The following is a 284,795-nucleotide window of genomic DNA, read 5'->3' on the forward strand; positions in this document are numbered from 1 at the left end:
GGAGAAAACATGTATTTGCAAAACTCTTGTTTGACAAAAGATTTGTGAACACAATATTGAGGAAGTTATCACAAGTCAGGAAAAAGTCAAACAGCCCAGTAGTACGTGCGCCAAAACTTCGAACAAAGGATTCACTCACTAAGAATGTCAAAGAAGTACATGAAAGCTGCAGCATCATTAGTCACTGGAGAAGTGCACATTAAAACCACAACGAGAGACCACTTCACACCCACAAGGATGACTGTAATCACAAAAATGGGCCAGGTCAAGTGTTGGTGAGGGCTTGGAACAAATCACACTCTCCCACCTCTTACATCTTGTTAAATGCCCGACACAGTGGAAGTGCCCCCAATATGTTCAATTAGCCATAGCAGCCATTAGGAATATGAACGATGCACAAAGTTAAATGAAAAACACAGACACGAGCTCTACCCTCATGAGGCTTCTGTCTAGCCATATTCTCTCCCTCTAGATGTGACTGTCCTTTGAATTCACTGTCTTAATAATTCACTGTCTGAAGAACTGTTTTCCTAGTCCTGCTCTAATTAATGTTTTAGGTTATGGCTGGAAACAGTGATTACTTCAGCTGTGGGATGTCTGGATGTCTGGAGGAAAAAGGCTCTAGAACGGTGAAGAAATGGTTGGCACTGATTCGGCTAGACCTCTAGCATGAGCTGCTGATTTGAGAGGAGAAGAAAGAAGTGGGACTGCTAGACAGTCTGGAGAGATTAAGGGAAAAGCTCTGAGGCAGAAAATTCAGCTAAGTGGGGCACTTCTGCCACTTGGAAGGCTGACTGGATTCAAAGGGCCATTGCTTCTCAACGGAGGCAGCTGTGGTATATTGAAAGAGCAGGTCTACAATCAGAACAGCTTAGCAGCTGGAAGATTCTGGACAAATCATTTCATCTCTCTTAGCCTCCAATCCCTGGGCACATAGATGACAGATGTGCGACTTAGTAAATTAATGAATGAGATAACTGCAGAATGTTGGAACCAACATGGGTTCTAGGCACAAGGAATCTTTTTAAATTGTTTTTAATTTAAAGTCAATCAGCCAAGGTATAGTACATCCTTAGTTTTTGATATAATGTTCAATGACTCATTAGTTGAGTTTAACACCCAGTGCTCATCATACCATGTGCCCTCTTCTATTTTTTTAAGATTTTATTTATTTATTTGAGAGAGAATGAGTGAGAGAGAGCATGAGAGAGGAGAAGGTCAGAGGGAGAAGCAGACTCCCCAAAGAGCTGGGAGCCTGATGCGGGACTCGATCTTGGAAGTCCGGGATCATGACCTGAGCTGAAGGCAGTAGCCCAACCAACTGAGCCACCCTGGTGCCCACCATGTGCCCTCTTTAATGCCCATCACCACACAAGGAATCTTTAAAATAGTGATCAAGAGAGTAGAAACAGCCAAAACCTTTTGCATGTGACCTTGTCTCTGTGAATCTCTGTTGTCTCTGTGAATCTATGACGAAGACAGTGGAGAAGACTTGCTCCATGGGATCCCGAGGGAGGGAATCAGCCCCTTGTGGATATAAGGTATGCTGATGCACACCTCAGACAGGTGGAGGCAGACTCGATTTACGGATGTTTCTAAATGTTAAGAGTTGCTTTAAAGTGGAGTTGGCTACCTCAGAAGGAAGTGAGCTTCTTGTCGCTAAATGTCTTAAGTAGCCTCTAGGTAGGATTAATGAGAAGACGTAGCATGCATAACAGATGAGAAGGAGAGAATCCAACCCGAATTCTAAGTTGAGAAAAATGGAGTTTCGAATTTGGATATGATGAATTTGAAGGGAAAGCAGGGCATGCAAGTAGAGGAGAGAACCTCTGTAACTGGGGGTACACCTGGAACGTCATCATGAAAATGTCGAGAACTAAAGAAAGTCAACAGACTCCCCATTGCATGTTTGGGTGAGTAAAGGCCAAGTGATTCTAAATATTTGCAGAAGTGTGCTGGTGGGTGCCCCCCAAGCCACTGCCAGCTTACACAGTGCCTGGTGGAGTCAAACACAGAGGTAGGTCCTCGCCTCCGGCTGGATAGCACTGCCCGCTCACGTCCTCAGCAGAGCGCCCTTGTGCACGGTGTGCCCTGTCCCACTATCCGATGTGGGGGCTCTGGAGACCACCGTGCCACGGACACTCAAGACTTCTTCAGAAGGTGTCCATGTTGCAGATGACTTGTGCTCTTTTATAACTATTTTTTAAAATTTTATTTATTTATGACAGAGAGAGAGAGTGAGAGAGGGAACACCAGTGTGGGGAAGCTAGAGAGGGAGAAGCAGACTCTCTGCTGAGCAGGGGGCCCGATATGGGGCTCGATCCCAGGACAATGGAATCATGACCTGAATTGAAGGCAGAGGCTTAACCACCTGAGCCACCCAGGTGCCCCTATAACTATTCATTTGCTTGAGAGAGAGAGAGAGAGAGTGAGAGAGCATTTGCAGAGGGGAGAGGGAGGAGAAGCAGAGGGAGAGGGAGTGAGAAGTTCTTAAGCAAGCTCCAGGCTCGGCTCAGAGCCTGACCCAGGGCTCCATCTCACGACCCTGAGATCATAACCTGAGCCGACGTCAAGAGTTAGACGCTCAACCAAGTGAGCTACCCAGGTGCCCCTTATAACTTATTCAGAAGAGCGCCACAGTGTTTATCCTAGGACAGGATGTATCTTAGAGCCCTCTTCTTATCAGTATTATTAATAATAATCATAAAAGCAATATTCCCAGCTTCGACCGTACACCAAGTGCTCTCATGTCCATCAGCTTGATCCCCACAACAAATCTGGGAGCCCCGCCTTGCTGTTGATTTTGCTCCACAGATGAGGACATGGAGATCTGGAGGGAGGAAGCTGGGAAGTTGCGAAGCTTTTTCTTATACAGCTTGTGTTTGGCAGTCACAAGCTCTTAGTCACTATAGAAATGCATACATTAACTTGCACAAACCACACTGGTCCTGCAAGGGCCCAGGTAAAAGGAGGAAGCTGAAAGGCACACATCACCCCTAGATGATGGTTGAACCACCAATTACCCTCCCCCTTAACCATTTATACTTCATTTAGCTCTGCTTGAGTCCATCTGGACAACCTCTGTACTTGCTCTCTCCTGCCTCAGCCTGGCCCTCTCGTTCTGGTGAATCCCAAATTTTGGCCCCTTTGGATAGCCTCCTGTTCTTAACTCCTTCCTATGAAGACATGCCGCACAAATGGTTCTACTCTGAATGACTGCGTCCTCGGACAGGTCATGGGGCTCCCTTCTTTGAGACTGTCATATGCTAGCTGCCTTCCCTCATGTAAACAGCAACTGAAATGTCCCACCAAAGATTAGCCTGTCCACTGCCTTCGGATCTCAAGTGTCTTGTGCTCTCTCTCGTGCCTCTGAAGGCTGTCTCCGGTAGAGCCCTCTCTCCCTGGGATCCCAAGTTCCTTCCTTCTGCCCATCCTTCCTATCAGCCTACAAGCACTCTGTATGACCCATGTTCTAAAAGGTCTCTCCATTGCCCCCATGTTCTTATGCCACTCCATTACTTTAACCCTTTTCCCCACAGCCTGAGAAGGGTTGCCTGAACTGGCTGTTTCTGCTTCCTCTCCTCCCTCTGTTCTCAATCTGTGGAGTTTTGGTCCCTAGCAATCCACTGAAATGCCTCCCGTCAACCTCCCTGCGGTCAAATCTAATGGTCACTTCCCTGGTTTCTTTCCCTGGGTATCCTGCCTTCTCGCCTTCTGGTGTTCTTCTGCTTCTGTTGCTTGGGGTGGAGGCTCCTCTCTCAAACTGGAAATGAGTAGGTCCTCTGGTGTTAGCCGCAGGCTTTCTCTGTCTTCTCTGTCTTTCAGGTGGGCCCTTCGCTTTAAATAGCATCCCTGTGCAATGGAACCCAAAGGAGCCCTTCCAGCCTGGACCACTCTGCTGAGCCCCGCGCTCACATGTAAGCTGCTCCCCTAGCACCTCCACTTGGACCCCAGTGGGCAGCTCATACTTAACATGACCTAAAACCGGATTCTTGTCACCCCCCCACCCCCGCTCACTCCCTCTGCCTTCCCCTCTCAGTAAATGCAGCCAGTCCCTCAGGACAAAAACCTCAGTGTTTCTTTTGATTCCTCTGGCCCCTTCATCCCCATGGCCTACCTGCCCTCTGGCTCTAACTGTATGATCCAAATCTGCTCACTTTCCTCGTTCTCCTGCAACCTCCTCATCCCAAACACTGCCCTAAAGCCCTTAGCGGGCTCCTGAGGCCCACGCTACAATCTGATCCATCTTCTAAAAATGCAAATCAGGTCATGTTACTCCTCTTTAAAACCCTCCTCTAACTTCTCAGCAAAGCTGGGATTCCAGACCCACATCTCTTTGTGATCTCTTAGGATTTTCTCCCTTGTGTCCTATGCATCCAGCTTTGCTGGACTTCTGTCTTGTCCCAAACACACCAAGGGTGGCTTTCTCTTTCGGGGCTTTGCCCTCCACCGGGAATGCTCTTTCTGCAGATCTTTTCCTGGCAAACTCTTCCCAGTTCACCGGACACTCTATGACTTCCATTGTCTCCACTGGTAATGGTTACCACTCTATTATTTGTCTTCACTAACTTGGAAGTAAGGTCTATGGGAGCAAAAACTCTACCTATCTCGTTGCCCAGTTCTTTAGTACCAGGCACTGGTTAAACTCACCACACATATGCGATGCATGAAGGAATGAATGATTCCTCTCATGCCCTTTCAGGAGTCACCATCAATACCATGTGCCAGGCGCAGAAGTAGGCACCTGCTGAGCGTGAGCTCCGTCAGGCACATTGGCAGGCTCTGGAGCCATATTGCGTTGTTTCAGATCCTGGCTCCACTGATGACCGGCTGTGTGACTCTGGGCAGGTTTGGGGACCTCAGTTTCCTCCTCTGTAGAATAAGGATAATAATAGTATCTTCCTCATCAATTTACTACAAACGAGTAAGAGGTAACACATTTAAATAAAGTGATAAGAACAGTGTTGGGTACACAGTACATTGTCGGTGAAAGTTTGTAAGGATGAGAACCTCCAGGGGCACCTGGGTGGCTCAGTGGGTTAAGCCTCTGCCTTCAGCTCAGGTCATGATTTCAGGGGCCTGGGATCGAGCCCCTCAGCGGGTTCTCTGCTCAGCAGGGAGCCTGCTTCCCACCCCCCACCCCACCCCTGCCTGCCTCTCTGCCTACTTGTGATCTCTGTCTGTCAAATAAATTAAAAAAAAAAAATGAGGACCTCCAAATAGCAACGCTGTAAGGCAGGATTCCTGGTATATCTCAGTATTACTGGTATTCTGTGGGGGGAGAGTTCCTTACTGTGGGAACTGCCCCACTCACGGTAGGATGCTTAACAGCACTCAGGGCCTCTACCCACCAGAGGCCAGCAGCACCTTCCCAGTTATGATAACCAAAAATGTCTTTAGATATTGCCGAGTGTTTCCATGGGGGCAGAAAGGCCAAAACCATTTTCTGTAGGGCTTATACTTTTACTCCTATTGACAGATATGAAATTGGAGGTTCTCTGAGTTTAAATAAGTGGCCCAAAGTCTTACTACAACCTCCGTAGATGCAGGCGTCACCAGCACTCTCACCCCAAGAAATGCCCTAGTGCCCTTAGGGATACAAAGCGAAGGAGCCAGGATTCAAACTCCTGTCTTTCTGGTCCCACAGCACATGGTCTTTTCTCCACGGCTTACCGTGCTGGAGGCCCTAGCCCCCCTTCCCTCCCCCCAGCCGGCTCACACACTCAAAGATCCGTGCTAATTACATAGCAATGTAAAACGTTATATGTGGTTTGTTATTTTATATCCAGGAACATGGCCTATAGCCTTCATTACATAAAGCAGCTGTGTGTATACTCAGGGTCTAAGTGCTACTTAGTGGTCAGCTCGATGGGGTATTTTGTTTCAGGCATCACATTTCTTTTTCCCCTTTCCATACTTCTTCTGAATCCTAAAAGGAGGGATGGAGCCTGGCACAGCTTGGCTAGAGTGAAAGGCACAAGTCTCCTAAAGGACAATTGTCCCATGTCCTAATGAGATGAGAGACAGTCCAGGATGCGCTGTATGCGGTGTGAATGTGTCCCCCAGTGACTGTGTGTGTATGTATGTGTGTGTCTTCAGAAGCCACACCCAATCAGCCCATGCTACCCGTGCTACCTTCCCATCTGTGTCGGAAAGGAAGCAAGTGGTTTCGTAGAAAGAAGTAGAGATTCCGGGCCTCTAATCATCAAATGTGTGACTTGAATACGCCGTGTATCCCCTCTGAGACTGTTTCCGAATCTTTAAAATGGGGTAAAAATATGTCTCAGAGTGTTGCCGAGACCCGTTAGATAAAAGGTCCTGCACAGAATTGGTCTATGACAACCCCTAGCTGCTTGTCCTTCTGCACGGGCAGGTCGCCCCCTGCCACCAACTGTGCCAGCCCACCCTCTTCTCCAGCCTGGATGTCCTATTCCCAGCCCCACAGCCGTCCCTGTGCTTTCTCTTTCCATCTGTTGAAATGCTACCTTTCCTTCACCGCCTAAGTCAAATCTCCACGGCTCCTAGAAGATGTCCTTGACATTCCAATTCTCCCTGATGTCTCCTGGACTCTCACAATACTACAGCACTCACTTGGCACTTAAATGCATTGCAACTGGACACCTGAGTATTTCCTCTTGTTTCAAAACTGCAAGCAGCCAGAGGCCGGGACCATACTCTTTCATGCCTAGCACACTATATGGTACATGTGGGGACGCAATAAGCATTTGTGAATTAAGTCAGTGCAGAGCACTGTTGTGTCACTGATGCCTGCACACATCTCACCTAGAACCTGACATGGGGTCACTCTCAATTCCACCTGCAATTCATGCAGGGCAAGCTGGGAAGAATATATCCTGTGAATGGTAAGACGAAGGGCTTCCCACATTCAGGTATGGCCCTTCCTGCTGCAGTCTTATTTCCAACCTTTCTTAGTGTTTCTGAAATGCTAAGTCTCCCCCGTCATCATTCACAGTTTCCCAAATATGTCAGACCCTTGAACTCCCATACCTCTGCACATGCTCTTTCTACTGTCTGAAATAACCTTCCCCTCCTCATCCTCCCCCTCCAAATCTCACTCAACCTTGAAGATCAACTTTATTTTTATTTATTTATTTGTTATTATTCATTATTTATTTATTTGTCATCATTCATTCATTATTTATTTATTTAATATATTTATAAATATTTTATATATTTATATATAAATATATAATATATATTATATATAATTAAATATATACATTAAATATAATATATTTATATATATAAATATGTATTTATTTATTTGGTTTTCATTTATCTTACCTTCTTACAAAGAACTTTGCTGATTTCCTCTCTCTGAAGTCTGACTTTCTCAACTAAAGTTGTTCCCCTAACATATACACACACCCCATGTGTCTCCCAAATCACTTGATTTGCATCTCTTGTCTCCCTCCCTGGATGCCAAGTTCTGTGAGGACAACATGTGGGCTGATTCCTTCCTGTTCTCCACACCTCCACTGAGCTGGACCACAGGCAGGCGCTTTTTTTTTTTTTAATTATTCTTTTTAAGTTGTTTTTTGTTTTGCTTTGTTGTTTGTTTGTTTTACGAGGCTATCTTGTATAGACTCCGATCCATACCCTGCAATCCTGTGTCTACTTCCACACTTCCATGAGGGAATGCCCTTTTCTGAATCATCTCAGTGTCTGATATTTTCTAGTTCTTTCCATCCCTCTAGACTGTCTTCAGCACTGTTGATGCTGCAGGGTCCTGGAATCTGCTCTCCTTCCCCCACCCTCCCTGCCCCCAAAGCAGTCCTGTCTTTCAGTCATCAGCAGTTAACTTCTGGACAAGGAAGGCTGGGCTGGAGAAGCCAGAGCTCTGGGTGAGTGAGAGATGGGCACATCTGGAATAGGGGCTGAACTGGAAGTCAGGCCCAGCGGGGTCCATCTGAAAACACCAGTGGGGCCAGCGACCCAAGCAATGGCCAGCCAAGAGGGCAGCCATCGGGCCCAGAGCAAAGTGTCTCCTTTGGGTCAGCTGAGCAGGGAGCCCCTCGTTTCCTTCCCTGAGGGACGCCCTTTGTCAGGACCTGGGGCTCCTGGATCTGCTTAAGAGGCAGATTTTGTTGGTTTAGTTACGCTACAAGGCTTCTGTGTCTGCCCGGGCTGTTACAGCCTACAGATTCCTGGTACCCATCTGATTGAACAACTTCATTAAATTGCAATAAAAGGAAAATGGGCCGGATGTGCACTGGGAGAGGAGGCAGGTGGCTGAGTCCGGCGCCTGCTTCCTGAGCCCAGTGCCTTTCCCATCCTGCCTACAGGCCCCAGGGCAGGCAGTGGTCATGGAGTTCTGAACTCTAGTGCTGGACACAGAAGATTCTTAAGGGCTATTTTCTTCATGAGCCTGCTCATACCAGTGGCAGGGAAACCGAGGTCCAGTGAGGCCAGCTGAACTCTCTGAAGCTTCTCAGGGAGGCATTAGCAGAAGCAACAGTGTATCTCCAGGATTTTAGAACTGCTCATTGGGACTTATCTCACTCCACCAAGTGGGAGAAAAAAATTGTTAGAAAACACTAAGACCCTTGTTCTTGAGGAGCACCCTTTCCTGGAGCCCCAAACTTGTTTGCCCCTTGTTTTTTGGTAACAGCTTTATGGAAATATAATTCACATACTGTACAATTCGTTCATTTAAAGTGTATAATTCAGTGGTTTGTAGTACGTCCACAGCATTGTGCCAACTTCACCGTAATTAATTCTAGACGATTTTCATTACTCCCCAAAGCAACCCAGTACTTTTCACCCCTGGTCCCTCAAGCTCCCTGTTCCTCCTAATCCTACTAATCTACTTGCTGCCTCTATTATTTTCTGCCTCTGGACCTTTTATATGAATAAATCATACCATTTTTGCCCTTTTGTGACTGGTTTCCTTTATTCGGTGTAACATTTTCAAAACTGATCTGCACAGAAGCGTGTACCAGTACTTCATTCCTTTTTCTGGACAAATAATATTCCAACATGAGACTATATCACATTTTGTATGTCCACTCATCTATAGATGGACATTTGGGTTGTTCGTCCTGTCTAGTTATCTTCAACAATACTACTACTTTGTGTGGATGAATGTTTTCAACTCTCTTTCCAGCTAGGAGTGGAAAAACCTGTTCGTTCTTGCATCTTATTAACAATATCCATAACAACGCTGGTGGAGATCCAAAGTATTGTGCACAGATTGACTTAGAAAAGTAGGGCAGGAGGGGCCCCTGGGTGGCTCAGTCAGTTAAGCGTCCATCTCTTGATTTTGGCTCAGGTCATGATCTCAGAGTTGTGAGATTGAGTCCTGCATCAGACTCTGCACTGAGTGTGGAACCTGCTTAAGGTTCTCTCTCTCTGCCCCTCCCTAGCTCAATTTCTCTCCTCTCTCTCTCTCTCTCTCTCAAAAAAAAAAAAAAATATATATATATATATATATATATATATTTATATTTATAAAGAAGCTGGATGGAGAAAGAGAGGCACAGAGAGGTTAACTCTTCTGACTCTGGTCACACAGCCATAAGAGAGGGCCATGAAGGAAGAAGTCATAACTGGTACTCATGACAATTAGCCAATGAAACTTTTATAATTTTAGGAAAAAAAGCCTTGGAACATTTTAAAAATCACACACACATTTACAGGCCTCATTGCTTTAATTATAAGGGTCCATTTTTAACTTGATCAGGTCCTTTGTTACCCTCTCTCTGCCTTGTGTCTTCTAACTCCCCATGTCACCCTCCCTCTCAGTGGAATGAACTCCTCCCCCCACCTCCCAACTGTTTTACCTCATCCTTACCAAGAGCAGTGGGAGCTCTGGAGCCTTGGGGAGCAGGGATTCTTTAAAGGACTTCTCTTTTGTCACAGCTGCAGTTCTCAGAGCTCTGTGTGTGGGACACATGGAGCCACGCTATTCTCTCACACCATCCAGGCACTCTGGCCTGCTCTGCATCTGTCGCCAGATGTGTGCTCGCTGAGACTGAGGTGGGTCTGGATACCTAGTTGCTTGAACCATATGAAATTGCCAACATAAGTTATTTCTGACCTATAAAACCAGGAATCTCATGTGGTTCAACCTGCAAGTCTCTGGTGTCCCCGTCCTTCCCTTCCGTGTTCTGGTCCCCAGTGTGGCTGGAAGACACAACTTCAGGTCCTGCCACTGGCCTTCTGTTCCAAGGTCCCTCCCAGGAGTTCACTGAGCCTCCAAGCTGTGTTAGGAGACCTTCCTCTCTGTTTGTAATTTGCAGTGCTTCTGTCTGTCCTGGCACTCATTGTCTGATTTTAACTGTCTCTTTGCATGACTGTCCCTGCCTTTCTCTCTAGGCTATGGGCTCCTGACAATTCTACCTAATCCCATACTTCAGTCTTTTTTGTCAGCATAGGAGGAATTAGTGAACTTTCATTTAATAGCACTTGTTTAGTGTGACTCAGTTTCCCCACTTGCTGAAAATGGCCCAGAAGCCTGTGCCCTGCCCTTTGGTTTTCTCTAAGCTTCATTCGCTTCTCAGGAAGAGAAGGTTGGTTTTAAGGGCTCTCTCAATTCCTGTGGTGTAAGGTTTGGGAGTATGAATCTTCCCTGTTCCCTGGCCATTTACAGGGATCCTGGGCAGGTCCAAGGAAGTTAATGAGACAAGACTGTTTAAGTGGAAGGTGCCAAGGAGTTGTGAGGAAGACTACTTTGTTGTTTTGTTTTGTTTTAATTCAGCTAGAGTTTGCAGAGCACCTACTAAACACATGCCAGTGTTAGCCAGAAGCAGTGTGATACAAACTTGTAATTACCAGCTTCCCTGGTTTCCCTTTGAGTACTGCCTTTCCCCCCAGTCTGGGAGTACCTGCCCACTCCTGCCTCTTTCGCTGTTAACTCCCGCCGGGACCTGCGCATCAGATGCTTTAGGGGACGCTGGTACGCGTCCCCGAATATATCGCCCAGCCCTGTCCACGGAAGAGCCCACTGAAGTTGGCCGAGCGGAGCCTCGGCCCGGGCGCCCCCTGGTGGCCGCGCACGGAAGCTACGACCGGCGGGGAGCGGGCCAGGGGAAGGGGGAGCGATGGGGGAGGAGGAGGCACGGGCAGGGGAGGAGAGGAAAAAGTTGCGCTGGGAAGTTTGGAAAGTGGGGAAGTGGCTGCTGCGGGCTTCGCCTCCCTCCGCGCGTGTGTGAGGGAGCGAGCGAGGGAGCGAGAGAGGAGCGAGCGAGCGCCTGCCATGCCCATCAGACCCCGCCTCGCTGCGCCCGGGCGCGGAGCTCGCCCCGACTCCCTGCGGCCCGGCCCGGCCCGGCGCGGCCCGGCGCGGCCCCGGCCCCCCGCCCCCCGCGCCGGGTCCTCCCCTCCCCCCGCCCCGGCGGCCCCAGCCCCCCGCCCGGCCCGGCTCCGCGCCGCTCTCCCGCCCTCCTCCCTCCCTCCCTCCCGGCCGCGGAGCAGCATGGCGGAGCCCGGGCAGCGGCCGCGCGGCCGCCCGCCGCCCCTCTGAGCCCGGCTCTGGGGCAGCCGGGCGCCCCAGACCCGACCCCCGCCCCGCCGCGCCCGCCGCCGCACTTGTCCCACCGCGCGCCCCCTGGAGCGCCGCGCACCCCTGGGACCCTTGCGCGCCTGGCTCCCCGCGTAACCCGGGACCCCGCGCGCCCTGGGAGCCCGGTACCGCCCCGGGACCCCGCGCGCCCCTGGACCGCGACGCAGCTCCGGGACGTCGGCGCGCTCCGGGACCCGCGCGCTCTCAGAACCCCGGACTCGGCCAACGGGGCTGCGCGCCTGGGGAGGGGCCCCGCCTCAGAGGGTCCCCGTCTTCCAGCAGACGGAGCCCCGCCCCAGAGGGACCCCCAGGTCCGGCAGGGACACCCAGCCCCGCCCCAGAGGGCTCCCAGCGTCCCGCCGCTGGAGCCCCGCGTCCCAGAGGAACCTCCGTGCCCAGCTGGGGGCTCCCCGCCCCGCCGAGGGGGCGCCGCCCAGGAGGGTCCCCGCGTCCCGCGGGCCCCAGCAGGATGCACGCCGCCCTGGCAGGGCCGCTGCTCGCCGCCCTCCTCGCCACCGCCCGCGCCCGCCCGCAGCCCCCGGACGGAGGACAGTGCCGGCCGCCCGGATCGGTGAGCGAGCGCCTGCCCAGCCACTCTCCCGGCCGCCCAGCCACTCCAACGCGTGGGGACGAGGGCTGGGGGGTCCTGCCTTCCGCACCCACCTCAGCCCACCCGCTCCATCTCTGCTCGCCGGGCGCTGCCTCGGGCGCCCATCCCCGGCTCCTGCCGCCCGGGCTCCAGCTCCGCGCCGGGAGCCGAGATGGGCGCTCCCTCTCCAGCTCCTTCTCCACACTCTGACGCTCTCGGGCTCTCCTCGACTTTCGCTCCTGGTCCTGCTTGGACGTTTCCTCCCTCTACCCCTTTGACTCTCTTCTTTCTTACTTTATCCTGTCTTTACCTTTCTGCTTGCTGACTGCCCACTTCTGACCCTGTTTCTACCATCCCTTGTCCTTCTCTGTTTGACTTCCATCAGACCTTTCCTCTCTCCAATTTCCACTCTGTCCCTCTCACAGGCTTCCCTCTCCCCGGTCCTCCCACTCTAACCTAAGGCAAACTTTCTCTCTGGTGCTGGTTCCCATCTCTCTCTCCCTCTCCAGCCAGGGCCCAGCACCCAGTCTCCCAACTGCCCCCATTTCACGAAAAGGAGGAAGACTCCAGAGGAGAGGAAAAGGAAGTGCCAGGGCATGCTGGCCTAATATCTCCTTGGGAGCTGAGTAATTACTGGTTCTTCTAAATTTTCCTTCTCAACTACAGAATCCCTTGATTTCTCTCAGTCTCCCTCCCTCCAAGTGTAAATTGATGCATTGAAAATAACACTTATTTGGAGGCCAGGGAACAGGAAAAGGATTTGTAGGGTCCTCGCTCACTGCTGGGTTAGCAGGGAGTTAGTTGACCTTGGGCAAGGTGCACCTCCAGCGTCCTGATTTTTGCAGGAACTGGGAGGTCGGTGGCCAGCTGGGAGCGCCGGGCAAGTCTAGCTCCCATATGCTAGGATTCACGATGTTCAGTTGTTAGTAAAATAAGGTAATGATCTCTCACCCACCTTGTCACACAGTTTTCATTTGTGCTGGAATCAGGCAGAAACATTTTATAGGTTGACCTTGGGCTGCAGGTGGTCAGTAGCCTGCCCAGGGGCTTTTTTGGTTGGAAAATGACTTTACCTGGGAGAAATGATAGTCTCTTTCTCGCGCGCCTTAAGTCCTGGTCCAGTGCTAGATCTGGAGAAAGGACCTCTGTGTCCATGCCCCTCCTCACCCCCACAAACACTTCTCAGAGCTTCAGATCTTAGAAGATGACAGAGTTGGAGTTGAGGCCAGGTATAGCGTTTTAGGGGAGGAGCCCGAAGCCCCAGGGTATGTACATTTCTTGGGACTAAGTCCGAGTATTTAGCCTGCAGCTTTTAAAGTGCTTTCTTATCTGTGGTGGAGCCAAGCAGCATACACTCCAGGCCTTCCCTCCGACTAGAACGCCGGATCCGCCCCGGTGAATGGGAAGTAGCTGTTTAAATAGGTGTGCTATTTTTAATAGGTGTTCTGCTTTCAAAGTGCTCTTGGCATGTATCTTCTAATGGCTGGATTTAAAAGTTATATGACTTCCTCCATTCTTGCCAGAGCAGGACTCTGGGTCCCCCTCTCCCCCACCCTCCACAAGCAACACCACTGGGGAAGGTTTGGCTTGGCCGGGCACGAATGTTCTCAGGTGCTGCGGCGGCCCTTAGCCCTCACAGGGAAAGCTAATCGGAACGAGAGCTTCCCTTGGTGCGTGCCTCCTCTGTGCCTGGCGCTGCTCTTAGGGCTCACTAACGGGTGTTTTATCTTGTCACCCTCCCCTGAGGTGCTGCTCTCACCCCCATTTCACAGATGGAGAAACCGAGTCTGTGGAAAGTGGAACAGTGTGCTTAAGATCGTGCAGCTAAGATGGGGCAAAGGCCGCATTTGAATGTCGGTCTTCCTGCTTCCGAAGTCCTTGCTCTTGCCCTGAGCCCTCAGGGGCCTCTGCCTCCCAACCCACCCCCACCCGTGTCTCCCGGGGCTACCCCTGGTTTCCTGCACTGCCTGCGGCCTCACTGCCTGCCTTCTCTCCCACTGCAGCAGAGGGAGCTGAACTCCTTCCTGTGGACGATCCGGCGTGACCCCCCGGCATACCTTTTTGGCACCATCCACGTGCCCTACACGCGCGTGTGGGACTTCATCCCAGACAACTCCAAGGCAGCCTTTCAGGCCAGCGCTCGAGTCTACTTTGAGCTGGACCTGACCGACCCCTACACCATCTCGGCGCTGGCCAGCTGCCAGCTGCTCCCGCACGGCGAGAACCTGCAGGACGTGCTGCCGCGGGAGCTCTACTGGCGCCTGAAGCGCCACCTGGACTATGTGAAGCTGATGATGCCCTCGTGGATGACGCCTGCTCAGCGGGGCAAGGGGCTGTATGCCGACTACCTGTTCAACGCCATCGCAGGCAACTGGGAGCGCAAGAGACCCGTGTGGGTGATGCTCATGGTCAACTCGCTCACGGAGACGGACGTGCGCTCCCGCGGTGTGCCCGTGCTGGATCTCTACCTGGCCCAGCAGGCCGAGAGGATGAAGAAGAGCACCGGGGCTGTGGAGCGGGTGGAGGAGCAGTGCCACCCTCTTAATGGGCTCAACTTCTCCCAGGTAGGCACTTGGCTGAACCGGGCAGCCCTGCTGTCCTTCTCTCCGATGGCCTTCCTCCTTCGGGAGCCTTCCTATGGGAGAGGCTCTTTCCTATAGGAGAGGCTCTTTCGGGTGGGGCGTCACCTCTCGGGCGACTTGAGTGGCATGTCGGGGGCAAGCTGGTATGTGCTAGAATTCGGGCTAAGAGTTGGGGTGTCTGCTTCTATGTCAGTGTGCTACCTGTTGGGTTTAGGCACTCCCCACTTGCTGTGCTTGCCTGAGCGGAAAGAATTTTCCTGGGAGCATCAGAGTGAGGAAAACAAAAAGAGCAAGCTGCAGGTTTATGTCCACCTTTCCCCGAGGCCCCCCGGGGTCTCAGGAGCAGGAGGCTGTCCCGAGGCGGTCTGTGAGCCTACCTGGGCAGCAGCGTGTATGGACAGAGGGTGCACAGAGGGAGTCGTGGTTCCTGCAGCTTTGGGGGCAGGGGACGTGTCGCGGACCCGGTACCCCGTGGCTCTGGCTGGCTGTTGAGGGTTAAGCACTTCGGAGTTGCCCACCCCATCCACCAGCCTGGGCCCGCTCTTGCATGGCTCTAGGCGACCCTCGGACTGCCTCCCTGGGCCTGGAGAAAGTCAACAAGGAGAGTTTTGGGGTTAATAATTTCAGAGCAGTCTGTTCACTTAAAGGTTGACACTTCTGGTTTCTGGACCTCGAGAGTAGGGGCAGTGGGGGAAGGGAAGAGCTTTGGCGGTTTAAAGTCTCTGGCTGCCAGAGACCCGATCCAGCAAAATGTCATTAAAAGCCCCATCTCCGTGGGCAGAGGTCACTTGTAACTCACTGGCCCCAAACTCAGCTCGGAGACCCTGGGAACAATGGGTTCACATCTGTGCCTGGAGGACAGGCTGTCAATCTGGAGACGGGGGCTCCACGTCAGGGCTGGTGGCTCTGGCAAGGTGGCACAAAAACAGGGCTTGGGCCAAGGTGCCGGGTGGGGTGTGGCCCCCAAGGCATGCTTCTCCGTTCAGGAGGCAGCCTCCTAAGTTGGCCAGGCTAGAAACTACCACTGGGACCAGACCTGCTTGCTGCTCCCAGGATGTGGCAGACTCTTCCCCAGGGAAACAGTGGCCGAAACCGATCCCCCTTTGGAGATCTTCTGGCCTTTGTTTTTCCAGGGGAAATGCAATATTGTCCCCAGGGAGGTAAGAAGCCAGATTGATTTGCCGGCCAAATGAAAGGCGGGTTTGTCGGTTCTCCTGCTGGCTCTCCCATAATTGTGGAGTCCTTACCCAGAGGGCCCCAGTGGCAGGAATATTGGGGCAGTTAGTCACGCCCCGCAGGGTTCTGACTACGCCTGACTCCTTCTCCACGGGGGAAAATCCTGTGCATTCTCTGGCCCAGGCCCTGAAGCCTCTGCACATAGCGGCTTTCCCCCTCTGAAGTGACTTTTCTCTTGCCAGCCTCGGGAGCTGATATTATCTGTGTCGGGCTCCACAGCGCTCACCGCCCATCTCATTTTGGAGGCAGGTTTGTGGGAGGCCTCTCTGTTCAGAGACCTCATGTCTGGCCTCGATATCTTTTTTAGGCCGGGGAGGTGGGGCATCCGAGATCACTGTCCACACCCTCTCTGTACCAACCACAGAGGAATCGGAGGAGAGCTAGAGGGAGCCTAGAAAGCCCTCTGGTGCAAGAGCCCCTGGCTTTAATCTGTCTCTCTTATAACAACAAAACTATCTTTCTTCGGTGTCTGGAAACGCTGCTGTTCAACCAAATGACGGCTTTGGTAGGTTGAAAACATTTGCTGGCAAGTGTGTGAAGTTACGTTTTAGGAAAAGTTCCTGAGAGCCATTTATCGGCCAGCAAGGAGCCCGCTGACAGTCTCCAAAGCCCATGTTTGAAGATCAAACGGACTCAAATCTCTGGTTTCAAAAATGCGCCCACCCCATCCACCAGCCTGGGCGCGCTCTTAAAATTGTTCTTGGGTCGAGCTCCTCAAGAGGGCTGTAGGAAGCAAGCCCGGAACAAAAGAAAGCAGGACTCCTCTTGGTTCCCTAATCTGCACACCCTTCACCACCTGCCAGAGTGTCCGACCCCCGCCAATTTGTCCTGTTATCATTTTGGAGCGAGGTGCTGAAATCTCTCCTCCATCCCCGTGGGCAGCTGCGGGCTGACTGGGAAGGGAGGGATTCCAGGGCTTGGGCGGATGGCCGTGTTAAGGGTCCTCAACCCCAAAGTCAGAAACGAGCAGCCTTCTCCGTAAAATTGTATGTGCGCGTGCACAGTTTGATATGAACATCTGTGATGCATTATTGTACCAAAATATCTGTTAAGTGCATCAGATTTTTATTTTTTCTTTCCTCTCAGCATTACTGTTATTGCAAAATATTTGGTGCGGGGAAACAATGAGAGAGGAAGGCGGGAAAAAGGAACCTTTAAAGGGAGAGACTTTTTGTTAAGAGCTAGGGTTTTCGTTTGAGTTTTAGTATTTCTCAAATTTTTATATTTTCTTCTAGGCAGACATCGCACATGTTTCCTTTGCTAAGTGGAGAAAGAAAGCATACATTTTAGGATTCCATGGGGAGGAGGAGCCCCTGAAAACGTGTCTGGTCTCTGATTTCAATATAAACTGAGAGGGCTGGGCCCAGCATGAACATGGGTTTGCAGTGTGACCTTGGGCAAGTCAGTTCCCCTCTCTTGGTCTGCTTTTTCCTGCCTGTGAGATGAGATGCCAGGATTAGGTCATTATTGAAGCCCCTTCCAGGCCTGACATTCCACGGGACAGTTGGACTCCATTCCACCTGCCAGGCCCCCTGCACGCAGGAGGCAGCTTTTCCATTTTGGTGGATGCTGGCTCAGGTGAGCACTCAGAAAGTCTGGACTACTTGCCCAAGGTCACGTGGCTGATGAGGCACACAGCCAGTCTAGCTGGCCCTAAATGAAGCCTTCCCGCTTCCTGCTGCCCCGTGCCCATTCCATATTTCCTGTCCTTCTCCGATTCTTCCTTCAGTCCTGCTTGCTGTTTCTTTCTCCCCTTTAGGGCTCAGGGGCCTAACATTTTACTTCTTGGAGCACTTCTACTTACAGAGAAAGTATTTTGTTTGGCTATGGGGCTGGAGTGATGATGGTGAAGGCCCTGCTGTGTTAGACAGCTCACACAGCAGCTGAGAGATAGCAGACTTGCTTCTGGGTTTCAGTCCCTGCTCTGGCTCTAAAGCCAATGACTCAGGTATAACTTGGTGTTGCTGTCTGTCAGATGGGGCAGGGGTGACCAGCCTTCCACAATTGAGCGGATTTTGTGAGGCAATGAGAAGACACTGCTTGTGTGTAAAATGACTACTTCGATGTAGGTCCTGTGCTTGGGAAACGGTTAGAGCAGGGCTCCAGGATAGGGGAAGAGGAAGGTGCCAGGGGACGCCTCATCTCTGCCCTGTGGCACCTTCTCCATCAGCTATATCCACGCCCATCCTTTGTAGAACAGAGCAACGCTGGAGTGGGGTGGTGGCAGCCCCTGCCCACGGGGACCTGGGGATGCCTGAGCCTTGAGTCCAGATCTTGTGACAGTCTTGGGACCTGCAGATTTCAATCGGCTCTGTCGGCTGCCTCCCGAGACTGGCACTGGCTGCCACTAACTAGCGGGGCTGATCAGGGGACGTCCTTCTCCCTCTAGGGGGCCTCAGTCCTCCCCCACCCGGAACAGTGGACACACTGGATGAGAATGCCTCTAAGTCCGTACCTCTCCAGGCACAACATAGCAAGGACCCCGCCATTCTGTACTTGGCTGTGTTGTAACAGACATGTGGACGTTACCCACCCGATGTGGGTGCCTGAGCCCTCAGGCATGGTGGCCAAGGTGTCAAGAGTGTGTGTAAAATTCTTCAGCCCCCTCACTAGAGAGTTAGAAACCACGAAACCATCATTGATTGAGCTTTGCCTCCTCCACACAGGGACCTGCATTATACCTCATAAGTACATATTCTCTGGTGCTCACAGAGATGTGACAAGTCATATCGTCATGTCTCTTTCACAGACAATAAATGGGGGCGGTGCTCACACAGCCAGGCTGGGGGACTCAGCATTCCAACTCAGGTGTGTCTGACTGATGCTAGAGCCCAAGCTTTTCAGTCATCTGAAAGATGAGTTCATTTTTGTTTTTAGCAGTCAGATGACACTACCTGGTGACGTGTGTGTGTGTGTGTGTTTGTGTGTGTGTGTGTTGGAGTTGGGGGAGATAATCATTTTTGGCCAAAAATGAAATAAAATATGATAGAGATCATTGAAATGGGCCCAAATTGATTTTCTCCTTGGCTTATAAATTGGATCTGAAGGTGATTCTAAAATAGAAGTTCTCAAAGACATGCTGCACATGAGTTGCTTTCTTGGAAGGAGTCCCTAGCTTTCCAAGGGACCACTGTGAAGATGTGCCCCTAACACTGGCTAAGTCAGCACGGTTGAACAAAGAAGAGTCTCCTTATAGTCAGAGTGCCTGTACTTATACCCTGAGGGGCCAGCCCATGTTATTAGGTGCTCAACAAATACTTGGGGAATGAAAGAATGAATGAATGAATGGTCAGACACCATGTTATGACCATCCTGCTTCCCTTCTGCCATCCTGCACTGAGGGATGAGTGAATGAATGGGGACTGTATAAGCCACAGTGAGGAACCTCCTCCTTGAACTTGAATAGCTCCGTGCATTCCTACGGGGACACAAAATGTCAACATCATCAAGCGGGTAGTGCACATACAAAGCAGGCTCTAGCCCTCACCTCATTCCTCCCTTGCCTGTGACTTTGGGCTAGTCGTTTTCCCTCTCTGGGCCTTGGTTGCTCCCTCTGTCCCTCGAGGGGTGGGCTGGATAATTTCCAGGGTCAGCTCCATTCTGACTTCTCCGGCGCTCGTCTCCGGCCCCCACATCTTAAAGGCCCGGGGCCACCCCGAGATTTGAGCCTGGGCGGGGCTGATAGTCTAATCTTTGGCAGGCCGCTGCTGATACCTAATTATCTGGAAGCCTGTTGGTTCCGGTGGGTGATCCTGCTGCCTCTCGCTGCCAGTCTGTGGAGCAGAGAGCCCAGCCTGCCGTGGCACAGCCCCTGGACACCTGCCCAGCCTCGGAGCCTCTCCTTCCCTGGGGCTCCTCTCCCTCACTGGCTTCCTCACTCACTCAGCCAGAGTGCCTTCCTGTGCTGGGCGGTGCAGTGCTGGGGGCAGACCTGGGAATGGCCTAGTCTTTAGCTGCAAAGAGTTCACTGTCCAGCCAGGGAGAGTGGGGATCATTAGTCCCATTTTAAAGCCGTAGCAACCAAGGCACAGAGCACCTGTGTATTAGTCTCTCTTGCGTCCTGGTTCTTCACACCTCGCAAGGAGACTCTGTTCTTCCTTTCTCTTCCTATTGTATGTGCCGTCTTTCAGAACATGTCTCTCATTTCCCATCCTGCAGGAGTGGCCATTCTCAAGTCCTCCCACCCTCCCCGAGCCTCCACAGCAGCCACAGCAGCAAAGACCCTGGTCCCTCGAGCCTGCAGCTCTGGTCCCTACTCAGGGCCTCCTATCAGATCTCTGTGCCCTTCCAGGAATGAAGGGAACAGACACCTCCCCGAGGCTCCCAGGTCATGCTGAATCCTCTTCTCCCCAGAGGTCACCCAGGGGGTGCGAGTCCCTTAGTCAGAGTTGGATCAGAACAAGCTGGCCTAGTAACACCAGATCCTAGACCGAGAGACAAGGGTCCTCCAGCTTCACCTTTGCCCACCCCACCTGCTGTCTCCTACTGGAGCTCTGTGGTTGGGAGCTGTTCAGCCAACGTGTGTCACATGGTATGGAAGTCCCTCTGGGGACCCCCTAGCACTGACCTCAGGCATGCGTAATCCCAGGTTCTTTGTGTGCACGGAGAGTGGTTTGCAGAGAATCCCTGCTGGTTTAGCAGGCTCTGTCCGCTCTCTCTGACCTGGGTAACTCACACTTGAACATGGAATATATTTTCCCAACATGTGGCAGGAGGAAAACAAACTCAGGAGCAGACACACAGGATGGCTTAGGTACCACCATCAAAGGAGAGCGAGGCCAGAAAGCCAGAGGTGACCAAGATGTCATGAAATAGTCTAGTCTTGGGATCAGAAGCTCACAGCGTGAAGTCTTCCACACTTGCATACTCTCTGAATCATACGCCAGGACCCGGCGGCTCGGGGAATCTAAGAATGGTGAAATCTTAGAACATGAGGCTCAGAGGCATTTTTTGACTCGAAGAATCTTCACATCATGAAATCCTAGCCGCTGAGCTTTGAAGAATTTTCAGCTCATAGACACAGACTTCTAAAATGTTAAGAGTTGGAAGGGACCAGTCCTCAAGAATTCCAAGAAGCCCCATCGGCAAACACATTGATCTCCCTCCCACAACCCGCCAACCCGATCCCGGGCCACAGGGAGAAAGCGTGAGCGGGGAAGCACTCTGTGACGGAGATAAAAATGGGAATGTGCCTTTGTTAACAGTTCCCATTTGGACATCTCTCAAAGCCAGGAAGAGGTCGCCTGGTAATGCAGCTTTCCAAGGGAGGAAGCTGAAGAATGCGAGGACAGCCGTGGCCTGGCAGCGTTCTTCCCCCCTTGAGTTTGCTTCTAAGTAGTATCCACTTCACTCCCTTTTATCCCCCATCACTGGCTCTCTGTCCGCCTACTTAATCCACAGGCAGCTGGTGGCCCAGCCTTCAGTTGTGCTCAGCGGCTGCCAAGCTGTCTCGCCTAGCAGCTCCTTGAGATCACAGGCTTTTAAATCTACACAGTATATCCGCTGGAACACAAAACTGTTGCCCCAAGCTTGGAAACACTGTTGCTTTCCTGAGCCCCCTCCCTCTCCAGGAATTTCCTCCCTTTCTCTTCTAATTCTGAACCTTGTGCGATTTCCAAGGTTCCGCTCAAAGCTGTGCCTCCTCCAAGAAGTCCTCCCGGAATGTTCCTTAATCTAATCTACTCCGGAAGACTCAGGCCGGAGCTTTCCCTGGTGACCCAGCCATGTCCGTTCTGTGTTCTTTCCCTCTGTGGAATTTCTTCTTATAGATTTTATGATATTCTCTCCACACATATTTTACTTTGTAAGTATTACTGAGACCGTCTTTTCTTTCCTAATAGACCGCGATTCAAAATCTAGCACCAGCTAAGCTCACAATTGATTACAAAATTAGACAGAATGTGCTCCTGTTCTAAAGTTGGGGCTTTGCGGTGTATTCTGTGGTTGGGGTGTTGGCAGCCCTGGATGCTAAGAAGGGGCTGCCTCTTGGCCTCTGTATTCACCGAAAGTCCTCAGACTTCTTACCTGAGACAGCAGAAGAGTTCAGTCCCATTGCTGGCCCATTTGGTCAGCACTTTGTGACATCCGTGGGCCCTACTGGACTTCTCTCTCTCTCTATCCTAGAACACTTTGTTTTCTCTTCCTCATCTGTTACTTGCAAACAAAGGGCTCTTTCCCCCCTTCCTCTTTACTATCCAGAGCACACTTGAGCCTCTCCAGGCTCACTACTGTCCCACTTTATTTTCCGTTTAAAATGTTTTATTTTATCCCTCACTGGCTACTTGGATTTTGGGCCCCCGTGGTGCTGACCTCTTCTAGTTCTTGCTCCTCCCTCCCTGCCGCACAGTCCTTGGTCATGCCTCCATGCACAGGCTTCTGCTGTTCCCTCTACCTGACAGCCCTTTCCAGTATTTATTGTTCTGCTGACGCGGACTTCTCGGAAGTGGTTAGGATTCCTAAGGGCAATCATTTTTAAAGCCTGGACTCTTCCAATGCCCCTTTATAGCCAGACTTTAATCCGTGGTCGCTAGATCGCATGCTGTGGGCAGACGCCACCTAATGCTAACTTAGCAGTTTGTGTTTAGATGGTGGATTTTCAGCCCTGTGGGACTTCTTCATTTACTTATTTATGTCTTTTTTAAATTGAGGTATAATTAACCTAACATTCAGGTATATAGCGTACTGATTCAATATTTGTATATATTGCAAAAAAGCATTGTGTCTTCGGAGGATCGATGGGTGTCTTAGTCTGCGGACTGCTAGGATAACAGAATCCCGTAGACCCAGTGGCTCAAACAACAGAAATTTACTTTGCTGGAGGCTGGAAGTCTGAGATTGGGGTGGGAGAGGTGGAGAGAGCAAGAGAGGTAGGGGAGAGAGAGATGAGTTGAGTTGAAAGTGGGAAAGAGCTGCTGAGACATTCTGATGTCTCTTCTCATAAGGGCACTAAGCCCGTCACAAGGACCCCACCTTCATGACCTCTTCTAAACTGAATTATCTCATAAACTCTCCATCTCTTAATACCATCATTGTGGGGGCTCGGGCTTCAACATATGAATTAGGGTGAGGAAGACACATTCAGATTGTATCAGTGGGTGAGTTGCACCGGGAACCGCCCCCCCCACCGAATGCCTGAGTACCCCTGAAAAAAAACAGGTCACAGGTCAGGCCCATGCAACCCAGAACCCTGTGTCACCATCCGGTGACAGCCTGGGACGACAGGACAGGTGCAGTGGCACCTGCTGGTGGGGTCTGTCCCTCCCCTGACTCGGTAAGGTGGGAGATTTCAGATCAGTACCTGACCACCTCCTCCCTCCCCTACAGGCAGGGCAAATAGCTCCCCTGCCCTGAGTCCTGAGACCTTGTTTGTCACCTTTTATTCTTGGGGTTCACTCTTCCCATCGGGTCAGGAAGAGCAGGGGGAAGTGTTAAGATTTGCTTCTCATTTGCTCTTAAATCTTTTGTGTAAAGCGTCCTCCCTGCCTCGCTCATTCAGAGGAACATCCTGGTCTGAACTCTACCTTTAAAAATAAGACTTAGTCTTTATTTACACAGCAGGGGCACAGACTCCGCTCAGAACCCCCACTTCTGCAAAGCCTTGGCTGGAGACAGCCCCAGGCTCCTTCAGTGTCCAGGATCACTGAATTTCTTGGGAGTGTCAGTAACCTTGGACTAGGTATATGACATTTCTGTGCCTCAGTCTTCTCCTCAGTCAACTTCATCCTGCCGTTGGAGGATTTCTTGCTTAGTGTAAAGCACTGTAGTACAGTACCAGATGCAAAACTCGGACGCAGGAAACTCTAGCTCACACTTACTGTTGGATTTTTAAATTAGCACGAGAAGTGCTTTGTAGCTCCCACTTTGTGCCAGACATTGGGATAAGTGCTGGACATCAAAATGTGAGCAAGAACGATGTTGCTTTTTCCGGGAGCTGCTTCCTTTTGGAGTGGGGAGGAGGTTGAGGGAGGTCGCCGCCTGTAACCTGGTGTTGGGGGGACACTGTCCTGGGAAGATCTGGGAAGGCTTCCCGGAGGTATCCTAGATGAGGTCGAGATCTTAAGGAGTAGTAAAAGTTGCAGGCCGGTGCTGCGGGGTGCTAGGCCCGGGAGACTGGCGGTGTCTACACCGGACGCAGGGGCGGGACCCGCTGTCCTGCTTCGTGGGCTGCGGCCAGGAGAGGCCTAATGAAACGGCCGGCTTGGGGTCTACCCTCCGCGGTCGCACCTGCCGCCCCTTGCGACCGAGCGCAGGATGGAGCCCGGCGGTCTGGGAGCTGGGTCCGCTTTGTCCCGGCCGCGCGGCCAGCTCTCTGGCCCCGCGAGCTCAAGTGCACGTTTCTTTAGAAGTGCAGCGGGCGGGAGGGGCCGCGGCGGGTGGCACGAGCCGCACCTCGGGGCGAGCCGCGCCCACCGGGGCCAGCCCTGCCCGGGAAGCCGCAGGGCAAAGTTAAAAGGCGAGGCTTTTTTCCCCCTTCCGCTTCTTCTGTTTCAAGGACTTACCTGCTTCCTCCCTATTAAGGTTATTTAAAGTTTCCTGGCCGGTATTACCTCCTGGGGTCTTAATGCGCCTTCTAGGCCAATCGTCATTCAAGTCTCGGTCCCATTTTAAAGCCCTTTGAAAAGGAAGATGCGGGCAGAGAAAGCCTTTTGGAAATCTCTCTGGCTCAGCCTTGGTTCACAGGGTTTCCATTTCTTGAACTGCTCAGCCTTGAGTCTGAGAGGAGACAAAAGCCTACTTGGCAGAGGTTAATTCCAAACATTTGCATCCCGCTTTGCAATTTTCAGTCTTTGACTGGCTTTACCGCTGTTCCTCCCCTACCCCACGAGGACACATATGAGGGCCTACCTCAGTTTCCTGCCCCTCCTTCCGTTTCTTTCGACTCCCAATGCTTCACTCCCCCTGCCTCTTCAGCTGGGTGGCTGGAAGCATCCGTTGGATTATGCGACATTTTCCAACACCAGACCCGCTAGTGGGGCTGCAGTTCCTCTGGAAGAGCTCTGGGTTGGTCATGGGAAGGGTAGACTGAGACCCTGCTGGACCTCAGTGGTAATAATACTTGGTCATTGTACTTGACCTTGACTGGGATGTTTAGTTGACCCAGCATGACATAAGCCCCATGCCTAGGCCTGCTGGTAGACTGGCAGGTGGTTTCCTATTATTCTGCTCCCATCCATGTAGTTTTGCCAGGAGGGTGGTGAGAAAGGAGTGCAGGATTCTTGGTGGAGATCTTGCAGGTTGAAGGGGCTCCGGGACCCTGGAGATGGGGGTGGCAAAAAGCCGTGAGGGGAAGCAAGTGGACTGTTAGTCAGAATTGCCAGGTTGGGAACATGCAGAGGGCAGGCAGAGAAGTGTTTCCACCCCTCCCTCTGTTAACTTGATTCTGCCTTTTCCTATCCAGCCCCCAAGAGAGCCATTGTTGCTTAGTGCCTGTCCCGCGCTAGGTCCCTGGGGTGTCACAGTAAATTCCTAAAACAGTCCTGAAAGGCAGCTATCATTTTCAGCGTTTTGAGGAAATTGAGGCTAAGTACTTTGTGCAAAATGGTGGAGCCAGGATTTGTGCTTAGATCTTCTGCATTCATAGAGAGACCGGACTGGAGTCGGAATTCCCACTACACCACTTTGGCTGGAGGGCTGGGGTATGTTTTCACATCTGACAAAACGGCGTTCGCATAGCATTTCCCCCCTCGTGTGTTGTGAAGAGTAAATGAGGTAATGCCTACAAACCACCTCACCCGAGCGCCTGGCACGCAGCTGGCACGCAGCTTGAGGTGCTGAATGCTAACCCTGCTGGTTGAAGTCATGGTCCTTGTAATGATTGTGATTGGCTCATGTTCACATGGTCTTGAGGTGAAACCCAGCCTGCAGGGAAGATGGTCCTTGATCCCTTAGGCTCTCAAGCCCTGAGCATCACCCAGAGCAGGGATGCATATGCTTGGCTGACCTGATTGGAACCGTGGGGCCCGACCACCCAGAGTGTGATCCTTTTTTGCTGACCATCTGTGGTGTATAATGTCCAACTGCGTCCTTTCTGGTTTGGTTTCCCTGTGATCTCCCATTGCTCCCTGGAGTAAGGACACACTAGACAGAGTGATTGAAAAATGTAGGCTGGAGACCCAGGCTCGGAGCCCAGCTCTGTCACGGGTTCGATCATGACCTGGGCAGATTCCCTATCTAAGGGTCCTTTCCCTCCACTGCAGAGTTCAGTTGAATGTTAATAGCAGCAACTCCGAGTCGTGGGGAGAATCGAGGGATAAAGCCTGGGAAGGACTTGATTAACCCCCGAGCGCTCTGTGCTCTCAGTAGTACTTGGTGTGCAGGTATTTTTTTTTCCTCTTCTCTTTCTCCCAGAGAGAATCACAGGTTTCTCCTGCAATCCCGCAGCGGGGAGTTCCTATGGCGCAAAGCAAAGAAGCAATCGTCGTTAATTTATATGGAAAAACTTGTGAGCGTGCCCAGACCCAGAAAATAACCTCTCAAGCTTTCCGGATACTTAGCACACATCTTGCTAACCAGTGCACACCCAAGATAAGGCACAGGTACTCCCAGGCACCTCCCGTAGCTGTGGTGGCTTGGTGCTGACATGCTGAGTGTGGTTCCCCAGGAGGAGCGCGGTGGGGTGGGCCTCTTGGTCTGCTGCTCCCAGAGCTCTCGGCCCCTCTCTGATGGCTCGCTACCAAACAAATACTGCGTGCTACTTCCCCTTCTTCCCCCTTTTCCTAAAGGAATCCTCTTCAGATTTCTTCCGGTTGGTGAAAACAGGTACTAATGTAGGTCTTCTGTAAAAGAGAAGTGGCGTAAAGTGAATTTTCCCAGAGCAGGGGATACCTGTACCCTGTCAATGCGTTGCTAATGGGTTTAGCTACTACGAAACTGCTCGTCCATTCATCCCTGCCTTCACTGTTTGTTGGATAAGCGCCAGCGGGAGCGACGCGGTGCCAGGCGCAGGTCCACGCTCTGGGGTTTGGTGATGACTGTGGGGCTGGAGGGGAAGCCGTGGTTGAGGAGACTGGAGGGGAGAGGTGGCTCCCTGCAGGGGCACTGGGGCTGGGCCCGAGGCTGTCACCTGCGCTGCCCCACCTCGTCCTCACTGCCTTGTCCCAGGCAGTTATGGTTTTTCAGCCCCTTTTTGTAGGGGAGAAGACTGAGCCATAGAAGGATTATTGCGTTTACCCAAGGGGACACAGCCAGTGGATGGAGGATCTAGCATTTAAACCAGAAGACTGGCAGCAGAGCCTGGACTCCCAATTTCCAGGCATCTGCTGAAAGGAACTGGAGTCTGGGGGGGAGAGGGCGCACTTTCTCCAGACCAGGGGTTTAAGAGGTTGGGAGGGACAGGCAGTTGAGACTTCTGAGGTTCCCTCCCGAGGAAGGCTGCAGCTCTGGTTAGAAGAGGGGGAGCAGGGCCATTGGCCAGGACCTGGGGGAGGAGCGAGGCTCTGCTGAAGACCGAGGGCAGAAGCTGGCCTTGGCTGGTGAGGGGATGGCAGGGCAGGCTGAGGGCCCAGACGAAGTGAAGGTCTATGATTGTAACATCGCTGCTCTACCCAGCTCTCTAGTGTGGGTGCGGGAGCAGGAAATGGGACAGAGGGCCACCCCCAGCCCCTGGGCCTACAGAGTCCCTGTTATGTGTGTCAGGAGATGGACAGAATAGCAGCTCCTACCTGTGTGTCCTTGGTGAGCGCTGAGCCTGAGCCTCCACCCCCATGGCGGCTGGGCCTCTGCGGGGGTTCAGGAATTCTGCAAGTTCTACAGATGCTACCAAGGTGGAGGGGACTGTGTCCTTGCTGTCCAGGAACCGTCTTTGCTGGTGAAGATGTTCCATTGGTAGATGGTAGACGACCCCCTCCTCATCAGTACCTGGCTTGGCTTTAGTATAATGCCACCTGTACTTGGTAGTAGAGGACAGATGGTGTTCCCAGGGTCAGGAGGGACAGCGTGTATGGGGCTGGCACTGGTGATACTGATCCCAGATGAGGAACTGTCCTTACTCACATGTGGAGAATGTCTGCAGGGGCCATGGGAGACCAGGGGATTGGCCTGAGAGGCTCACGGGCCACATCGTGGAGCCTTCACCAACCCGTTAAGAAGTTTGGGCTCGATCCAGGGTGTGTTGGGGGGGCACTGTCTCCCACTCCTGTACTTTGCAATTCATTCATTCATCAGACCCAGGCCTGCCTGGAAATTCTCAAGCCCCTTGGCTTGAAGGAAGGAGATGACGTAGGAGGGTCTTTCCTTTCATCGGATCCAGGATGTTCTCACCACTGAGCCAAAGGAGGACTCTCAGCTTCTGGAATAGGAAGGAACTTGGGGGTGTTTTCTTTCTCTCAGAACTAGATCCTACAAGTGTCTGGCAGCTGAATGAGACCAGCTGTAGTTCTGTATCACAGGGTCTTTTGCCGGGGAGTCGGAATCCCTGACCCCCATTTCTAAAGTAGTTACTGTGGGACAACAGGGCCCTGCATTTCATGCGACCCTTTTGATGGCTGACTTGGGGGATTCCACCTGTTCAGAATGGGAGTGGCGTGAGGCAGAGGCAGGTGGTTCCTGAATGTTCCTCAAGCCGAAGTGGGGGTCAGAGGGCTCTGCGGTCTATAAATTGTCCTTAAATAGTGAGAGCACTGGGTTGGGAGTCCAGCAGTGTGACTGGGGAAGCTCCCTCCCCTCGCAGACAGCCGTTAGCGGCCGTTAGCGGGTGTGAGTGAGTTCCCATAGACCATAAACCACACCCCTGCTGCTGCAGAGCCACTTTCTAAACTGGCTCTGACCTCACTGGGAAAGGGCATTTTTATTTTATTGTCTTTTATATGTTTATACAGACTGAAGTTCTTTGAGGGCAGGAGCCTCCTCTGATGAATCTGGGTTTGCCAAGGGCCTGGCTCCCAGTATCACGTAGGGATGCTGGGTGTCGTTGTAAAATTACCAGCTCTATCACACATCATCGCCTGAGTATCCGGGAGGAAAACAGAAAGTCCCTAACCGCACCCCACATTGTTCCCAGATTTCCAGATGTTTGGTTGCAGGAGGCGAAACATCTAGGCAGCGGCCCGCGTTTCCCACCGTGGCACCCAGGCGTTTGGCCCTGTGCGGCCGTGGCCCCTGAGCGCCTTCTCGCCCCCATGCTCCGGCCGTCTCTGTGGGGCTATAGTTTTGCACTGATCCCCCAGTCCCGCGGGGGCCCTCGGGGCTTCCACTGGGCCACCCCGTGGGTGGGAGCCACTTCTCCTGGGGTCGGAGGGATCTTCCCAGCGCCCCGACCCCTCCATCCTCACACTTCCATGTTTTTTTTCCAGGGCCTAGAACAGAGCTTCTGTTTGCTGGTCATTCCGTGATCCTCACACAATATAAATGAAAGCTGCTAAAACCCATAAATTCAAACCATGTGTGGGCACTGCGGAAGAGTGGGGGTGGCGGGGTGGCAGACGCCGGCCGTGTGAGGGGCCGTCGGCTCTGACGGCCCCCAAGCTGATTTGTATATGAGGGAAGTAAATATCCACAGTGGTAAACAGCCTTGGGTCTCTCATCATCGCTGAGATTTGAAGGCATTTAATAGGAACACACACTCTCCGCCTCTTATAAACAAAGTGAGATTCTCTGTGTGTGCTGACCTCAATTCGGCATTTTTATCTTTGGGAGAGCGAGCCAGTCATTCTCGTTGGGAGACCACAGGCGGTCTGGGCCGCTGGGTTGAGTTCTTCATTCTGGTTTTGGCAGTTGCTCTGGCACTTCTGCTTTTCAAGAGCCACCTTTTCATCTCTCTTTGGCCTTAGAGCAAATGGGATGGGTGGCCATTCTCACTTCTGTACAGTGAGGGACGTGAGCCCAGAGATATACATTGACTTGCCCAAGACCACACAGCAGATTTGCGCTGAGCCGGGACATCCCCCTTCTCGCCTGCTTTGGAACACTCTAGCTCTCCAGTCTTCTTTCTGTGAGTGGATTTCTTTTCTTTCTGACTTAGAACCCCAGAGATTTCTTCGTCAATCCCTCCATCACATCCTCTCTTTTCCAGTGTCTGCTGGAGCCTGGCCTTCCGCTGGATATCTCCCTCCTCTGCTTTTCTGTGCAGGCTCTTGTTGCGTTCAGGAAAGAGCCCAGGGAAGGAACCAGACAGTCATGGGTTTGGGGTTCTGGTCTCTGCCTATCAACTGTGTGGCTTCCAATATATACCTACCTTCTCTGAGCCCCTCAGTTTTCACATATGTAAAATGGGGATTGGAATACCTGCCTTCTTAGGATGGCCGTGGGAGTTGAATGGAGCTCCCCTGTGTGAGAGTGCCCAGCCTTCTGAGTGACGGTGATTCCCTTCACCCCTCTTTCCTTCAACTGTGGACACTTCCAAGTTGGCTCCTCATTGCGCCTTAAAAATGGATTAATCCTTACAATTGCATGGAACTAAATACACCATGCACATGTACACAGCGCTTATGTGTCAAACTGGGGTAATCTGACTCACGTCGGTGCCTTGTCTCCATGTCACTTTCCTGGTTTTGATATTGTACTGTGGTCACGTAAGATGTCACCATGGGGGAAATTGGGTGAAGGGTATTCCTTCTGACAGCTGCGTGTGAATCTCTAATTATCTCAAAATAAAAATAAGAAGTTTAATTAAAAAATTAATTACCCTTCCCCACACCCTCATTCCCGCCCTCATTCTTCCCTGCCTGCTGCATGCCAGGTACTGCTCTCGGTGCCAGGCATGGGTCAGTAAACACAGAAGGAAAAAAAATCCCTGCCCTACCTCCCTCAGGCCTTTGCACAAATGAGGTCTCCCATGGCCACCTATTAAAATTTTCAAATCACTCCCTCAAACTCCCTGTCCTTCCCTGTCTTTTTCCTCCAATGGCACCTGTCACCAATTGGCATTCCGTGTATTTTACTTACTTATTTTCCTTTTGCCCTTCACCCGATCATTGGAATGTCGACCCTGTCAGAGTGGAAATCTCTGTCTGTATGACTTGTATCCTTAGCACCTAGAATGTACCTGGCACGTTGGTCAGCTAGCTAATGTTTGGTGAATGGCTGAGAGTGATGGACAAGGGACTGGGTCAGGGGTTCAGGGGTGGGGTGAGTGCTGAAAGAAAGCACAGAGAGGGGAGAGAGGACCAGTGAGATGGTGGAGGAAGCATCATCTATTCTATTTAGTGTGGACTTTCAACAGACCTGGCAGGCCTCCCTGTTGTAGGATGGGTAGGGTCCTGGTGTCTTAGGTTGTGCCCCATCTTTAAAGATCTCTTCCTTTTAGCCATTCGCCAGATGTTTCTTTGAGCCTCTACTGTGTGCAGGACCATCTAGGGCAGGTAGAAAAGGACCTTGCCCAGGGAGGCTTACAGGTAGGTGGGAGAGATGGGACAGGACTGCAAACAGCCCGTGAAAAGGAAGAAGGAAGCCAAGTTTGAGAGCTAGGGGAGGGCAGAGGGAGGTCTTACTGTAACCCAGGCATTTCAGGAAGGAGGAGGTGTTGATTCCTGGCCTTCAAAGTCTGGGAGGATTTCAAAGTTTTCTCTGGTCCAGCTGGGCTCAGCTTAGCAACTTCCTCTTCCGCAGCTCTCCTGGGGGACGCCACAGCCCTCATCAGACCGCTCCCTGCATGTGGACCTGGACACCCTGGCTCTGCTTATGCTATGATCCTGGCCCAGCATGCCCTCCCTCCTTCATCCTGTCTATGTAAATCCTCTCTTCTTCCAGATCTAGCCTGGCCCTTCCTGCAGGAAGGTCTCCTTGATTGCCCCAGCTCCCACACTTTGTCCTTGCTGAACATCTCTACCATTTGTAGTCTGTACCATACAATTTGACCCTTTGGGAGAGAGTGTCGTGTTGGGCCATCCTCACTGTGGGTGGCACATGAACCCCCAGCTCAGTTAGGAGCTCACTGCTAAGCCGGAACTGTGCTTGCGGCTGGATTGACTTAAGAGCAGTGGGAAAATGTGATTCATCCTCCGAGAGAGCAGGATTTGTTATTTTTTTCATTGACCCCATCATTTTGAACCACTGCAAGTTCAGCGAGGGGAGGGCTGATGTCTGCCTTCATAACGTCTCAGGATAGATATGTGGTTGACAAAGCAACGCTACGCACACAGTAGCACTGACCACTTACCAGACTTCAGGAGTTCCTCTCTTTTCTGACATCATTGCTGGAGTCTGGGCTCAGGGAATTCTTACAGCCACCTAACAAGTGTTTTTTTAAATAAAATTTTTAAAATTTTAGAGCAGTTTTGGATTTGCAGAATTATTGAGAAAATAGTACCCAGTTCGCCCTCTTACTGAGATCTAACATTAATATGGTGCGTTTCTTTAAAAAATATATATGGTACATTTCTCCTGATGAGTGCACCAATACTGATGCTTTCTTATGAACTAAAGTCCGGACTTCATTCAGATTTCCTCAGTGTTTCCCAAAGGTCCATTTTCTGTTCCAGGATCCCGTCCAGGATACCGTATTGTTTACTGTCATCTTGGCTTTGACTTCTCTCGGCTATGAGAATTTCTCAGACTTTCCTTGTTTTTGATGACCTTGACATTGAGTATTAACCAGATATGTGTCCCTCAATTGGGACTTGTTTGGGTGTTTTTCTTATTATTGGATGCTATGCATTTAAGGGAGGAAGACCAGAGATATCATGTCAAGGGCACACACTATGAACCTGGCTCATCATTGTTGATACTGATCTTGACCACCTGACTGAGCAGTGTTTGTCCGATTTCTCCACTATGAAGTTACTCTTTCCTCCCCACCCCCATCTTTCCATACTGTACATGCTGGAAAGCAGTCACTATGAGCATCCCATGCCTAAGGAAGGGGGAGTTTTGCTCTCCCTCCAGTTGATGTGTTTTGAGTGGTTGCTATGTGCTGGGTCCTCTCGCAGATGCTGAAAATAAAGTGGTGAAGGTGACAGAAAAGATTCTTGTCCTACACGGAATTTTTGAGTGAGGATTTAATAATGAATAAATAAGTAAGTAAATTCAGAGTGTGATAAGGATATAAAGAACAGCAACAACAAAAAAGGCAATCAGGGAGAAAGCACAGTGCAGGGGCAGAGGCAGGAAGCCGGAGTGGGGCAGCTGCTTTGTTTGCTTAGGCTCTGGGGAGAAGGTGCCTTTCTAGCTGAATCTCGAGGGTAAGGAGGAGCTAGCCATGTACACCTGGGGCAAGCCCGTTTGGGGCAGAAGGAATAGCAGATGCCACGGCCCTGGGGTTCACTGAAGGAACAGATAGAATGTTGTGACCGGAGCCCTTTGTGCACAGGACAGCGTCAGGAGGTGGAGCAGAGAGGAGGTGGAGTGAGACCTTCCAATCCCAGGAAGGTGTTTGGATTTCCTTCCAACAGTTGAAGCCATTGGTTTGAAGCAAGGGCGATCCTGATGGGCTCTCCTGGGCGCCAGAGCAGAGGAAGCTGGGAGACCGTGTGGGTGTGGTGGAGGGATAATGGTGGCTTGGACCTGCCGGGGAACAGGGGAAGGTGGGTTTGGCTTACTTTTGGAGGTGGAACTTGCAAGGCATCTGGTGAGCTGCTGGTGGAGAGGAAAAACACCGGCACGTGCTTGCACATGTGGATCCATGCTAGTGCCCCTACTGCAGTTAGGGGAGGCTGGGGAAGGAGCGCTTTTCGGTGGTGAAAGTTTAGATCCTGCGAACTCATCAGAGAAGCTCCGCTTTGAGACTTTCTGTGGGGACCAGGGCTAGGAGCACCTTCGGGCTATATCCCGCACTTGCAAGGACCCGAGCAGTAGTCTGTTGATTCAGACATTGCCCTTCTCAGGATTACACGGTTGAATTAGGAGATGCCGATGGTGGATGGCCATGGCAGGCAGTCTGGGTGCAGATCGAGGGCCAGTTCCCGGGGGTCCTGGCTACCAGGCCCTGTGTTGGATGCCCTCGTGCCTCTCCCAGCACCCAACCTCCAGGAGTCTAGCTTTTCCTGTCCCAGCTCCCGCCGAGTAAGCCTGGGTTGGCTGGCGTTGACTTACCTTTGCAGGAAAGGCAGTCAGTGAGTGTTTGGTCAACACCAGCTACCGTGCAAGCTGTCTTCGGTGTGGGCCGCGGTCCCTGTGTGGGTGAGCAGGTAAGACATAAACGTAGTAAGGGGACAGAATGTGAGTGAAGAGGACAGAACCAGACATGTACAGTTGGCTCCCAGAGAGAACGCATGCGTCCCCAGGATAGCTGGAGTCATCAGGAGGACTCCCTGGAAGAGGTGGAAACAGAGCTGTGAATTTGAAGGGCACCTGCTGGGCCATGTGGTCAAGGTTTCTGTTAAGGAATTGGAGGGAGAAAGGGTTGGAAAAGTCAAATTATGGCCTATCCCCCAGAACGGGGGCCATGAGGTACCATCAAAGCACACCCTCTAACAAAGTCGATATGCTACATTCTCACTGTAACCTGAAGCACTTCGGGAGGTCTCACCCTAGGGTGGAGGTGGAGCGGTGGTAGGGATGCAAAGAAAAGTCCAGATCGCTCTCACTAACTGCATTTTTCTTTCTGGCTTGGGGTGGGGGCTTTGGTGGAAATCTCGGTCTTTGAGGCTGTTTCCAGGAAATCGTGAGAGAGTGACCTAGGAGGTTCCTGAGCCTTGGGCACCAGGAGACTCCGGTCACCTGTGGTGGGCATGGTGCTGGGCTGGGACATTGTAGGAATGCAGGAAGAAGCCACCTGTCTTCCCACTGGGAGGTAGTGTGTAGGAGGTCAGGGAGTTATGGCCAACTAGGCCTACCTGGCCCACGGGGAATCTTAGCAAATTCTCATTGTTTGGAGGACCTCATGGTAATTGTTTCAAGGATTTAGATTGGTGAGTGATCGCTTTCTGCAGGATTCACTAGCCGGGGCTTATGGGAGAAGTGGCGTTCTGTGTAGAAGTGGTGTTCTGTGTTCTCCATTATAACTGCACCCAAGGCCACCTGTGTCCCACTGTTTTCTTGTGTATTGCCAGGTTTCTTCCCCCCACTTTGTGGATGAGAGAGCTGGCATTGAGAGGGAGAGGAGCCTCATTCATAGCACCGGGGAGCCAGGATATAACTGATTGATTGCCCGTCTGACTCAGGGGCTGGCATAGTATTCCTACACACGGTAGGTTCTCAGTGCCCACGTACTGCATGAGTGCGGTACTGGGAGAGGAAACTGTATTGGAGGTCCTCAGAAAGTCGGGTATGTAGCCCTGACCCAGACTCAGGCCTTCAATTTCCAAACCCCGATCTCTTACTGCCTGTCCAGTTTCCTTAGGCAGCAGTGGGGTGTTAACTTGGATTACTGCTGGAAAAAATGTTCACTCCCCGGGCTCCAGTGATGGAGGGTTTGGCCTTGTGACTTGCTTTGGCTTCATGTTGGGGAGAGTGTACTCACTGGTTCCTGGACTTTGGGCTCTGTCGTGTAGACGAGCTCTGGCCAGGGGAGATGTTCATAGATGGGAGGCGAGCACCCTCTCATGCCTCTGCCATTGTGTGGCTTTTGCCCCTCAGGGCTGGGTCCCAGAGTGAACACGGCAGCCCTGAGCCTCGGCCTTAATGGAGGGTCAAGCTGCAGCTTGAACCCAGCCACGCTCATCCTGATCGTGGCTCCCGACCGACCCACGGTGAAAGTAAGTGCTTATTGACTTAAGCTGCAAAACCTTCGGGATGGTTTGTTACACAGCAGTAGTGGGTTGGCGCTGATGAGAAGGGCATCTCAGGCAGGGGCTGGCCCATAGATCATGGAGGGAAAGAAGGACTGGTGGACCAGGGAGGAGGCTAGAGATAGAGGGATCAGCTCAGTGTCAGGAGGTCTTCAGCGTCAGTGTAAGGAATTTAAGCATTTCTCAGTAGGCAGTGGGAGGTGCTGAAAGTTGCTGAGTACGGAGAGAGGAGACTCAGACCAGTTGTAGAAGGGTAATTCGAAAATAAGCGCAAAAGTGTTCAAATGGAGAGAAAAAGAGACCCAGGTCAATGGGCCTGTTGGAGTGGTGCTCTTCTTTGCTGCTTGCTGTATGCCAGAGCCTAGCACCGTGCCCCTTATGTAGTAAGGACTGAATAAATATTTGTGGAGTGAAGAGATGTGTAATAAAATTGCCCAGGGGTTGGATGATGAGAACTTAAGACAGTAGAAGCCTCTGATAATTCAACCATGGTCCCAGTCATTTGTTCACCAGTATTTGTTGAGGTCTTCAAGAGGATAAGTAGTTGAACTTGGGTCAAGACTGGACAGAATCTGAGGAGAGACCTGTAGGAGCTTTCCCTGTACGTGTTGCAAAAGGGGTCTGGCCAACCGGGAAGAAGGGATGGAATGAGGGCGTGGGAACAGTGGTGTTCAGTCAGGCATGGTGAAGGGGTAGCCTCAAGGGCGGGCCTGTGCTCGTCTTGGTCATGAGGACACAGTGGGGTGGGTGACATCGCTACTGGCTTCCCCGGGACCTGGCAACTTTCGTTGCTTGTCCTGCTGAAACCCATGGCTGGTTCTGCAGAGACCAGGTTTGTGAATTCTGATTATATTTGGTCTTTGCTTCAAATGAGATCTGGTCTTTTCAGACTTTATGGCCACGCCTTCATTCATTCATCTGCCTGGGCCTGGCCCTAGGCTAGGTGCGGGGGAGAGGAGATGGCTGGAGGAAGTCCCTTCCTTAGAAGCTGGTGTAGATCAGTCACTCACCGATCCCTAGGGTATGACTTACACAAACTGTGGCTCCCTCCTGGCCTATTTTCTTTTCTGTGAAATGGGTGCTGGGAGGCCTGGGTTCAAATCCCAAGTCTGTACCTGGCTGGCTGTGTGACCTTGAGCAGGTCAATGTTGGACTGACCCTCTGAAAGGTGGTGTGATTCCATTCTTGCAAGGTGTGAAGATCTCGTGGATGCTACGTGTGACAGGCTGAGCAGGAGTGTCAGCATGCTAGAAAGTGCTCAAGGCGGGTTGAGGGGAAGACATGCCCGTTCTGCTGCCTGCCGCACCCCTGCCTGCGAGAGCAGATGTGCCCAGGACCCCGTATTTGCACCCAGCCCAGGTGGGGAGATGTCAGCCACCCACCTGTGAATCGGCTGGGGAAAGAAAAACTAACAAGCAAACAAAACCCCCAGGCTTCAGTGATAATAGTGGAGGTCAGGAATGGTAAGCAGAGCTCATTTCCTATGTTAATGAGGAGTTAATGGTGGAGACTGCCTGATATGTTGGGGGCTGCATGATTCTGAGGCTCCATGGCCCTGGGACACAGGGTTGTGATGTGTTAATGACACCAGGGGAGAAACTGCGGATGGGACCTCTGCCAGGGGCTTGCCAGGGCCCTTGTCTTTATTTTGACCACTCCTAGTGGCTTAGCCATCCATTCAGTTTATCGGTCATTCAACACGTGATTACTGATGCGTCTGCTGTGTATCGGGGAGTGCCCTGGGTGCTGAAATTGCCCCTCCAAAACAAAACAGTGTTCAGGGCCCTTGCGCATCTTACATTCTAGTGGGAACAGATAGGCAGCCAAGAGTAAACATAGTAAGTGAATAAAATAGTGGACGGGAAGGTAAGGTGCACTATGAAGATGGAAGAACCCTGAAGCACCCCTATCATGACACCCAGCCATGGTCTCGGCCAGTGTATTTAGAGCAGCAGGTGACCCTGCAGGGGGGGGTGCTGGGGGGGCTTCTGCCCCTGGGGCTCATACCTGCGGGGAGCCACAGAGGTGATTCCAAGGGATGTTGTCGAGGAGTGTGTGTATGTGTGTGGGGGGTATGTGTATGTGCATGCGCGCGCGGGCTCGCATGCGCAGACACACAGTGTGGTTCTGTTCCTGAGCCCAAGAGGGATGACTTTGGGCTAAACATTGTTTGGCATTAGTTGTACTTCCCTAGCTGCCCAGATAACTAAGTTCTTGTTGCTTCCCTGCCACTCATGCCCAAGTCCTGGGCTTCTGGTAGCTGGCTTGAGGGTTTGGGGGCTCCAGTGATGGAGGTACTGAAACCACAATTATTGTCATGGGAGCATCCTGCAGTTTACCTCCCTGAGCCCTCTAGGAAAAGGGTCTACTGAGCAAATTAGAATTTAAAATAAATATTCATGAGGACAGGTGCATCTGGGTCATGAACATGGAGTTATCACAAGGTAGGGATGTTCTTTGTTTTGAAATAAATATTAACATGCTAATTTCAACAGTTTTTATCTCTCGGAGAGCAGGGAATGTAAGTGTCGGAACTAGGCAGTACTTTCCTGCCTAGTCCCAGTTACCATGGGAATCAGCCAACCAGGGCGGTGACCGTGCATGTGGTCATGAGGATCACTGGTCCTTGAAGACCACACTGCACACTGAGATAACACACAGTGCCACCAACATCAGTGCAGAGTGAGCTCTCCCACCCAAAATGAGTTATCTAGATAATAAAATCATAACCCTTAGGTACCATGGTGTTAGCTGACATGTTCACTGTGGACGGGAAGCTTTCAAAAGTATGTTTGTCACATACAAGAGCAGATTCTTCAGCTGGAGACTCAGGGTCCTCCCCAGTGGCCCTGCCCATCACCTGATGGGGGGCATAGAGAAGATGAGCCGGGGCTGCTGTCTTTCCCTAGATTCTCCCGGTCTTGCTGACCGTTTCTCCACCTGCCCCGTCAGAGTCAAGCCATATATTTTGACTTCTTACTGGATTCAGCCTCCTTTCAGCTTACTGGCTGTTTTTAATCTTTTGTGAATGAGGAAGCTGGAGAATCAGATTTATTAAACATGAGTCCAAAGCTAAACTACATCATTTCAGAGGAGACTACTGAAGCCTCCTCCTAGGAGTCAAGTGCATGAACATGGTGCGGCATCAATTCTGTTGTTCGAACAGGCACTCCGGACATGGGAAGTTATTAGATAGGGGACTTCTGGGGACACAAAGTATCACCGTGTGGGTGTGTGAGTGTGTGTGTGCGCACGCGTGTGCACGTGCGTGTGAGGGGGTGGGGGTGGGGGGAGGGTTGTAATTAGCCAATTTGGTTTCTGTAGGGCCCTGTCCTGGCACAAGGATCCAGTGTGTTCTTCATGGCCCTGATTAGTAGGTCAAAGCTTCCAGGAGGCTGGTTTCAGCTCAGTAGGGAAGAATCTGCTAAGAGAGAAATCTGGTCTTGGAACGGCTACCCTGGCGGGGGAGGAGTTCCTACTGCCAGAGCTGTTCTAACAAAGGCGAGGTTACTCCTCTGAGCACGTGGTTGAGGAGATTTAAACATCTGTCAAGTGACTGACCTGGTTTTTAAAGTTTTAAAATTTTGTCAGCATTGTTGAAGTGTGATCAGTGTGTACTAAACAGTATATATTTGAAGGGATGGCCTGAATGGTTTTTAAAATCTGTGTTTAAGGGGTGCCTAGGTGGCTCAGTCCGTTGAGCGTCTAACTCTTGATTTTGGTTCAGGTCATGATCTCAGGCTTGTGAGATCAAGCCCTGTGTTGGGCTCCGTGCTGGGCAGAGAGTCTGCTTAAGATTCTCTCTCTCTCTCTCTCTCTTGCCCCTGCCTCGCCGCCAGCCTCTCCCCCACCATCCCTTTAGAAAAATAAAGACAGAAGAAAGGAAGTCTCTTCTTAAGATTGGGCAAGGCTATGTTATCCCAATGTAAGTCCGCATAACTGTTCGGGTTAGCCACCGTTGTGGACGAATGTTTATGTCCTCCCTAAGTTTGTATGTTGAATTCTCAGTCACCAGTGTGATGGTATTTGGAGAATCGCCTTCGGGTGATAAGAGGGTTTAGATGAGGTCATGAAGGTAGAGCCCTCATGATGGGATTAGTGCCCTTGTAAGCGGAGAGAGCAGAGCTCTCTCTCTCTCTCTCTTCTCTCTCTCCCCCTCTCTCTCCCTCCCTCTCCCTGAGATATGAGGCTACGACATGGCCAGCACGTGGCCATCTGCAAGCCAGGAAGGAAGGCCTCACCAGAGCCCAACCATGCCCGCACACTGATCTCAGACCTCCAGCCTCTAGAACTGTGAGAAAACATACTTCCTTTGTTTCGGCCACCCGTCTATGATCTTTGGTTTCAGCAGCCCGAGCTCAGACAGTGACCTTCTTCCCAGGTGGGGCCCCGTTACTGAGCTTTCGGTCATGTGTCCACCAGGCAGTCTGGGAGGCTCCGCCTTTCATCATTCTCACCGAAAGCTGAGGGTAGATGTGCTTCTCTCCGGCTCCTGAGGGGAGTCCTTTGTCTTAAACAACTAAAAACGGATGACATTTCATTTGCTGTCAGGTGGCAGCTTGGCAAGTCAGGTACCTAGCTGTAAGGCCATCGAGGCTGACCAGCCTGGGCCGCTGCCTTCTAGAAAGCTCTGGTGTGTATGTGTATGTTGGGGAGCAGCTGCCTGGCTTCTCATGACCTGGCCACAGCTTCCAGATGTCCCAAGGCACAGCTTTGCCACCTCCCTGCTGTTCGTGGCGGACTCAAACCTTCAGACCCTGTGCTGATGTTCAAAAGGATTTACTAGGCCTCTCTGTAAAGCATGCCAAACAGTCCAAGTAACATGATTGCTTCATGTGGCTGTGACGCTGAGCGTGGCTTGGACTTTTTGTTTGTGTTCATTCCCCCCTTTGTAAATAGTGAGGAGTGTCTGCCTGTAGAACCATCTTCTTAGTGGGTTAGGGAGGGTAGAGAGAAAGGAATTCTTTCTTCCCTGCTCTGTTCTTCATGGCTCAGGGACTCCCCCAAGTCCCCATATCCTTTTCATGGCTCAGGGACTCCCCCAAGTCCCCATTGCAGCTCTCTATGACCTCAAAGGCCCAGGTTTGGCAGTTAGGGGTGGGAGGGGCTCCCACCGACCCTAGCCAGCCCTGGATCTCATCGTGTCAAGAAGGCAAGTGGAACTGCATTTCCCCAGGTACTGAGGTAGAAAGATGGTATGAAATCACATTTAGAGATTGGGTACCTTTGCTAGAGGACCGGCTGAAACAGACCCCCTCCGAGGTCAATTTCTTTCTTGGGTTGGGGAGGGGGCAAAGCTGGGGCAGCGGTCCTCAGGACATGGGAGGGAGGGGTCGGTCAAATGTCAGATGTCATCTAGGTGAGCCAGGGGCCATCTGGCTGGCCTTCCCTCTGCCCTGACATCTTCCACAGGAGTTTACTAGAATCTCTGGCCCCAAAGGGGATTTTGTTTGTGAGGAGGGGGATGCTTAAATGAAAGTCTGGATCTGTAATATGGTTCTGGACCCTGCCAGACATTCCCCACTTTGAAATGTGGCAATGCAGACCCCAAGTTCCCAGGAAAGTCAGACTCAGGCCTTCCTTGGCACCTTCCTTTCCATTCGACAGGGCCATCTCTCCACACCATGGACATGAAACCACAACATGGACTTGACGCTTGAGCTGAACCTATTTGATCAAGTCGTGGAAGAAAAATCAAAGGCTGTTGAGGAGGCATCATGTGCAGGGCGTCAAGTCCCTGAATACATTTCTAAACAAAAACCACTCTTCCTTTGAAGACCAGCTCAGCGGGCTCAGTGCCCTGCATGGCGGGAGAGGTGCTAGAGAGTCAGGTAGAGCCCCTGGGGTGAGGGGAAGTGGTGTCCACTTGTGGAAGGGGTGGGGCCTCCTGGAGGTGGGGGTAGGGTGGCCAGTGTTGGGGTCCGTGGTCCTCCTGCTGCCGTAGGGGAGAGTCTGCAGGACGTGAGCAGCCCCAGCCTGGGCCCCGCCTTCCGCAGACTTGTAGAGGATTCTAGTTGAAATCCCAAGGCTGTTCGGCATGAAACAGACTAAAGAGATAGTATATTTATCGGAAGCAAAATGGCAAAGATAACGCCAGTGGCAAGTGATCCCCCTTCAGATGCATTGACGTCCGTGGCTCCAACTGTTACCTCTTGCCTGAGCAGAGCCCTGCACTGGCATTTTGACAGAATCACTGGGGCCAGGGATGCAGTGTGTTTGGTAAGAGAAGTATTTTAAAACATGGCCCTCCAACAGGCCACGGGTGGGAAGGTCTTTGCTCAGTAAAAAGTTTAGACACTGTGTTTCCGGCATTTCAGAATTCTTAACGAAGGTTGTGTCCTTCCCTCAACAACACTGTGGGTGATCTCTGCCAACTCTTCCCACCCTAAAATTGCAGAGCGGCCCAGGCTTCAGGTCTGGAAAGTGCCTAGCACCCCCGGGAAGCGCCGCCTTGCCTTGGGCGCCCCCTGCGCGTATTTAGGTAGTGACACTCTGTGTCCTGTGAGCGGAACACTCCTTTTTCATCTCTGCTAATTTCCAAATTGGCTCGTTAAATCTATACATTCCAGACACTTGGGCCAACATTCCAGGGAACCTTTCCACGGACACTCAGAGCAGGAGTACTTTTCAGTGGGATCTGTTTAAGCAGAGGGAATGTGAAAAAAAAAAAAAAGAAAAAGAAAATCTCCAGAACCAGTGCTCAATCTTCATCTTGCACAGGGAACCTGGGAGGGCAACCTTGCCTTTACCCAGGCCTGTGTCTCTCTCGGGCTCTCGCTTGTCCCGTTGGCTTCTTGCGGGGTCTCGGTCCGCCCAGCTTTGGGTCCAGCCCTGGTTCACTTCCTCATGTGGTCGCTGAACTCCCATTGCAGACTGCAGACGATGCATTGTTAACGAGCAGCCCGGCCAGGGTGAATCAGTGCAGGCACCTCCCAGGTGTTCTCTTCTGTGTAGTGCTGTTGGGGCACAAATGTGAACGTGCGTTTGAAACCTCAGAGTGCAATGGCCATGGGAGGCGTCAGTCTTGCTGCCCGATGGGTACGTAACACACACATGTGAGCGGGGCACCGGGGAATTTTAGCAGGAATGAACAACCGCGCAAGAACTGGAAGCAAATAAATAAATAACCCAAGTGTTCAAAGGCCGTTTATCAGCTCAGTTTATCTCCACTGCTCAGTGCCAACTTTTTTTTTCTCAACTTACCTTTTCCCTTCCTCTGACCTTCAGAATTCTTCCCACATTCGAGACTGATTGAAGTTCCTCTGGCTCTTTGTGCCCTTGCTTAAAGCAATGCCTGGCTCTTTTTTCTCTGAAGTGCTTTGGTGGGGAGATCATTTTCCTTTCCCCCATGAGGCAGGTCCAGGCTGTGGGGAGGCCAGAGAGATGGGTTCTGGCTCCCAGCATCCTGGTCTGTTTATCGCATGTCACCTGGGGCAGGGGGCAGTATGAGACATCCAGGTCTTGCCTGCTGTCTGTCACTGTCTACAACAGGCACATTTTGAACACTTAGTGAGTGCCAGGCCTCTGTAAGGTGGTCCCTGCTCTCGGGAGCCCGTTAACCCCTGCTTGGGAGAGCGCCCATCATATAAATGCAGATGCATGTTTCAGTCCGTGTATGTTCACTGCCCGGGATGGACACAGCCAGGACCCAGCAGTGGCAGGCATATAATCAGTATTACTGAATGAATGGATACTGGAATCACAGAAGTTCAGTTCTAAGGCCGAGGGAAAGCAGCAGCCAGGCTTACCTTGTTACACAGGGAAAAAGACGCCCAACTGCGTGGTGTGTCTTTGTGTGCCAGAAATAGATACCCGCTCATTCGAGCACGTGCAGCCCTCCGGGTGGGAGCCTTTGAGCAGGAATCCGACAGCATCGGTGTGTGCAGTGCCCCTGCTGGGTGGGATGGCGTGTGGGGAGAAACCGAGGGGTCAGGAGCACACGCCGACGCCAAGAGCTTAGGTTCGTGTGCTGATATCACCACGTGGTACCAGAGTTTCTGTCTGTAAAACGGAGACAAATCAGTACCTACTTTAAAGAGTTGCTCTGTAGCCTAAATGAATCAGTATGTATAAAGCATTCAGAACAGCGTGCCTGGTACAGAGTAAGTACTAATGAACTATTAGCTCTTTTTCATGCCATTATTATGGGGAGAGAAATGGGGGTCAGGATCTGAGGGTCCGGGGAAGCTGTTGGACGGCTCAGTTTCTGGAAAGGTGAAGGGGTGGGAGGAGGGGGAGCTGTAGTTAGAGACAGATTGTTCAGCGGGCTGTTGTCAGTTTGTGAGTTGAGTTTCTAAGGCTGTAGATCTCTATAGCTCTCAGGTTTTATCTGGTGGGGGGTGGTTTCTGCAGTGGTAGAGGCAGGAGGTCATAGGTGAAATCAGGTGGCCAGCAGCCTCCTCCTAGTTCTGGTTCTGAGCAGCAAATACCTACCTCCCAGCACACACACACACACACACACACACCCCTCACTGAATTGCAGGGAGTGTAACAAACGGCACCCAGGAAACTGGCAAGATCTGGCAGGGTGGGCAGTCTGGAGCCAGCCAGGTAGGCCAGGATCCGTGATTTGTCTGAGTGCCCACTAAGGAAACGGAGGCAGAAACCTGGTACAGGTTGCCCAGTGATCCTGGCAGGCACAACTGAAATCAGGGGTGTGGCAGCCAGACCACATGCTCTGCTCCTGGAATTGCTGACCAGTAGACTCCAGGCCTGGCCCGAGGATCATGACAGCAGAGTCCACGGCACCCACCACCCAACAGGAAGCAGGTGGAGAGGAGGCCTGGAGACATCAGAGGCTAATGAGCTGAAGCGGAAGGCCATCAGTTGAGATGACTCTGGGGATGGTCAGGACTTGCATGACTAGGGCCGAGGCATTCTGGGCAGAGGTAGCCAGTCCAGTGAAGATGGAAGTGGGGTAATGTGTGATGAGATCCAGAAATATGAATAAAGTCTTGCACCTGGGGAAGAAGCGTGGGATTAGACTGCGGCGTTGAGGCTGGGGGCGAGGGGGCCTTGGAAGCCAAGCTAGCGAGGAAGGGCCAGTGGGCATGGTTTGAGCAGACTTCTGCTGAGGCCAGTGGTGGCCCAGAGTCTTTACAGGAGACACCAGGCCCGGGAAGGAGAAGCAGGGTTCTGTAAGGGTGGTGGAAGGAGCAAGAGCTCAGGGCTGGGGATGACGAGAGGCCACTGGAGCAGTTTGTGAAGGGCAAAGGTCGAAGTGGACGCAGAGGAACAGTGAGAAAAGGAGAGAAGAGAGAAAGGTTGTGAAGGAGGAAGCCCTTCAGCCAGGGGCTGATGAGATACTGAAGACATGTGGGGTGTGTGTGTCGGGGGGTGTTCAGGAGGCGAGGCTTCTGTGGGCAGAAATGAATTCCCCTTCCCTCCTGTAGGACTCGAGGCCAGTGTGGAGGGCCCCAGCGGACGGACTGCAGGGCAGAGTGGCCCCTGGGAGCGGGGTCTGGGCTGGAGATAAAGATTCAGGAGTCACTGGGGCAGTGCTGTGAAGCCATGGGCTGGGAGGAGAAGAGGTACAGAGAGAAGGAGAGGAGATAATGACAGAAGTGGGGACAGTGGCCATCCTCTGCCTCCATGGCCAAGCAGAGGGAGAGGAGAGGCTGCAGCCCCGGGAGGCCAGGTGACCGTGGCCGTGCAGCTCCTGCCGTGCCCTGCCTGGACAGCTTCTGCAGCTTTGCCCAGGCTGGTGCCTCTGCTGAAATCCCTGCTTCCTGACACACGCATGCACATGCATGCCCATGTGTGTACATGTGTGCCCACGTGCATAGTGCCACAGAACCCATGGGGCAGACAGGCACACTGCACGGCGCTCAGCTAGTTTTTGGAGAGTGGCCCCGAGCAGGGAGCTGGGACATGTACAGGCCTGGGAAAGCCCTTGTGGGGTGCTCAGCTGTGGCCTTTGAGGCTGTAACCTATGGAAGGTGGAGGGATGCACCCTGTGGTTGCAGCTGCCCGAACCACTCATTTCCAGCTGCCCTTATACCGACTGTCCGCCTCTCCCCCCGCCTGCCCTTTTCCCTGGCATCTCTTGTTTCTGCAGTCTTTTGATGCTGTGACCCAATTCCTGTAGCTTGAGGCACAGAGGAGGCCCTCTGAAAATGCTTCTTTCAATGCATTGTGGCCTCCTGTGAAGTGAGAGGTGTAGAGGAAGGGAGAACTGAGGAAGAGTGGAACTCAGGGTGTCTGCTTCTCTGAAGTCTTTGGAACATGCACAAGGGAGGCTGAGCCGTTGACTGGAAAGCACACAAGAGTGAGAGGCAGGAGTCCTGGGCTGGGGTTTAGCCCCTACCCAGCCACCAACCCCAGGTTAGGTAAGAGAAGAAGCAGCTCACATTTTCTGAGTATCTTCTGAAGTCAAGCATGAAGCTTGCCACTTTCAGCCAAAAGTATTGTGTTTCATTCATCCACAGAGCAACCTGATTCATACACCGATTCATTATCTTTATCTTACTTAAGAGCATTGGGTGAAGTTCTAAGAGGTGAGGTGACTCGTTCAAGGTCACAGAGCCGGCAGGACACAAGTTACCCGATGGTGAGTTTCTTATTTGCCACCAAGACTGATTTCCACCGAAGTGGTTTGTATCTAATGCCTGGCCGTCCCGTGGCCCCGTGAGCCACCGGAAGTGGAAGAGGTTTTCTCGTGTTGGAGAAGAGGCAAGAGCAAGCCTTTGGGAAGGTATGAGCGGTGGGGGGCGGGGAGGGGGGGAGTCCTGTGTCCTGTGGAGCCCTGCGATTCTAAGAGCAAAGGACCATGTGACTTGAATACACAGTGTTTAGGGCCAAGCTCTGTCTTGGATGCCTGGAAACATTTGACATGATGTCATGAAAAGCTATGAAAGTGTCTCTCCAAAGCTCTAAGGAAGGAATTAGGCTTTTGTACGTACGTATGTGTTCAATTTTCAGCTGTCCTGATTTCTCTCAAAAAGCCGCTGGTTATTCTTCGGAGCTGGTCCAGGTCCCTCCGTGCTTCATCTGCACTGGGACAGGCCTGCATGCCTGCCTCCTCTCGGCCCATTTTTCCGGGCCCTTGGTGCCGGACGCTATGGCGTTTTTCAATCACGCACTGTCAGGAGCTAAGAAAATTAAAACATAGCAAACATTCCCCAACCCTGAGTGATAGCAGGGGGTTGCTGAGTGGACTGAGCTGTAAGCTGGGGTGGGGTGGAGGGTGGGTGGGTACATGCACCAGGCAGAGTCTCTCTTCTGTCACAGCAGAATGAGGCTGTCGGAAGAGACCTTGGCTTTCCTCATGGGAACGTAGCAGGAAAGGGACAGAAGAGAAAGATGGGGCCTGACCTTGGGGAGGTCACCGTGTCCCCAGACAGGAGCCAGGGCATGTGGGAGAGCGGTTATATAAGCATAGCTGTAATTGGTCGTACTCATTAGGAGCTCGCAGGTACCGAGAGTGGATGAGGGCACAGGTCCGGGAGCCCTGGGATGGCTCAGCTCTCTGCACAGAGCATCCCGCCTGTGAGGGGCTCACCCTGTAGTGGGAGAGACAGGCATGCACATGTGAGTCTGGGGGTGGGTGGCAGCTGTGATCTAAGGCCTTTAGTGTTGGGTCGAAGTCTAGAGGAGGAGGAGTTTAACTCACAGAGGAGAAGAAGAGAGAGAGTGTGACAGATATAGGGACTAGCGGCCAGTGGCTGTTACCAGTGGGAAGCAGCCTGCTGGGCTCCTTCTGGGAGCTGGGGGCTGAGTGTAGGCCTGCTTGCCTTCTGCGCCCTACCTAGGGGCGGCCAGAGGTCTTTGCCCAGGGCCTCAGTGGAGCCCAGCTGTCAGGATGAGCAGCGAAGGCTATAAGGAGGGCTAGAGGGGAGGTGGCAGGGTGAGCTGGGAGGCTTCTCAGAGGAGGAGATATAACCATCTGGAACTTCAGTGAAGGAGATAGTTTGGACAAGGAGGAAGGAAAGTAGGGCAGGAGCCCTGTGAGAGCGTAGAACCAGGGGCCCAGTGAGAATGTGACTTGGGGGTGGGGTGTGACTGAGGGGTGCTTCACAGTGGCACGTGACACAATGTCTGGCACCTTCGATGAGTCTGTAGCTCATTCTCAGCAGGGCCATAAATGCCAGGGATTCCTCTCTCGGTCAAGGGAAGGCTCCTGCAGTAGGTGCACTGCTCTCTGGGCAGGTCATTGAGGACGGTGAGAGTTCGAGTCAAGATGTCGGAAGACCTGGCTCCGATGGCCTCAGGCGTGTCCCTGACCACCCTGTGCCTCAATTCAGTGAGCTGGAAAACTAGGATATGGGGGAGCCCTGGCATTCTGTGATTACCTTGCCTCGTTACCCTGAGTGAGGCACATCCCTTCTGGGACTCAGCTGCATACTTAGTCAAGTAGGGGCAACGAGGCACCTGTCAGCTCCCTGAGCCTTTGGGAGGCTGGAGGGTGCCGGCAGTCACTCCAGAGCACACCTCCAGACAAACGTGAGGGCTTGGGAGACGCTGGGACCTTTTCTGACTTGGTGCCCACCAGGAACTGCCAGCCTGCTTTCCAGAGCCAGGCCCCAGCTCTTCCTCTGATCCACTTCCCCACCCTTTCCTCTGCTGTCCCCTTGCATCTGAGGACAGCACGACCCGGCCAGCTCCACCCCACATCTGGAGGGCCTTCCTTGGGCCGCTGGGCCAGGGCCTGCTGCCCTCCGCAGACGTACCCACGTGCCTGGTGGCGGCACGGCAGGCAGACCCCCCTGGCACGCGGGCCTGCTCGCCCTGGGAGGGTGGCATCCGGTCTGCTCTGGGCCCAGGGTCCTGGCTCCAGCGCTCTGAGCCTACTGAGGTTTATTTATTTATCATTTGTTTGGGGTGAAATGGGAGAGAATCAGATCCAATGGGCTGTTTTAGCAGCAGTTGGTGAAAAGAAAGGCATGTCTGTTTCTCCTGAAAGAATCCCCTGCATTGTGGCCGTGGCCCCTTGGTTGGGTTTCGGCAGACAATGCCCTCCTTTCTCCCTGTGCCCGACGGTTCGCCCCCGCCTGCCCGCCTGCCTGTCTGCCCTCGGTCCAGTGGGCCTGCCGCTGCCCGCTTGACTTGGCTGCTGGGAAGGAGACGCCTGAGGCCCTGACTGATCGGGCCCATTTAGCCTGGTGTACCAGGCCCTGCAGGTCTTCTGGGACCACCGCAACCCCGTGACCCCCCAGGCCACCCTATGTGGAGCCCTCGACCACAGACTAGTGTTGAGCGCCCACCCTGTGCCAGGCACTGTGCCCGCAGAGGTGCAGCCCTCCCCCTCCTGCAGTGAGGCTGACATCCAGGCCTCAGTTGAGTCCCCGGCCGCCTCCCATCATTGCCAGCTGAGCTCTCATGGCCATACTGCAAGTAGACACATGGAAATGCTAAGGCGGTGGGTGACTTGCCTGGCTCACACGGTGGGGTGTTGGTGGCTAAGATGTGGGGCTGCGTCTTTTTACCACTTTGGGGAGAGGCAAAGATCAGTGGGTCAGGAGGAGCTGGGTGACCTCATTTGCCCTGTCTGCTTGTCTGCGCTCTCTCTTCCAACCCACCTTGTAACCTGGCCAGAGCCACTCCCTTCACGCAGAAGAGAACCAAAGTCTCGCTTGGCCTCTGCGTGTTCACTGTGGCCCTCTTCAGCTTCACAGATACTTCCACTTTGCTTTCCCCTTTCTGGTCTTATTCCAGTTTTGCTGTTTCTTCTTCAGCTCCCCAAACTCATTTCTGTCTCAGGGCCTTTGCACTTACAGCTAATCTGCTTGGAACGTTCTTCCCCAATGTTGGCGTAGCTGGCCCTTGACAGATGGGGGAGGGGTGTCATTCAGTTTAAATGACACCCTTACTCAACTCCCTTACTCCTCACCCTTACTCCTCAACTGCTTACCTTTCTCTCACCCTTACTCCTCAACTGCTTACCTTTCTCTCCCTTTATTTATATCGTTTGTCACTTTCTGAAACCATAGTACTTAATATACTTGTATTTCTATCTCCCCTGCTAGGAGGTAAGCTCCTGGCCTAGTCCATTCTAGGAGCTTGGTTAATATATATATGATTAGAATGAATGAACGATATCTGAAATGTTACATCTTCATTTTCAGGGACTTTTTCTCAGAATATTTATTGTTTTTTCTGGTAAGTTTCTGGGAACTTGAGGACATAGATCTGAAGAGCCATGGCCTAGACAAGTATAGTGATAGCATGGACCAGCCAGGAGAGGCCCTTAGAGTCATGAAGAGAAGTTATGTGGCCAGGCTTCAGGGTCAAACAAACTTAACTGTGGGACCTTGTACAATTTACTTAGCTCTCTGTGCTTCCGTTTTCTCACCTGTAAAATGGGAATAATAATGGTCTTGCCCTCAAAGATTGTTTTGAGGAGTAAATGACTTAATAAATAAAAAGTAGTTAGAATAATGCTTGGCCCACGATAATGTTAGTATTATCTATAATTACTGCTATTATTTATTAGCTAATTTTATTAGCAGTAAGAGTACAGTTATTATTCCGAGTCAGCTCCAACATGTATAGACCACGACCCTTATGTTAGTCATGAGGACGTATGGAAAAAATACACATCATGTGCTCAGTGAGGTTGTGGGAACTGAAGACTGATGGACAGAAGGAGAGACACTCTGGGGGTGGGCTGGGACCAGCGAGAGGAGGGGATTTACAGCCAGGGAAATGGGGAGCGTGTGTATAACCAAGAGAAAGGAAACATCTTAGAAGTTTGAGGGAGGAATACAGAGATTAAGGTACCACAAAGGGGCAGGGGGAGGGGGAAGGAGCATCTTATTCTGCCACTTAGGAGGGTCTTGGAACCTTCTGGAGGGGCGAGGAGTTTGTATTTCCCTTCCCAACAAGCCAAATGCCCAGAAAAGGATTGGGGGTGAGTTCTTCGAGTTGGGTTTCCTCTCTGTCATTCTCCTGAAAATCCAGATATGGTCCTGAGTTTTAAATCCAAGGAGTGCAGAGAGGTAGGGAGGTCTATGCACTTGGGATCTAAATCTGAAGGCTGTCCTGTACACCTTGTCCCCTTGCCCTCTGGTCAAGGACATTGGGAAGTGAAACATTAGTGACCCGAGAGAAGCCATTAATTGAATTTTCCCTCAGGTGCTCCATGTGGTACAGACTGGCTGGGGCGACAGATTTAGACAATTAATTTTGGACTCAACCCTTTTTACCTTTTAGGATACCTTTTGCTTAGGGGTCTTTTGTTCCCATCTGCTCCCCCTCAAGGCCATCCTCAGCACGCTGTCATCCAGAGAATGTCCTGAGGATAACAGCCCCTTGGCCCCAAGATGCCAAGAGCCCATCCCCACCATTTCGAAGTGTTTGACCCCAAAATTGCAGAGACCATGTCTTCAGCATTTCAGGACTCTCAGCCTCAAGACTACAGGGACCATGGTTCTCAAATTGAGAAGTTCGGTTGCCACGGTTTTTAGAGCCTGCGTTCCTGAAGCCCCGCAGCCTCCCCAGGTACTTTCCTGACCTCTGACCCATGTTATCTGCTCTCCTTTCGCCCTTGCCTTTCTGCCTGAGGAGTCCTGGACTAGGAGTCAGGACTGGCCCTGGGTCTTCTTTCTGGTGGGTTGAGATGAATCTCCACCAAACCGTTTACCTGGCTGAGCGTTGGTGTCCTCACCTAGAAAATACCAGGCGACGGGACTTCAGAGGGTACTTGGGGAAGATCGGGATGATAAAGTGCTGGGGAGGAAAGTGCTTCGCAGATGTGAGCTATTCCTGTTTCAGTGCCTGTCAGCCCTGCTCAGCGTCAACATTGTGACACTGGAAAATCCAGCTACATGCCCTGCTTGTCTTGGCTTTCATTCGCTCCGTGGGCCGTGTCCGCCCTTTGCTGTTTACCCAGATTTTTAACTCAATCCACTCCTCGGCATCTCCAGCCCTCCCGTCTGGTTCCGCTGTTTCCCGGCTTTCCTGTGCACGTTCCAGGGGTGCCCGAGTCACGATCAATCCCTCCTCTGCTTTCGCCCCCTGTGTTCATGCCTGTGTTACAGCACGCCACAAAGCTGCTTTGTATACAGGTCATATATGTATGTGTTAATTATGCTATTATGCTGATTACCTCCTGCCTCCATCACTTGTAGGTCTTTGGTGTCTGATAGCCTTGACTGACCTTGGGCCAGGTTCCCGGTCTTTCTGAATGTCAATTTCCTGACTGTGAACCTGGGGAAAGTAACACATACCTCATAGAGTGTGGCCATTAGCAATGAACAGAATACTAGCCTTGCAGCATGTAAAGAAGCTCGCGTCACTTAGTAGGCGCTCATCAATACTAGGAGAAGTGGCGAAGTGGGAAGACCCTAAGGTCTGAAGCTAGACTCAAGCCGCAACTGTGACCCATTAGAGTTGTGTGACATTAGGCAGGCTCCTTAACTCTTCCAGACCTCAGCTTTCTCATCCTTAAAATCCTTAAAACTGGCGTAGTAAGGACCGCAGCAAAGTTTAGTGCTAGTGTGAGTCAAATGCGTGGAAAAGAGCGGGTATTTAGTAAATGGCACCTGTTACTGCCCCGCTTCACCTCCTTATGGGAGAAACCTAGTCTTATTCATCTTTGTACGCCCTGTGTTGTGTACACTTGTTGTGCATAGCACTGCGTAATCTCTGAAATTAATTGAATTAGCAGAACTAATAACTCAGATGGAAGAAACCGCAAAGGGGGAAGCAAGGGGCCTCTAAGGCTTTGAGAGAACAGAGGAGGGAACTCGTGCCAGCTCTCTTCCCGGCTTTATGAGACCAGCGTCACCCTGGTACCAAAACCAGATGAGGACATTACAAGAAAGGAAAACCATAGACCAGTATTCCTCATGTCATGAGTGAGGGTGGATCAAAATTCTCCTCCAAATATTAGCCCATGAGGTCCAGGGATATATAAAAGATTAATGTATCAGAACGAAAAGGGGGTTGTCCTGGGAAGGCAAGGCAGGCATAATGTTCAACAGTCAACCAATGTTAACTTACCATCTCGATAGACTAAAGAAGAAAACCCGTATGATGATCTCAGTAGATGCAAAAAAAGCCTTTGACGAAACTCAACACTGTTCATGATAAAAACTCTCAGTAAACCAGGATAAGAAGGAACTTTCTTGATCTCATAAAGGACATCTATAAAAAACCTACAGTTAATATCAAACGTCATGGTGAAAATGGAATATTTTACCTACGATCAGGAACAAGGCAAATCACGTATCCGATAAAGGACTTATAGGCAGGATATATAAAGAACTCTCAAAACGCAGTAAGAAAGTAAAGATGATTTTTTAAAAAATGAGAAAATACCTTAACACTTCTCAAAAGAAGGCACAAGAGTGGCAAATAAGCACGTGAAACAATGCTCAGCATCTTTAGGGAGTTGGCAAATGCAAATTAAATCTGTAACGAGAGACTCCGCCATACTTATTAGCATGGCCATGATGAAAACCGACAGTACCAAGTGTCGGCGTGTTTGCGGAGCCACTACCGTTCTCTTACATTACTGCTGGGAATGCAAAGTGGTCTGGCCACTGTCGAGACAGTTTTGGAGTTTCTTATAAAGTTAAACATACTCTCGCCACCCCCGGAAGTCCCACTTCTAGGTGTTTATCCCAGTGAAACCAAAAGCTGCGTTCACATGGAAACTGTACGCAGATGTCTGTAGGGGTTTTATCTGTAATAAGCCCACATTGGAAAAACCCAGATGTCCCTCAGCAGGGGGATGAGTACGCAGACTGCGGCGGGCCCATCTGATGGGATCCTGATGGGACGGGGAAAGCTACGGAGGCTGACGGCACCGTGGATGGATCTCAGCAGCGTTATGCAAAGTGAGGGAAGCCGAGTGCCGAAGGCTGCATGCTGTGTGGTTCATTTCTATGGCATCCCAGGGAAAGGAACAACTAGAGAGACCGAAAACAGTAACAGCTGTTGGGGGGTGGCAATGGGCTAACTGCCGAGGGACACGGGCGAATTCTCTGGGGTGTTGGAACAGTTTTAGATCTCAATTTGGGTGGTTATATGACTGCACGTGATTAGCAAAACTCAGAGAACTATACCCTAAAAGTGTGCATTTTACTGCATGTCAAATATGTCTTCACAGGGAAAAGAAAAGAACAAAAAGCTCCAAGAGCAGGTTAGTAAAGTTTGAAGGCCTTTAGAGAAGGGAAGTGGTTTACAGGAGGTTTCTTCCTCGCCCTGGAAGATGGCAACGACTTCCCTGTTGCCTTCCCAGCCCTCCCGCCTTCCTCCCCCAGAGCGTCAAAACAGAAATGCTCCCCACTGCCTGAGCTGTGAGATCTGAATCCATCCCATGGCTCCCTAGCCCTCTGCTCCCTGACTGCCTGGCTTCCAGGCCCCTCCTCATTCGAGGAACACAAGTGCTTTGCATTTTGTCCCCAGATCAAACTCAGTCCCAGGTCAGTGCCTTTGGGGGCTGTTCCCTATTCTGAGAATTGCAGCCCTCTTTCTTCTATCTTCTCCACCTCCAGGTCTCCCTGAGATGCTCCCTCCTAGGGAGCCCTGGGACAGAGCTGCATCCGCTTCCTGCTCGCTGTTCCCAGGTCAGTTTCCTTGTCACAGCTCTGACAGGTAGCTACTGCCTTGCGCTGCTCACATCGCCCTTGGTGGGGGGTGGGAGCCGAAGCCAGTCGCCATGGAGTGCTGAGAAAGGCTTGTCCTTTGGGCCTCTGGCTGCCATGCCTTGGAGATCTGACCCTGCTAACCGAATCTGTGCTCCTCCCCGGCAACCCCGGCCCCCCTGGAGCACAGCATCTGAGCTGGGACCTCACGATGCCAGCCCAAACCACTGTGTGCCATCTCTGTTGGGCCAGCTGAGACTTCCTCCAAGGGGCTTTGGTATGCTGCTCTTCCTTCAGTCCTCCTTGCCTCCTCCATCCTCTCTCTTCACCATGAACAGTCTTTCCACTGAAAAAGCTGCTCTGCCCCACTCTCCCTTGATCTTTTGCAAGCGTCACTCCCAGTGAGTCGCTCACACGTCTGCCTCTGTCTTGGCTCCTGCTTCCGGAAGGACTTTTCATTGTTTATTCCATCTCTTGTTGGTCTTTACTTCTTCTACCACTGGCTCTTCATTCATTCATTCACTCAACAGTGACTTTTCCAGGCCCACCATTTCACGGTGCCCTAACAGCTCAGTGCCAAGGTCACTCTCTCCCCAGAGCACCCAGCTGGAGCCCCCTTATCTGCCTTTGCTTCCTCCAGCACAACCACACATAGGAATTCCATGTCCCATGGCCTCTCTATTCCTGGACTCATATATCCCTGGGTCTTGAAATGCCATCTCTTACCCCCTAAGTAGCTTCCTCCTTCCAGGCCTTCCACGAATGAGTCCCAGGCAGCGGTACCAGGCCTCGGGGACTGCTCAGGACAGCTCACAGCATATGTTAGGGTGCAGAAATCACTGGTTGGTGTCCGAGTGACTCTCACGTGACTGTTGCCTGGGTTGATCAGAAGAGGTAATGCGTGTAAAACAGCAAGCATGCGGCCTGGCAGGCAGTGGGTTCACGGTAAATGCTTACGGTTGATTTCCAGTAAATTCCGCTCGATGTCATATCTCACAAGTTGGAGCTGATGTTTCCTTCTATTGTATTCTGTGGTTTGTTTTTTCCCTGATACATCTTTTACAGTTGGGAAAGAGAGAGCTGGTGAAAGCTTCTCTCTCAGTTCTTTCCTGAGACACAGGACACAAATGCACATGCCTCGGGCGGTGCCAGTCAGTAGTCTGCACTGGGCAGATGGTGGCAGTCTCTAGTCAGGGGACTGAAGGGCTGGCTCTGCTGGTGGCCCGTCCTTCTGTGGGCCTCAGTGTCACCTGCCGTCGGTAAGAGAGAATCAGACCGATTCTCACAAGACTTATAGGACTCGGGTTCCGCAGTGAAGTCCAGAACCAATAGGAATGAGCTTGGGTTTGCTTTTTGCTTTGAAATTACTTGGGCTCTTTTTCCACTCGCACCTGGTTTGTCCATGAGGGCCGAGAATTCATCTCAATAAACACTTTATAATTTGGTATTAGTTACATTTTATAATTTACCTGTGAGGGGAACAGGGTGTCTTTCACTTGCATTTGAGGTTTCTGGCCAAAAGTGGGGGAAGCAAATCAGTGTTGATCAAATGTTAGCTGTGTGCCAGTGTCCTCGTGTAGGGAATTTGTGTGCATGTTCTCGCTGAACCTTCAGAACCCCATTCTAGGGAAGGTGATGTTATCCTTGTGTATTTGACTGGGGAACCAAGACTCGGAGAGCAGAAGGAACTTTCTTAATGGCTCGGAATGACCAAATGATTGAATTTTGAGCCCACGGCTCCCTTGCTCCAAAGCCTCTGCTCTTCTTTTGATGTTAAGGGCTCTTGCTTTCATGCTTTCAATAAAAGAAAAGAAAAACCCAACAGGTAACTCTAAACTATTCTGAAATGACAACTCCACAAGTACTTGGGGACAGAAAGTAAGAAGCATGTGCCTTTAAGGAGCCGAGTTTAAATCCCAGGTCTGCCCTTACTGGCCTTCTGGTCTTGGGCAAGTTCCTCAACCTCTTCTGCTTCCATCTCTTCATCTGTGAAATGGGTACAATACTAGGAACTGTTTCCGAGGTTGTTGTAAGTCGTAACTAAGTTAGTATGCATTGAGAGCTTATAGTCCTGCCTGTCTGGTACCTGGTAAATGTTCCAGAAGTTTGGGGGATTATTATCGATGATGTTATTATTCTTGTTGTTGTGGCCATTGTAATCTAAGCCTGGGACTTGGCAGGTTTCCGCAGGCTCTTCTGTTCTGGAGGGCTCTAGGTGGGTGGCGAGGGATGTCCTTCTGGGGGCTGTCATTGCGGCTGTCAGTCCACAGTCCCACCCATTTGTCTCATGGAGAGGGACGGCATGGCGCCTGAGCCCTGCTTGGCCAGAGAGACCAGAGTTTCCTGGAATAATGCTTGATGATTGCTGGAGCAGGACCCTGACAATGTATAAACACCCCAGCTGTGGAGACACTGTCTTCTCTGCTCCGGCCCCATCACCCCGCCCTACTCCTCCCAGCCCCAGCCTCGCTCTGTCTTAAGTGCTCAAGTGCTCTGGGCTGATGAGCCCAGGAACCACCCCGATGCTTCTCCAGGGAAACGAGACGGTGGGAGACAGGAGCAGGAATGGCATACCTGGGACTCTTGGCATCCCCGGTGAGTCAGGGCAAAGGGGGCTAGAAGAGGTCATTTCAAACCAGTTCTCTAGCACCAGGTGTGAGTGGATCAGGTGAAACCAAGTCACCGAGTGATCATCGACAGTGCTATCCTATTGACTAATGTTTGTTGAACACTTATATACTCTGGGCATTGTTCTAAGAACTTTACAACTGCACATTCATTTAATCCTCACACTAAAACCCAGGGGGTAAGTGCTGTGATTATCCCGAGTTTGTAGATGAGGAAACAGGAGCACACAGAGAGGTGGAGTAACCTGACCAGGGGTACACAGGTGGTGTGCGATCCAAGCCACCGGGCTGCAGAGCTGCCACACTGAGAGAGGAAGGCAAGTTCATTGGCCCCTCTCAGGCTTGTTTCCTCTTCCAGGCAGCCCTGACAAGTAGGTGAGGACTACTAGCTGGGTCTATAAAGGGGAGGACCAGAGCTGTGAAATGACATGGCCAGGTTCGCACAGATAGTCTGTAGCCAGATTAAATCAGAACTCAGGTTTCCTGGCTCTTTGTTCAGTTTTCCCGGCATCCGGCTGTGTGTGTGTGTGTGTGTGTGTGTGTGTGTGTGTGTGTGTGTGTGTGTGTGTGTGTGTTTCTGTGTGCTCATAAGCACACGTGTGTCTGAGTGTGTGTGCAGGTGTGTGCATGCAGGAGAAAGTCGGGTGAGCTGGGGGAGGATAATGAGACACCTGAAGACAGAAGCTCAGAGATTCTAACCTGAACACCCAGGGAAGCCCCCGAGGTGCTGGGACCTTGGCTAAGTCCCTTCTGGTCTCCACTGTCTCTGAGTTAGGACAAGGGATCGGCGAGGAGGGTCTCTGGCACTCTCTGCTGCTGAGGGGCTGTGGGGCGCAGGGAGGGGTTGGGCCCCCGGAGGTGCCCCACGAACAAGATGTTTGGGACTGAATCAGACAGCCGGCAGTGGGTAAGTGTGGGCAGGGAGTGTCATTCATACGCCCCGACTGCTCTTCTGGGCTGGGGTCCAGGAATAGCTGTGGTGAGAACTACATTTTTAAAGTGGGTCTTAATGTTTTTCACTGCTGGAAAATATGCCATTATGGGCATTTTTCCCCTGCAAATTCCTGGACTGCCATGCCCCCCAAGATCCCCTCCCACACTGCTCACTTTCTTTTCTCTCTGACTGAAGCCTGTCTATTTTTATTCCCGCCCGCCGCCTCTGTCCCTTGATTGCACACAGAAGAGCCGACTCGGGTCTCATCACCATCTGTGTCAGGAACATGTGACTCGGTGCATGGCTGGGCAGCGAGGTTCTGCCCAGGAGGCCAGGCTGGCTGATGGGGACAGGGCACAGACACTGGACCTGGCACTGCCGCCCTTCAGTTCCCAAAAGGCTGCGTTGTGACTGCCACCAAGGCGGAGAGGACATGGTGGTTGGCATGTGGCCTCTGCATCAGATAGCTGTGCTCTAACTCAGCGCTTTCCAAGGCTTACAAACCTGGGCAGGCTCCTCTAGCATTCTGTGCCTCAGTTTCCCCATGAATGAAAATCGAGATACTATTAGTCCATAGTAGCCCCCAATATATGCCATCATCCTTTTATTGGTTTTGAGGTACTCACGGTCTGACGGGGGGAAAGGTAACCATCTGGTACCTGGGAGACGAGGGCAATGGGATTTTGCTGCATTGGAGTCCTGTAGAGGGCTGGGTACCAGCGAGCATCTTTCATTACCCCTGGGGGCCTAGGAGACAATTTCCAAGCTTGGTCCTTGAGGAGTCAGCATTGACAGGACAGAGAAGATGCCTCAGGGTGTTGCAAACAGAGAAGCAGAGAGTGTGAGCCGATTCTGCCCTGGAGAGCTCAGCGTGCCCAGGGCCAGGGAGAAGCCTGAGGCTGCTGGGGCGAAGGGGCAGGGGGGATGGGGTGGGACCTCAGGCTGAAAAATGAGGTTGGGGCCAGACGGAGATAGACCTTTGGGGCTGTGCTTTTCCTGGGGACTCTGAGGCCCTGCAGGATTTTTAACTTTGCTTGGCTCTTGGAAGGACCATTCTGGGTGCAGGGTGGAAGACGGACCAGAGAGAAGGAGCAGGAGGCAGGAAAGTCAGGGAGGAGGCTGTGGAAAGATGCAGAAGAGGGGTCCTGAAGTCCTGGGCTGGAACAGGCCCAGGTACATAACATGCTCTGAGTACAAGCCGGAGTGAGACGCGGGGAGGAGGAAACAGACCTAACGGTGTGGCCCTGAGTCGGTTGGTTGTCCTCTGGGGACTTCAGTTTTTCCATCTGTGACAGTGGCATTGAAATAGTCTCATGATTAACATCAGTGCTGGACTCCTGACCCACTTCTCACTAGCTGGGTGATTCTGAGGGAGTTACTTAACCTCTCAATGCCACTGCAATTTTTAACCTTAAAAGGGGTTGACAGTAATCCGTGTCTGAAAGGCTTGTTAAAGGGATGAAAAAGAGATCCAGACAGAGCGCAGTGCCTGGCACATAGCAAGCCTACACGACTGTTCTCATTGCTGTTGTTTATTGCGGGTTTATTTATTATTATTATTACCACTGTTTTTAAAAATACTTTCATACCAGGCCCCTGGGTGGCTCAGTCAGTTAAGCGTCTGTCTTCGGCTCAGGTCATGATCTCAGGATCCTGGGATCGAGCCCCACGACAGGCTCCCTGCTCAGTGGGGAGTCTGCTTCTCCCTCTCCCTCTGCTCCTCCTTCCCACTCATGCCCCCCCACACAAATAAGTAAACAAAATCTTAAAAAAATTAAAATAAAATCTTTTCTTACCATTCCGTGATCATGCAGTATTTATGTACATTCCCGTAGGAGCTAGCCCTGTCCATCCTTACGTCCTTGTCTCCCATGCCCTAGGCTGCTCCCTGAGAGCCTTCCCTTTGTTGTCATATTGGCTTTTAATGGGTTTCAACTCCCAAAACTTTGAAAACTCTCTGCCATCAATCCTATCTTCCCACTCCAAATCCTGTTGAAAGTGGAACTGATGAATTAAAGTAATGAGAGAATCTTGGCGGGGACGGGGGGTGGGGGGGCTTTAGGAATTCAAGGCTCTTACAGTGTGATTTCTTTCCCTAAGCTGTTTCCTCCTCTTGACATGCCATGTGTGTCTGTCTGTCTCTCTCTCTCTCACACATGCACACGCACACGTTCAAATGCACACACTCTCACTTTTCTATCTGTGGGCTATCTGTGGGATTGAGAACCTGTCAAAGTCAACCCCTTATCCCACTTCTTCCAAGAAGTGTGTGCATAGTCCCCACCCCACACTTCAGAAGTGCCATTGGCTTCATGCTTGAGTTGAACTGAAGCCAACCTTACTCCGTTATTTTACGGATGGGAATGCTGGATCCCGCTGAAAGGATGGTGGTAGCCCCTTCACTCCCTTTCCCAATTCCATTCCCAGAGAGCAGGATTCATGTGCGAGCCCCCAGGCTGTCAGTAAGGGAAAGTCACAGGACACACTGTTTCTCGAGGCAGGAGAGAAAACAGTCTTTTCCCAATGGTTCTGGAAAGAAGGCGCCCCTAAGCATGTGTGTTCGTGCACTCCTCTACCCCCCACCTGCCGTTTATGCTCAGCCCAGGGTTCAAGACGGAAGGGACCATAGTTTTCAGACAAACAGATGGGAAGGAGAAAAGGTTAATGGACTGTTCCAGAGAGGGCTGGTGTTGGGACTAGAAGAGCCTGGAGGTTTTGTGATTCTTTAATTCTGAGCTCTCCCTTCTTTCTCCCTTGCCCCTCTCTGCTCCGACCTCCACCTGCTCTGCCCTCTCTGTACACCTGTAGCCTGAACCCCGTTGTAGGCACAGCACCTCGAAGAAAGAAAAAGCCCATAAGTGGGCCGTGTGTCCTTTTTTGTTTGGCTTCTGGTCTTTTCCAGTCTTGAGTTCCCTTTTGCCTCACCTAATTTCCCTCAAGCTCCACTCTGTGGGCCCGTGCCTGGGGCTTAGTGGCTACGATATGTAATTTAGGTCCCGTTTGCGGCTGGCGAAAGATATAATGAGTGGTAGAGCTGGAGAATGGTAATCTTGTTGGAGACCGCTGTGGGATTGGGGTGGGAGCTGGGGGTTCCCGTTTCCTCTTGGAAGGGGAAGTCTTGACAGATGTGTGCCCCCCCGCCCCCCCCCCCCACAGCCCCTCACCACGTCTGGGCTGTTCGTTTCCTCTCCCTGATGTCTAGGTTTGGGATGTTGCCCTCTGTCATCAACTGCAGATGGCAAGAGCTTCGTTCGAGGACAGTTGGCACCAGCAAAGCCCGAGGCAGGACGATCAGCCTTGAGAGGAGTTGCCTCTGGGTAAACACCGGCCTAGTCTCCATGAACCCTGCTCCCTCGTTGGGGATCTCAACACTTCCACGTGCTGTGGGAAGCTTGTTTTTTAAAAATCCTGTCCATGTTAGAAAAATGAAAGTGTAGGGCCCTGCCTCTAACTCCCTCTGAATTCCTTCCCTCTTCTGGGCCTGTTTCTTGGTCTGTAGTGATGATGATCCCTGTGTATGGGCCAATATGTTGGAAGTGGTCTCCATGCACATATTCCTTACGGCATTGCGGTAGGTACTAGTACCGTCCCCATTCTACAGATGAGAGAATTGAGGCACTGAGTCGTTAACTTAGCAATACCGCACAGCTCATAAATGGGAGAAGCAGAATCCCTGTGATAACGAGGGAGTGTGGTGGATTTTTTCAAGCTCCCCTCTGGGTCTAAAATATAACGACAACCTAATTTTTCCATGTTCTGATTTTTTTCTCACGCCTTTTCTTTTGTCTGTGTGCTGTCCCGCAGTAACTGGAGACACGCTTTCATCTAAGGTCTACCTATTCTTTTAGACCCGGCTCTTCCATGAGCCCCCAGTAACTTCTCCAGTCCTAGTAAAAGTCCTCATTGGCATCTGGGTCCCCACATGTCCGTCTGTCCTTCCTCTCACACCTGCCAGGTCCTCCGTTCTCCTTTCCTCTTGTTTTCCCACATCAGCGCACTGGGAGCTCATAGCTGGGAAAGGGGCAGGATCTTGGTCATCTCTCTGGCTCCCTCTGCCCCAGTGTAGGACTGGTATTGGGGTAGACTGTTGTTTGATCCACACTCTTTGTGAGTCTGCAAGTGATGAAGCCTCTAGTTCATGGTCTCAGCCCCAGGGCAGCCAATCTTCTCTCTGATCCTGGTCTGCAAGAGCATCACACCCTCTGCCTGCAGCTGAGTCTGTCACTAGGAACGGCTTTCTCTTCCCTGACGTCACCAGAGGGAGAGGGAGAGATCTCATAATTCCTGAGCCCCTGGGCGGGGAGCCGGGGGGGACCATCCAGCGTGGTTTCCCATATGTTCTGTTTATTCCTCCTAACAGCCCTGCAAAGCAGCAGCTCTTAGCCCCATATTTGCATTGGAGACTCTGCGAAGGGAAGTCACTGGTCCGGGATTACACAGCTCACAGAGTGGCAGAATAGAATTTGAGCACGGAGCCGCCTGCCTCTAACGTCGATGTTCTTCTCCTCTGTGGCTTTATGTCCCAAATCCGAAATTACAGTACATGGTGGGACCTTCGGGATGCCTCTTCTGGGCATGAGAGATCATTTAGGACATGACGGTTTAGATACTTACATATTGGGATTTCTAGGCCATCCCAGTGACATCAGTGGCTGGTGGGAGAGGGTATTTGAAATTAGGACTAACCCAGAAAACACTGGTCTTTCAGTTCCTGCAGAGATGTGGCATTTTTCTCTGCAGTCACATCTTGCTTGCTCTTTTTTTTTCTTTCTTTCTTTTTTTTTTTTTTAAAGATTTTACTTATTTATTTGACACAGAGAGAGAGAGAGATCACAAGGTGGCAGAGAGGCAGGCAGAGAGAGAGAGGAGGAAGCAGGCTCCCCGCTGAGCAGAGATCCCGATGCGGGGCTCGATCCCAGGACCCTGAGATCATGACCTGAGCCCAAGGCAGAGGCTTTAACCCACTCAGCCACCCAGGCGCCCCTCTTGCTTGCTCTTGAAGCACGTGTTCCCTGCTTTCTCAAGGGTACTTAAATATGCTGCCTGTAATAGACGACTGCCCTTATTGTCTGTACAGCTCGTCATTCTTCCATGAAGTGCATCAGTGGTCAGGCCCCAAGCACCCACCTTGTGTGGGGTAGGACCTGCCCCTGTCCCCCGCCTGCCCACAGGAGTCCGCTTCCCTCGAGGCGCTGTGCAGTACCGAGGTGTGCCAGCAGCTGCCGTGAGCTTGACATCTCGTATGCGAATCTTCAGAATTCCCATCTAACGCCATTGTTCGACAGTTCCTTGATCTTAGGCGAGTCACTTAACCCCACTGAGCTTTTGCTCCCTCCTCTATCAAATGTGGGTAAGGACCATCTCTCTCGCACAGGGATGGGGTGAGGCATAGACAAGATAATGTACATCGTGCACATAGCACAGGCTCTGGCAAGAAGCAGAGAGGGCTTGTAGAGAGCAGAGGGTCACTGACTACCTGCTGGGGGGCCCGGGGAGGCCTGTGGCAGGAGGTGACAGCAAAATTGCCTCCTGGAGGGGACAGGGGTGCTGGGCAGGAAGAGGGAAAAGGGCATTGGCAGGCTTGGCCTGCGTTCTCCAGGGTTCTCCAGGGGCCCGGTTCCCTAGGAGCTGTATCTTCTGCTGCTTCTGACTCAGACTCTGCCTTCTGTTTTGAGAGTGGGGAGCAGGCTCCTCTGAGTCCCACCTCAAAGGCTCTCCAGTGGGCAGGAGATGCCTGCTGGGGATGCTTACTGGAACTCCAGGCCATCAGAATCCTCCTCTGAGTCCTATGTCTGGCTCCGAACATCCCCCACCCCCACCCACCTTGGAAATGTGGCCGATGACGAAACGGAGACATCAGTCCCGTTTGTGGCTCCATCAACTTTGGAAGCAGATCATGGGAATTTTCTGAATCTGGGCCCCCAGCCAGAAGGCATTTATAATCAGACATGGAGCAATCATTAGAGCAGAAACAATAAATTACAACAGCACCAGAGAACTCCCCAAAGCTGCTCACGCGAGCGGGAATCCAAGGAGCAGGAGGCAGGAGGAGCAGGAGACAGCCCGGGGCCCTCCCACCCTACCACCCTCGTGACCCCAGACCGCCGTGGCCAGAGGGCTGCAGCAGAGCCGCCTGGCTCGTGTGCGCTGCGGGGACCGCAGGAGGGGGCAGGGGAGTGGGGAGGGGTCTTCCACTGAAGCTTCCTCAGGGCCAGGCCATGGAGAGGGTGTGAGGTAAGCCTGCTTAGCTGGGAATCAGACCTGCCGTGTGGTTTGCAAGCAGAGGGACTGTGGCACGTCACTGCCTCTCTCCAAGACTTGGTTTCCTCATCTGTGAAGTAGGAATAATAGTATTTCCCATCTTCTGGGATGGCTGTGAAATGAACCTGTTTAACAGAGAGCAAGGCCTGGCACATACCAAGTGCTTCACCACGGCAGTCCTCCCCAGCCCCTGCCTTCTGCCCTCTGTCTGTGCTGTGCCATCCATGACCATTTTAATTGAAACTCAGCTGCATCCTTTTCTCAGCTGCCCCAGTGCCACACACACACGTTGAGTGGTTGCTGTACCCAACGGCACGGGTACTGAACATTCGCACCGTCAGGCTGCCCCCAGGTCCATCTGCTCCGTGGGAAAACCTTGGGCGTTTATAGTCATTGGGGCAGACCCTGGGGTCACAAAGATATTGAAGCCATGCTGTCCCTCAAGGAGCACTCAGTCTGCCAACAGAGATGGGCAAGCAGTATGAGCAATGCCCGGATGCTAGGCCCAGAGGCAGGGCACCGAGAAAAGCCTAGAGGGAGTTGAGAGAAGGTTCTCTGGAGGGAGAGCACCTGAGCTGATAAAGGAGGTAAGGTGAGAATGAAGTTCCAGGTAGCGTAGCCGAGGGGATGGCAAAGTTGTTCAGAAAGTTGTTCAAATCTGAACAACTAGCGTGTGAGACCTCCAGTAGCTCATGACTTCGCAAAGCATGGAGTGCCAGGTGGGACTGACAGGCGACGGCCACCTCTGGGAGGATCCTATTTGCTGAGGAGGCCGCAGACGGGGCTCAACACTCCTGGTCTAAACTGCCCCACTCCTCCTTCCCCTGCTGGTGCTGAACCACAGAGCTCAGATCCAAAGAGGTTTGTCGTACGACCCAGGCCTGAGTGGCTAGAACCATCCATCCTTTGAGCGAGTCACTTGGCAGCCGGCAACATGTGTTATCCTTCCAACAACCCGGATGAGGATGAGGAAGCAGTGAGTTGCCCAAAGTCGGCCTGCCATCCAACCGAGGGGCTGGGCTGCCCCGCCCCCACCCCCAGATCTGTCATCTCTGAATACCAGAACCCTGCCACCTTAGTGCTGTTACAATGGATTAACCACACCTGCTTGGTCACCTGGTTCCTTGTTCACACCCCTTGCCCTACCGCATGGACTTTTCTCCTGTGCATATCCCTTCTCTTCCCAGAGTCATCTCCCCTCTCAAAGGAGCATTCAGCATGTTTGAGAATTGCGCTGTCTCCCATCTAGAAAGAACTCTCTTGATTCAACCGTCCCAAGCTCTGGCCCATTTCTCAGCTTCCTTCTAGAGCTGAGCTCCTCTAGTGCCTCGCCTGCCCTCACTGCACCGGCATGCTCCCCATCCCCCGCTCCCTTCGCAGCCGTACTCACTGCCACTCTGACGTCACTTCCGTTCAGGCCACTATATAACCTCAAATCGAAGCATCCATTATCTTAGTCCTGTACCTGGTGGACCTTCTTTGTCTACCTACATTGCAGGGACTCTCCTCCAACTCCACAGTCCTGAACCCCATGTTTGCCCTCCACGTATGCCGTCCGTTTCTATCATGGACACACATAGAGGTCTTAGAACTGGGGCCAGGATTGGTAAGGACTCAGTAAGTGTGGAACTAGCTAGTGCCATGAGGATTACTCCTGAGATACTGTCTTTAGCCCTGAGCTCTAGACTGGTATGTTCATCTGTTAACCCGGCAACACTTCCTGGGTGTCTATCAGGCAGCTGAAATTTCACGTTACTAAGAGTTCTTGATATCAGGTACCCCTCTTGCACCTTCCAGTGTCCCCAAGACTTCATCTAGGTGCACGTCTCAGGCCAAAAGCCCAGGAGCCACCTTCGATCCCTCTCTTTTCCTCTGCACCCCCAGATCCAAACCATCCTGGCAACTCCTGGCAGCACTCCTTCTCCCTAAATTCTGAACCCCATCTCTAGCCACCTTCTCCATTGCCACCACCCCCACCCGGCCACCCAGGTTAGCTGCAGTAGCCTCCCAGTGGGTGTCTTTGCTTTGGTGCTGGTTCCCCTGCAGTTTCCTTCTACGGAAATCATGGGGATCCTTATCCATCCTGATTATATTGCGCCCCAGCTTTGTAAGCTTTCTGTGGCATCTTCGATTCATGCTTAGAACAAAGTGCAAAGCCTTCTCCATGCTCTGTACGGCCTCCTGCGATCTGACCCTGCTGGATCTCACCACATTTCCCACCTCTGTTTGCCTGCCTTCTGCCCTCCAGCCTCCATGGAGGCTCTATGGCTCCTTTGCTCTTCCTGGAAAGAAAGAGCCAGCTGATCTCCTTCCCAGTCCGGGACCCTTGTGCTTACTGTCCCCTGCCTGGCATTTTCTTTCCCTGGATCATTCCATGGCTGGCTTCCTCCTTTGTTAAGACCTCTAATCAAATATTACATTTCCAGAGAGGCACACCCTTGGAAAGTAACACCCCTTTCTCTCTCTATCCCTTTACTCTGCTTTCTTTTCTCTCCTGATGCTTGTCCCTGCTTGACCATTGGGCTCTCTATTGCCGTATAGCAAACCATCCTAGACTTAGTGGCTCAATAGTCCTTTTATTATGCTCTTAATCTGTAGGTCAGCGGGGCGAGGGTGGGGTCAAGAAGCACCTGGGCTATTGTACTCCAAGTACCATCCTTTGAGGTCACCCAGGGGTGTTCAGCGGGCAGCGGGGCTGGCGTGGGGAATTCGGGGAGGCCCACTCCAGAAGGCAGGCGTGGTGGAAGAGTAGGTTGAGCTGGGGCGCTCACCTGCTCCACGGAGTCTCAGGGGCTCTCCGCGTGGTGTCATCAGAAATGCTTCTCATGGGCTGGCTCCGGACTCCAGGAGCAAGCCTAATAGCAGACAGGAGGTAGAGCTGCCAGTGTTCTGGAGTCCCGGGCTGGGAAACAGGCAGAGCAGTGCCTCCACTGAGTCTCAGAGTATCAGAGTAGCCCCAGAACCCGCCAAGATTCCAGGAGAGGGGCTGGAGACCTTACGTGCTTGTGGGGAGGCATGGCAAAGATTTTGTGGCCACGCCCCCTCCCCCTCCGTTCGCAGTCTGTTTGCTCTTCTGTGTCCTGCGGAATTCATCAGAATGCGGGCTTCGTGAAGACTGAGACCTTTCTCGTTTACCTTCTGCCTTATCCCTCGCCCTTAAAACAGTGCCTGGCATGTAGGAGGGATCAGAGCAGCCGATGAATGAATAAAGAACGAATGCGTGGTTATGTGTAGAACAAGCCACTCATCTTGTGTAGGTTTTGTTTTATTATTTGAAAATATCTAGATGATTTTTCTTCCTTGGCTTTTTTTGTGTGGAGTCTCAGAGTGTTCTAGAGTAGGGAGGACTTTAGAAAACCTCCATCTCAGCCCCCTGAAGGTATGGCCAGACCTTTCTCTTCCTCCACACCTCCTGCCCAGCCACATCTACCTTATGTTTCCTCCCCTCGGACAGGCCTGCTGACAAGACCCTGGGGATGTGGTCTTGGGGAACACCGGAGTCCACAGATGTGGGCTCTGGTTCCAGCTCTGCTTACAAACTTCTGGGGGACTCTGGGTCAGTCCCTTTTCCTCTCTGGGCCTCACTTTTCTTATCTATAAAGTGAAAGACTTTGTGTTCTGACCCCTTAGGGCTCTGAAGATACCAGCCCCTAAGTGGGGGACAGAAAAGACTTGTGGGACTGGAAGCCTGAAGATGTTTTGTGGGGGGATAAGTGATTCTGGGAGGGGGACCAAGGGACAGATGGATGTTACTCTGCATCTGTATGCTCCCAGTCTACAGGCAGAGATTTCTGTGTGTCTCCTGTCACACAGCTGGTTTCGAGTCTCCTCCACCAGCAGCCCCTGAGGAGCAGAGTGGGGACGAGGAGGTTGGACCAAGCAGGCCTGGTTACCCGTGGCTCTCTTCTCTCTCCCATCCCGCAAACTGCCAGGGGCCGCCTCGCTCTTTCTTTCTTTCTTTCTTTCTTTCTTTCTTTCTTTCTTTCTTTTCTTTCATCTGCCTCAGGGTGTGGATCCAGGGAGCCGCTGGAGTCAGCCAGGAGCCAGGCCCTGATCCAAAGGGATCAAGGTGCAGATACCCAGAAAAATCCCACCGCCCCTCAGGAAGGGGCCGCGCACTTTGCTCCTGCCTGCCCTAATCTCTGGGGCTCAAACTTTGTCAGAGCCAACAGTTCCCTCATAAATCACCTAGCCTCCTGGTCTTTCTCTTCTTGGGTGTCTTCTGCCAGATACCAAAAGGCATTCAGAAAATTGAACACTAACTTCAGCTGACCGTGGCTCAGGGGCCACCTTCGGGGAGGAAAGAGGGGGAGGTCTCAGTGATTTGGAGGGACCTGGAAGGGTCTGCAGTTCAGCCTCTACTCCACACCTGAGCACCTACCTGGCCGGGTTCTAGGGAGCCAGGGACAAGGGACAGTCTGTCCCATGAGCACTGCAGTGTCAAAGAATCCATGCATATGTGGACGGATGGAGCTGGGGGCAGTGGGGAGTGCAGTCTATGCAATAACCAGCTGTTTTCATTCTGGGGTCGGTGCAGGGGATCCTGGGAGAGGGCTGTTGGCTCAAGGAAGCTGAAGGACGAGAAACCTACAGGTAAAAAGCAGCAGGAAGAATGTACAGGTAGAGGAAACAATATATGCAAAATCCCAGGGACAAAAATATGAGTGTCAGGGAAGATTCCCTGGAAAAGAAAGGACCCAGGCTGAGTCTGAAAGGGAGGCCTGGGGAGAGGGCATTCCAGCCAGGAGGATCAAAGTGGGCAAGGGTGCAGGTGTGTGAAACACCACAGAGGGGTGTGTGTGTGTGTGTGTGTGGGTGGGTGGGTGGACGGGGAGCGGAGTGGGACAAGGACAGGAAGAGCATGATGTTTAGGGTTGGCAAGCCAATGGCAAAGGCAGCTGGCTGGACAGGGAGCCCTGGAGGGGAGGAGACAAGTGAGCGGCTGGTGGTGGTGTGTAGATGGGGCCCAGCCCTGGCTGCTCAAGGTGCCCAGAGTGCCACCATTAGAGCGTTGCCACAGGAGCCTAACCCTGGCCAGCCGGCCTCTGAGAGTGCCCCTCTGTGGCAGCCCCTGGGCTGGGTCCTGGGCACTGAGAGCTGAAGGCCGGCCCCTGGGAGTGCAGTCCAGTGAGACTAGGGCAGCTTTATGGAGTGGAAGGCAGAGGGTGACACTGGCGTCTTCAATGGAATTTGAGAGGACATAAGGGAGACCGGTCCTTCAGGTCCCTTTGGCAGCATGGCCCCAGGGTCTGCCTGGGGCTGGGGTCTGGGCTTACGTGCTGAACTCTGAGCTTACAGATTGGGGGAGGGGGGGATCCTGAGATGCACCCAGGCAAGGACAGTGCTCTTCACGAAAGGGTAGGATGAGGGGCTCGCACTTGGCAGGGGTCGGATGAGGGGCTTGGAAATAGCTGGGATTCAAGCAAACAGTGAGGGGACCTGGGTGAGTTAAGGGAGACACCTGGGATTCAGAGCGTAAGGAGAGTCACCCTGTCAGGTCACTAGCTGAGAACCAGGACCTCTGTAAAACTTGCAATCCCAGTACCTCGCTTGCCTTATCCTAGTCCAGCCCTACAGGAAGAAATTCCGGGCTTAACCAAAACACAGCTGGAGATGTAGAGGTTGGGGAGGAATTCAATGAAGAGGAAAGAGCATTCTTGGCAAAGGGAACAGCATATGCAAGGGCTCTGAGGCAACAGGGGCCCACCCTCAGAGAACTACAGGTCATCTGTAGTTCTGTAGCCAGGGAGGTTCAAAATGTGAGGCTGACAGGTAGACAGGGGCTTGTAAGTTCTATTAGAGCACTTATGGTTTTATTGGGAGCATCAGTCTGACAGGAGGGATAGGTATGGACTTCCTGGAGTCGATGATGTTTGGGCTGGGCCGTGAAGGGTGAGTAGAATCCAGGCACATGAAAATGGGGAAGCGGGAATGGCCGAGCTCAGCGTGAGGGCCCGAGGGCCTGTGCGGTCACACATGCAGCACGGTGACAGTGTGTGCCGTGTGCCGGGCACTGCTTGTGAATGAGGAGGCACCTATTCGTGGATCGGCTTCCTGCTAGAGGATTTGACTGGGAAGTTTTCAGAGTGGTCTAAGGTGATCTAAACTTGAAATGGAAGGCCATCTTTAGCTTTAAGAGCCTCGCTGGCCCTGCCTCATCTTTCCCCTCGTCTCAGTCCAGTGAGTGTGCCTGTTTTGTTGAAGTAGAGCAAAAAAGCAGTGTTCTCACAGACTCACGCACGGGAGTCACGAGGTATGGAATTCGGAGGCAGTGGAGTGTAGGAAGGACAAGACCTTGACCTCTAGGTATGAGGCACTCCCCATGCCAGGCACCTGATATATCATCTCATTTTAATCCTCACCATAATCATAGAAGGTAGCTGTTGGACCCATCTGACAGATGGCAAAGCTAAAGGTCAGAGAGCTGAGCTTTCTCCCCGGTCCCAGGGTGTACTGTGGCAGAGTCAGGGTTTGAAGCCAGCCTGCCTCTAATCCTCCCTTTGCACCACATGGCCGCTATGGTCCATGTCCACCACTTATTAACTGTGTGCCCTGAAAGTGACTCAGCCCCACTGAGCCTGTTTCTTGACCCGGAACATCAGTGTTGGCCTCGATGGACTAGAAGAAGGCATTGCAAACTTTACTGTGCCCATGAAGTGCTTGGCGGTCTTCTTCAAATGCATGTTCTAATTCAGAAGGGCTGGGAGGGGGCCCAGGGGTCAGCACTTCTGGCAAGCTCTCAGGTGGTGCTGATGCCTCTGGTCCATGGACCGCACTGGGAACACCAGGGCTGCTGGGTCATCTCCCAAGTTCTCACCTATCCACGAAGACTGACTCTTGCTCAGGAGAAGAGTGGAGGCACTTCTCAATCCATGATCATTCAAGATACCTCTTTCCATTTCGTTTAGCTTCCAGGAAGAGGTCAGGGCAAGGAGGCTATCTCCCCCTTTCTAGAAGAACCAGAGGCTTAGAGGGCACAGGGCTTGCCCACTCCTGGCAGTGCCTGGCCAGTGTTCTTTCCTGTACTCCCCAAGTCTCTCTGGGAGACAGGGCATTCTCCCTTGGGCAACCTCTTCTTCTTGGGCTCTAAGGGTCAGCATCTTCAGCAGGCATCTCCCATTCTGGATGGTCCCACAATTCCCCTAAGGGGGTGGTCCACTCTGGCCAAGCAGCAGCATCCTCTGTGGCTGCTGGGGTGTCAGCCCGCTCCTTTCCTGCCGCCCATGTGGCGTGAGGGGGATAGGGGCTCCCTGGAGGGAGGAGCCCAGGAGGAGGAGTTGGCTTACACCTGACAAGCCTGTCGTCTTGCCCACAGCCACTCTGTGAGGTACTGCCTCGCCCATGATCTCGGGACAGCTTTAGGCTTGCGGACCTGGAAGGAAGAAGGCACCGGAAGAGTGAATGTTTGCAGATGGATTTACAGGCCTCGTATTTACCTGTATTGTCAGGGAGACGGGGCTGCAGGACTGAGTCACCCTGAGCGGGAAGGCCGCACCTGGCGCCTCTGGTGGGCTGAAGCCACGTGCGCGGGGCCTCCTAAGGCCCACTCAGCAGCTGCCCTTGCCTGAGCTCGTGCTGCTCCCCCTGCCGGGCTTCATCTTGGTCCTTCTAGGGCCTCCAAGGCCCTTCCAGGGGCCTTTCCCACCCACCTCCATCTTTCCTTTCTGTGACCTGGCCTGCAGCCAACAGTCTAGCACGTGCCTAACACAGCACCTTGTGTAGATACATGGATGGCAAGTATTCGTTTGTGGGTAGATTTTGGAACCTCAGAACTAGCCATTACCCTCCAACTGCATTTCACCTCTTGATACACAGTCAGCACTTAGAAAAGGCTATTGGCACGGCCTCTCAGAAGCAGGGGGGCCGGAGGAGGGAGGGAACAGGGCTGAACCCTTTGCACCAGCCTGCAGGGCGGCATACCCCCAGAGAAGTCACCTTGGCTTCCTTCCTTTATAAAAATGTTTGGAAGCTGCACGCCACCCACCGCCCTCCCAGTCTCCCCAATCCCTCTGTACACAGGGCCCTTGGGTGGCAGCGGCTGCGCCTCCTGGCTGGAATAGAACCCGCCACCCAGCTCTGAGCACACCCTGTAGCCTCTTAGTACAGTGCCAGGGTCTTGGGCAGTCTGGGTGGTCTGCCAGGGGAAAGGGGACTGAAGGGCAGGCTGGCCCATCCTGCTGCCACGACCAGCAGTCCTGCTAAGCAGGAGAGCCCTGGCAGATCAAGCAGGGTAGAGGCACAAGAATTCCTCCTGGGAGCCAGAGCCCCCAGGTGGCCCTTGCTCCTTTCCAGAGGTGGAAACACCTCTTCCTGGCAGGGTGGAATTGCAGAGGGCAGGCAGACGCATTGTTGGAGCCTGCTGCCATGTGGTATGGGGTGGCACACCCGGGTGGGGGGTATCCCAGGTCTTTTTCTCTGTGACATGGTGAGCAGCTGATAGGGCAGAGACCCACCCTCCTCTTTGGCCCCCCAATAGTGCACCCTGCTGGCGGGCTTGTAGACTTTGGGGACACATGCTTCTCCTCCCCATAAAAAAGGATACGCCCATCAGATAACTTGATCCAAAAGCTGAACAAAATCATGTCAATGGCTTAGCACATGCTTGCATGCAGTAAGTACTCAAAGAAATATTAACTCTATTTCTTGCACCCCCAGAAAAGACTTTACTCTGTAGAATAAATCTAATGATTCTAAGGTTTTCTGTGTCCCTGAGATCTCATAGAAACCAAAGCAAGCCATGAGGCCCCAGACTCCTCCGCGGGATGTACAGTGTAGGGGAGAGTGGTCATAATCTCTCTGGGATGCGTTCAGGGAGGGTTAGACGGCAGAGTCCGTAGGAACTAGAACTTGGTACGTTCTCAGCTGTCCCCACGTGTTAGCTGCTGCAGCGACCAGTTCTTGAATCTCATGAAGGGAAATGTTAACCAGGATTATTCTGCATATGAAGTCCAACCGCTCTTCTTTCAAGGCCCTGTTCTTTCCCATCCCTTTTCCAATTTAATTTCCCGATGGTTTTTCAATTCTGTTCTGTTTAAAAAGGAGAGAAGGCTCCTGGAGGCAGGACTGGAACGTTCCAGTCCTATCCTCACAAGCTGTGAGGAGGCCAGGGGATGGGATGGGGTGGTTTTGAGGGAAAGTAAAAGGAAGGAATTAGAGGTAGGACCAGTAACAACTAGAATCGTGAGAGGTTTCTGGCCTATTTTATGATGTAGAGAAGCTGAAATTTCTGGACTGGGTTTCAGAGGCATGGTCCATGTGCTGGAAACATTGGGAGAAGGTACAGTTACTTGCTGGCTGCATGACTTCTTGGGGTCCCAACCTGACACTTGACTGTGACCCCAAAATGAGCCTGAGTCCTACACTGGCAGAGATTTGCCATTTTCCCAACTGCGTTCCTCAGTCACTCTGGGCCCATGGCTGACACAGGGTAAGGATGGTCCCCTGCACCCTTCCCCCCGCCAGGAAGGGGAGCACCAGTCTGGTCCTTGCCACCACCCAGGAGAGCCCCCTCTTGTTGAAAGAAGCAGCTGGGTAAGCAGAGCAGGGGAAGGAGGTCCTGAGTTTATGTATTCCACACGTGGTCACTTCTGTTCCTCTTTCTGGCTAAGCGCAGGCAGAATTACTCTTTGGAAATGCCACACCATTCATCCAGCAGCTCATGTCAGGCTTCAAGGGCACCTACTTCGGCTGGGGGTCAAGTAGGAGAAGGTGGGGACTAGGTAGAGGATGGAAGGGCTGGGGGCTCTGTCCTGGCGGACAGTACCCGATTGCTATCTTTCTTGTTCTCAGAGAAAGCGGGTTTGGCTTGAGCTCCTAAGCGGACCGTGTCCCAGGGCAGGAGTTTGCATTCTGATTAATGGATGTTAGCTGCAGTGAAGAGCTTCTCGGCTCACAGAGCACTGCTATGTGGTCTTTTACTTTGGTCCCACATCGCAGTCACTGTGGGGAGTGAATAGACCGGGCAAACGTCACTGAGACCCCTTTCACCTGGGGGAACCCAGCCAGAGCTGCAGGGGAGGCCACTGTGTACTCAGTGACACATTCATAATCTCACCTTGGGTCCTCAGACCCCAGGCTCTGCAGCTGCCCCTCTGAGTGGGAGTCTGAGGACCAAGTAGAGCTCAGAAGATTCTAGACCATAAATTCCAGGCACCACTTGCATTAGTCGGGTTTCTCTAGAGAAACAGAACCCTGTTGGTATTTCTCTAGAAACAGAACCCACAGGGTTCTTTCTCTCTGGGGAAACACATACACACATGTATGTCTATAGAGAGTAAGGGAGAGAGATCTATTTTAAGGACTTGGCTCACATGAATGTGGAAGTGCCAGTCCAAAATCTATAGCTTAGGCTGGCAGCTGGAGAGCCAGGGAAGAGTTGCAGTTTGAGTCTGAAGGCAATCTTCTGGGAGAATTCCTTCTCCATCCAAGGAGGTCAGTCTTTTTTTTCCTATTAAGGCCTTCAACTGATTGGACACGGCCCACCCACATTATGGAGGATAATCTGCTTTATTCAAAGTCTACTAATTTAAAGGTTAATGTCTTCTAAAAATACCTTCACAGAAATAAAATAATGTTTGACCAAATATCTAGGTACCCAACCAAAATTAATACACAAAGTTTACCAGCTCACCATCTCACATCTGAAGAGCCAGTAATAATGGAAAAAACTTCCTCAGCCATCCTTCCCCACGATACTCTAACAGCTTTGTGGAATAGTTGCGAATGGCAAGGATTAATCAGTTTATCCTGTAAATACACTACACTGAATCCTGACTTTGCACCAGGCACTGGGTTAGGCCCATCAAGTCACCCCCCAGGTCTTTCCCTCTTGAGAATCCAGTGGAAAAGACAGACACTGAATGACTAATTACCTGAATCTGTCCTATTTAGTGTCCAGGGTAATGAGTCCCACAGATCAGAACTAGGACAAGGTGTGTGAGGATGACTGGCATGGGACCTGGCCTAGGGTCAGGGTTGATTGGGGCTTCTCTGAGGTGGTAACGTTCAAGCTGAGCCCTGAAAGGACAAGCAAGTAGGTCAGGGGAAGGTGGAAGAGGAGAGGGTATGGGGTCAAGGGGCCATGCATGTGAAGGTAGGAAAGGATTTGGCACATTTGAGACTTGGAGGGAAGCTGGCAGTGTCCACAGGTTGTGCACTGTGCAAGTGAAGGAGAACCTGTCTGAGGCTGGAGAGGAAGGCAGAGCGTCCACCCCCAAGCTTTCTAGGCCCATTCAGGATCTTTAACTGTAGCCTAAAGGCATAAGAGCCCCTGCAAACTTTGAGGCAAGGGAGTCACATGAGCAGATTTGTCTTTTGGCAAGTTGCCATCAGTGGACTGCAGAGAGTGGACGGGAAGGAAGCAGAGATGTGGGAACCTTAGGAGGTGATTGCAGGTTTCCAGCAGGGAGACCGTGGGGGGACTTGAGCCGTGGAAGTGCCACAGGGATGGATAGCAAAGAAAACATTTGAGGAGCATCTGGGAGGCAGAACCAACAGAACCCCATGATTGTCTGGACCTGGAAGATGAGGACAAAGGAGGAATCAAAAATGCATGCAGCTGCCTCGCATTAGTAAAGTAGGGCACCGAGAGGCCCAGAGAGACGTGGCATTTTGCCTGAGTTTACCCCACCAGTGATGTGGGAAGCTGGGATGCAGTCCCCACCTGCTGAACCACACCTCTGGCACATTTCTGGCTGGTGGTCTTTAATTCAGCTGGTTCTTCGTGGTGCTAATACAGCTAAAGCTTAGACTCCAGGTAGTGGTCTGTCTTGTCCATTCTGAGTGCTTGACCACCAGCTCCAGCCCTGTAGCCAAGGACTGAATGATTGCTGCCTGAGCCCCAACCAGGCCATGACCCTGGTCACCCACACAGTCCTACTCTTGGCCTCTGGTGGCATCCCGCCCATGGCCTCTTGGTTCTGCCACCCTCCACCTGGGTAGCAAGCGGCGCCTCTGTGCCCAGTGCTAGGCTAGGCACTGAGCCCCAGGTGTCCAGGCGGTTGAGGAGAGGGTGTAGTGCTTTGGGGCGCTGGGGGCCTGCAGCAGCACAGGCAGCAGAAAGGCTGTGGCTTTGCAGATGGATGGCCCCACTTCTGCCACCATTCCGCTGTGTAGCCATGGGCAGCTTACCTGGCCTCTCTGAGCATGTTTTCTTACTGCCAGCCGGGGAATCCCAGGACCTACGTTTTCGTTGAGGTATGGCTTAGAGGTATTGTTTGTACAGAATCTAGCATAGATTTGTTACTCCATAAATATCAGCCCGTTAACTTTTCTTTGCACTCGTTAATTGAACAGCTACTATGTACCTGGATGTGGGGGCCTTTACTGGGTCCTGGGAGTAAGAGGTGACAACCAGAGCCTCCTGGCCTTGTCAGAATTTCTAGCACACTCCCATGCACGGAGACGTGCTTTGCAAATAAAAGGAACCCAGGAGGGTTTCAGAGACTGTGGCTTCCCCTGAGCCCTACACCATCCATTTTTCGGGAGCGTCTTTGCAACATACAACAAAAATCCAGGTCATTTTAAAATGGAGTGGAGACGCTGCTGCAGAGTGGGCGGAGAGAGGCATCTGGGCCTCTGGAGGGGGACAGTGACTCTGTTTCCTGTCTTGTGAGGAATGCTGGGCACACCACAGTCTGGACACTCCTTGGAAGCCTTGGGGGTGTGCAGGGGAGGGTCAGGAAGGGCGGAGGAAGCTTCTGTTCAGCCTGCTGGATGCATCGAGGACCTGCTTTCCAATACTGCCGGCACCGTGGCATGTGGCATCTTCAGAGGTCATCAGCTGCATCCCAGAAACACCACCCCTTCTGGAAATTCACAGGTCAGCCTGACGCAGCCGTCGGTCCACCCTGACCCGGCATACCTGGGGAGTCTGGAGTCGGGAGAGATACCCACTAGCGGAGACGTTTCACAAGCCCAGATGAAATGCCGAGGTCCAGCTGGAGAGACGCTGGGTGAATGCGGCCGGCCGGGCGTGGTGCGGTGTTCGGAGCATGCCCACCTCGAAGGCAGGGATTGGGTCCTCTGATAGAACGGGTAGTCGCCATAGGGTGTTGGGGTTGCGCAGTGGAAGGAACCCTGTACTTGGAGTCCAAGAGGGTGGATCGAGGTTCTGGATGCATCTCTGACTCTGTGAGATTGGGAAAGTCCCCCATCTCCCACTCCCCCACCCAGCTGGACCCTCAGAACATCAGAGAGACCAAGTAATGCCTAAGAGGTCCCCCAGGCCTTCCACCATGTCATTCATTCGTTTAGTCATTCGTTCCCAAGCACCTGGTACACACAGCCCTGTGCTCGGACACCTGGACAGGGACAGGCACCCTCGGGAGCTAGGCACAGGGCATGGTGTGTGACTACATTCTGTTTCTCTCTGCTTCGACTATGAGAGTCTTAGTTACCTCCGGAAACCAGACTCAAGAAGACCACAGGTTACCCTCTTCAGAGCCATCCTAAGGAATGCTTTTCAGCTTCCCAAGTAGCTTTCAAAGAGGTGGCAGGCAGGCAGGTGGGGAAGCTCCTGGAGCAGTCACCCCCCTTGCCCTCAGACCACCTTCCATAGACAGCACTCTTTTCGGATGAAAATGGTTGGACTCAGAAGCACATGGCCTAGACCCTGCATCCTTCTGAGGACAAGGGAGGCCAGTGTTTTACCCTGTAGCACTCTTGCCCTCTGATTTGCTGGCAGGCAGTTCTGGGGGCCCCCAGAGAACTAGGGTGGGCTTGCTAGAACTGTCTGGTCTGGTCCAGTCCTCTCCTTTTACGGATAGGGAGACTAAGGCCCATGGAGAGGCATGGATCTCCCCCAGGTCACCTGGCAGGCACCCGCTGAGCTGACCAGCAGCTTCGCTGCTTTCTCCAGCTTCCCGGGGAGGGATTTAAGGACACACCCATGGCCTCGGCTGCCTGCAGGAGGACGGCGGCCTCAGAAAGCCCGCAGGAAAAGTCACCGTTTGGCTTACCAGATGTTTTTGGAGCTCCCTATGGCAGAGAGATTTCTGTGTCTTTGGAGAGCTCGCTACGGGAAGGGCCAAGCGCATGCCGTCATTCGTTCTCTCGGGCAGCCAGCCATGCACTCCTTCATTCACCCTTTCGTTCTTTTGTCCATCTCTTTATTTGCCTCAGTTTTTCACTTGCTCATTTGATTCACTGGCCCATTTACTTGTCTATGGATCCACTCATTTAACAAGCCAATGCACAGCACTGAGCCCGTGCTCGCTGGGGAGAGAGATCATGACGGTGGGCAGCCTGGAGGCAGGCACCGGCTCAGGGCGAGTGGGCTGGAAGGAGACCCCCAGCGGAGGTGGCAGCCAAGCTGACCTCTGAGGATGAGCAGGAGTTCTCCTGGTGAGAGAGGAGGAAGGGCCGTCCCTTGGCTCCTAATGAGGTTCTCAGGGGCCGCTGGACCTGCACTGCCCAACCCCCTCTGCCCCTCAGCCTGGGCAGAAGGAAGCACAGTACGAGCTGCAGCCCAGGCCCAGCTCCTGGAGCTGTCCACCTCTGGCCTTGACTCCGTGGCTGTGGTCACTGGTTTTCCCCAGGCTGTATGGGGGTGCAGGAGGTGGCGAGCCCGGCTGGGCGCGAACAGCTTCGTCTTCTTTCTTTCCAGCTATATCTTGGCTTGCGGCCAGCCTTCCAGATGATTATCTGGGGTACATATTTCCACGTGGTCTCCTCTACTACTGCTCGTCTGCCTCAGAGGAAAGGAAGGAAAGGAGAGTGGGAGGGAGGATTAGTAAAGTCAACAAAAAATGTCTTTATCTGGTATGATAGCCGTGAAGGCCATGGTGTTTGGATTCAGAGCTGGATTCAGATTCTGCTCCTCCGTTCACCAGCTATGAGACCGTGGATGGCTCTCTCTGAACTTGTTTCCCTCTCTAAATGGGACTAATAGCATCTAACTGGCAGATCGATTGCATTGTTTAACGCCCTTCAAACACACCGTAGGTTCCCAAAATATGGTGGCAAAAGTTTTACTATGCGTCCACTTGCTGCCCAGCTGTGCAGCCCTTCCAGTGTGTTGGACCACCTGCGAGATGTGGGGCTCCACACAGATGAAGCAGTCACAGCCCAGCTGTGAGACCGACAGGTTCTGCCCTCCTTATGCGTCCTGCTAAAGCCTGGGTCTGAGGTCCGCTCAGAACACTCTGAGGAGCCATGGAGGGCTCTGGAAAGAAGGCGACATCCTAACCAGGCCTTGAAAGCTGAACACTTAGGCTTTTCCCCGAGTCCACATAGCATCTTGCAGGGGAGTGTTTGGGATGGGTCCTCTGTGAGGGACCCCTGACCCTGTGGCTTCTGGATGCAGCCCCCCCAACCCCCGGCTCTGCCCTGCAGGAGCTCGGGGGGTGGTGATCTTGGTCAAATTTCTGAGCTTCTTGGAGTCTGTTTCATCCTCTGTAAATGGGAAAATAATACCCACTTCATAAAACGGTTTTAAGTGCAAACATTAAAGTGTGTCAGTGCATCAACCAGTGCCTGAGACGTAGTAGGAGCTTTCAAGATGTGACTGGTCGTCTTATCACAGCTGCAGTAGGGGTGGGGGCTGGGGGCAGGAGGCTTGGAAAGGGGGATAGAGAGAAGACAAAAGGGAAGTGGGCTTGACTAGCGCCAAAGGGAGGGTGTTAAAGGCAGAGGCCGAGCCTGCCCTGCTGCCCCCTTCCTCTTCTAGCCCTGAGCCTGCTATCTCCCCAGCACTCTCTTCTCCAGCCCCATGCAATTTCTTGCCATCACTCCCCCCCCCAATTTCTGTTCCACTTCTGTTCCCTCAGCTCTTGCTCCTCCCCCATGTGTCAGATGTTACAGTCTTTTTCCACCTGGACCTTGGCCTCAGGACTCTGCAGGTGCGCCCTCCTTCTGAAAGCCCTCCTGGAGGGTCCCTGTTTTTAGTAGTGAACCCCTCCCTCCCTCCACGCCCCCTCCTTGCCCCTTTCACGTGTGCAAGCGACGACCTTCTGTGTGTTTGCTTCGCTGTCCCCTCACTATATAGACAGTGAGCGCCTGGAGGCTGAGGGCCTGCAGGGGACTCAGCTTTAGGTCCTGAGCTTTTGCAGGTTGAACGAATGAATGAGCGGGAGGCTGGAGCAGGCGAGGCTTCGTTCAGGGCCTGTCCTCAGCAGTTTTCGTCCCCCTCTGTTGCTTCCTGAGCTCCCTCCACAAACCTGTAGCCGCTCTGCTCCCGAGGGGCTGGGGAGGAGCTGGGGTGCTGGCCGCCCTGTGCCAGGGATGCCGCGTTTATCTTCAGGGCTGTCTGCGGCCTCCTCAGCAACTCCAGGTCCTTGCAGACCTGCAGAAACAACTTTCCCCTCTCACCCAGCACCCCCCCCCAAAACAAACACAGCCACTGCCAGAGAGCCACAAGGGCTCACAATGAGAAACAGGTGTCTCCCAGAGACCTATCAGCCCAGGCTGTGCAGCAGCTTGGGGTCACCGCCTGGGGGCAGGGGAGGGGTGTGCGCATGGCAGCGCTCACCCGCTCAGCCGGAGGGCCCAGCACGGGGTGCAGCAGCCACCTCCCTTCCACCCTGCTCACAGGAGTCTGTGACTAACAGGAACATCCCCTCCCAGCCCAGAGGAGCCAGGGCGCGCGGGTTCCAGCTGGGCCCTTGCTGGATACAGTGCTGGGGGGACAGCTAGACCTGGACAAAGGCCTGGCCCTCATGCCCACCCACTGTCTCAGGCTTCTGCTTCACCCCAGGGAGTCAAAGAGCACGAGTGTCCTTATCACCCGGCTTTAATCCCCACTTAGCCCCTTATAAGCTCCGTGAACCCCAGCAGCTGCTTTTGCCTCTTGGGGTCTTACTTTATCCACCCGTGAAATGGGTCTATAAAGACACTCCCCACCGGTGGTGGGCTGGGACTCCGGGTGGTAGCTTACACGTGCATGTGTCTAAATGACCCCAGCTCAGGGCCTGGGCTGTAATACATGTTTATTAAAAGTCAGCCCCCATCTCTGGCCCAGGATCCATCACTAAGGGACTGTCTGAAATTGGGCAAGTTGTTTTCACCTGTCCCGGGCCTTTAAGAAGAGTCTGTAAGCTCCACCCGTCCCCTGACCTCCTGAGGCCCAGTCCCAGGGAGCTGATGCATGTCTCCCACGTGGGTCCGCCCACCTGTTGCACCTCCCAGCTTCTGTGTGATGTTCCTCTGCCTGGAATGCCTTTCCCCAGTTGTCTCACTCCTTTCAGTCACAAGACATGCTTCCTGAGCACTTACTATGCACGAGGCACTGTTCTGAGCCCTTGGAATACGTAGGTGAAAAAGCCCTGTCTTCTCCTGCTCCCAGGAGTCCCTGTCCCCCGCCACGTCTGCCTTGTGCCACTTATCTCACCGTACTGAGGTGGGCTGTTCGCACATCTGTCCTCCCCGTGACTAAGCTCCTGGAGGGCAGGAACCACATCTAACCAGGTCTCGACCCACAGCACCAGGCACAGAGGGTGGATTCACTGTGGAACCCCAGCATCCGTCTGGGAGCCGAGTGGGCTTGGGGCCCAGTCAGAGCCTGTGGGCTGAACAAGTGAAGGGGGCCTGGCAAGCTTGGCTCCCCTGCGGCTCCTGCCGGAAGGGTAACTCCATCTCCGTGCCCCCCCGCCGACCCCCGTGGCCAGTTTCAGATTCTGCTGGCTCAGCCCCCTCAGCGGTGCCAGTGCACCCGGCGCTTTCCGTCTGCGGAGGGGGCCGCGGGGTCCAGACACCCTGGAAGGTTTGGCCGTGGCGGGAGAGAGGCCGGTGGGTGCTGGAGTGGTCTTCTGTGTTTGTATTGGAAGCAGGCTCCTTGCATGCCAGCGCTCGCCCCTGATTTCAATTATCCAATTGCACACTGCTGCTAAAATTGCCCGTGGGCAAATGAGCTGGCTCCGGGCCCCTTCCTTCATTAATTCTGACAGTCCGTCATGTTGCGCCCACGGAGGCCCGCTCTCCTCCGAGGCAGGCTCAGTGGACTCTGTCCAGGTCACCGGGACGGGAACCTGAGAGAAGGAGCTGAGGGGAGGAAATGTCCCAAGAAAAACACTGGTGATGGGGAGGGGCTTCGGGTTAGAGCCTTCCCTCCTCCTGATGCCCTGGGGTCTGCATCAAGTATTCTCGGATTCTGGTTCTTGGAGGCCTGGGCCAGGAGTCATTTTGCCAAGGTGACGGGGAAAGGCACTTGTGAAAGGCATCTGTGACAGTTGGCCCAGCCATGAAGATGAAATGAGGGACACTTTGCCTGTGTGAGTGCACAGTAGGTTCTTTCCTCTCCTTTCCCAGTTCCTTTATTTACTTGCTTATTGCTCTTCCTGGTGTTTCAATCAGAAAGGACTTTTCTGCTCTTCTGAAGTCAGGTGATGGGGCAGCAGGACAGGCGGGAGGGGAGGGAGCAGGGAAGTGGGAATCCGGGACTATGCCAGACGCCTTGATAGGGGCTCATGGTCACCGGCTGCCCACCACCCGACATGTTCCCATCCTGCCTCTGTGCTGGGACCTCAGGAGACAAAAACAGACACGTAGCATGTCATTGGTGAAAGTCGAGTGGGGAAGGGTAGACCCCTGATCTAAGGAGGAAGGGCAGAGTAGATGCTCGGGTAAGCTACCCGCTGCTCCGCCAGAGCCCAGGGTTCTTACTGGGTGTCTGTCTACCATCTAAAGTGGTGTCATGTAGGTCACTCCCAAGTGTCCCTCTTTTGGTGGGACAATCACTGGAAACCATATTGGCTATTGCAGCTGGAGAAAAGGCTGTGCCCTCCTCATTGCTTGTGGGTGCTGAGCAGAGAGTGGGTCTGTGTCTGGAGGAGGTGGTGGGAATGGAGCAGAGGAGCCCCAGGGGCTGAGGGAGCAGGGGCAGCATGGAGAAGAGACATGGAGAGGACTGAACCGCTTTCCCCGAAAGCCTGCAGGGCTGGCCTGGTGCAGAGGAAAAGAGGGGCTCTCAGAAGAGGCCGCTGGACCTGGTAGGGAAGAATTGAAGATCACAGCCGAGAGCCGCCATCCTCTCGGGGCTCAGTCAGCAACTAGACGGTGGGCAGCGGCCCAGCCTCTGCTGGGACAGCTGGGTTAGGGATGCTGCCTGGTCAGCTGTGCTCTTCCCAGCTTTGTGGCCCCAGACAGGTCATCTGCCTCTGAGCCCTGGTCCTCTCTGCTGCCCCGTGGGGAGGGTACTGACTAGGGAGTATGACGGGCAAGACCTCCCCCCTCTCCCAGACACCCGTGCCTGGAAGGAGGTATTTCCCCTGTCGCACAGGCCTGGACACAGAGGGGCTGCCTTGGAGGCCGTCGGTCCAAAGGACAGGATGAGGCCAAGTGTCCCATCTCCCCAGCCTGGCACCGCCCTGTCAGTCCTTCCAGTGCCTGGTAAATGCCCCCCCCCACCACCGTGAGTTGGAACTCCAGGGCTCCAGGAAATGTTGTTACAAATTGTTTTTCCACCAGAGCACATACTGGATTTTCCATGGCACCTCCAGCACATTTTCGGGAAATCCCAGGTGGTGGGGATGGGGGCTGAGACCCTCCAGAAAGGCCAAGGCCCCGGTGAACCAAAAGACGGCTGGGTTTTATTTAATCATAAGTGCATACATGTCTCAACCTTTGAATACTGGAAAGGAAAGGGAAAAGGAAAAAAAAAAAAAAAGCCCAGCAAACCAAAAAAACACACACATCGCTTTGCTGTGGAGGGTAATTACTCTGAATTCAGTTAAACCAACTTGCTCTAGCTAACTAGATTAGTTTACATCTTGTGGTAGAAAAAGAAATACAAATTACTTAGATTGCAATAAACCATGTTTTTCTAACTAAATAGATTAGTTTATATCTTGTGGCAAGAAACAAGAAGGAGAAGGGCTCAGAAATGCCTGTCGCTCGCTCCTGGCCACTCACTCATGCAAAGAAGCGTGTTTTCTGCGTGACCTCTAGTCCCGGAGCCCTGTGCCTGCCTCCGCCCCCGCCTCCGAGACATGCAAAGAATTGAGACTGGGGAAAAGAAAACAAAGCCACCTCCAGCCCGGTCACGGTGATGAGGGGACCTGACTGTGTTCTGGTGTCACCCTGTCCACCCAGATCGCAGTTGTTTCAGTGAACGTGGGCTTGCTGACTGCCCACGACGTGCGGGCTGGAGAGCGAGGCACTGGGGAACAGGCCAGCTCTGTGCCATGAGACCCACGTAGCCACGCTTGGCTCATTCGGTTGCTCTGCCGTCTCTGTTTTAAAATTCTTAAGAATTTAGGAACGTGGGGCTCCACGCTCGTGCTCTGCACTGGGCCCTGCAGATCATGCCCTGGGTCCCAGAGGAGAGACAAGGGATAGAGGAGGCCAGAGCCTGCCCTCCCAGGAGCGCGTAGCCTTGTAGGAGACACGTCGTGTGTGGTTAGTATTTGTCAAAAGGATCTTTGCCTGCACAGAATTGACAGTGCATTGTCTTAAGTGATTCCAGAAATGTCAATGATTTGACGGATCTCCGGCCTTTTCTCCCCAGTAAGAACGGAAGACACTTGTTCCTACATGTCTCTTTCTCTCCTAAGATTGCCTGGGAGAGTCAAGTGTAATGGGTACCAGCAGTTTCTAAGGAGACTTGTCGAGCTAAGTGTCTCTCCCAGGGCTGTCTGAGGGCTTCTACAAGGGTCACTGCAGTGGGGAAAATTCGTTCTAACCATCAGAACACAGCCCATGTGTTATGCCCCATTAAGGTGTCCCCTATGATGCACTGTCTTACTGTGTCATTTCAATGAGTTTATAAAGGGTAGAGTGGCTTTAGGGGATGCAGCTCAGTCTTCTCCCACAGAAAAGTCCTGTGTGGTGCCTGCCCCGAGAAGGGCACAGCCTCTTATTTCTCTGCCGAATGAGGCACCGCTTTCTCTCCAGGAGGGCTGGCCACTGCTGCGCGGGTGCTCCAGGCCTGGGCAAGGAGAGGTGCCGACGTGGACTTGGACCCCTCAGTGCTGTCACATCCCATCAGCCACAGCTGGGAACCCTGACCATGGCCCCGCAGGGGAGGTGGGGACTGGGCTCTCTTCTGGGCCACCACGTGCTGTGTGAGGTATAGGCAGGTACGTGTGTCTCTGTTTGAACGAGGCTATAGGCTCAGGGGAGCAATGACTTGGCCCAGGTCGTGCAGCCTGCAGGTCTGGGCGTTTTCTAAGTACCCACGCTGGTTTACTGCTCCAGGGGTGTGGGCTCCTGGAAGTAGCCTCCTGGACTCCAGGGAGGCTGGGAGAGGGTACGTCACCCCTGGATGGTTCCACTGCAGGGCCCTGTAACTGAGGGTTATGGACTCATTCTTGTGCCCACTGAGGGACGGGATACTCACTACTTCACCTTGCCATCCTAGAACCTTGTTGGCTATTAATTACTGCCATTTCAGTTCAGCAAATAATAACCAGATGGTCCTGGACAAACAGAACTATGGGGCTGATTGGCGGGGCCCCTGATCTGGGCTGGGGCATCAGGAAAGGCCTCCTAAGGACGTCACCCTTTCGGAAGTCAGTGTTGAAGGATGAATTTGAGTTATTTCCTAGCCCTGCGACTTTGGGCAGGTTATTTAACCTCTCCAAACCTCACTTTCCTCATCTGAAAAACAGACATAGTAGAAGTCTCTACTTCATACAGCTAAAGTGAGAACTCTAACATCTCTGTAGGTATTTCGTAGATGTCTGTTGTTGGTGAGAGCACACCCCACAGAAGATCTGGCAGGGAAAAAGGTGAAATGATGAACAGAGCACAGGCCACTCATGAGGCTAGACAGGAAGATAGGGAGTGGGGGCAGCAGGAGACAAGGAGAAGGGTTAGGAAGCTCTCCCCTCTCATCAGCCCCTCTCTGCTGGCCTCGATCCGTGTCCTGTAACTGGGTCTGCTCCCCCTGCCCAGATGGGGAAACTGACAGGCTTGTGTGTGGCTGAGCTGGTTCCTTGTGAGCTCAGGCTGGGGCCAAGGCCAGAGAGGCTTCCTGGTGAGCTCGGCACACGGAATGGAGGGAGAAAGGGACAGAGGAGGTAGGTAGAGCCTGGAAATGGGAAAGCAGGAGAGGCCGGGAAGGAGAGAGTAGGAGCCAGGAAAGACTGAGCCCTCAGCTTTTGTAACGGGACAGCAACAAGCCTACAGGTAGGTTATATGAGCCCCATTTGCAGATGAAGAAATTGAGGCTCCAAGGACTTTGTGACTGACTTAGTTCACCCAGTTAGTGATCTGATTCCAAAGCTTTCTCTCCCTCATTTTCTTCTCTTAAAGAAAAAAGCCTCAAAAAAAAAAAAAAAAAGAAAAAAGAAAAAGCCTCACACGGACTGGTATGTATTATTATAGAGTATGTAATCTTTATAAAAGGCATAGAAAAAATTATAAAATTCCACCATCTGGTGGGATAACCACCGTTAACATTTGATGACTATCCATCCTGACATTTCCCCCATCGATGTCTCTCTCAATATACATGCATGGAGAGGAATACGTATTTATGAAAATGGGACCATTGCTATGCACACTGTCATTTAGTCCGTTCACTGTATATCACAAACATCTTCCCACCGCAGTGAAAACATACCCATGCTATCGTTTCTAGTGGTTACAGAACACATTTAGACCATCAGAATTTCCAAAGGCACACAGGAGAGAACACAGCAAGATGACTTTTTCATGAGAAAGGAAAAGATATCCGGGAACTTTGAAGTAAAAAGGAACCAGCCTTTCTTTCCTTCTCCCGCACACACCCAAGTACCATTCACCTGAGTTTACCTAGGGGCTGGCCCTAAGCCATCCTGCCTCCACTGAATCTTTCGATCACCTAACTTTATGGCTAGAAGGAACAGAAAGCACATTTCTTTAAGTCATTTTTCCCTTTTCCCTTCCCACAGAAGGGAAAAAGGTCAAACAAAACATTTTAAGGTTTTCCTGCCAACTTGCTTTCTGGAATAAGGACTCTTTCCTCTGCATTTCTCCCAGTGTCCGGGTGCCTGGGCTCCTCGTCCTTCAGGTGGATAACCTTGAGTAAGCATGGATGCACCTTGGGCACTAGCTTCTCCCTCCATGACGTGGCATGGTAGAAAAAGCACCAGACCCAAAAATCAGACAAATGAGGTTCAAATCCTGGCTTTCCCCCATATTTCCAGGATGACCTCAAGCCCTGGTTTGTGTCTGAGCCTCAGTTTCCTAGTTATTAAGTGGAAGGGATACAGGGAGTGTGAATGGTGGTTGGTGGGGGTATATGGCACAGAAGAGAATGGTACTCAACCAATCATTTTTGAAACTCTATTAGTTTCTACTCTCAGAGAATTTTCTTTAAGAGGTGGGCCCACCTGTTTCTTGGTTAAATATCCCCTTTATTCAGTAACTGAAGAGAGCTCAGAAGTCGGAATCCAGTGACCAAAAGACTCCCTTGTAAAAAGCCGTGTTCGTGGTCCAGTCCAATGAATGAACGAATCCCCCATCGTGAAAGAAATTGTTTCCGATACGCATCAGAATGTATTGGCCAAAGCAGCTTGGGCCTGCTGCCCCAGCTGCCGGAGGTGATGGCACCGCTGCCTGAATTGCCACACTCTTGCCCTTGGAACCTGTGTGCGATTGGAGCCAGACTCAGCCAGACTCCTCCCAGCAGCAGCGGCCAGGACTCACATGGGCTGCTTGGCACATGTCAGCAGGAGGCCTCCAAACGAACTGCGAAGGACAGGCCTCAATTGTCTGCAGAAGGGGCTGGAACTGGGCAAGAACTGTGTTCCTCGGGCACATCGTGCCTGTTGCCAGAGGGCACCAACAGCACAGGGGAGTGGCCCCTCCGCCAAGCTCTTGGTTACCCTCAAGAGCCAGTCCAAGGGACCTGTGTTTTCTTTGCTGTGTTATTAAGCTGTCTTTTGCTTTTAAGGTTCCCAGACCTGTCATAATACAGACCATTGTAGCCAGGATGCTGGGCCCCCGTTCCTTTGAACTGCAGGGACGGCACAGAGAAATCCCGCTTTCCCTGTGGGGCGGTTGACAGCGGCTGACAGGCCCCAGCCAGGCTGCTCCCACGAGGGGTTCAGCCATGCGGGTCCAGGCGTGGGCAGTTGGTCTTGTCCCCGTGGGGAGGATGATGGAGCCCTGCCACCTTCACACGCTACTGGGGGAGTGTAGAGCTGTGAGCAGGGGAGGAAGGGCAAATGTAAGATGGCGATCAGAGCTTCTGGGTTCTTGGAAGGTCTCAGCCCATCACAGAGGGCTTGGAGCTCGGCACCCCAGGGGGCCTGGCTGAATCCAGGTCTATGGTGTCCTCGCCGCTGACCTTCAGCACGTTCCTTTCCTTCACTGAGCTTCGGGATAATAAGGGTGTCCTCACAGGATTTGCTGTCAAGATGACATGATCACGCGTTTCCTCGATGGGGAGCCCCGTGCCCCGTCTGCGGCTCGCAGCACGTCAATGGCGCTGTTACTGCTCATCGCACTGGGCACATGCAGGGCTGGCAGCCAGGATACCTGACTCTTGATCCCAGCTCTGCCGCAGGCCTGTGGTGTGACTTCAGGCAGGTCTGTGCCCCTCTCTGAGCAGACCTTAACTTGCTTCTCAGCCTGGAAATGGAGAGACGGCAGCAGTGCCGTGAAGGCCTCCAAGCCCGGGGGTAAGGCCTGGGTCTAAGAGTGGCAGGTACAAGGGGATGGGGGTCAGTAAGATTCCAGGTAGGATCAGTAGGCAGGTCTTGCCCAGAATTAAAGCTTCTGCTTTGGTACCTCTTCTCTTTCCCTCTGAAACTGGGTTAGTGTTGTGAATACGTAAGGAGACTGCTTCTAAGTGTGTGTGCTATGTGCCCCCCCCAAACACCTGCCAGAGAGACCAGGGCCTGGGCAGGCAATGGACAAGGCATAAGATACAGTGGAGGGAGGGGAGAGGGGGAGAGGGACATGCAGAGAAAGAAGCCGAGAAAGGTGAGCGTTTATAAGGAACCTCAGAGCTGGAGGCATGCAGGGTCAGCCCTAAAGAATAGGGCTGAAATGAAAGGACGTATTTCCCATCTGACGTGGAAGGGCAGCCACAGGAGGCCAGGGCCATGGGTGGCTGGGGGAGCCGTGTCTATGCCGGGTGCTAATTCATTTCTGATGTCTGGGGCGGGGAGGTGGCAGTGCTGACTCTCCAGAGAACTCTGGCCAGAAGCAGGCCCGTGGAGTGCTGAGTTGGGGGGAATCTTCAGACTCCTCTCTTCTAGACATCTGGCTAGCACCTCCTTCCCTGTCCCCTGCTGCCAAGGGCCTGGCCAGGCCTGCTTCTCTGGGAAGTTGGTTCTCATTGCTCCTCCCACCGAAGTTTTCCCCAGGACTTGGATCCTTGGAGAAAACCAAGGAATGACGTTTGAACTTGGCAACCGTTTATGGAGAACCTACTACCCTCCAGGCATGAGCTGAGCACTTATACATGTGTTGCCTCTCTTAATTTGATCTTTCAGGCTCCTCTTGCCCTGGGAATGTCTGATCGGCACTTTCTATTTCTCCTTAGGTCCACAGTTTTTTGTGCCCCTTCTCCCCTCGACCTTGACCCTGAGCTCCTCCAGGACAGGCTCAGCCTTTGAGCTGAGTGTCCTCCAAGACCCAGGCTCCAGCTTCAGCATGTTGAGTTGATTCTGTTGAATGAAATCTAGGGACGCCCGGGGGACTCAGTCAGTTATGCATCTGATGCTTGGTTTCAGCTCAGGTCATGGTATCAGGGTTGTGAGGTCGAGCCTTACGTCTTCTAGGCTCAGAATCTGCTTGAGATTCTTTTCCCTTCCCTCTCCCTCCCCCCACACCTCTGTCCACACCCTCTTGCTCTCTTTCTTCCTAAAATAAATGAATAAATAAAATCTTAAGCAAATTAAATCAAATTAATCTGCAGGAGGCTTACTGAATTCAGTTTCTTTGATTTGGAGTATTAGGAGTCAGCTTTGTTGGGAGAGAGGAGTGGGGGAAATAAAATATTTTGAAGCACAGTACATAACATATGGAGGGCTATGCTAAGCTCGAGGGGAAGGTGGCATTCACGGTGGGGTCCCTGACAGGGAGGGAAGTGCAATGAGGAGCGATCTGGGGTATTCTTGGCAGCGGGGAGGGAAGGGATGTGTGGTGGGAGGGAGCCCTTCCCTGGGTTGGGGCTGGGCTTGGCTTTCTGGGACGCTCCTCCCTCATGTGTCAGGCTATGCTGGAGGAGTGAGGGGACCGCGTGGTCTCCTCCTAGGAAGCACATAGTCACACTAGGCAGAGGGAGAGTCTAGGACCCCGGGCACTTGGTTAGATCACCTTTCATAGGACAGCACTTTCTGGTTCCATGACCATAATGCCATTTCCTGCAGGGATTGGAGATTTGCTCCAGTAAGAGTTTTCCTGCTAAAGGACTCACAGGCTAGATGTCTTCATCCACAGAATAAAATTTGGACGACTCTGCCTGGTGTCCCCAGATATGGACCCTGCTGACCAGTCTACCATCCCTGCCTCCTGCCTCCTTCCCTCCCCCTTGCTGCTTCCTCCACACCCGTGCTTCCCCCATCCTAGGCTTTGGTCACCCTGTTCTCATCTCTTTTAATGGCCTCCCTGATCCTGACTCATTACCACATCCTTCCCACCCATCCTTAAGGTCAGGCTCAGATCCCTCCTCTTCCAGGAAGCCTTCCCTCATCTCCTTGCTGCAAACATCAGCCTCCCTTCAGTACTCTGTTTCAGCTTCTCTGTATGCCTCATGCTATTTTATGCTCAAGTTAGGTTTTGGGGGAAGGTACTCATCATTCTCCTTCCCCCAGAGTGAACTCTTGAAGGAGCTCTGAGGCCCTGAGGGCATGCTCAGGGAGTATTTGGAGTATTAGGAGTCAGCTTTGTTGGGAGAGAGGAGTGGGGGAAATAAAATATTGGATCTTTCAGGCTCCTCTTGCCCTGGGAATGTCTGATCGGCACTTTCTATTTCTCCTTAGGTCCACAGGTAAGGGAGAGCCACTAACTCAAGGAGGCAGACAGATCCCATAGCCTGGCCTGGTACAGCCTCTGGCACAGCAGGGGTTAATCAGGGCTACATGTGATCAATAAATATTTACTGGGTGTTAAGTGTTTAGCCTAATGCAGGATTTAACAGCCATTCTCATTTATGGTAATGGGAGTCATGTGCGACCCTGGGGATTTGGGAAGGGAGCTCCCTCCACCTGCCTTCAGACCAGTTTCAGACCCCCACCCCCGTCAGACTCCAACTGCCCTGCGGAGGTGGAGTCTCAGCTTCTAATTCTTTTCTTGGGTTCTCAAGTCCTGACTCCACCCCAGGCAGATCCCAACCCTCACAGAATCCTCACCCTATTTCTGTGCCTGGCTCTGTACAGGGCACTGGGGACACAGAGGTGAGACAGACACAACTCCCTCCCACAAGGAGCCCCTCATTTCTCATCTCTGCCCTGAGAAATAATGCCAGTCCTTTTCCTTCCACTGCAGTTCACAGCTGAGTCAGAAGACTTTGGGATCACTGGAGAGGAAGAGAGGCACAGCTGGACTTCTGGGGAAGAACAGGGCATGGGGGTGTGTAGAGGCCCCAGGTGTGGGTGTGCAGCAGCCCAGGTGTAGGTGTGCAGAATCCCTGGATGCAGGTGTGCAGAACCCCCAGGTGCAGGTGTGCAGAACCCCCAGGTGATTTGATGCACACCCTCAGAGCATACCGTCCAACAGACATCACAGGGCTAGAAAGCAGAGACTGACCACTGGGCAGCACTGGAGTGGGGGTTGGACTGGAAGAAGCCTGGGGGCTGTGGGAGATAGGGCATCTCTAAGATGAGAGAGGAAGGCTTCTCTAAGGAGGTAATCTCCAGCTACATTGTGAAACCAGCCCAAGAAGCGGGAAATGACATTTGAGGCAAAGTGAATGCTGTATACCAAGGCCCAGAGACATGAAAAAAATCTGGCATGTGAAAGAGCATAAGGCGTTTGTGACTAGATCTGGGCTTTCCATGGTGTAGCCACGAGCCACATGTACTATTTAAATTTAAATTGGTTAAAATTTAATTGGTTAAGATTAAACAGAATTAAAATTCAGTTCCTCAGTCACCCTAGCCACATTTCAAGGGCATAAAAGCCCCATGTGGCTAGTGGCCCAGCTGTATTACAGAATTTCCATCGCCCGAGGAGGCTGGAGTGTCCAGCACTGGCCCAGGGTACAGATTGGCTGGGGGTCAGCAGAGAAGAGCCAGCAGGGTCCCTGGGATCAGGCTGCAAGGGGTCTTGAGTGATGTGTGGACTCTGGGTCCCCGTCCTGTGGGGAGGAGGGTGTTGGCTCTTCCCTGGACCTCCACTGATTCCAACAGGGAGGCTTCTCATTTATTCCCGAATTGCTTTATGAACTCCTATTCTGTGTCCCACCTCCCTGGTTACAAGAGAGGTGTGTACTGAGAACCTGGCCTCTGGAGAGGGCTCAGAGACTTCCCCAGTAATGTCAAGGCTGTGAGGTTACAAGGGTCCTGTGAGAAAGCAGCAAGCGCAGCCCCTGTCCATCACCCTGCCCCGGCCAGTACACTCTCCGTGAAGCCTGAGCAGGACCAGTATCAGACGACGAAGCCCGTGGAGGCTCAAAGTCGTGCAGTCATTCATGAAAAACAAATACCGGGAGGCCGTGGTGACTGGCGGAATGCAGGCTGTGTTGGGGCAGTGGGAGGGATGGAGGCCAGCAGGACGAGGGGTCTTAGCATGGGAGAGAGGATGCCTCTTCTTGGGCTGCCCTCTGCCTACTTGCCTAGGGGTCAGTTTCTCCTTCTTCCATGCCCAGTTCCAGGGTCACCTCCTCCGCAGTACCTCTCCTGGTTGGTCAAGGAACCTTCCAGATTTCACAGGACACTAGTCCCGCAGACTGCAGCTCTGTCCAGCTCCGTAACTAGACCTGGGTTCCATGAGGGCCAGACGTGACTTGTTAACTGTGCTCTTCCCTGGCCTGGGGATCCATGTTTCCCCTCTCGTCCCCATGTGCCTCCGTTGTTATCCCTTTGCATCCAACTACCTGTTTGTATCTCCGTCTCCACCGTTAGACTGTGAACTCCCTGAGCACAGGGGCTGTGTTGTTCAGCTCCCACATACCCGAATGAATGAGTGAAGGCGGGAGGATGGAGGCTGTTCTGTCCACCCTGCCTGGAGGCAGAGGACTTGTGGGTGGATAGAACAAGGAAGGGGTCCGGAAGAGTTGTGCGATATGAAGGAAGGCCGAACAGGTGGCACGGCCCTGGGTCCCCACTGCCAAGCCACAGGATCTTCTACCCTGCAGTGTGACCTGAGTGGACTCCCCCGGGAGAGGACACTCTGTCTTGTTTCTCCTGGGCTCCCTCCTCCCTCGCTGATTGACTGCTGCAAAGAAGATAATGGCAGACCCCTTTATTCACTGGGCCGGCCTCTAGGCAGAAGGGTTTGCTCCAAGTGCCACTTGGTGACTCGTGCAAATTGTTCCTGACAGCCCCACAGAAGGCCAGGCCATCTGCCTCGCCCTTTCGCCGGGCGGAAAGGGCTGGAAGGAGAGATATTAGGTTTCCACTTCAGTCAATACTTTGATGTTCAAAGCTGTTTAATATTCATTAAACCAGTCCTTCAGTTGTAATTGCGGTCATTACCCTCCCTTTTATGATCGTCTGTAAATGTTATGGGACAGACGGGCACAGCTATCCTAATGATGGAGGGTTTTGATGATGGATAAAAGGTTGAATAGGACCCCCCTTCAGTCTGTCTCCTCACTCTTCGGTGCTCGCTCCCACCCCTTTCTGCGTCTTTCGCTCTTAAAAGACGGTGTTTGGGCTGAGAGAGGAGGATGGCTCCAGCGGGGTCATGGTTAGTTAATTTTACAGAGACAGACCGATGGTCCTGCAGTCTTGGACTGAACCTAAACTCCCCTGCACACCTGTGCCCAGCCTCAGGTCAGGCCCTGAGCCCTGACCCCAGTCCCAGTCTCGGCCTTGACCCTAGCCATGTTCTGAGCATCTAGAGAGGGAAACTAGGTGATCAGAGCAGGTTTGGACCTTGGAGATGTGGGTGCTTTTGCAGAAGTGTGGAGCCTCCTATGGGGACATTCCCAGGCTTCGGAATGCCAGGCTCTGCCACTTTCTGGCTGCATGGTTTGGACAGCGGCTGCGCCCCTGCAGCATTCAAGTAGAGTCATTGGGAAGACCCCGCTCACCAGCAGGTGTGCAGCCCAGCTCAGCCAATGCCCCTTCTCGGAGCTCCCACCAGCCCCTTGAATTCTCACGAGAGCAGGCTGGTCCTCTGCTAGGAGCCCTAAGCCTGCTGGGAGGGGGGCACTGTGGGCTGGCCAGCTCCTTTCGCATGAGGGGCTGGGTACCTTCTCCTGCCTCCCTACTCTTCGGTTCCAACAGTCCCCTCAGGCACCCTCTCGTGAGCTTCCCAGGGCCATAGGTTGCAACCTCTGGCAAGCAGCCCCCAAGACAGGTTTGTGTGCCCAGTGTTTATTTAGGAGGCCCTTGGGATCCACAGCTCTGTCTGGAAAAGGGGTCGGAGAGGAAGCAAATCAGGTGGAAGAAATGCAGGTCTGCGCCCAGCTCCGGGTCTCCACATCTAGCACGGTCACATCATGTGAGTCCCAACAAGCAAGGGAGAGCTTGCCAGTGGATAAGCAGATGATCAGAGCTCTCTTCTGCAGCAGCAAAAGGATAAATGTAGGTGGGAAAGGCAGTGAAGACCTGCTCAATGAATGAGTGAGTGAGCAAGCAATTAAAGAAATCTGCCGCTGAGTAGAATGGATAACCAATCCTTTATGTGTCTCAGAATTCAGTATTCTTTGGGTTTTAGATATGCACATCCATCGCTCTTTAACACCGCACTGGGGCCAGGAACAGCGCCCATAATCACATCAATAGTTGGGCTGCAAAACATGATATTTATAAGAAGTGGGCTAGACCAAGACTCTGTATAGCCTTGTGTAGGCTCAGGTCAGGTTATCAAAGACCAGTGGTTCTTCAGAGCTTTTTGGATTCTGAAACTGCCAATAAGGGAGTGAGGGCCAAGGTTCTCTCTGGCTTCATAAATTCCCTTAAGGATGTGGAGCTTCTACCAGACTCTGACTGCGCCGCCCATGCCTCCCTGGCTCCCTTAAGTGCCTGAGCTGGGCCTCAGCTCCCTGGGTCCCTCCTCCTGCCGCGTGTTTCTTTCTCTGCTCCAGAGCCAACAGCAGCCACACTGAGGTCAGTGAGATGGGAGGCTCAGATGGGGTCTAATCACCCATCTTAGCATTCTAATAGCACCTGCTAAGTGAAAGGTTAGAGAGTTCTAGCAGGAGGGAGAGCCTGAGCAGCCTGGACACAGGAATTGCAGCGGCCACCTCCTGGGACGGGGGAGGTTGTGCCTGTTTTTCCGGACTGTTAGGGCTGGGGTGGTGGTGGGGGTTCCAGCACTGTCATAGCCCTGACTGACAAATTGCCTCTTCCACACCCCCTCTAGTCCATTTGTCTGAGCTAGGGGCTGCATGCTTTTCTACAGCGGTTCCTTCTTTCCCTCGTGGGCTCATTCATTCATTCAACAAAGTTCTAAGAATGTACTGTGCGCCAACATGACTGGGTGGCGGTGGTATGATTATTCCGTGAGTTGGGCAGTATGGATATTGAAGGAAAACCCTTTTAGGATAAGAATAAATACCAGTTATTTTTTTTTCTCATATCAGATCAATATCCAAACTTGTATTTGTGTAGGATGTTGTGGTTTGCAGGGCATTTTTTTTCAAGTGTTATTTAATCCTTCCCCACAACCCTGTGAAGCAGATTGGGGCAGGTGTTGTCTGTGGGAAAAGCAGTGGATATAGGATACAATATAGTGGGCCCACCTTGCCTAGAAGAAGAAGAGTGATTTCTTCCTCAGGTGCAATTTGCTGTTTACCAAAACTTGCGTCAAAAACCTTCTGTCTCAGGGCACCTGGGTGGCTTAGTAATTAAGTGTCTGCCTGTGGCTCAGGATTCTCCCAGGGTCCTGGGATGGAGCCCTGCATCGGGCTACCTGTTCTGTGGGAAGCCTGCTTCTCCCTCCCCAACTCCCCCTACTTATGTTCCCTCTGTCATGCTTACGCGCGCGCGCGCGCGCGCGCGCACACACACACACACACACACACTGTCTCTCTCTCTCTCTCTCTGTGTCAAATAAATAAATAAAATCTTAAAAAACAAAAAACAAAAAACCCCTTCTGTCTCCACAGCCTCCCTCTGGGGGCCTTCCACCTTGGAAAGAGTCTATTCTCTGGACACACCTTGGAGTCTCCCTGCTTCCTGGCTTGGTGAGGTCCCCGTCATCCACCAAGGGCCATCCCGCAGGTTACTTCTCCATGATGGTTTAAGAAATAGCTGTCCAGTAACCTACAAGGCCCAAAATGTGCAGCTAGCCCAGCTCTCTGTCCAGCTCTCTGATCATTACCCTCCTTAGCCCCACCCCACCCTCCAGCCACTCTGGCTTCCTTGCACTCTCTGGCCACAGGGCATTTGCACTGGCTGTTCCCCAGGCCTCGAATGCATTACCCTCACAAAGGGGCATGGCCAACTCCCCCGTCTCCCAAATGTCACCCTAAAGAGTACTGTATTTACACTGCAGCCTTAGTGCTCCAATCCCCTGCTCCTGCTCACTTTCCCCCTTTTTCCACAGTACCTCCCCCAGTCCCCACCCAAACGGGGTACATATGATTGACTTGTTATGTCCTTTGTTTACTGTCTGTCTCACCCCCGACACAATAGACTGTAAGATCCAGGAGAGCAGGGATTTGGGTCTGTTGTATGCTGATAATTCCACCCTCTAGAACAGTGTTTGGCACACAGTACTGGCTCAGTATGTAGTGGTGGAATTAATCTTAGATACCTTCTCCGATGCCTGAGAAACTTTACTGGGTGCCTTCTTCCTCTGTCTGTGATTTTATGTATGTGTGCATATATAAAATAATCATTTATATTGATATTTTATATATATTTTAGATTTTCTCTTCAGCCTTTGTAATTATGAGCTCCAGGCTGGGAGCTCTGGGAGGGAGATGAGTTCCATGTCTCAGCTTATGTAAAAATCCTGCTATGCGGCGGAGCCTAAGGAAAGAAAACCAGTGTGGAGTGCTGCCTGCGTGCATCACTGTTACTCGCACTCTCTTGTTTAACCATGAGGACAAATCTTTTGAATTCGTTGCCATGATCCCCACCTTTCAGCTGGGGAAACTGATGGCAAGGAAGGTGGAATTTCTTGCCCAAGAAGACACAGTGCTGGGCACCAGACTCAGAACCCAGGTCTATCTGAATCTAGAACCACAGGGTCCAGGCTGCAGGGACAGCCCCTGAGAGAGGGCAAGCCCAGCCTATGCCCCGGACACAGACAGGCCGGCTAGCCCAGGCTGCCCAAGCCGTCATGATCCCTGCGGACCCCACTGTGGGCCGTGGTGCCCACTCTTGTTATGGCATCCTCGGGAAGCAGGTGATGGGATCTGAGATCTTCCACCCGCACCTCCCTGCCGGGGTCCCTGCTTGCATCCCGGGGGTGCTGAGGTGGTGTAGACCATGACATTAGGAAGGGGGCAAGAACAGCGCTGGCCTGCCCCATCCACGGGAGAGGGCCATCCTGCCTGCTGGAGCCTCACAGCCCATTCTGTGCCTCCCCAAACCCGCCCTCCTGTCTGTAACCCCAGAGCCCCGAGCTCCCCATCCTTGCTTTCCTCTGGGCCCTAGGCCAAGCCTTCACCGGCTTCTCTCTGCCAGCCTGTGAATGTCCCTTTGTGCAGCAGCCCTGACGCAAGGTCCTTCCTGGGGAGGTGTTATTTTAATATATTAAGGGCAGTCATTTTATTTCATAAAGATAGCTTGTTTGGAGGGGCTGGCGGTGGCCCGGAAGAGGTGGCACTTGACAGTTGCAGGGACAGCCTGTGGTTCAGGGCTGGAGATCACCGTGTGTGCCTCTGTAACCTTGTGTTCAGCTCTGGGGCGAGTCCTGGCGCCTGGGGTCCAAGTACCGGGTAGCTTTTCCCTCCCAGTGATGGGGAACATGGGCAAGCCCAAGGGAAAGGCAAACGCTGGTACAATGAGGCAGAGCTGGAAGGTGGGGGGAGCACAGGCTCTTTCCAGCTCTGTCCCTGCCGCACCTCCCTCCCCACAGTGGGCCCTGAAGATGTCTCTGCCCTCTGGGTCCCCATCAGGAGAGAGGATGACCCTAGGGCCACTGTCATGCCAAGAGACTTTTACTCCAGCCTCCCCAGGGAGTTATGCTGAAAATAAATGAGGAGTAAACACCATTCTGGGCCCTGCAGCCAGGCTGGAGTGATGGACGGGGTGACAAAGTCTGAGCAAGGTTGGTTCTAGGACACCTCTGGTTTGCTGCCGAGCAAAACACCTGGCCCTTGAGGCCATGAGACATGGAAGCAGCCTAACCAGCTCCTCTCCTCAACAAGGAGCCTTTCTCTGACTGTGGTGGGAGGAGGCAGTGGGGTCCAGGGCCCGGCAGTCCCAAGGCACCCCCTGCCAGGTAGTGGGGTTGTTGAACTTGGAAATGTGCATGCTTCCTTCTGCTCAGCAGAGCAATCCACATCTCACTGCAGCGCTCACACAGGGTGGCCAGGCAGGGCCTGTGCCATACGGGAACTTCAGCGAAAAGCAGTTGTCAGGCTGGGCCCCTGAGCTGGGGGTGGGGGAGTGGACCGCACGAGACCCTCCGCTCTCCCTGAGCTCATCTTCTGTGCGTGGGTGTGGGGCTCAGGCTGTGATGAGGACTGACTCCTGAAACCCAATTGTCCCTTCGCTGGGAATTCCCTGGAGAGTGTCGAGTCCACATCCTTGAGGTGGGACAGGGGCTACTGGAGCTGATTGTGTCCAGACGGATCTTTGAGTACCTGTCAGCCCCTTGAAGACGTACTTATAGGTGTCTGTTCAGAACAGACCGTTTAGTGGCTCTACCCTTCCCCAGTCACAGTTCTTCACTTTTCAGCCACCGTTCCTGAGATCACATCCCAGCTGGCTGCTTGAGTCCTTATCTCGGGGTCTGTTTGGCAGGCTTGAGGGGAAGCCAAAGAATGCAGACTAGACCTCCGTCTACATGGCTTGCATGGTCTCCTCTTAGCGGGTCCTGAGAAAAATCTGTCCACCGACTAGAAAGATGTGCTTATTTTTCTAACTCACCACATCCCTCCTGCCCGTCCTGGAGAAGCTGGCTGAGGTGGTGGCCGGCATGCCTCAGTGCTCCCTCTGCATGCCCGCAGTGCTCCTAGGTCCCATGTCGCCCGCAAAGGTAGCATGACACTGTAGTTCAGATAGTCCCAGTGCCCCCTCCCTCCAGCCTTATTCCCAGAGGAGGGAACTTCCCATGTCCCACAGGCACCGCGCTGTGTTGGTAGAGCCCGGGGGTCCCAGCTTCCTGTGACAGGGAGTGGCCCTTCACCCTGGCGTTGTCTGTTATGTCAAATGCTACTAATAATAAGAGCCGCTAACACGCGCGAGGTGCTTTGTAGCTCATGAGAAAGTGCTTCCCGTGCATTTCGGTTCGTCTTTACAGCAGCCCCGAGAGCCTGTGTTACAGATGCTGAAATTCAGACTCGGAGGTACGAAGTGACCCAGGCAGGAACACGCAGCTGGCAGATGGTAGGGCTGGATCTGGAACCTCTGACCCCAGCGTCCTGTTATGCAGTAATAGGCCTCTGGTCCAGATGGCCTTTGAAGTATACACAGGCTGTCCCATTTGGGGTGGATGTGAATGGGCAGGATCGTTCTTATCACTGTTATTGGCTAACCCTCCACTCCTTGAGGCAGGATGAGCAAGGATCATCATTGCTCCCATTTTTCAGATGGGCCCATTGAGTCCCAAAGAGGGGAAGTCACTCCCAGTGGCTCACACTGAATGTATGGTGGAGGCGGGATTCAAGGTCAAGATCCTGGCTGGAGCCCTGCCTCCTCTGCTGGAAATGTGACAGAGACCCCTCCTGTCCTGCCCCTCTGTGGTCCCATGAGTCCTGGCATTTGTAGAGACCGGTCAGATGCTCAGAAAAATCCTTGGAGCAAAACCGTAAGAACCAGCCAGCCTGTCCTCCAAGCTCCTTGACCTCAAGGCTTTCCCCAGCGCAGTTTGTCCCTAGAGCTCCTCCCCGGCCTGTGAAGTTTGCCAGGTGATGTGGCTGCATCCTGTCCCAGGGACTGTGTGGAAGGACAAGTGACATGCTCTTTATGGAATCCACTAATTGTGCTCAAGATTCATTCTGTGTCTGCTGCCAGGACCACCCCAGAGATCACAGAACCACAAGTCCTCACGCTGCCAGGACGCAGCCCCCTCGGCTCACAGATGGGAAAAATAAGGCCGAGCCGCAGCCCGAGGGCCCAGGCTGCCGGCCCTCCACCATTCTGCTGTGCCACGACCAGCACGGGGCCTCCCGGGCTGGGGGAGGAATGGAGGCCGGGGTGGGAGCCCGGGAACGGCAAGGTGGGAAGGCAAGGTGGGCTGCAGTCACAGGCATTTCTGATGTCCCAGCTGCCCACTGCCGTGCTCTGCCGAGTCGGAGAAAAGGAATATAGAGGGAAGAAGGGAAAGTTAAGCTTCTGGCTGTAAATGGGCCCACGGGCCTGGCCGCTGGGGCTCTGCACTTGCTGTCCCTTCTGCCTGGAAGCCTCGTTCCCCCGACAGTCTTCCTGACCACTGTGTTTCCGGAGGCTTGAGCCCGTCACCTCCTGTTCCCTTGTCCCACTCTATTCTTAGTGGCACTCGTTGCTTCTGGGTATCACATAGCTCGGGGCTGATGTGCTTGTTGTCTGTCCCGGGACGTAAGTGCTGCGAGGACAGGGGAGATCTGTCGCGTTCCATGCATGAGAATGGCCAGCACGTGAGCATGTCGTCCTGTGTGGCAGGTGCTGTTCAAAGAACTTCATGTGACTGATTCGTTTAATTCTCTTAAGCCAGTGGGGTATGGACCAATAGGGCTCCATTATGCAGATATGGAAACTGAGGGCCAGAGAAGTTATGTAACTTGTCCCAGATCATAGGACTAAGGGTGAGAAGCAGGATGTGACTCCAGCAGCTTGACCTTCAATTCTAGAATCTCTAGTGTTCTTGCTGTGTGTGTCCACATAGCTTCACCCTGTAGTGCTTGTCGCTGTATCCCCCGCATATAACACGGTGCCCCACACGTACTGAGGACTCACTAGTATTATGTGAATTCTCGAAGACAAGAAAGAGTAGGAGTGAGTGAATGGTTAGTGAATATAGGCCCAGAATATAAGCAGGTTCAAGGAAAAGCATAATTAATTCTCAGAGAGTGGGTCCACAGCATGTTATTTGGGATGGCTGGGGTCTGAGAGACCTGTCCTCTATGAAGACAGTGCCGTGCCCGGAGGATCATGGTCTCCCTGAAATCCCTTTCAGGAACCCATCACGAAAGCCAGGATCCTGGGTCAGCCCTACCCTCATCTAAGAACTCCCCCTGCTCACGGATCCAGGCAGTTCACACACTGCTGGGCCCCTGCCCTGTCACAGGGGACTTTCTCATAGCTTTTCCCCTTTCTTTCCCTGGGACAGCCCTGGAAGGGAGCAACAGGCCATTTATTCAACAACTACGTAGTCGGTGGCTTCTTGGCCTAGCATACGTGGTGATGGATGAAACCCGGGCGCACCCCTCAGTGACCTTACAGTCAGGCTGACAACACACGATCGGGCAATTCAAACATAGGCAAAATGTGGTAGGAGCAGGAGGTGCAAGGGAACCTACGCCAGTCTGGGGGGCTCCCTGGGGGGTGCATATGACCCAGGCTTTCCTGAGTAGCCGACAACCAGGAAAGTCATGTTAGTGCGGCTGTTAGCTCTCCAGCGTCACGCGTCTGGGAAGCGATGGAGTGAGGGTGTCCCCTCCAGGCTGACTGCCACGTGCTGGGAGGCGAAGACACTGGTCCCCGGCAAAACCAGGAGCTGGGATGAGGAGGACGATCCTGAGAAAACAATCCAGACATTTGAAAATCATATATATAATCAACTGAATCAAGTTGCGAAACAGAAAATGATAAAGACTAAGTGTATCCACTCGGCTTGGTAACCCTGGGGGGTGAGGCGGGCCCACTGGCTGCGGAGCCATCTGGCCTGAGGCCACCGACGCCATCCCACACGGGGGTCTGCGGCCCCCTTCCTCCACTGACCTCCCAGGGCCTTCTGCCATCGGCACCTTTTATGTGAATCCACAGTGAGCATAAATCAGTCCCCAGCACTTTACCTCGTTTCCCTTTCCTATTCCTCTAGATGCCCTCATAAAATTTTAAAAGCTTTGCATGTCAGACTGCACTTCCCAGGGTCCTAAAATGGGAGACCCTGTTCCCGTGGAGGTTCCCCTGCGAGGGTCTTCCGGGAGCCACCCCGGCGGCCTGCCTTCCCCTCCCCCTCCCCGAGGGCTTCTTTCTTCCTCGCCAGCGAGGCCTCCTCCTGCTGTTAGCACCTCCCGGAGGCCCTCCTTTCGCACTGATAAATCCTGCGGCCCTTACCCGCCTCAGCCTATCTGCACGCCTTCCTTCCAGGACGTCCTGCTTCGTGGGACACTCTGTCTGTCTGTCTGTCTCCTTTGCTAGTTCCTGCTGAATTCCCTGCCTCTGAACTTCGGAGGGTCCTAGGGCTCAGTCCTCGGCTCTTCCCGCTCTTGTTCCCATTTGGTTCTGCACCCAGCGGGGTCTGCGCTTCTGTCTTCAGCCCAAACTTCCCCTTCATACGGGCTCCTTGGGCTCATAACCTGCCTGTCGGATAGACTTTCCCCTGGGTGGCGTGCACACACCTCAGACTTAACTTGAAACCAGATGGGTAGTTCTCCCTGCCACCGCATCCCACAAGCTCCTCCCCTCAGCAGGGGCGGCTTCCTCCATCCTCCTGGTTGTTCAGGTCGGAGGTCTTAGGGTCCTCTCGAATGCTCCCTTTCTGTCTTGTCCTGCACCTGCCGTCGACCAGCACTGTCACATTCTGAATATGTCCAGGACTCCCCTGCTTCTCACCACCTCTCCCGCTTGGTGCTGGGGCCCAAGTCTCCACCACAGTCCAGGTAGTACGTAAATGTCCTAAATGTCCCCTCCTGTTGCCCTTCACCCAGCCTCAGAGTCTCCACTTCACACAGCAGCCAGAATAACCCGTCCAAACATTGCATGTGGCCATCTCCCGCTTCTTTGTTCAAAACTTTCCATGGCCTCCCAATTTGACTCCACCCTTGATCTTAGCCAAAAGGCGGAGAAACAATCCACTTTTACTCCAAAAAGAGGCCATAACCTCCCTGTGGCCTGAGAGCTTCTGCCTTACCTGACCCCCACTGTCTCATCTCCTAGTACTGACCTCCTCCCTCCATCCTTCTACCCACACTGGTCCCTCTCGTCCTTGAACACGCAAAGCATATTTGTGCCTCGGGATGTTTACATGTGCCTTCCCCGCTGCCCAGATCCCATTTTCCCCAGCTGGTCCCATGGCTTCCACCTCATTTAACCCAAGCTTCTGTTCAAATGTCACCTGCTCCGAGAAGCCCTTCCTACCTACATAGCAGCCTCCATTATGGTCTGATCTCTACACCCTGCCTTATAGAATAACCCTAGTATCGTATAGTATAGAAGAACCCTAGTACCTTCTACTACCAAACATTCATATTTGTGTGTTTATCTTCGGTTCTCCCACCAAAGTGTCAACTCCGAGAGAGCTGGGACTTGGTTTTGCTGCTCCCTATGTGACCAGCGCCCCAGCGTGGTCCCTGGCATGTGTTCATAGCTAACGCTCCTATAGCATCACTGTGTGTGCAGAGAACTATTCTAAATACTTGTGGTAATAATTAATTTAGTCCTCATAACGAATCTCTAATCTAGGTACTATTATTATCCCCACTTTGCAGTTGAAGAAACTGAAGCAGAGAGTGAGAAACTTGCCCCCTGTCATACAGAGCCAGGCCTGGGACTGAGCAGTGGCTTCTAACCACTACACCCTATGCCTCTGACCCAGAAATATCTGTTGGATGAAAGAAATCCGCCCACGGAGCATCTGTTGTGTACCAGACTCTCAGAATATTGAGGGCAGCCATGGAAATGTCCCTAGGTAGCCATCCACTTCCTGGAACAAAGATTGTGAGGTTCTTTGCAGATTGTAGCCTTTTAAAGCTGGCTACAGCCATTTTGTTCTATTGATTCCCCAGTGAATAGTGACGGAACAGATCCAAGATTGTTAACGGACACTTCCTTCCCCTGCTCACACTGTGGATTGTTGACCCCAGGGAGGGCCACGGCCATGTGGGGTGTCCTGGGAGAGCAGGCTGTGAGGGTCCCGGTCACAGAAAGGTCAGTGGGACTCATGCCCAGCGACCATCTCTCCTTCACCTCTTCTGCCACCTGCCTATCAAGGGTTCCACTCCTACTGTAATGACCACCTCTACGACCACAGCTATTACCCTCACGCCGTGCTGGCCGGCACCGCCACCCATGGCTGCCCTGCCCGCTGCCACCACCAGTTCTGGGGCTCTCACTGCCCTGACCCCTTCCTATCCCCCATGCTCCCCCACCCGGCCCGCCAGCTGCGGTGTTGCCCAGACTTCTGACTCTGTCCCCCAACTCTGCGGCAGTTACTCCGGCCGCTAGGAGCCCCAGCGTCTGATGTTATTGTGACCACCTGCCGCTGGCAGCTGGCTGTCACTAAGGGACATGGATGGCAGTCCTGCGGCTCACCGGCAGACTGGCACTGTGAAGGCCCTGGCGGCTTGGTGAGGTGGGCCGGGCATCTGATCCTGATGAGGAGGAGACTCCAGCAGAGCCGGGCAGCAGCTCAGACAGTGTCGCCCAGAGAGTAAAAGGCTCAGACAGCAGTAAGAGGGAGCCGGTGAATTTACAGAGGGCCTTTTCCGGAGCAGACCCTGCTCTAGGCACGTGAGGATCTTTTAACCCATTTAATAACTTTAAGACGTGAATGTCGTCTCCCCATTTTTTGAGGCTTTGAGGGTAAGGGTGGTGGTGGAGGTTGCCCGGCTGGTCGGTGGCAAGGCACTGCCTGACTCAAGAGTCCACGCGTCTGGGGTCAGGGATAGTGCGTCCACGTGGAAGTATCTCTGGTCTTCCGGAGACTTTGCTAGTCATCCTCCCACCTAACCATCGTCATCAATTCTCAGCGGCTGTGGACATTTGACCTCGGGGCGAAGCCTCTCTGGGTCTTAGGGCCAGGCTTGCGAGCAGCATCGAGTTCCACCGACCGGAATCCGTCACATGGCCTTGCCCACCTTCGAGGGGGGCTGGAGAGGCAGTCTGCCTGGGTGCCGGGGAGAAGAGGACAGGGGTCAGGAGGACAGGTGGGAGTCTGTGCCACACCCAGTTCTGAGGTGGTCAAGAGCAATTTCGTTAAAGAAGTGCCATTTTGGAGGGGACCAGGGGATCAGGGCCAGCTTCTCTCCAGACAGCACCCCGCTGTGGAGGGAAAGCAGCCCCAAAGGGCGCAGTGCCTGCAGATGAGAACTGTGCCCTCAGCGCCACAGTGGGAACTTCCAGGCGGAAGGGCGCCTTGCTCTCAGCTGTCCGAGGAGGGAGTCCTACAGAGCTCTCTCTGGAGAGAGCCCAGAATCCAGACGATCCTCCCCAAGGGTTTTAAGGCTTCTTTGCCACTAGAAGGGGCCTTCCATACCCGTCAGACTAAAGATTTTAACCCGAGATTTAAAAGGACCAGAGATCAAAAGCAGATGCTCCTGGAAGACACTTGGGCCTGCCTAGCCGTCTGGGGACATGGCTACGGACGAGAAGACAATTCATCACCGAACCTCGCAAGCCCCCATTCAATAATAAACAGATGTATTATGGGGGGAAAAGAAAGGGATGGGTGTCAGCCCCTTGATTCATTTGTCTCCCTCTCAAAATCACCTCCATCCTGGGCTCCGGAGGGCAGGCGCGGGGGCTTTGAAGCGGAGACATCATGTCAGGGAAATGGAAACATTTCACGTTGTAAATCCTCAGGGTTGTCAGAGAAATCCTAATGAGAGAGGAAGCTGCTGGGGGTGGTGGGGAGCACCCAGGACTGGTTTGAGGGAAGGGGCCTAAAGGCAATTCTGGGAGACAGGAACCTGGCCCCTTCTCTCCTGACTGATCCTTTCAGCGCCGTTGTCCAACCTTGAGAAAAAGCAGACCCATGTCCTGAGGGTGTCCCCGCCTTCAGGGTTACCACTGGGACCCAGTGCCCTTGGCAAGATCCACATGCTATGCTCAGGTTACGGCAGTTTTATTGACTTTATCATATAATCCGCACCCACCCCCAGGCTTTCACAACTTTCACTTATGGTGAAGAATCCAAAAACAATTTGACAAGTCATAGATTTAAGTGTGATGACCTCACAAGAGGTCTTGTCTCTATTTATGGGAAACTGAGTCATGACTCTCAAGCCCCACCCCACTCAGAGCCACAGGTGAAGGCTTTAGTCAGAAAAAGTACACCCTTGCCGACTGAGAGAGCTGGTAAAATGTCAAGGTTAAGATCTGGGGCCCTGGGGTCAATCAGTCTTGTGTGTAGAATCCCAGTTATACGACTTAGAGCTATGTGACCTGGGGAAAGCCACTTACTTTCTCTGAGCCTCAGTTTCCATATTGCAAAATGGCAATAGGAGTAAGAGGAATGGTTGCCCACCCTTAATGCTGGGAGTTAATATGAGTAATAATGTGTTTGGCCTGTTCAGCAAATCATTCCCATCATTTCTTCCAGATCTGCCTCCAATGTAGACCCACACTAAGGTACAGCTTATTAGCCCACTTTATATTTTATGGAACTGAAGCTTAGAGAAGGGAAAAACTTACCCATGTTCACACAGGGAGCTAGAAGCCAGCCCTTCCAACCACCACTCGGGGCTTCTCCTCCCTACCCCACTCCCACTTCCATGGTCTCAGAACTTGACCAGGTATGATGGATGATGGCTTGCAAGTGCAAAGGCAGAAGGCTGGAGGTGGGGGACGGATTAGGAGTCTGTTAAGGAAATAGGGACCCAGACCAAGGCAGTGGCCTTGGGGAATGTAGAGGAGAAGAAACAATCTGAACAACTATATAGAAGGTAAAATCCCCACTCGACCATTTCTGGCTAATTCACCACAATTTGTCTCTGGCCCCAAGCACATGGCCTGGCAGTGAGTAAGCAAATAATACATTTTCTTTTAATTGTTGTTGAAATGGGAGAGTGAATGAATGGGTGAATGAATGAATGGATGGATGGATAATTCAAAGAGGCAGAGGGAGGACTCACAGATGATTTCCAGGTGTCTGGCTTGGCGTAGTCACTGAAATAGGGAGCACAGGGAAAAGAACAAAATTTGGAGAGTGATTTACAATAGAATCAGATAACTTTTAAACTCCGTTTGTGTGCAAGGTCCAGAGGCTATAAATTCAATCCTGTCCAATCAAGCGGACTTGCCCTAACACCACTAGGTGTCCAGCATGAGGAGAGGTGGAGAAGGACAAGAAGCAAACTGTCCATTGTCCCCATTCTTGTGGGATGCCCAGGACTTCAGGGGTTAAGTGGACCCATGGTGCAGAGCAGTGCTCATGCCTCTGTGGTGGGCAGACAGCAAGTGGAGCTTAGTGGAGGGGAGCTCCCTGGAGGTTGGTCAGTCAACAAGGGCTTCCTGGAGGAGGCAGGACTTGAACTGCTGGGTTGAATGATGAACTGAATTTGGGGGAGGTTGGAGCACATGAGGGCAAAGGTCTGGACCTGAGGATGGGTTCTGGGCATGAAAGATGTCCTTTGTATTCATCCCAGCATCTCTGACATCCAGGAGAGGACTTGGCATTGAGCAGGCAATAATGAACTTCAAAGTTTCTTTAATTCACTCCTATATTCTTGACCAGTAGCAACAAAACAGTGATTCTCTTCGGCCATACGCCTGAAAGTTGAAGGCATTCCAGACCCATAAATATTATTTCCAAAACCAACTGGTGCATGAAACTAGACTTTGATTAAATATTACAACCAGCATTTGGTAATGGAGCATGAGACTGTCATTTATCAGCAAGAAATGTGGACATAATAATTCATTAAGCCCCTTTGAGCTCTCTCTGAACTGAGCACTTGGGACAGAGGGGTCCTGGAGAGGTTATGTTTTGTTTTGGCTGTTTGTGGGACTCATTTCCAAACTGCTCCTGAAAACTGTTAGCTTCCCAGGAGACCCCAGGCTGCCATCCTCCAAGTGTCCCTGGGACTGAGCCACATGGAGGGCCTCTATTCTTCATCACAGACTCCCAGTCTTCCCCCTTCAAGCCAGTGATTTGGGGGTAGGGTGTACGTGGAAGCTTCCCCAGCTGCATTAAACCCCTGTCCCCTCCTGCAGTCAGAGAACCTGTTCTTAGAAGGACTCATTGTCCATTCAATAGTGCTTCATAGTTACTAAGTGGTCACTGCTGTAATGGGCACTGGGGAGACTATAGAGAACAAAAGAAACACAGTCCCTGCCTGCAACAGATCTACTGCCCAAAAGGGGTCTGCAAGGCAGTAGACAGCACACAATGATCCAAAAAGGAAGAGTAGAAGGCACCGAGATATCACCTAGCCTGGGATGGGAGTCAGGGAGGGCTTCCTGGAGGAGGTGGATGCTAATCTGAGTCCCAAAGGATGTGTGGGAGCTGGTTAAGTGATGGGGACAGAGAAGAGTGTTTTCGGTGCAGGGAATAGGACATGACATCTCTGGAGTTGAGGGAAAGCATGGTACCCTTGAATGAAAAAAAACTTAGTAGGAGTTTTGAGTGTGAAGCAAGAGCCAAGACTGAAGAGATGAGCTGGGCCTACTTCCATGAAATCCTTGAACCTTATTCTGTTTGGGGGTTTGACTGGCTGGGGAGGTCAGGGTCCTGCTGTGATTAGGTTTATGGCTGAAGAAGATGACCCGGCTGCTGTGTGGAGAGTGGGCAGTAAGGACTGGACTGGCCACCATCAGCGTGTTGGCATGAACTGAATGCCTTCCCCACCATGACTCTGGGGACCACCAGCAGGTGCATGGGCTGTGGGAGTTTACAGTCAGGATAGCTAGGGCTTGCTTCTGGAACTCTGAGTAGCTTCAAGCCATAAAAGCTGATTTCTGACCCATACTGCGTAACTCACAAATCAGCCGTGGGCCTCAGAGCGGCTACTGTGTCGACTATGGAGAGAGAGGGGCACCTGGGTGGCTCAGTTAAGCCTTTGCCTTCAGCTCAGGTCATAATCCTGGGGTCTGGAGACTGAGCCCCCACATCAGGCTCTGTGATCAGTGGGGAGCCTGCTTCTCCCTCTGCCTCTGCTCCTCCACCCCACCATGCTGTCTTTCTCTCTCTCTCAAATAAATAAAATCTTAAAAAATAAAAAAAAAGGAACATGGAGAGAAAATGAGGACAGGCCAATTTCATATTGCTTTTAAAGTCTCCACCTGGAAGTGACACACATTCTTTCTATTCACATTTCATTGTCCAAAGCAATGGCCGCTTCCGTTTTCAAAGAGGCTAGGGAAGTGCCACCATCCTCAGGAAGCCTGGAGAACCACACTGTTCATGGATGGCCCTAATGACAAATCCTGTGCGGCTGTCTCATTACATAACCACCACAAACATTGGTCTGCTGCTTTTAGAGTTCATTTCCATGCACCTGGTTACGTTCCATCCTCCCACCAGCCCTGAGGCGCAGGCACAGTCATCCCTTCTGAGCCAGGCTCGATGTCCTAAAATCGCCACAGAGAAAGAATTACTGTTTCAGAAATGTCCGAGCTTCTGGAAAAGATGGGCTGAGTGTGGACCTCCCAGATGCTTTGTGCATATTTGTTACTTTCCCTAAAACGAGCAATAAAAGCAGCTTGCTAAATAAAGAGAAAGCCGATGGCGTTGACGCATCTCAGTGAGACACTGCAGGGAGTGAGCCATGGGTTTGCACGGATCAGCCGGTGGAGGTGGTTGGGGCATCCACCTCCCTGTAGTTGGAACAGAAGGACTGTGAATGTGTTTTGCTCTGGTGTGGATGCTGCTTGTGCCCTGGGGCATTTTATATTTTCTGGGTCTGGTTAACCAACCAGATGTCCTGATTTTGTGACGCAGCTGAGGGCTTCAAGCGCCTGGTCCCTCCAGGTCTTCAGAGGTGGCCCCAAGCCACCTCCCTGTTCGGCTCCCAGGCCACAGGCCATGCTTCTTCTACCACCGAGTCTCCTCCACTCCATCTCGTTCTCTCAGTTTCCCTGTCCTCCTTCTTAGCCCCTAGTGACATCTCCATCTTGTTGCCCGTAGGTCTGAGCATCTGTGGAATTAAAGTTCTCCAGATGACTGAAAATGAGCAGGAACATGGAGGGTACAGTTCTCACGGTTTGAGCTGGAGAACCAAGGCAGTGTGAGCTCCTAGGCTCTGGGAGGAGCCCCAGCTGGGGTGACACCCCAACTCTGCTGCCTGCCTGGGGGGCGTGGCCTCACACCAGGTAGTTGACATCCCTGACCCTCTGGGGTCCTCCACAGCCTGGGGCGTGGAGACAGAGTAGGGAGGAATGCTGTGAGTCTTGGGCGAGGAGAGGCACTGAAGGCACGTGACTTTTTTTTTTTTTTTAAGATTTTATTTATTTATTTGACGGAGATCACAGGGAGGCAGAGAGGGAGGCAGAGAGAGAGAAGGGAAAGCAGGCTCTCCACTGAACAGAGAGCCTGATGCGGGGCTTGAACCCAGGACCCTGGGATCATGCCTGAGCCGAAGGCAGAGGTTTTAACCCACTGAGCCACCCAGGCGCCCCACGTGTCTTGGGTGATGGTTGGCACACGCCAGCCTGAATGGACACACGCCCACTTCGGGAGGGTGACTTGCCCTAGGTCATTCTGTGAGCACGAGGTACAGCATCTTTTTCTCTAAGGCTCTCCTGCCAATCCCCTGGTCCCTGACTTCCTCTAGGGAACCTTCTGCCTGACCCAGGCCTGATAGCTCCCTCCGCTTCGGCACTCCCACCCCAGTGCCTCCTTCTTCACTCCCACCTTCCTCACTCCTCGAAAGAAAGATTTTCCCGCCATCTACCCACTTACGGCTGTTTGCTCACAACCGGATAGGAGGTCTGCTTCTCCACTGTCCTGACACTCTCAGTACTTTAGTTCTCGCGGAGTTTGTCCCTGGTGAAACCGCACCGGGCCCCTCGTGTAGGTGTCCCTGTGTTACACACATGCAGACGCCCTGTGTGCCCTGTTCCGCCTGAACCAAACACCGGACAGGCCTGCACTTTGAAAGCTCGGTCCTTGTGCTGGGTGGCGGGGAGGGCTCGCTGAGGACAGATGGCCCCCCACCACTAGCCCCCTTTGCAGGGGTCCAGGCTGGAGCTGGTGAGCGGGAGCCAGAGCAGATGCCACAAGGTAACGACAGGCAACAGGTGGAGACTGACTCCGGGAGCAGGGCCTGGGAAGACTGGATGGCAGAATCCGGGCAACAGGCTCGGCGGGCACCCCAGCACACATGTGCGATCACCACGGTGACATCCCAGTGCAGCGGCAGCCGCAGGCGGTGGGGGTGGGTGCGCAGCAGGACGTGCTTGTGCCTTTGGAACCTGGTGTTTGCTGGTGTTTACACAGGGAGTGGAATTAATTAAATGCCGCAGGGCCTCCTTGGTCGCTGAAAATAATCCAGCCAGGCCCCCAGCAGCGCGCCGCCCGCCTGCCTGCCTTGCTGCGGTGGGGCGGCGGCGGGCTTCCTCCCGGCCTCCCAGGGCAGGAGGCACATGGCTCCCACGACGGGGATTAGTGCGGCCGCCACTCTCTCCCCGCAGGCAGCGTGTCAGAGCCAGATGTTCTCCGAGCCGGGTCAGCTCCCCACGTGCAGATGCACAGCGCAGGAGAAGAGCTTGGGTCCATCAGGACATACAGTTAGACAAGGGCACGTGGGGCCTCGTGGCACAGCTTGGCTACGTACAGATAAGCCTGGCCCGGTGCTGTGCAGGACCTGGGCGCATGGCCACACACCCAGACTCACAGGGACACGCTCGGATGGCCTTTCAGACACGGTGCCTCAATCTGCTCCTGGATCTGCCTTCTGCGGGAAGTGTGACCTCAGATTTCTTTTCCTTCCCTTCCCATTTGCCCTGTCTAGCCCATCACCCACCTCCACGTGCCCTTTCTTTCTGATGTCATCATAGGGGGTGGGGCTAGGTGGGAAGGAGAATAGATAACACTTGTTTAACCACTTGTTTCTTTCTTTGCTTCCTTTCTTTTCTTTGTTTAAGTGGACTCCATGCCCAGTGTGGAGTGCAATGCAGGGCTTGAACTCACGACCCTGAGATCAAGACCTGAGCTGAGATCAACAGTCAGATGCTTAACCGACTGAGCCAGCCAGGCACCCCACTCCTTCTTCCCTTTTAACTGAAATATCATTGACACATAAAATTATGTAAGTTTAAGGTATAACATGTTGGTTGATATATTTATATATTGCAATATGATTATTACCTTAGCTAGTTAACAATTCAGATCTAGTCTCACAGTGCCTTTGAGCTATAATCACTATGCTGTGGACCTCTTTATCTACTAGTTCCAAGTTTGTAGCCTTAAACAACATTTCTCCAATTCCCCTTCCTCTCCCCTCTCACCCCTGATAATGATCATTATACTCTCTGATTTTTATGAGTTTGGCTTTTTAAAAGATTTTACATATAAGGAATGTCATACAGTATTTGTATTTCTCTGTCTGACTTCTGTCTCTTAGATTCGTGTCTTAACCTTCTTCTGCCTTTGTTTTCTCGGCTGGAAAGTGGGATGACAGTAGTCCCTGTCTCTTGGTGTCATTATGAAGATACAAATGAGAAAGTGATCATGACGTTCTTAGCAGAGTTCTTGGTGATGAGAACTCTATGAACATTAGCTGATATTAACCTCTCTTAATGCCCTCACCAGGCATGAACTCACCTGAGAAAACGGGATATTCAAATATATTCAGATACACAAAGACACACATGGACCAAATGACACGAGGGAACGCACAGAGACACAGATCCATATGCATCGGGGCTCACAAACAAACCTGTGCAGACCTCGCACACACGGCCCCTTCTCCCACTACCACCATCACCAAGCCAAGCTGATTGCAGGCATATGACCGGACCGTGCAGAGCTGAGGCAAACCAGAAGCATTCTTGGCGAAGGAGGCACATACTGTGCGGTGTGGTTTCTAGCCACTAAAACACACAGATTCTTCTGTAGGACAGGGACCTAACAAGCCAAGAACCAGTCTCCCCACCCTAAAATTAATGACCTTCCGTGCCCTGCCTCTGCCTCCCTCTCCCCCTCATTGTACTCCTATACTGCTCCAAAAGGCCCCCAAAACAATGCCGTTTGAGTTCTAAATGATTGAGAAATGAAAGGAGATGATGGCAGATGAAGGCCCAGTGCAGTTGGGGCTCATAACATATTACAAGAGGGGAAGAGGCCGTCTGACTGGATCCCAGAATGGGCAGGCTTAACAACGCAGTTCAGATGGGGCTGGGAGAGGACAGGCACCCCACATGGACAGGTCTGTCCAGGTAAGACTTGGGGCCTGGAGGGCAGAGAACGTGCCACATGCTGGTCCCCGTTTCCCCTGCACCACCACCTTCCAGCCCTCCCTGAAGTCAAAACAGATACTGCTCTCTGCCCTGTCTTCCCGTGGCCCCAGTTCTGACCGCGTAGCAGTGATTTACGCAGAGTCACAACATGACCTTAACGTAGCAGCTGAAAACAACACCGATTATTCCCAATCCCTGTGTAATTATTGTTTTCCAATTTAAAAAGTACAAACAAGAACCTGCAGGTCAGGGGTGCCTGGCTGGCTCAGCTGGTAGAGCAAAGGACTCTCGATTTTGGGATTGGAAGTTTGAGCCCCACTGTGGGTGTAGAGATTCCTTGAAAACAATAAACTTAAAAAAATAAATAAAAACAAACCAACAAAGAAACACCTTCATCCGAGAGGAATTTTGTCATGGATAGATTGGTTGATGGATTTCTTCATTTCTTCAAGTTGCTCCCTGTCTCTAGAGAGTTCAGGGAGGGGAATGGGGAGAGACAGCAGATGAAAAGTAGACACATTCATATCTGAAATGGGAGGTAAAAAGTGCAGCTGGACGCTAGCCTGTGGTGGTGGCCTACCCCCGGTTCTCTACCCACATCCCGGTCACAGCGGTACCACCCCATGCCACACCCGCCTTCTAGACCTCGGGGCCAGTCCCCCGCTCTGCCGCCTCTGGACCTTGTTGGGTTCCTTGAGAAGAAGAGTTCTAGATAGCGCTTGGATTGGCCATCTCTCTTTAAATCTGTTTACAAAATATACACTTATTGGAGAATTAGGAAAGTACAAATATAAATTTCTATAATTTTTCATCATAATCCTTATTCTGCACCACATTGTCGTCACTGGTCGATGCTTGTTAGACTTTTGTTTTTGTTTCATTTGTAAATAACGTGATTAACAATTAGGAAACTACCACTGAATCCAAGAACAAAATATTACTGGTAACTCACATCTACCCGTGTTATTCCCTTCTATCGTGGCTCCTGGCATCCCAGAGATGACTCTGTCTTAAATTTTGTTATTTCTCACTCATTTAATTTCTAAAAATACATCTGGATCATCTAGTTGCTATTTATTGTTTGAATCTACCTGTGTTTAAACTCCCTCACAAAGGGAACGATGCTCTGCATGTGTTTCACTTGCTTTTATATTCAGCGATGTGACCCTGATTTCTGTCCCATCGCTGCCCACATCCCGCCTTCTTCCCAGCCACGGGTACGCTGCATCACAGACTGTGTGATAATGATTGTCTCCTTCTATCCCACTTCCTTCGCACACTTCACAGACATGTTCCCAGCAGCGGTATGATATTTTATTTATGGAAGGCTATATCTTTTTATCACTTCCCTGTTAACTGACTTCTGGATTACCTATAATTTCTGCACGCCTTCCAGGCCTTTCTCCTAGAGGCCCTTCTGAGCTGCCAAAGTGCTGGTTCAGAAACTGTGCACATTTTTAAGGGTTATGAGAGGGATGGCAAAATAACGTCCAGAAAATTTCTGTGAATCCATGATTTCCCAAGGATTGCCAACTCAGAGCATCATCATTTATTAGAAATGGGGAGGGGGGAACAGGTGGGCAGACGACACATGCATCTGTCTCTTTCAAAGGACCCACGGCCGTTGTCACTCGAAACTGGATGTGCCTTGAGAAGGGAGTGTAGACCCAGGGACCGCCGCCCCCTGCCCTGCCACCTTCACCTTCCCTCGGCCTCTTTGGCCTTCTGTGAGTTCTTGCAGCACGCTGAGCTCGGTCCCCACCAATGGCCTTCCCAGGGGGTCCCCTCCACTAGGAGCCCCACCCCGCCCGCACTGCACTGCTGGGAGCTGAGTTCTTCTGGTCCTTTGCTTGAAATCCACCACCCAGGAGTACTTTTCAGATGTCTGATTCAGCGCCTTTTGCCCGCGCCAATATTACTGTCTGTCTCTGATTAGATCCGTTTGTGATACTCAGCACAATTTGTAACCCGTATTTATTTGTCTCCCTCCCCCACCTGCCTGTAATCTTAATGTGAACAGAGGCCATGTGTGATTCATCCACTACTACATCCACTTGGTTCCTGGTGCACAGTTAGAACTCAACACACACTTGTTAGGGGAGGAATGATCGATGGAGGGATGAATGAATGGATAACCTAGCATGTAGCGCCGTGCGGGACACCATGAGTCAGTGTTGGTCTGGGGTGTTTCTGGGGAGCTGGACTGCAGCGTCCTGCTGCATGAACCTGTGGCCCCATCTCCAGAAGTTTTGAATGCCAGAGACACAGGGCTTTCTCCACCCTCGTCCCACCGCACATGCCGTTTCCATGCACTTAGCCCGTCTCCCACACAGAGACCACTTGAGCCGCTGACTGGATGATTGTGTGCTCCAGAAATGGGGTGGGCTGGCCAAGCCAGAGTCTGTGCCCTGACCAGGAGTCAGGAATAGTTCTGGTTCCTAGATCGCCCGGGCTGGGGTTACCCTCGCTGGATCTCTGCTCTGTGCTCTCAGACTCATGGCAATTCTCATGTTGCAGAGTTCTGCGTTAGGGTTCACGAGGCTCCCTGTGAGTCATTTTATTTGCTTTTTCCAGCAGCTCTAAGTTCTCAGGGCTGTTCTACCCAGTTGAGACAGCTGGCTGCAAGGTTACACAGCTACTAAGTGACAAAACCAGGCTTGTCCAAACACGGACTCTTCATTACTGTTACAGTGGGAGTAGTAGAGTGGATGGACTCCGTTCCTGCTGATCTCTCGGAGGTGGGGGCCCCCACTGGGCTGGGGGGGGGGACACCATTTCCTTGCCGTGTGCCCTCAGTCTTGGTTCTCGGTTGCAGAAAATCATATCCCTCTGTCTTGGATTTGATGTGTGACGTTATTCTTTCACACGTTCATTTCATCACTATATACTGAGTGCCTGTGTGGTGCAGAGCAGGGGAGGCCACCGGGCAACACCAATGTGAGTGGGCACGAGTGTGTAGAGAGGCCAGCACCGCAGCCGGAGTTGCTCTGGTCTGTGACTGGGTTCTGATCTCAGCTGGGGGGCAAGAGCAGAACTGTCAGGGGCTTGGGACATTGAGGGATTGGAGTGACCTCCCCAGGGACAGAATCTGTCACCTTGTTCTTAGCTAAAGGGCAGGGTTGGTGGCATCTAAGCGGTAAGCTTTAGGCTTTAAGGGTAACGTATTCAGAGTGGTGTGTGTGTGTGTGTGCGTGCACGCGCACGCGTGTGCACGTGTGTGTCAGAGAGAAAGACGGAGAAGTGGGGGGAGTATTAAACACTCCTTGCCCTCATCGTAATAGCGAAATGTCAGGCTTGCCGTAGACTCGGGGAGAAGTCTCAGCAGAGTGCTAACGTGCCTTTAACAACATGGAGCAGAGTGTGTTTCCTATCGGGGGGGGAGAAGAGGGCTGACCTCCTTTTAACACCTAAGGCTCAGCACCCCCCAGAGACACATTCCCAGCCTCTCAGTCTGCACCCATGAGCCCACAACACTGACCTTCGCTGGGCGTGCAGAGCCCTGGATGACGGCACTAAATCTGGCTCCAAAACCCCATTAGGACTTGAAAGCCACTGTGTGCCGCTGTGGGTAGCACGGCTCCTGGGTTCAGAAGCAGGGAGTGAGGAGTCCAGATGAACCACTGCTCCCCTCGGGACCTCAGTCTTATCTCCACAATGGAAGGGTGAGGAGGATTAAGCCATTTTCTCTACAGGGTCCCTTCCAGCTTCGGTTTTCAATAGCCAGCGATGTCCGTGTTGCCATGACCTGTCAATACCCCAGGTGTATAACTTGCCTTTTATTCTTTCTACAATAAACTCTAATGAGCTCTGTTTACTGTGTGGAGGAGAAGAGAGGTTAGGGGCAGCACTTTTATTCCCATTTTGTGGTGGGGAAAACTGAGGTTCTGCCCTAGACCAAGAGGCTCCTTGAGTAGCAGCAGGGCTTGGTGCCGGGCCTCCCATCCATCCCTGCGCTCCATGCTCTGGCAAGCTGCTTGAATGACAATCTAAAGCATCCAGAAGGCAAGCACCAGCTGTGAGAATCCATGGTTTTGTCTCACCCCAGCCCAGCGTTAAGCCTGCGTGAGGTTTCTCATTCAGGCGCATACCAATTTGTGAGTCTGTCCCCCTTCCACCTCGGGAACTGCTGGTAAATTCCTTTTGTCTTTTAAAGTCCAACCCACAAGTCCGCTTCCTCTGACCTCCTTTGGCTCAATGAATTGCCCCCTCATTACCCACTTTGCCCATTGGGCATCCCACTCCCCACTGCCAGGGCACTAGACCGGGCTTTCTACGCCAGTTCCCCGTTTTCCAAGTCGTGGACTCTCCCCCAACCTCTGTTGGGCCAGCCGTCTTCTTTCTCCATGACGAGGTCACAGCCTGGCTGTGACCCTCTCTGCTCTGAGTCCTGGGACAGGAAGCTTTCCCGCCACTTTCCCCTTGACGTTAGCATCCTCTCGTCACCTGTGTTCTAATGTAGAAACCCAGTGCTTTATCTTAAGAAGGAAAAAAAAAAGCAAAGACAAACTTGATGTAGAGTCAAAATGGGGCCCAGGCACACTGTTGGAATTCTGCTCATTGCAGGTCTGACCTAGTGACAGCCTGCCAGGCAGCCTTCTAGTCCCCAGGGCCTGGCACCCCATAGCTGGCTGGTGTGGCATTTGCCAGGCCACACTGGGCCTTGGAGGCCTGATATGGTTTGAAATGTGTTCAGACCTTCATAATTTTCTGCTTCTAGTGGGAAATCGGTTGTATGGTCTAGACAGGAAAATCTGGGGGTATAGACACGTCTGGAAGATGACGCTATGTTCTGAATCACAGCCAGCACTCCACTTCCCTCGTCCTGGCCCTGGGGGTTTGCCCCGTAGCATAGTCCCCTCTCCCCAGCCATGTGCTCATGGCTACCCCTACCGCTTTTGGCTATGAAGGGCATGTGCTTGGAGCTCTCTAGACAATGAGCCAGAAATGGAGGAATCCACCCAGTAAATCTGTTGAAGAGTAACAAACCAAGACCGAGTGGCTGGTAGCAACGCGGCAGGTGCTTTGGGAAAGCCCTTTAGTGGCATTTGGGCAAACTACATACCTTCCTCTTCCCTATCCTGGGTGCTGGGCTCAAACATGGAAGGCATCATGGTGTGGCAGGTGCAGGAGCCCCAAGGACTCCCCATGTCTGGGCTGGATGTCTCAGACCCCCAATCCTGCACCCCCCACCCCGAACTTCTTTCCTCCAGCGTTCAAGCTTCTCAAGGGTTTGTCTGTGCCCTGAGTGAGCCAGGCTTTCCTCAAACCTCATCTTTTCCTTTGCAATAAAGACAGTGGCTTCTAAGGATCTGTTTGCATGGGACCTCTGTGACACAATGAAGAAGCAGAGGCACCAAGAGGTCAAGTAACTTGCTAATCACCAACTAGTAAGTGAATCTGGGCAGGCAGCTTGCCTACTGAGTCAGATATTAATACTAGGCCAAATGGCTTTAAGAATAATCTTAGCAGACCCTTCAGTCCTCCGACTCTCTCCCTTTCCTTATCCCTTCACCTTACCCTCTTTACAACTCCCTCCCCCGCTCACCCCAGCCATACTGACTCCCACCACCCCCACCTCTGCTGGGCGGCCTCCTGGAGCCCATATAGGGAGCAGAAGCCAGTACCTGCACTGGGAATCAGGATCCTTGGAATTCTAGCTCTGGCTGTCCCTGTTCCTAGTGGGGCCTTGGAGCTTGTCATATCTCTTCAACCATCCATTCCTTCCTGCATTATTCTTTCCAAATATCCCTGGGTGGCAGGGATGGTGGCAGACAGTGGGGTTTTTGAGTCCAGTGCAGCAGCGTGGTCAAGGTCGTCTGAAACCCTAACAGCCCGAGTCACGTCCTGGAAGGGGAGTGGAAAGCCATCCAAGAGACCAGACACAGGTCCAGAGCGACTGAAGCCAGATAGCACACAGCGAAATCGGCACGAGCCCGTGGAGGCAGGGTTCCCCCAGAGGCTATGGGAACCACAGTGCTGTGACTCCCTGTGGGTTATCCTGTGCTGGTGGCAGGGATAGCATCAGGGTGCACTGGGCTTACACACCTGGGTGTCACAAGTATAACTCGTGGCTGAACACAGAGCTGCCTTGCTTCCCAGGGGCCCACAGTCCCATGGGTCACGCGCATAGACACTTGTCCCCTCCAAGGGGCAGATGGGGAATGATTCATATCCCAGATATCCCTGAAAGCATAGCCGTGCGCAGAGGCACAGGCACCTGTGGGCACTCTCGTCCCTCCCCCACCTCAGAGAGGCTCCTGATCACCACAGACACCATTTTGCCTTTGAACCAAGATCCAGACCTTGCTGTGCTGAGAGCTAATGACTTCCAGGGGGCTAGGAGGAAGGGAATGAACAAGGAAAAGAAGGAACACGGAGTGGAGGTCTGAGGCCCCAGACCCTCGTGCAGGCCCTGCCACTAACCTGCTCGGGTCTGTGGGGAGCTACCACCTCTGTGGGCCTCATTTTCCTCCTCTCTGAAGCAGCAAGCAAAGGGACAGGACCGGCCCCCTCTGACCCATCTTTCCACCGGCCCTGGCCTTCTCCCCTCCCAGCGTCTGAGCAGCCTGTGTGAGTCGGGTGAAAGGCCTTCAGCCACAGGAGGCCAGCAGCCTCATTCTCTTCCCTTGTCACACCAAGGTGAGGTGGGGGGTCGGAGTGCTCTTTCCCCTTCTTTTTTGTAAACAGCAATGTAATTTTCTTGAAGGTGAGTGTATTTCCTTGCTGACTCTAAGCCATCTTGCCTATTATCAGATTTCAAATCCGATCCAGGTCTGGTCCTGGTTAGAGCAGGGAGAGTGGATAGGGGAGGGTTTGGGAGGGACCCTTCTGGTGGACAGGTTTGCGGGGGCTCCGTGGGTCCTTCACAGTTCACCGCTCCTGCCCCCTCTCTGGCTTCAGCTCTAGTAACTCTGCCCCTTGCTACTGGGCGTACTTGAGAAAGCGGCTGTGCCTCAGGTCACTCAACTGTACGATGAAAACTCGAGCACCTGCCTGGTCCCCTGCTTGTGAGGATTAAGAGCTAGCACGTGTAAAGCACGGAAAATCTTGTCCAGCCTTGGAGAGCGACGTACAGAGCATGTGAGTGCGGCTCTCACGGGCACTGTGGTTCTGGCGGGACGGTGCTTTAATCCTAAGGGACCTCTTCATGCTGGTCTGGCCCTGGGCTGGTCAGGGCCTACCCCACTTCCACCTGCGCCCTCCCTGCCTCCACGCCCTGCTTGTCTTAGCTCCCTAGAAATCCCGACTCCTCCATCAAGATCCAGTTCGGGCTGACCTGTCCTCTCTCCTCCACGGGGTGGACAGGCTGACCATGCACAGAGAGAGCTTCCTGCTGTGCTCGGAGCCTGCTTGGTGTCTGTCGTGCCATCTGGGCTCTCCTCCTTGGTCTCTGTGTCTCTGACATAAGCACAAGGCCTAGGGCAGGGGATGCAAGCAACGTTAGTTCCTTTCCTCCCGTGTGTGCTGGGAGTCAGGAGGGGGACATGCACACTAGCGGTCCCCGTGCACAGTGGTGGTGACCAGGGTGGAGGGACAGGTAGGGGTGGGTGCCCAGGAGTTGTTCATATTGAGCATGGGAAGTGTAGAGGTGGGAAACTGAGGCAGATGGCAGGGTGAGGTCATGGCACTTGATTGCTTATGAAAGCACATCCAAGGTATAAATGAGACGCCGGTGCAGAGCTCCCTCCCCTCCGCATGCCCGTTGTCACCTGCTTGAATCACCCCACAGCTTCTGTCCCCGTCCATCAGGCTGCTGTCACAAGCTACCACAGATCCGGGGAAGCTTACAGACAACAGAAATGACTTCTCACAGCTCTGGGGCAGGCCATTGAAGATCGCCAGTTGATTCCATGAAGGGTGGGGGCCTGCTTTCTGGTTCTTAGCACGTCTGCCTTCTAGCCTTGTCCTCAAGCAGTGGAAGGGACAGGGATGCTCCCTGGAGTCTCTTTTATAAGGACACTAACCCCATTCATGAGCGCTCCACCTCCAAATACCATCATACTGGGGGTTCGTTTTTTAACTTTGTATCTGGGGGAGGGACGCAAACATTCCGTCTCTACAGTTTCTGTCTCCTGATAGGACCCTGACTCATAGAACAGGACCTCCTGTATCCTACTGGTCTGATGGGCTGGAGCTAAAGAAAACCACCCCTTCCCCGGCCCTGCTCTCCTTCCCTAGAACAGCCTCTGGGACCCAGCTCTGGTTACCTCTGTGGCCTTCAAGTGCTGTGGTTTGCCTTGACTTCTCAAACCGTATGTGACGGGGAAGGGAATGGATGCCATGTGTTTCTGATTCAGCTCCCTCGTGTTCAAAGGCAATGTGATTCTGAGCTATATCTGATGGCCTTTCAACCTTAGAAATATGTTCTTCAAGCCTTCTTTTCCTGCACTCTCTGCCTTCTCTTTGACAAAGAGGAAGCAGCCATGTCCAAGAATTGGTCAACTTGACAGCCCCGAGACTTGGCAGAACTGTCCCCACTGCACCTTGTGGGGTCACTGACCCGGGAGGCTGTGGACCCCAAGGATGAAGACCAGTGTGAACCAACACAGCGTAGGTCCCACCTGCAGACGATGGTGGCATGCCTCTGCTTATACGGAAGAACACACCTGTTGTGGCAGACTGTCCTAGGAGTTAGGACATCTTCACTCTCCAGCACGTGACAGGCCGATGGCTCAGAATCAGAAAATATTTTATTGTATTTTATGTTCAGCAAGTCTTGAGAGTTTTCCTTGTCTTTCCCCTGCTTATCCTAGCAATAGCTGCCCATTTATTTAATAAACATTTACCAAGAATCAACTACATTCTAGGCAGTGGAAACATGAATATATATAAAACAGCTCCCATCTTTTAGAAATGGACACTGTAAGAGACGATTCCATGGCGTGGGACTCCTTGGGGTAAACGCAGATAGAAGATGGACTGAGCTTGCTTGGGGGAAGGAGAGAACGAGGGAAGACGAAGGGGGATCCATTGGGGAATCTTGCAAGAGACATCGAGCTTTCCCCTGGCTACTGTGGGATGCTCACGGGCAGAGTCTAGAGCGAGGTCCCAGGTAGTTAGGATGGTTGGGGTTAGGAGTTCCTGGGTTACCAACAAGTAAAGAAGGACATCTTGATTTTTATAAAAATGACCAGGGATGACTGCCCAGCTGGGAAAGGTGAGGCCTCACAGTTCAAAATCCCCATGTGCTTCGAGGATGATCACAGCTGAGCGGAATGATGGCCCCCGACTTGGGCATGCTTTCGAGTTTACATTCCATGATCTCAGTTCCTCTTCCCTCTGTTCTTCCTGCCTTCATTCAGAAATGTATACTGAGCACCAGCCTCATGTCAGGTGCTATGCAACCCTGGGAAGGGGAATGAGCAAGGTCAACAGGCTTTGGCTTCGTAAAGTGTCAGGTTCAGGAATTTATGTTATTTTAAGCTAAAGAGTGACACTATCCCTCTCGATACCAAATGCCAAGAGGGCTTGGGGACTGCTGGGTTTCTCCACTTTGACATTTTCCATAAAATGGTTCTGGTCCCCATTTCATATTAGGAAGGAATTCCAGAGCAAGGAATAGGGAGATTTTTTTTTTTTTTTTGCCAGTTCACCTCCTACCCCCTTTCGATAAAAGCATTTCCTCTTCCTGCCCTTAGGATACTAATGGTAGTCCAAACCCCGTCGAAGGTCTCCAAAATTGGGGCCTCCCAAGTGTTTTGCCCCGATAAAGCATCACTTTCAATGGTTCATCTCCAAAAGTTTTGTTATTGATTCCAGCCACATTTTGCAACACTCTTGTTGGTTGTTCTAATTCAAAAACAGAACATTTCACGTTGGCTCTTTTTTTTTTTTTTTAACCCATTTCTCATTGTTTCCCACATATTTCCAGTAAATGAAGAGATTTGTTAGTGCATCTTTTTTTTGGGGGGGGGGGTGGTTCGTGAAGGACAAAAGTTAAACATCCTGTTCTGACTGCAGAGAAATGTGAAGGTTTCTGGAATCCATTAAAACCCAAAATGTCACAGTAAAGTTATTCCGCAGCCTGCAGAAACACAATTTTACACTTCTGATGTCCGTTGAGCATGTTTGCCTGTCCTTGGAAAGGATCACCATTTTCTTTCTTCACTCCCTCTGTCCTTCCCTCCTTCCTTCCAGAAAAATGGAAAGAAGCCAATGTATGTCACGCTAAGTACTTTACAAACATTATCTTATTTAATCCCCCCAGCAGCCCCTTCTGCAGCTCAGACAAGCTGATGAACTTGACCCGGGTCGCCCAACCAGGAAGCCCCAGAGGCAGCCTTCACCTTGTTGCACCCTCATCTCCCTGCTCCCCATCTCTGGACCCCTTGTAGAGTCACACCGGGATACCCCACCGTGTGTCTCGCCCCCCACCCCCAGCTCCATAGGAAAAGATGTCGGTGCTGAAGCCTGCACAGGGGTGCAAGCCAGAAAAGGACTGACATGTTCGCCCTCCCTCTCGGCACAAGGCCACGTTTCCCCATTTGTCAGCGGATGTGCCACTGCAGACGTTACGGCCAAGAATGATTTCAGAGCATCTGGGTCCACAGTCCAGGGCAGCTCTGCAAATGGAGTTGTCATTACACATTTTACTTCCTCGCCAGAGACGGGCAGGTGGCTCTGACGTCTGACTGTATAGCCGAGTGTGAGGAGAGCTCTCACCAGCTGGCACGGGGCGGATTGGCTGTGACAGGGCCTGAGAAGGAGGGTCTAGCTGGCTGCAGCTTTGCAGTCAGATCTGGGTCTTTGAAATCCACTAATAGCCTGTGCCTGGACGCTGAGGCCTCCTGGGCCTTCCAGCCTGCCTTCATTTGGGCGCTTGTTAGAAAGTCAGGGACTAACAGGCCTGGACGGGAAGGGTGGGGTGGAGAGGGGTCCACTGAATTACATCACAGACACAGCCAAGTTCTAAAGTGTAGGAGGAACACAGCCAAGGGGCCTCCTGGCTTCTCCTTCACCTTCATCCCAACACGTGCCTTGGGAATTTTCCAGGACTCTCCTGGACTTGGAAGGGTTTGGAAGGTCTTCTGCTGGTGATAGCGGGGTTGGCAAACAGGGGGGCCTGTCCTGGCTGGGCCGCTCACCATTTTGGAAGCCTCAAAGGAACTGAGCTGACGTTCTTCTTCCACAGCATGGCCACTGTCCTTGAGAAACAGGCAGGATGGGCTCTCTCTTTGCCTCATAGGAGCCATTAAGGAGGTTGGGTGTGGAGAAACAGTCAAGGCTCCCAAAGTCAAATTATATCTCTTGAGCCTTCTCTGATTCCCTAGGGATTCAAGGCCCCCTTTGGGGACTTTCACAGAAATTTGTTCTCTCTGCTCCTGACGATCTTAGCCAGTGCTGAGCCAAGATGGCTGGCCTACACCTGCCCCCAGGGTCTGTGCCTTCTGGGCAATGGAGCACTGATGTTAGAAACTAGGTCTGAACGGCACAGCTCTTTCCCTGAGGTCTTTTATGTCAAGGCTGACCTCCTACCACACTGGGGGTTCCCAAGCACGTGGACAAGGCTCACCATCCTGTTTGCACACAGAGCTGGGCTCAGGGTCTGGGCGAATGAGTTTCTTGACCTGCGATGATGATTAGCCATCATTGTAGTAATAATACATATGGTGCCAGGCCCTTTCTGGAAGAGGAAACTGAAGGACAGGGGAATGAGGAAACCTGCCTAGGGGACAGGTCGCAATGGAAAGTTGAGACTTAGCCTTAGCCCATGGGATTCCACATCTGCTATATGCACAGCAGAGCCCTCCCCACCCCCACCCCACCCCCGAAATGCCTGCCTCTCTCTCTGGTCTGCGTGTTAAACCCAGAGCATCAGTCTGGCTAGAGGTGCCACTGCTGTCTATGGGCAGCAGCAGGAGCCCAGGGAGCAAGGCTGGAAACCAACTGGCCCAGATTCACTCCTTTGCAAAGGAGAAAAGGAGGCTCAGAGAGAGGCTGGGAACTAAAGCTGCCAGAAGACCAGTCCCTCCTCTTCTGAATTTCCACAACAGCATTTCTTGGACTCTGTGAGACACTGCCCATGCCAGGAAGTTGACTTCTTTTCTATCAAGGTGAACCAAGGTGTAAAAAAATCCCACCAAACCGTGAGAGCTTCGGTGAAACTGTCATGAGCGTCGATGGGCTGAGTCAACAAAATTAGCCCCCTGACTGGCCATCTGTCAGTGTTGGGTGGAAGGTCAGTAGCTATCAGCTTGCATTGCAAGGAAGCGGGCCTTTAGGTCAGTCTATAGAAAGAGAGACTGTGAGCAGTGGCAGGCCAGGCAGTGGAGGGAACCGGCAAGGAGGAAGCTGGGCCTTTTCCCCACTCTTGGCTTCCTTGTCCCAGCTGCAAGCCCCGGGGATATCCACTTGGCGAGGAGGCCTGGGATGGAGCATGATGCTGAGGGGAGGAGTGTTGCTCACTAGAGGTGAGAAGGGAGTAGATGGCTATACCGTATACCCAGACTCCCTGCACCCTCCTTCCCACCAGCAGTCAGCCTTCCTACAGATCCAGCCTGCACCCCATGATCTAAGAGCAGTGGAGGCCAAGTCCAGGCATCCAGCCTGAGATGAGATGCCTGGGGCAGAGGGCAGTCAGGGCCTTGCACACCCAGGCTGGGGTTCAAGAATGGCTATTTGACAGGAAAGGGAAGACCTGGAGGCTGCTGGGGAAACCGAGGCTCACGTGTTTGCCCAGTCCTGTGCACTATAAGGTGTTTTCTATCCCTGACTTCTGCCAACTCAATGCCAGTAGCATACCCTCCCCCATTTATGACAACTAAAAACACCCCCAGACATGGCTGAATGTTCCCTGGGTAGGGGAGCACAGCATTGTCCCCAGGTTGAGAACTACTGCTGTAGATAATCAAAGAATTTCAGCCTAGAAGGGAGTGTTGAGGTCCCCTAGGCCAGACCAGCTAGAATCCTGGTTCTGCTGGAACCAGCAAACATCTCCGGGCCTGGTCTTCTTGTAGCACAGGAGGGTTGAAAGAGATGCTCACAAGGCTAACATTCCGTTGGTCAATGACCACCCCATTTCACTAAAAGATCTTGGGGCCCAGAAGGGAGAAGAGGCCTGCTGTCAGTCAGCGATCAAGGACGGAGCTCTTCTCTGTGTCACTATAACCAAGATCCAGCCGCTGGCACAGTATCCCACAGAAACTCAAACCCCCGGCTAGCCTGTGTGGTGTTGTGTCTGGGTGCCCAGCGCTGTGCCTGGAGGCGCTAGTTGGCCAGAGGGAGGAGCAGACAGTGCTGTTCCACCAGGTTCCATTCACGTGGGTCTCCAGGCTGGCTTCATGGGATGGGAAGCTTGTGCAGCTGTGCTGGTCTGGAGGGACATGTGGGTCTCAGCAGAAAAGAATTCTTGGAGAAAGGAGACTTAAGCTGAACCTTTGGGAAATGGGGGGGGTGGGCATTAAGGAGAGGGAAAGAGCAAGAACGAAGGCACGAGGCAGCAATCTGAGTGCACTCAGATCACCCTGCATTTAGCCTTCTAGTGGATGGCAGCTGCCTCACACCAAGGACCAGCGCCCATCTTGCTCAGCGTCAGGGCCCCAGCATCGGGCCCATGCTCCCGGGGGTGCAGTCCTCGCAGGCAGATCACATCTTCATTTCCCACGCTGCCTGCTGGGTTGCCCTCCCTGAGCTGCAGTCGCCCTGTGGGCTGGGTCATCGCGAGGAGCTGCCTGCCATGGGGAGTGAGCGTTACCACCCAAGTGGTAAGTGCCCAGACAGTTAGAGGGTAGGGGCTGAATCCCCCTCAAGGGGACAGCTGGGCCGAGTCTTGTCGCATCTGCGTGGCTGGAGATGGTGGGGAGTGTGCCACTCTCAGCCAGGTGGTGTGACCCCTGCTTCTCCCATCAAAGTGGGCAGCCGCTAAGGCAGGCTCCCGCCGGGGTGATGGCTACGTGCCTGCTGGTGCATGCAGAAGCCTCCCGTGACCCCAGGGCCAGGCTAGAAAGGAGCCGCTGCAGAAGGACTTCTGAATTCCACAGCCAGAGCTTTACAAGTTGAAACCAAGACAGGTAGCGCCTCAGGGTACATGAGCCTGTTGTCAGGCACAGTTGCTGGGAAGAGGTATCAAGGGCGGGTAGAAGGTAGAACTGAGCTCTGGGGCTGCTGCTGGAGGCAGGGCCTGGGGTCTGCCTGGGGTTCATGTGGGTCAGCTGGGCCGGAGGGGCCCCCGGATAGCCACATGCATTTCTCAGCCACGTGTGGCTGGCGCTGGGTAACCACGGACCACAGCCCTGGCAGTGGCTGGGCTTCCAGAGGTGGGAGGGCCTGGCCAGAGGGGAAAGAGCGGGCAGGAGGAGGAGAAGGAGGATGGGTCCACAAAGCTGGGGTCTACTGGAACGAAGTGCAGTGCCAGCCTCGGGACAGGAAGCCCCGTGTCTCCAGAAAATGGGGCGCTCCCAACGGGAGCCCCTTGTGCTCCTCACCAAGCTGAGCAGAGGCCAATGCCTGCTTGGTGGCAATGACTGCCTCCTCACAGGCTGCAGGAACCGCGTGTGAGTAGATGTGTGTGCACAGTTAGGGAAGCTAGCTTGGGCTGCTTCTGGTTCAGAGAGCAGCCAAGGCCACCGCCCTGACTGAGCCACCATGGTCCCCACACCCAGTCAAGAGCTCCCCTCCCCACTGGGCCCACACACTCCTCCGCCCCGCACCAGGCCAGCCCCCGCAAGGCCCTTCCTGGGGCTGTGTGCTGGCCCAGCCACTCCGGAGGGCAAAGGCAAGCCCTTCCTGCCTGGCCAGCTTCCAGAAGAGGCTACAGCACTTGCTGTCCACCAGTTCAGGATGAGGCAGAGGGAAGACATCGAAGGTTTCAGGGGCAGGGCAGTTCCGTTTGGATCTCTGCGTGCACGAGCTCTTGACTCCAGCGGTCGCTTTCCTCTGCTCTCAGGCTAGCCTGCATTGTCTGACCCTGGGGATAATAAATCTAGCTTTGCAGGCTATTCGGAGTATTAAATGAGATATAAAGTGGTGGGCGGAGTGCCTCGCACACAGAAAACCATTAGCGGTAGTTACCATTTCTGCAGCTTTCACCGTGTGACAGGCCCCATGCTGAGAGAACTTAAGGACCCCGAGCCAGCCACTCAGGACGGGGCAGGATCCCGGAAAGGTTCTCTCACTCCCTCCCTCCTTCATTCGTGCTTGGAGGCCTTCCCTGCACACAGCCAGTGCCAGGCGGGTCCTGGAACACTGATGTGGGTCCGACCTGGTGTCCCAGGAGGTCACCTGAAAGGGAAGACAGGTGAGCAGTCAGGCCTCGGGCAGAGTGCTAGGAGGAATCTGGAGGCTACGGAGAGCAGGTACTGAGAAGGGGTCCTTAGGCTTTCCCGACGAGGGGTGGGTGGCCCTGCGCATAGAAAGCGGAGTTGGAGGATTCCAGATGGGTACAAGGGTGCTCTAGCCACGAGCCACTTGCCTGAGCGGGACACCGGAGGAGTCTGCAGGCTGAGAAGACGAGCACTCAGGCAACACCCTGTGGGAGTAGCTTGGGGAAGGAGGCAGGCTCGGGGCACAAACAGGTCACAGATGAGGGAGCCCCTACTAAGGGCCCGGGTCTGAGAGGAGAGGCTACTTCATGTGGCTTGCACCAAGACCAATCCCCTAGCTGCAGAAGGTGCCTTTCTGATGGTCCAGTCCAAGCCCAAAAGCCACCGATAAGAAGGCAGTACCGCCAGCCGGCTGTCGAAACTTTGCCAGAATGTCCCAAACTCCTGTTCAGGTGCCGTCTCCCGTCTGGGAGAGCTCTGAGGGACAGCCCCTCCCGAACAGCAACAGCCAAGAGCCTCTGGTTCTTTCCACTTTTCCTTCTCCTTTCCAGGCTCCCAGCGCCCCGCCCTCTCCGTGCCTGCGGGGCCCAGGCCTCATCATTTATCAAGATAAAATCCATCAAAGTCTCTGGGAAGGAGGAGGATAAAATGAGTTTGTGGGGTAATAAATCTCCTTTACCATAGGTGGTGAGCAAGGAATTCACCCCAGACTGTGCTCTTGAAAAATGGGAGGGTGCATGCGGACATTGTGCGCCCAGGCATGGGGGTGGGTGTGCAGGGGCGGTGAGGCGGTCCCAGCATCGCCCCGAACCAGAACATTGTGGCCCGGCCAGGAAGACCTCGGGCCTGCTCCAAACTGTCTTCCCGCGGTCGAGGGAGATAGTTCTGGAAGCCTGAACTTCCTCTAAACCCAAGAACTAGTTGCACTCATCCACTTAGCCCCTCAACATTCACACTCAACACTTCATTTTCTTGTGCATTCATCACTATTATTTCCCGAGCACCTACTGGGTGCTAAGTACCCAGCCTGCATCGGTGGCAGAGTGGGAAGCCTGGGTCCACAAGGAGCATAGTGGGGGGCTGAGGGGGCAGAAAGTCCAGAGGAGCAGGGGTGGGGAGCACTGCACAGCCCCCGCGGAGTGGACTGCTGGGTCCACGTGGAGCATGGGCAGGGATCCTACAGATCCTCTCTCTGTCCCCAGCAAAGGATGCCTCAGCCCCTGCTTACAAGAGAAGGAGACATCGGTCTGCCTTAGCACCGCTCATCCAGGCAGAGCAGCATTTCAGGGGCCTTTCTGTGTGAGCCCAGCCTCGTGCTCAGAGAGCGGCTTGTCCATCCTCCAGTGAAAGTGGCTTCTCTTCTCCCATCTCTCTTCTTCTTCTGTTCAGTGGAAACAGCACAGGCAGGGGGCTGGGGAGATGTCCATCCAGTGAAGCGGTAAAGTGTCCTATATTCGTGGGGTGGAGCACAGGGAACACACAGATTGAATGACCTACATGTGTCCACACGGGTCGATCTCACACAACATCGGGCTCGTGAGGCAAATCGTAGAACAATATACACAGTGTTCTACCGCTGATGCAAACTGAGAAACAGAACAATATTCCATATTGTGTATATACACATATGCTTGTAACAAAAGAATAAAAATGCAGACAGAAAGGGTACAGCCCAACCTCAGAAGGGATCGCCTCTGGAGGGGAAGAGAGGTGAGTAGGGCAAGAGAGGAGGGGGTAAGGGGACTTCTGATGCTACAATTTAAAAAAAAAAATTTTTTTTTAACTACTTGTTTATTTGACAGAGATCACAATTAGGCAGAGAGGCAGGCAGAGAGAGGGGCGGGGGGAAGCAGGCCCCTTGCTGAGCAGAGTGCCTGATGCGAGGCTTGATCCCAGGACCCTGAGATCATGACCTGAGCCTAAGACAGAGGCTTAACCCACTGAGCCACCCAGGCGCCCCCTGATGCTACAATTTTATTTCTTTTTTAAAAAAATAGGTAATACAAATACAGTAGAAGATCAATGTGTGTTAAATTTCAGTGGTACATACATAGGTATTTGTTAGATTTCTGTTTTGCTTTGTTTTTTCTGTTGGCTTGAAATATTTCATTTTCAATAAAGATGTTTAAACAAAACCCAAACAGTCTGACTGGAAGACCCACATGAACAACATGTCTGAGGGTCTCTGAGTTCCAGCCATCTGCAAGGTGCCCTGTTGAACCTTTTTTTAAGAAGCGAATCTTCCGGGCGCCTGGGTGGCTCAGTGGGTTAAAGCCTCTGCCTTTGGCTCAGGTCATGATCTCAGGGTCCTGGGATCGGGCTCTCTGCTCAGCGGGGAGCCTGCTTTCTCCTCTCTCTCTCTATGCTTGCCTCTCTGCATACTTGTGATCTCTCTCTCTCTGTTTCAAATAAATAAAAAAAATCTTAAAAAAAAAAAAAAAAAAAAAAGGAAGCGAATCTTCCCACGATTCCAAGAACAAGGCTTAGTACCCTCATATCACAAATGAGGAAACTGGCCCAGAGGTGGCAAGCAACTTTCCCAATGTCACACAGCTCTTTAGTGGAAAATCTGAGCTTTAGACTCCAGAGCCCGTAACCCCAGGCCATGCTCTCTCCTCTACTTACACCACCTACACAAGCTGCCTCTCTTCCTGAAATATTATTGACTCAAACACCCAACAAAAAAACACCAGCTCAGGCATCAGAAGTTAGAGTCTGACCTTGAATCTTGCATCTGCAACCAACTTGCTGTGACATTTAGTGAGCTCCTCCCCTCCCCCCAAGCTTTACCCACCCTCAGGGCAAATGGCAAACTGTGGTGTGGCCTTCCCTCTGGGCCTCGAGTGCCCTCGTCACATCATACTTTCTAACCTGCTTATGGTGCGTAACACTCGGCAGAGACCCTCACTGTCACACCATACAGGACTGTGGCTTTTTCCAGGCGATTAGCAAAGCGAATCAATTTCATTGCTGGATGGAACATCTCTGCTCCGCTTATATCTTGATATGCGTGTGTGCTCAAAGGAAGGCACTCTTAGTTTACACTCCCAAGGCCTGGTCCCCAGTATTTTCCTTCCCTGATCAGAATGGAACTAGACTGTCTGCAGTGGAGAGACCAGAAGGGGACAGGAGTGGTGAAAGTCTTGGGGGAGACTGAGAGCAGGCGAGGCATCCAGAAACCTCCCTGTAGCCCCTCCCTATTCTCTGGACCGTTGTGTGACCCGTCCTGCCAGTTCTGGGGTTATAGGCTTTTTGTGCTGAGTATTTGAAATACATTTTCCTAATGTCACGCTCAAGAGCCTACCTCTGTTTTACAGAGGCTGGGAAATTTAAGGGACTGGCCACAAATAACGTGGCTCATAAGTGGGAGAGTTGAAAATCATGCCTTCCTGGCCCCAAAAAGCCCTGTTCATAATCCTCATGTCATATTATCGTGGGGTTGGGGGGGGCAGGGAGTGCACCGGTTCCCAGTGAGGCCAAGCTCATGAAGGCCTCTGTAAGCCCTCCGAGTTGCTAGGTGCAGTCCTGCAGGTGTGGGAGCCGTGGCAGGGCAGAGGTGTGATGCTCTTTGTGGTTTAGAAAGTGGGCTCCTGTCGCAGCCTGGAAGGAAGTTGCTACGGTATCCAGGTAGGAGAAGCTTGGGTGAGTCTAGGGCCAATCACAGTTGAGAAGATAGGCTTTCAGGCTATTTGGAGATTAATAAATATTGGATGGATGGATGGATGGATGGATGGATGGATGGATGGATGGATGGACAGATGGACGGGCGGGGGTTTCTGAAAGAAGAGAAAAGGAATCAAAGATGACTCCCCAAATAGGTCATATTAATTAGCATGGCCTGCAAGCAGGCCCTAAGCTAGGCACCCTGACATGCTTTAAGATTCCTTCTTGCATAACTTCCCTGGTTTTAAACTATGAGGAAAAGTAAGAGGTCAGACACTATAGGAAATCCCACTGGAGTTATCCCCAACCCTGGGGCTCCAGTCTAGTGACCACCCTCCCGTGGGGACCTGTGGGGCCCAGGGTGCATTGGAAGGAGATGTTGGGCAGTGGGAGGCAGGGCTGTCCAAACACAGATGCTGCTGGAGGTGGGGCACAATATGTACCAGCAAATATTGACCCTGCCCCTTTGCCCAAACCAGGCCCCCTCCAGACAATGCCAGGGCGCATCGATGGCTCTGGGCCCTAGGCTGCGGGCTGAGGAATGCGGACTGCACAGCAGTCTGTGTACTCATCCCCCGGAGTTTGACATTCCCCGGCACGACCACCCCCTGTGTGTGGCCCTGGGACCCAGTACCAGCCAAGCCCCCCATTCGGGGTGTTTGTACAGGGGCTGCTCTGCTTAGCCAACACTCATTAGAAAAGGCTTTTCTCTCCTAGGCGTGTTTCCAGGGTTGGGGGAGGGGGAGCCTTTCTACCCACTGCCCTTTACCTGCCTGACCTGGTTCTGGCTGCCTTTGGGAGCCATGGAAGTGGGGCTCTTAAATGTCACAGAGAACATGAGAACCCAGTAGGCCTCTGGAGAGGTATCCGTCACCATCACCCTCATTTTAGAGGTGACCAAGAAAAATACACTGGGAGTCGCTCTGTTTGGAGGCAAGGTCTTTGTTAAGAGCTTTCTTTCTTTTTTCTTTTTTTTTTAATTTATTTTTTATTATGTTATGTTAGAAAAGGAAATGTTGAAAAAGAAAAGCAAAGCTGGGACCATCATGTCAAGAACTTTTGAGTCAGACCCCCAGGAAAGTGATGTTGGACAAGTTACTCTACCTCACCATGCCCCCACCACCTGCCCCACCCCCACCCAACTTCATGGTAGAGACAATAGCAGTGCTACGTCCTCTAAGACTGAGAGACCTAAAAGTGCCTGGCACACAGTGGTGCCCAAGAAGCAGAAACGGGTTGACTCAGTGAGAGCGAGGGGCCCTTACGATGTGCTGGAGAATTCGTCGATTCCACCCTGAGCTGCAGTTCCTAGAGAGTTCGGGCTGCCCTGTCCAGCAGTGGTGGCTGCAGGGATGGTTCCGATCCTTAACACTGAGTGGACACATCAGGCCTGTTTCTGGCTCTCTCCAGCTCGCATCATTCAAAGGGGATCATGAAAATGGATCCCGCAATAGTGGGTGGGGAGGAGGGGGGAAACCTAAACTCTATTCCATTCATGGTCAGTTCAGTTACTTTGGTTTGGAATTCCAGTCTTCAATAGCAACAAAGGTGACCTGAAAGTCCTTATGAGTGGGGCTCCTCAGGCCTCCCCAAGCAACTCTGCCCTGATCACTTTCCTCCCTCCTCTGTGCTGGGCCACAGTCTGGGCCCGGCTCTAGTTCCAGAGCCCCTGAGATTTCTTGGGAGCTCAGCCATGGCAGGGGCCATCATTGCGGCTTGTGGGTATTTGGGTTTGGGGTTATTTTTTGGGCAGTTTCTTTCTGTTTTGCTTTCTCAGCTCAGCCCTTAGCAAAGACCTCTGAAATGGCTCTTGACATCTTCCCCTGCTTTCATTTGTGTTGTCGTCTAAAGAGGCCTTTGTCATTTCAAGGACCTACTATGTGAATCATGTTGAGTAAAAGCACAGATTCTGGAGCCACAAGGCATGGGTTCAGATCCCTCTCTGGCACATTTAGCGGAGTTCTCTTGGGACAATCACGTGACTTTTCAGCTTCCTCATCAATAAAATGGAAATGCTACCAGCAAGGTCAGTGGAAGTATTTAGAAGTGATGCAGGGGGGGTAATCTGCTCATGTCTAGTATGTAGTAAGTCAACGACTGTGAGATGCGCACGTACACACTCATCTCATTTCATTTTCATCATGGCCTTGTGGAGTTGGGATCATCGCTCCCATAATAGTTGGGGATACTGAGTTTCATCGCCTGAGCTCACTTACCTGGCAGGTAACTGAGAGGGACCTGAAGAGAAGCCTCCACTTCTAGAAAACTATCTGATATTCCTTCAGCTCAAGTGTAACTCAAATGAAGACCTAGATTTCTTGCTGAGCATAATGTCACAACTCCCTCTCTCTCTCTCTTTCCTCCTCCCTGTCTTGCTCCCCCCCACCCCAATCTATGACACAACTCTGCAAACCCTGAGTGAAGGCTCTGAGTATAATTACATTGTTTGGAGACCTGCACCCATGAGTTGGGGAAGCGGACTTGGCAGAGGGAGCACAGTGGGCTGGGATACTTGGGAATGGTGTAGGACACGTGCCTCAGAATCATCCACCTGTGAGTCAGGGGAGGCGAGGTATTAATACTCCTGTTCTTGTCCACAGTTGGTCTGGAAGGCAGTACTCGTCCCCAGCCCCAGCCTGCTCAGGCCAAGTGGGATCGCATGGTTCGAGAAGGCCTTAGGCGAAAAAACGCAGGTGGTGGTCGTTGAAAGTTGGCTGGGAGTGTTTGAGGGAGGGGATATGGGTGGAGCAGGGGTGGTGCGGAGGAAGTATCCTGGACATCCGTCTGTCACTGTGCACACGATTCCGGACTGTGGCCGTCTGTTTCCTGCTCTCCTCTCCGGCTCTGTAGGGCAGGTCTCATTTGTCACAACACGGGGCTCATAGATACATTGGAGGGATGATTCTAGATTCTTAGACTGCTTCTCTTTCAGGGCAGAGAGAAGCCTTTGGGTCAGTTTGGCCCACCTTCCATATGCTGTGTGGGTCCTTTCCTCAACCTCTAGCGGCAACCTCCCTACTTCTCTTGGCAAACTCAGCACTGCCAGGGACAGCCTGCCCCATCTTGAGACAGCTCTGACTGTGAGAAATGACTTCGTCACTGTCCTCTGCGTCCACTGATTCTGTGTCCAGGCTTGTCCCTACCTCGGGTGACAGGGCCTGGGCCGGCCTTGGGGAGAAGTCTGCAGCATCCTCTGGGGACTTGTGGCTGGTGGAGGGCTCCCTCAGAAGCCACACTGCTTGTGCTATCGCCTCATGACACAATTGTCTGTGTCCAGCTGCCTCCTTGCTAAGGGTGGGAAATAGATTTTCTTCTGTATAAACAAGTAGCTCAAAGACCCAAGGAGGGGGAATTTGATCTGGGGTGAATGCCTTAGTTTTGCAATTCTCCTGGGGGTCTGTGGGCCAGCGCTGGCTGGGTCTGCAGCTTCTGGAAGGAACAGGCCTGTGAAACCATAGGTTGTGCCAAATGTCCCATCAGGGGATTCTGCTTTTGGCTACAGAGGGTGGGGACCAAGCAAGAAAGTGGTTGTGTAACCCCGGGTGCTGATCACAGCTGTACCAAAGGCAAAAGCACTTGGTAGGGGCCAAGTTTGACTTCAGAGACTGGCATACACTGTGCTCCCTCCCCTCCTCCTGCTCCCTGAGCAGCCCCATCCATCCCCCCACCCAGCAAACCACCCTCGGAAGCTTGCACGTGTTTCAACAAGACAGCACAGACTCATAACACCCTCGCCGCCTGCCAGACCAGGGGCCCAGTGATGGAGATACCAAGGTGAAGATGCAATTCCCGTGGTCTCAGAATTCTAGCTCTCCAGGGCTTTGAGAGGTGCCTGCTTGTCAGGAGGGAAGAATCAGATCCAGGAATGAGACACTTGGATTCAAGTCTCGTCTTGGTAAATCTCGGGCAAACCACGGTCTCAGTCAGCTCAGGCTGCAGTAACAAGTATCACTGACAGTGCCGGGGGGTGGGAGGCTTCGGCAACACACATTCATTCTGCACAGTTCTGGAGGCTGGGAGTCTGAGGACAGGGAGCCAGCAGGGCTGGCCTCCTCCATGGCCTCTCTCGTAGCTCGCAGATGGCTGCCCTCTTGCTCCCTCTGGGCTGAAGGCCCGTGGCCTGTCTGTGTCTCCTAATCTCTTCGCATGAGGACACCATTCAGACTGCCCTAGAGGATTCCTTTCAGTTTTATTACTCCTTTCAAGCTCTGTCTCCAAATATAGTCGCATCCTGAGGTATGGGGTTAGAGCTTCAGTATATGAAGTTGAGGAGTCGGTCACACAGCAGCCCATAGCAGTCACCCAGCTGCTCTGCTCCTCAAATTTCTTATCGGTCGCCCGGCCAGAAGGCTGCCATGGAGCCCAGATCAGGGAATGCACGCCAAACCTGGAACCGACACCCAGGTGTGAAGGGTTGCTAACTGCGGGCCCATAGGGACCTAAGGCAGCTGGGGCATTTCAGGAAGCTATGGCCATAGGGGAGATATCTAGGGGCATGTGTCTGTCTCAGAAGACAGACAAGTTCTCCATTCCCTTTTCTCCTGGGGAATATGGCCAAGAAGAGCCAAGAGCTAGGCCCGTGGGCCAGGTTGTGCCTGGTGTGATTTATCCTCGTTCTCTGCTGCAGAGGGGCTGTGGGCCACTGGGATCACGATGTTGGGGGGGGAAGGGGTTGTGCAGGTGGCCTGGGCTCACTTTCCCTGCCCCTCAAGGTCACTCTGCCTGCATTCCAGGAATACTTGTGGGCCCTCAGTTTCCTCATTTGTGTCATGGGCAAGGAGAGGGTTTAACCTAGAGGATTTCTGAGTTGTGCAAGTCCAGGGACTGAGTGCCGCCTGGAACAAAGGCAAAACCGCGGGCCAGGAGCCAGCTTTACTTTCAGGGGCCAAGCTTGGCTGACTGGGCTCTGGTATTATGACCGTGACTCTAGATTCTCCGATCCTCTAAGGGCCTGTGACCAGGGTCCAGTCCTGCCCACTTGGAACAGCCTGAGCTCTGACCCTGGTCACAGTCTGAGTACGGGCACTGGTTAGAGGCTGAATCCTGAGCCCAGTCACAGGCGGAGCCCTGCCCTGGTCACAGAGCAAAATGTGGATGGCCTCGGGCATGCCACCCCCATCACAGGAATCACATCTAAAATCTGGGGTCATATGTGGATCCCCTTCTCTTCAGCACTCCATCTACCATGAAGGGGCTGATTCATTTAACATTTTGGGTTGGGGCCCTTGTCAGAGAAAAAAGAGCCCCCACCCTCCGTGCCCTACTGTGCTTGATTTGAAGGCTGGGGCCTGGAGCAAGGCGGGGAAGGAGCACTGAAGCCTGGAGAGATAGGCCGCGGGGAAGAGTTTCTCCCAAGCTCCAGGGCCCTCAGGTAGCTGGAATTTATGGTGTCAGCCCCGCCCCATGTCATTAATAAAGAAAAATTAGCCCTCTCTGGGTGAGGGCATTTTTCACTGGAGTCTGAGGGCTGTAATGAGGCGCTATCAAAGCCCCAACGTACCATATGAATTTTATATGCCCTGTTTCCTACAAGTTCTGAACAGCTCAGCCGATTTATAAGGTAATGATTTTTCCATCCATAATTTCTTTCGTATGATTTTTGTAATGTAGATATTTCCCCCTCCTGGCTGGGCTGTGCACAGCGTGGTCGAGTAGATTAAGGCAAGGCAGGGAGGGAGAGCTTTCTTCTGGAGCCCAGACCAGTGTGCAAGGGCCACCCAGAGCCGCAGTGGGTGTGAGGGAATTCCCAATTCTGTCCCGCTTCCGGAGCTGACTCCCAGCAGCCACCTTGGGCAAGTGACTTCCTCCCCCTGGGCCTTCGTTTCCCCATCTTTCCAGTGAGAGGGCACTATTTAGATCAATCTACAGAATAATGTCCAGAACAATTCCCTTCACAGCAACCCACACTTACTTTGTGCCTAAGTACGCTGTGTTGGGCACTGTGCTGGGCATTACAGGTGTGAGGACGAATGAAATACAGGGTGTCCTCCAAGAGGAGCTGTATGAAAGAGGTTGCATGTTTTGAGAACATAGACATGACCGGTCCTTTCAGGGGGCAGCCGGGAAGGCTTCACGGGGGAGGTGCTTACAAAGAGCACCATGAAGGAGAAATCATTTTGCCTGGTCAGGAAGGACCCATTTCCGACTTTGTCAGTTGAGGTGGTGTCCCCTTCAACCCCATCTGGGGCCTCGGCAGTGGGCCCAGCTTCCCTGAGTGCAAGACCACCTTCAAGGTCCCCCAAGACGCTCCAGAGGAGCTGCTTCAGGAAAAGCCCTTTCCTCTCTCCCTTCCAAGGCCAACGCCTCCTCTCCAGATGCTCCAGTGGGGAGCGGGTGGGAGCAGAAACACCTGGGAGGAGCCTCTGCAGACTCATAAATCTGCCCCTCTCTAGCCTTTGATGTGGACACTCCTATCTCCCTAGGATCACTGCCCGGGGAGGTAGCAATTGAACCAAGGGTCAGAGGGCACCCAGCCCTCATTTTTGAGTGAGCGTGTGCTTTAACCTCACCTGGCCTGCATTATGTTAAGCCAGAATGTCTTACAAGATGTGACTCACTCCTGGTCTAGGCGGGCATGGCAGCCCCGCACGGTCAACCACGTAGTGGCAGCTCAGCAGTGGTTCGAACCGTTGAAAACCCAGTGAGTCCTCCAGATGCCTGGCCTGTAGGACTTCGTGCGCCCGCACTAGGATTATTTTCTTTTGTTCCCTGCATTAACCAGATGTGCGGGTGTCCCTGAGACCCAGCCCCCATATAGGTCATGAGCCTCCCTCCCTGTCTCGATCTTCTCCTGGACACTTCTAGAGGTAGGGGTGGTTGCCAGTGCTTTTCCCAGGAACAGAGACCAGGCCCGGAGCAGTTGCCTACCTGGCTATGGACGGGGGATGGGGGACAGTTTGGAGAAATGGGATCAGAACCCGGGCCTTCCGATTCCTACAAAGGCAGTCGTCCTTTCTGCTGGGCCAGGTGCAAGCCCAGCACCCACACCCCCATCCCCAGCATGTGAGCTGGACTCGCGGCAGTTGGGCAAACGTCAGCAAACCTAGGGGAGAGCGGGATGGAAATGATGATGGTGCAGCTTTTGGCATGCCTCTCTCCCACTTCTCAGAAGTTGCCTTGGAAAGAAAAGCCACTTCAACTTTCCTGTAATAAAGTTTTCTAATTAACTGGAGGGGGAAGCATGCTGAATATATTAACCACATCTTAGCTATATGTTGGTTCTTTTTTTTTTTTTTTTTTTTAAGCCCTTGCATCGAGAGGTTTTAGGAGTCTTTACACAATAACTGTTAAAAGTATTGCCAGAAAGCCAGACATGGGACATTTGTGGTGCCTGGTCCATCACCCAAAACCCCCTTTGCAAATGCATAAGGACAAAGGCACCCCTCCATCCCTGATGTGCCCAGAATGCAGGTCAGCCTGGGAGGAGGGAGGCCCAACTGTGTGAGTCTGGGAGGAAGGTCAGCATCCACTAAGCACCTACTAAGCATCCACTAAGCACTAAGCACTAAGTCAGGCATGATTCTGGGGACTTGAAGTTCAATAGAACATGTTCATTTCCCTGGAGAAGCCCACAGTTTCATGGGAGCTAAGCACATTAGGAGGAAATTCCTCAGATTATAAAAATATATTCCTCACCACAAAAGAAAATAACAATTTCTCAGCGGGCACACCACCCCAAGCCATATATAAGTATACAAGATTATACTCATATACTCTATATCCAAAACCCCTAAAGACAGACTTTAAACTCCCACTCAGACAATGAATTGACTGCATGACTCCTAGAAGAAGAGTACTTTGTTCTTAGTATTATTATTATTGATTATTTTCATTGCTATTAGTAGTAGGCACTAGAGTCAGACTTCCTTGGTCCATATCTCAGCTCCACCATTTCCAAGCTGGGTGATCATGGGCAAGTTACTTTACTTCTCTGTGCTTCAGCCTCCCAATAGGAAAAAGGAGGACAATAGAGCCTATATTGTGGATCATTTAGCAGAGATCATGCCTATAAAGCGTTTAACCCAGTGCCAGATGCTTGGTAAGAACAAAACAATTGCCCACTGTCATTGTTGCTCCCCTAATATTAAAGAAGAGGAAGTTGTGAATTAGGGAAGTAAAATATGTGAGGGTAAGGTTAGACCAGAGACCGAAATCCTGCCTAAGGTGCCAGACTGCTGTCAGCCACCGGCACACTGACGGACTGGGCACTTTCTCTGACCCACAGCAGAAATGCCATCGTGGTTGGAAGAGAGCCTTGCTTGCAGGAGAACGGGGAAGGCCAAGGTGCTGGAACACAGTGGGCAAAGCTGGTTGTAAGCATGGACCTGAGCAGTGCCTGGAGATGGATGGATGGGGACCGAGCTGCTGAGCAGATGCCTGTGCAAGATGGGTCCTCATCCGTGCCTCTGCCCAGCTCATAAGGTGCCCCCTTATGAGAGATCTGACCCCCGGGGGAGAGATCTGAGCATGTGCACTTCATGTGTACTCAAAGAGCTGAAATTCTTGCATTCTATAGTCTCAGAATGCTGAGGGTCTTTGAGCCCGAGTGTTTGAGTCAAGGGGTCTAAGCTGCTGCGAGTGTCCCAGTGTAGAATACAGTCAAGCCCCTGGACCTTTGCACATGCTGCTTCTCCCACCTGGAATTCCTTTATCCTCAAATCCTGCCTGTTGAAATCTCATCCTTATAGGCCTTGTAGGAATAGATGTTCCAGAACCCATCATGCCCTCCTCGGGGATCACATTGCGGGAGGCTTCAGTCTCTTAGGAAGTACTTAGTTCATCCTGCCGCAGCCTCGGGACAGACTTTGCACCCGTCTTTTCCATCTGCCTGGAGGGCAGGGACAAACCTCAGCACGCCTGGGTTCTAAGCACTCAGCATGGGGCCAGGCCCAGTGGATGTTTGTCCTGCTGACATGGATTTGAGTTGGAAGGCTGGGCAGTGTCTGGGCAGTGGGAGAAACATGTCACGATGATGTGAGCAGAGGACACAAAAGATGGACTTCTCCCACCTCCCACCCAGGCCACCAGCCAGCCCTGGACAGGTCCCAGGTCCTGTGGCCCTTGTCTAAAACAAGAGCCACCCTCCCACCTCACCACTGGGCTGACATAGGCATGAACAACTCCTGTGGGCTCTGGGAGAAAGAGGCCCATTCAAAGGGGAGCCTATAAAACCTCTTAGTTCACACTCCAAGGCTTAGATCACCCTTAAACGTGTGGTCAGCACGGTGTTACTGCTCGGCAGGTGCAGGGGACCGCGACATGATTTACCTGCATCTTTAACTGTTCACTGCACCCAAACTCTAAGCAAACACAGTGCACTTGGCTGAAATTACCTGCTTCCGAGCTCCCACTTTTCCTGGAGGGGTTCAAAGGCATTCCAGGAGTGAGGGCTGAGGTCGGCTTCTATCGGGGCTTTCTTCCACAGCTTATGGGCCTGGGGCTGGGAGCCCGTCAGAGGGATTCAACAACCCTGGCCATTCCATTTCCAGAAAGACCCATTCTGAGTTAGTGTCTCAGGGGCAGACGGTCAATAATCTTAAGCTGGGTTCCCTCTGCTTTTCAGGTCCCACACATACCTCATCTATCGTCTCCTGTGAGACAATCTTATTTTCAGGGGCTTCTGATGAAGCTGGTAATTTCTTCTCAGAAAAAGTTTGCAAGGATTTACGGCCCCCCTTTCTCTGCGTCCTGACTGCCGGTCCTTCACAATGGCCTTAAGCACCAAGAACTGAGGGGCTCCATCCTCAAACCTCTCCCTCCTCCCTCATTTTCCGAATCATCTCCCGGATGTCTGTCTCCACCCTGGACTTCCCTCCTGAATCCCAGACCAGCGGGTTTGGTCCTATCCTGACATCTATCTCCATCTGCTTGTCTAGCGGGTGCCTCAAAATGAGCAAACCCAGAACCAGACCCAGAGTCTTCCCTACCCCTGAACTTGATCCTCCCATGTTCTTCCCAGACTCAGGCAATAGAGCCTCCATCCAGCAGGTGCTCCGGTCCTGGCAAGTGGCCTCCTTTCCTGCTCCTTCTTCCCCCTCATATCCTACCTCCATCGGGTCAGCTTGTCCTACCGGCTCTACCTCCATGCTGGATCCAGAGCTTCGCCGTCCTCCTCCACCTTCCTGGCCCCAAACCTGCCACCACGTCCCGCCATCGCTGAGGTGGCCTCGCTCCCGAGCTCCTGCCTTCTGCCTTTGTCCCTTTGCATGCCGTGCTCCACACAGCAGCCAGAGTCAGCTTCTCGACAGCAAGTCAGGTCTCACCAGCCTCGGCTTCAAGCCCTCCATGGCCTCCTCCTCACTCTGAGGAAAAGCCAGCATCCTTGTGATGGCCTGAGATCCTGGGTCGCTCCGCATCCCCACCCTGTTACCATGCTGAGCTCATCTGGTACCCTCTCCTCCCTCACCCACTTCGTGCCACGAAGCTGCTCTGGTCTCCTTGCCGTTCCTCAGCCACGCCAGCCGTGCTCCTGCCTCGTGCTGGAGTGTTCTCCAGGAACCCCCCATGGCTGCTCTCCAACCGGTCTGTGCTCAGTCCGCTCCTTTGTGTTCCCTAACCACACTAAATAAAATAATACCCTGCCTGCACCCTCCTGATCTCCCTTACCCTGCCTCGTGTTTCTCCATAGTGGTTATCGCCACCCAGCATGCAAATATGTTTACTTGTCAAGTCCTGTCTCTTCCACGAGAACGTAATCTCAACATGTTGAAGAGTTTGTTTTGTTCACTGCTGTATCCTTGGAATCTAAAACCATTTCTGAATGGAGCAGACACATGCGTATGAATGAATCATCCAGTTAACCGTTGGGTAGGGGTTGTAGAGGCAGAAAAGGGAGCTCAGAGGAGTAAACCAGTGGGGTGGATGCAGCTAGCACATGGCTGTGGTGGGAGCTCAGTCCAACTCGGTTGCCATGTCCAGTCACAGAAAGCGCTTTTTCTTTCCTAGAGTTGGGTCTTCTGAACCATGTCACTTGGAAGCTTTACCAAGGTTGCTGCTGGGGGAGGAAGGGAAGACCTCAGTAGGACTAGCCCCCTCCCTCTGGGAGGTCCTAGCCCTGATGGGGGTACCAGCAGAGTAAGAAATCAAAGCAGGAGGTTGGGAGATGGTCTGTAGAGAGCGGGTCCTGCAGCCCGGCGATGTGTGATGCCCTGAGACAGAGCTTCTTGACAACTGAGCCAAATCATGACCCACAAGGTCAGGAATAAGCAGAACTCTTTCCTCTTATCCCAGTGTGCCCATTGCGTCTAGAGGGAAAAGGTTTGGAAAGGGAAATCTAGTATCAAAAAGCTGCTTTGTTCCAGGCGCTTTCTAGAAGCTTTGTGTTTAAAATTTCACAACCCACTTTGTTATCAAGATCACAAGGCAGAAGAGAAATGGGGCAGGCCGTGCAGGGTCTGTCCAGGAAGACCAGCTCAGCTTGGGCCCTTGGCTCTGGGGAACCTCTTCCCTCCCCACACTGAGGTCGTGGCCCCTGATCTGAGCCTCCCGTGGCCCCTCTGTCCACTTTTCCCTCTGTGCTGTGCACTCCTCTGGACAGGGTGCTCCAAGGCAGCTCCAGCTGCCCTCCACCCGTGTGCGGCACTGGGCAAGCAGCAGGCAGTCCGAGAGACAGAGAGGGAGGGAACGAATGAGCGTGTGGAGACTCAGCGGTTTGTGTGACTTGTGCAAATTACCCACCGGGTAGGTGACCGTTCCGGGACTCAGCCTCAAGCCCAGAAGTTACTGCAGTGTCCCATCGCACAGGGGCCTTGTCCTGTTGATGCAGCATCTGGCTTGTGCACGTTGGGCTGGGCCTGCCTTAGGAGTTGAGACAGGTAGGGCAGACTGCTGTGGGAGTCCAGCAAGAGAGCCCCCGCAGCCCCCCTGTCAAACCCAGTAGGGTTGTTCTACTATCATGGGGAACTGGCAGCCCAGGGTCCAGCAGGCCTAGGAAGGCTTTCTGAATTTGGGAGAATGGGATTGGGAGGTGCTCTGTAACCACAGAGCTAGAGGAAGAACCCCATCCTTAACACTGGAACGCTGGTCTTTTCTCTGATTCCTAATTGCAGAGAAATGTCATTGAGCCCCAAGTTGATTCCTCCTCCCTGGGCCCTGATTCAGGCAGAAGCTCAGGACTGCCAACAGGGAGTTTGGAGCCTGTAACTCAACTGTGGGCAGGGTCTGGGGGACCTGATTCCAATTAAAGATGTCAAATGTATTTATGGATTATGCAATCAACAGGTATGCTGCAGCCTCGATGGCCGACCAGGCCACCCTGGAGATAGGCCTGTAATTAATTAATCCCAGTGGGCCTGCCAAATTCTGTTTCAAACATGACAGCTCCGGGGGATTTTGGGGACCAAGTCTGGGGCCTGATTTAGACCCTGCCTTGCTTCAGGGAGGGCTGAGGAGCTGGGCTACAGGGTATGTCTGAGCAGAGGAAAAAAAGAAAAATGTGAGACTCGGGGGATCTGGGTTTGAATCACGGCTCTACCACTTACTGGCTCGACTGGTGTGACCTCAAACCCATTACTGAAACTCTCAGAGCCTAGTCTCTGCTTCTGAAAAAGGGCAGCCCTGATGTGAGCATGCTTACCTTTCTCACTTTCAACATTGTCGCGCCCATAGATGGACAGACAAAGCAACCACTCCTCATAGGGAATAATTGCTACGGACAGCCCATGCCCATCCTAAAATGTGTCTGAGCCTTACTTTACTCATCTGTGAAGTGGACTTGCCACCCGGCCCTCTGGTGTCTCTCTGGTCCTTTGAGCTCTTTCCAGCTGACAGACAATCAAACAAGATTCTCAGCAGACGTGGTCTCTGGTCTGGTTCTCTGCTGCACACCAGGGCCCAGAACTGAACGTAAGGAGGTAAGTCCCTCCAGGAACTCACAGTCCATGGGGGGCGGGGAGATGCCCACACCTACCAGGATTTATAGGAACGGGTGGCCGTGATGCAACGAGCTTGGCCATGGCTGGAGTAGCAGGCACTGCACTGCCCCCTGCCCATGGTCGGCTTGGCACCCTCACCTTCACCGGGCAGACGGGCCTGCCTGCCATCTCAGAGAGGTCAGTGGTGTGGCAGAAGGCAAGCACAGGTTCCTCCACCTCCACTCCTACCACGTCGTGTGGCTGGCAGTTGTCATAATGGCGACGGGGGAGGGGGTATGGCCACTGCTGGTGTGGCCAGGTCACCAAGTACTTCATGTAGGAGCTGAACCTGTTCCAGAGCTGTTGGGTTTACTCCTTAGTTCTTCTCTCTTCCTTTCCACTCTGAGGTGTGATTGGCGTCTGATGAAACTCCCTCCGTGTGCAGGCTGGAGTGTGGGTTTTAGGGATCCAGTGAGCAGGTGGATGGGCCGGGCCAGGAGGAGGACAGTGAGGTGAGAGGCAGGGGAAAGCGCTGTGGGTTTGGGGAACAGAAGGCCATGTTATCCGGGGATACGTAGGAGGCCCCCTTGGCCTGACGAGGAGACCCATTAGGTAAGTGAGTGCAGATGTGCGCCTGTGTTGGTGTGGGCATGCATTATGTGTGTGTGTGAATGCATGAGTGGGAGTGTGTGGTGGGGAACTAGGGGGCAGGACTGAAGGAGAAGCCGGACGCCTAGCATGTGAAGTAGAGGATGGCCCAGAGGAAGGCTGACCCCATGAGTCCCCTACGGCCCCCACACTAGGTCATGGTTGTGTCTGCAGAGCCTGCGCATTAGGCAGCAGGCTCTTGTTCAGGAATGTAGTGTGTCGTGGGCTGGTGGGCTCTTGGGGAACACCTACTACGTTGTGCAGCACGTCCTCTCGTGAGAATGCTTTGCAGTCGTGATCCTCCTTAAACCCCGCTCTGTGGGCCCGAAGCCCAGGGTGGCCTACTCACAGTTTGTGCTTTTGGCCAGCACCCCTGCCACAGGAGAGAGAATTGAGGGCTGACAGAAGCTGGCCAGGCCACAAGCTATGTGCACGTCCAGCTCTAGCCCCTGGTTTGTTACCCATTTCCTCTTGGGAGTACTTGTGGGTCAACCTTGACCCTCTGCTGGAGGACCTTAGTCCTGTCTCCTTCCTGCTCCCATAGTCAGGGCCCTGATGCACTAGATCTGCTGCCTGGCTCTTCGTTAGCCCCTTGTCCTCCCAGGCCCAGTAGCCATCCCGTCGCTCCAGCTGACAACCCATCCCTGACAGCACCCGCAGCTCACCGTCTACCCTGCACTCCTTTAACAGTGCTGCCAGAGGTGCCTGGGGGAGCTCAGCCAGTTAAGCATCTGCCTTCAGCTTGGGTCATCATCCCAGCATCCTGGGATCAAGCCCCATATTGGGCTCCCTGCTCAGCAGGAAGCCTGCTTCTCCCTCTCCCTCTGACCACCCCTGGCCCTGTCCTGCCCTGCTCCTGCTCTCTCCCACTATCTCTGTCACTGTCTCAGTCTCTCTCTCTCAAATAAATAAAATCTTTTAAAAAAAATAGTGCCACCAAAGGGATTTCATCTTCCCCAGGGAATGACTTGGGGATGACTCTCTAAACCTATCAGTTGTAACGGACCCTGACTTTCTAAAGCATTGCTCAACAGCCCTGTGCTACGGGAGGAGAGGACACGGGAGATCCAGAGATGTGAATGAAATCCTCAAGGACACCCAGTGAGCTGCAGGCACTCAGCGCCCCAGAGAGCCAGCAAGAACCCCAGAGATGATCTGTGGCCCCATTGCTTCAACCCCTTCCAGAGATAGGATGCTCACCCACTTCTTGGAGAGCCCATCCTAATGCTGGATGCTTCCCTCAGGGGCCTCAGCTGACCTCATCCATGCCCCATCATCCAAGCAAGACAACTGACACTCTCTCTTGCTAGAACCTCTCCAGAACTTCTAGGCAGATTGCCCTGGCTCCAAATCCAGCCATGGACGTCTGAGAAGCAAAGCTCGTGTCCCCAGCGGGGTGGGGAGGGATTACAGTGGCCAAGTCTGACTGCAAACAAATTGCACCCTCTCCTTCTCTCCCATGCTGCTTTCTCCTGGTGTCACTTTCACTGAAGCTGATTGTTTTCTTGAAATTCAACCCCACATTATGACTTAGCCCTAAGTTAAGCAAAGGCCGGGGCTCTGGACCCTCCTGGGCAAATGTTCCACCTTAAGGGGCAAAGTGCGTTCTGGTTAAGAACGTGACATCTCCCCTTAGACTGCTTGAATGCTAGTCCTGGCTCCACTCTCATTCTGTGCCTTTAGCACATTTAATCTCTCTGTGCCTCGGTTTCCTCATGGGATCAAGTAGGGGCCGGAATAGTACGTGGTTTGTATTGAGCAATGTGGTTCTTACTTCCCTGCTCATGGCCCTGCACGGAGTCTTGGGCAGTAATCACCCTCTGGATTGTTTTCAGTCATCACCCTTAGACCTTTCAGAGGAACACTTAAACCACAGAAGGTCTGTTCCCCAGAAGCCCAGTTAGCTTCTCTCCGGGCTCTGCAGAGGCCTGATGGTCCGGGTGATACAGTCAACTAGGAAATGGGTCCAAGGCTCTGGGCTTGGCTTCAGTCATGAAGAGGCTCTTGGGAGTTTGTGCAAGAGTAGTGACAGGGAAGGAAGACAGGACAGGAGAGTGGACACCTTTTGGAAGATTGACCGTGAAGGTAGGTGGTGCAGGGTTGAGGGAGGCTGTGGTGGTCCCTTTAAGAGATTTTTAAATGGGCCTGCTCACCCTTGAATCCCAAACATCTTTCAGGGCCAGGAACCCATTCTTAGCAAGATGTCCTAATGTGGGAAAAACGTAAATCCGCCCCGTCTTGGTGCTGAGGTTATGACATTTCCTGCTAAGGAGTCTGCTGTCCTGCCAAGCCTGGCCATGGCCTCCCAGAGCCCAGCAGGGGACAGAGATGGATCCCACCATCAACTTTCTAATTCCAGCCCTGGCCTCCTGAGCCCCAGGCCTCTCCCCTGTGGTGTGAGCTTTCACAGGATGGTAGCCTTCCATGGGATGAAAAAGACATAGCAAACTTCAGTTGAGTTTAACAAACACTCCATCTAGTGGACAGCTACACTATAGTAGGCCCCAGGGACCCAGAGATGATTAAAGGGACATCCCGGCCCTTGGGTATAATCACCAGAATAATCACCAGCATTTATCAGATACTTACTGTATATCAGGCACTCTGCTGAATAGGGAAAATACATATGGCTCCATTTAATTCTATATAGACTGTTATTTTCCCACTGTACAGAAGAAGAAACTGAGGGTCTGAGAAGCTGAATAATTTGCCCAAGGTCACACACATAAGAAGGCTGAGGAGCAAGAATCACAACCAGGCTTCCAGTGTGGCCACTGGTCCCTTCAACATGCATTTGACAATAAACAGCCATTTGACTGATGGGGAAACGAAGACCAAAATGGGAAGTAGCTTGCCTAAGGTCATGTAGGGATGAAATGACCGCTCTGTCATATGAACCCAGGTCTGGGACTACTTGCATTGAGTTATTTTCTCAGTTATTTCACTGGGGATTATAATTAACATCTTAATTTATAACAGTCTAGTTCAGATTAATTTCAACTTATCACAACAGCATATAAAACTCTGTTTCTATATAGCTTCTTTCCTTTCTCTCCTTCCTTTGTGCTATTTTTGCCTTACAAATTATATCTTTATGTATTATAAATCCCATCAATATGGATTTATAATTGTCACTTTATGAAGTTGTCTTTTAAATCAGCTAGTAGAAAAAAGAGTTGCAAATAAAAAGCAATAATTTATACTGTCTTACATTTACCTATAAAGTTACCTTTACTGTTTTTCTTGATTTCTTCATTCAGGTTACTGTCTGATGTCCTTTTGATTCAGGCTGAAAGACTGCCTTCAGTATTTCTTGTAGGCAAGCTCAGCTGACAACAAATACCTTTAGTTTTTGTTTAGCTGAGAATGGCTTAATTTCTTCATTTTTTGGTAGGATAGTTTTGCTGGATATGGAATTCTTCATTGACATTCCTTTTTTTTTTTTTTAGTACATTGATATGTCAGCCAACTGCCTTCTGGCTTCCATCATTTCTGATGAGAAATCAGCTATTAATCTTATTCAGAAATATGATGAGTCATTTCTCACTGCCTTTAAGGCTTTCTCTTTAACTTTGGCTTTCAACAGTTTGGTTAGGATATATCTATGTGTAAAATCTCTTTGACTTGGTCCTACTTAGAATTCATTGAGCTTCTTGGATGTATAGATTAACAATTTCCATCAAATTTGGGAAGTTTTCACCTATTACTTCTTTAATATTTGTTTTGCCTCCTTCTCTGTCTCCTCTCTGTCTGGAACTCCCATTATCCATATGTTGATACATATGGTGTATGTATAGTGTCCACAAGTCTCTGTTCACATGTCTTTATTCTTTTTTCTTTTTGTTCCTCATACTGTCTAATCTCAGTTGACCTATCTTTGAGTTTGCAGATGCTTTCTTCTCCCTACTTGGATCTACTGTTGAGCCATTCTGGTGAATTTTTCATTTCATTTATTATACTTTTCAACTGTGTAAGATGTGATTGTTCCTTATTTCTTAATAATTTCAGCCTATTGATAGTCTGTATTTAGTGAGACATCATTTCCATACTTTAGTTCTTTAGACATGATCTCTTTAATTCTTTGGACATATTTAAATTAGCCAATTTCTGGTGGCTCAGTGGGTTAAGCCTCTGCCTTCGGCTCAGGTAATGATCTCAGGGTCCTGGGATCGAGCCCCGCATCGGGCTCTCTGCTCAGCAGTGAGCCTGTTTCCTCCTCTCTCTGCCTGCCTCTCTGCCTACTTGTGATCTCTCTGTCTGTCAAATAAATAAATAAAATCTTTAAAATAGCCAATTTAAAGTTTTTGTTTAATAAGTACAACTTCTGGACTCCCTTAGAGACACTTTCTACTGATTGCTTATTTCCCTGTTTATGGCAGTAGTTTCTTGTTTCCATGCATGGCTTATAATTTTTTGTTGAAAACTGGGCATTTAAAATAATATAATATGACAATTCTGGAAATCAGATTCTCCTGCCTCTTCAGGGTATGTTGTTGCTATTTGTTAATATTACTTTTTGCTTAGTGACTTTTCTAAAGCAATTTAGTAAAGTGCATATTCTTTATCATGCATGGCCACTGAAGTTTCTTCTCAGTTACATTAATGGTCAGCTAATGAGCTCTTGTTTGCCCTAACTGTTATCCACTGCCTCAGACTGCTTTGATGGTGAACTATTGCCTCTGATTGTTTTCAACAAATCTGTTGCACAAGTCTGTTAGCACTAGGCAAGCTCCAAGGGCAGCTCAAATACAGACAGACAGCACTGGAGTGGGATTTTCCAGGTAATCACCAGGCCGGTCAAGGGGTCACTTCTCTAGGAATGAGGCTCTAAAGGAGTTCTGACATGATTCTGTACCCTCCAGTGGCTTCCAGGCTGCTGATTTTCACTGTGATTGCAGGTGCTGGTTTTCCAGGCTACCCTGGAGGAGTGTAGGGTATGAGAATCGGACAAGTTAAAATGCCACAAAATTTTCTATTTTTACTGAAATTCAGCTGGTTTTTTGGAATAAATCCTCCCTGGATTGCTGCAAGACTTTGACTAACTTCCAGAGTTCCAAAAAAAAGTTGATTCTAACTAGTTTTTCCCAGTGTTCTTATTGCTTTTTTGGAAAAGAGAACTTTTTGGAGGTCCTTACTTCACCACATTGCTCAGGGATGTCCAAATCCTTGCACTTTTGCCTGGAGGTAGGATACATGGGCAAGAAAGGGAAAGTTGGGTATAGGAGAACACAGAAGGCGATATCCTGAGGGTTTACTAAAAGCCAAAGACATGGTTATAATAATAAGGGTCATAGGTTTCCTAGGGAGGGAATGATCAAGATAGATGGGTATAGGTAAATGTTCCTGGAGCAGGTGAGATCCTGGGTTGCCATGACTGCCAAGAGGGAAGGTGCCTTCACTCATCCCGGCACCTTCTACCACTTAACAATCTCTCATGCAAGTGGTCAGTCACTGGCCAGACCTCTGACTAGACTCTTTTTATTTGAACTCCACCAAATGCCACTGCTCCAACTGGGAGACTTGTTTTTAGTTTTAAAATCTCAACCTCTCTTCTAGGCTGCACCTTTTGACCTACTCAGCCAGGTGGGATCTGAGCCTTTATCTTAAAACCTAGCACCGTCTTCTCCTCATGGCTGATGTGGCCTTTCCCCTGCTGACCTGAGCTCAGGACCAGGTAAATCTGGTCTCGGATCAGGACTCGCCATGTCTGAACCTCTCTTGTACCAACTCCTACAGTGCCTGGAATTCCACCGTCATCACTAAATTGTTGCCTGTCCAGTCATCTGTATTTAATAAATTCTGATTTCCTGAAATGCAGGTTCCAAGGGGTTACTAGCCCAGAAGTCACACCTGGTGGATTCTGCCACTTACCATATGTACGCCCTAAGAATACGATTTATAAGTTCCTAATTTCTAGACCTGTAAAGTGAGGGGGAAGGTCTATAAGAAGCCTTTGAAACTCAGGACCCAGGACTGTGACAGCTGGGTGGGGGTCATTTCTTCAAGGAGTCACATCTTCCCAGCTTTGCAAACAGGCTTCGGTGGCTCTCTGGGATCCCAGGAGCTCAAGTGCCTCCCTCTGTCCCCTACAAATAACCACATAGTGCCTGTCTGAAGCTGCGTCTCCCCAGCCACGCTGAATATAACAAGGGCGAGAACCTCCCAGATTCATCTCCACGTCCCCAGCACCCAACACCAGGGCTTCAATATAGCAGGTGCTCACGTAACGCTGGTCTCCACTATAAAGTCCTTGGGACTTGATAGAGTTTCCTGATGGTCTCACCACCACCTGTTAACACACCGGCTTAATATATGTGCAGAAGATGATAAGAGGGAGAGAGGGAAGGAAGGATTTATAGCCCTTTAAAAAAGCTTACAAATGTTTTCACACTTCTTAGTCATTCACTAACAAATATTTATTAAGCATTGTGCCTATAAAAGCATCCCGCGAAGAGGAATGCTGTTGTTATCCCCATTTTGCAGGATAGGAAACCAAGGTTCTGAGAGATGATGGGCCTCCTCTGGGATCACAGTAAATGTTAGTCTGACTGGTCCCAAGACCTGGGGTTCCCCATCACTGTTCCCACCTTCCACCTCCAGCGAGCCTGACTCACTCCACCCAAGGACAGGTGGACACTGATAAGCCTAAAACGTGAGTTTCAGGGGGCACGAGGGGCTAGAACAGCACCTGACACATAGTAGGTGTTCAAACAATATTGGGCTAATGGAATGAAAGAATATTCTAAAATGCAGGTAAAGGATGAGGGATGCCAGCCTCCAGAGAGGCCTGGCACGAGGAGAAAGAACCACGGGTCCTCAAGACCTCAGGGAGCCAGGCATGTTGCCAACTCTGCTCACTTCATCCCACAGCAGCTCTGTGGGGTGGGAACGATCGCAAGAGCCACAGGGCAGGAAGCGACTGGCCCCGTCACCCAGCCAGCGGCACAGCCAGCTAAGGATCAAACTCAGGTCTGCGCAGTGCCGGAGTCAGGTTCTCTCCATCCCCCAGCAGGCTGACTGTTGAAGCTGGAAATATTCTGAGGGCCGCCTAATCTAGTCTCCTCGATTTATAGAGAGAGGGGAGCGATTGCCCCGACACGGCAGTCCATCCACCGAGCTGCCATTCTTGGCACTCAGAAGTTGCCCCGAGCACACACTCTGTGAGCCTGAAACCCGCATCCAGCTCCCTGGGAGATGACAAACGTCTCCAGAACCCAGAGGTGAGCGCACACACCCAGCTCCACACAAAGACGGTCCGTGCTGCGCCTGCCACAGCCAAGGAGCCCCAGGCTCCTCTGAGTGTATTTTAAATCCATTCTGACTCCCCAGAAAGTCTGTTTTTGTTATTCACACTGACCTTTTAAACTCCACGCAGTCCTGCATTTTTCCCGAGGCCTCAGTAGGACCTATTAATAATTCTGCTCTCCCACCAAGGCTCTGGGCTACAGCCTGCTCTCTCCTGTGCTGTAAAAGCCAGTCCCCCTGCCAACTGCTGGCGAGTTCGCCCTCCTCTGCAGACAGGAGAGGGGAAAACCCAGCTCCCCACATCCCTGCCCTGTGGAGAGGAGGTCACACGTGCGGCCACCGCCTCTGCTCTTCAAAGGTGAGGACAGGTGGTCTGGCCTCCACCAAGGACAGGATCAGGGCACTCAATGGCGGGGGGGGAATGTGGCTGAGTCGCTCCCCTGCCTCCAGCCGCTTTCTCCGCTCTCTGAGCAAACATCTCTGCAAATAAATCTCCTCTTTCTGCCTTTCTCTCTCTGCTGGGTTACTGCTTCAATTTCATTAAAGACTCTGGAAACATTCTTCAGGCTCGGCCGAGATATATAATACGGAGAACAGAGATTTGCTTCATAACCCACAAACTATTAAAAATATTAGTGTCCCCCAGAGAGTCTCTCTTAAAGATTCCTTCTCCCTCTCTGCCTCCCTCTCCCACTGGCGCACGGTGCCAACAATAATGCAGGCGGGCTGGTCTGAGCCATTTCCTTGAAAGAAAATAAAGAAGAGATAAGGCCTTGGAGAAACCTCTTTGTGCCTGAATAATATCCGTCATCCTATATGTCCAGCTAGAGCTTTGTACTCGTCAAAGCCCCTTTCACCACCGTTATCTTGTCTGATCCTCAAAAGACACACAAAGTGGGGTCATGTCCTTTATGTTGGGGGGGAAACTAAGGCTCTAGAGAAGGGAAGTGATTTTGTTTTGAGGCAGAGCTGGGTCTAGAACCCAGCTTCTTCTGGTTCCCAGCCAGGAGGGTTTTTCTCGTTCTGGGGAGCGTGTGAGGCTGTTTCATTTCTCAGTAGCAAAGCCTCTGCCTCGTGTATGAAACCACAGAGCTCCCTCCGGCCTATCTACCCGGCATCTAGTATTTGATGTCAATACAGGTGTGTTCATCTGACAGACATGCTGAGGGCATCCTCTGGGCCAGGCTGGCCCTTGGGACTGAGAACAAGGCCAGGAGTGAATGAGGGGGCCACGCTGCTGCTCTCTGGGAGGCCCCATCCAGTGAGAGGGCCATCCGAGGGCAGGGCAGTGAGACCCCAGAAGGACCAGTCAGAGGGCCCCGAGCACAAGAGGCAGAACCTGGACCATGCAGGAGAAGGCCTCAGGAGTGACGCTCTGCTGGGATTTCCTAGGATGCACAGAAGTCAGACAGAAGGGTTGGAGGAGAGAAGCAAGTTCAAGGCCCAGAGGCCAGAGATGTTTCAGAAGAACAACGGAGGCATAACCAGCAGTGATGAAAGATTAACAGGGAGAATCCAGGGGCCCTGAAGCTTGGTGACAACTTGGCTTTGTTCCTAAGAATGATGGGGTGCAGCGAAGGACGTTTTGCTGTCCGTGGTTTTTTCAGGAGCCTCTTAAGGGCCATGTGTGAATTTATCTGCGGAGTGTTCACTGAAAGTGCCGGGTACTTGTGTTCTGACTTGGATCTCAGTCAGAGATTCTGATGGAGAATGGAGCAAAGGGGACAGGGACAAGGGCCAGAGGGCCAGAGAGACAGCCTAGACAGGGGAGTGGGGGCGAAGAAGAGTGGTAGGTTGAGGAGTTGGGGGGGTAGGCTTAGGGATTCAGGGCGGGGGGGTAACCGCGGCACAGAGTCCAGCCTGACCCCAGGACCAGGGCAGCTACCCCTCCAGGTGGATTTGGGTTAAGAGCCCTGTGTGACTGCTGAGGAAACTGAGTCCTAGAGGAGTGACATGCTAGCTTCCCCTGCAAGTCACTGTGGTGCAAGAGCAGAGCCTCAGCTCCCCAGCCCTCAAGCAGCAGCTCCTGAGTTCCTCTGGCCCCTCCCACCCCCAGCTGGACCCTTCCCCTGGGGTGAGGGGAGGAGGGCTTGAGTGACTTCAGGGCTCTTACAGGAAAAGCCACAGGCTTCTCCTCCAGGCCAAATAGGGCCCTCTGGGCGGCCTCTGAGGTCTGAGAAGCCAACACATTCCTTGGATCTTGCCCTGTGGGATATTTAAAATTAGCTTCTTATAAGAATTTGAGAAGCCAAGTCCAGCCCCTCCTGATGTCCAAGCATAAGAGACAAGGCTGGCACAGGACTTCTCTGGGTCACCTTGAACTGGTCATTCTCCTCTCCAGGCCTCAGAGATGACCCTCCCTGTCCCCATTAGGCAACAGATGAGAGCATCATCTTGTGACCACAGCCCCCACCACCACTGTTGTCCTGTCCATAACGTGTCACCCAGCCAGACACACAGGAGGCCCACAGAGGACGGAGGCAGCCTGTTGTAGCCAGGGGACTGGTAACAAAGGTCTGGCCCTGCCTCTGCTACCTGCTGGCAGGGAGACTACTCTTGGCTGTACCAGTCACGTGAATGGCTACAACTCCCAGATCTTTTAAGGACCCCACTTGCCAAGATACGGGTTCTTGATGTCTAGACTCACTTTGTCATTGGGTTAAAGTCAGCCCATCTAGACTAGGAAAGACAGCAGGGCGCTTTTGGGAGAGGCCTGGGTTGGAGAGCTCTGTGCCACATCCTGGCTGGGAGCCTCTTAGAAAGAGGCCCCAGTGGAGGGGGCTTGCTCCTCTGGCCTGGGCAAGATTGGCGGCAGAATGGGACCTTTTGCTGAGTGTTCTTTCTTTATTATTTCTTCTGTGAACCAAAGCCATATATATGTCCCCTCAAAGGCTTCAGAAGCTGCTGGCCTAGCGGCTTTAGTGCCCTCTCCACTCCCAGTAAGCCCTGGTACAGCAGAAGAGGGAAGGAGAGGCCAGGAGGGACAGTGACTCATCACTCCCCATCATACCTTCCTGTACTCCCCTTCCTCGATGGGGAGGGGTGCCAAATTGCAGATTAAGGGACCCCCAGCCGGACTTGGCAGGGGATTTTCACTTCAGGGGCTGTTGATGAGGAAGGAGGGACTTTGGAAGACTCTAGAATCCTTGGGATTAGCCATCAAGGGGAAAGCCCCCATGGTGGTGGAGCCCAGAGGGTGGGAACAGAGCCTTGGAGGGGAAGGAAGGGAACATCTTTTGCTGGAACACCTGCTGTACATGGCCTTGTGCTGAGTTGCAAACCTGTGAGGAGGGGAACATGAGGAAACTGAGGCATGGCCTGGGGTCCCTGCTCTGAGGTCAAAGTGCCCGTCTGACCCTCCTGGGACTCTCACCTCCTTAAGCCGCAGCATCCCAACTCTCTTGGCCAAGCCTTGCTGTGGCACATTTGATGTGCACGAGTAAACCAGGTAGTCACATCCCTCCTATTAAAGAAAGGGGGGGGCCTCACTGGGGGGTCAAAGTCCTGGTGGTTGTCCCCCTGCTGGGGCCTCGGCTCCCATTCTGAGCAGGGATAAGTGGCTGTTGGGATGATTTTTCCCTAAGAGGGCCCTTCTCGATATCCTCTCTGTTCTCGCCAGGCTCTGAGAGGCCTTGAGCTCCCACAACAGGACCAGTCAGGGGCCTCAGCAATCAGAGAAGAGGGAGCTGCCTCTTTCAGGCTCTGGATGCTCCAGGAGGTTGCTCAGCCATCTCTACCCTGATGCATCTTAGCAATTGAAGGGCCTCACGTGCAAGGCAGAGGCCAAGGCACTCACCACAGGTCATGTAGACAGAGGAGGTAAGGCAGGCATTCAAATGCAGAGGGTCTGTCTCTAATGTGCCTCTTGGTTTGAGAACTCAAGCAGCCCGCCTGCTCTATTCACGTTTCCGGAGTCCTGCGCTAGTGGGCTGGGGAGCCCCCTGCCTACCTCCTCCATCACGTGCCTCCCGATTCTCAGAGGCCTGAGTCCGGCTTTGGGGAGCCTGCTGCTGCTGGGATAGGTGGTGTTAAAGGGTGCAGGGAAGCCCGGGAGGCCCCCTGGGCAGCCCTGGCAAGGGCCCTCATCCTCCCCATCCTGCAGACACCCACCCACCTGTTAGGTGTGGCATGGAGCTTGGACCCATTGACAGAGCAGGATGCTGAGGCCCCACACTTTCCCCTTCCTCGCAAAGGGACCACCATCATGTGAGGTCACTACAGAAGGGACTCCGGGGCCCTCCCTACCTACTCCCTGAACTCCATCTTGTATGGAATGTTTTCCTAGAAGCTTTCCATCACCCAGGACAATGCCTCTCAACTCTGAACATCATGGCGCCTTCTAACTCAACAGGAACATCCCAGACCTTCTTTTACCTATTCGAAGGAGATACGTATTTTGAAATTATATGTGTAAAATACATTAGTATGAATTCAACATATTTTATAGTAAATGAGTTATGTACACGAGTTCAACCGCACCCAAAAGCAATGGCAAAATTACAAATGTCCGTTCATCTAGGAAGATGGGTATTGCTCCTTCACGCACAGGTAAGTCTGCGGACCCGGCTCCCACCCAACCTTCTGCCTTGACCCATGTGATAGACGGGAGCCCACCACAGGCCACGTCAAGCCAGCTGGGCTGTTTGACTTTCAGGATACACACGACCTTCCCCCCCAACCCCCAGCAAGCCAGATACCCCTCCACCCCACTAAAAATCAGTGCTGGCGGGTCACCAAGTATTTACATAACAGCCAGCACCTGTGAGGCACAGAGCGTTCATCGATGAGCACTCTTTCTTCTGTCCTCTCTTCTGCTGGAGCCTTCTAGATCTCCCCATTGGGCAGACAAGGAATCCACGACCCAGCAGGAGTGGAGACTTGCCCAGTGCCACACAGAAAGTCAGCAGTTGAGGCCGAACGTGAACCTGGCTCTGACTCACAACCCCAGACCCCACCTGCTGTCACAGCCTCTCAGGGCTGGCTTCCTCTGAAGGGGTGGTGCTCCATCCTTCGAATTCGGCAGCTCCTTGCCACTTGGTGCCCACCTGGAGGGTCCCCCCCCCGAGCCCATAGGAAGGCTTCGCACAGGGGCTGAGGGGGTAGGTGCCTCCCTCGAGGATAGTGGCGATCTCTGCAATGAGAGACCGGCTGCTCAGTCCCGGTGGGCGTCCGTCAGGTGGAGGAGAGTGGGAGGGGCTTCCAGGCAAAGGGCATAGCTCAGGCAAAAGTGTTGCGGTGTGAAAGAGAATGTTGTCTGGGGGACTCGTGAGTAGTCAGTTGACTTTTCTGAACCATAATCGGGGAGAGCAGGAGAGGGATCTAAAGAAAAGGGTAAAGGGGCAGTGAGGAGCCACAGTAGGCTTTGGAGCAAGGCAGTGTGGTCAGTTTTGCTGTGGGAAGATCATTCCCAAGGTAGGCCCTGTGATAGACTTTGGCTTTCTTCCTCTGAGCCTCAATTTCTGCGCTTCTTAGATGGCTACTGTGACAATGAATGAGAACTGAGATTAGGAAGTGCTTTGGAAACTACCAGTAGGGTCAGCCTTTATTCCCGCGCATGTGCCTGTCCCATCCGCAGCCCACTCCGTGACCGGAAGGAAGAGCCGGGCCCCGGGACTCCCTCCCGAAGGTGATGGTCGTTGCTGGAGCCCCTGAAATCCCACGCGCAGGTGGCTTCCCAGCAGGCATTTGGAACTGGAACTCACAGGCTGCGGCTGGGCTTGGCTGCGGCCTTGTGAAAACCTGGAGGGTAGGCCTGCGCGGGCCGCTGCAGCCTTGACACCGTCTCCGGGGCAGAGCCGCCGCTCCCGGGGCTGGGCTCCAGGCCTCTCTCCCACCCGCCGGCTTTCAGGCTGCGGCCAGGCCTCCTCTCCCCTCCCAGGGCTGCAGCCCCCTACTCCCTCCGTATCTGCAGACACACACTGCCCTTCTGCAGAGCCAAGCCTGCCTCCTGAGGAGTGAGCTGCCCTGAAGCCCTGGGCCTCGGCGGCGAGCTCCCCACCACCAGGGCTCTGCAAGCAGAGGCAGGGAGACCAGGAGGAGCCCGCCTCCGCTGCCTCGCCCCTCCCCGCCAAAGCCTCCAGCCTCAGGCAGTGACCCTGGTGTGACCTTGCTGGGGCAGCAAGGCCCTCATTCTCACTTGGACGTGAAGTCAGAGGTTGGGATTTTCAGTGCCTTTGCTCCAAGAATGTGCTGACACTACACCAGCATGACGGGCTGTGTGCCGTGGGCTTCCCCCACGCACCCCTGCATCCCGAACTTCTGCCTTCCCAGCTCGGAAAACCACCGCATCCCAGGGGACGCACAAGCAACAGCCGGACTTACGTCACACCCATGGCTTGGCCAGGCCAGCCATGTCTGTCATCCGACTCCCTCAAAGTCTCTCCAGCGTCATGACGCCTCAGTCACTGTTCCCTCAGGGAGGAGGAGTCCACCGCAGGGGTGAGGGGTCTTCAAGGATCTCCAGGAGGGCCAAGTACCCCTGCCCCAGGCTCTGAATTCACAGCTGTCCCCATGCCCTGTGCCCCCCGGGGACATCATCAGGGGTTCTTGTCTGCCACCAGACACCCCTGATTCCTCACGTGGCCTGACACCAGCTTCGGGAAATGAGGCCTGCTCCAGGGCAACCCAGGGCCAAGGTGGCTTTGGCTCCAGGACACAAGGGTGGCGCCCAGAGTGGCACTCTCTCTGGGCCTAAGCCCTCTCCAGCAAGACCACCTGGATGGGGGTAGGTAAGTGTCGCTTGCAGGCGTGTTTTTGTCATGGACTTCCTGACCCTCTGGGGCTGGAACAGAACTGTGAAGTCATCTTGGGGAAGGGTCATGCCAAAAACAGTGGTCACAGCGCTGTGTGCCCCTCCACACCTCCATGCCTCGACTTTCTCATCTTTAAAATGGTGACAATACCAGCAGGTACCTCTGGGGGTGTTAAGGGGATCAGAAGAGTTAAAAAATGAGAGCATAGTGTGTATGTTATCTCTGGCTCTTACAGCAACCTTGCGAGAAAATGGTCCCTGTCTTGCAGATGAGGAAATGCCCTGGCGAGATCAGGGGACCGGCCCGAGTCGCTGCATGAGTGGGTTTCGAGTCCACAGCTAAGTTTAGGTCTGCACCCCCCTCCCTGCCTGTGCCTGGGGAGCTCGGTGGGGCTACACCGAAACCTGCCTCTGGGAGCCCCAGAGAGCTGATGCGGGCCCTGCTCTTCCCGCCAGAACCTCAGAATGGGCAGCAGCCTGGTTTCTGGGATTCAGAGAGAGCGGGGTGGGTCCCCCCACCCAGTGAGCCTGCTGTGTGGGGGAGAAAGATAGCCCAGAGCAACTCGTAGTAGATGGTTGTGCCTAGTGGGGTGCAGGATCCCCTCTAGGGGGGAGAGATAGTGTGTGAGACTTTGTGTGTGATGGGGAGGGCCATGTATGTGTGTATGAAACTACACGTGTGACTTCATGTGTGTGACTGTGTGTGACCGTAACCACGTGTGTGACCATGTGCGCACACACAGCCTGCATCCGTCCAGGTGTTGTCCGTACATGAAACGGCACAGGATATCAGTGATGTGACCTGGAGTAGAACGTGAGGAAGAATGCACACGTGCACGTGTGTGTGCATCTGCGTGCGAAGGTCACATCACCCCAGGGCTCGGGACTGGACGGGAGCTTCGTTACACTTTCTGGTGGGCTGCGAGCTAATCAGCGGGGCCGCATTGATCCAGACAGTGGTGGATGCTGTGTGGCCTTGGGCAGACCTCTACCCCTCTCTGAGCTTTGTCTGTCAAGGGAGTTGGACCTGGCGGTATGTAAGCCCGTCTCCCTGGGCACCAGCACCTTGCTGTGGAAAAGGTGGAGGCTCAGGGTTACTGGACTTGTGCAGAAGGACTTGGAAATGGTCATGGGTCATGACATGCCACCAGGCACATCCAGTCATTCCTGTGAGATAGTTACTAAGTAGATTTCCTGTGCTGGGGCTAGAGTGACATTAGTGAATAAGACACATATCCCAGCCCGTAGGGAGTACCTTACCTTCTAGTGGGAGGAGATGTAATAAATCAGCAACTAGCATCGTGTGCTGGAAGGTGGTGAATGGAGATAAGGACAGCAGAGTTGAATGGGCATGGCAGCGCCTGGCGGGGGTGAGTAGAATTTGAAATCAGGGCATCAGCGTGGACCTCATTGAAAAAGCGAGGCTTCATGCAGAAGGTGTCAGCACAGGTGTTCCCTGCTGTGCACTCCCTTGGCTCTCTTCTGGGAGAGTATACCCAGGGTCTCTGGTCTGTTTCTTGGAGGACAGCAGCTCTGTCTGCCTCCCCCTCTGCTTCCTCAGAACCCAGCCATCACTTGGCCTACAATGGGGCTAGGAACCCTTGATCTGAATGACTGATGCAGGGTCTGGAGCAGCAGCCTTGAACTTGGGATCAGAGGGACTTGTCACCCTCATTCCCCGGGGAGGGGGAATCCTTCCCGGCACCCTCCTCGGGGGGAATGCCAGCCCCTCTGGCTCTGGCCCTGCACGACATACCCAGGGGGGACAGACCCCGCTGTGTTGATTGCCCAGCACGGCGTCCACACCAGGCCCAGAACTCCATCCGCTGCCAAATTCCAGGGCTGGAAATAATGAGGCAAATTGTCCCTCACCGCTGATTGACTTTCAAGTCGCTCTGCTAAACTGGGTGCTCTTGAAGTTTTAGCAAGTCTCCCGAGGACCCCAGGCAGCTTCAGTTTCAGCCTTGTAAAGAACCGTTAAGATCCAATCAAAATAAATAAAATCAGATCCAGGAAAGCTATGTGTTTGTGACTGCAGACGAAACACTCAGGATATTCATGCTGAAGCCCAGCACCCCGCTTTTTCGCAGGGATTCCTTACACCAGACTGGCGCGGCCCCATGATCTCAGCAGCATGCGCTCTCTCCGAGGCCTGGGGCCCTTGTGAGCCTCCTTCCCCCTTGTGAGCCTCCTGCCCCAGTGTGATGGGAGAGGGGAGTGCAAGGCTGGAGTGCAGACGGTGGGACTCACAGGATAGTCCCACGGGCCGGGCTGCCTGGCCGCTCGGGGGACTCTGGCCCTGAACGCCTACAGTGGCATAAACATCAGGGAAGCAGTGGCCTCGAAACCCGTGGCATAACCACGGAATCAGAAATTCCCAATCGTAGGATGCCAAGTCCTCGAGTGGGAGTGACGCCCCATGGATTAGCAGGTCCTCAGGCGTCGGAACTACAGAGAGGCAAGTCGGGGGAATTAAATCCCAGCTTGGAGAATCCCCATGTAGCCCAAAGGACCCCCTTCTGAATGCTCTCAGCCCACCCCACCTTGCTCTTCTGGACACCCCGGGAAACAAATAATAGCACCGGCAGTGTTCTCCCCTCTCCTCCCCCTGATGAGGAGGCTGCTTCCTGCTCAGCCAACCACCCGCTCACTGGTTCCACGTACGCCCCCCCACCCCCCAGCCTTAATGACACCCTCTATTCGATACTTCAGCTGGAATTTTTTGATCAAACCCTGAAAGAAAAATCTAAGTTATTTGAGAGAAAAATCCAGTGCAATGCCAGGAAGCCCGTCTCCACTCCAGGGAAATTTTCGGGGGAGCCACTGAGGCCTTGCCGCAGGGAGATGCGTGTGCCCCCGGAAATCAGTGTGAGCAGCATCCTCCTGCAGGGAGGAAAAGCTGGTCCCCAGCAGGAGAGGAAATCACTCAGGGTCACTCCAGGGAGGCGGTCAGAGGTGGCTTTGGAAGTCAGGCCCCCAGTCCCCACTCCCACTCTCGGGCCACCTGATCCTTCCAAGGGCTGTATTCATCCTTGACTGGGTGGCGGCATGTTTCCAGTCACCGGGCTGCACCCGGTCCGAGCCAGGGGGTCAGATGGGACCCGCCTCTGTCCTGCCGGTGCCAGGCCGTGCTTGCAGGCAGGCCGGCCCAGAGCCGAGCTCATCCAGCCCAGGCTCCGCTGCCTCCCACACTCGGCGTGCTGAAAGGCCCCCTTGTGCGGCCGCCGAGCCTCCCTGCCGCAGCTCGCAGCCCTGTTCTCTTACCTCATAAACGGCTAATTTGTTACATATTTTCTGACGCTGTAAATGGGAGAACAAAGACCTTTTCTCTCTCATATTTTCGTTCAATTATGTTTGTGGGGGAACCTGATCCCCTTCAAAGGGGGGCCGGGGAGCTGAGGGAAGCCTCCCAGGCTTGCTGACCTCCCGGGCCTGCTCCCGGGCCCAGACCCCTGGGACCAGCTGCCTGCTGCTCCACGGGGAAGGAGGTGAGGGGCCCCACTGGTGTCCCGTGAAGGGACTGGGCCCTCATCTTCAGCATGGATGCCAGTCTCAGGAGCAGGCTGCTGTCTCCAGCAGGAGACGAAGCTTCCAGGAGGCAGGCATTAGGGCTCTAGAAGGAAGGCCCTCTCCATGGTCCACATTCATGGGCTGGGATGGCCCGGGCCTGCAGGTGAGGGATGAACTCCCAGCTACTGTATTAACCCCTCTCTCTGTACCTGTGGCCTGTCCCGCACATTGGTTCTTCCTAATTCTGGAACCAGGAAGCAGGGAAGATGTGGCCCCCTGGGGCTCCTGGAGGGCTGGCTGCCCAAGGGTATCTTTCTGACAGCTGGAACCCCAGCATCTCTGTCCTTCCCTCCCTTTTGTGGGTAACTGAGAGTGGCAAGTCCCAGAGTAGGTCCCGGAGGTTTGAGGAGGAGCAAAGTAGATCTGTTTCCCTTCATCCTGTCTACACAGCAGTGGGCTGCAGACCAGATCATGGCTAAAATGGCCAAACTGTCTTGATTTGTCTACTGCTTCCTTGCTGTGTGATCTCAGGCAAGTCACTCAGCCACTCTGTGCCTCCTTTGCTTCATCTGTAAAGTTGGGATCAAAATTCTAAGCACTTCACAGAGTTGTTGGGAGCTTCGTTGAAATAATATTTGAGAAGAGTTTTGTGCAGTGTCTGACATGGAACAAATGACTAGCCTGTGATAGTAAAATTGTTATTGGGATAAGCAGACATTAAACAAATGATTACATCCATGGATGAAGGAAGAGTACAGGGTAGGAAAGCCGCGTGGGGCTCCCTGAGCTGATTGGGGCATCACAGAAGTTTTCAGAAGGTAATGAAGGCTTGAACCATTATCTGAAATATAAGGAGGAATTAATGAAGCAAAAGAAAGGGTGATGAAAAGGGCATGCTTGGCAGCAGGACCTGCATGTGCAAAGGCCCTGAAGTGGGAAAGAAACAGCACATTCCAAAAAACCCATAAAGGCAACATGTTGACAACACAGAGCAAAGAGGACAGGAAGTGAGATGAATCAAAGGAACAGGCATGGCCTCCGCCAAACAGAGCTAAAAGTCCCGGTTGAAGAAGTCAATTGTTATTCCTCGAGCAGAGCAGAGCCATGAAGGATTTAAGCCTGGGAGTGCTGTGGTCTCATTTATGTTTTTGTGGTTTTTTTGTGTTTTGTTTTGTTTTTAAGTTCACACCCACACACACCATCACTTTTCCCTGTTAGGCTGAGAACCAGTGGGTCCAGCATCAGGTCAGGGATGCTCAGGGTATAGTATGCAGCCCACATCCTTGTCCTCAAGGCCCAGGATCACCCTGAGCAGCACTCTCCAACAACAAGGAGAAATAATAGTAAAAGGGAATGCGTAGAGAGAGAGGAGGCTGAAGACACACCCGTGGCGGGGCCAGGTCTAAGCCTAGATCGTGGAGAATGACTGATGGGGCTGCTTGGTATCAGGAAGCGGTGAGTGGAAATCATGCTGCTCTCAGTGTTCCCAAAGACTGCTGTCCAGTTCCTGGCCCAGAGGGGATGTCTGTTACATGTGCAAATGTCAGTCTGTGGTTAGGCCTCCTCATGGCGTGGATAATGCACAGGGAAGACTTTACACCTGTCCTGAATCTGTCTTCTATCCATCCATCATCAATCAATCAATCAATCAATCATCTATCTTCTATGTACCTATTATCTCCACCTGCAACTCTCTCCTTCACACATGTGTACACACACATTCTTATACAACTCCTGTTCACTTAGAGTCCCAGACACCCCAAGACAGAAAGAAACTCTGGACTGCCGCTCCCCTTTCCAAGTTCACAAAAGGAGAAGGCAGACACAGGCTGCAGCTGAAGAGAGGCCTCCTCTCTTCAGGAGGTGTGCTTACAGGCAGGGCAGGACAGACGTGTGGGTGTGCATGCGTGAGGACCAACAAAGAGTCCTACCCTCCATATGGTGGGGCCCAGGTGGCAGGTCCGGGAGGGGCAGTGGAGTGCCAGATTGGGCCTGGGACCCCATGAGAAGGCTTCCAGCAAGGAGCTAGGTAAGAGGCTGGAACTCTTCTCTTTTTGACCACAGTGAATCCTGGAGACAGACTGGCCCAGCGCTCGTGGGGGTCTTTCTCTGTACCCACAGGCCCATAATCCACCTGCCCTCCCAGGTCAGAGGGGCATAGAAGGAAACTTGGGTAGCCCTGAGTACTTCCCGTCTGCAGAGTAAGCAGCCCTTTGCTCCCCCAGAATGTGTCTGCCTTCTCTGTATTCTTTTCCCAAGACCCAAGGCTCAGGTTTCAATTTCTCATTCTTTTGCCTCAGGTCTAAAAACATTTTCCTTTTCTGCGATGGGGGGAAAGCAGGGAGGAGGGGGCAGAGGAGACCCGAGCTGCCCAAGTAAAACAGACACATGCCTCACTCCTGCCTTAGTCTGCATCCCCTAATTGCTGTGTGACCTTGGGCACCTTCCTGCCCTCTCTGGGTTTCAACAACCCCTCCATAGAGTGAAGAGCCTCTGCAAGATCCAAGACCCCTCCCTCGCCTGACCTTTTCAGCTTTCCCATCCTGCTGCCCGGATGTGTCACCTGTAACTTTGAACAGGTGAAAGGCGGAAGACATTGGGACTGCAGTTTAGTTTTGTCCATGAGGCCAAGTTCTGTGCAGCTGTCTCCTTTGATGTAAACTAACAAGAGGGTCCATCCCCCGGGGCTGTCAAGGCCATCAGCCCCATGCCAGCTCCTGAAGAAGCCCCTGCCACCAGTCTTCTTTCTTTCCTGCCATTCTTAACCAGCGCCTTCTCTGTCCAGCTGCTCCCCTAAATGAGGCTCAAGGCTTCCTGAAGTGGAGGAGGGCTGGTCCCCAAAATTCAGAGCAGGGGAGAGGGGGCAGCAGTGGGCAAGGAAAGAGACTCAGAGCCCGGAGTTGGAGGGTTCTAAACCATCTAAACCAGGAAGGAATTGGAATCTGAGCCCACATTTACTTCCTCCATGCACCCCCAGAACCCCAGGGCCAGGTGGGGACTCCTCACCTCTCCTGGCCCAGAGAGGGCCATGACTGCCTCCTGCCTGCAGTCCGTGCTTCTCCTATCCTTTCTCCACAAAGCAGCCAGAAGGCAGCTTCTCAGTGGAAAGCCTGGCTAGTCACTCCCTGTTTCATCACTTCTGGGCCTTCTTGCCTTTCCTTGGGTGAAGCCTGAGCTCCACATTCCTCCTCCGCACCCACTCCAGCTCACGGGGTCATCCGTACATTTCCCCCAAGTGGCCAGCTTCCCCGGGCCTTTGCATGGACATCAACACCACCTGGAGTTCCTTTTCTTTCTCTTCCACATGAAAAAGTCACGCTCCCACAGACATGCCATAGACACCACTGCGGATCGGATTGCCTCCTCCGAATCCCGGATGTGGTCCTCCCCTGGCAGGATGAGTCCCTCCTGCTGCGGCTCCCTCCACCCCAAGTTCATCCCCGTGCCCAGTTTTCACATGGTGTGTTAGCATCTTGTTGCAAGGCTTCCTTGGGTACCTCCTTCCTTGCTCCACTCCGCCTCTGACCTTGAGGTCTTTGACGATAGAAATGGTTTGGTTTGGTTCTATGGCCTCAGGAGCTGACCCAGAGCCTGGCAGTAATCCACACTGGAGGAGTGAATGAGAACCCAGTCCACGCGTACAGGCTTCTGCCCCTTCTCAGAACAGCCCTGCTGCTGCTTAGGGGAACAGAAGGGTCTTAAAATGCCCTAAGGAAGGATGATAATGTTTACGATGTTTTTAGGGGGCTAGTTCACTAGCCAGGGAGGGCAAATCTTATTCTCCCCACTTACAGACGGGTGAACTAAGGCCCAGAGAGGAGAAAGGCCTGTCTCACCTTCTCGTAGTAAGATATCACCAGAAAAGCCAGAGTAGGAACTTCACGCGGCCTGCACAGAGCAGGACCCACATTTGAACCCGGGCCAGAGCCCTGCCCTTCCTGCTGCTAGACACACTACTCCATCCCTGAAGCAGTTGGTAGCCTGTGGTGTAGCCGACAAACCATTTCACTCATCAACAGGGAGCGCTCCCAGGGCCAGCCCTCGCCTCTGGTCCCAGGCCCCCTGGAGGTGCCCGTTCTGGTGCCATCCTCCCTGGCGGCTGCCGGGAACCCAGAGCGGAGGTCCTCATGCTGCTGGAGGGCCTGCGAGACCACCCCTCCCTCCTCCCGCCTGTACATCGGTAATTGCCGTGTGGTCAGACCAGAAGGAATTAGACAAGCCCTCAAGGAATTTCATACAGATTTTGCAAATGAAAATGGAGCGTTGCCTTTTTGAAGTCTAGGCAGCTGTGTCAGCAGGCAGGTCTGAGACAGCAGGGACAAGGAAAGCTACAGCTTTCAACCTGTGGATCAGCCGCTTCGTAGTAATGATGATGGTGGGGGCCGCCGTGGTCACCACTGACTGACCGCCCGCCATGCACACTGTTGTCCCTGTGTGGGGGTCAGTCTGCACGTCTGGGGTCCCCACCATGTCAGCCTCACAGCTGATGATCCTGCCGAGAAGGACCAAAGGGCCGAGTCCTCCAGCCGGTGGAGTGTAGAGCTCCTGGGCTGACATGGAAGGTCCTCCACCCCGGACCGTCTCCGGGCCTAACTCTGGACACAGGCGCTTTAAGAACAGCATGCACTTCCGGGCCCCTTGACCTTGAATGCGCTTCCCTCCCAGCGCCACCCGTCCTGCACAGCCCAGCCTGAAGCTACTTCCTTCACCAATGCCCAGGCTGCCTCAGAGACCCCCCTCCCAAAGGCTCCATTTTTTTCCTTTTATCATGAACTTAGCACCCCGTCTTAGAACTGCCTGTTTGTCTGTCCATCTCCTCCACCGCCTGGATGTTCCTCAGCTCTATGCATGAGACTAGGTTGGCCTAGATGATTCTCTGGGTCTTTCTGATCCATTTTGCTCTTTTTTCTCCACCTGCAGTGTTTATTCAACTTAGGAGATCAGATATGGTGACTGGGGAGCAAAGACGTTTCGTGGCAGAGCATGGACCGCGGGGCAGGGAGGGCTGGGTGCGCTCAGCGCGGCAGAGCTGAGACACTTGTCACATCCACCTGCCAATGGGGGAGCATGGAGGTCACTTACTTTCCTGAGCTTGGTTTCCCTGCAGGTAAAAGGGGGTTGCTCACCAGGACCTCACACAGCTCTTGGGAAGAATAAACAAGCTTCCATATGCCAAGTGCCTAGAATCATAGACTGTTTAAATCGTGTTGTGGTGGGGTAGCCCTAAAGTGTTATGCTCACAGAACTTGACTCCAGAGCTGAGAGGTGCTCCCACACTTTTGTGTTTCAGAGGGGACCCCAGGGGACCTGGAGAGTGTGTCCTGGAATTGATCTGGGTCAGAGCCAGCAGCACCAGAATCTGGGTCTCCAGCCTGCCTTGGGCTTACCTGTGCCTCAAACTGAAAGCCAGGGGACCCCTTTGCCCTCCAACAGGACAGACCCCACGTCAGCTCCCTTCCTGGAGACCCCCAAGAAGGGCCTGTCCCTTCCCTCATACCCAGCCTATCAGCCTCCCTACCAAGCAGAATGCTAATCTCCTTGTGTGGGTGGCTCCGGATTTATGAGCATTTCCTGGCATGACTTGAAGGACAGAAGAGGAACGCTGGGATCTTTAAGGGTGGTCTTTGGGTGGAGAAGTTAGGCGTTCGGAGAAAAGAAGGGAAGAAAGCTAGGGTGAGTCAGCCTCCGCTGCCGGCCCAGGAAAGCACAGAGGGCTCGCCCAGCCCACACTGCAGTGCGGAGGGAGGATGTGGCCGGCACCACCGGGGTCCGGCCGGTGGGCGTTCACGGAGCCGGGACTGGCGGCACTGGAAGCCAAGTCCAAGGTTCTTTGGGTTGTGGCTGGGGTTTGGGGTGGAGATGGCGAGGGGAAGCAAGGAGCTGCTCACTTGCTCCCCCTTCAGGAGGAAGACAGAGCTGCCTTCATCTTCCCTCTGATCTTACTCCTGTCCCCCTGGATTCCAGATCAGAAGGGTTACCACAGTATTCCTCTGCTCAGACTGCAGGCCTTCCCATCTCACTCAGGGGGAGCCAAAGGCCTTCAAGGCCCACAGGCCTTAAGGGATGTGTTCCTCTCTGCCCACCTCGCTCTACCTCCAGCCGCGTCCTGGAAATCCCCTTTCCTCTCCAGATGGACCCTCTGTTCTCCCTTCTCAGAGCCCAGAGCTGCTGGGACATCGCCTGGCCTTGTCCTGATGTCAGTGGGGAGCGCTGGCAGGAAGGGAAGAGAGCTGGGACAGTTCGTGCCCCCTCCTTCCTCTCTGTCCTGCTAGGCCAGGGAGGTGTAGCTGTGCTGTCCCCTGACCTTCAGGTCCCTCACCGCTCCCCCCATCCCCTTAAGGCTTGGGTCAGGAAAGCTTCCACCGCTGCTACTCCTCAGTGCCCCACCGCCCCCATCTGCACCTCTATCGATGTTCCATCGCTCAAAGTACTTTAGTTACCCTTGCAGTTGAACTTACTTCATTGGAACTCGCTTCATGGACCGTGCACCATCTGTTTTCCGTTGGGTCCTGCCTGAGACAGACCTCACTACCTGTTCCCCCTCGCTCACTCCTCTCCAGTCACACTGGCCTCCTTCCTGCCTGTCACACCCAGCAGGCCTGCCTCTGCCCCAGGGCCTTTATACTTGCTGCCTCTGCCCCACACCAGTCTTCTCTCTGTGTCCACAGAACCACCTCCCTCAGCTCCTTCTCCTTCAGATCTGCAACATCACTTCTCTTGTACCTTTACTGGGCATCATCCCCAAAATGTCAACCCCCAGCACACACACACACACCCCTCCTGTGCTCCTTGCCTTGTTTCCTTCTTAGCCACTATCACTCTCTAACATACATCTTTTGCTAGTTTTGTTTTTGTTTATTGTCAGCTTCCTCCCACTAGAGGGAATGTTGTATTTACTGCTGTACCTCCAGAGCCTAGAAGAGCATCTGATCATTTCTCAGTACATACTTCCTTGATGCATGTGTGAATTGGTCTTCTGCATGGGTGGGTAAACCAAGGCCCAGGGAAGGCAAATGACTTGCCTAGACTCAGACAGACATGAGATCTCTGGTCCTCCCTGCCAGGCCAGAGCCAGTGCCTGGCTCCAGGAAACCTTGTGTTTATTTGGATGCCTGCTGCTCGGTAGCCCAGTGTCCGGAGACAGGATTCTGTCCCGGGGGCTCAGGGGACTCAGAATACTGAGCAGGAAGCAGGGAAGTTGTCGGCACTGCTTTGGTGCTGTCAGTGGGGCGAGGAGAATAAACAAATAAACCTCAGCCAGACCCCGGTGGGCTCTATCCTTTGAGGAACGTTCCCCCGGGCTGCAGAAACCTTCCCATGGGCGGAGCAGCCCTGCGCGCCAACCCCAGGCACTGACAGACTGATGTGGCCCAAGGCCTCCGGAGCTCAACTTTCCTGGATCTGGGCCCGGAACGGTACTGGGTCCAGGCAGGGACCTACTGGGGTTCTAGGATGACTAACTTGCTCCACTTTTTATTCATTCACTCTACAAGTATTTCTGAAGCATTTACTATGTGTCAGGCTCTGTGCTCTCTGCTGCAGAAACAGCTGTGACCAAGTCAGACGATTTGCCTGCCCTTGGCACATCAGCAGGGGGCAGGGAGGACAAGCATGAAACAGTCGTGAAGCTGGGGGAGGGCAAGCGTCCGAACAGTGCTGGGTACTCTGGGAACCTGCCCGGTCCCTGGCGCAGGGAGGCCTTCTGAGGAAGGAGCCCTATAGCCAAGTGGCAGGCAGGCGTGAACCAATGGGTAGAAAGGTGCTTTCAGGCAGAACAGAGCAAGGGGACGGCCCTGAGGCAGGGGAGAACTCGGCACGACAAATGAGAATCTGTCAGGCCAGGACCGAGATCCGTAGCACAGGAAAGCCCTCCAGGAGGCAGGCTACCCTGGCAATCATGACCTCTCTCCTCCCCTCGTGTCAGCTCTGACCAGGCCCGTGGCTAATGTTCTAGCACCCATCCTTCTTCTCAGCTGACCCCCCACTCAGACGCTGGGCCTCCCACACTGGTCTCTGTTTGTCTCTTCATGTCTGTTCTTCCTACCAACGACTGAGTGGAGGTAGCTTGGCAGGTCAGGCCTAGGGGTAGCTGAAAGAACCCAGTACCTGTCAGCTGGACCTGAATTGGAATCCCAGTTCCAGTCCATCAACTTGAGACCCTGTGCAGGTGACCTCACCATCCTCAAGGCCTGTTTCCTCAAATGGCATGTGGAAATAACAATCCATTCCCTGAAAAGATTGTGATAGGGGATGATTTCCTAGCATCCTTACAATGGCCCATGGAACATGGCCTCCTAACCAGTTCTGACATCATCTCCCATCACTGTCCTCCTTGTTTACTCAGCTCCCGCCACCCTGGCCTCTGCTGCTTCTCACAGTTGCACAGGGCCTTTGCACCTACTATCTCCCTTACCTCATCAACCCCTGCCCCTTTTCCTGCTTTGGTTTCTCCCTGTAACACACACTATATTTGTCAGGGTTTTCCAGGGCAACAGTACCCCAAGTTGGATGGATAGATGGATGGGTGGTTGGATGGATGGATTGGGTGGATAGATTTCTTTTAAGGAATTGGCCTACACATTGTGGAGGCTGGCAAGTTCAAAGTCTACAGGGTAGACTGGCAGGCTGGAGGCCCAGGGGAAAACTGATGCTGCAGTTTTAGTCCAAAGACAGTGTGTGGCCAGAATTCTCTTCAACAAAAGAGGTCGGCCTCTTTCTATGAAGGTCTTCCACTTATTGGATGAGACCCACCCTCATCTAATTATTCTGGAACATAATCTGCTTTTTTCAAAGTCTACTGATTTAAATGTCAGTCACCTCTAAAAAGTCTCCTCACAGAAACATCTAGCATAATGTTTGACTATCTGGGTACCATGGCCTAGTCAAGCTGACAAATAAAATTAACCATCATAAGTGCATCCTTTGTTAACTTGGCACTGACAAGCATCCCTTTAAACCATACTTCATTTCCAAATAAAGACAATAACATGGGGCACCTGGGTGGCTCAGTGGGTTGGGCCTTTGCCTTTGGCTCAGGTCGTGATCTCAGGGTCCTGGGATCGAGCCCCGCATCAGGCTCTCTGCTCAGTGGGGAGCCTGCTTCCCCCTCTCTCTCTTCCTGCCTCTCTGCCTACTAATGATCTCTCTGTCAAATAAATACATAAAATCTTAAAGAAAAAAGAAAGACAATAATGGGTCCTAATTCCACCTAACATGATACAGCAATCCTGCGTGCAACCAGAATGCGCTTCCCAGGACGAGGAGTCAAAGCCTTTGGGTAATGCTTACTCTTCTCCTTGAAATATCGTAGCTTAAGTATGATGATATAAAGTTAAGAATACTTAAATACTACAATACAAAGTCAATATGTCTTATGCTACATGCCTGGGGCAGAAAAAAAGAAAAAGGAGAGAGAAGAAAATATTTTATACACATACAAAGATTCTTAAAATATGGAAGAAACACTCTTGAACTTTTGCTTTGGATTCTGTCTTTTGCTTCTGTCGCTGGTCCTGTGCTCATAGCTGCTATTTCTAACTTCCTTCTACTCCCACCACACGCCTTTCATCCCTTTACCTTTTGCAGGCATCTCAGCTGCTTGTGGTTCACAGCGGGTGGGGTGACCCAGACCTTCATTACCGAAGGATCCGGACCATTGGGATTCCTGCCTGGATTGCGTTGTTGCGGTTTCTCATGACGTCGGTTAATCACAGGGTGTGGTGATACTAGGAGGCGCCCTGAGGGATCTCATGTGTTCCAGACAGGCTTTTCTCTCCCTCCTTGTGGGGCAGCTGTCCATTTTCCCTGCTGGTCAGGATCCGTCACGCCGGCTAGCACAGTGACGCCCGTCTTTACCTGTTGATTCCGAGGCTTGATGAGCTCAAAGTGGCCGGAGGCAGTCTCGGGCCCCAGTTCAATGGAGTCATTGTTGTGTGTGTCTGCCGGGCCAGACACTAATACTTTACTGATCACTTTGTTTATTCTCTGTTTGCCCCAACAGGTAAGCTCAATGAGAGCAGGATTTGGGTCTGTTCTGTTGCTAACTAAATCCCCAGCACCTAGAACAGTGTCTGGTACATGGCAGGTGCTCAGTAAGCGTTGCTGAGGGGGTTGGGGCCTGTGCTATGACTTCCCTGTGCTTTGGGGTGAGAGGTATTCATCATCCACCTCAGAACCCCAGCCTGAGAGCCAGGCCTGTCCCAAGGAGCCCTGGGTTGCAGCACGTCCTCTGGCAGAGGGCGTCTTGCTGTCTGTCCTCACACGGATGGTGCTGGGCCAGCAAATGAACACAAGGCTTAGGTGTTCACCATCTCAGCCCATTCAGGACTGTTTACTAGACTAATCTGGAACAATAAACCTGTCCCCACCCTCCTGGCGCCTGCCTCACTCCATCCTAGGCCTGTGTTTGAAAATGTGTTTAAATTCCGGGCCTACACTCAGCAGACGGCACGGGCCAGCCCCGGTAAGGGGGGCAGCCCTGGGATGCTCAGGTCCTCCCGGTGGCTGGGCCTCCACACGCGGTCATCCAGGGGGAGCAAAGTGGCTCTAGCCTCTACCCGGTGTTTGTTATTCCATGTCAAAGCTTTATCATAAACATTATCCTAGAGTGGGCCACAGCGGCTTTGGCGAGGAGGGTTTGTTATTCTAAAGTGGCCGGGGATACAAAGCATGGAGGCTCAGGAGGCTGTGAGCTGCGCCAGGCTTGGGAATTCAGGGTGAGTGGGAGGAAGGCAGAAATCAGGGCGAGGGTCTTCCGTGCCTGTGCATGGGGCCTCAGGGGCCCCACTACTGTCATGGTCAGTTGGGATATCTGCCTCTGAAATGAGCTCCACAGAGGTGGAGACCATGCCCAATTCATCCACCAGCCCCAGATCCCTGCAGAGAATCCACAAAAAGTAACTGTTTGTTGAATGAATGAAGAAGTGTAGCTTCCCTGTATCTGTCGAAAGCACCAAGAATGCTCACGAAGAAGCACATATTGTCTTGAAGTTCCAGTCACGGGAACCTGTTCTGGAGCCAGACAGATATCATTCAAAGCCCAGCTCTGCCCCATGCAAGCCATGTGGCCTTGGCCCCCTCTGCTTCTTTGGTTTCCCGTCTATGAATCAGGACATGCTCTTTGCTAGCTGTCCCCTAGGGAGGGCAGAGGGAGGCCCCAGTGGGCAGTGGGCTGATAGGAGGATGGATTCAAGGGCTGACCTGCCCAAGCCCAAGTGCATGTCCCATCCCTCTCCAGTTCTGTCACCTTGGTGAGTACTGTTTTTGCTCTAGGGTTGGGGTTTTTTAATCTATTAATTGGAGCTAATACAAGACTTACCTTAAAGTTGCTGTAAAGTTTAAATAAATTAATATGAGCTTAGAAGATGGCTGACCCAGAGTAAGTGCTCCATAAACATGGGGACCCTAGTAATGAACCTATGAGGACCTCTTCATGAGTTGCAAAGGATGGCTAGGAGGTGGGAGGTGGGGAGGAAGAGCATATAATTTGATCACAGTCAGGTCTCAGGCAGTCAACAGTCCACCTCCCAAAGCAGTTCCCAAACCTCTGCTCTCCAGCCATGACCACTGAAAAAGAGGCAGGCTCCCTGCCCTTACCAAGCTCTCAGTCTACACAGGCAGGGAATGGGGACTCACCTGAGACGGACACTTTATGGGATAAGTGCCAAGACTGGGAAAGGAGGTGGGGAGGGTCTGTGAAAGACACCAGACTTTGCCTGGGGGTCGTGGGAGTCCAGAATGATCAGTGCAAGTTTCTGTCCCAGCCCCACCACACTGGGAATAGTCTCTTAAATGATCTGCTCTCAGTTTTCTGTAACGCTAATAATAAATACTCTGTTGCTATTGTGGGCTGTTTCACAAGGCTGCAAAAGGAAGACAGGTGTGGTAACATATGTGGGATGAACTTGGGCCATGCCAGTGAACATCCTGAAATCCAGCCCCAATCTGTGGCACCACAAAGGGTCCTGGCCTGGGCGTCACACTTGGCTTTGAGTCTGCTCTGCCCCCAGCTTCCCTGTGTGGGCTTGGGTGAACTCTCTCTTGACTACTTCGAGCCCCTGTCTCCTTTCTTCTTCTCTATGATGAGAGCACAGGATGAGATCGTGGTTCTCAAACTGGGCTCTGGGAGACCCATGGGTTCCACGAAAAAGCCAGGGGAGCCTCTGTTGCAGAAGGGCATTGAGCCTCTAGGACTTCAGGCTCTAGTTGTCTCCTCACATCAATTGGGAAAATTTCCACTTTTATCTACTCCACATAGTGAGTTCCAAGTAAGTTTCCTTTGGAAAACAGTAACAATAAAAAATGATTCTGTGGCCAAAAAAAAGGTTTAAAAAACCGCTGGAGCCGATGACCTACAGAGGCCCTTCCAGCTCCAATCTGGGAAGGTTCAAGTCTATTTTCTTCCAAGTTTTATTTACCAAACATTCCTCCAGCTCTCACTCCACGCCAGGACTGTTCTTAGCACCCTATAGACGGTAACGTGCTTAACTCGTTGGAACAAATCCACGCTCCATGAAAACCACAGGACTGTGGAATTGACTCCATGGGTCTAGGGAGGCCCAGGGAAGCCATTTCCCCTTCCAGCCAGGGCTTCTGGGCACCTGAATGGATGACCTCACCCCAGGCAGGTGTGAGCCGAGGTGGGGCGTGGTCTCGGGAGCCAGTGGATCCCAGCCCCGAAGGGAAGTGGAGCCTTCTAGCCTGACGTGGATGCTTTCATGCGAGGCCTGTTAGGTGTGGAAGGAAGTGCCTGTTGCCTTAGTGACGTGCACAGCAACAGGGCCGCTGCCTCCTGCGATGGGTCCCAGCCACCAGGCTGCCATTGACACCCTGCACCAGGTGGCTGCAGATTGAATGTCAGGGCGCTCTCCAGAGCCTGGGGGAGGCCCGGAGGTGGAGTCTGACCTCGTCCCCAGCCAGCTCATGACGGGGAGCAACCTGGGCCACTGCACACCAGAGCTATCCGGCTCTCCGCCTGCCAGAATCAGAAGTGGGAGGGGGCAAGCGGAGGGGATCTCTCCAGCATGCTTGGCCTCGTTGTCCACGTTAGTATGTTGTGTACCTTATTACATGAGCTTTTCTGGTCAGATCGTGTGTTCTGGAATGAGGTGGCTGACGTCCCTGGTGGGAGCTTCTGCCCCGTGGTAGCAGCAGCCCCCAACTGCAGACAGAGTGCCAAAGTTCCAAGATCTCGTCTGAGGGGCTTATTGAGTAGCCTTGAAATCGGAAGCTACGGACTACAGCAGGGGGCACTAGGTGGCACTAAGGTGCTAGGGAAAGGATGGAGCAACATCCTCTCATTAACCGGCCCTGTGCTGAGAGCTGCAGACACAAACGAGTAGGATGCAAGTCCTGTCTTCAAGAAGCTCAGAGCCTAGTGGGAGAGCCAGGGAGCTGAATGGAAGGCACCACCTCATGTTCGCGCCGGGTTGGGGGACAGAAGCATGTCAGATCGCTTGTCCATCGCCGCAGCGGGCTGGGCAGCTCCGGCACTGGGCGTCTGCTCAGGTGTCCGGACCCAGTGGCAGGCGGGCCCTGCTGGGCTCAGATGGCCCTACTCGTGTCATCCGGGAGCGGGCTATCTGTCGGCTGGACTGAAATGGCCTCGGTGGGACAACTGAGGCAGTTGGGCTCTGCCTATCCCCCAGTGGGTTGGCATGGGCTGCTCTCAGAGCTGTGGAGCTGCAAGAGACAGCAGCAGCCACTGGTGCTTTCCAGGCCTCTGTATGTCCTGGTTGCTTATATCCAGAGTCCAGCGTCGCAATGTCAGAATGGGAGGGAGCCAAAGAGCTCCGTGGCCAAGGGCATGAATACGCGGACAGGTTAAGGTCTGGAGCCACTGTTGTGTCCGTCTGCCACGCAAGGAGACTGTGGGGGCCTCCGGGAGGGGCCTGACTCAGCCCCCAGGCGGTCAGAGACGCTCTCCTGAGAAGACATTTGAGCAGAGCCTGGAAAGCCGAAGTCTGGATTTGCAAGTGGAGAGCAGAGGCAGGAGGCTTTTGTGCACAGAGAACAGCATATAAGATGCCATGAGACACGAGAGTGCTGAGTAGCTAGCTGGATGTTTGGAAACACATGGGCTGAGTAGGAAGCAAGGTCCTCGACCACAGCAGGGTCCAGGTCACTGCCTGGCAGGCTCTGCTGAGAAGCTAGGCCTTTACTCTGAAGGCAGGAGGTCCCTGTGAAAGTTTTGAAGGAAAAAAAAAAGAGGGTGGGGAGAGACAATCAGATTTGTGCTTTCAAAAAGTGACTGTGGCAGATGACTATGGGATGGAGGGAGGGGGAGGGGTCTCCAGGGAGGGGGACAGATGGCACTGGGCCCAGCGGGAGATGCTGGGGACTGAACTGGTGAGGTGACAGGCCGGGGACTGTGGTCCGAGGTGGCAAACAGATAATGGGCAAACAGCATGCTTGAGGCCTGAGGGCTGGAGGACCGGCTAGGGCTGGGCAACAGCAAGGACAGACAGCTTGAGACGACCTCCAGACCTTCTGCCCAGGAATTGCAGCAGCTTTTCCCTACACCTGTGCTAAAGAACCCAGATCGTGGTTACACTCCTCCCCTTTTTTGGCCAGAGGGGTCTGGGATACACCATCATATGAAGGTAGTTCCAGTCCCTTCCTCAGTTTCCCCATCTAAAATGGGACATTTGAGATCGTCTCTTGGAGCCTTCTTGGGCAGGCCATGTTCCATCAGAGCGTGGTCCTCATGGCAGAAGCAGTCAGACCCCTAATGTCGTTCCTAGGAGGCCTGTGAAAACTACACATCCCGGGGTCCCCCTCGGAGATGCCAGTTCCGGGCATGGGGACTGGGCAGCGGATAGCTTTGTCTGGTGCTCCGCGTGATCCTGACGCCAGGCCAGTCTAGCTAGGCTGCAGCTGTGTCCCCAGGGCTCCGTATAGCGGTCCAGAGCTCAAGGAGCTTCAGTGCTAGCATGGGTCAAATTCAGAGAAGCCTGGTTCCTTGGGCCTTTGCCTGGAGTGGGGATAACTTCTGGAAGAAGTGGCCTTTGGGTGGGTCCCTGACATCTAAGTGGGTTTCCTGTTTGTTTTGTTTATGTGTTTGTCTTGCGTTGTTTGCCCGCCCTTGATTACCCCCATTAGTCTGTGCTCATTCTAGAACTTTCCTAAGCACAAGAATAAGAAAAATCTAGTTGAAAGACAAACTCACCCATCATTCCAAACCCCAGACACAGCTAGGTTCTCATTTTGCCCCATCAGTAGGTAAGATGTTGACAGCCAGAGCAGAAGCTGGGACCTGTGTGGGCAAAGGGCTGGGGATGAGAGCAGGCTGAACATGTCCAGAGGCCTGGGGAAGAGTTTAGGCTGCACCTGCCAGTGCCAGGCCCTACACACCTTCCCTGTTTCAGGGCCTGTCGCCCCAAAGTCCAAAGCAAGGAGGGCCAGGCCTGGAGGTGTCGGGGCCCCTGGCCTGATCTAAAATGACAGCCCTTATTCTTCTGTCTTTCTTCTGTGCAGGTGCTGTTTGCCCTGAACCAGACTCTGCTGCAGCATGAGAGTGTGCGGGCGGGGAGCCTGCAGGCACCCTACACCACAGAGGACCTCATCAAACACTACAACTGTGGGGATCTCAATGCTGTCATCTTCAACCACGACACATCCCAGGTGACGCTCCCCTCCTCCCACCCAGATAGCCTTTAGGTCCCCAGTTCCAAAGGCCTGGCCCATATGAACCCATTTAGCATGTATTAGACACCAATTGTGTGCCAGTTGCAGGCAATCGTCTCTCTGCCATGATAAGCAGGACCGATGGGGACAGATGGGGACACTGAGGCTCAAAGAAGCAAAGAGACTTGCCCAAGCCCACACGCCCCTTAACTGTCCAGTTTGCAGGTTACCAAGCGCAGCGCTCAAGTCTGGCTTGTGCAGTAGAAGCTTAGCCTGGTAAGAGCAGGGAGGCCTCTGAGAAGTTCAGTTCAGCATCCAACGAAATTAGAGGCCGGGGGAAGCAAGTTCACTGTGAGCACTTGGGCTTGAGTCCAGCTGGAGGCGTTCTGCCTTGAGTCAAGCCCTAGAGGAGAGATTACCTACAAGGAGGGCAGAGTGTGAGAAGCACCCCGCGAGGCTGAGCGTGACTTCACCAGGCATCCACACCGCCCTCAGGACTCGAGGCCTTCTGTGTCCTGCCCTCTGCTGACCTTGTCCCAGCCCAGGCGCCCCAGCCTGTAGACCTTGTTCCACGGACCAGTGCCCCATTCCGCCCGCCCGCTGAGGCCCCTGAGCCTCTGTTCAGGCTCCTCCTTCCTCCTTTCCTCCTGCTGGGCCATCGTCCATTGTTACTTCCTCCAAGAAGCCCTCCCTGAGCCCTGGATGGGGTTAGCGATTCTCCCGGGCCCCTCGAGGCCCCCTGTGCCTTCTGTCCTGGTGCTTGCTTAACCACTCTTTCAAGAGCAGTTCCTTGCTAGAGACAGTGCAGTGGCTCCCCATTTTCCTCCGTGTGAAAGCCAAAGTCTCTCTCATGACTTGTGTGGGCCCCGGGGCTTCCCCCACCCCCACCCCGTGCCCTCGGCTCTCCCCTCACACACCGCTCAAACTCTGTGGGCCTCCGGGCTGTTCTGTGGGCCCCCTTGCCATCCTTCGCATTTCCCTTTCCCCCAAGTATCGTCCTGGCTCATCCCCCCCATCTTAACTCAGACATCATCATCATCTCAGCAAGGTGGGCCCCAACTCCCTGATCTAGAATTGCCGCCTGGCCCCCGCTCCCACACTCTCAGCCTCTTTACTATGCTCCACTCCCCCTCCAAGGTCTTTGTTGTCTTCTCACCAACTTACATATTTTGATTCACTGATAAGTGATTATTTATTGTTTGTCTCCCCCACTCCAGCGTAAGCTCCCTGAGGCCAGGGATTTGCATCTGTTTGGTCCTCCAGTATATTCTCCTTCACTAGGCCAGTGCCTGGCACAAGGCAGGATTCAGCAAATAGCTGCTGAATGAATGAATGAAATCGTTTGTAAATACCAGGCCCAGTGCTATGAAAAGGGATATATATGGGGCGGTGGGGGACAGGGCAGCCAGAGAGAGCCACCCTCGTGGGGCGGGCAGGAGAGAAGGGGACATTCCATATGGCAACCTGGCGTGATCCTTGCTCCAAGGAAGGGTAGAGGGCGCCCCTGGAGCCTGTGGCAGGAGCAAGAGTTTAGATGGACTCGGGGTAAGAAGGAAGGATGCCTGCAAGGTGAGAGGTCAGGGAAGAACCTAACTTGGCCACGGGGAGGAGGTAGAGGAATGTTCCAGCAGAGGCGAGACAGAGCAGGAGCAGGGGTGTGAGTTTGGGCTGGAGGTGTAGCGGGGGACCGGCCTGAGAGGTTCTGTGTGCGCACGCCACCCTCTAGAGCCAGAGCTCCCTGAAGCAAGGGTGTGCCGCGCTTCCCTTGGTCCCAAGGCCCAGTGCAGGGGCTGGCGCAGAGTGAATGTCAGCGAACGGCTGTCTGGGAGAGCAAAGGTGGTGTGTGTCATGCTCCGTGCAGTGGAGACAGTGAAAGGAAGGTTGCAGAGAGCCTGCAGAGGAGGTTCAGGACTCTGAGAGCTCTGATTCCGATCTGCATGTCCAAGAGCCCTGTGCCAGAGCCCCGCCCTGTGTCATTTGCCAGGAGGGAGGCTGGCGAGTTCCGTGGCTGCAGGGACCTGGTCAGCACTTGGGGTGGCCTGAGCACGAAGTAGCTGGGCTGGGGGCAGGGGTGGGCGGGACAGGGCCCTGCTGCGGCCATGGCTGACAAGGAGCTGAGAGAGGGAAGAATGGGATGACCTCAGGAGATAGCAAGCTCAGATTTACTATGAGCCTGTGTCCAGAACCACTGATTTGTCTCTGACAGGTGAACTGTGTTGGGGGGTCCCCTGGCAGTGCCTGTCCTTGAAGCAGGACAGGGGGTGCCGTTGGACTGGTCACTCAGGTTAGCATAGCAAACTGGGCGGCACTCTCCTGGACCCCTGGGTACACAGGTAGAGTCTAGCCCCCAAGGGAGGGACTAGGCAGCCCTGCCCCAGACACAGAAAAGCCTAGAGTTGGGGTAGCCAGGCTAAATCCAGGGCCACGTGCTGATGGAAAAGGGGTCCGGGTGACATGGGGCTGCCTCTGTTGTGGGAGGCCCCAAAAGCTGTGGGGAGCTGAGGACACACAGTCTGTAGGGGGGCAGTCACTGCCTGTAGGTAGGGAGGAAGTGGTGTTGGAACGAGGCTTGAGAATGGAGTCTACCAGGTGGGGCCGAAGGGAGGGGCTGGCTGCCTGATTGGGTGGTGGGGGCGGAAAGTGGAGGGTCCTGAGGAACCATCTGCAGAGCAGGGGGCAGATCGTAGGGGACAGGGGATGAAAATGCCTGCTGAGGGGCAGAAGCCCTGTGGTTCAAGTGGGAGAGGGATGTGGTTGGAAAGATGCCGCTGGCCACCATGCAGAGGATGGTCCAGTGGTCTCTAGAGGCTGGGGCAGGACGGGGGCAGGGCCCAGGGTGGGGGACAGGCTCTGGCTGCATCTCAGTCTTGATCCCCCTTGCCTCCCCACCCCACCATCTCACCTCCAGAAACGGCTCATGCCCTAACCACCCACAGCTCCCAGGTCATTTGCACCATCGATGCCCCACAACCACAGAATGATGCAAAGGAAGCTTGTCTGAGCCCCTAGCCTGTGTTAGGTGGCAAGCAGCCATACACTCATCACTTTGGAGAGTGAAAGGTCAAATACAATTAAGGGTCAGAATAATTACCAGGCATGGGGAGTCTACCTTAGCCATGAAACCGGATCATCCTGGACCAAGCCAGACACACGGTTATCCAGGAGGTGCCTCTTCCCTGCGCCCACACCCCTCTCAAAGCATGGATCCCACGGTGACTGGGCGGTGAGCCTCTTCCAGGGAAACAGATCCCATCTGAGGATGCTCTGGGACTCCTAGCCTGACACACGGCTAGACACATGGAAGTTCGTGGAAGGTGTCTGTTGGATGGATGGACTGAAGAGAAGGGATGAGGCCCTTGAGGTCAGTGACGTCAGTAGACCCGAGCACTTGACCATCACACCTGACCCTGTCCTGGTTGTGGGCCAGGGGAGCCTACACTGGAGTCACTCCCCACGGCCCCACCCCAGCCCTGCCTGGCCTGTCTATCTCATCCTCCCACCTCAGACTCATGTCTCTAGGAGACCCCAGGGACCTGACATGTCCTTTTCAAAATTCTATGGTGTATCCTGCATTTAAACGTGTCACGGGAGATTTAAGGCTCCTGACAAGTCTAATGACATCATTAATTTGTTTCCCTCCGAGCCCGGGCACAAACCCAAGTCCCATCCTTGGCACGGAGCCAGGGCCCATCAGCAGAAAACATGCAGAGAATGTCAGCCAGCTGCCGGGCAGTCCCAGAAACCCCAGTGGCTAGCCTAACTCCTTCATGGCTTTGACATTGAACTTTCTGGTTCTTGTCCTTGTGCAATTTTTTTAGCTCCCTAAGGAATGAATGGAGATTCATCTTTTCACAAATGCACATTCATGGTCAGGAAGCAGAGGAGGAAGAGCCTCTGCCGGGACCCTTGGCAGAAGGGAAGGAAAGCAGGATGCTTCCTTCATGGCTTTCTGATGATTCTGAAGGCTTCTATTTGTCATCTCTGTCTCCACCCCCTGCCCAAGGCCACCCTTCACTGTAGCCTCTGCCGTCATAGGGGGAAAAAATGACGAAGCCAGCTCCATCCCCCAGGCTCATTGTACAAAGCTGACATTCAGTCAAGACTTTCTTTGTGCTCTGCACTGTGCTAATAAGCACTTTCCAAAACTGAGCTTATTTAATTCCTACAACAACATAGATTACTCCCATGTTACCAATTTGGACACAGAGTCTCAGACAGCACAAGTAACTTGCTAGTTCTAGAGAGGCAACCCCACTGGTAAGCGGTGAAAGAAGGATCCCATCCCAAGTTACCCTGGCTGTCTGACGCCAGGACCTGCCTTCATCACCACCTACTGCCTCTCGGCTCATTCCTTCGGGCATTCATTCACTGATGGAACAAATGTTTATTTCCTGGTACAACATCATCCCACATTCTCCCCCATACCTGAGGAACAGAGAGGGCCATGCTTCCGGAAATAACCCTTCTGAGCCAGAACTCCTCCCCCATTCAGGAGCCTTTCCTGGAGCTGCATCACGTCCAAATGTGGCCTGCTTTGTCAAGGCTGCCAATCATCCCTTCCATTATTGGCGGAAGGGGTAAGAAGAGCGCCATTCCTTCATTTATCCATTTGCCCAGCACCGACTCTGATGGGGTACCAATCTCTGATTGAGTACTGGCAGGGCTGCTGCATACAGCTGTGCAGGTTGTGCACTGAGTAAGTTTAGGTTTCATCAGTCGTATCATGGCCTTGTCTTCCCAGAACAGTGAATCAGGCCCTTATGGCAGAGAAGCCCCTCCCCTCCCACTCTGGGGAGCACCCTGGTGCTTGGCCGGTAGATATCAGAGACAGATGTCCCAGCAGATATCAGAGACAGATGTCCAGGCCCTGTCCAAATCCTTGAAGCTTCAGCCTCTGCTGACGTCTCCGTTTTCCTCAGAAGGAGTGTTGACAACTTGTCAGTGGCTCTAAAAGCCATGTGGCCGGGCCTCATGACCCTTGGGGGCTAATCCCTACAGGTCTTTATTCTCGTCATGCCAGACTATCCACCTAGCTAGCCCATCGGGCAGCGAGGCCTTGTGTTCTGTGCATTAGCCTGAGTTGATGAAGAGAGAAATGGAAGAGGAGACTCCAGATGGAAGACATCCTGTGCACTAGAGCTTGGAAGGTGGAATGACCGTGAAGGGTTATGGGGAAATAGAGAGGATGTTCTGACTCATCTCCTCCATGCCCTGTGGCTTCTTCTCAGACCCCACCCACCACTGGAGGCCACAGTGCTGGGACACCTGGACCTGACCTCCAAGACAGGAAGACAAAATGCTGGGAATGGAGGAATCCAGGAGGAGGCAACACAGTGAGGAGAGACAGCATGACTTTATGCTCAAGGTTCCAGAAATGTTTCTGGGCACCTACCAGTGTCAGGCACTGGGGGCCCAGGAGTGACAAGAGCTCCGTCCCTAGACTCAAAGAGCTCTCTGCCTAGTTCATTAACATGTCAGTGACACTTGTCAGGCACTGGGGGCCCAGGAGTGACAAGAGCTCTGTCCCTAGACTCAAAGAGCTCTCTGCCTAGTTCAGTAACATGTCAGTGACACTTGCCCCTGGCCACAGAACTGGGTGTGGACAGTGGGTGCAGAGCTGATAAATGTGGAAAGTTCCAAGCCTGGTTGTGGAAGAAACCATCATTATGGGAGGCAGCTGTGGTCCTGGATTTGACGTTTTTAAGAAGGGATGGAGGGATTTGGTTCTGCCCTGGGAATTCGTGGAGCTGGAGATGGAGAGATGGTGGTGGCCAGCCAGGGCTCAGACACTGGGGAAAACGGAGGCTGTGACCTCTCCTGTCATCTCTGTGGGGTGGGCCGGGCTAAACCTCGCCCATGATAGCACCACCATCTCACCTAATCCCCATCTTATGCATGAGGAAACTAGAGCTCAGAAGAGTTAAGTAACGTGACCAAAGTCACACAGCGTCAGAACCAGGCCTGAATCCAGGTCAGCCCAATCCTGTACCCTGTGGCCTTTCTGCTACACCGGGCAGCTCAGCTGACCTCCCCACCTACCTGCTGACCCGAATTCCTTGCACGCTGGGCTGGGTGCTGAAGGGAGGACAGTGAAGGAGCAAAGAGTCATCTGGCCTCCTGGGCCCTCTGCATTCTGGAAGCGGAGGGTCACCAAGGCAGAGACACAGGAGTCATACCTCCTTGTGCTGCCACCTCACCAGCTGTGTGACTTTGCACACGTCTCTGAATCTTTCCACTCTCACTTTCTTCATTTGTATAGTCCATTCCAGGGCCCATTTAAGAAACGTAAGTGCCTTGCTCTGCCGGGCTGTGTGCCTCTGCCGTGCCCCGGGAGCACTGAGGGCACCTCTGCCTTGCCTTTGCAGCTGCCCAGCTTCATCAACACCACCCTCCCGCCACACGAGCAGGTGACAGCCCAGGAGATCGACAGCTACTTCCGCCACGAGCTCATCTACAAGAGGAACGAGCGGATGGGGAAGAGGGTCATGGCACTTCTGCAGGAGAATGAAGATAAGATCTGCTTCTTCGCCTTCGGAGCAGGTGTGGGCCCGAGGGGGGAAGGAATGATTTGCAGAGTCTGTAAGGGCTGGGAAATGTTGTAGACTATCTCCTGTCCTCTCCTTCCTGAGGGAAAGTGTGGAAGTTCAGAATGGAGCAGGAGAAGCCATGCAGCCCACTTCTCCTGTGTCTTGCCAAGGGTTCTTCTGTAATAGGCCCCGTGGCAAGAAGGGTGACCCTGACAGGGCCAGGACAGCTTCTGGGGCCCCTTCGTGCCCCAAAAGACCATGCTAAAAGCCCATCCTGCAGAGCCAGGGCCAAGCCTGGGAGCACCACGGGGCCCAGTGGGGAGAGGCAGGCTCTAGCACCCCATGGCCCAGCTCCACAGCGTGGTCCAGCCCCCTCTGGGTTGAGTGACCTTGGCACAGTACCATCAAGGGCGCAAGCCCCTCTTCTATGAGTGGGCAGTGATAGCAATGACTACGTGATGAAATAAAAATCTCTATCCTGTGGAAGAGTTACAAAGATTAGTGGTAATGTTTCAATAACCTAGTAGCAAGAACTCAGAATGGCACCTGGCTTCACCGTCACTGCCAGCATCAGGACAGGTAATAGACTGTCCTTCATCATCCCACCATGGGCCGTGAGCTTGATGCTTCTCCTGGGGGCTCTGGCCTCTCTGTGCAAAGGGAAGTCAGGTCCAGGTACAAGGCTTGCTTCTCCCCCCGACCCCATCTCCCCTTCCCTCCTCTCCCTCAATCCTTCCTTGCTTGTGGCTGTCTCCCGTGATGACAGCAATGTTTGTGATGGGACCAGTGGATGGCATTTGCCTCCTTTATCAGTCAGCTGTGGCTCCAGAGCCACAGGATAGAAATGTCTGTCTTGCTTACATGAGTGCAAACCGTCTCCTGCTGCGTGACAGTGAAGGGGGCGGCACCATGTCTGGGGGGAGGGAGTGGTGAGCCCTCACGGCTGCTGCCTCTCCGCCCTCCTCCCCTGGCCCCTGGCCTGCACTGCACCTGCCTGCTCCGGCCATGCGTCCCTGTAGCTCGGGTCGGTCCTGATTCTGCTGTGGGAGGTCTGCCTCCCCGGCCCCACCATTCAACTCGGTACACGTCAAGGGGAGAGCCAGGGTCCTCTGACTGTGCCTGTGCTCCCTCTCTGTGGTCCTCAGCATGGGGGAGTCTTGTGGGACAGCGTCTGTGAGGCACACCTGCAACTGGACAGAACCAGTCCCGGCTCGCGGTGGAGCACGACCACGACCTGTTGTGGCCTGTGGCCGGCCCCTTCCCCTCTGTCAGCCTTAGTGAACTCATCTGAACAGAAGGATTCAAAAGCACAGGGGCCACTGGTGATTCCAAGAGCTAACTGAACAGTTTTCAGAGAAGAGAGGGGTTCCTCTAAGGGGTGTCTAAAGATGCCAGAAGGAGCAGGACCTTGACTGACCACGTGGAGAGGGCAAGGCTACCCTCTAGGTACAGGATACCTACTGGGGACCTGGCATGAGTCAGGACAGCTTTGGGGATTGGGAGGGGAGTAAGTGCACCCCAACACACCCTGTCACCATCCAGCTGCCCTCTAGTCCTCCCTCCATGGGCATCTGAGCTATGCTCCTGCCCAGAATGGTCCCCCACTGACTAAAAAGGAGAGCCATTCTGAGCCCAGCCAGCCTTGTGGCTTCTCTCTAGGCATAGGAGGGGCCCCTGGTGAGCCTGATCCCTGAGGGAGACCAATTAGAGATCCAGCATTCCACATGGCCCACCCGAGTGGTAGGACCTCCTGCCCCAGCTGTCCCACGGCCCAAGACCAGAGCCACCCAGGGTCTGAACTTGGCCCTTTTCTGTGAGTGAGGGAACAGAGGGCTGGGAGATGAAAATCACAGCAGTGCGGGCAGTCTTGGGCACAGGCCTGCTTCTGAAACCCAAGTCCACAGAGACACAAATGTGCCCTCAAGCACTTGGCCAGCATGCAGCCACCATGCCCATTTCTAGTTTCTTCCCCATCTGGCCCCTGGATGGTCCTGTGGACAGGCCACCAAAAAGACTCTCATCCATCCACTCTTTCCATCCGCATCGCCACTGTCCTGGGCCAAGCCTCCATCAGCTTCAGGCTCCTGGCTCCAGCTCCGCCTTCGCCGCCTCCAGGCTGCTCCCCCCATAGCAGAGCCAGCGGCTGCTGCTGGCTCTGGCCCTCACCCCGCCTTGAGCTCCTGGAGGGCCCCCACCACGTGATCACTCTGGGGTTTCAGTAGCTTCAGTAGCAGGTTTCAAGCTTGATGAGCGTGTAAAAGAATGAATGAGGGAAGGAATGAGCACATGAATGAAGGTTGACCAGATCCTTCCCTCCTGGTCTCATCTGGGCCCGGTGGACACGAGACCCGTAAAGTCAGGCTCTCAGAGGCCTGTTGTCCAAGGATAAGCCCAGAACCATGTGCAGATCTTGCTGGCAGCTGCCCCCTGGAGGCTCAGCCTGTCCTGAGACAATGGTCCGAGAATTTGAAGGCTGGAGGCAGCCTCCGAGCTCAAGCCTGCCCACCTTGTCAGAGCCCCAGACTGATGGAGAGCCCTTCAGGCCAAGATCTGGGTGAACCTCACAGCAAGTCAGGGAGAGAGCCAGGACTAGACCTCGGGCCCGGGAGCTACGCGCCAGGAGTTCTGTTCTCATGTGCAGTCAGGGAGCCTGCTGTACAGACCTGTATTGGCATGCAACATGCCCCCACATAATCTGTAGCAAGAAAAGTCCATGCCCACCTTGCTGCCTTCTTATGGCCATAACTCCCGAGCCCCACACCCTAGGGCAAGGCTGACTGCCGAGCAGGCCGGGCCCCAGCACTCAGGCAGCCTGCCACCTGCAGACGGCCGGCAGACACAGCCCATCCGCTCCACATGCTCCTGTCTGGGCACCTCTGCGGTCCCATCTCAGGCCTTCCTCAGCCCACCTCTGCTCCAGAATCCCCTCCCAGAAGCCCCCCAGCGCAGACTGGGGTCTCCAGAGCTGATGGCGGTCGGCCACCCCTTCGCCCTTCTGCTCCAGAGACATTCGGTACAAAGAGAAAGAGGTTTGGTGTGGGGAGGCTAGGGGGCAAAGGGGGGCTCTACCATTGTAGACACCAGGAAAGCCATTTCCCCTCTAAGGGCCTCAGTCTCTCAAGTGCAAAATGGGGATAATACACCTGCCTCATCAGACTGTGCTAAATATGTTCACTTTAGATCACAGGGTTAACATTCTCTACAGCAGTTTGGGGGGGGGATCTTTATAATAAAAACTCCTACTGTGTGCCAACCCCCCTCCAGGCTCTGACGTTATATTACCTTTGTCATGTTCACAGTAACACCATGAGATGGGCCTTATCATACTCATTTTGCAAATGAAAACTAAGTCCCAGAGAGGAAGAATGGCTTCCTCCAGGCCATACACGCAGACCTTCAACTTGAACCCTGACTTCTAGGGTCCCAGTCCCAGCTGTTTCAGAAATGTGGACGGTTTTGTTGGAAGGGTATCCTTGTATCTGGCCCACCCCACAGAAGAGTGGTCTCCTTGGTGTCGGTGATGTTTCTATAGCAAGGTACCATCTGACTGACCTCTTGGAGAGGTTACTCAGAGGCAACTGGGGTGTGAACGTGTGTGACAATTCTGACCAGGCCTGGGTGACATCTAGGGGCCCAGATGGAAGCCCTGCCTCTCCAGGAGGTGTCTGTGGTCAGTGTGGAAACCCAGATGTTCTAGAATGACCTAAGCCACTGCCATGGGGAGGAATGCTAGCCCAGGGGGAGGAAAGGCCTGATTCTTGACTATCAGGCTCAAGGTCAAGCTGAACCTGCTGGGCCCCCACAGATCTCATGCATGTTCTTAGATTTCTTGGGTTTTTTCTACTCTGTAAATACCTTAAAAAAAAATAGGTACTAGGTGGTAAGTTTTTATTAACTATATTTATTCAATTTACAGGCTTAGGTGGTAAGTTTTTATTAACTATATTTATTCAATTTATAGGCTTATCTAATCTAAAATGATCTTCTTTCTACCATGTTGGGAGCTGAACATCTTTTGCTTTAAAAAACAAAACAAAACAAAACAAAATGTTGGTGATAAAGGCAAAGGGAGCTCTCAGAGCCTTTACTTGGCAAAAGAAAAAGCTGGTAACTATATTGTTCCCCTACGCACCCTGCTTTTCTTACAGTGGGACAGAATGGAGCATGTCTGAAACATGATGTAAAGAATGCCATAGGAGCATTGAGGCTGCTCAGTGAGGAAAATTACTAACCCAGGCTTCTGAGACGGCAGGAAGGGTGGATCAGAGCTCAGGTAGAGGGTCTGGCCCTGGGTAGAGAAGGGCATTTCCTCACCTGTAATCGAAGGAGGAAGGAGGCCAGCAGATGGGTGATTTGCTAGTGGAAAAGTCACCTGATGGCTTTCTAATCAGAGCTCCTCTCTAGAGAGGGTAAAGGCATCTGCAGAGAAAGAGGAAGCAAGTGGAAGGTTCTTGGTTTAAAGAGAGAGCATTGGGCCTAAATGCAAGTGAGACTGGCCATAAGGAGTGGCACGGATGGAAGTTAAACAGACCAAATCTCCCAGAATCAAGTTCATTCCCTTTAGTCACACGGTACCTCCTGGGCCCCGGGCCCCAGAGGGGTAGGGAGGTCTCAGTCCCAAGCAATAAAAGAAGATTACAATGTTGTCCCTAGCGCCAGGGAACTGGGCCTTCTTGAGATCTGTTACTTTATCAGCTAATCCTGGAACCTGGAATGGATCGAGTAACATAGGAGCTGGCAGAGCTGGGGTGGAAATACAAACCAGACTCAAAGGTGGACCAGATAACCACTAGAGCCCGCTCATTTCAAACTCTGGAGCCAGTGCTTACTGTACATTCCAGAACCCTGAAGGGCTATAATCTGAATATGGTTCTACCTGCTGGCCTTCCAAAGCCCTTTGACACCCCACATCCTCTCATCCCAGCCTTCTCACGTTCTGGTAGAGTTTGTCTCAGTCACTCCTGGATTCGTGGGAGGGTTTTGGAGCTAAGAGCTTCCAGCCAATGGAGAGCCCTCCCTGAGGGCTGCGGCCACCTGCCCCCACGAGCAGTGGAAGTCCCCTTGGCAGAAAGCGTGCTCAGGCAGGCAGTGTGAGCGGCAGAGACTTTGGTGCTGCGGCTGCTGCCCGAGTGCCTGCCCGCCGGGCCCCCGCCAGCCTCTCTCTCTCCCCAAGCCCAAGCACAACAAGCCCACACTCAGTGGCACGCTGGGGAGCCGGAACACAGAAGCCGAGTGGTGGTGCAGGCCCCAGCTCGAGAGCAGGGCTGGAAGCCCAGCGTCCCGGAACACCCATAATATCTTTCTTGTAAATAACAGCGGCCGCAGCTCCCTACAAGGGGCACCATCCTGATTGAAGGACATTCATAGGACCTTTACGTCCTCCATTCCCCTTGGAGGGAGAGAGGATGGTATTTATTATTCCATTGGGCAGACAGGTAAATCGAGGTACAGATGGGAAGTAAGAGACACAGACCTGGAATGAATTGATGGTCACGCTGATAGGCCATCCCTATTGATGGCCAGTCCCCACCCTGCCCAGAAAAGATCCAGCTGCTGCTTGGCTGTCTGTGCTGCAGACTGTGCCCCTCTCCTCTCCTGCCTGGCCTTTCCACCAACTCCTCTCTAGGCTCCCACAGCCCTGTAGGATTTCCTTATCACAGCCTGGCTTGTGCCGAGCTCCTTTGTCATCTCCCAGTCTAGGAGGGAAGGTAAGACAGAGAAGGCTTCCTGGAGGAGGTAAGAACCAGTTAAAATTTTCCTGATGCTGGTCCAGCTGCATCATCCCCACAGTCCTCAGGACAATATCCACAGCCCCCTTCCTCCCGCCAGGGTTCTCCACTCGGCAGCCTCAGGAACGGAGCTCATGGCTGAGCACAGAAGAACCGCCATGTCCCCTGGAGGGCCCTCCTTCACCTTGGAAATGAGGGACGCTGCAAACAGGCAGCACACACCCAGCCGTTTTCTCCTCACGCAGGGGCACGCCCATGGCCTGCCACACTCCCCACGCTGGAACATGAGGCCACAGCATCCGGAAGTGTTTCAGAATTTCCAACGGCTCTTCAAAGGGCGCTGCTCCCCACCACGCTCACATCTGGCAGCTGGCACGCCTGCTCCGGGCTGTGATCCTTGGCCAGAGTCGCCCTTCCTGTTTCAGCCCAGAGCAGCCAGCCAGCCAGAGGAACATCCATCTGCTAGCTCGTCCCTCACGGGAGCCACCGCTGCGAGACCTAGAAACCTAGGGCTTCTCCTTAGAGGAAGTGGCCTGGGCAGACCAGGTGCTTCACTTCCTGACATCAGATTTCTCCTCCTGAAAATGAGCCTGAGAGTCAGGGGGCTGGTCCTTGGACTGCTCGGTGCCTGGGGCAGTGCCGTCTCTGGGTAAATGGGAGCCCTCGGTGTTATTAATGCTTGTGAGTCCTGGCCCCTCAGAGCCCATAGTCCCCCAAGGACAGGACTCCCCTGACCCAGGAGAGAGCAGGGCCATCCAGGGAGAAGGAGGAGGCAGAGGGGCAGAGGAGGCAGCCATCTCCATCCTCCAAGGACTCAGATGAACACTGCGCAGCGACCCCAAGAGCCGGCTCAGCTCCAATCAACGGTGAGGCTCAGGAGCAGGTTGGCCATCAGGGAGCCCTCCTGGGTCCCGGCTGCTACCTTGGCCACAATGAGTCCCAGACTGGGCACCACCCCCTGCAGCCACAGAACCTCTCACAGGCTCTGTCTCTGGGGCTCTCCCCCAGGGTCTCACCGTGACCTCAAACCGCTCTGCACAGTGTTTGCTTGGGTCTAGAGTGGTGTCAGACCCCAGGAGGAAAGGCCACCTTGTCTGACCCATCTCAGGACCCCCCAGGGCCTAGCACGTGCCTGACATGTAGGAGGTCCCTGAAAGGACCTCAGGGTAAAAACCTCCAGCACTTATGCCCTCACGGATAGGGTGGGGTGCATGGAGGAGACTTCCTCACGTCTAAATTAATTGAAAGACGACATGCTCCAAAGAGAATGAAAAAGCTCAAACAAACCCTGGGGATTTTAGAAGAATCAAGAATATTGGTGTGGAGGGATGGGCCTGGTGGGGGATGGGGGGCATGCTTCTGCAAGGACAGACACAACTGGGGGAGGTCGTGAATGGGACCCCAAGCCGACGACTGTCAGACAAGTGTCAGAGGCCCAGAAGCAGCTCCAGCCCTAGAGGGAGGCTACGTGGTGCCCAGGGAACAGCTGCCCCCAGAAGTGCCCTTTAAACAGGCACACTCCGAGCCATGAGCGGGCTCAGGCCCGCCCCAGTTCTGCCGCCTCCTCTCGGTGTGACGCTGGGCAAGTTCTGCTGGCCTCAGAAACATCGCAGTGAGGTCAAGTGACATGATAAATCAAAGTGTCCAGTTCTGCCTGAGTTCTGGAGAGATGGGAGGTGGGGTTGTTTTTCTTGGTATTTGTATCCATCCTCCCATTATTTAACAGCAGAGCTAAGCTGACCGGCTGAAGGCTCAGGGCTCTTTGTTTCTGATTGTCCTGGGTTCTGGCAGCTTCCAGAGAAGAGCAGATGATAAAGGGGGCGGAATCGGGTTCCACCTGGATATGCCCAGCTCCCCGGAGGGTGTCTGAACCCCCTCTGAGCAGGTCTGACAAGCACTCAGTGACTCTCTACTGACATACCTCCAGGGAGGGGGCCCTCACTCCCTCACAGAGCCAGACGGTTGTCTGAGAGAGTGTTTTTTGGTACCCGCTGAAACCTGGCCCCTTAGTCTTGTGCTGCCATGATCCAGAATCCCATAGTTTGCCCCACTTTCCTGACCCTCACCGTGCCCCACCTCCCCTTTCACTTCATATTCCAACAACCTGGAACCCTGGGTGGTGGGCTGCACAACCATGCTTTTCTTCCGTTTGTACCCACGGAAGTGCTAAGTCCTGTCATGAAGGCCCTTCCTTCAGCCCCATAGCCCCTGGCGGGGATCCCTCACTGCAGGGCTCTCCCTGCCACATAAGGCTGTGCATGCCTGTCCCCCAGGCCCCGCCCCGGACTGCGATCTCCTCTGGGGTGGGGACCATGTGTCTCAGCTCCGAGACAAGACTGGGTGCAGGGGACACATCCTCTCAGTCCTTCCTGAGCTAAAAAACACCCCCACCCTGCCCTGGCTGGCGCAGGAGGAGAAAGGAAACCCAATTCTGCCAGTTTCCCAGGCTGACCTTCCTTGGAAGATCAGAAGCCCCATGATACCCCCAGTTGTCCGTCCATCCCCAGGTCCCTCCATCCAGCCCTTCTGTCACACTTCCTCGGGAAAACAAACACCTCTGTCACTTGGCATCCGGCTGGCTAATCCTGGCAGTTGGATTAGCATTTGAAAGTTTCCCTTGCATTAATTTCAGACAGAACATAAATATGAGCTTGGGATCCCTCTTCCAGGAGGAGAAAACTGGAAACCCAGCTTGCTCACTGGAGAGAAAACATGTGTGCTGGCCGAGGGGAGCCTGTGTTACTTTGGAGCCATTGTGGGAACATCTGGTTCTCCCCCTCTGCACGGCCCCCCCAACACTATCTTGAAATTACCCTGTTAATTGGCCCGTTCTTCTTGCTGAGCACTCACACACTTTTCTCTCCGATCTGGTGAACTCTGAAAGGACACACATTGCTGACAGTTCCCGGCCCCCCAAATGCGAACTCGGAATCCTTCGCAGATGCTAAGACCTCAGAGCAAATGTACTAGAACGTGCAGCAAACTAGGACATGGCTGGATAAAAGTCAGAGCTTGGCATTTTACCAGTTGTGTGATCTAGGGCAAGTCCTTTCCTCTCTCTGAGCTCTAGTTTCCATGTCTGTAAGTGGTGGGGTACCTCAAAATGTTGCCACAAGGCTGAAATGAAATGATGTTCGAGAAGCACCCAGGAGACTCACCGAGTAGGAGTTTGTGCTTCGGTTATCCAGTGATGGACTCCTAGAACTGGGAAGACCCAGGAGACCATGGAAGACAACGGAGGCACAGAGAGGGGAAGGAAACTGCCTGAGGTCACGCAGCTCATTAGCTGTGGAGCCAGGTTTTCTGTCCTAACCCCACAACAGGGTTCTTTGCTCTGCTGTACCCTGCCTTCCCATGTCAGGAGGCTACCAGGCTAGAGCCAGCTGAGGGGTAGAGGCTAGATCCAGCCTCCGCTCCGTTTACTGAGTCTGGTGCCCTGGCACAGGCCTGCTTATACCTGGAAGAAGGGGCGTCTTTAATCCGCACTAAAACATGATGGGGCTGTGCCCACTGGGAGCAGGACGCCTTCCCTGTTTCTTTCTTTCTTTCTTTTTTTTTAAGATTTTATTTATTTATTTATTTGACAGAAAGAGAGAGAGATCACAAGTAGGCAGAGAGGCAGGCAGAGAGAGAGGAGGAATCAGGCTCCCCACTGAGCAGAGAGCCCGATGTGGGGCTCGATCCCAGAATCCTGAGACAATGACCTGACCCAAAGGCAGAGGCTTAACCCACTGAGCCACCCAGGCACCCCCGCCTTCCCTGTTTCTATATGAATGTCCTCTAAGTGGTACTCTGACTTGTGGGGTCCAGGAGACAATCACCAAATGAGCCCCACCATTTGTAAGACCTATAATCCTTCTGCCCCACAACCATGTACGTCTCCTCCTGGCTACAGGGGTCCCTCCTCCAGGAAGCTTTCTGTGATATCCTCAGTAGATGAGTCTCTCCACCGCCGTTCCCTGTGTTTTCATTTCTGGGTTCTTTTTCTCTTCTCTCTTTTCCTCTCTATCTCTGTCTCTTTATATCTCTGCCCTGTTTTTGTCTTTTTCTATCTCTTGCTTTCCATTTCAGTGTCTCTCCTTTTCTCTCTCTCCCTCCCACTGTCTCTAAGTCTCTTACAGCCTGTCTCCCAGCCCCTCTCTCCCCCTCTCATCTGTCTGTCTTCTCTCTGTTTCCTTGTGTCCTGGCACTCTCTCCCTCTCCCGGGAGACACTCCTGGGAGTGTCTCTTCTCTCTCAGCCCCTCTGTTGTCTCCTCTCCCCTAGTCTCTGTCTCTGTCGCTCTGCGTGCCCCACCCCTCACTGTCCTGCCTCCCTTCCCTCCTCTCCTCGTCCATGTAGCCTCTGCAGATGAAATGGAACCGACCTTCCTGCAGAGAGCTGGCCAGGAAACAGCTGTCAGTGCTGGAAGGAGCAGCCGAGCAGTGGCCAGGAGACCCCAGGAGCCTGGGCAAGCCCGCAGGCTAAGCCCCAACATTGGGGCCCCTTTGGAAACTTTCCACACCTTCCCTGCAGGTTTCAGGATGGGCGTGGTGATGTTTTCAGGATTTGTGACCTTGGAGGCAAGCCTAGGCCCTGTCTGCCAGCCTCCGGGGACAGCATGCACCAAGCCCTGACTCAGGCTGGTGCGAGCTCCTGGGATTGGTGGAATCTGCGGGAGCATCACCAAGAGGCGGGGCGGGGGCTACAAGGGAAGGGGATCTGTGAGCTCAGGTCTCCTGGGGATAGGGTGAGATCAGGGCAAGGATGTGGAGTAGCGGGTTTTGTCATTCATTCATTCAACAAACATTCATGAAGCCATCACTGTATGCCAGACTTGGGCTTAGCCCTGAGGCCAAGGATGAATCAGAAGTGGCTCATGCCCTCGAAAAACTCAGTCTCCCCTCAAATGGCTTGTTGAGAACGCATTCTGACAGGGGCATCTCTGGGGGTGGTGTGGGTGGGAAGATCATTCCAGCTGCAGAGAGAGAGCAAGGAAGGCCATGTCTGCAGTGACTCAGGCAGAAGCTGATGGGGACCTGAGCTGGTCAAGCATGAATAGGAGAGAGAAATCAGAGGGCCTCTGGTCACTCATTGGATGAGGAGGGCGAGGAAAAGTCAAGCCAGAGCCCATCTGAGTTGGATAACAGAGATCAGTTGAGACACATCCCAGGAGGGGAGGGTGAGCTGGGTTTTGTAGGCTCTGGAGGCTGTTAGGTACAGACATCCGGTAGGCTGCCGGACAGACAGGTCTGGGCGAGGACAGTAGTTCCAGAGTGGTCCACACTGCGTGGTGATTGAAACCATCATGTGGATGATTTGTCCACAGATTGTGGGGGAGCAGAAGGCTATGGACATGATTCTTGGGGCCCCCACATTTACTGGACAGGGGAAGGGGGATGCGGGGCAGTGAGAGGGCTACAAAGAAAAGCAGGACAGCACCATGTCGTGGGGTCCTCTGAAGCCAAGCCCAGAGAGGGAAGGGCTGGGGCTGCACTGGGCGCACAGGCGCAGGAATGGGTGGCTGGTGTGTGTTATCCTGGGGCAGGGGTTCACAGGAAGGGCGCCCCTTGGAGCTGTACAGGAGCTGCCTCTTGTAGGGGGCGGGCAACGGGAGACTCTGGTCTCTCTGCCTTGCAGGGAAGGAAGTGAAGGCGGACGTGGCTTAGAGAAGTAAAGATGGGATTTGCAGAAATCATTGCTGATGACTTCCAACTAGTTTCTCAAAGTATCTGGAGTCTTCTGTTCAGTCAGGGTCTGGAGCTGCTGAGGCTGAGGACATGGATGGGGCACTGACTGGACCCCGAAACGCTGTCGGGCAGCGCTCGGGATCCAGCTGGAGCTCTGTACGGCTTGAGCCCTTCTGAGCACCACCTCCCCCAGCATTAGGAATGTTCCTCTCAGAGCGGGTCACACAGCTTGGTAAATATTCACCACGGCTCCTATGCAGCTGGAGGCGGCCTGCTCTCCCTGGTCGCTCTCGAAATCCTCTGCGCGGACCACTGCTGGGCCTGGAGGCCCTCGCCTTTAAAGGGTCTCCATGGAGGCATGGAAGGGATGGCCTTTGCTGCCAGGAGTAAATTCCAAGAACTGCTGGCAGGGAGCTCCTGCAACCCGTTTGCCAAAGGCCACAAGCCCAGGCTCCCTTCCAGCTCCGTCACACTCAGGGACCAGGCAAGTGGGCACAACTCTGTGGTCCCCCCAAGGACTAGCTTAGCTCATCACTCAAGAGTGTACGCTGGGCTTCTTCAAAGAACGGTCACTCCTCCTGCCTCATCGGGACCTCACCAGCCCCCGAAGGGATGCATGCCCGTTTGACACTCAGGAAAACGGGCTGGGGGCAAGGAAGCCACTTGGCTCAGGAGACGCATAGCCATGGCAGGAGACTGGGTCTCTGTCCTTAACAGGACTGGGTGAAGCCCAGGGTCCTGGGAGGGCCTGCTCATGCCTGTGTTGTCTGCGTGTCTTCTGCACTCGGCTTCTCGAATGAGCCTCAGTTATCCCCTAGCCTTCCACATGCTGTTTCCCCTGCCTGGAACACCCCCCCCCAACCCCATGCCCAACTCTCTTCCTCACCTGGCTAATTCTTATCCCACCCTTCAGCTATCACTGCCTCCTCCAGGAAGTCTTCCTTGACTTGAGGTTGTGCTTCCGTCAGCATAGTACTTAGCCCCGATCAAAAGACCTTGATTCTGAGACCAAGTGCCTGGAACAGGCCCCCGTCTCTTCACCACTGGCTAGCACTCAAGATCCACTCGCTCAGTGCGTGTCAGATTAATGAACTGAATCAGTAAAGAAAGGGAGGGAGGGGGAATCCATTTTGGTCGGGTTCTCCGGGGTCAAACAGAAGCTTTCCCCAGAGAGTCTGAGAGCCGGGGAGCCCATGGATCCCTCCCTTGTACAGAGACATTAAGAGCATTTGAGCATAATGGATTTGCCTGAGGTCTCAGAGCAGGTGAGGCGGGTCCTGGACTAGACGCCAGCTCTCTCATTCCCAGACCAGTGGTCTCTCGCAGTGATCCCAAGGTGGACTTCAGGGACAGGAGTGGGCCAGCGCAAGAGAGCAGAAGCCGGCCCAGAGGTGTGCAGGGGGGCAGCGGAGGGGGTAGGCTCCACCCTCCGTCCACCGCTCTGCAGTCCCCGCCTAACCCCCTCTGTGCCGGAGTCTCTCCAGTCCCACCCAGCTTGTCCACTGTCTGCTCTCTTCAGACCTCCCCGGGGCTGTCAGCGTGCTGACCTTCCAGCTTCCCACCTGTCACCACCTGTCACAGGCGATTAGACTAATGACACAGGGATTTCGCCCCAGATTCTGGGCTGAATGGGGAGCTGAGGGGAACGTGCTGCCCATGGGAGTGGGGCCGCAGGGCAGGCACACGGGCTAGGAAGCGACTAGGGGTCACTACCACTCTGCCCACATCTAACAGGTGGGGAGATCGAGGCCCAGGAAGGACGAGGGGCTGGCCAGGGTGCTGACTGCCATCACTTAGCCTTCTGAGGACCCTTCCTCACCGGAGCCTGGGAGAGCCTTGGCTGTTGCCAGACTTCATGCCTGCGTCCTGCTGAAGGAGACCATTTTCTGGGCTCATCTGGGGCTGTGGCTCTCTGCATTCTGAGCCACCAGCAACAGGGCTGGCCTCAGAGCAAGTGCACCATAAACATTTGTTGAATGAATGCTTAATGGGTTGGGGTGAGGATGCCAGCACCCCCCAGCAGGAGCCACCTCGACAGTGTTCGGCTCCGGCTTTAGACCCCTTCTGTGCCCCCGCTGCAGTCTGCTGGACCTGCAGCCGTTGCAACCATGCGTTGCTCTCTCCTTCCCCAGAATCTGACACCTGGCGAGTTTTCTGGGGCCACTTGGGGCCTGGATTGTAATGTGTGCTTCGCAGAGGCTGGATAGAAGGTGAACGAATGAATCCACGAAGGTCTCTGCCCTGTGGAGCCTTGTGGGGACACAGACATGAACACAGAGAACCCACTCCCGTGCTAAGGAATGGGCCCTCAAACTGCTGGTGGAACTCACAAAGATGAGCCACAGACCTGTTGAGGGCTGGAGGGCTTCTTGGAGGAGGTTTTCTCCAAGCTGGGCCTTGCATGACCCCTTTCGGCTGCTCATTTCTGTTGCTTGTCTTACATGGGCTGAATTCACTTTACTTTTCTGGTATAAAACTGTGTGGCAGCCACAGCTGGCGCATGGGTCCTGTGGACGGAGACTGTGTTGCAGGTCATTACCATCTGAGTCTGGGGTCAGCCTCAGGGTACGAGGCACAGCAAGGCCACTTGAAACACTTGTGACCTTTGCCACAACGCCAACCACTGTTCCAGCAGTCCTCCCATTAGCCCAGCAGGGAATGCTACCATCATTCCCTTTACAGAGGGGAGCCCACGGAAACTGGGGCCTGAGGACTGGGGCCTGCAGAGCCAGGATTTGGACCCATGCCAAGGTGGCACCGGGACAACATCCAGACACACTGTACCATCTTGGGTATAGGAGGTCCCTGGCCTGAGGGGTCCCCGGCCTGAGGGGTCCCCAGTCGCTGGTGACTTGGCATGTGGCTGAGTCCACTCTGTCTCTTGTGTTCTAGGTCATTTCCTGGGAAACAACACAGTCATCGACGTCCTTCGGCAGGCAGGGCTGGAGGTGGAGCACACACCGGCAGGGCAGACCATCCACAGGTGAGAAACTCAGGCATCTGGGGGGTACGGGCCTGGCAGGCCTGCTGCCACCACCACGAAGTCCGCCGGAGCCTATGGAGCATGGCTGGGCTGCACCCTGTCCTCCTGCTCGGCTTGCGGGGCAAGTTGTGAAGAAGCCTCGTAGGGACCCACTGTGACCGGGCAGCCAGGAGTGCAGGGGCTGGGCTGGAGGTGAGGGGACTGGGAAGGAAGCTGTCATGCTATCTTGGCAGCCTGGGAGGTGAGGTTGGGGGACAGGGCAGTGGGAATGGGAGGAACGTTAGATCCTGAGAGATGCTCAAGATTTAGAGCCTGGTTGGGTTGGGGTGGGGGGGGGACTCTGCAGGACACCTGGGGTGCTGCCTCAAGAACCGGGGGATGCCCAGCCCCACCCACACCTGTTCCTCACCTTCCTCTGACCTCTTGGCTGTGCCCCCTACCCGTGACTTTCCCATCAGGACATACCTTCTCCACTCAAATAGCCATCACTGGGCATCTGAGGGGTTCCTGTCCCTACCCTAGGTTGAGGGTCCCCTGGGCCCACTTGTGTCGGCCCACACTGGGCAGCTCTGGGGGAGGCAATGACAGCATCCTCAAACTTAGGGATTCCCTGCAGCCTGTACCCCAACCTTATTGCCAGAAACTTCCTCACTAGACAACAAAGGCGACCACAGTGCAGTTTCAGCCCCTGTCTCTGATGTGACATGAGCCAGAGTCAGAAAGAAGCTTGAACAATCATAGCCAAAATTTATTGATGGTTCACTGTACACCAGGCTCTCAGCGTTTCTAGCTCATTCAATCCTCTCGAAAGCTCAATGAGTTAGGAACTAGAGTATCCCCACCTTGAAAGTGAGGAACTGGAGGCCCAGAGAGGTGAAGTCACTTGCAGAGGGATACACAGCTCATGGTAATGGCAGTCTGACTCTAGACCCTCCCTAAACTCCTAACCCCTCTCTGGGGACTGGAGGTGGGCTTGGGGGCAGGGGTGCTCAGGAATGACTGAGGCTTTGCTCCTTGCTGTGCAGAAATGAGGCTTGGACCCCTAGCCCACCAGAGCTTTGAGCCTCTGGTCTCCTAGCTCTGGGCCAATGCTCACCGCTGTCTCCATGGCACTTCTAGAGGATCTTAAAAAGTCCCTCGTATTGGACTCCTTCCTCTTCTGATCATCTGAGTCAAGCTCATGACACTGTTCTTCCTGAACATTTGAGTGCAGCACAAGGCAGTCTGCCCTGGGCCAGCGCAGGGGTGTGCTCGAGGAGCGAGGGACCCAAGGCAGCCTCGGGGACAAGGCATTCCGCACACTCCCCTTCACAGCCCCAAGGACTTCGTCCGAGGCTCATTGTGTCTGTCCAGGCCAGGCAGGGTGGGCAGACAGGCCGGGGAGGCTGCCTCTGCTCCTATTCATCTCAGAGCCCAGGCATTAGAGGAAGGCCCCCCGCCTCTCCCGCCCCCCTGCCCGGCCCTGCTCCGAGAGCTCTCAGGCTGAGCCTCCAGCACACGCTGAAATCCTGCGGGTGGGGCGAGGGGCCAGGATGCTGAGGAGGCCCCAACAATAAAAGCCATCATCGGCCACAGGTGCTTCCTGGATCCATCTTTTTGTCCGCCTGTTTTGAATTATCTCCCTAGCAGCTGCAGCATCTCCTGAACCCTGGGAATCTGGGCTTGACGTGGGGGCTGGGGACGGACAGGCTGAGCCGATGGCCTTCTCTCCTTCAAGGAGGGAGAAGCCCTTCACCCCATCGTGCATGCAGGACTGGAGGAGGAGGACAGGCTGTGTGCCACTTTGGGTGTCACTGGAACTTTATAGTTCCCCACGCCACGTCCAGCCTTCTGCCAGGGCCTGATGTCTTCCAGAGGAAGTCCATTTGGGCCCCAGAGAGGAAAGAATAAAAGGGAGAGGAGCAGACGATGTTCCCGGGCTGAGACCTGTGTATGTAGCGCTGTATGGAATGTGAATTCCACGACCACACGCCTAATCAGCGTTTCAGTGCCCACCACAGCCAAGTCCCTTTGCCTGCAGGCCAGGTTTAAAGAAATGCTTGTTATGGGTCAGGCACTGTGTTAGGACCTCAGCTCATTCATCCACGCGACAAGCTTAGGAAGTAAGTGGGAATAGGACTACTCCCATCTCGCGGCTCCCTGCTGCTCCTTGGCCACACAACCTGTAAGCTGCAGAGCGGGATGTGAACCCGCGTCTGTGTACCTCTAGCTGGAGCTCTACCTTGCTGAACGCTGTCCTGCCTCCCCGGAAAGGTGTTCAGGAAGTAGATGATGAATGCACGGATGGGGGCTGGATGAATGACACAAGCAACCATGTTAATATTTAATAATACTTAACGACTCACGTTCATTACTAAAGCATTTCAGCTGTTAACTACGAGCCAGTCACTGTTCTAAGGGCTTTGCCCGGGTTCACTTATGAAATTCGCATGATGCCCCGCAGAAGCGTGGGCTGTGGCCTCCCCGTTTTGCAGAGCAGGAGAACAAGGCACAGTGCAGTTAGTCACTTGCCCCAAGATACTCAGCCAGAGTTTGTGGAATGAAATACCCTGACGAAGGTCAGATATGCCCTCCAGAGACCTGCCCATGGCTCGCCCCCTCCCCTCCCAAGAGTCTGGGCTCAAACATCACCGGGCAGTGGCCAGACCCCGCTGCATGCCAAGCGCCCTCCACCTCCATGCTCCCTCTCCTGTCCCCCTCAGGGGCTCTCACCATCTGCTGTCCTCACTGTCCAACTTCCGCTTCGAAGTGCGAGCTCAGAATGGACAGGAACCCAGTCTGGACTTTTCTTGCCCAATCCCTAAAAGAGTGCCCGGCGCCTGGAGTCCCTCAATGAAAGGAGTCAGAGCTCCATCTCCCAACACCAGTTACTCTCGCTGGGTGCAGCAGGGGCACCCAGCTTCTTCTCCTGTGGTGACAGCCTTCCCACTGGGTGCCATTCCCTGTTGCGCATGAGTGACACAGTCCCACACGTGCACCTCACGTGCTCTTGCCCGTTTCCAGCCCCGCCGCCGGGAGCCCTGAGCCCCCACCGGAGAGGACCTCGGCGAGTCCGGCCCCAGCCACCCCTGCCGCTGCCGTCCCCGCAGCACCCTCAGCAACCCCCACCGTCCCGCCTGAGGAGGAGGACCCAGCCCTGTCCCCACACCTCCTGCTCCCCGACAGCCTCAGCCAGCTGGAGGAGTTTGGGCGACAGAAGAAGTGGCACAAGAGGCAGAACAAGCAGCAGAGGCCACGGCAGTTCAATGACCTGTGGGTTCGCCTCGAGGACAGGTGAGCAGGGACGGGGCGGGCCGTCCGGGGCTGGCCACCTCTCCTGCCGGCCTCACACACACACACCCCTGCCCCAGGGCCACAGCCCCTCTCCTCCCTGGGTGCTCCTCAGAGAAAGTGGGCCAGGTGGGCACTTGAGTGGAAACTTCTGGGGAGAGCTTGACACTCCCCCACCCCTATTCACAAAGCCTCCTACTGTTCATCCGTCAGGGCTTACAGAGCATGCTTACATCTGATTTTTCATTTTTAGTCTCAGAATGAGAGCAAGTACACTTTTTTCCATTTTAAAGATAAGGAAACAGAAACCTAAGGTGCATTGACCAAAAGTCTGCTTTGCCTTTAGCTTCCTGGATGCAGCTGGGGTGCAAAACAGGCTATGTTTGTCCCCAGACAGTGACAGTAGGAGAGAACAACGCAGCCTGGCTCCATGGAAAGGTTGTGAGCTCCCTGTCCCCGGAAGGTCTGAGTGGCCAACACCCGGTCAGGGAGGGAGCAGAGGGTCCCACTCTGCAAGAAAGAGATGACAGGGGCTGACCACTGCCCTTATGGCTGTGGGCTCCATCTCGGGAGAGGATGGCATTCCTGGTGCACGGCAGTGAGCATGGGCAGGTGCAGAGATCATCCTACTGTGCTAGTAGTACCTGTCTGTCCCCTGCCTGCGTGCCCCTGCTGCCCCTGTGCCACCCTCCCAGCCTGTCTGTCATCGTAGCTCCTGATGAAAACCAGGATGCCATCTCCCAACTTTTGCCTGCAGGCTCAAAACAGTCTCCCTAGCTTCCGCGTTGGGGTGGGAGTCTCTGTGTGTGGTGAACAGTGTCACCAGAACGCCTGAGATGCCCCAGGGAGTGACTGTCAGTGGAGGTCAGAGTCCTATCCACTGAGGTGGTCAACCCTGGCCCTCGTGTCCCAGCAGTGGGCCCTTGGAGACTCGGAGTCTCCCCTGAGCCCTAAAGACCATCATCTGGGATTTCCCCTGCACCCCCAGAAAGAGTCATCTGGGGTACGTGCAAACAAACATATGTCCAGGCCCCCGTGGCCCTCCTGATCTGACCCTGCACCACAGGGGCCTGGGGAGCTGGGTGCTGTGTCTGCCCTCGGGCTAAAGTTGCACTCGGGAGACTTCTCCACAGCTTTGGGGAACGTGGACCTAGTTCTGCATTTACAGGCTGGGGGAAAAGGGATCTGTCCAGGGTCTCACAAGCCATCAGGGACTGCCTCCAGCCTTGTCAACTTCATGGTCCTCCTGCAGCCAGGTGTCTGAGTCTATGACAAAAGGATGATACAGTCCAGTCCGTTCTTCTAAAGTCTGAGAGGTGTGCTATTCTACAAAGACTTCCAGCAACTAGTTGTGGAGCCCACTGCTCCTTTGGGCTTTGGTTTCAGAGCATCTGACTTGGGTTACTGGGAAATGTGCGGCGCCCCGGCCAGCCTGCCTGCCCCCCACCCCCGCTCTGCCAGGGACAGAGGAACCGCTGTAGCTCTATTAGCTGTGACATATTTGGCTCACATGCCCCGCGTGGGCCGCCCCCTGCGACCCAGGAGCACAGGCGGGCAGCTGTCAGAGGGCCTCTTCCTCAGTGCGGGGCAGGGCCTGCCGCCTGCCAGGAGGAGCGGGGCCGGTGGAGGCACGGGCGGCCCATGGATAGCTCCCATCAGGAGGGGGACTCGGGGCCCTCATCAGCCTGCTGGGGCAATCAAGACCCCCAGTCTGGGGTGGGCCTGGCCCATGAGGTGTTGGGGGCCGGCTGTCCGCTCCAGCAGCGGACCCCCGACTCTAACCACTTCTGAAAGGTAAATTTCGGCAAACGGCTCCAAACGGTTTCCTTTTCACAACACGTAGCTCTGAAACACAGAGCCTGGTTTCAGGAGAAGAAAATAGCTTTTCTTTGGCAAGAGGGAGCCCTTTCTCCAACCTAACAGGTAAATTGTGGTTGAACAGCTTCTTCCCTCTGGTGGGGTTGGAGAGGGAAGTTTCCATGGATGGGCACCCTGTTTGGGTTCTCGACGCTTCTCAGGGAAACAGGGCTTGAGCTCCTTGAGAGGCCTAGGTGGGGCACCCTTCTGTCACTCCCAGGGGACTCACCCCACCTGCCCAGGGTTTCCAAATTTCCACTTCTCTGAGAGGGAACAAAGGCCAGCTCTCCCAAGGGGGAACCTGAGGCACATCTGTAGCCTCTCTAACAAAATCATTATCCTTGGAGCTGTAACTCCATCCCAGGTTTTCTTATTTTCCTTCCCCCACATCCATCCCCTCTCCCACCCTTCCCCCCCCACCCCCTCCCCAAGCACACTGCCCCCAGCAGCCTGAGATTCTTTGGTGCTCCCTGCCATGGCCAGGCCAGCTTCCTCTTGCACAGCCTGGACGCAGAGCCATGGCCTCCCCTCCGGCCTGGGGCTGCCACTCCTGCGGGCCTTGTCCTTGCCAGGCTGCATGCCACCCCTCAGCCGGCTGTGCCCGGCCCTCCTCCTCCCTTTGTTCTTGCTTTTCTCTCTGCCAGGGGTGGGCACGAGGGGACATTGGCTGAACTCCAACAGCAGACTCGTGCCCTGGGTCCTGCCAGGAGTCTGGGAAGTAAGCTTTGTTTGTGAAACAAGGAGACTGAGTCCCAGCGAAGTCAGGTAACGTGTCCAAGACCACACAGCGAGTGGGCTGTGAAGTCAGAGCTCACACCCAGGTCTGCCTGACGCTAAAGGTCACATTTGCCCATGGCCATGCAAATGCCCCTCCCGCAGTAGCCTGGCAAGCATCTCCTCCATCCACACTGGCTGTGTCCCTTCTCTCCTCCCCCACATCCCGCAGCCCCCGAAGGCACCCCCGTCTCAGCACAGTCACACGGGCTGCAGTCCCTCACTTGGGTTTAAAGGCCTGGGGGCCCTGGGCACCAGGTCCAGGTTGGACTTCTCTGGCTGCCAGGGGCCTCATGGAGGTTTTGTGGACCCTCCCCTCAGCCCTCATTCCCTGAGACAGAAACACCGTGGAGGAGGTTTAGAGAAGCAGCAGCCCTTGGCAGGGTGATTTAGGAGGACCCATGGAAAGGGCCAGGCATGTGTCCTCAGACAGCTGTGAAGTGGTGGTACAGAACTCTCAGTGAGCCCCCACATCAGAGGGCCAGGAGGGTGGCGGCTGGGCAGGGCTCATTCCCTGGCTGTGTGCGTTATGGGGTTCGTGACAATCCTCGGTCTCTCCTTCTGTGCAGGTAGGGCCTTGACCGTCTCCAAAGGTCAGGCCAGTTCTGCTGCTCTCTCCCTCCACAGCTGCACTATGTGTGCATGCGATGAGGGTAGAGGGTTGGATAAAGAAGGGGACAGAGAGCGGGGCCATCAGGACAGACAGTCATGAGGAGGCAGGTGCAGGAAAGAGAGCTCCTTCTAAGTGCTGGGCATGGCTGGAAGCAAGGCACAGGTAGGCCTCAATGTGGACAAACCCAGAGGGCTTGTGAGTGTACCATACTGGACACACACACACACACACACACGTATCATTGTTCTTCTGGGCCTTAGTTTCCCTGAGGTTTGAGCAAGTGCCCAGGGCCCCCTCGAAGGGGAAAAGACACTGTTCCACCTCCTAGGCCCCTGGGAGAGCCGTGCCCACCTCCGCCTGGCCTGCCCATCCTGCCCCAGGTTCCCCAGCTCCAATTTCTCCCAGCAAAACCAGACCTTCTCCTGAGAGGGTCCTGCATGGTCGGCGTCTCTGTGTGAGGCCGGAATGCCGTGAGATCACAGTTAGAAGATATCCCGTGAGAAATGGGAAACAGGATCTCCATGAACAACAGCACAGACAAATGCAGGCAGAATGGGCATCAGAGCCCAGCTCTTCCTGGGGCTTGCTTTGAGGGTTAGAAAGCAAATAACAGGATGCTATGAAGTGGTAAGCTGGCGCCAGGCCACCTGTGATGCTCAGTGACCGTGGTCTCCAGAACTGCTGGCGGGACTCTCGGGCTGGCCTCAGATGCCACTCTCCCCGCCCCAGCAGGAGCTGCTCAGGGGCCCTTAGCTCAGCTTCTGCTACAAGCCTTCAGTGAGCCTCTGGGTGGGTGCTGCTCCTGCCGCTTAGCAGGAGCACACTGGGCACATGCTGGTTCCCCAGCCCCACGTTGCTAGGCACAAGAGCAGGTGGGAACAAGGGCAGGAGAAGTCTCAGGTCACAGCCAGCTCCCAACACGGTGTGGCCGAAGAAGCCCTGGAGCCCCGGAGTGCTCCTGTGCCTGCGAAGGAATCAGACAGCCGGGGCCACGGGGAGGATGAGGCCATTCCCTGCAGAGAAGGCCATGAAGCCAAAGGCATGGAGGTGGGCACAGGCCTTCGACATCAGGACATCGAGCTGCAGGGATACCTGTTGCCACAGATCTCCACCGGCCTCTGACCCGCTTGGCTCGAAGAGGCAGAGGCAAGACCACACTGACAGCGGGGTCTCCTCCAGCCGGACCACATCAAGGGCTGTACCCCCGGGCAGCAGGACCACCAGTCACCTGGACCCCAAGTCCCCTCTCTACTCTGTGTCCCTGGAAGCCTCCGAGAAGGTCGCCCGGGGCATAGCCAGTAGCCCTTTGCATTGGGAGGAAAGCCACCACCTACGAAGACCCCCAGTACCCAGCCCCAGATGCTTTTGGAGACCCTCTAGGTGCAGGGGTCCAGGAAGCCCCCTGGAGGGGCCTCCGTGGGCAGACAGCTGACAGTGTCTCGAGCAGCAACCCTCCTCTGTGCTTTACATCTCAAGCTTCTGCCTAAGCTCTCCCTTCTGGCTTCTACTACTAGAAAACATTTTTAAATGCATGTGTCTGTTCCTGCTCCTTCATTGCACACATAGGGAAACTGAGACCTAGATGAGAGGACTTGCCCCAAGTCACACAGCAGACGGGGACATATGGCATTCTTGAACAGGGCTTCAGCAGTCCACCCAAGCAGTGGGGCCCTTCCCCATGCGAGGGGCCCAGTCGGCTCGGAGCAGACTCAGCCCGTTGGTGCCAGCCGTCTGTGGAGCCTGGGAGCCCTCAGTGTTTGGTTTGGCTTTGAGGCCCCTTTGCCATGAAACAGTTTTCCCCTGCATGGGCCTGGGATCTTGGAGTGGGGGGAAGAGGGATCTGGACTAGGAGACTGAGCTTTGTGAGCAGAGTGGGCTGGGAAGGTGGGGGTATTTGGAGGGGCTTTCCGCCCCCCACCCCATTTCCCTGGGACTCCTTCCAAGCAATAAAACCCCCCGCTCAGGCTCCAAGGGGGAGTGTGCATCTTTGCTTTTCAACATGTGAAAGCAAATGCCTTTGGGCGCCTTGCGAGACATAATTTTCCTAACTCCTACTTATCTTCCTTCTGATGGCGGGGCTGGCTGCAGCCCGCCTGGGCCCCCGCTGGGGCACTGCAGGTGGCACAAAGCCTCTCCTCTTGAGGCCAGGTCTCCTAGCCTCCTGGCTGCTCAGGCTGAAAGCACAGGGCAGCTCCTGGGAAGGGACAGTCGTGGACCCTTTGTGTAGCGTGTGGAGCTTTTCTCATTAGAAGAGAAAGGGAGAGAAGGGGCTCAGGTAGTGGCACGGGCTCAGGCGTGACCCTCCCTGGGCCAAGCCCTCCCTCCTCCCACCCCGGCGAGCCTCCACACACGGGTTTTCCAGGTCTCAGCAGGAAGCAGCACGCCGACCTGTGTGCCCTCCACCGGGCGCTCCTCCGTATCCCGATCCCCTGCAGGCTGTCCTGTCAACCTGGAAATGGGGATAATGAGGTGACACGGGTACAGCATCGCAGTGTCTACGGGCTCCTAGGAAGCGCTTCGTAAATGGAGGAAGCTGCTCGCGGGGACCGACGCACACGAACATACGATGCTAAAGAGCCGAACCGTGTCATGTGTCCAGCGTGCCGGGCGCTGCTCAGGGCCCTTCCCAAGCAAGAGCCCATCCAAGCACCTCTGTAGACATAGGTACCTGTGTGCGACACGGCCGCAACAGTGAGACCTACGCGAGGTTTTGTGGGGACGTTGAACCAGGCCTTCATAGGTGGGTGGGACAAGGCAGCAGGACAGTCAGGGTGACTGGACAGGGTGGCGCGTGCTGGCGGAGGCAGGATAGGTGAGGTCGGCTGGTCCCCAACTGTGTGAGAGGTCTCGGTGTCCTGCCGGCGGATACAGGGTGGGCCATCCTCTGCCAGGCGCTGTGGGTCATTGCGGGCAGTCAGAGCCACCTGGTCTGCCTGCTTCTGTTCCACAGGCACACTCCCTCCTCTCCTCCTAGCTATTCTCGAGGTTTCTAAAGACAGAGGAGCACAGTTCATGACCACTGTAGATGCCAGGTGGAGAAGAACTTCATGTGAGGGTGCGGCAGGTTCTCATGGCTGGAGCACGGCCAGGAGTAGAGAACGAGGGACAGGCCAGGAGCGAGGACCTTCTTGACTGAGGGCATCTGGACACCTACTTCCTGAGCAGAGGCCCCAGCCTGCTCGGAGGCAGGGGCGTGCATGGTGACCCCAGGCTGAGCCAGGCTGTGTGAGGGGCATCTGGCCCTGATGGCTGTGGGGCCGGAGCTTGGTGGTGATAATGACGGAGTTCACAGTGGTTATGGCCGGTCATTGGGACCTTGTGTCTGGCACATGGAAGTGCAGGCCAAGGTAGAGCGGGGGACGATCTGAGGGCCCAGAGAGTGAACAGCCTCCTGGGGAGGGGCAGTAAGCACTGGAAAACAGGGCCGCGTCCCACACGGAGGAGGCTACCCACACCACAGACACCCAGGGAGGGGCAAGCTTCCTGCCCCTGCCTCAGCTGCTAGCAAGCACCTTCTGTGTGCCTGGTTCAGATCCCAGCCTCCTTGTGAGTCCTGGAGCAAGTTACTTAACCTCTTGGTGCCTCAGTTTCTTCCTAAGTAAAATGGGGATAAGAGTCGGATCTGCCTTATAGTGTGGCCATAAGGATTAGGGGTTGATGTGTACTAGGTGCTGGCTCAGAGCTGCCACAGGCTGGAGTAAGTACTTCTCTGGCCACTAGGGGCACCCTCAGTCACATGCAAGGTAGACTGTCTTCAGGCTGACTGCTGTGTCACCTCTTCCAGGAGGCCTTCCTGGCCCTATCCCGGACAGGGGCCCATCTGTGTGCCCCCTACCCAGTTTCCCCTCCCTCCTTTGCACGTCTGCTGTGATGGGACTTGTTAGGTCCTCTGTCGCATCTCCATCTGCCTCCCCTCCCAGGGCTCCACGAGAGCAGGTGGGGTCCAGTGCCCCTGAACTCCAACTCTCTTTTCATCCTGGAGCCTTCTACCCCATGGCCTCTCTGGGTTATACCTCTGTCCTTGTCTGCCCTTGTCCTCTCTCTTCCTCTGTCCCTGGCCCTCTCTTTGTTGATGATGTGCTATCTCTCTCTTTCCAGAGCTTGAGCCATTTACCCACCCTACCTGGCCCCTGTCCTACCCTGCACTTCCCCATGTCACTGGGTGCTGTCCTCAGCCAGCAGGCTCGTTCTGCACTCAATCTCCTTATTTCTCTGTCTCTCCTCCTTCATTCTCCCTTTCATAGGTTTTCTTGAGCCAACAATCTCACCCATTCCCTCCAAAAATGGATTCTATTTTTATGAGTTCATGAAGGATCACAGCTTTCCCTCAACCTCCCTGGGCTTATGTAGAGGGCGGCTGACCCGGGCTCCTGCCCAGGCAGTGCTTTCTCCTGGGACCCAGTGCCATTTAGCCTCTCTGAACTCTGGCCCTCTCGTCTAGGGAAAGGGGGTGAAGAGACCCACTGTGAAGGTTGGTTTTGAGGCCCGAGAGACCCTCAGTAACTGGTAGATGTTATCAGGAGGGCAGGAGATGGTGGGGTTGTCTGTGTGGTTGATTTCCTGTCTATTTCGGGCTGGGCGGGGACAGTGGCAGGAGAGCGCCTGCGCACACAGGCCTGGAGGCCGACTCCCCCAGCTTGACCCCAGACCCAGCCCCTCTGTGGCACTTCAGTTCTTCCTGCCCTGGGATCTGTATCGAGTGGTCATGCTTGGGGCCTTCAGCTTCAGGAGCTCACTTTCCCTGCCCAGCCCCATCTCCTCCATTTTATAAGAAAGTAGATTCCCTAAAGTCGCCTCTGAACCCCAGGCCAGAGCCCAGGACGAGGCTACTGAGTGGTCGTTCCGGGGTTCTCCCGCTTTCTCTCTCCCTCCAGCACGGCCGCCTCACCGCCCCCGCCGCCCCTGCAGCCCACACACAGCCCTGGGACCGCGGGGCCAGCCTTGCAGCTCTCAGAGCGGCTTCAGCAGCGGGAAGAGCCGGGCCCCACCAGCAGCACCTGCCGCCCCCAGCCCACCCTGGGCCTCCTCCCCGCCATTGTGGCCGGCGTTGCAGCCTCCCTCCTGCGGCACCGCCTTGGGCCCTCCTGACCTTGGCCACCAGTGCAGAGAACCCAGAGAAACCACAGGAGGGTGTGTGGCCACCCCCCCAACACTGCCCCTGCCACCATCTCCGGGGTGCCTGACACCTCAAGGGCAGTCCAGACGGGATCCGTTAGAACACTAGAGCTTTATTGTACCCGAGTTACATCTTCTTTTTTGTAGAAGGATCTTAATTTCCCATAGTGCTATGGGGCTCTTTTGTAAAATGTGTCCATATTAAAAAAGAAAAATGTATTTATTCTTACCGATAAAACTATTTTTATGTGGCCTATGTTAACCCTTTAAGTAGCCCCAGCACCAACCCAGGAGGTGAACCCAGGCTGCCAGGAGGTCTGCAACCTCAGGCAGACCATGGCCTTGAACTGGCTTGCTCCTAGGCCCGCAGAAGCCTCCACTGTCTGGGTTTGGCTTCTCCCACCACGGGGACCTCAGAGAGAGGGGCAGGCAGACAGGCTTATTAGCTTTTGAAGCTGGATCTGGGAGCCAGAGATGTGAACGCTGACGACTTCCCTCCCGTGGCTGCATCCTAGGGTGGGAAGGTACTTTAGGAAAGAATGCTGCTATTTTGAAAACCGTGAGTGTCTGTGAACTGGCCTTCCAGAGCTCTCGGTAAGTGTTTGGACCAAAGCACGGGGGTGAGGGAGGGATGGTGGTGCCGAGGGGGACCATCCCCCAGCCCTCTGTGACAAATGGCTAAGTTGAGATCCAAAGAGAGGAAGGTGGTTGCCCAAGGTCATGCAGCAAGTGGGAGAGCAGGGGTGTGAATCCAGACCCCTCTGTTCTGGTTTCATTAGTCTTCTTTGAGCCTGACTTGTAGAAGAGCCTGTTGAAGTCACGGCCAAACTGAGTGAGCTGAGTCCAAGGCAGGTGTGGGCACAGAAGGGCCATTTTAGGGACAGAGGCTCTAGGAGTCGCACAGTAATAATAATCCTAATGTAAGCCACCCTTTGTCCCGAACCTGCAGCACGGCAGGCATTTTGCACACTCACTTTGTCACTGATCCTCATGCCAGTTCTATGAGATGTGATTGTCCCCATTTCACAGATGAGGAAACTGAGCCCCCCCCCAAACGGATAAACTGACTTGCCCAAGGTCACCTGGCTGGGACATGACCCCAGATCAGTATGATTCCAAAGCAATGCTCATCCCCTGGACCGTATTTTGCCATGTTCTTTCTGCACAGGGAAGCTCCAAGGAAAGGAGATCTCCCCCAGATGGGCCAGCACAAGCCCCTTGTCCCAGCCCAAGAGACCCCTTGGCCACAGTCACTCATGTTAGCCCCTCTGAACGAGGGGTTCTGGCAACAACTTGTGCACAAGCTTGTGTCCCATGCCCCAACTTGTCTTATCTTGGAGCTAGTGAGAGGCTTTCCTACCAAATCAGGGGCTGGCAGGTGGGAGAATCTGGGCAGGCAGGCAGGTAATTGAGACTTAGGGAGACTGACCTCATTCCTCTGCCTCCAGCGTGGTAGCTGAGAAAGCAAAGGACCCAGGTTGCCTTCCTCCTTGCCCTAAATCCTCATTGGACTGGAGGCTCACCAGTTACAGAGTTCTGGAACCCAAGAGCAGAAAGGGCCCCTCGTTTGACAGATAAGAACAATAAGAGTAATCATGAGGCCCAGAGAGGGGAGGCACTTCCCCAAGACCGCACAGCTGGGTGGGTGTGCTGACTCCCAGCCCAGTGCTCCACGGCATCACCACACCATGGACTTCCCTGGCAGGCCTGGCACTGGCTGATTAGACCCAGTGTCATTGTGCCCCTCCCTGCAGCTGTCTCCCTTTTGAGACAGAATTTTCGGGCAGCTCTGGATGACTAGAGGTCCCATGAGCATCTTGGCCAGCAGTGAGCTTCTTTTCATCTTGGCCCCAAATGGGCATGTTTGAGCTTGAGACATGGCAGAAGCCCTGAGATCTGCTTCAGAGGGTCCAGCCAGCCCCATGGGCATCGCATTGTAAACTGAACTTGACCCCATGGCCTCGAACTGGCTGGAGTCCATTTGTCTTTGGCAGAGCTGTGGTTTCCTATTCCTGAGCGGGAAGGGGCTTCACTGACTTCCAGCGCAGGCTCAGAAGGCCTGTCAGACATCAAACAGACGGTGCGGAGCACTCGGCCCATGAAATAAGTGTCAAGGAATTGGAGGCACGCAGGCCAGATCTCGCTCAGTTCAGGGCAGAGTGTGGCATGAGACGCACTCAGACGAAGCTTGAGGTGAATTAAAGAGGAAGGCTTTGGGTAACAGTCTGCATACCCGACTACGTGCCCAGATCTGTGCCAGGCACGAGGCCAAAGAGGTAAACCAACAAGCTGTGGGACTGCCGAGCATACACGGTGCCAGGCCTCATCTGTGCACCTTTCCTGGCCTGAGGAACCCCCTGTCATCGACATGGAACAAGCAACCCAGTCGTAGGTTCCTAGAAGGAACTTTAGAGGTTGTCCTACCCAGGCCCCTGACCACAGACAGATTCAGCCCTCATCTTTCCCAGATCTGTCCACTGGAGAGCTTGGGAAATTCCAGACGTTCCCTCCAGCAAGCGCTCAAGTGTTTAAAGAAAGATGGATGGCGGCAGATGGGTGGGCTGGCTGGTTAGGTAGGCCTGCGCCGACGGGACAGCCCGAGCCAATGTTGATCAGACGTCTGCAGCCTGAGCTCATGGATCCCAGCGGCCCACCCACTGGCCAGGCTGGGAAACGAACCGAGCTTTTGTCCCAGAAGACCTGAAGCACGTCTGGGGAGATCTGTGCGGCTGGGTCACTGAATTCTCTCATCCCAAGCCAGGGAACCACCACACCGTCCGTAGCTACTTAAACATTTTGGATGACCTATCCACCACTGCTGACATTTCTTCCAGCATGTTCTATGTGCCTGACCTCATAAAAAGTCCCTGTTGCTCCAAAAGCCCCATGTCCTTTTCTTATGGCTTTCATGGTTGACCTTCATGTGGTGGAGAAGATGGAAGGACTAAGAGCCAGCCCGCTAAGTGACCTGCCCGAGGTCAGGGGTGGCCCTTGGTCCCCCATCTCAGGAAAACTGACCGAATGGCCCAGGAGCATTGTGGAAGCTGCCAGCATGGCCACATCCTCCTAGTCTGTTCTGACACACCAGCAGCAGAGTGAAGGCAGGGAGAGTGGAGATGTTAGGTTGCAGGGAGCTGCAAAGGGCCACCACAGGCCCCTCCAGCTGAGATGCAAAGACCCAGAGTGGATGAAGCACGGGAACTTGCACCGGCGGGCAAATTTGCCTTTGTGCCAAATCACCACAAGCTGACTTTTCTCATACGAAATACTCCGCCATCTATTGCCATGCCCTAGCTATGTCGGGGCAAGCCTTGGGGCTCAGGACCCTAGTTCCACCTTCCCAGTCTCCAGCCTGGTGCCCTCGTCACAATGGATCCCAAATAATGGTCCTCCACCAAAAGGAACATTTATGAAAACCACCATGAAGGACACGAAAGGCTTCACCTGGGAACTGCAGCTCTGATGGTGTCCCGTGTGGCAAGAACGAACTGGGGCTGGGGATGTTCCAGTGACTGCGGAGTGAGAGCAGGAGTCCTTGGCCTGGCCTTCCACACCCTCCATGATCAGGCCCTGCTGACTTTGCCAGCCACATCACCCATCTCTCCTACTCTGTGCCCAGCCAGACTAAATCCTATTTGTCATTTCTCGAATAGATAGCATGTGTCACACTTGCCACTCCCTGGGCCTGGAAACTCCCTTCTCTTTCCACAAGTCCTCACTTTTTGAGGATTGACTCAGATAGCACTTCCTCCAGGAAGCCCCTGTGATTCTTTTTTGCTTTTTTAGTATCTATCCCAACACCCACTGATAAGTGTGGAGACTGTGATTGCGTATCTGCTCTCCTAACGGACCATGAGCTCCTTAATGGCAGGGGTCAAATAATTAGTCTTTGAATCCTCATCTGACACAAAGATGGCCCTCACAGATGTGTAGGGAGGGAAGGAGGAAGGAAGGAATGCAGAAAGGAAAGGAGAGACAAAGACCTCAGCTCTGGCAATGGAATTATGTCTACAAAGCCAAAGCTGTCCCCTGCAGGTGGTGAGTATGCTGTCAGAAAAGGTGTGAGCAGGGCAGTAGGCCCGCTGGCTGGAGATGTGGTATGAGAGCTGAAGTCTTGGCAAGGGACTGGTGTGGATGACATCGAGGGTCCCTCCTGGCTCTGTAACACTCAGGTTCTTTGAACATTGTTATTTTTCCAAAAATTCATCTAAGCAGCCAAAAACATCACCCGGCCTGGCCATCTAAACCAGTAGGGTTCAGGAATCCGTCCAGCCTCACACCCCCGTTCTTCAAGAGCCCAGCCAGGCCTGACGTAAATTGGCAGGTTTGTCTACTACCCTGAGGCAGAGAGACTTCTAGGTGGTGGGGGAGGGCTGGACTGGAACCCAAGGCCCCTGACCCCCAGCCTAGAGCTCCTTCGCTCCTTTGGTACCCTGCCTATGGGGTACCAAAGAGAGGGGTCATGAGGACTGATCAACCCCCTACTGGTCCTTTCCTGGGAGTATGGGCACAGCCTCAGATCTCCCCATCCTTTCTCCAAACATTGGCTCTTGCTCTCCAGAGGTACTCTGGACACTCTTTCACCTTGCTGGGTGACCTTGGGCAAGCCCCTGCTCCTTTCTGAGCCTCCATTTCCTCATCTGTTAAATGGAGACCTTGTTTCCCACCCAGGCCATTCTGGGGGCTGGAGGAATGCTGTGTGCCATCTCCATTTCCTCATCTGTTAAATGGAGACCTTGTTTCCCACCCAGGCCATTCTGGGGGCTGGAGGAATGCTGTGTGCCATCTCAGGGCTCCATGACGGTGAGGCAGCACCCCTCCTTGGGCTCCATGCTTGGCTTTCCTCCCTGGCCCCGCAGACTGCCCTGGGGTCAGGAGCACGTGGCAGGCAGGGCACCGTGATGGAGTAGCATGCCTTCAGGTTTGCTCCCTCCCAGACCTGCTGCAGGGAAAGTGGGCTTTGGACGGGACCTGAGTCTAAGACAGTTCCAGGGAGGCTCTGAAACATCTTGGGCCCCAGGGGCTGGGGCAGCAGAGGCAGCTGGAGCTCCTGCCCCATTCCTGGGCTTCAGAGAGATTCCAGAATGTCCCCCAGCTGACTCTCATTATGTGACACAGCTTCAGATCATAATGTATTTGAAAGATATTGGTAATGTTGTTGTTCTAACCACCTCTTCCCTTCACCTCTGTGAATTATCATGAAGAGTCCTTTAAGAATATAGAAGACAAAGAAAGATGCTATTAATGTTATTTTGCCAAAAGTATTTTTGTAGCATAATATATTAATAAAAGACATTATGAATTCAGTGGGACAGCGTCTCTGTGTGCTGATGGCTCCCTCTCCCCTCTCCAGGGAACACTGGGGGAAATCACTTTGCTGGGAGGTCCAAGACTGGATGCAGTGGTGTGGAGGAACTGGAACGGGCCCATTTTCCATGCAAAAGCTTGGGCAGATTTGGGAGGCAGAGGCTTAGGCAGGAGTCCAGTGACTGGAGAGGTCTCACGTCAAGTGGGATCCAGACATCCCTGGCCAGCCAGAATTAGCTAGAATCTGGGGTTCACCCTCAGGGCTTCCTTTCTCTCCCTCACTCACCAAGACCAACCAATTCCTCCACTCCTCCCCCCATCATTGCTGCTCCCCAAGCCAGCCCTCCTCACCCTCCTCTGAACCATGGCCACCTGCAGCTGTGCCCCTCAGTCCTCTCCCCTTCCCATCCCCACAGCCAAAGCAAGGTCCATAAACCACCAAAATGACCACGTATCACCCCTGCTTTTAAATCTCACCAATACATCCCCACTAATCCCAGCACAAAGGTCAAGGTCACACAAAACTCTCTGCAACCTGGCCCCTTCCAACCAAGAAGTATCTCCAGTATGAAGTTCACAATTTTCCAGTTCCTCTCCTCCTCAGCACTCCCATTACTGCCTGCCTCAGGACTTCCTGAACGTACCCTACCCTTCAGGGCCTGCGTCTCTGCACTTGCTGCCCCCATCCCCAGCACTGACCATCTGTCCGCCCCTCCATCCCTTGCTGGCACCTGACTCTGCAGACCTCCTACATGGACTGCATGACACAGCCCTGGTAGCGGCCGCTCCACCAAGCCTGAGCTCCTAAGCTGAGCTCATCCCTTGTCCCCTCTGGTCCCACAGAAACCCGTTCCTTGCACACTGGGGTTGTGCTGAAATGCTCTGCACGTGCCTGCCCTTCCCCTCACGTTCTTGGGCCAGGACCATGGCTGGTCCGCTCTAATTTGTCAGCCCCAAGCATGGGATTTGACATCTTGCGGGGCACTGCTGGAGTCAAGGAGGAAGGCGAGGAAGAAGAGTGGGAAGGGAAGACTAAAGACTAAAGGGAAGACTAAAGACTAAAGTCCGTCTCTCTCATAACCTTTGCCATCCTTCAAGAGCCTGTGGGCTGAGGTCTCCACCCACCGCTCCAGCTTCAAGCTCCCCAGAGGAAGACAGCCCCCCGGGGACCTGGGGGATGAGGCGGGTCGCTGGGGGGTGGTCAGGGGGAAAGGCCTCCCTGGGTTCTGAAACTACAGAGACTTCAGCACCAGCGACATGTTGGCCATGGTCCACGAGTTCTTGCCGCCTCCTACCGAGACTGATGCGGGCCGTCCATGGTGGGCCCGCCCCAGGATACCGGTGAGAACGTGGCCGGGCCCGCATGGAGTGAGCATTTATGATGCACCAACAATGTTCTGAGCCTTTACAAGCCAGAACCACCTCATTCTCACGGCTCCTCTTCCCTCTCTCCACTTTCCAGACGAAGTAACTGACTGACACGCACACAGGTTAACTTGACCACAAGCATGAGTGGGTAAATGCTAGAGCTGGGACGGAAAGCCAAGTAGCCAAGCTCCAAGATTACCCTCTTGACTTTCACTTGGGTGTACGAGCACATGTGGGCTGCGGCCTGTGAGGAGGGCAAGGAGGGGTCTCCATGCCCGTGCCACAGGCCAGGTAGTCTCAGTCTAAGGACCCATCTAAGGCCCAGAGCAATGAGCCTCTTTCACGTCATGGAGCCTGCCCAGAACTCTGTCCCACCCACCGGACTCCAAATGGGGGTGCAGGAAGAGGCCTGGCCTGCCCCCCACCCCGCACCACCACAGTGGTCTGTGGGGTGGACATCAATGGTCTGAGACCTCCTATTGGGGCCTGTGAGCCCTGTGTTCTCTGTCCCTCACACACCCGCTGTTTTCAAGCAAAGAAGCTCCTGTCATCGACCTTTCCAGAAGTTCAGTGAGAGAGTGAGCCCTTGCCCTTCCTTGGGAGATACAGTCTTCAGTTGAAGTGCTCCCTGGAGAAGAAGCTGTGGCCGGGAACAGCAGCTCTGACACAACGGATTGGGTGACTGAGGGGACAACCGGGAGGTAGGTGTTTGTACCTAGGACACTCAAGTGTCTGCAGTTCCTAACCTGGGAGCCCCGGCCCTCTCTCCTTTCTAGACAGACCCAGTCCCTGGCTCTGAGCTAGCTCCCCAACAGTGCTTTACTGGAGAGAAACCGGAGGCCCTGTCTGATGCGTGATCATGAGGTTCCAACTTTCTGAAGAGCTGCCCTGGACAGGAGGCTTCTCTGTGCAGATACAAAGCTCAGATCTGAGCCCACAGGGAAAGAGCTTCCAGCAACCAGGAGCTGCCCCTAGAGGCCCATACAGTCCATCCCCGGACCCCACCCAGAACCAAGTGACACTGCTGGGGAGGTAGTAAGTTCTCTGACATGGGAGGGGTGTGATGACGTAACTCAGTTAACGGAGACCCCCACCACAGGTTAGAGGCTGGCCAACAGGCCACCTCTAGCCTCCCTCTGCCTGTGTCTTTGTTGCTCTCTCATACCTCTGTGCCTGTACTCCTCCTCTTTCTGTTCTTTGATGCCCTCCTTCCCACCCCTGAACATCCACAGCCCTGAATATCCCACCACCCAACCTCACAGAAACACCCTTTGCCAGTGTGCCCCTCCCCCTCTCTGGAGCTCAGGGTCCTTATTTGCATGACAGGAGAAGCGGCTAGTGTTCGCCAATTCCCTCTGAAGAGGAGCAACATCCTTGGAAGGCTGCCTCCGTGGGAGCCTGAGGTAAGGAGAGCCACCTGCTCCCTCCTCACAAGAGGTGGGGAGAAGATAGTCCTTATGATCAAGGGAGGAGTTTTGTCATTTTGTTCCTGAAAACCGGGGCCAGAGAAAGAAGGAATCAAGAGAAGGAAGGAAGAGAGGTGAGGAGTTAGGGAGGTGGCAAGGCACTGAGGGAGCTGGGAACAAGTCCTCCTCCGTGGGGAGAAAATCTGCGGACGATGGTCATTTTCCTGGATGCTGTGCAGCCGCAACTCCGCCCGCTTTGCCCATCTCCAGTAACTTCCCCACTGCTGGTGAAGATCCGGGATAGGGAGAAGCCCAGCTGGGGCTGATTCTCATGGCCAAGTTGACACGGTGTGAAGCAGATGAGGCAAGGCCAACAACAGGGAGCTGGAAGCCAAGAAGAGAGAGCGCGCGCACATGCACACACATATACACGCACACACATGCACACACAGCAGGGGGAACCCCCAAGGGAATCCACGAACCCCCAGGGAAGCCTTGGACCTCAGTCCCACAGCTGAAGGCCGGGACCATCCTAATCAGGTATGCTGGGCCAGGAGTGCTTGGGCAGCATCCGGGTCCCAGGCAGACCTGCCAGGCTGGGGCAGCCACGGGCCGTGGGGTACGAGGGCTCCGGGGCTCCCTGAGCCTGCCTGAAGAGCCTGGCCCCCGCACCACTAGCTTCCAGAGCTGCCGCCGCTGGGAGAGGACCCTGACCGGCTGCCCGGGGCCTGGCCCAGCACTGTGACAGCACCGGAAAAAGAGATTCGTTTCAGAAAAATAGTCCTAAAACCCTACAACACGTCAGTTCCGGACTGACAAAACAATTCTTGTGTTTTCTTTTTTCATGTTTTCCATTTCTTCCTCCCCAGCCAGTCACAAGAAAAGAATGGTAATATTTCCGACCTGGAGACACAAGCCACCAGGCCAGCACTGGAAGGACACTTCTTAGCTCTCCCCCACCTGTCTCCCTGAGACTCTGGAAGGGTAGAAGGGGCCGAGCGGGGTGGTGACAGGGGTGGGGGAAGGGGTGCAGGAGAAGCCGGGAAAAGATAAAAGAACAATACACAGAATGATAGAGTGGGGATCCAGAGAAGGGGCTGGGGTTGGGGGTGCACGGAGAGAGAGCCAGACAGATGGTGCTGGAGAGAGATAACGGGGAGAAGGAAGGAGCAGTCGGAGAGAAGGTCAAGGCAGAGGGTCAAGCCCAGTTCCCCTGGAGAGAGAATACAGCAGGGTCTCCAAAGAACGTGGGGCCTGGGACAGAGGCTTTGGTGGGTGGGAGACCAGATGTATGGGCCTCTATGGCAGCCCCTGGGAGCAAGCAGTCTACTCCTCCCAGGGAAACCTGAAAACAACACGAATGGCTTCCAGGGCCTGCCTGGCTCCCCAGACTCAGGAGAATAGCCTCTCGCTCTTCATTCCCGGTCCCTCTCTGCACAAAGGTGGTGCAGGCTTGGCCAGGGTCGTGGGCTGGTCATCAGGGGTCTGGGGCCTGGCCCTAGGCATTGCCCTCCCTTCCCTCAGAGTTTTTCCCCTCATCTCTTTAGTGGGGTTAATAAAAATATTTCTGGCACAGCTTGCAATGGGGTTTCAGTGCGATAGTGCAGGCAAAAATGCTTTGCAAAGCAAGGCCCCACACTGAGGTTGGCTGTTACTGCCACCCCTGCAGATAGCGGGGACCAACACTCGAGCAGCTGGGAGCCTGCAAACACTTCTCCATGGAGGGGAACAGGGTTCCAGGTGGCCGCTGGGGACTATATGGCCAAAGCGGTGAGCAAGGGCAGGGCTGGACCACCGCTGTGCTCATCTAGAAATTGGTACAGTATCCGGGAGACAACGGGAGCCACCAAGTCAGCTGTGTGATGCTGAGCAGGTGACTGGAGTTCTCCGTCGTGCAGTTGCTCTAGGATTAAATGAGCTAACTCAGGCGGGGCACTGAGGGCCACATCTGCAACACGGAAGTCAGAGCAGCCCAGCCTCATAATACTCGGTAGATCGGTGACCTGGCAAATGAGCCCGCCCGGATGCTCTGTGAAGTGTCAGGGGTCGGAGAGTCCTGGACAAGGACAAGGTAGGAAGAGCAGGAGGGAGGCTGACTCCCGGGAGCTGATTTTCACGCTGCAGTCTATGCGCAAGACTGGTCCTGGGTCTGAGTTCTTGGGGGGGGAGGGGGCTGAGGGAAGGGCGAGTGAAGGAGATGTACCTGCTGTCACAGGGATCTAAACAGTGTATCCTTGGGGGCCCAGCTGACTTTGGACCTAGAGGATGCAGGGAAGTTTGCCGCAGGAGGCTGGGCTCAGGTGTGGGGGACTGTCACACGCTGTCTGAGGCACCGGACTTTGCCCTTTCAAAGTCCCTTTGGCAGCAGAGAGCCCTGGCAACTTTAGAACAAAGTGGCATGAAGTACTGTAAAAGCCAGGTACACTGGACCCAATCTCTTCGCCCCACTGAGTCTCAGTTTTCCCATCAGCGAAATGGGAGAGACAACCCTGATCCCACAGAGTTACCGTGAGGAGCTAGTATATATCAGTACAAGAAGGGATGTTATAAAATATTTGTAATAACATGGGACATTGGACCTGAAAGTGTTAAGAGAACCTGCTGTGTATTTCTTTTAACTGTGAAAAGTGGAAAGTCCCGAGACACTGTCCCGGGTCCTGGTACCAGTACCAGCTCCTCTGCACCTGAAGTCCTTTTACCTTATTTTCTACTCTGGCCATTTTCTGCATGATTTTCCAAAAAAAAAAAAAAAAAAAAAAAATAGCCCCTTTCGAGGATTAGGGATGGTGAGTGATGCATCGCAAAGAGCAACAGGCCTGGGCCCAAGACTCTCTCTGGCTACTTACTGGTCGCCTGTGGTTGGGCATGTCACCTAATCCTCGTTCTTACTTGCTTCCTCTGGGAAATGGGAATGGAGATAACTTACTTGGTAGCTTGTCATGGTGACTGAGACCACAGGCCAGAAGAGCTTCATCTCTGCAAAGCCAACATCAGTGCACATTTTTACAGTTGTTGAAAGAGGAAAGGAGTCTGTGCCCAGAATGTCCACACAATCTTCACTTGGGGCCCCCAAGTGGTGGAAGCGGAAGATTCTGGCTAATTTAAGCCCCAAAATGGGTTCCTCTTCCGCTCTGCCATTGACTCCATCGTCACACGAGGCCAATGACACCCCCTTTCCGAAGTTCAGTTTTCCCACTTGAAAAAAGCAGAACTTGGAGCAGACGATCTTTAAAGAATGTTCTGTCTCTCACAGGCTGGAACATCGAAAACTTCCTCCAACCACCAACCTCTTAACTCTGCTCCCAGGCTTTGGAGAAGCACCCGCTCAGAAATGCTGGTTTGAGCCACATGCTAAGGCTCAGAGCCTTGTAACTGCTGTTCACAGCTTGTAGCCCAGCGGCCTGACTTCTAAGAGGGCCCCTGACTTCTCCAGGGCAGCAGGAGCTCTAGCTCCATGGTGATCAAATCCAAAATGCACGGTAAGGGCTTCCAGGTCCAAGTTTTGCTACAGACTCCTGGCCTCCCTCAGCCCCACATCCTTAAGACCACCTCCCTGTGGCGCCTGGTGGCTTAGCCGGTTAAGCAGCTAGCTGCCTTTGGCTCAGGTCATGACCCCAGGGTCCTGGGATCGAGTCCCCTATTGGGCTCCCTGCTCACGGTGGAGGTCTGCTTCTTCCTCTCCCACTCCCTTCCCCTCACCCATCCTCTCTTTCTCTCTCTCAAATAAATAGATAAAATCTTTTAAAAAACCAAAAAACAAAACACACCTCCTAGCTAATAGTCCAAGTCCTGCCCCAGAAACCTCATCTGCCTCTCCAAACACATTCAAGCAGAGCAGCCATGGCAGTGTGAGATGTAGGCAGGGTGGGTGAGAAGGAGTCCCCAGGGAGGATTTTCCCAGAGAGAAGACTACAGACCGCCATGGCCGTGTACTTGTCAGGGAAGTAGGGTGTGGGGATGTGCTGGAGGGCGCGTCTGGGCCGGGTGAAGGCCATCAGCTAGGAGGTGGTCTTAGGGGACGTGGGACTGAGGAAAGTCAGGAGCCTGGAGCACTATTTGGAAGTCCCTACCGTGAATTTTGGATTTGATCAACAACTGTCAGTAAAAGTCTTTTCTTCCAGAAGATGGAAAAAAATTTGTCTCTCTAGGATACTGAGGCTCGCGAGGAATGCAGGGTGTGTAGCTGGGCCAGAAAATTCAGGAGGCATGGAGGGCTGAGCCAACTCTCACAGCGGGCTTGGGCCCGGCAGCCAGCGCAGGAAAGAGAAACAAACACAGGCCGCTGGACCCAGAGCAGGCACGAAGCCCCCGCAGAAGGCGCCCTGCACGTCCACGCGTGCCCCCCCCCCTTTCGGGAGCTGTCTGCGGGACACACGGGTTGCCAGCTCAGACCCGTGTTGGAAGTACCTCCAGGGAACTCCTCGTCCACCACCTCTTCAAGCACTCTGGGTCCCAAGCTTCCCAGGGATGCAGGCCAACCCGAAGAGGTGCTTTTCCTGCCGTGCTTTATGCCGTGGTTTATGCTCCTTGAAGCCGCTCCCTCCTTCTCAGAGACAGCTGCCCAGCCCGCTGCTCTGGCTCCCAAAAAGCACTTCCCTTTCAGCTTTTGAATTTCAAAGCAGACCTGACTGCAAACAGATGGATGGGGTCATAAAAATCCCCCAAGCAAAGAGGTTCATGGTCGTAAAAGAGAGGCTCCTTTGGAAGAATGAGTCCCAGCACCCATGCTGCGTTCTCACTGCTCTCAGCACCCACAACCTCGCTGCTGTCTTCACATGCTGTCTTCACCTTCACCTATCCACATTCCATCTGGCTTTCAAGGCTCAGCACCAGTCAGTGATCTCCCAGGTAACCTTCTACGTCCTCCCCTCCCAGACCCTAACCTTCCCAGCCACCAGCTACCAGACTGCTCTTGCCTTTGAGCTCCTAGGGTACTCCTCCCTGGACACCTTCACCTACTATCGACATCTTGGCCTTGCTGGCAAGATTTCTTTTTTCCTTTTTTTTTTTTTTTTAACATATCTTATCTCTGTAAATAGATTTGAGGCCTAAGATCAGAAAACACCTTACCCTTCATGACTAATCCAGCGTTGAACCCGAGATTGATGCTGAATCCATGCTAACTGGATGCTTTTCATGAAAAGTCAACTGTATATAGCTTAAATAATAGTAGACAGAACACGGATGGAGACTGTATTACCTATAAGCAGCTGCTGTGGGGACTTGCTACTGTGCAACACAGGAAGTGTCATTCTACCGAGCAGTGGGGGATACATTTCCAGGGTGCACTCCAAGCAGGAAATGACTTCACTCAAAGAGATGGCCTATTATGTCCAGAGTGAAGAAGAGCCATTGACAGAGGAAACAAAGATAGGACAAAGAGCAAGGAGGTCCGGGAGGTGAAATGAATGGTGAAACTCATATAGGCTTTGTGATCAGGTAAGACTGAGTTGAATCCCGATTTACCAATTATTTGACCCTGTGCAAGTGCCTCGAAAACTCTGAGCCTCAGTTCGTTACCTGCAAATGGGGATGGTAATAAGACCTACCTGTGGGATCGTTGTGGGATGTGGATAAGATAACAGTGCCCAAGATTGGCTAAGTGTTACCAAAGAGAGTGCCACAGGCCAGGCAAATGGTGGGAGGAAGCCATGTCTGGATTAGCAAGAAAAACTGACATCCGGTCTAGTGGGAAGAAGTAAAGACGCCTCAGAAATTCACAGATTTTCACATTGTTCCCGTGTACTAGGGGCTCGCTGTGTGCCACCTGACGTGTAGAGAACATTTCAATCTTCACACTGTCCTAGAGAGTGAGGATCGTGTCCCTGCTTTACAGATGAGGAAACAGTTTCCAAGAGGTTAGGGTATTTGCCTGTGGTCACCTAACCAATGTCGAACTCCAGAACCTGCAACTTAATTGCCCCCCACTGCGCTTGAGATAAAAGTTGCACAATGGAGACTAAGGAACTAAAGAATAACCCAATATTGCTTAGAACTTTTCCTGGGATCCATGAGTCATAGCTAAGTTCCCAGAGATAAAACAGTGTGTCCCAGTTTGGAAGAAGGAATCGAGACCACCCCTGCAAGATTCTCGAAGGTATAGAAAACATCCATTATACCAACCCTCCCCAGTCAACCAGCATATGGGTAGGGCTGAGGCCAGAGGACACTCAGGGTTGCGGGGATTAAAACAGTGAGGAGCAGATTAGCAGAGCAGGAGCTGTGGGGGAGATGGGACATGCCAACCAGGGAGGGTTTTGCCCACAGCAGAAAGGAGCCCAGTATCCCTGAAGAAATACACCTATATGTCCCCAACCAGAGAAAGAGCCAACATTTGGACATCTGTCACCCAGAGGGCAGCGAGGCCCTCTTTTTCTTCATTTCAGCATCCTGCCCAGCCTGGTGGGGGCCGTTAGCAGCCTCCAGGAGGCAAAGAGGGGACAGGGCTGACTCTGAGCTGAGCTGGGGACAGGGGTTGGGGGGGTGGAGACAAACATTTTGAATTCTGTGAGAAATGTAGATTGATTTTGACCAGATGAGAGTTTTTAATCCCGGAAAAAGAGAACCTTCTAATTCCAGATAGTCGTGAGAAAGCTACCAGATCCACACAGGACGTGGCCCAGGGATGGGGAATCGACCATATAAACAGTTGAAGGGAGTGGTTGGAGGAAAGAAACTCAAGTGGTTCTCCCTTTGTATCCACTGAGTCCACCAATCAGAAACCAGGCCCTTGGAGTTGGCCCCATAAGCAGCATCAGGAAGGACGAAGTAAACCATCACAGTGTCTGCTCTCAGCTGCCCTGGTAAGTGTTCTTACGTGATCCTCTGGAAAAGGGCACAAGGGACCCACCTCAGAGGCAATATGCCGCCTAAGAGCCTGTAAATGCAATGGTGAGTGTGCTAACCCCATAGCAGCCTGTGTATAACTTTCATTCCAGGGTATGATTCAAACTCTCTCAAAATGAAAGCTCAAGTTATACATTAAAAAAAAAAAAAATCTGGAGATTTTGTTGTGAGGATACATCCAAATGGGGTAGATCATTAAAATCCAGATTCTAGAGTCCAAGAGAACCAAGTCATCATCAAGAGGCACCACCATATTGCAAAACGTTGTCTCAAAGAACTCTCCACGTGAGACCCTTAAAAATGGCTTCTCTTTGACTTCAAATGAGATCTTGATTCACAGCTGTGGCACTCAAGCTCCGTCTCACGTGGAAAAGGCCAGTATCAACCGTGGACAACCATCCTAGTGGGGCCCTCAGGTTCTGGGCCTTCCTGTGCAGCATGCTGGGGGTCACTGTCTCCCACACTTTGCTGCCAGTGACCCTGAGAGGTCAGGGCCACCAGCCCTGTTTTGTAGACACAGACACTGAGGTTTGGAAAGATTAGGGACCTTTTCTGGGACCTCACAGCTTGGAAGTAGCTTCAAGAATGAGAAGGCCCATTAGACTCTAAATCTGTGCTTTTCCAACTACTCTAAGTCAGAGTCTGGTCCAGCCTCAGCCCCCAGCTTTTGGACCCTCAAACTCTCTCATGTCCCCATCTCACTCACTCTTGGCCCCTGGCCTGACTCCATCTTTCAGAGAACTGTGCCTAGACTGCCAGGCAGAAGCCTCCTTCTCCTGTGACCCCCATCAACACTACGCCACTTGCCCCTCACAGCTCACGTCATTCTGACCTCTGGGATCACATTCATAGGTAGCCAGCTATTTTCTTTAATGGCTCTTTCTGCTAGAGACCGATTCTCTGTCCACACTCACTCCCTCGGTGACCCCAGTCAGTCCCACAGCTCCAAATAATCTGTGATGGGTTCCCAAGATACAACCAGCCCCACCTCTGCCGTGACATCCAGCTAATACAACCTCTGCACTTGGGTGTCAGAAAGCATCTCCAGGGGCACCTGGGTGGCTCAGTGGGTTAAAGCCTCTGCCTTCAGCTCAGGTCATGATTCCAGGGTCCTGGGATCGAGTCCCACATCGGGCTCTCTGCTCAGCGGGGAGCCTGCTTCCTCCTCTCTCTCTCTCTCTCTCTGCCTGCCTCTCTGCCTACTTGTGATCTCTGTCAAATAAATAAATAAAATCTTAAAAAAAAATGCATCTCCAAGTCACCACATTAAAAACCGAACTTGTGCTTTCTGCCCCTAATCTGTTCCTCCCTCTGAGTCCCACTTTAGTGTACGGTGCCACCATTCCCTTGGTCCCTCAGAGCAGACACTGTGGAGGTGATCCGTGATTGTTCTTCCCCTCAGCCCTATATCCTTTCCATCCTGTTACTTCTACCATCAGAATCTATGCAGAAAAGGACCTCTCTCACCCGCCCTACTTCCCTGGGCTGAGCCACCCTCATCTCTCCAACTGACTTCCCTGTTGCTGCCAACCTGTCTACACCCCACAAGGTCACATGACCCTTTTCAGTGCAAATTAGATCATGGCAGTCCCCAGCCCTGAATCCTCAGTGCTTTCTCATTAGACTCAATGAAATCACCATTGCTTACCCAAGCCAAGCAGGCTCTCTCTGATCCAGGTCCTGTCTGGCATCTCTTCCGGCCCTCTTCATGCTTACTCCAAGCCAACTTTCCTGTTTCTCCTCATTCCTTGAACCGTGGTAACACCTTCAAATGTTAGGACTTGGTGCTTGCTGTTCTTTCGGCCCAGAATGTTCTTCCCCCAGGTCTTTGTTGACTTCCTCTCACCCCCTTCACCTCCCTGCTCACATGCCACCTTCTCAGAGAAGTCCTGCCCACCCAGGTCATCTGTAGGAAGCATTGCCCTAGGGCTCTCTCTACCCATTGTCCTGTGTTCATTTTCTTCATACAACTACTCACCACCCAGCATTCTACTGTCCACTGTGTCCAGTTCCTCTAGAACAAAACTAGAGCCGCCATGGCTCACACCTTCTCTGCACACTCCCTGCCCCATCTCCACTGTCTGACTCAGAGCTCACACACTCAAAACAAATTTGTGGTGTGATTGTTGAAAAGTTTTGTTTGTGGTGAAATTAGGGTTACATAATTTAACAAGAGGTATATAATTGTAGGCAAATTGGAGGTCTGACCCCAGACCTCAAATCAGGGACTGATCTATTGGCTAGATCTCAGATGCATGCTCATGTCTGTTCCTGGCAAACTCTGAGGACCCACAGATAAATGCATGCTCCTGGGGCTATGACTAGAGTCTGAAGCGAACAGCTTTCTTTCTGGCCCTGTGTGAATGGCCCACCAGTTAACAGCAGGATTCCTTCCTTCCTTCTTTTCTTTTCTTTTCTTTTCTTTTCTTTCTTTCTTTCTTTCTTTCTTTCTTTCTTTCTTTCTCTTTCTTTTTTTCTTTCTTTCATCTTCTTTCTTCCTTTCTTTCTTTCTTTCTTTCTAAGATTTATTTATTTATTTGAGGAGGGGGGGCCGAGGGAGAAGGAGAGAAAGAGAATCTGGAGCAGACTCCACACTGAGCAGGGAGCCCAACATGGGGCTTGATCCCAGAATGATGAGATCATGACCTGAGCTGAAAACAAGAGCCAGATGTCCAACCAACTGAGCCACCCAGTTGCCCCTACAGTAGGGTTTCTTAACCAGCGGCTATCACCCCACCCTTGCACTGTTAAGGGCACAGTTCTGAGTTACAGCGACAGGAACCACCGTGAAACAGTAACAGTGGCCATGAACACGAATAATGATTGAGTTCACCTCTATGCTCAGCCCTGTGCTGTGTAATTAAGGATGCTGTGAGTAGTGAGTCAAACCCAGGCCCTGCCTACAAGGGATTCACAGTCCAGTGGGGTGCAAGTAAATATGTTGAGGGTGGCGATTTCCAGATGGGAAAACTGAGGCCCAGAGAGGGAAACTTCATGCAAGTTAGTGACAGGGTCAGAGAACCACACTTTAGTAAGGGGGATGAGAGAGGGCTAGAGTTGGGGGAGGGGCCCTCCATTTATTGTACCAAGCTCTGGGTTTTGTGCTTCATTTGGAAGGCCTCATTCTAGTCTCCCCATACCCCTATATCAGATGTGTTATTATCCTCTGTTGCAGATGGGAAAATTAAGTCCCAGAGGGAAGGCAGAGGAAGCCCATGGGCTCCACTCGGGAATGATGGAACTCAGCTCCTCAAAAGGCCAAGGGATGATTCAAAGTAAGAAGAGAAGAGACAGGGCCACAGGGGAGGTGGGGTAGGGAAGGGATGACAGGCAGCAAAAGTAGACTTGCCCTGTGTCAGTCATTTGGCCTGAGTCTGATTCAGGGAAGAGGGAACTGATCACCTCAGCCTCCTCATGTTAGTTATCAGGGCCCAGGACAGACCCACATCTATGTCCTGCATGGTGTGGGGATACAAAGAAGGAGGCCTACAAACCCTGGGGAGGCTACTAGCAAAAAGAAACCTCTCAGGGTTTCCAGAGCACCCAAGAGGGACCCCACTCAGCCTGGGGAAACAGAGTAGAATTAGGGAAGGCTTCATGGAGAAGGCTTTGTAGGAGTGAAGTAATGAAGAAGAACATTTCCGAAAGACAAAGTCACACAGTTGAGTAGACAGGAAAGTAAAATTTCAGTCAGTCTCATCAGGACACAGGACACCCAGCCCCCACCACCCATCCACACCCCCCATCCTTGTGTCTCTGTCAGCCCTGGTCCCTGGATAGTCTTCTCATTCTGCTGTCCTCCCCCTTACTATTCTTTCCTACTGCTGTGGCCATCACTCACAAGGGAAGACCTTTGCTTCCTACTTTGCTAAGGCCTTTGGTTGGAAATTCCTCAAATCTTCTGCCCCGCCCCAATCCCAATATGCCAGCCAAACTGACTGCTTCTACATCATCCTTCCCAGTCTCCGCTAATAGGGGATCTGCCCCTTCCTTTTCAAGGCCAGGCCCTCCTCTCCCACCGGGGGCCTACCCTCTCATCATCCAAACATCAGCTGACCCTCTCTCCTTCATTTTCAGACTCTACGTCTTCTTTGGCTCCTTCCTTCACAATAAAACAAAACTCAAATGCCTTCCACCATACAAGGCCAGTCCTTCAAGCCATCAAGGGATAAATAAATAAAACAACTTGACCCCAAGATTGAAAACTTTAGCAAGCATCTTCTGAGTTCTCTGAAGAGCATCTGTGCCTTCAGAGCCAATTATGATTTCATTTCAAATTTACTCTCAGGTTGAATATGAAAAGTCACTACTCTTATATTTTAATAAAATTCGTCATTTGAGCTACCCCGTGGAAGGCACCATCAACACTAGGAGGCAGACCCATGGTGGTAAGGTGTTCTCAGTGAATGAGCACTTTGCAGAGGCCTGGACCCAGACCCCCCTCCTCCACCTGCCCATGCTCACACAGCCGTGTATTTGTCCGGCAGATTCAACCCTCACCAAATCCTCATGTTCAGCTGAAAATTGCTCTAAGCGCGTTTTAACATGTTTTCATTCTACACTGAGCAAAACAAAACAAATAAAAAAGAAAAATGGCCAAATCATTAACATCCATGTTTTCGTACAACTCAAGGGTAAAGAGTCAAGTTAACCTCATTCATTAAATCAGTTGTTTGACTTCAAGCTCATTAAATGTGCTGTTGGATGGTGTCATTCAATAAAGGCGCCTTCCCAGCTTGGATGTCTCTCGTGATCATGAATTAGATCTTGTCATTTGTACACTGTATAGATTCGGCCAGTGTTGTTTTGTTGTATTTTTTTTTATTTATTTGTTGACTTCATCTTTCAAGTATAGTCTAAGGCTGTCCAATAAAGAAGCATTTAGAAAATTTGTATTTGCCTCTTTGATTTAGATATGAATTTTAGAAATTAGAATTTAGTTTAAAAATGATCTCAAGTTATATTGATCCCACCCCCACTAAACTGTGAGCTTCAGGGTACTGAGATAGTGTCTGACTCATCTCTTCTATTCAAGTCAGCACTTAGGGCAGGATCCAGTCCTACATACCAGTCAGTAACTCCCATAATTATACTGCATAACAAACTGCCCAAAATCTAGTGGTTCAAAATAATGGACATTTATTCCCCTGCTCATGAGACTGCAGGTCAGCTTTGACTTGGCTCTTCTATCTGGGTTCAGCTGGGTAGATGTTCTCTGGCTGAAGGTCCTCCAGGTGAGCTGCAGGCTTCAAGGTTAGGTTCAGGTCTGGTCTGTACGTATTCACTCTGGGGCAGTCTGAAGGTTGCAGTGGCTTTCTAGACCTGTTCTTCTCATGGCAGTCAAGAGAAGCCAAGTTCCTGTAAGTGTTTTACTGTCATATTCACCAACTTGCCGTTTGCTGAATCAAGTCACATAGACAAATCCAGTGTCAGTGTGAAGTATGTTCCCCTCACTGCAAAAGGACATGGCATAAAAAGGAATTGACACGAATATCCCTCAAACTCTTCCCAAAAACAGAAGAGGAAGGAACACTTCCAAACTCATTCTCTAAGGCCATCATTGCTCTAATACCAAAGCCAAAGACTCTGAAAGAGAAAAAAATTATAGACCGATATCCCTGATGAATACTGATCCAAAAACTCACAACAAAACAACAGCAAATGAAATTCAATAGAACATTTAAAGAATTAAATAGCATAACCAAATGGATTTACTTCTGGAATGTAAGGATGATTCAACATATGAAAATTAATTAATAAAATATACCACATTAACGGAATGAAGGAAAAAAGCCTACATGATTATTTCAACTGATGGTAGAAAAAAAAATCATTTAGCAAAATTCAACACCTTTTTGTAATAGAAACACTCAACATATAGAAAACCCTAAAGGCTCCACCAAGAAATTGTTAGAACAAATTCAAAAACCAATTACTAATTTAAATAAATAAATTAATTAAAGTAAAATTGTAAAATACAAAATCAATATACAGAAATCAATGCATGCCTATACACTAATAATGAACTATCAGAAAGAGAAATTAAGAAAACAATCCTAGGGCACCTGGGTGGCTCAGTTGGTTAAGCAACTGCCTTCAGCTCAGGTCATGATCCCGGAGTCCCGGGATCGAGCCCCACATAGGGCTCCCAGCTCCATGGGGAGTCTGCTTCTCCCTCTGACCTTCTCCTCCCTGATGCTCTCTCTCACTCTCTCTTTCTCAAATAAATAAATAAAATCTTTAAAAAGAAAACAATCCCATTTACAATTGCATCAAAAAGAATAAAATACCTAGGAATAATTTTAAGAATAAAATACCTAGGAATAATTTTAACCAAGGAGATAAAAGATCTACACACTAAAATATAAGATATATAAGATATATAAAATATAAGACCTGGATGAAAGAAATTGAGTAAGACACAAATAAATGGAAAGGTATTCCATGCTCATGGATTGGAAGAATTAGTAGTGTTAAAATGTCCACAACATCCAAAGCAATTTACAGATTCAATACAATCCCTATCAAAATCCCAATATCGTTTTTCACAGAAATAGAACAGACAACCCTAAAGTTTGTATGGAACCATGGAAGATCCCAAACAGTCAACATAACCTTGAGAAAGAACAAAGCAGGAGGCATCACACGTCCTGACTTCAAATTGCATTACAAAGCTGTAGTAATCAAAACAGCATGATATTGGCATAAAAAGGGACACAGTGGAACAGAATAGAGAGCCCAGAAATAAAGGCACACATATATGGTCAATTAACTTACGATGAAGGAGCCAAGAATACACAACAAAGAAAGGATAGTCTCTTCAATAAATGGTGTTGGGAAGACTAGACAGCCAAATGCAAAAGAATGGAATTGGACCACCATCTAACACCATACACAAAAATCAACTCAAAATGGATTAAAGACTTAAACATAAGACCTGGAACCATAAAACTCCTAGAATAAAACACAGGAGGTAAGCTCCTTGACATCGATCTTGGCAATAATGTTTTTTTTATATTTGACAGCCAAAAGCAAAAGCCATAAAACCAAAACAAACAAGTGGGACTACATCAAACTAAACCTTGTGTCTAGCAAAGGAAGTCATTAACAAAATAAAAAGGCAGTGTATGAAAAAATATTTGCAAGATATATTTCTGATAGGGGGTTTATATCTAAAATATATAGGGGCAGGGCGCCTGGGTGGCTCAGTGGGTTAAGCCTCTGCCTTCGGCTCAGGTCATGATCTCAGGGTCCTGGGATTGAGCCCCACATCAGGCTCTGCTCAGCAAGGAGCCTGCTTCCCTTCCTCTCTGCCTGCTGCTCTGCCTACTTGTGATCTCTCTCTCTCTCTCTCTCTGTTAAATAAATAAGTAAAAAATAAAATAAAATAAAATACATAGGGGCACTGGGTGGCTCAGTCTGTTGGACATCCAAATTTTGATTTCAGCTTTGGTGGTGATCTTGGGGTCATAGGATCAAGCCCCATGTCATGCTCTGCTCTGGGTGTGGAGTGTGCTTAAGAGTCTCTCTCCCTCTGCTCCTCACCCCTCACTTAAAAAAAAATTAATTAAAAAAATTAATTAAAAAAAAAGTGTGGGGATGCCTGGTGCCTCAGTCGGTTAAGCCACTGCCTTCAGCTCAGGTCATGATCCCAGGGTTCTGGGATCGAGTTCCGCATCGGGCTCCTTGCTCAGTGGGGAGCCTGCTTCTCTCTTTGCCTCTGGCTGCCACTCTGCCTGCTTGTGCTCTCTCTCTCTGACAAATAAATAAATAAAATCTTTTTTAAAAAAAGTGTTAAGTTAAAAAGGAAGAAAAATATATATAAAGAACTCATACAATTCAACTTAATGTCAGCAAAAACAATAACTACAAAAAAAATCCCATTTAAAAATGGACAGAGAATCCAACTAGACATTTTTCCAAAGAACTCATACAAATAGCCAACAGGTACGTGAAAAGGTACATCAACATCATTCAGCATCAGGAAAATGTAAACTGCAATGAGATACCACTTCACACCTGACAATGGCTATTATCAAAAAGACAAGAAATGACAAGTGTTGGAGAGAATGTGGAGAAAAGGACCCTTCGTGAACTGGAGCAGGCACTGTGCAAAACAGTCCGGAGTTTCCTCAAAAAAATTAAAAATAGAACTACCATGTGATCCAGCAACTTTTTTTCTGGTTATTTATCTGAAGGAAATGAAATCACTATCTTTAAAAGATATCTGCACCCTGGGTTTATTGCAGCATTATTTACAAGAACCAAGACATGGGAACAACCTAAGTGTCCATCAGCAGATGAACAGATAAAGAAAATGGGGTGTATGTATGTATGTATATTTCAGCCGTTAAAAGGAAGGTAATCCTGCCATTTAACAACATGGACGGGCCCAGAGGGCATTATGCTAAGTGAGATCACTCAGACAGAGAAAGACAAACACTGTGTGATATCACTTATACGTGAAATCTTAAAAAAAAAAAAAAGAGATCATAAGTACAGAGAACAGATCCGTGTTGCCAGAGTAGGGAGCAGGGGCCATGCAAAATGGAAAAACAACCACTCAACAAACTAGGAAGAGAAGGAAAGTGCCTCATCAAAACAAAGGCCATATACAGAACACTCATAGCTAACATTGCACTCAATAGCTTTTCCTCTAAGATAGGAATAAGATAAGGATGTCCAGTTTTGGCATTCCTATTCAACATAGTACTAGAAGTCCTAGCCAGAGCAATTAAGCAAAACAATAAAATAACTAAAATTAAATAAAATAAAAGGCATCCAAACTGGAAAGGAAGAAGTAAAATTATCTCTGATTATGGACAACATGAAATTCTATGTAGAAAATCCTAAAGATTACACCACCCTTCGCACTCACACCCCCCACCCCCGCCCGTGTATGTTCCACATGAAAATGGGAGGTGAGCAGAACATCTTGCTCCTCAGGCAGGCAGAGCTCAAAAAGAAAGAGAAGGTGGCAGGGTCACACTTGGTCCCTGCAGTCTCACTGATAAGTTTTTTTCCTTCCTTAGAGGGGAAGCAGAAAAAGAGGAAGCTTCTCATCTTGACAAGGGTGGGAGTGCCTAGTCCACCAGCCGAGGTAGAAGCACCAGGAAGAGAGAACGGTTGTCCCTACGGATATGTCCAAAACCAAGTTCATGACCTTCTTCCCCAAACCTGGTCATCTTCAAGGATTCACTGTCTCAGTGATGGAGGCAATTTCCCTCCAAGGGCCAACACCAGGAGTCTAGCGGTAGGAATGGCTCATGTTTCCCGCTGACCATGTTCTGCCCACTTTAGCCTTCAGTGTTTGGGACTTGCACGTTTCTGTGGCACTCCCTAGCTGGAACTCTGCTGGTTCCTGCAGAGCCTCCCAGCCAGCCTCCCTGGGTCCTCGAAGCCGCTCAGGCCCCTTCCACACTTGAACCCGAGAGATCTCTAGAAACAACTATGAGCAAGTCGCCTACCCTACATTATACCCTTCAGCCCCTTTTCATGCTCTTAGGATAAAGACCAAAATCTCTGTTGTGAATAAGGTGCTGTATGGCCTGGGCCCATCCTCTCTCCAGCCTCCTCGCCCACACCCTCCCCTACTGTCTCCCTCCCCCTGATTCTCCTCTCAGTCTCTCAGATATACCATCTCCTCTGACCACAAGCCTGTGCACACATCTTCTCTGCCCAGAAATTCCCTCCCTCTCCTTTCTCCCCTTGTTCACTCTTGGACGCCTTCAATATCACCTCTGGTACCTTCCCCTGGGCAGTCACTGCTTGTGGTCCTCCTCTCCCCCCAAACCAGGTCACTTATTCCATCACGGGCCTTCTTAAGTCGTTGTTCCTTTCCTCAGGGCCCAAGGCGCCCATGCCACTATTTACTCACGTGTGGCTTGATTAATGTTGGTCACTCTCACTTTTCATATACGACAGGACCTTTCATATACAACACTTTTCATATACAACAGGACCTTGGGCTCAGCCCCAGTTTATCCCCAGTACCAGGCAGAGGCTGAGTGTGGGTCCGTGCCTGTTGCACAAATGAATGAGTTCTCAGCTACCTGGACCAAGCACAGGCTGGGGCATCTCTTTCTCAGTTCTCTCCTTCTATTATTGTTCTCCCTCTTTTTCTCTCTCTCTATCTCCCCAATTCCGTCCACTCCCCCTGTCCCCCCACTCTCCTTCCCTCCACTGCACTATTCCTCCCTCTTTGCTTCTCCGGCTTCCTTTCTCCCTTCTGGAGTCGGGACAGCTTTGCCAAAATTTCTCAGCCCAAAACTTTTGCAGCTACAGCGCCACCTAGAGTCCATCTCTGAGATGGACCAACCCTAGAGCAGTTGACCGCTGTCCAGCCCAGCCCAGCCCAGCTCTCCCCTGTGTTCTGGCACATCTCTAGGTCCTCAGCCTTGTCTTCCTGGCTTTGATTCCTCACCATCTCTGCAACCCTCTAAGTGTCTAGTGGAGACTTTAAAATAGACAACTACAGCATACAGAGAGGACCATAAATGTGGGTCAAGGTGGGGTCGTCCTCTAACATTTGGTCCCGCTGTCTTTCCCCTCCTTTTTCTAGCTCTGTGGCTCACAATTCAACATTAGCTGTAATAACAATTAATACTACAATACATCAAATAGTCCATGAGTAATAACAGCATTTAAGAACCCACGCAGGGCTCCTCTTCAAGAGGAACTTACAGAGCTACTAAGAAAACAGCGTGGACGGAAGCAAGTCTTCCACTTAGTCTTAGCCCCAGTTGCTCTATCTCTAAAACCACAGGTTTCACTCTGGAAGTTTGCACCAAGTGCCTTTCAAATTGTTCCAGTCATTCCATTATGTGTACAGAGATTTATGCACAGGATTCTTGGTCAACATTGTACATAATGGCAAATGCTTAGAAACAACCTTCCTGCTCAACAATAGAAAACTATGTAAGTAAGGTAGGGCACATCTTGTTTAAATAGTACACAGCCACCAAAAATAACGCACACCAATGCTTTATCATAACGTGGGGACACACCTGTAAGCTATTGTGGGGTAGAAAACAGGTTAAATAGGAGTTATTACCTCAATCATACAAAATAAAATTTTAAGTGGGGAGAGATTACAAGACTCGAAGATCCTTTTTTTCCTTTTCTCTGTTTCCTTAAATATTTGTAAAGGGCTTGGTTTTTATTTACAATGAACTATTGGAATTAACCCCCAATTACCAAAATAATCTAAAAGAAAAAAATTTAAAAATTAGGAATACCTGAATAAAAGCTCAAATCGTCTACAAGACTCTTTATCAGAGACTGGAGAATCTCTAGACTATCTCATCTCCACAGACAGTTCTGAGATCTTCTGAGACCCACCTGATTTAAGGTCAAGAAACACGAGTCAGTCTGTCCATTGGCATGGGCTCAGCCAGCATCTCCTGCGCGTTTAGCAGCTGGGAACATACGTGGGAGGTTGAATCTTTGTGGCAGGGAACATCTCAGCCACCGTGCCCGCCACAGGTCTATTGAGAGGAGCAAGGTAGACACAGGAGACAACACCCAAATAAATTCTAAATGGAGCAAAGATTTAAATATAAAAACGAAAAGTACTATAAGAAGCATAGAAAGAAAATAATGTTATAGTCTCATGACAGGTGATGGCCTAATTATAATAAAACTGAGAAGCCACAAATGAAGGAAACTGAGTAATTTGACTATACAAAAATACAAATTTTGTTCATGCCAAGAACACTCAATAGAAATATCAATAGAATTTGGGGGGTGGCATGCAGAATTATACACACTCTAAAATTCATATGGGAAAGTAAGCATGCAAAAACATTCATAATATAATGAAGGGTAAATAATGGGCATGAGAAAAATAGTTTCAACTCATACCACAGGCAAAAAAGTACATTCCCTTTAAAATCTAAGTGTGGAAAATCAATTAAAGAAATTAACACTCCACCCTACTCTCCAAAATGAGCAAAGGATGTAAAACAAATAATTGAGAGAAAAGGAAATATAAATAGCTCTTAAACATATGGAAAGATGCTCCGAATTGTAATAAAAGACTTTCTAAGATCCGCCTACCAGATGGATCATGATGATATACTCTGTTGGCAAGGATACAAACCCAGAAGCCAACGGCCCCTGTGGAAAACTGGTTTGACTCCCTTGGGTGGCAGTTTGGCGATGTCAAAGTCCACACACTGGTGCCCTGTCTCCACCTCTCCGAGGTCATGCTGCAGATCCAATTAGACGTGATGCATGCACAGAAACTGGTAAATGTAGCATCATTTGTAACAGAGAATTAGAAACTAAGTGTTCATCAACAGAGGATGTGGCTAAACACACTCTGACTGGGAAAAGAATAAGAACATTTTTCTGAGGTGCTGCAGTATCCTCTGCAAGATGGAAGAAGACCATATATGCACACTTATTTGCAAATGCATAAGATATGCATTTTTATGAAAAGGGAAAGGGGCATAAGAGATTGATAGCCCCGGATCCTGGGGAAGCGGGAGGCGGGTGGGATGGTGACTTTTCACTGTACATCCTCTGTCATTCTGAAGTTGAGTCCCAAGAAAGCATTACATTTTTTAAATCTACGTATGATTTTGGGGGGAAAGGATATCGATTTATTTTGGAAATGCACTAGAACTGGCCATTTAGTAACATCTTACAAATCAAGCCCTCTCCAGTTCCTTGTGGAGAGAAACATCGGAACAGCTGTTTAGCAGATATTTGATCATGTAAATTGACACATGGAATGGTGGGGAGTGCTGTGTTCCTGTAGATTTTGTCCTTTTAAAGAAACAAAAAGGGGGATGCCTGGGTGGCTCAGTCGGAGAAGCTTCCAACTTTTGATTTCAGCTCAGGTCATCATCTCTTTTCTGATCTCAGGGTCGTGAGGTGGAACCCTGCGTTGGGATGGGCAGAGTCTGCTTGGGGTTGTCTCTCCCTCTCCCTTTGCCCCTACCCCTGCCCCTCTCCCTCTCTCCATCTCTTCTAAAAAAATAATAAAATAAAGAATAAATTAAATTTTTAGAAAAAAGGAAAAGTGGTAAATATTTCTTTGCTCTTTAGGAGTTAGACTTCCTTGTGCTTTATGTATGTGTGCAATTTTTTATTAGTACACCTGATGATCTAAGCCAGGAACCTAGAAAGATGCCCAAGCATGGTACTTGAAGGGCCTCTGGTAACAACTAACTGGGCCAGACTGGACACAGCTCACAATGAAGCCAATTCTGGATGTCTTCCACTGGCCCCTTAAGCTACATGATCTGGACTCTGGGAATGTGTCAATTGATATTCAGTTGTTGTTTTCTGGTGTAATAGTCATTGGGGCACTTGGAACAGGGCCCCATTTTTGTGAATAAGGGTCAGGAAGTCAACATTCCTGTTGCCCACCCTCCAGGCAGCTGTGGATCCTGATACTATCAAGAGAGAATGCTCCCTGGGAATGACAGGAAACTCCTTCTCATCAGTCCTTCTGGAGGTTGGTCTGAAATTGTAATGGAGATATCTTCCATGGATTCCTGACAAGGGATGGGGGGGGTGGGGTTCCCCTGTAGGGACAGGCTGGGAGGGAGCAGAAAATGCATATCTTATGCATTTGCAAAGGTGTTAGGGCTCTGGAGGAAGCCACAAGCAGTATAGATGGTTTATTTTTTAGTAAATGCCCCTCCCTTGTTCCTGAACCTTCCAGTCAAAAGACCTAAACTATGTTGTCTCTTCTGGAGAAATTAAGAGGAGGCTGGGGTAGCATGGTAGAGGAGAGAGCAATGTCTGCCACCTCCCAAGGCCAAGAGCACATTCCAGCAGAGCACTGTGGGTCTGAAGCATGACTACCTCCGGTCCCCATGTGGGAGCATCACATAAGACCCAATCAGAAAAGCTAGAGTCACAGCACCAAGACTGTGTCTGCCCACTGAGTGCCCACAGCAGCACTCTCCAGGAAAAGAATCAGTGTGTTTTAGAGGACAGGTGGTTCTATGTCCTGGAGGAAAAAAGAAAAATACAGATGAATATAAATGGATATGAGGCATCCAGCTGTTCCCGGAAAACAAGAGTACGTTACAAGATATCAGTGTATTAAAGGTGGGGGGGCAGTTTAGAGCACCTTCCACTGGCAAAGTTCTGATCATTAAATATCAAAAGGAAGGAAGACAAGGAGGAAGAAAGGAAAAAAATATGGTTTATTAGAACAAAGTAAGTTAGTGAAAGGCTACAAATTTGTGACACTTTAAAAAAAAGTAAATACAAAGCATGCAAAAAGGTGGTTGTCATTAAACGATAAGTGTAAAAGGTCAAGGTAAATTCCTTTTTATTATGTAACTGGATAGAGAGGGCATTCTGCTGGGTGTCCCATGGTGATGGAGCAGGTTGATGTCTCAGAGAGAAGAAAATTCACACAGCCCCAATCTCTCATCTCCAATCAAATCCGTAGATGACTCACTAATTGTAAGATAATAGAAGGTTTCTAGAAGTAATGCTCCTGGATCAGAGTCACATGTCACAATGTCAAGACAACAGGTTATATAACACTGACCAGGTAAAATTGGCAATGTATAAAATTTGGGGCGAGAGACCCCCAGCTCCAATAAAACTAACAATAGTGTGAAAGTTCTGCACCTAAAATTTTACTGATGTAACAAGGTGAGATTAAGCAAAAAAACAAAAACAAAAACAAAAAACAAACAAACAAACAAAAAACTCAGTCTGTTGATCAGCAGCTTTTGTTCAATGACCTTGAGAGAGACAATCACATCCCATGCCCAACCAAGAACCACATGATTGTAACCCAGATCTCAATGTGAGTCACTCTAACTTTTCTTTTCAATTTGGAAAGTTCTTGTGACCCGAGCTGAGTATCTTAAAAAAAAAAAAAAAAGTCCAAAAAACTAAGAAGGTATAAAGTTAAGTATAAAAGTCATGAAGAAATAACCCAAACACCAAATAGATGCTCCCAGGATAAGTGTAAATGTCAACACAGTCTTGAATTTTAATGATTCTGTTTTGTGTATGTTTTACTTGTTTCATGAGTTTGGAAGATTCAAAGCACATTATAAAATTTATACTTATAGTTTATACAAAACAGTGTGTTTATTTAAACTTACATATAACGTTTAAATAACTGAGAAAACTGTTCTAATATCTTATTATTAGATGTTACGAATTTAGTAATATACTTTAAAATATTTTTAAATACCAGTATTAGAGGGTCTTTCTCTGCAAACTCAAGCACCCCTTGGTCACCGATTCAGTTTCTTATTGCTATGTACAAATTGTCCCCAAACTCTTAGTGGCTTAAACTGACAATTATTTTGTTATATCTCTTTGATTTCATGGGTCAGGAGTGTAGGCAGGGTCTGGCAGGGCCAGTCTTCTGCTCCACAGAGTGTCAACTGGGCCACTTAGTTTTTGGCTGGTGCCTCGGCTGGGACAGAGGATCCAAGATACATTCACTCGGATGCCCAGTATCTTCGTGGGCGTGGCTGGAGATCTGGCTTTGCTGGACCCCCTTCATGAGGTCCCAGGGTCTCCCTACATGATCTCTCCAACAGGCTAGTCGAATTTACCACAGGGCAGGGCAAGGCTCCCCAAGACAAAAGTGGAACCCATCTGTTTCTCTAAAGGCGGTGGGAGGAGGGGCACGGGAACAGCATCCCTCCTGCCTCTTGGTCAAAGCAGTCACAGCCTATGCCACATGGCCACATCGAAGAAGAGGGAATGCAGACCCCATCTCTTCAAAGAAGTAGGACCAAAGAACCTGTAGCTATTTCGAATCTGCCTTAACCATTAAATATCCAGGACGCTGTGAAACAGCTGGGGGAGTCGAGAGAATGGCTTGTTGTTTGATAGAGAAGGGTTCTGGTATCACGTGAGGGACAGTGATGGTAATGATAGTTAACCTTGAGTCTTCACTGAACATTCGCTGTGTGCCAGGCGATGTTAAAAGCATTTTACTTTTGTGTGTGTGTGTGAGGGGGTTGGTTATGGAATCTTTGCAGCAACACTACAAAGAAGCTTCTGTTATCATCCCCACTTTATGGATTTACAGGTTGAGTAACTTGACCAAGATCATTCTGCTCACAGTGAGGCTAAGATTCGAGCTCAGCCCACAGCCTATCTGCAAAAGAACCAGAAGAGAGGGAAACCTGAAGAGGTCGATAGATGTGGGTGAGAAGGAGCCTTTTCACCCCCGAAAGGGGCTGGAAGGTGTTCTGAGCACAATGGGAGGGGTCTCAGCTGTGCACCACCCACATTTGTGTGTAGAGGGTAAAAGAGGGGACAGTGGAGCCCAGGACACCAGTGAGGAGACCCGTGCCCTGTCCTAGGTATGAAATAATGAGGCCTGAATGAGGCTGAGACTTAGGGAAATGGTGGCGAGGTGATGAGGGAGGAAGGTGGGCAGGTGACCTTTGCTTACGAGGGAAAGAGTGGAGACAGGACCCGCCTTCGGCCAGGAGTCCCCACAGTCACAGACAGAGTCTGCAACACGTGCTTTCTGGAAGATGGTGACAGACTCCTGATAGAGGAGCAGCAGGGCCCAACCCTGGGCTCTTATCTGCTTGGATGGGCCACGGAGACAGTTGGGGGTACGTGGGGGGAGAGAGGAGACAACCTTCCTTCTAGCGAGGATGTTCAGAAGAAAGATCGGGGCATCCCCCTGAGAGCGGCTCACAGGAGCCCGGGCTGTGCAGGCCCAGCCAAGACAGCCTAAGGATAAAGCTGAATTCTGGGTAGCCAGGCCTAGAAGAAGATCTGTTTTCTTGATCAGCTTGGAGCCAGGGAAGCTAAGAATGACTGGAGAGAGCAGGGTGAGGCCACCTCGGGGGAGGAAGGGCGTTTTCGAGTGCAGCTGAACTTCCTCTCGCCTTCCGGGCTTGGGCATCCACAGAACCCTTCTGACCTCCGTTCTTCAAACAACCACTGTGGTCTTTTAAGGCCCAACCCCAGAGCAATGTGACACAGTGATTAAAAGCAAAGGCTTTGAAATCAGAAAGACCTTAGTCCAAGTCACCTCCAGAACTGAATAGCTGTGTGACTTTGGGTAAACCAGTCAACCTCTCTGAGCCTTGGTTTGCTCATATATCCACCTCAGAAAATAATGGTGAGGATTCTGTGTGATCACGTGCATCACATACACAGCACAGTGTCCAGTATATACTAACTACCTAGCAAACAGCAGCACACACGCACGTGCGCGCACACACACACACACACACACATCCCTCTTTTGCTTTCACTCCTTCGTGACCCACACTGGCCTCTCCCCTAGCCACGAAATGGCATCCCCGGTGACATTTATGTTTCTCAGCATCTGCGCACTCCTCCCCAAAGGGAAGTTAATCAGCACGTTATCAGGGATGAAGGTTTGTGCTCCCCTATCCTCGCGATGGGGCACAGGCTTCTTTCCACTGGTTGGGTGCTCGTGGGAGCACAATCAGGGCTGATCGGGCTAAATGGCTACTTTATGGCTTCTCTTTGAACAGGCCTTAGATGATTACCTTTTATGAGGCTTACACTTTAGACTTACGATGTAAAACAGAAGCCTGGGTTAAGAGGCAAATAATGGGATATTTTATGTGCTTTCTGGAGCAAAAGTCCACAGCTTTATTGCAGTGCTATAAAAGAACATGATTGGGAAAGCCTTGATTGAGAAACCTGAGGTGAAAAGAATGCTGGGTCAGGAGATAGGAAACTCACACTTCCCACCCTGTCCTACTCGACCAGCCAGCAGCCTGCCCTCCCCGAGGGACCCCCCCCCCCACCATACGAAAGTCCCTCCCATTCCTTACCCTGCACAGTTCCTCAGTCTGCAATTCTAAGATGCCCTCTTCCCAGGATTTCATGATTCTAAGATCTTAAGATTCTCCAATTCTAAGATCCTAATACCCTACGATTCTATGACACTAAGACTATGAAATCTTAAATTAAACTATCTTAAGACTGTGGACATGGAGTCCAGAGACCTGGGGTTCGCATTTCCACCCACTGCTGACCATAGTGTGATGTTAGACAAACTGTTTAACAGGAATCTCAGTTTTCTTACCCATATAATGGGGACACTACTGTTGCCACATGATGATGTCGTGGAAAGGATTACAAGAAGGAGCCTCTACCAAGAACTTACTGCAATTTCTGGCGCAGAGAAACCTCTCTGGGAGTTATTAGTACTGTTCTAAAATTCCATGCACACAATACTCAAGTATTTAAAAATCTCCAGCCCTAAGAGCGTACCATCTTGTGATTTTAAATCTGTGACTCTTCAGAGGTTGAACATGAGTCTAAATTCCCAGGAACTAGGGCTCCTCCAACCCCATTCTAGGAGCAGGGATGTCGGCCTCGCTGTGGCCACCAGATGGCGGGCTCGGGTTACTGGTCCCCGGGTAAACCTGCTCAGCCAAAGCTCGGTGGTGGGACCAGCCCCTAAGCCTTCTCTGGGGCTCTCACTTAAAAATTCCTTTCTCTGATGGGAACAGAGTGAAAGGGGGGAGGAAAAATTGCAATTACGATGTTTTTCTTATCAGTCCGAAGATCAACAGTGCAAGAATGCAAGGGGACCTGAGCAAGGAGGTGGGTTTTTGTCCAAAGAGCTTTATAAGATGCCATATGAGCACTTAATGGCCGCAGGCTGGAAAGGTGTGATGGGAGCCGGGGAGCCATACCCCACCGCGGCCACATGTTCCCAGCTTCTGCGCTGTCTGGGAGCCATGTGGTCTTCAGTGCTTCGTCCTGGAGGGCAAGGCTTATTATTGCCACGTTGACAGGAGACAAAGCAGAGAATCTAAGGGGTCAAGGATTTGTCTCAGATTCATCCGTGGTGAGGCCAGGATGCAGGTGAACCTTCCAGAGCTGCCTGTCCATAAGCTGACCACAGGCATGGGAGGAAGGAAACGGGAGAAGCAGACACCTCACTACCACAGACGAGCCCAGCCTCTAGGCAAAGGCCCCTCTGCAAGTCAGTTCTGTGCTGGGCACTGCCTTGCACTGGCTCCATTGTGATCCTTTCGACAACCCTTGCGGGGAGAAGCGTTTAAAAGTGCCAACACTAAGGGCTCAGAAAGGTGAAAGGACCCGCCCAAATTTATAGAGAGTCAGAGCTGGGAGTCAACTGAGGGATTCCCAGGTCAGACCCCCTGCGCTTCTCTTCCTACCCCAGGCGCTGCCCGGAGGTTCCAGCGTCCGAGACGCCGGCCCTGGGCGACCTTGGGCGAGGCCCCTCCTCAGACCCGGGGCAGTTGGGACAGCAAGGACGAGGCCTTGGCAGTCCGGATGCGGCCCCGGGTTCCGGGAGGCCAGCGGGGGCTCCCCTGCGCCCCGGGCGGGCGCCACGGCCAATATTGACTTTGGTAAACACCATTTTGCACCGAGCGCGGGCCGAGGGCGGGGGGCGCCCTGACCCGGGGGGTGGAGGCAGCGGCTCCGCATTTAGACGAGGCCATTAGCCGCGATCGATGGCTGCGCCGCGCGCTTCGGCCGCCGGGCGCTCCCAAATGAAGGTTAAGTTTGCTCTGCGCCCCGGCGCGGCCGGCCATGCACCCGCATAATGGCCCGGGCCCCGCCGGCCCCGCGCGCCCAGGTTAAGCGGGGGGCCGAGGAACCCCCCGCACTGGCCGGCGGGAGGCGGGGCGGGCAGGCCGGCTGTGCGGGGTGGTTGGGCCCCGGGTGAGGCGCACTGGCGGCTTACTGTGCGACCCCCTGAGGGCTTCCCTGCGCTCCCAGAGGTTGCGGAGTGTCGCCGCCGTGCCAGGCCTTTGCTCCCCAGGATCCCCTTTGAATGTGTGATCTGCTTGCGGGGTGCCAGAGTTCGTGGTGTGCACCCTCACCGCTCCCCCTCCGCCCCTGCTGCCCCTGGACCACTGGTGCTCCGCGCAGTTCTGGTTCTGCCCCTGCCCTGTCTCCTGGGACACCTGGGACACCATCCTTGCCCCTCAGCCCCAGTCTCATCTCAGAAACAGGTGGCACAGGGAGAGCCTTGTTCTGGCCCCGCAGGGATGTGTTCACACTGGCTTTGTGGCTGTGTGCGTGGACTCGGTGTGGCTGTGCCCAGGTGTGCCCGGGACAGGTGCCCAGCAGTAGGTCGGAGTAAATCTGGACAGTTCCCGGCTGGAAATCCCCTGGGGCTCTGCAGCTTTCCCTGGGACACACCTGGTCCCTCCTATCCTCATCTGTCACCCCCACCTTCACAGTGAGGCCGGTGGTCAGAGAGCATATTTAATGAATGCTTGGAAGTACCCCGGGCGGCGGCGATCACATTCATCCTCACACCTGTTCTTTTCTCTACTTTTTACAAATGAGGAAACTGAGGCATAGAGAGAGGAAGCCACCTGCCCAGAACTTCCAAGTCAGCATATGGAGGACCAAGATTCAAACCATACTCTCCCCACGGCACCCTGCTGCTGCTGGCCCTCTGGGGACAGGTGACCTAAAAGGCCAGCTCCACAGCAGGTAGGGGGTGAAGGGAAAGTTGTGTGAACCCACCAGGGCGGTTAGGTCCAGTCTGCTGATCTCTTTCCAGCTCCTGTTTATCTCTCACCTTGCCGCTGAGCACAAAGGCTCTGAGAGGGAAAGGCAGTTCTGCAAATGAGCATCAGAGTGGGGACTAAACCCAAGAGAGGCTGGGGCACGGGCACAGGCTGCTTGCTTCTGCCTGTCGTGTGTGTCCTACTGGAGGGGGCTCTGGTTCCAGATAGCAGCTGAACCAGTGAGTATGACAGGGTTTTGTGTGGGGAGGGGGTGGGAGGGGAAAGAGACCTAGTCTCCCCACTGGGAAATGTGTAACCTGTTCTCCCTTGGACAAGACTCATGGCGCGGTCCCTCAGCAGAACACCAAGCCACATGGACTGCTGGGCGCTGAGCAGAAAGGTGATGGGGTGGGTCCGAGGGGTTTGCTGAGGTGGGCATTAGGGAATGTGGCACACGTGGCTGACCCTGGGATACTAGTGCCCTCCATGAATGACCAGCCTGCCCCAAATACCAGCTTTGTCCAGAAGGACCTGACCAGAGGTTCTGAGGAGTCAGGGAAGCAGGTGGCCTTCAAAGAGGGGGAATGGCCTCCTTCTTTCCACTACTCACTCCAACACCCCAGCACAGCCGCCACTATCTTGATTAGATAAGATCTAAGAGCCCCAGGCCTCTCCCCATGGTACCTCCACCCTGGTAAATGAATGACCAATGTGTGAACCTGCAGGGAAGAGGCTTGGCCCTGAGCTCCATCCAGCGCCGCAAGGCGTGCCCCACAGAGGAGGGCCCACCACATCCAGAATCGGAGCTCTGGGAGCTGAGAGTTCACCACCAACGCTCTCATCTCATCATGACACTTTGCTCTTCTCCCATCAGGGCCCAGAGAAGCAGGGTGACTTGCCAACTCACAAGCCTGAGACCATGGATCCAGAACCGGGGTTCCTGATTCTCGGCCCGGGTCTCTGTCCAGCATACCTGGCCCTGCACCAACACGCCTGACTTACTAACCATCGTCTTCCTGAGCATCGCTTAGACAGTCAGTCCCAGCTCTGCCCTCATCACCTGACTGCGTGACCCTAAAGCAATAATTTCCTTCTCTGGGCCTCAGTTTACCCAACTGTAAAACAAAAGTGTTAAGCCGGTTACCTGAGATAAAAATCAAGGCACATCACCAGCAGTGCTTACCTCTCTGGGAGGCCAAGTTCCCCATCTGTCCCTGCCACTGACCTTTTAACCAGATGTGACATTCTCTGTCCTAAAGTGAACTTGGAGGTGTCTGGGTGAGTGCCAGCAGTCATGCAAGAGTGAGGGGTGGAAGGGGAGGTCTACTGGGGAAGGGATCCCCATGTGCCGTGGGAACAGGGGTAGAAGCCCCTTGGACTCTGAGTCCCCACATCTCCCAGAGCCTCAAAATCATTCTGCCCTCTCCAGAGGTTTCTGTAAATGGGCCTTGACACCCCGCACCTCTTTTCCACCAGCACCAAGCTGCTTATCAGTTTGGAATCTTAGGATGAAGAACAACCCATCCCCTGAGTAATTTAAAGTCCAGAGAGCTCTTGACTCGACGCAGTGAGCCAGTGGGGAGGCCTAGTGTGTCTACTCCCTGACCTCTAAGGGTCCGTTACAGATGCAGGGCCGTTCCCAGAGGCCATGAGCACCTCCCTGCTCATCTCAGCCTCAGCCTGCACCCGCGGTCACCACCCCAAACCAGACCAGATCCTGGAGGCCTGCCCTGGCAGGCGCTGGCCCACAGCCTGGGCTGGACTGGGCATGTGGGCAGGACAGGGGTAAACCACGCAAGGCCCTTCCACAGAGGAACCAGCAGCCTAATAGGGGAGAGACCATGACTAAAAAGAAAGGCAACATCACTAAGGAAATGGTTCTTATTCTAGGCGCTGGGGACAGGCACAGGGGTGAGTGACCTACACGGTCCTGTGTCATGGAGGAACAATGTCATTTTTACTCTAATATGTAATTACACATGGATAAGCACAACCAAGGAAAAGCTCAGGGGACAGTGAGCGCACTTAACAGGCCAAGGCAATGTCCTCTGAAGGTGCGGGACGCTTCCTTGAGGAGGGACCGGCAGAGATGATATCTGCTGGAACCTGGGAACTCAACCCACAGGGGCCAGCTGTGACCGGAGCAGCATTCCCAGCAGGAGAATCTCACATTCGGAGGCTCTTGGGTGGGAGGCAGTCTGGACCATTCAGATAACTAGAAAGGAGTCACTGTGGTCGGTGCAGGGGGCCCAGCGGTCCCACAGTGAAAGATAAACCTGGAGAAGTCAGCAGATCCCTGGACGCCCTGGAAAGGAACTGAATCTTATCCTGAAAGCAATAGCAAGCCACGGGTCAAACAACAGAATGGGCTGTGTTTTTAAAGAAGCTTGTTGGCGAGAGTGTTGGGGATGGATGGTGCTGTGAGCAACAGCAGAGAGAGCACCAGTGAGGAGGCTGTTGTCGCAAGGAGGCACCAACAACACCGATGCAGAGGGCTGTGGGTGGCAATGTGGGTGCACAGTGGATTGACAGGCTTTGGTGATGGGTAGGCTGGGGACATGTCAGGCTGACTGTCCTGGGGATGGGCTGCGGGCTGGCTGCTGGTGCCAGGCACAGAGATGGAGCCCTGGAACGGGCATCCTGTTCGGGCCCCATCTGCACCTTCAGGTCCCTTCAAGACCCTTAAGTGACGAGGTCAAGTAGGCAGTAAGGCACGTGATTCTTAGCTGAGCAAGAGAGACGTGTCCTCGTCAGACAAACAGCTGCTGAAGCCAAGGGCAGGGTGAAGTCTTGCGGGGAAAGGGGGTTGAGCACAATAAGAAGCAGGATAAAGGTAAAGGCCCAGGAGAAGAGGATGAGGCAGCAAGACCCAAGAGAAGGCAGTCAGATCAAGCCTGGCCCCGAAGAGCGGACAGGCAATTCTGCTGACCTTCTACGAACCCCTCAGCAGTCCCAGATCCATCGCCTTCCACCCAGCACGCCTGCCGCTTCCAAGCACAGCCCAGGTGTCATCTCCACGAGAGAGCATCCCTAACCCCTCCTCCCCAGAGCCCACAGGGCAGGAACAGGTGCTGGAGAGATTGCCGCTCAGCCTCTTCCATGAGACAGGGGCAGACGGCTCTCCAAATGCCCGTCTCCTCTGCCATCAGACCGAATGATAACGACTGTGCAGGGTTGTATTTCCTGTGACGATCCAATGACAAAATGCATATAAAACCTGTGGTTTGTAATAAGCCCTTCCTAAACAGAAGCCGCCATGTTAGCTCTCGCCGTGTTGTACGGACATCACCTCTTTTTGTCTGTTACCCCTGCCCTGCCGGGGAGCTCTGTTACCTGACAGGGTTTGATCCATGCCAGCATGACCAGTGCCTGGCCTGGGACCCGGCATACAGTAAGGCTTCACTGAAAAGAGAGTGAAGGGGCAGAAGAGTTTGGTGGGAGCGAGAGAGATCAGGGTAGACTTCCTGGAGGAGGGGATATGGAGCCAGGTTCAGGAGGTCCCCAGAGCCCCCTCCCGAGGCAGTGGAGTGGAGATACAAGAGGAAGAGAGAAGGATACGGTGGGGGGTGGGGGGAGCTTACATATGTTTTCCCAGCTGAGGGCTCTGGGAACCACATCTCAGCCCAGCCACAACCTCCAAACCATGTAACCTCTTGGACCTTCAGGCAGCCGCCAGCCCTGTTACTCTCCAGCTGAGCTGGACACAGAGTGAAACAAGTCCCTCCTTAGAGGCATCCCCACGAGCCCCAGGCCAGGCCCCACACCTGGGTTTATTTGCGTGGGGTTAGCTGAATCTTGCAGTTGAGGCCTCCCAGCGCTGGGCCTGCCTGGGCCGAGCAGAGCTGGTGGCCTCCTCTTCCATCCTGGGTGGGGGAGGGGAGGCACCCCCTGGGCAGAACTTGGACTCCAGAGCTGGGCTGGAGTCCTGCTGCCCACTACACACAAAGGGCAAGTCTGAGAAACTGGGGAGTTTCTTCACCTCTCTGGGCCTCAGTTTATCTGCAGTCAGTGGGGGAAGGGGTCTACCAGGTAAATCGCTGAGGGAGCAAGTTCTTACACAGTTAAAGCACAAAGGCCAAAGTAGGCCCAGAGGAAGGACACACACAGAGACTCACACGGAAAGCACCGCACAGTTGATGGTTTCCTCCTCTTTGACTTAGGATGGAACCGTGGCTTCGAGAGAGCCCACCCAAGAACAAGCAATGCACGTCAGCAGAGCCAGGGTTCAAACAAAGGGCCATCTGACCCTCGGGCCCACAGTGTCAGGTGGCAGAGGGACCACGGCAGTTCTCAGGGGAGGGCATCCCAACTTCTCGACTTGCTCCTACCCCTGTTTCATTGTTTTTAAATAATTTTTTTGATTATGCTAGTCACCATACAGTATACCATTAGTTTTTGATGTAGTGTTCCATGATTGATTGTTTGCATATAACACCCAGTGCTTCATGCAATCCATGCCCTCCTTAATACCCATCACCAGGTTTACCTATCCTCCCACCCCTCCCCTCTAAAGCCCTTAGTTTGACTCCCAGAGTCCATAGTCTCTCATGGTTCGTCTCTCCCGCTGCTCCCCCCACCACTTCGTTTTTCCCTTCCTTCTCTGAGTGTCCTCTACATTATTCCTTATGATCCCCAAGTAAGTGAAACCATATGATAATCGACTCTCTCTGCTTGACTTACTTTACTCAGCATAATCTCCTCCAGTTCCATCCATGTTCATGCAAAAGTTGGGTATTCATACTTTCTGATGGCTGCATAATGTTCCATTGTATATATGGACCACATCTTCTTTATCCATTCATCTGTTGAAGGGCATCTCAGCTCTTTCCGCAGTTTGGCTATTGTGGACATTGCTGCTAAAAACATTGGGGTGCATATGGCCCTTCTTTTCACTACATCTGTATCTTTGGGATAAATGTAGTGCAATTGCTGGGTCGTAGAGTAGCTCTATTTGTAACTTTTTGAGGAAACTCCATGCTGTTTTCCAGAGTGGCTGCACCAGATTGCATTCCCACCAACAGTGTAGGAGGGTTCCCCTTTCTCCATAACCTCTCCAACTTTTGTTGTTTCCTGTCTTGTCAACTTGCCACTACCCCTGTTTCTAGCAAGTGCAAAGCTTGTGGCTTCCGGAAGGTCTGGCCACTCTCTCTGCCCCACCACTGGAAGTCCAGAGGATTCCATGACTCATGAGCTAAACCCAGAGCTCATTCTGGAGCATCCAGCCCAGGCCTGGCTGGGGTGTATTGAGTGAAAAAATGGATGAGTTTCCAACTCTTTCTAGAGTATCTATGAGAGAGAAAGAGTGAGATAAGCAAGTAAAAGTAAATGGAAAGGCTGGGGGAAGTAAATTTAAAGGATTCCTCTCTATCATCTGTTATCTATCTGTTCCTGTTCCAACACTGATGGGCCACCTGCCATGGCCCAGGCGTATGTGGGCTCTGTAGACACAAGGATGATGATATTTCAGGTGAATTTAGTGCTACCATGTGACTAGCACTGGCCTAAGCATTTTCCATGGATTTTCTCACTTACTATAACAATGCTAAATAGAAATTATTATTATCATTCTTATTTTACAAATCAGGAAACAGAAATTAAGTACCTTAGTCAAAGTAGCTTAGAAAGAGGTAGAGACCAGATTTATATCCAGGTACTCAAATTTCAGAGCTGGGCGGCGGGGGATGGGGGGTGTTCTCTGCCCCATCTAGCTCACTGGCCAATTGAACAAGTAAGACAGAGGACTGAGATAAAGTATGGTAGCATGGAGTCTGGCACAGAGAAAGTGCTTCCTGAATTTGATTATTATGACACGAATTTTGTTGTTGAAGTATTACCACAAAAACAATAATTTTGTTATCAGCACATCCTCTCTTTCCCTTGGTGTCTAATGAAAGAAAGAAAGAAAGAAAGAAAGAAAGAGGAAGGGAGGGAGGGAGGAAAGAAGAGAGGGAAGGAAGGAAGGAGAGAAGGAAGGAAGGGAAAAGGAAAGAAGGAAGGAAGAGAGAGGAGGGAGGGAAGGAAGGAAAGAAGAAAGAGAAAGGAAGGAAAAGAGGGGAGGGAGGGAGAAAGAAGGTCCTGTAGAAGGTAGCTAAGGCAGCCTGAATTTGACTAAGGAGGGAACTGAGGCCAAGGAGGAGGTGGGAACCCCAACCCCTCCAGTCCACCTAAACTAGAAGCTTTGTGTTGGTGAATGTGTAACATCAGTTTCAGACAGGTAAAGCCCTAGGGGCAGCCTCTGCCAATTTCAGCAGAGTAAAGACTCACTGTGTTGGACTTGGAGCTCCCAAAGTGAGGTCACTGAAGAGTGGAGCTGGACAAAGATCATTACACGGGCTCTGGAGTGCAAACCACCTCCAGCACCCCTGGCTGGAGCCCAGTCTCTGCAAGGAGCCTGGAGACGTTGGGGGTGGGGTAAGACAGTTGGGTGGGGGGAAAGAGGACAGAAGCCCGGTGGCCAGGTTCGGAGCCCGGAGATCCTGCAGGTCCTTCCTCCCCATATGCTCAGGTCATCACAGCGCTTCTGAGGCCCAGCTGGGCATGGGCATCAGCTCTCCTATCCTTCTCCAGAGCAAAAGCTGCTCGTTCTAAATGCTCTCCAGTGACTTGTAAAGTTCGGACTTGGTGGGGCAGGGAGGGAAATGGTTCCCATTAACCTTAATGATCATAAGAGGCTGCACAATGAGCACGGTTCTGCGGGCTTCGCAGCCCCTGAGGGAAGAGAGCCTAGGCTGGGCTCAACTCTTCCCCACCCCCGCCCCATCCAGACAGGTGGGCCAGGCGGGGCATTTCATGAGTACTGAATGGAGCTGCTTATCTGTTGAACCCTGGTCCTTTTCTCTGCATATCCTTCCTCCTGTGGCCTCCCAGTGCTTCCAGTTAACTACTCTGAGGCCCAAATAGGAACCCAGGCAGAGCTGGTGGTCTCTGCAGAGTACCTTCCCCATCAGAGTACCGGAAACTCCAGACTGGCTCTTCCTCTGCATTAAGTTAATGGTCTTGTATTATAATTGCCCTACTGCTAGTGATGGTGGTACAAAATAACAGCTTCACACATACACAAAAATAATAATAAAATATTTTAAAATAACAGCTTTGCTGACTCTAATATTTATGAACAGATTGCTCATATGAGCTTATTGCTATCCAAAACAAATAAAAAAGAGTTAAACCCTACTATGTGCCAGGCATGGAATGTGTATTATACTTAATCCTCCAAGCAAACTGACCAGGAAAGTCATTATCTTTATGTTTGACTGATGAGTAAAATTCTGCCTAGAAGGGTCTCAGATAACTTGGCTAAAGTCACCTGGCCAGTAGGTGACTGAACCAGAATGGGAACCAGGTGTATTTGTGTCCAATATTCTATTCTCCAATTCTACAATAATTAATTCTTCAGCTTGATGAGGAAAAAAGTCACAATAATTCAGAAAGAGTAGATGTAAGAGGAGCGTGTTTATTTTCTTTTGCTATGTAACAAATTCCCACAAACTGTAGACCAGAAATCCAAATGGACTCATCTGGGTCCTCTGGTCAAGACCTCACAAGGTCAAAATCAAGGTGTCAGCTGGCTGGGTTCTTTCGTCTGGAAGAATGTACTTCCAGGTTGTTGGCAAAATCCTGATCCTTGAAGGTATGACACGTTGTCCATCTCCTTGCTGACTTCAGCTCCCTAAGGTCAAACACATTCGTTTTCACACAGTCTCCCCCATTTGTGAAGCCAGCAGCTGCAAGGCAACTTCTCAGGCTCCTGCTCCCTCTAATGTCCGCTCCTGCTGCATTTCTCTGACTAATCCTGCCCTCAGCTGGAGAAAGCTCACTGCTTTTCACGGCTCATGTCATTTCAGTGGGGCCACCCAGACAATCCAGGGTAACTGCCCCATCTTAAGGTCGACTGGACCATAGAACATAGTGTGATCACAGGAGTCATTTCTCATCATATTCCCAATTTCAGGATTAGGCTTCCTTTGGGAAGCCATTTTAGAAATTCTGCCTACTACAATGGGTAGGCTTTATAGAGGTGGAGGTACTAAGGGCCCTCTCCAGGAAGGCAGGACTGGGATGGAGAGAGGCTTCCCCAGAGGCCTGAATGCCCAAAAAGTACTGTGGGAGCACTGGGTGGCCAAAAGGAATGGACACAGACAAGGAGGTGTGTTCGATGGGGGGAGAAATTGGAAAGAGAGAGACAGAATAGAAATGCTAAGAGAGAATGCAGCCTTATATCTGTAGAGAAGTTCCAGTTTCCTCTGCTCCCTCATGGTGGCTCCCAAAAGATATTCAGTAAATATATGTGGAGGTAGAGGGCTATGTTGCCCAGTTGCCATGGAATGGGTTGAGAGTCATTGAATAGGTAGGATTAGGGCCAGGAAGGAGTGAGTTGGGATGAATTTGATGGGATCACACAGATCGAGTTGGAAATAAATGACCTGTTTAGATTAAGAAGAGTTAGCATAGGCTGACTGGGATAGGTTGCCTGTTGTCTAGATGGGCTGAGGTGGAAAGAAGTGAGGGGGGTGTATATTAGCAAAGGCTGAGTTGAGCCAGGCTCTACTGATCAGGGTCAGGCCAAACTGAACAGGCTTGGTTGGGTTGGAATGGTTTGGGGATGGACTGGCTTGGGCAGGTTAGGTTAGGTTAGGTTGCACAGAGAAAATCCACTCTGGATAGTTTAAGCAGAAATAAATGTATGAATGGGTTTTTAATGGTTTACAGAAATCCTTGAAGAGCTACAGAAACAGATTGTAGGCTACATCTTTGGGACCATCTCCCAAAGCCATGCTGTAGAACTGGACCACCAAGGCAGCTGCTCCTTTTCGAGGCCATCAGGAAGCCATCTGCCAAGTCGGGAAGCCGCCCGTTGAGCTTCTGGCTCCAGAAACACGCTCCTCTGTATGTCCAAACCAGCGAAATGCACACCTCAGGATGAAAGCATAGACAGGGTCTGTCTTCAGGGGGGAAAAATGTGATGAAAAGAAATTACTTGGGAAGATAACAGCAAAAGTGAGAAAATGTTGACAATCATTGAAGCTGGATGATAGGGTTATAGGGCACACCGTACTGTTCTCTCTGGTTTTGCATATGTTATTTTTGCAAATACTGTTTTGAATGGATATCTCATTTCCTGCGTTTCTGCCCATTTGCTTCACTTCCGAATGAATTGCTTTGCATGGGTGCATGCCGTTTGGTAAGCCCACATCACCTCCAGTCCTCTAAGCATAGGGCAGTCCGGGAAATGTCGATTTTAGCTTTGCAGCTTCTGTGGGACTGAAAGGCGTGCTAGAAGGAGAGAGGAACCCAGGCTGGGCGAGCCAGTCTGCAGTATCTACCACCACTGAGCTGGGCAGGGAGGGGTTGGAATGAGTGGATTGGGAGAGGTTGGCCGGGGTTGGGTAGAGGGGTTGGACTGGGCTGAGTTGGAAGGTTTGGAATGTGTGTGGTGGAGCCAGACTGAGCTGGGTTGGGCGGTGTGGGCAGGGGTTGGACAAAGATGGGTGATTTGCACTGGGAGCCACTATGGCGCAGAAGCTCAGATACCGGTGCCAAGCTCTTCCCGTCCAGCAGAGTGCGAGGCTTTCCAAAGCCAGAGATAGGGAAGGAACACTTGGAGGATGACAGTTTGCTCAGGAGCTCCTCTGTCCATGCCCCTCATTGGGCTTTCTCTGCATCTCCTCTCCCTGAGCATGGAGTGTTTCCCCAGTTCAGCTCCACGTCCTCTGCCCTCTTTAAAATGAAACCTGTTTGCGCAAGGGGCTCGAGAAACACACTCTCAGCAGAGAAACTTGAAGGGTGTGTTGTCTCCGGGCAAAACCAAACCCAAAGTCAGTGTATCAGAGACATGTGGTTTCCTCCCTTCATTTCTGGTGGGAGGAGTTGTGGGTTTTATGGAATTCGGGACCAGTTCCGGAGTCCCACAGGTGCTGTATTTACTGAGCCAAAGAAAACAGGTGCTGGCAAGCACACATGTTTACACACACCCAGAGTAATGCACATGAGCACGGGGCTTTCCAGTTTGCAACCCATTTTCAGTTTATATATATTCTCTCAGAATTGTACTGGGAGGCAGAAGTCATTATGTAATAGCCCAAATGGAGATGTTCATGCTCAGAGAAGCCAAGTGGCTTGCTCAAAGACCCACAGCAGAGCTAGGATTCATGATTTATTTGGTGTACATGAACTCTGTCTGTCTCCCAGACTAGAATCCAGCCTCTACGAGGTTTGCCATTTTACCCTCCTTGCTCATGGTTGTAACCTCGGAACCTAGAACAATCCTAGCACATAGTAGGTACTCAATATGCATTTACTAAATAAATGGGCAAGAAACCCAAACCTCAGAAACCATGTTCATTCCACAGTGACACACACACTCACACATGTGCACACACACACACACACACACAGCTCCTGTGACACGGGCCCCTTGTTCTTCAAAGTCTTATCCTGTCTCTGCTCCCTGGAGTGGCCTGGATGAGGTCATGGATTCATGTGCCTTCTGACCCACAGGCTCAGTGTCAAGAGAAGAGAGACCTCTAGATTCAGACTTCCAAGCATGCCTGGCATCATACCGGCATGACGGGTGCACGAGCGATGTCAACCCGCTTGGTCACCTGCCTTCACTTCCACTCTCTTTTGAAGGACAGAGCGGAGGAGACCCCAGGCAATTCCATTTGGAAATCGGGCTTGCCCTTCCCAGAGAAGACAAGACAGGGTCTGAGACTACGTCTCAGCTCAGGTCCAGCAGTCTGCAACTCCTCCTGCTCACCCCAGTCCTGCACATAGCGCCCCTTTCAGTTTGCACAGGTAGCCCTGTGATGGAGGTGTCATCGTCCCCATTTTGCACACAAGGAAACTGAGGCTCTTAAAGAAGAAGTAATTAAATTTTGCAAATCACATGGCTAGAGAGCACAAAGCCTGGATCAGAATCTAAGTCTGTGCAACTCTGTGGTCCATGGGTCTTAGTGACAGTAACCCCCAGGCCATCCCCCAAGGGGGCACATCTCTCTTTTATTCCTGGGTTCTGGGAAGGGCAGGGGCCCCGTCCCCTCTTCCTTGTATCCTGCCTCTGCTCTCAGCCTGGGTCAGCATAGGGTGGGGAGCGGGGGAGACATTTCTTACCACCTCCAACTGGTATTGACGGACGGAGTGACTATTGTAAATGCTACGGTGTTGTGTAATCAGTAGGAAAATGTGACTCTGTCCCAAGAGGTGCCAATGGCATTTTGGAGAAAATCCTATCCTTGATTTTCTGGGCCTATTCAGTTGAAATGTCTGGGTGACAGGGACAGGCTGGGGGCTCTGATACGTGGGACCTGGGCAGGCTGCTTGCTGCTCCGACCCCTGCCTAGGAAAGTACACTGCACTGCACACAGGCCGGGGTGTGTGTGATTCTGGGTGTTCATGCACATGGGAGCAGGACAGCATGGGGCTGGCGCTCTCGAGTCATGCTGGGGAACAGATCTCAACTCTGTCACTTAGTCGATCCTCATTTCCTCTACTGTAAAATGGAGAGGGGAAAAAGGCCCAGCTCGTTAGTCCTCCAGGAGAGCAAGGCGAGAAGGTGCAGCCAGCACCTAGCACAAGTCTGGCCCATGACTCATGCTCTGTAACTAACCTATTGAGTGAACGCATGAATGAATGAACCAATGAACAAGGGGATGCACGTACTGCACGGAGGCAGGAGCATGGGGCAACAGAAGGAGGACAGCACTTCTAGTCAGGAGACCCAAATCGGAGCCGTGTGTCACTTACTAGCTGAGTGACCTTGGGCAAGTCACTTAACCTCTCTGAGCTTCAGTTAATAATAGCAGTAATCTCTGCCTCTCGGGTTGTTGTGAGGATTCGGTCAGAGTGCGTGCTGGAACTGCTGTCAGTGGCAGGGCACTGTGCAAATGTTAGTTCTAATTATTCTCCACAATTATGACTGCTCCGCGGGAGGCAAGTGTGTATGCCAGAGTAGAGAAGGGCTGTGCGTGAGGGTGGGCCTGTGACCAGGCTGTGTGTGCATGTGTATTGTGTGTGGATGTGTTTGGAGAACTGGGGCCATTAGAAAAACCATCATCCCTCTAAGTTGTTCTTTCTTTTGCTAAATTCAACCTGCCAGGCTGACATCGGAAGCAGGAATTAGTGGGAAGTCTGGGGGGACGGGATTAGTGGCTGAACTTTCTATTCCTGGAGACCCTCTTTTCTCAGGAGGTCAAAGCAATTTCCATATATTATCCTGCTGGCAGCTTGGGAAGGTCAGGGAAACGGCAAACACGTGACGTGAGTTCCTCAGATGGAGAAACCAAGGCAGGCAGGGCGGTGGCTGAGCCCATTCCTGCCCCGCTCCTGTTGGAGCCACCATCTAAAGGACTCTGCAGCCACCCAGGACTGCCCCCAGCCACACCCACTGGCAACACTACATTCATGTACATTCATATGAGTGCTTATCATAGTCCCCCTTCCCCCCATCAAGGGGTGGGGTGGGGGGAGCGGATGATTAGAGCGGGGTCCCAAGTCTCTGCCATGTTACACACAGCCATCAGAGGGTCATACTCTATCTCAATCTCCACCTTTCTTCCTCAGGCCAGCTGTTGCCTTAACTCCCCTCTAGCAGCCCTTCAAGTTCAGTCTACCTCTTCCAGGAAGCCTGCCTGATTGCCCCAGCTGGCAGATGGAGAACTTATTCTTCTTTGAGCCACTGGAGTGAAGGGACCCGGAGAAGGGGCTTAAAGGCCCAGTTACATTGCATCTCCGATGTCGAGGGCGAGGCCAGGAAATGCTCTCTGAAACTGATCAGAATCAGAGTAACCCAGACAGATGTGCTATAAATGCGGAGCTGGTGAGAACTTTCAGGGAAAGGTCTCTGAAGGGTTAGGGGGGTGATTCTCAAAGCTTGTTCCACAGACCAGCAGCATCAGCATCATCCGGGAACTTTTTAGAAATGCCAACTCTGCTGCGCCTCAGAAACCCCAGAAGGAGGGGCAACAACTTCAGTTGACTCACTCCAGAAGTCTGGGAACCATTGGGCTCAGGCTGCCCTACCTCCCTGCACTTGGCACTCAGGTGCTGGCCCTCCCAGCCAGGGCTCAGGAAACCTCACCTTCACCAAACGGGTTTTGGTTCACCCTAAGGAGGGCTCCTGCCCCAGATCCACAGTCTGGCACAGACGGAGGGGCTTACAGCTTTCTTTTCTGTTCTCATCACTCTGCCCTGGTATGTCTCCCGTCCTCAGCCCTTCCACTGTGTCCCCACTAGGTGCCCCAGAGACCCTGCCTTCCTCTTGAGTCTTACCTCTATAGACCAAGGATCCTACCTGCTCCCTCCTCCTTTCTTCATTTCCTCCCCAAGACCTGGACCTCACAGCCGCAGCCTCCTTGCCCTCGGGTCTCTGGAGCCCCCTGTTTGGCCCCAGAGATATGGCTTGTGTCTCAGGGCTTGTATGTCCCCACCTATAATGAGGAGGAGGCCTCCCATGATGGGTCCAAGGACCTGGATATGGTCACTGGGTTTCAGGGATGTGGACATAGGCAACCAGCTGCTGCTCTCAAGTCCCAGTAGCAGCCAGGCCCCTGAGATGGCAGGTTCATACTGACCCCAGGAGGGGTACAATCCTCTGACCCCTTTCCCCTTCCAGTCACTGCAACTGCCTCCTTCCCTGATGAAGACACAGACACGGGTCACTCCACTCCATTCTCTGTACACCCCCCAGCCCCAGTAAGCCACCCCTCCCCCAACAATCTTGAAAGGTGTCATCACCCCTGTTTTTTAGATTCATTACGGAGGCCCAGAGAGTTTCTGTGGTTTGCCTGAGATCCCACAGCCCTCATGAGGCTGAAATTTGAATACATGTCTGACTCCAAGTCCTCTTTCTCAGCCTCAGAGAGACCATGAAGTCCACCAGCGCCGTGGAGGTGGGTCCAGTCTGTGTGCTGCTGACTCCAGTACTCGCCAGTGAATGGCCTTGGGTCTGCCTTGGTTGCCCCATCTGTATACTGGGAATAACAATTCCTGCCCTGCCAGCCTCACTGGGCTTCTATAAAGAACAAGAGAGGTGGAAAGGCAGGGAAAACCATGACGTCCCAACTCTGGGACCTGGTACGCATCCTGCTTTACAGTTTAATGAGTATGGTAGAGGAAGCGTGTCACTCTAGCACCTCGTGTCACCTGCAGCTCATCAACCTTCTCCTGCACAAGGGCAAACTGAAGGGGAAGAATCAGATGCCCCACCCCGAGTCCGGAGTCCCGCAAGATGCTGGGGGCCCGGCCTGTCCAGGTACGGGGTGCGCCTCCGGCCATGAGCGCAAGGAGGCGCCATGGGCCCACCGCGAGCCCGGGCCGCGGGACCGCAGACAGCGACAACTGTTCACGATCTGCACACCGACTCGCAGCTCCCCAGCTTCGCAGAGAGCGGGAGGTGCCTGAGGCTGCAGAGGCGCCCAGGAGCGGTGCAGGAGAATGAGCAGAGGCTGAACTTTAAATGTGAAGTCCGGAAAACCAGCTGTCTGTCCCCGCTGTGTGACCTCTAATGAAACATTTGGCCTCTCTGAGCTGCATCTATAAATATAGAAATATAATTCCCTCCCCCTCCGCCCCTGCAACTCAGTCAGCCAAAGGCTCCTAAAGCTACGAAATGAGATCGCTGATTCAGGCTAGCAGGGCAAACTAGCCCCATTTGTACAGGAGGAATTCGCGCCTTTCTGGGTCCCCCTGGACTGAGCATCTGAAGCCCTCAGTCAAAGCGGGCCTGTTGCCGCATCCCCGTTTCGTGAACGCGCAAACGAAGGCTCAGCGAAGTCGGTCTTTCGGGGGTGGTGTGGCTCATCCGGGTAGGGACAGATTGGTCTCCCGACGCCAGCACCAGACTCTGTCCCTTTCTGGTCCAGCAGGCACTCCCTGGGAGCACTGTGCTCGGGTGACAGAGTACCGAGAGCCGCCTCGGATCTTCCACAGAGAGGGATGATCTGAAGGAGGCCGCGACGATAAGAGAAGCCCAAGGGTCCAAATGCTCCGACCCAGCACGCCCGGGCCGGCTCGGCCAAGGCCAAGGGGCGTTCCGACCCAGTTCTGGTCCTGGCTTCTAATCCGCGATGACCCGCCGGCCGCGGCCTTCCCGGACCCCTCCCGCCCGTGTGTGTGCTCGCGGCCCGCGCGTAAGGCAGAGGGTTTAGCGGGCTCCCGGGCCCGGGCTCTCCGCCTGCGCGCCCTTCCGCGGCCTCAGCCCGAGCTCCGCGGGCCAAGCCTTTACGCTGGGGCGGGATCGCGGGGCTCAGCCCGGGGGAGGTGGCCCGCCCTCCTGCACTCCCGAGCCCTTCGCTAAGGCTGTTTGCGCACGTGTAATTAGCTCTTATTATCCAGGCTTTAGGTTCGCGGGCTCCAGGCCTGAGCCGCTGCCGCGGGGAACTCGGCAGTGAAGCCGCAGGGAACCCTCGGCCCCGGCGGGGGAACAGCTGTATCCGAATCCCCGGTGCCTTGCGTCGTGAGCCTGTGTGCGCCCGTGTGGGTCCCTGTGTCTACGCGACCACCACGTGCCGACACATGAGCGTCTTTGTGTGTCCAAGGCTGTGTCTACACCCGCACGTTGGAGGACGAGGCTGGGGGAGGTGCGCAGGAACCCCGCGCAGATGCGGAGAGGATGGGTAGGGGGATGGGGAGACGAGATGATTCTCAGCTGTGAAGGAAAGAAGAGCTCGCGGTCGCGCTTTCTCCCGCCGCGTAAGCATGAGCCCAGGGGCAGCGGCGCGACCGAAAATCCCCCCATTCCCCTGGACTTTTGCTGTGACAGCCCAGCCGAGGTGTCGCTGACCGAGCTCAGTTCCCTGGGCCCAGCAGCCGTTTAGACCCGCCGCCACTTCTCGTCCGAGCGGTCCCCCGGCACTCTTCTTTACAGGTGGTAGAGCCAGGGCCCAGAGAGGTTAGGGCACTCGCTCTAGGCAGTGCGGCAGGCCCGGGGCATCACCCTTCACTTGCTGGGCTGGGCAACAGGTCTGCGGGGGCCCGGGGAACGCCCCTGACTCCCGGGTTCTCTTCTCTCAGATCTGGGATCCCTAGCCCTCGGTGACCCCGGTCCTGCGTACCGGGTCCTGAGTACCCAGTCTTCCACCCAGCTCGTCCCTCTGTCTCTCTCCGGGTGGCCAGTTTGGCCTTTTCTACGCTGAAGGGAATCAGAGAGCTCAGCCCCACCTTAGTTGTCCTCTGGGGTCTCCCCCTCCCCCGGCAGGATTTCTCAGCACACACGCCCTGCCCCTAGGGCCTCGTGTCCCTCCCTTTCCTTTCCAGGGTTCTGTGTGTGCCCAGGTCCCGGCCTCTAGTGAGTCCCTCTCCCAGTCTCTCTTGCTTTCTGACCCAGTTTACTCGTTCCCCCGTGTCTCGCTGTGCCTTTGTCTCTGTCTCTGCCTCTCATCGGATCTCGGCCTGTAAAGCACACAATCCACCCCCCTCTCCGCCGCCCCCGCAAAGGAACACACACCGGCAGAATCCGCCTTTTCAATAAAAAACGACAACTGGGAAACAGAGTGAATTAAAAAGCATTAACTTAAAAACAATCCATGTGTCTGCAAATGCGTTCCAAATGGCAGTCCTTCGGCGGGGATAGAAGAGGGGGTGGGAGAAGGGGGAGTGTCGGCCACATGTTCTGGAGCCCCAGACAGAAAGTGTAGGGGGCTCAGGGCCTAGTGGTAGACCCCTCCCACTAGCCACCTGGGATGGCAGGGTCTGCAGAAGGGGGCTTCATCTATGCTCACACCCTCAAGGACCCCCACCTGGTTCCCTAGACCTTCCTTGCAGTTCTGGCATCTGCTGGTGGCTCCTACCCCCCAGTGCCTCCAAACATCCCTATGCTGACCCCGGCTCTCCCTTTGCACCAGCCCACCTCATACCCATGAGCGGATTCCTCCCTCATCATCCCACCCCCAGTCTTCGACCCCATACTCCCGGCCTTGCCCTGCCCACCCTTATTCTGCCCTCCTGCCCTGAGACCACCCAGCAACCCTGGCTCAGTAGAAGTGGTTAGAACAAAGCTTTCCTTGGCCTGAAGAGACTCCCCTGGGAGCCGCCCGCAGAAAGGGCGCTCTGGTCCCGGTACCTGCAGTTGATCTATCACGCTGGAAACTAATCCAAGTTTGTCTCCAAGGACCCTCCTCTCCCAGAGGTAGAAGTAGGATGCTGTGCTTTGAAACCCCTCATCAAGTGGGGCCACTCCCCTCCCCATGGAAGTGTGTCCTGCTGCCACCCTGTCCACTCTTGGCAATTTTCCTTTACCCCTTTTCCCTGGGAAGTGGAAGGATTGGAGTCCATCAATCAGGACATAATTAGAGAAGATGGGACTGGGCGGGGTGCCCAGATTCTACTGCCTTCTCAGTGTCTTCTCAACTGAGAAGGAAACTCTGACCATAAACCAGATGGGAAGAAGATCTGGATTCTTAGCCTTGCTCAGCTAATGATAATGACGAATGATAGAACAGTAATCCTAATAACATAGCAGCAAACACTTATGGAGCTCCTGCTGTGTGCTCTCCATACATTAGCTCAAAGAAATCACTAACAGCTCTATGACTTCGAGCAACAGGATGCCCTACCTGGGCCTCAGTTTCCCTATCTGTAGCAGGAAGGGGTAGGACGTTCCAGTTTAGGTAGTGAGTCTGAAACATCTGTGATTGAGCCAAAATCTGGACAAGGTGTGTTTGTTGTCACCGTTCCTATCTGTTTAATGAAGACACGAGGAAGTCAACCAGGAAAAAGCTGGCTCCCAGTTAGTCCATGTTCTTAGAAAAACAAATAAAAAAAAAAGTCATCACTTTAAAAAATCCTAGAGTTCTCGCCCAAATTATTCTTCCTCCTAATAGTCAACAGTGAGCTGTTCAATTCTACTTTTATTTTTAATGATAAAATGGTTCTGGGCTCCTTATACAAGGGAGACTTTCCCAACTCTCCTGACAACCACCGTATCAGAAACCTTACGGATGGTTTACCAGATCCTGGAGGAGCCCAGTATGAGGCTGGACACTGGTGATTCTAACAGAACAATTCTGATTTGCATATGATTTCTGAATCTGGTATCAGATATCTGGTATCTCATCTGATCTAGCCTCGTCACACCCGATCCTGATCTGAGACCGTGACTGAGAATCAGGCTGGGTTCTGAGAATCTTTGTTTGACCGCTTCTCTGTCTCTATCCTGCTGGTTGCCCTCACTCTCCGTGTGCTCTTACACACTTGTTCCAGGGAGGCTGTGAAGGTGCTTTGAAGCATGCATGTAAGTCTAGGTGTGTGTCTATGCACATGCATGTGCAGGCGTGTGTTTTTCATGTGGGCCCATGGGTACAGGTCTCAGGGGATCTCGGGATACTCGGTGAGTGGATGTGCTGAATGAGGGCCTCTACCACTCTGTTCACATATGTGGGTCTCCGAGGGTGGGGGCCCATGAATCTGGGCGAATTTGTGTGCCTGGGACTTTGTGTTTTGTTTATGTAAGAGGAGAGATACGTGTGCAGACACATCCTGTGTGCTGGCACTAACCTACCTGTCGTTTTCCCCACAAAGAGGGCAGAAGTTTCTCCGGAGAAGCCGCTCGGTCCAGGCCCCTGAAATGCCAGTTGGGCAGTCTCCAGGCTCCAGAGCTAGCAGCCAGAGCTCCTCTCCCAGTTGGGGAAGAGGAACAACAGATTTTGAGCATAAACACAGGTCTCTGTGCTGAGCATTCTAATTCAGCAAGTCAAGTAGAAAGCCCAGGCAGCCACCTGGTAATTAGCCACCCTGGGGAAAAAATTGCCTCTGTTGGAGTGGATAATGTGTTTGCCTGTTTCCGTGGGATCCTTGACCACCTGAATGCCCCCCACCTCCCTCCTATCCTCTCCCATGGGTCTGTCTCCCTGCACTGCCAGCTCAGAAAGACGGTGCAGCATTTCGCTCTAATACATCGGCTTTTTCAAACAGGCCAATTGCTAAGCAAATGTCATTTGGGCAGAAGCTCGGAAGGCTATAAATGAGATAAATGATCCATTTGAATAGATGAAGATGGGTCCCAGGCTGAATGAAGATGAGATAATAAAGTCCGCCACAACATCAAGGACAGGTTCCACGTCCCCTCGCCAGAAAAACTGCTCTCAGAGGCCGGGGCTCCTCTGCAGCATAGAACACAGGCCGCAGTACATACAGCTGAGGAGTGAGGCTTACCAGATGCCCAGTCCCAGAAAGCCTCAGAGGCCCTCTACCTAGGTCACTTCAGCAGCTGCCATGGGCTGGGGGGAGCAGGAGCCCTGCCAGGGTGGCCTGAGGGACACCTGCCTATTGTGGTTGGAGTCATGCCCTCCCCTCACTCATACACACATATGTATACCCACGCTGCTCATGGATACACCCACTCTTGCAGCCTGAGCCCATGATTCTAACCCGTGCTTGGCTCTCGGCTCTCATGTACACATTAGGTCTGCCGTGCATTTAAAAGGATTGGCATAGGGGCGCCTGGGTGGCTCAGTGGGTTAAAGCCTCTGCCTTCGGCTCAGGTCATGATCCCGGCGTTCTGGGATCGAGCCCTGCGTCGGGCTCTCTGCTCAGCAGGGAGTCTGCTTCCCTCTCTCTCTGCTGCCTCTCTGCCTACTTGTGACCTCTCTCTCTGTGTCAAATAAATAAATAAATAAACCTTAAAAAAAAAAGGATCGGCATACACCAAATGGACAGTTAGCTTTTTTTTTTTTAATTTTATTTATTTATTTGACAGTCAGAGATCACAAGTAGGCAGAGAGGCAGGCAGAGAGAGAGGGGGAAGCAGGGTCCCTGGTGAGCAGAGAGCCCAATGCAGGGCTTGATCCCAAGACCCTGGGATCATGACCTGAGCCGAAGGCAGAGGCTTAACCCACTGAGCCACCCAGGTGCCCCTTGACAGTTAACTTTTAATTAGATCTTGTGGAACACCTATGCATCAGAATGGGGAAAGGCTATCTATAAAAGATCCATGGGAGTCCAAAGTAAGCCTCCCCTGATCCTGGCCTTGGCAGGCATTTCTAAGACATGTATCTTAATCTCTAAGGGGGCTGGAACATGTAGCCTCAAGAGAGGTCATTGAGCAAACATGACTAAGATGAAGGGCAAAAGATGGAGTGATATCATCAGCACTCCTACACATACGTTGAAGCCCTAACTTCCAATGTGATGGTATTAGGAGGTGGAATCTTTGAGAAGTAATTAGGTTTAGATGAGTCGTGAGGGTGGGTCCTCTGAATGGAATTAGCATCCTTATTAGAAGAGGAAGAGAGACCAGAGCGCTTCCTCTTTCTCTGCCATGTGAAGACACAGTGAGAAGGTGGCCTGTGCAAGCTAAGAAAAGGGCCCTTACCAGGGACCAAATCCACCAGCACCTTGACCTTGGATTTCTCAGCCTCCAGAACTATGAGAAAATAAAAGTCTACTGTTTGTTACCCAGTCTGTGGTATTTTGTCATGGCAGCCAAGCAGACCAATACAGAAAAGAACTAGGAATTATATTTGCACACAATTGCAGATATCGATTCACATATGAATACCGATTATTGCTTTACTCGTAGAGAGTAATGCCATGTGTGCCCTTCCCACCATTCCTGCTGCTTATCACTGTGCCGAGTGTTTTACAGACTTTACCCTATTCTCAAGATAGCCCCAACAGGGACCCATCTATTGGCTCCATTTTCTCCAAAAGATTAACTCTTGAATAACATGCTCGGAGTTGGTTGCACAACTGCTAAATGACAGAGTCAGGATTTGAACCCAGGTCTCTTGACTGCAGTGTGATGCTCTGTAGGGAAAATAGTGATCCTGGCCCTCAAAGCTGGGGGAGGGAATCCTCACCAGGGTCCGGGGAGAGCACTCCTGCTGTGCCTGTGAGACCAAAGCTTCCATTCCCCTGGGCCACCTGACTCGTTCAGCCTTGCACCTTATAACCCAATTACCATAATTGGTACAGCTGTCTCCCGGAGCTGCAGATCCACAGGCATCCCTTGAAGCCATTGAAGAATTGGTTTGTGACTTTTGTTCAAAACAATGACCATGATACAGTAATAATCCGAGCTGATTTTCATCTATACCCAGCTAAAGGACAAGGCTTTGCTCCAGTGTCGGCATTTTCTGAAATACAAGATTATTTTATTCCCAGCACAAAGTCACTTTTTGTATCATTCCAGCTACATGTTTTGAATTAATAGTGAGACCATTTAATGGTGCATTTGGACGTGATCTCTAGCTGCAGCACCCCCACCCCCACCCACACCCAGACTCCCCCATGTCCAGCTCAACGGAGCCCCACCTCTCCTGGGCTCCCCTTTCCCTCCCTCCTGAAGCCCCTCGTGCCTGCCCAGAGCTGTCCTGAGAATATTCTGGAGTCTTCATCAAGCCTGGGCGGCAGAAGGGCCTACAGACATGTCCTATCCTTCCAGCTTTGGACCAGTACCCTGGCTGGCTTCCTCGGAAGAAAAATGAAGGTCTTCCTGACAGGCAAGCATAAATATTTTCTTTCCCAGCCTGGTTCAGATGGGGATATTTGCTGTTAATAAAGTGGCAGCTGGCTATCTGGGAGTGTCTGAACGTGGCCTTCCCTGGCAGGGAGCGTGACATCCATCTCTGTCGGCACCCCGTCAGAAGACAAGACTCCGCTGGCCCACTTCCTCTGGAATGTGCCTCAGATGGCAGAAAGCGGACAGGGAGCGCTCGCGTCACGCTGGTCTCGGCTTCTATCTCTCTCTTGAAGGGCTGGGAGGTGCAGCCGGGGTTTGCTGCTCTTGGCAAGCACGTCTATCAGGAGTGTGGCCATCAGGTACCCAGCAAGGCTCTTTGTTTAAGCCCCACAGCAAGCGGTGCAACTTTATGGGGACAGGAGGGCATGTGCTGGAGCAGACCGGGTCTCCCCACTTTGAAAGGTGCTCAAACCAGAAAGGGCAACACGACGTAATGGGAAATCATGCTTTTCTTTGCAGCATGTGGCCTGGAAATGGAGCTGCGAGGCCCGGAAAGGTTTTGAAATAACATTTCGGGCTGGAGTTCTCCCTGCCCCCACCTGGAAATAGGTGTTGGGATGGAAAACAGGGCACCTCTCCTCACCACTCATCACCAGCCAGGGCTGTTTGAAATGAAAACAAAAAATTCTTCTTTAAAAGAAAATGTGTTTTCCAAAGTGCTATGAATTCTCTTCTAAACTTCCAAGTCCATGAAGACTGTGTGGAGGCCCGATTCGCAGCTTGGAGCTAGGGAAACTGTCCTAGGAACGAGGAAGGCTATTGGGGTTGGGCATCACCAGCCCCCAGGTTGCTGGGGTCGCTCTGTGGCAAGACAAACACTTGATGAGTGCTAGACCTGAAGGTGATAAAAAGATACTAAGATTTCAGGTCAAATCTCAGCTGCAGATTACCTTGGGAGAGTTATTCAACCTTCCTGTGTTTTAGTTTTCCTATATGTAAGATGGGGACAAGAATACAGGTTTCACAGTGCCCACTGTAGCACGTGACTGCTCTTCAGGTCTGGGCAACGTGTTGAATTTTGCTGAAGGAGCTCACAGAGGTTTCCTACAGCCTGCAGCATAAGGCAGAGCTCCTCAGTTTTGCAGTTAATACCTTCTGGGATCTGACCCGACCAATTCTCCCACCCATGCTGCCAAGTCTGAGCTCCCCATGGTTTCTCAGTTCATGATACACTGCTGCCATTCCCATGTGCTGGTCCATGCTGTTCCACACACTGCTAAACCATGCAACCGCCCACTCCCGCCTCATTGTACCTTCCACCCAGATGCCCATGTCTTCAGAGATGACAGTAACTACCACTTACTGCGTGCCATGTATTGGACGCTTCTCCTATACTGTCTTAGATCTTTAGTTCACGAGGTCAGGAAAGACAGAGTCAGGAGAAAGAAAAGAGGGGACCAGTAAAGAGTTTCCAGAAAGGGCATCCTATGGTCATATATATCATAGAGGAAAGATCACTTTGGGCCAGAGAGGCAGCTAGGGGTCAGGAGGAGGCTGGAGTCAGGGAGGAGGCTGAGGGATCAGGAAAGAGGCTGAGAAGAGAGGACAGTGGCTGTGACTTTTGGAAGGAGAGGTGGGGCTGGAGCTGGGCCTCTGCTTCACTTACCCATCCAGTACCTATTTTATGGGCAGGCTCTACCCCTGTGGCTGGGATCCAGTAGTGAACAAAGCAGTACAAAATCCCTGCCCTCCTTCAGGAGAAACAGGTACCAAACAAAATAAATAAGGAAAACATACAGTGCATTAGATAAGGACGAGTGCTATAAAGAAAACCCAAAGGAAGGGAGAGGGATACAAAAGGAAGCAGCCAGGGATAAAATTACAGGTCCAGTGGCCACAGAAGACCTTAGGGTAACTTTTAAGAAGAGGCCCCAAGGAAGTGAGAGGGCTTGTCTGCAGATGCCTGGGAATACATCCCCAGCAGAGGGATGGCAGAGAGACAGGGGAGCCCAAAGCCTCCCAGCTGAGGCTGTGGGCATGCCCCAGGAACAGGGAGGAAGCCAGGGGGTTGGAGGGGGTCTTAAGACGGAGAGGATGAGGCAAGGTCAGAGATGAAAAAAGGCCTTGACTTAAGGAGCAAAGACTCCTTAAGGCTGTTGGAGTCAGCACCCTAAGGGTATGCCTTGGGCAGACCCCTTCCTGAGCCTGATTCTCACTGTAGAGGGTACATGTGGTGCTGGGCGTCACTGCGAAAGCCTTGACCTTCATGCCTTGCGCTGAGTCAAAATCAGACCCTGAAAGCCCTGAGATTCTACATGCTAAGTTCTGCAGCCCTTTCCAAGGTAGACTTTCCATTCTGGAGGTGCTGAGACAGTGGCGATGGCGCTGACCTCGGGGTGCAGAGGGCCTGGCTACAGGCGAGGGGCTGACTTGGGGCAACCCTGGCCTCTAGGGTCCATAAACACTAGGTCACATGGCACAGATTATCGCCCTGGTGAGATTAACCTTCATCCTTCATTCCTTCATTTATGCTCCTCGATATTCATTTACACATTCATGCCCTCCCTTATTCTGTTTGCAATCTCCTGTCTTCACTCTTTCCACATACACTCACTTACTTACTTATTAATTTTCCTCTCCCATGGCATTTTATCCCAAGAATAACTAAATAAGTGCTAGACCGGGGAGCTCTCTGTAAGGCTGACTTCTCAGCTAAAAGGTAAGGGCACGAGGGCAGAGAAAGCATGTATGTCTCTTTCACGGCTTACACCAGCACTTGGCCCCCGGCCTGGCCCATGATATGTGCTCTGTAAATGGATGCCCATACCCCTTCATTCACGGCCCACCCATTCACGCCTTCATGTGTTATCAAACCTCTGCTGGGGCCAAAATCTCAGCTTGGCACATTTTAGGAGAGGGATAAGAAAAAAGAAAATAGAGAAGAGTTTACCTGAGCTCATCACTCATCCATTCATTTATTCATTCTTCAGTAAACATTTACTGATATTACTCAGGTTCAAAGTCTTTGCCAGAAATTCCTTCACTGAGGATGATCAAGGGAAGGCTGAGGTTGGGCCAGAGCTGGATCTCGAAGAACAGGTAAAATTCCAGGAATGGCAGGCAGGAGGTGTAGTCAGGGAGAGGCAATGGCATCAACAGAGGCTATGAGGAACTTCCCAGCCTGGTGTGTTCTGGTGGCAAATGGCGCTGCCTAGTAGGATGCTAGCGGCTGCGTGCTATCAGGAGAGCTTAGAGCAAATCACGGAAGGCTTTAATTGCCGGGTAGAGGGTTTTGCTGTGCTCCAGGGGACACTGACTTGGGCCTTTTCCAAATGCGAGGGAAGAGCAAGGAAACACCAAAGATCTCAAGTCAGTTGTTCCTGGTGCGGTGGGAGTCCCCGTTTGCCCTAAGAGGAGACAAAAGCCTTCAAAAGATGCCTAAGGTTCCCCAACAGGACACACCAGTGCAACTGGCTCTTACAAAGCCCTGCGATAACCTTAACGCAAATGAACTGAGGTATGTGGCCCACATTTCCCTCCCCTCATACACGAGAAGGTGGAAAGCAGGAGAGTATTTAGGGGCAGAGAGCTGGGTGTCTGGACCCATCAGAACCTCCTGGGTCCTCTCGGGAGCAGTGGGGGTTTCCATGGAAATGTGGGGCCTGGGCTGCAAGGGCCCTTAAGCTCACTAGGGAGCCTGTCTTAGCACTAAATGACGCGGTGTCAACTGTGTGGGTGCCATGGTACTAGCCAGCAGGTGTGGACAAAGGGTGCTCAGCCTCTAACCCTGCAGCTTCTCTAGTCTTCTGGGCCCTGCTGGGGCCCCCACAGAGCTCCTGGCTTCCTCTTGAACCCCTAACCAACAGAATTTACTCCCAGACTTAGGTTTCCCGGGGACCTGAGTTCATCCGGCTGGGCAGGAAGGAGAGTAAACATGAAACAATGACAAAACAATCGGGATAACTTAAATGCTTATTCTCTCCCATGTCAATGCATTCAGCTCACAAAGCACCTTCGTGATCCTGATCTCATTGGATCCTCATAAGAAGCAGAGGGGATGGGTGGGTAAGGAGGGTTATAATGCCCATTTTAAAGATGAGAGAACTGAAGCCCAGGGAAGTAAAGTGATTTTTCCTGAAGTCACGCCTCTGTTTATGTGTTCTGCTTCAAATCTCTGAACCAGTAAGAGCACGACATCCTGGCTCCGTGAAGATGGTGCATGTCCTCGACGTGAATGGCGCTAAGTGGTTTCTGTGGTTGCCATGTGCCTTTGGAGGAAACTGTGTGCTTTCCTCCTACTTTCTTATGACCTGTGCATTACAAGCTGAGACAACAATCTGTGGTGGGGTCAGGGCTCAGCAGTGTGGGGATCGGGGCTCAATATGTGACTAGGATCTGGGTTCAGCTGAGACAAGAACCTGACTCTCGTCATCCTGACCTCAGTCCAGTGTCATTGCCACCTTACCTGCCCAGATCTGACCTGGGATCCTCCCATCCGGGGAGGCAGCCTCCGCATCTGGTGTCAGAAGGTATGAAAAAGGAGGCCTCTCAGGGTCTAGGCTGTTGTAACCAGATTGGAGCTCAGGATGTGAAGGTGGAGATTGAGAGCCTGAAATCCCCGGGATCCTCATGTGGGAGGTGGAGGGTACTAAAGCCAGCTTCGACCGACCCCCTAGCCCCCTGTCACATCCTCCTCTCCAGCCTGGGCGTCTCCTCCGCTTCCACATCTTGTAACTTTGGAACTGACAAGACGTGCCAACTGTCAAGGCCCTGGGACAATTACACACCTGCCCCTTAGGAAAGCACCCTCCCTATCCCAGTGTTTACCAGCGGCCTAGAAGAGGAGGCAGGGGCACACGATGGGATCTCTTGGGTGCTATGATTTTCCTGTAAGAGGAAAATCACTGAGAAGGTGACAGAAGGGAGAAATCAAAGACAAGCTGCATTCTGGAAAGGAAAGGGGGAGGGTTCCTGGTCAACCTGAAGATCGTATTCTGAAACTCTGGCTTCTGGACTCCGGGTCTGACTCCAACAATTCATCAGAGCTCAGGCTGGTGTGAGACGCTTTATGGTATTTGCTTGTTTTATTGGCTCCTCGGAAGAGGATACGAGACCCAAGCACTCTCTGGAGACAGGACCCCTCAAGGGAAAGTTAAGATTTATGGTTTCCGGAAACCCTCAAGGTTACTCAAGGCTGGGCAGAGCCAGCTCTCCTCCGCTGCCAGGTATGAGAAGAGGAGGACCTAGAGGTAAAGGAAACCGCAGCACTATGGTGGGAACCATTCCCCACAATGTCTTCTCTTCTGTCACTTCCCGAGGTCTCAGGATGCTATGACCCCGGGGATCTCCTCCTTCACTGAGAGGAGGACCTGAGGCTGGGGGAACTGGTGGGCCAGCCCAGGTCCTAGAGAACCAGTGTCAGAGGAGGAGCTCAGACCTAGCTAGCCCCAGCCAGGGCCGCCTCCCTGAGCTGTTACTGGTAGAGTGACCTCTGAAGCCCAGTCAAGAAATACTTGAGTCATTCTGACCAAAAAAAACAATATTGCTAGGGCCCTGGCCTCGAGGCACCTCTGTGTCACCCCATGCAGATCTGAGAAAATAGTGACTCAGCCAGGCTCAGGGAGGTGGCCGGAGTAGCCCCCTCCACCAGCATGTGGCCAGACCAAGGGTGCTTGCCCTTTCCGGGAAACCCCCCACTCCACCTTCCTGTGGACACTGGCCCAGGCCAGGTGGCTCTGGACACAAATATTTCGTTGACAACCCTCCTTCACAGGCACAAGAGGCTGGTTCCCGACACGGCCTTCCAGTCTTCCATGGCCCCTGTACACAGGGTAAATTTTATTTCTGGGCTTAATTAGGGGACATGCCATAAATATTCATGCAGCAAAATGAGCCCCGCTCACAAGTGCAGCTGCTTCCCGCTTGGGGGAAATTAACATTGTTTCCCAGCCCCTGAGTAATGAGGCTCCCCTGCTGGAGAGAGGAGCCTTTTCAACAGCCTCTCCAGGACCGAAAGAGAGAGCCACAGTCGGAGGCACCCCCGCCCTGGGGAGCCACCCCGGCCGTCCCACGCCCCTCTGCCTCTCCAAAGCATGGCAGAGCAGGAGTCTCCTGACAATCAGCCAGGAAGGGAGCCCTCACCCGGGCGCTGGGCAGAGCAGAAGATGCGTGCTCTGTGTCTGGAGAACAGTAGTCCATAAATTACAGCCCACGGGCCAAATCCACCTGCCACTTGTTTTGGAGAATAAACTTTTACTGAAACACAGCCGCTCCCATTCATTTAGTGACTGGCTACAACAGCAGGGGTGGGTAGCCTTGACAGAGACCTTACGGCTGCCAAGCCTAAGATATTGACTGGCCCTTTACAGAGGAAGTTTGCCCACTCCTTCTCTAGAATCTTCTCATCCTGAACATTTATTATTATTAATAAAAGTCCACATAATATTGAATTATCTGGGTTTCTGGGAACATGGAGTGGCTTTAGAATCTTGTGGTCTTAGAATCTTAGGTGCACAAACTGTGGAACCTGAGTCTAGCCTCTGCACACCCACTTCCTCAGCTGTGACTGTGGCCAGGCCACTTACCTTTCTCTCTGTCCACGTTCTTTCATCTATAGATTGTGGGTGACGACAGTACCTATCGCATAGGGTTCTTACGAAGATTAAGCAAGTGAGGGGTACCTGGGTGGCTCAGTTGGTTAAGCGTCTGACTTTGGCTCAGGTCATGATCTCAAGGTCCCGGGATCAAGCCCCGTGTCAGACTCCTTGGGCTCTTTGCTTGGGAGGGAGCCTGCTTCTCCCTCTCCTGCCCGCTCATTCCCTCGCCCCCACTCATGTGTGCGCTCTCTCTCTCTCTCTCTCTTCCTCTCTCTCCCTCTCAAATAAATAAAAATCTTAAAAAGAAAAAAGTGAGTACTTGTAAAGCCCCTAAGAAAGTATTTGACACAGGGGAACCATTATGTAAATGTTCAATCTCCTATACTTTCAGAATCCTCAAAGTATAGGATCTTAAAACCCCTACAAACCTCGGCCTGTCTGATCTTAGCCTCTTTGCTGGGCCAGGGGAACCCACCAGTTTCTGACTGTGCTAAGTGCTGTACATGCACTATCTTATTTACTCTCCAAAACAACTCTTTGAAGTAGGAATTAACTGCCTATTTACATATGAGGAAATTGGGATTTTACAAAGTTTAGGAGACTAACCCAAGGTCACACAGGGGTGAACTGTAAAGCCCGAACTGAAGTCCTGGTGTGCCTGACTCCAAAGTCTGTCTCAGATATTCCCAGCTCTCACCCCGTGCCACAGTCCCCCTTCTGTACCGTCCCAGGGCCTCCCAGCTGCTGCAGGACCCCGCCATGACGGGGAGCTTGCTACCTCTGGACACAGCCGGCTCTCTTGCTGGAGCCCACGCTGGGATCTGCTCTTACATTTGCCCACTTCTTGGTCCTAGGTCTGTCTCCTCCCAGCTCTGAAAAGCCTAGGTGGGAAAAAGAGGGCACTTCTGGGGCTCTCTACCAACTTGCTGGGAGCCAGCAGTACTCTGGGCCTCAGGCATTTGCAACAAACTAGACCTGGGTAAAAAGACTAAGCTCCAGAGCTTTGGACAGAGCACTCCTCCAGGAAGCCCCCCTTGGTGTCAAGAGACAATAAGGACTTCCCTTTCTACCCAACCCCCCCAGCAATCCTGCCTGAACCATTCCACTCAATAAGCCCAGGCCCAAGTGCGAGATTGGTTTTAGTATCCCCTGGGCTCTCTGATCCTTAGACTCTGTCTGCTTTCTTCTACAGGGTTTTGAGACCTAACCCCTCCTAGAGTTCCACGGCACGGCGACGCCCACCAAGGTGCTGGCATCACACTCATTCTCATAGCATTCTCCACCAACAAGGGCATTGCCATTCCCATTGACAAAGCAGTGCCCCCTAAGACCCAGAGGGGAGGGTGCAGGGGAAGAAAGAAACCACTGCGGGAGAGCCCCTGGGAGCCAGGCAGTGTGCTAACCCTCTGCCTCATGGAGTCTGGGCTCGGTAGGCAGGAACCCCACTTTAAAGAGGAAGGAATGGAGGCTGTGAGAGGAGCTCAGACTTGCTTTAGGTTACAGGGATAGGAAGAGAAGGAAGGACGCATTGATGAAGCGTCTCCTGGGTGCTAGGTACATTCACATACACGCCTTATTTCCCCATCAGACACACACAAAGTCAATCTCAAAGGGAAGTATTTTTACTCCTGTTTTCCAGATGTGCAAGGCAATGCTCAGAGAGTAGGGGCGGCTTCTTCCAGCAGGCACGGGGCTGGAAGCAGACCGCGCTGGCCAGGAGAGAGCCCTGTCACCCACCCCCGCCGTCCTCCCAGGGCTCAGCATGCATCCTTTCGGGGAGTGGAAAAGGAAACACTGGGCCCTTTTACAGGGTTTCCGTGTGCATGACGGGGAGCCCCTAAGGATGGCCGGCCTGCCACGGATGGGAGGAACAGTTTATTTTCTCTGCGTGCCTCTCTGGAGCCTTTCAAAGGTGTGAAGTTCCGTGGCCTGCAAGGCCGACTCTGCCGGTTGCCCCAAGCGGGCCCTGCCGGGGGCCCCAGCCCCCGCCGGCCCTGGCCTCTTCATGTGCCGCCCCTGGGCCCTCACTCGTTGAAAGGCTAGAGAGTGACGGGCCAGAAACCTGACTCCCGTGTTTATTCACCAAACACAGAGCCGGCCCTCTGGGCCCTCCTCCGCCATCCAGACCCTCCCGCTATCTCTGGGGAAGAGGGGTTTCCAACCCACTCCTAGGTTCGGCAAAACTGGCACATTCCCCTCCAGAGACCAGCCACCAGGAGGAGCATCCAAGCTGGTGCTGCAGCAAGAGAGAGTCTGGGCAGACACAAGGAAGAACTTTCTGCCCCTGAGGGAACGTTAGGCTCAGAGAAGGAAGGGGAATCTTGTAAAGTATTATGCTCTCTCGGTAAGGACTCTGGGAAAGTCTGAGTTTCCGTTCCTCACCCCTACAATGAGACTGCATGATTCCCAAGCCCCACTCCCTACCAGTCCTAATAATGTTATGATTGGAGCTTCCCAGCAAGAGTCAAGAGCAGGAACCCCGCCTCTATCCCAGCTCTACCGGCAACTGACTATGGGAACCTGGGCAGACTTACTTTGCTGTTCTGGGCCTCAGCTTCCCCATCTTTAAAATGGGCACAAGTATTTGATACTTATGAAAGTAGTTATGAATTAATGAACACAAAATACATTCTGATAAGTTCTACCATAAAGCGCTCTACGAGGGCGAAGTAGATTTGTTATTTCCACCGTTCCTGGCATCTTGCTTCCTCCTTCTGTCTTCTCCTTCCCCAAGCTTCCTTTGACCGTTCTTCCTTTCTTTCTTTCCTAAAAAGAAAAGTTAGTATGCCCCTTTCTCTACCTCACCACTTAACTGAGAAAGGTTGTTGACAAACGGAGAGGTTTTTGTTTCGTTTGAATTTTGTTTTAAAGAACTTAATTGTTTTAAGAATTTTGTTTTAAGAACAATTTTGTTTTAAGAACAGTGGCCATTAGGAAGGTAGGGGGGCCACAGGAAAATACCTGTGAAGCATCCAAATCCCCTCTTGCAGACTTCTCAAAGGGTCTGGAATATTCCCCCCTGCTAGGGAATGTCTGGCTGGGTCTCTGTGAGGGGAGGGCACCGAGAAATTCCGGTCACAAGGTTGTTGGCCTGGACCAAAGGCCTATTTCTCAATGCGTCCACCTCCAGAGCTATGGAATCATGCACCGCTTAGCGCTCATGCAGAGCGGGCAGTCACATTCATGAGCTGCGGGTTGTTTCCTTATATGACTAAGGAGGTCGCACGGCTACTTGTTAAAAACTGAGCTGATATCATTGCTGCTTTTCTGCCGCTCCCCCTGCCGCCACCACCATTTTTATAGCTGAACTGACTGTTTTGGTTGGACTGACCTATTGTTTGTCTACATGGATCCATTGCTGGAGAAACGGACTGGCTGTTTGTCTGTAGTGACCAGCTGTGGGACCGAGGGAGTCGGCTGGGGGCTATCCTGACAGGATATTTCAGCTAAATAAACTGGGCTAGAGCCTGCGGTTAAACGGGGCCCCTACCAACCCACCCTCAGCCCCCGTCAACCTTATCGCCAATACTGGGCTTTCCAGAAATTCCATCTCAAATGTTCCAGCCACAAACCCCACCCCATCCACCATGACAACATGTGCAGTATTGTCATAGGTTAAAACTCGGGCTTCCCATCAAGAAAGGAGAAAGCCCAACTGAGGACCTTACAAACCACCCAGCCGCCTGTTCCCCTCAGCCTTGTGGGGCAGCCCTGTGTGGCTGGCTATCAGTCCCGTCCCTAGTGGGAGTTAGGGGCTCACTGAACCCCCAGCACAGCCCCCTCACTTGCCTCTTTAACTCACTTCCATTCATCGCTGACCGGTCCACGGACTTTCAATGGGGCCATGGCAAGAGAGTCCTCATCCCCTCGGGCCCCATTCACCCTGCACACCCCCTCCTTGGCCTTTCAGACTCCCAGTGAAAGGAACTTGGCCACAAATTGGAGACTTGCCATTGTCCCCTTTGTAAAGGCTCTCCATTTCCCTCGGCCCCACCCCTCCCATCACTGGGATCAGCAGGGGTGGCCCCAGAGGGGTGGCCGGTATCACAGAGCATCACACAGTCAACAGTTTTGCTTAGGATCAGGGCTGGGGCCTCTGAAACTTGGACTGTGCTTTGGACCAGGAAGGAAGACGAGATCTAGATTTGTCTCTGCTTCCCTCCCCTCCCTAGGTGACAAGTGGGGAGACAAAGAGTCACACAGTGGGACCCGTGACACCAGTTTTGCCATCCCATTAGCTCCTTTCCACTGTTTCTTTCAGTACCAAGAAGGCAAAGGCATTTGTCGTTTTGTGTTAATCCAATATGCCGCACCATTGAAAATGTGTATAAAAGCTTCAGTCAGTAGTTGAGGAAGTTTGGGGTCGTGGTTTTGTTGTTTAGCATCTGAAATCAAAAGCTAGAGCCATGAAAACAGCAATTCTTGGTTGAACTACTTCAAAAATAAATAGAAACACTGGCCTGACGAATTTGAAATTCAACTCACAAAAAGGAAACAAAGCCAAATTGTTTTTTCCTGTTTCTAGTATTTTTACTCCCACGTTTAGATTATTTAGTCCAACTTCCTATCTGTAGGTGGGCCTGCTGTGGCCCAGAGAGGAGGTCTACTTGCCTAGAGGCACACAGCATCACGGGCAGGGCGGGGCCAAGCACCTGGGGTGGACCACGCTCTACCACTCAGGCAGGAGTTTCATTTTTGGAAAAATCTCCGCTGCATCGAAATGGTGTTCCTGGAACTAGCTGGGCGCTGTGATTTGGTTTTGGGAGCTCTGCAGCTTCTAAACTAAATTGGTTTTAAGGAAAGAGTTGAAATTGGTGAAAGAGGTTATTTACAAAGTTTGGTCTACGGGGCAAATTGCAGGATCTCTTAGCCTTTCTAACTTCAGCAGCTCCCTCCCTGAGAAGTTCCAGGGAGCTGTCGGTGAACACCGGACTGGGAGATTCTGAGTATAAGCTGAGCCAGAGAAAAGATCTTCTGAAGAAGGCAGCCTCACGTTTAAGTGACCACCGCATAAACTCTGTCTTTATAATGCTTAAATAAAAAGTAGGAGGTTTTATATTTAAGCTGTTGATATCTGGCTAGTCCTTTTACAGAGTTTTACGAGGAACTCACTAGGAAACGAACGTTTTCCAAAGGAGGAGGGTGACTCTGAAGCTGGCTATTTGGCTTTTTTGTTTATTCCTCCACATTGTAACAGAATCTTCAGTGTTACCATCCGCCCCCTTGCTCTGTGTATACTGTCTCCCCACGCCCCGGCCCCGGGATTTACGGCTGGGGAAGAGCCTCCGCATCTCTCCGAACCCCAACAAGGACATGATAACATCATCAACTCATCACTGAGCCATCCTCCTCAAGCAGCTTCTATCTCCCCCCAAGTGTGATAACCATCAGAGGCTGGTAATTCCCAGCCAATTATCTAATCCACATGTTGTCCGGATTGTGTAAACCCCAGCCCGTGAGGATCATAAAATAAATAAGCATGAAATGGTGTATAGTTTCCAATCTCCTCTCACCCGATAGGCCAGGCTGCCCAGTCCCAGCCTCGACTACTTGTCTTTCCAGAGGAAAAACGCAGCTTAGGTTCAAATCTGGACCTGTTTGCTGCTGTTTCTGAGATAGAGGCCATAGACACACATGCCAGACACACAGTCCTGCCCTGTCCCCTTCCTATGCCTCAAATGGGCCAAATCTTCGTTTCACAAATACCTATTCATTCAAATAGTCTTGTCTGGCAAGGCACCAGAATGGGGAGTTAAGACTCTGCATGGTTTGCAGAAAGAAAAACAGAATGGTCCCTCAAAAAGCAAAGAGTGGTAGGAATTTATAATGATGAGAGAGAGAGGGGCAGAAAAGGAGATTCTAGGCTCTAGGAAACGTACAGAATGATCAAATCAGACTCTGTTGTCTAGACATAAACACAGGGATGTCAAGGGGCTGCTGTGTGTGTGTGTGTGTGTGTGTGTGTGTGTGTGTGTTTGTGTGGTGTGTAGGGTTAGGTAAAGATTTGGACTGGGCCAGGAGTGGGGCCAAATGACCTCTAAATCCCTTTTTGCCTCTGAAATTCTTCAAGGCTGTATCTAAAAGCCTATAATTCCCAAATTCTATAATTCATAGATCCTGTACTTCTCTAACAAAACAGACACTCTTTGATTCAAATGTTATGTGATTCTAAGAGTCTATAATCCAATGAGCTTGTAATTATAAACTGCTATGATTATAGAAGTCTATGATTCCTTAATTCTACCGTTCCATGATGCTAATATTGTGTGATTCTAAGATTGTATCATTCAACGTTTCCTTAATTTAATATTCTAACATTCCACCATTCTCGAGTTCTGTGATTCTAAGAGACCACAATTCTGGTTTTCTATAAATTTTTCTACATTTCTAATGTTCTACAATTCTAGAATTCTGATTCCCTAGTCCTGAAAGTCCATAATTCTAATGTTCTATGCTACTAAGACCCTAAGGCTTTCCTGTGATTCTATAAATCATTTTTTCAAGAATTCTAATAATCTATAATTCTAATATTTTGGGTTGCCAGGATCTTACAACACAAAGATAGTTTTATTCCAGGTTCTGTATTTTGAAAAGTCTATCATCCTAAGATTCTAGGCTCCATGATTTTAACATCGTATGTTCTCCTAATTCCAACACTTGGCTTATTTTAGGATTTCGTTATTGCAAATAGAAAGTCACTTCGGTTTCAAAGTACAGGAATTAAGCTGCAGCGGCCAAAGAATTGAGTAGCTCCCACAGCCATCCCCTGAATCAGGCAGTTAGCCTGTCCCAGGGCTGCCCAGCTTTCCTCCTTGAGGGGAACGAGACCTGAAAGTGTCTGGTTTGTGCTGCCTGGGCTCCAGAGCTGCGGGCAGACAAAGGCGTGGGGAGGTGGGGGGCCCGGGGCCCAGGGTCAGGCCAAGGAGTTGGCCCCCACGCCTCCCGGAGGCCCGTCCTCAACCACCAGGTTTCCAAACATCTGCCAGCATTTGGGTCCCTCTTGCTGTCCTTTAAAAGTATCCCTCTCCCTTTCTTGTTCCCCATCAAGGGCTCCCATGACAATCATTTCAAGCAGCTAATGAGTTTCAGATGGCCTTCAGGAGCCCGGGACGGATGGAAGCTGGGGGGTAAGTGTTCTTAGGCCGAGTTTCGTGGGCAGCGGGGGAGGGGTGGGGGCGGGGGTCAGAAAGAAAAATCTTTTGTAGCTGAAGTGCTATGGGCCCCCGGGCCAGGCCTGGAGTCAGAGCCTGGAAGGGAGCCTGTGGACAATCCACCATGCTCTCTACCTCCTCACTCACTGTTTCAAACTTGGATGCAGTAAAGACCCTGGAGCATTATATGAAAGCATCGAGCCCTTCCTAAGGCCAAGATGTCATCACTCACCTGCTGAGAGAAGCATCTTTGCAATAGACCGAAATAATCCTTGTCAGAATCTACATCTTCTGTAACTGTCGCTGTCCAGGAAAATGGGAGAAAAGCCCTGGGGCTCGCTGTGGTGCCATCTGACTCTGGCCGGTGCCGCACTGCCTGACCCCAAGCGGGGCTGGCTGTGCGGCACGCTGACCAGGGGACACCCCCAGCACTGCGCCAGGACGGCTCAGCCAGCCCGCAGCTCCTTCCCAGCACCACTCCCTCCCTTTGGAGCAGTCGTGTGCCCGCAGTTGGCCTGGGACCCCTTGGGGACCCACTGTGACCTCATGGGGAGCTTGGGAGACCAGAGGCATAGGAGGGGGTGCCTAGGCTTTCATTTCCGTGGCATTCGGAGAGCCCGGGAGGCAGCCGGTGCCCAGAACCTGGCCAGGATTACACAGCGGGTTCTGTGGCGTTCTCCCTCCCGGCTGTTGGGGGACTTCCGCTGCTTTTAAGGTCTAATTTCGGGATCCACTTAAGTGAGCAGAACATTGAGAAAGGCACAGCAGCGCATTTCAGAAGAACTCACACTGCGCAGCCCACCGAGGCCATTTGTGTCCAGGAATTTCGGGGGACAACTCTGCCACAGGATGTGTACAGTCTCAGATTGGGAGGGGGTCTCTCCTGGCAAGGGAGAGCAAACCTTATAATTAAGGAACTTTGCCGTTTCCTTGAAGACATCCACAACAACCACCACGTCCTCCCCGTTGCCTAAACAGGACAAATCCCGGGTTAAGCAGTTCCTGGTGGTCCGCTCTCACACATGTGCAGAGGGAGAAAAAAACCCCGCCTGGAAGCTGGCCTCCCTGCTTCCCAGCAGCAGCCGCCTCCCTCGCCCCGCCTCGGCCCCCCCCCCCTTGCAATTAGGGGTAATCTTTTGTTGCCTGGAAAGTGTAAAAATCGCTGGCTTTTCTTTTTGCATGCATAATATCATTTCCCCTCCAAGTGCGTTATTTGGTTTGGGAATTACATCTATTTACAAGAGTAGATGTTGCACAAAGGTTGTGTTTATGTGGAAAATTATATCGGTGACACGGGCTGATTGGCATGTGGAGGCTGGGAGAGCAAGCCGAAGAGGCCTTCTCATCAGCTTGGAATAACAAAATGATTGTATTTTCAGCAAAGCTAATTGATCACATACCTCGCTGGGCTATCTGTTTACTCAAAGGCCGGCCAGGCCCTGGGAAGGTGGAGAAGAGAGAGCCCCGGGGCAGTGGTCACCGCCAGACCCAGCCAGCCTTCCAAGGTGCCGAGGTGCGGGGCCAAGACGAGGGCATGGGACGGGTCAGGGGGTCATGCGGTTGGACAGAGAGGTGGGCTGACCCTCCTCGGGAAACCAGGCCTGGACCTGAAGCTGGCGGACTGTGCCCTTCCCCCAGGGCCCCGGAAGTCAGCGTGAGATGCAGAAGGTGTGGGAAGGGCAAGTTAGAGTAGGATCAGGGGCCACTGCAAAGAAAAATGAGCTCATTCCCTTCCTCTCTTCCGTTTGGGAAGCTGACCCAAGAAGGGCTTTTCAGCTGGTGCTGAGCTGGCTGTGCAGGGCCTCTTGGGAGTGAAAGCTCTGGAAACCTGGCTGGGAATGTCTGCCTTGACTGAGGGGGCTCTGTGGCTTTTCAGGGCTGTCTTTGCCCGCTCTGGGGAGCTCTCCATCAGGGCCTGAGCTGCGAGGCTAAATGGGAGAGACAACATGCAGGAGTTTGGGGATGTGGCCGAGGACTGCATTCAGCTTCCAAACGCACCAGCGGGGAACCTGAGCCCAACGCTCTCTGACACCCTCCCAGAACAAAGACCCTGCTTCTGGCCTTTGGGGAAGGAGGTGCTTATCCATAGGCTTGTGACCAGGCTTTCTGGGCCCAGCGGACGAATCAGTGTGTGAAAGGCCTCCTAAAGAGAGATCAACTTCCCCAAACTGACCCGAAGAAGCCAGGCCTCCGGGCCACTCCTCAGTCACCTCAAAAAGCACAGGACTAGAATTCCATTTCCTCCCTAGCGTGACAGCTCCAGTTGTGTGGGGGAAGAGAACAGAAAAGTTAGATACAGTTAAGCAAGAGCTTGTATTGAAAATGACCAATTACTCTAAAAACGACTTGCTGAGAATTAGTCAGGGAACTGATTAATTCACCACTCACTTTGCAAACACAAAGTACCTTTGAAAACCACCCTTTAAAAATAATCTGTCATCCCCACATATTAGGACGATGGCTGGTTATTTCACAAACTTCCAGTTGGAGTCAGTCAAGTTACTAGTCAATCCTTTACAAACGACGAGGCACAAGCACCAGCTGCTGGTTTGACGCGTTCCAATTGTGGTCTGCTCTCCTTGTTGCTAATCAGTCTTGTATTTAGTTAACATTTCCTAAAACAAGGGTCAAGAAATATTTGGGAACCATCAATAAGGAGGAATCCAAAAATCCTGAATGACCACTGAACCCAACAGCATTGTTTTATAAATGGGAAGAGGGCAGGCCGGCTTATTCCAGCCTCTGCTGATCCCAACTGGTGATAGAGGAACCAGGTTTGTGGATGAGTTGGGGGTCCTTGGATCGGGTGATACTGCAAAAACTCCAGGTACTTTTTCTCCAAGTTCAGCCATGAGGTTTTCCCCTTCTATCGAGGGATGAGCTCTGCAAGCCCTGATTTGGAATCTATTCCCAGTGGCACTGTGTATGCATGTCTGATTATCTGTCCACCATTGCA

General features: G+C 52.6%; 1 protein-coding gene across 1 annotated transcript; it reads left to right on the plus strand.

Annotated features, from left to right (window-relative positions):
* The first annotated feature begins 11,482 nt into the window (after window positions 1-11,482).
* Window positions 11,483-213,625, plus strand: TRABD2B (TraB domain containing 2B). The gene is made up of 7 exons (XM_032846633.1): window positions 11,483-12,095; window positions 14,117-14,677; window positions 178,645-178,791; window positions 185,160-185,334; window positions 199,611-199,701; window positions 202,705-202,974; window positions 211,090-213,625. Exons 1-7 carry the CDS (start codon window positions 11,994-11,996, stop codon window positions 211,301-211,303), a joined length of 1,560 nt encoding a protein of 519 aa, XP_032702524.1. The 5' UTR covers window positions 11,483-11,993; the 3' UTR covers window positions 211,304-213,625.
* Window positions 213,626-284,795: the final 71,170 nt, after the last annotated feature.

Source organism: Lontra canadensis, unplaced genomic scaffold, assembly GCF_010015895.1.
Source record: "Lontra canadensis isolate GAN:19392208 unplaced genomic scaffold, GSC_riverotter_1.0 scaffold179, whole genome shotgun sequence".
In the NCBI taxonomy this organism is placed as follows: Eukaryota; Metazoa; Chordata; class Mammalia; order Carnivora; family Mustelidae; genus Lontra; species Lontra canadensis.

What these genes read in the sequence shown, in the direction of transcription:
- TRABD2B (XM_032846633.1), top strand. Translation starts at nt 11,994, where the DNA reads ATGCACGCCGCCCTGGCAGGGCCGCTGCTCGCCGCCCTCCTCGCCACC. An exon ending in ATGGGCTCAACTTCTCCCAG is followed by an intron (nt 14,678 to 178,644) that starts GTAGGCACTTGG and finishes TCTTCTGTGCAG; the next exon opens with GTGCTGTTTGCCCTGAACCA. An exon ending in CTTCTTCGCCTTCGGAGCAG is followed by an intron (nt 185,335 to 199,610) that starts GTGTGGGCCCGA and finishes CTTGTGTTCTAG; the next exon opens with GTCATTTCCTGGGAAACAAC.